Source organism: Sarcophilus harrisii, chromosome 5 (assembly GCF_902635505.1).
Source record: "Sarcophilus harrisii chromosome 5, mSarHar1.11, whole genome shotgun sequence".
In the NCBI taxonomy this organism is placed as follows: Eukaryota; Metazoa; Chordata; class Mammalia; order Dasyuromorphia; family Dasyuridae; genus Sarcophilus; species Sarcophilus harrisii.
Window position 1 is genome coordinate 145736225 of NC_045430.1, and position 250774 is coordinate 145986998.

Sequence of the window (250774 nt, forward strand, 5' to 3'; positions counted from 1 at the left end):
TATGGTAGTTGTGAGTTCTTCTAGGCATCAAGAACTAAAGTGATAAGCCAGTTCATGATTATATATTTAGGATGTGGCAGGATCAGGACTTGATATCAGTACTTCCTGACTTCAAATCTAGTTGCTTTCTATTATATCTATTGTATTCCATTGCCTGGGAATTTAGAACATAGATTTAGAGCCAAAAGAGATCTTAGAGATCATCTACTCTAACCCTCTTATTTTAGAGATGAGGAAACTGAAACTGAGACCAAAAGGGGGGAGAGGGGGAGAAGATTGGATATACGCAAGAATAGAATCCTTCCCTCTGAGCAGTACTGAAACTGAATCCTATTCTTTCCCACAATATCTTTGGTCATCATGAGAAGTATCTTAAAATTCCTAAATTTTAATTCATTTTCATTTTAACATATTCATAGATTTTCACACATATTGATAGCATAGAACACTTTATGGAGAGAGAAAAATGGGGTCAAGTTTTCTGAAATCAAACAAATGTGATAAAGTGTTAAAACTTCTAAAAAGTTGAAAATCAAGCCAGCCAACTTTTCTGGGATACTCAACCTTCAGCAGAAACTGGTTCACCTTTCAGGAAATGGACAACATGAGTACCAGAAATTAGAAATGAGCAGCAACAGATTGACATTTGTGATAACAGTGACCTGCAGTCATCAGTTCTGATCATGAAATGATCCCCAAGTCCTAAGCTTATCCTGTGTACTTTGGGGCACCAATTAAAGATTCTTGCCCAGCAAATTGATATTAAATCAGTCTATTCAGGTTTCAGGGCTCTTGGGGAAAAAAAAAAGAGAGAGATTAAGGTCATTGGATTTCTGCCTCACACTGACATCTAGATACAGATCCAGATCCAAAAATGTACCACTATTCTATATGTTCTTTGAAAGTTTAAGATGGTCTTTTTATTTCATGGCACAGCCTCCTGAAAAATTTTTAGCATTCACCCATAAGAGTTTAAGCAAGCCAGTGCTGAGAGCAATAGAATCCATTTAGAGAAAAGGTAATGTCTCTGTCTCTCTCAATGAGTCTGATTTGCCTGTATATATCAGTATTTTTTCTGAGAATGAGTTTGTTTCCTATTTCTCAAAATTCCTTTATGAAATATAAGGGCATAAACACAGAACCAACTCCTCCTCTTAAATGATTTACTTTCTAATAGTATTATTTTCTCCAAAAAGCTATTTTACCAAGAGATTCCAATCTCTTATTGACTCCTGTAGCTACATAAAATCCAATTCAAAAAGACTTTACTCTGGGCCAGTCACTGGTACTAAGGTAACAAAAATAAAACAATTCTTAAACCTCAAGATTTCATATGATGATTTTAGTATGAAGGACAAAAGGGCGTGGGGAAGAGGGAAACCCTGTTTAATAAAAACAAGATATTATGCTCATGATGTAATCACGCTTCAAAAGCAAAGCATGAACAACACCAATAATAACAACCTGTCACTGTATGACAACTAGTGGAGAATTTTATGGTTCTTGACTTGTAATATCCCCTAGTGTGAAATTCCATGTATTGCTATCAGTGCCTTATCTGGTATTTATATCTTTTAAAGTTGCACTTAATCCCAAAGAGATTAAATGATTTACCTGTGATCTCACAGCTAGGACAGGTCTGCAGCAAGACTTAAATTCAGGTCTTCTGGGCTCAATGCATGCTGCCTCTAGTGGGGAGGATCAGAAGGAAATTTGTCACATGCCCAGCAATTACACTTGAAAAGAAATAGAGGTTCATACCTCTAGAATCTATGGAATGAAGGCAGATTTAAGTGATTCCTTTTAAATTCCAGCTGCTCTTTGGAAAAGACATGAGTCAATTTAATCTTCTAATCCAAATGAGGTTATTAAAATAACTTACTGATTGCTGAAACATTCCAAAGACTGCAAACCTTTGGTTCTATGCTTTGGGGGTACTTCCTTGGAGTCTTTCTGGTTTGATCAGCTTTTTGATGGCAAACATTTAGCAAACAGAGAAGTTCATATGGGGGGAAAAATCATCAATAAATAAAGCTCTGAAAGCGGGGTTGGAGTAGTTTATTTCCATTGTTATTAAAAAGTAACAAGGTTCTCATATTAGATGACCTGACAATTATCACTATAATCTCCATTAATCAATTTATAAGCATTTATTAAATGCCTACTGTTAAGTGCCAAGCAGTGTTTTAAGAGCTGGGGATACACAAACAGGCAACAGACAGTCCTTGCCTCAAAAAATTTATAAGCTAAAGGGACGACAGCATGTAAATGAATGCATACAAAGCAAACTATACACAAAATAAATAGGAATTAATTAACAGAAAGAAGGAAGGCAATAGACTAAGAGGGACTGGGGAAGATTCCAGTAAAAAGAAAGGATTTTTATCTTCTTGCTACTCAGATTATTCAATCTTTATTCTATCAACTCAAAGACCCTGGTGGTGATTTGAAATGAGGTAAAGTGGAATCTACAGGCACAGTGGATTAAGCACCTGAGTTCAAATTCAACCTCAAACACTTATTAACTGAGTGGGTACATTACTTGATCTTTTTTTGCACCAGTTCCTTAATTGTTAAGGAGCTGGAGAAGGAAATGAGTGTTTTATCAAGAAAACCTCAAATGGAGTTACAATGAAAAACGACCAAGCAACAGCAAAGTGGGATTAAATTACATTCCTACAAGGTAAAGGCCACAATGATTCTTCTTATCTTCATGGAGGTTTGAGGAAAGAGGGTGTGATTTCATGAGTACAACCTATATACTACTTCTGCTTCTCCCTTAACCATCCCACAAGAAGAGTAGCACCAGGCTACAACTTTCAGCATTTTCCTGACTGAAAAGGACCTGGGGAAGCTTCCCCCTTCCCCTTCAGGTGAAAGTGAAGGTAACACATGTCTGACACAGTGGTTCTAGAGGAGATAGGTTACTCTTTATTGGTTACTACCACTTTCAGACTCTCTTTAACACTGTAACTTAGAAATCTCACCTTCTTTGAAGGTTAGAATTATCAAAATTTTTCACCCAATTCAGACTACACTGATTGTTGTAAACCAGCCCCCAGAGCTTTTCCCTTTCTTTCTCAGAGTCTAGAACCTAACTTACCATCTTCCTTTCCTTCCCAACTTTTGCCCTTATACCAGTTAGCATTAAAATTCACATATGTATTTCTTCAAATTCCTTAATCTTCCAGTTTGTTAGTCTCTTAAATTACCCCACATATACTTTCAAATATACTTTCTTAGTGAAAAATTCTAACATTGCTTTATCTGATCCCATCATTCAATTACTGCCTATGTTTCATCCCTTTTATCCTGCCTAAACACAGTTTATTCCTTCATTAATTCCAATCCAGTACTTTCTTAAATCCATCCTCTTCCTTTGCTATTCAATATGGACGTTATTAGCCAATTCAACTGTACATTGCTTTCTACTGGGTTTTTTTTAACCTTTTTCGATTACTGCTCAGATCTTGCCAATTCTCAGCCTTATATTATTCCTGCCATGGGCCACCCATGTTCCCACTATTCCTGCCATGGGCTACCCATGCTCCCAATCATTATGAGCCTGCTAAAGTGAACTAGAAGAAGACTTAATTAATGTTATGTAAGTTCAACTGGACCCTTGCTGAAGTAATAAAAGCCTTTTGTTATTCCCTTATTCCCTATTTCACTTCCCATAAAAACTTTTCAAAAACTACTCACCTCAAGTCTTCCACAGTTCCCCTTCCTCCTCTCTCTCAGATAGAGACTTCAATTCTTACTTCACTGAGGATCTTTGACATAAACTCCCTCTTCCTTTCTCTCCATCTTAAAACTCCTTGACATCTTCTTCCATTCACCCTTTCATTTCTTCAGCCTCTCAGCAATTTTTCTCTTTGCTAAGAACAATCACTCTACCTTCTACCTCATCCCTTCCCATCTTCTCTAGTACATTAGACCTGCCATTATCCCTGCTCTCAAATATTGTCTCCCAGTTCTTTCTCTATTGTCTTTAGTCATGATCAAGTGTTCCCATCCTAAAAAATCCTTCCTTACACCCTGTCATCCTCTTAAGGTACATACATGAATAAATATGAAGCATAAATAAAGTAATAAAAAGTGCCTTTCTTCACATTCCCTTCATTTAGCATTTAGTGGGAGCTCAATTAAAGCCTGTTGACTAACTAATATTTTGAGGGAGCAAAGGGCTAGGATGTTATAGTCATAAGCCTTCTAACAACTCATTTAAGCTCTTTAGAGTTTATTTCCTAGTATACTTGGACTAAGAAAAATAGGAACTAAAAAGACAAAGTATCAAGAATTCCAGAGATACTAGCTTGCCTTTCTGAAGGAGACCTTCCATTAAAAAGAAATTTCTGATGCATTCATTTCAGAGGGACTATAACCCTTAAATGAGTATAGATTGGTTCTATAGCTTGAGAAACTACAACGGCCCCACAAGGAAGTAATAAATAGCTTCTCCTATGTAACAAGTTCTTAACCATTTCAGACTGAAGAATTAGAGTGGAAATATGACTGTCTAGTCACTTGTGCATTCCCAAGCTCCCCATATAACTCTTGAATGAAAAGTCCCTCTATTCCTAAACTTCTCCCTCTCTAATGCCTATGCTAATGCCCCCATCAGATGCAGCAAATTTCCATAACACTCAGCAAGGGTCCAGTTGAAATTGCATAATATTTATTTCCCTTGGGACAGATAAAGGAAGGAGTGAAAAATTATTGTTTCACTCTTTCCATAAATTATCATTCTTTTCTTTTTCTTTTTCTCAATAGTATTTTATTTTTCCAAATACATGCAATGATAGTTTTCAACATTCCATTTTTGTAAGACTGTTCCAAATTTTTTCCCTCCCTCATTTACTTCCTTCTCCCCAAGACAACAAGCATTCTGATATAGGTTAAACATGTACAATCCTTTTTAAAATATTTCCATATTTGTCATGCACAACACTCACTCCTTTAAGGTATCAACCCTTCAAAGTATATCACGTCTGACAATAAGTAAATGCCTGCAAATTCTAGGATCCAGAAATCTAAGAGGAAATAAATGGTTTCATATGCACTTAATTAAGGAAAGCCAAGGAGATCTTGGGAACATAAGAAAAGGTTAAAAAAAAAAAAAGCAAAGATAACTTCTTAGCGGGTTGGAATCCAACAGCATGGTAGAAGGAACACTGAATTTGGACTCTGAAGACTTTAGTTCAATTTCCAGCTCTATCTTTTAATGCCTCTAAGCCTCAGTTTCCTCATCTATAAAATGAAAAAGGTTGAATTAGATGGACTTAAGGAGAACTTCAAAGTTTCAAGGAATAAAGGAAAAAAAAAGTAGTCAAGGAGAAGTACTTCAAGAAAAGATAGTTGAAAATTTAAGGTAAACTAAGAATACATAAGTAGAACAAGCTGAGGAGTAAATTGTTGGGTAATGAATTGTGGGGTGGAGTAAATCAATGAAAGAGCTAAGAGGTTGGTTCACGGGAGGGACAGAAAGATAAAGTTGTGAAGTTGTTGAAACTAAAAAAGGAAGTTGGGTGTGACTGTCAAGTTATTAGAATGGGATTATGCTGTAAATGTCTCAGAGGAGATGTTTAGGCATGGGGAATAAATATCCCTAAGTATTTCAAAAGAAAAAAGGCTAAACATTTCAAGATAATTATGGAGAGCAAGCTCAAGTATGAAGCATCTTGAATTGGGTGTGCAAAGTTTCTCATTTTGTCACACCAAATTTAGGCTAATCTCCTAATAACAGGAGAAGAAGCTCAAAAAACATATATTTATAATTCTAGGTTATCAAGAAGAAAGTTCTTTAAAAAAAAAAAAAAACACAGAGAAGTAGAGCTTCAGTTAGTTCCATTGAAAATTGACTCTTGTCAGTAGATTGTAGAGTAAAAAGAAATGTTGCACATGAAAAAGAAATCTGCATTTACTTATGTGTCTATTATGTCCTAGGCCCTTTACAAGATTTATTGCCAAAAGGGAAGAAAAAGAACAAGTATATACTTGGAACCAAAAAACAAATTTTAAACTTTTCTTGAAGAAGACAATGATGAAATAGGTCCTTAGTCTTCAGAGAATGATATAGAAACACTTTGGAAGCTTTCAAGAAAGTTTACCCAATAAAGGACAGAGGAAGAAGTGAAGACTCACAATTGATTGGTCATTCCATGGCACAAGAGTACTGGAAATAAGTATTTGTTAACTTTATATCAAAAAGATATTCAAAAGGGGAAGCTGTAAAGGGAAAATGTTTTTACATAACAGCTCTAAATATCTCAAACTAAATGCTCTTGTTGTCTCCATTTGACAGCAGCAAAATGAGTTTAAGTAGTTTACCCAGAGTTACACAGGTGTTAAGTGTCTGATCATAGATTTGAATTCAAGGCTTTCTGGCTCAGGTATAGCACTCTATCCATTTCACCAGCTCCAGACAACACCTGTTGTCTTAACAAGATATGTTTCTGAGATATGATAGATAACTCTTGAGAGATATAAAAAGGAACCAACATTACCAGTGTTAGTGATTTATGTGGGCACAGATGATTAATGCCCAAAGGAACACATAGATTTTACTGAAGGTTATGAAGTCTTAGGAAGGAAGTTGAAGACCCTAGGAAAATAAGTTGTGATTTTCTCACTGCTATCCATTTAAAGCAAAGGATATATGGAAGAACATGGAGTATGAACAGAAAGCTAAAAAGGTGACATCTAAGAAGGGATTTAGATTTCTAGCTCATAGCTTTAAAATATTGTGATGACAGGATCCTGGCTAGAAAAGGAATGTACTCATAATAGGCTAGTTAGAATGTGTTGGCCAGTATATGATATTGCAAATCTAATCAGAGGTGTTTTAAACTAAAAAGGAGGAAAGAAAGATTAAAAAAAAAAAAAAAACCTGGAAATCTCTGTGTGTATGTGTGTGTGTGTGTGTGTGTGTGTGTGTGTGTGTGTAAAGCAAGATAGCATAAAGAGGAGCTATATTAAAGGAAGAATAGCAATCGAGATGCCCCAAAAGTTCATGGGAGACAAAATCCAGGAAGGGAGTCATTGGTAAAATCTGTTGCCTTAAATATTTGTAAACAAAAATCCAAAGTGTAGTCAAGAAGGCAAGTAAAAAGAGGTCATAAAGCAATGGGAAAAATTTTGACCATTTCAATTATCAGTAAGACTTGCATTCAAAGCTTTTTATTAAAATAATCATGTTCATCATGGTTATCAAGTTTTCCTTGGAGCCACAAAAAACTGAATTCAAGTTTCATATCTGCTATATAAGGACTATGTGACCTTAAGCAATTCTCATTTCTCAGTATTCTAAGCTCGTGATATCAAACTGAAGTAGAAATAGAGGTCACTAAACTCTATGATAAGGATCTCTGTGGGCTACATATTGACTTGATTTGATAATGTAAATATTACTCTTATTGTATTTTTATTTATTTTGTTAAATATTTCTCAGTTACACTTTAATCTGGTTCTAGTTATCTCAAAGAATGCTGTGAACCTTGGGCCACACTTTTGACATTTCTGTCAAGCTAAATTGGAAAAAGGGAGTTTACTTATTTCAGAGATCCCTGAATCAATGAAATGGAAAGTCCTTTCCTTATAACTGTTAAAGTAATTGGGGAAATATTTACTATGGGCCGAACGAACACTATTGTGTTCTATACTGTGTGCTATACGGAAAATTCAAACAGAAAAGCAAAATAGATCCTGTTTTCAAGAACCTAACATTCTGATTAACAGATATAGTACAAATAATTCACCTCAAGGATGGCTGGCAAAGTGCACATGTCTTTAGGATGTAGATTTAGAGCAGATAGCAAGGTCTAGAAGGCTATGGGCACAAAGTAGATAAGAAGACCCAGTGATCTCTAGGTCTCAGAGGCAGAAATAATGGTAAAACCTAATAGTCTTCCATCTTATCAAAAGGATGATGGTCAATGATTTCTTGTTTAACAAAATGGTCTGAACACCCATGTGTTTCTGGTGGGATATGAGCAGGAGATAGGCAAAGGATCCTATGCCAACCTAATTTTCTTTGTCCTAAACACAGATGAGCCTTCAGCTATACTCAGGCACAGGTTTCCAGGTCCTGCCCTATTAGAATACATACAACTGTCCAAATAGGAATAAAAAAGTTTATTAGGTCCAAAGAGCTATACCTCTTTCTTGAGACAGGCTGATATAGAACTAATCATAAAATGAATCTTAACTCATTTACTTTATCTTCATTCCAGGTATCCTGGACTAATGCTTACCCATGAACTTGAAAACACTTACTACCATACACTTTAGTTAGCCCCATTGGTGCCCAAGACCTAATTAGAATGACTCACACCTAAGACTTCCCCTTCCTTAGTCTTTGGCAGGGCTGAGACCACATTTTTTGCCTAAGAGTATGTGACTCAGACTTCAATTCTTGGTAACTAATAGATAGAATACCGTGAGGGAATAGAACATAAAGCATATTCCAAACATTTTTTTTTAATTACAGCCAAAAGCACAAACCACCTCTCAGATTCAGAATGGCTGTGGTGTTTCCTACATTGTAAACAAGTCAGAATTCCAGTCAGAGACAAATTGAACATAACACTGGGAGCACAGTAACTGTGACCAAAAAGCATTTGAAGGGTGTCTCTGCTCTAAAACTTGTACAATGAGATATCGAAAAATAGAATCAAAGGATTTACGATCTTCTTACTTACAATTCAGATGCTATCTTTTTCTCCCTTTCTTTACCACTCATTTCTTAATTCGCAGTCCCTTGGTTACCATTTCTCTTTCCCAAGACATTTACCACAGTGTTTAGCATAGTGCCTGGCACATACAAGGCACTTAATACATGTTTATTGTCTGACTTACGAAGTGAACTCTAGAAGAGTGAAAACATGCTTTTAACCCAGTATATAATAATCCCCAAATTTCTTTTGGGATCCCACTGCCCACATCCCAACTTTTACCTATGGGTTGAATAGAAGTACCACCTAGGCAAACTCATTTTTCCTACTTTTACTTACCTTCTCCCTCAACTTTATTGTATAGGGTCACTTATACTTCTCCCATATGGTCAGGATCTATTTATCACTCAGTGGTTAAGCCAACCTTTACTTTCAGAGAGAAAATTTGCCCAAACTATCTAAAGGAAGAAGGTGAATGTGAGAATGGCAGAAACATTTTGAATTTTTATCTAGGATAGAATACATCTAGCCAGTGCTTTCTGTCCCAGATTTGTAGATCTCAGAAAGACAGGTGGGAAATGAAAAAATGTTCACTAAAGTCACGTGAGCAGGGACAGTGAAGTGGCACAATAGATAGAGTACTAGCCCTGAAGTCAGAAGGTCCTCAGTTCAAATTGGGCCACTTCCTGGCTACGTGACCCTGGGCAAGTCACTTAATCCCAATTGCCTTGCCAAAAAAAAAAAGTCACCGTGAGCAATAATTCATCCTCACCATCTATCCCCTCCTCCCTATTGCTGGCATTAAAGCAATATTGGGATGAAAAGTATTTTTATTATGGATAAATAATAAATAATGTTTGTAAAGGACTTTATATACCTTAAAGCACTATAAAGCTTTAAGGTATATAAAGTCCTTTACAAACATTATCATGTTCAATATTCACAACAATGCTGGGAAATAGGTAATAATATTGTCTCCACTTTACAGTGTAGAAAATGAGGCATCAGAGGTTAAATGACTTCCACAGAGTCATGCAGCTAATAAGAATGGATTCAAATTCAAGTCTTTCTGACTCCAAGACTAACACTCTATCCACTGCAACAGCTAGGTGACTGAAGAGCCAATCCCATTAAGGAATTGGTGATTCTTTCACAAGAAAATAAGTCCATTCATCAAAGGTAGAAATCAATAAATGAAACTATTTAAAAAAAAACAATATTCTAATGTTTGATGCCTGCTGGCTATAATAATAAATAAATAAATAAAGATAGCAAATAATTTCTGCAACAGATCAGTCTTTTATGATGTTGGAGGTGAACTGTTTAAATTAATAGAGTTAAATGAAGGGGAAATGGCCATAAGAAAAGAGTCTATCCAGGGAAATAATGCATTCAGCTAAGAGAGTATCTAGGCATTGGTTAGAAACTGGACCTCATCCCACTGGGAGAACTATTCAAGTGCCCCACCCCTTAGGAATTTACCAGAAATTATGGCAAGCTTAGTAAAGGACCAGTATGAATACCATATTTATAAAAGAAGCTATCCACAAACCAGGCATCAGGTAGTCTGAAATGTCCAAATACTCATAAGGAAGCATGCACCCAACAAATTGTCACTTGGGCAATCTACTTTCAATCTGAAGATTTAAAAAATAATGATTAGATTTGGAATGGTTGGCCCCATCCATGAAAGAATTAAATTTCATAAAATTAAAATACAAGAGAGTTGATGAAATTGGGGGAAAGTTCTAGGACCATAGAAAGACTCTCCACCTTCTTTCTCTTATCTTTTTGCTTTCTTACTAAAGGGCTGTCTGCCATGCTCCCTCATATCAGTCCCATGTGTTAATGAGCAGATCAATAATTCCTGCCTAAGCAAGGTTTCCTATCTCTGCATTTTTTCAGGGCTAGCCACTATCAAGAAGATCCATCTTAGAGCAGTGGACTCTCTAGGTCGAAATCACAGAGGAGTTTACAGGTCAGATTCACAATGTAAAGGAGGAATCAGTGCAAGTAGGATCACCCTATCTCTCTAGTCCCAGTCTTCTTCTGGAGAGAGCATCATCCCCAGTAGCCTGAATTTCTGAGGCAACAAAATTAAATTATCATAGGGACCCAACTTTCCTCACAATATCCTCCTCCTCCTCCTTCCACCTTCCACTTGGCTTTCACAGTCACAGAATCTTAGAATTGGTAAATTTCATGGAACTTCACTTGCTTTCAAACTTTTCCAACTGAGAGGAACCCACCATCACTCCAGACAGTTCATTCCACTTAGGGGTAACTCTAATTGCTGAGAAAGATAGAGACAGATAGACAGACAGATAGACACAGAGGCAGAGACAAAGACAGAGAGAGACAAAGACAAGGAGGAAAGAGGGACGGACAGAGAAGAGAGACAGAGACAAACAGAGAGAGAGAGAGAGAAAGAGTATATTTCCTAACATTAAGTCTAAGTTTTCTTCTCTTGTTTGGCCCACTTAGCTCTTAGGGGACCAGGCTTTAGAAAGCAATTATTCAAGAATATGGCTTTGAATGGATATGTCTTATTTAGAATAGGCTAGCTAAAAAAGATAAGGGAGAAGGGACGTAGCATGATATATTAAGAAGATATGGTGTTGTTATAAAAAAAAAAAAATACTGGAGTTAGATACAGAACCATAATAGAGGACATTTAGGCAAAGATCAAATTTTTATTAATATCTATATTTTATGTCATCTTTTCCCCCAAATTGTCTCTATTCCCACACACACATACAACAGTCATTTTATGACAAAAGAATAAAAAGAAAAAGAAAAAAATTGAAAAATTCTAACATTATCTGCAGTGTTCCATATCCATAATCACCTATCTCTATAAGAAAGAAAAAGAAGGGAAGGGAGAAGGGAAGGGGGAAGGGAAGGCGGAAGGGCTAAATGCCTTCTTATATTTCTTGGTCATTATAGTTTACCTTCAGGTTCAGCTGTTTAGTTTTTTATTGTCTTTTCCATTTATATTGTTATAATTATTTGTTTTGTATCAGTCCATAAAAGTCTTTCTAAGTTTCTTCATTCTCATCATATTCATAATTTCTTATTACACAGTAACATTCTATTATAATAATGTATCACAACTTGCTTAGCCAGCTACCATTCAACAGATACCTACTATATTTTTAGCTTTTAGCTACTATAGAAAAATCCAACACAGATCTCATTCTAGTATCTCTTCCCCAAAACCTATCCATCTTGTAAACATCTAAAAAATTTAAAAATTAAAAACAAAGATACCATCACCCTTTCAGTCACTCAGCTTGGATCATCTTCCACTTCTTACTTTCCATCATCCCAAATATCCAGTCAGTTATTAAACACTGTCATTTCTACCTCTGACAACATCTCTTCAATCTGTCCCTTTCTCAAGGACACAGCCACAACCCTTGTTCAGACCCTGATCACCTTTCACCTGGATGACTGCTACTGATAGCGAAGTGATGGGTGAACCTGTAGGAAAAATGGCCAAGAAGTAGAAGGTGAAGAGAAGCATGGATGGTGTCTGTGTGAAATAGTGGGCCTGGTGAGGCAGCTACCAATCAGAAGAGAAGAACCTCTAGAAATGAAGGTTTTAAATCTGCTGGTCATGGTCTCTAAGAAGCTGTCAAGAAGACAGAAAGTAAAGCTAGAGAGAAGACATTAGTGTGGGTACATATGATCCCTGAGTCATCTTTATAGAGATGATAATTACATCCATGGAGCATGGATAAAAGTACCCAGAGAGAGAATATATGTGTAGAAAAAAAAGGGAACCCAGTGCAAGTATAGACAGACTTAGATAATAGCATCCAAATGATGACTCAGCAGAGGAGACTGAGGAGAATCAGATGGAGAACCAAGAAAGATTGGGAAAGGTGTTCAGGAAAGAATGGTCAGCATTGTGCAGTTCTACAAAGAGGCCATGGTAGGACTCGCGGCTTCCTGACAAAGCTTCCCTGACCTTGACACAACTTTCTTAATATTCTTTCTTTCCTGGCTTTCAGGACACTAGTCTCTCTTGGTTCTCTTACCTAACAGACTGCTCTTTCTCATTCTCTTTAACTGGATCTTCATCCAGATTGTGTCCTCTAACTCTAGGTACCCAATCAGGCTCTTTCCTGAGTCGTCCTCTCTTCTTCCTCTATACTACTTTCCTTGGTCATCTCATCAGTTCCCATGATTTAATTACAATTTCTATGCTAATGATTCTCAAAATCTACCCAGCCTGTCCCAGCATCTCTGGTGACTTCCAGTCCTACATCTATAATTGTCTTTTGAACATTTAAAATTAGAAGCCCAACAGACATCTTAAACTCAATATGTCCAAAACAGAACTCTAAATCCCTCCATACTTCCCTACTACTACTTGTACCCTACTACAAGTCCCAAAGGCTTGCAGTACATTGTTCATTCATTCAATCATATGTGATTCTTCATGACCATAGAATGCCAGGCCCTTTTATTCTATACTATTTCTCAAAGTCTGTCCAAGCTCAGATTTCTTGCTTCCATGATCTTATCTATCCATCCGTCCAAAAGGGACAATAGTCCCTTTTGCCTTTAATCTTTCCCGCTATCTAGGATTTTTCTAATGAGTCCTGTCTTCTCATTGTGGCCAAAATATTTAAACTTCAGCATCAGTATCTATCCCTCCAATGAGGAGTCTAAGTAATTTCTTTAAGTATTGACTGATTTGATCTTTTTGATGTCCAAAGGGCTTTCAAGTGTTCAAGTTTTCTCCAAAAGTGTAGATTCTGTGGCACTTGGTGTTCCTTATAGTCCAATTCTCACAGTCTTACACTATTACTGGAAAAATCACATTTTTATTATATGTACCTTTATCAGGAAAGTGATATCTGTGCTTTTTAATATACTGTTCAAATTTATCATAGCTTTCTTTTCAAAGAGCCACTTAATTTCATGGCTTATCGCCATCTTTAAAAATCTGATTATAAAATCTGATATTGCCTCCATTTTTTCTCCCTCTGTCAAGAAATGATGGGATCAGTTGCTATGATCTTAGGAGACGTCAGACTCTTCACTATCTCTCCCCCACACCTCGATCTAATCTGTTGCCAAGACCTGGCAATTGCACTTTTGCAATATATTAGTATACAATGTCTTCTCTCTTCTGATAGTTTCACCACTTCTAGTATAGGCTTTCCTCACTTGATCCATGAAATAAGACAATAGCCTGTTTATTGATTTGCCTGCTACAAGTCTCCTCCCACAAAATCATTCTCTCTCTGTTTGGCCAGCAACATGATTTTCCTAAAACATGGGTCCTCAAATAAAACCCAATAGCTCCCCATCACCTCTAGGATCAAAATGGTCTATTTGACATTCAAAGACTTTCATAATTTAGTCTCCTAATACTCTCCCATTCTTCTTGTATCTTCCTGTTTGATCCAGTAATACAGGCTACCTGGATATTTCAAGAGCAAAGCATTCTAGGTCTCAGCTTCAGACATTTTCTCTGGCTGTTACCCAAACATAGAAACTTCTTTCCTTCTCCACTCCAACTACTGACCTCCTGGTTTCCTCTAAGTTCCTATTAAAATTCCATCTTTTGGGAAGATTCTGGGGAAATATCATTGGTCAGAAAATTCCAAGTTCTCCAGATTTCCCCCACAAACAAAACAAATTATACCACAGGGTGAACATAGAATGGTGAAACAACCTGGGCTGATCAGAGAAGACCAGAAGAAAGACAAATACCTTCAAGACAGCTCTAGCCAAAGAGCAAGCAGGAACCCTTGGGGCTAGCTGGATCCAGAGGTAACCTCAGACTCAACCACAGGAATTTTCACCTCCCAATGTGAGGAGTACTGGGTGGGGGGGAGAGGAAGGAGGAGAGGAGTGAGGTGGGGTCAGAGTCTGGGAACACTGTGAACCTCAGCTGATTAGAAATTCCAGGTCCAACTGTGCTGCAGAGACACAGTCCTGGATGAGAAGGAACCAGCACACCTGGGAGGGCAGAAACAGAGGAGCAGGGATGCTGCTGACTGTGGGCACTTGCAGGAGGGGGCAGTTTTTGGTTTGGGGGTCCAGGTCAGAGGCAGGATCTTAAGTGAAGCCAGAGGCACCATCTCCAACCCACCCTCCCAAGAATAAAGATGATTAGACTAAGAAGTTCTTATTTTTAAAAATATGAGCAGGCAAAGGAGAAGGAACTCAACCACAGAAAGGAAGAAAGGAAGAAAAGGAGGGAAGGAGGGAGGAGAAAGAAAGGGAAGTGAAAGAAGGAGGGAGGGAGGGAGGGAGGAAAGAATGGAGGGAAGGAGGGAGAGAAGAAGGGAGGAAAGAAGGAAAGGGGAAGGAAGAAAGAGAGAAAAAAGAAGGAAGGAAGGAAGAAGAAGGAGGGGAGGGAGGAGAGAAACAGAAGAGAAGGGGAGGAAGAGAGGAGGAAAGGAAAGGAGAAAGAAAGAGAGAGAGAGAGAGAGAGAGAGAGAGAGAGAGAGAGAGAGAATAAAACTAGTCTGTCATAACCTCTATTTTATTTAACCATTCTGGCTCCTTGTGATCACTGCTTTCTTTTTAGTTGCCCAACTACCATACTTTCCTCAGCACACTGGCCTCATTTTGAGTTGCAATCATGGAATGTTTTTTTTTTTTTTTTCATCCTCGGATATTGCACTTGCACCTGTCTTCTGCATAGATCTTTTTAAAGCCTAAATTGATTGGTGAATTCTCTGGCAACCTTTCTGAGATACACTCATTTCCCCTTCTCGTTACAATTGTTTCTCTAACATGTCTTCAGAATTTCAAGTTGAGTGAAATTCAAATACCACTAAGGCTGCCTTCTCTGGAATCATGAAATCCTCCTACTTATCCTTCCTCTTCATCAGCCTTTTAAAACTTCTTTCCTAAGGTGCATGTCAGAGCTAATTTTCCTCTCCTTTTCTCACACTGGCTCTAAGACAGAATAGTCATTTCTCCAAGGAATTCCCTTATTTCCATCACAGCAACTAGTCCATCTCTGAGTGGTTCCAGCTCTACCTGTGTGACCTTAGGCAAGCTTCTTTACTTCAACATTCAATAAGTATATATTAAATGCTTTTTATATTTTAGGCACTATGCTGGCACTGAAGAGAAAAAAAGACAGAGCTATTGGTCCCAAAGAATGTACATTCTCCTGAGTGGAAAAACAACTTGTGCAGAGATAAGACAATAAATTTCCAGACTTCTGATTCTTATTTTTAAAAATGAGAAGGTTGAGCTAAATTGTCTCTGAGTTCCAATTCAGTTCTATGTCTTTTTATATTATAACATGGATTCCTATCAGAATTAGACATGAAACAAGAGAATTTGAGGAGGATATTAAATCTATGAGAACTATTGCAAAGAAGGGTCACAGAAAAGCTAAACTTTTTGAAGTTAAAGAAAGAGTGTTCTAAAGCACAGAATGCTAGAAATAGAATGATTGTTTTTGGAAAAATACTACTGCCAGAAGATAAAATGAAGAAAATAAATGCACAAGGGCAAGGATGAGGAAGGGAAGAGAAGGAAAATGCAGACTCATAAATGATTTTGCAATTTTCCTAGAGCTAGCCTCTGTCATCCAGTTCAGTCTCTTTCTCTCACATTTGCTTTCACGAAGTCCAGAATGATGAGCAACCATCGAAGTAATGTATGAATACATTATCTGTGGATTCTCTCTTCCTCTCTCTTGCTCTCTTCTACTCTCTCACTGTCTCTTCCTCTTTTTCTCCCTTCCTCTCCCTCCTCTTTCTCTTTCTCCCTGTTACTCTCTTCCTCTCCCATTCTCTCTTCTCTTTCTTCCTCTTTTTCTTTCTTCCCCTTTCTCTTTCTCCCCCTCTTCCTCCTCCCCATTCCTTTCATTCTTCTCTCTCTCTTACTCTCTCTCCCCCACCCTCCTACCACTCTCTTCATTCTCCTTTCTACAATGCTAAACAAAGATTTAAAGGGATTACATTTTTTGTTTTCATTCATGTATATATAATGTGTAAATAGCCTCAAATAAATTCATAAATTCAAATTGACGGAAATTCATTTTATACTCCTATATTCTTTTTTCAAATTCAGAGATCATTCCACTTTGCAAGCTACAGAAAACCATTTACAAAAGCAAATTAGACTAGTTTACCAGCAGGTGGCATTTCATGCCTTAATTTAATGGTACTTCATCAGCATAGATATTCCAGGCTCACTGATTAGCGCACTATATTTGCAAAGTACTTTACAGTAATTTTTCATTATCTTTGCTGGTTATACCATGTGGAAACCTGCGAGGTGGCTAATGCATGAATGGAAGTTTTAAACATCAGTCAGAAAATTGCAAGAGCCAGATGCTAGAGAATCATGAGAATCATATCCATTATGCAGTTAAAGCTCAAAGAATAGATGGCTTGGACATTACAAGGACTTTAAAAGTGGCAGAATCCCATGAGATCCCATAATTGATCCCCAAAAATGAAAGGAACTTGTGTGGCCATCTAGTCCCACCCATACCCCATAAAATAATTTCCATTGCAACATGTAATTATCCAAGCTTTGCTTGAGGAAGGGAAAGCCATTACTTCCCAAGGGAAGTAATTTTGAGATAGTTCAAATTGTTATGAAGGTTTTCTGTGTGTCAAGTCTAATATAGAATTTGTTTTCTTCCCAGTTCTACCCATTGCACCTACTCTGCTCTCTGAACCCACCACAATAAGTATAATGCTTTTTCCAGTTGACAGCCTTATCCACTATTTAAAAATAGTTGATTCTCCTTATCCAAGTTTCCTTATTCAAACTGAAACAGCCTCTCCATATTTAGTATGGGCTCAAACCCATTCATAATCATTTCTATTCTTCTATGAATATTCTCCAGTTTATTGATGTTCTTCTTAAATTATGATACCCCAAAACTAATGTACTTTTAGATATAATTCACTTCTAGGTCTCCATAGATATGAAAAGGACCCCAACTTGTTTTGAAACATTCTCTGAGGTCAGATATTTGTCTTTATTTTGTATCCAAGTCTCTTAGTTTGGTGTATGGCACATAGGAGAAACTTAATAAGTGTTGAATGAAGAATTAAGATGTGATTTGATCAGAGTACAGACCAATTATCATTTCCTTTATGAATTTCCTTTATTCTATAAGCTATGTCTTTCCTAATGCTGTCCAAGATTACATCTGCTTTTCTGTCGTGTTATGTGAAGATCGTGTATTTTAAGATCAGCACGAGACAGGAATTCAGGTTAGGGGAAAATCGTCAGTCTTTATTCTCAGTGAAGAAGGATCGGAGGTGGAAGAGAATCGGCGATAGCAATGTGTGCAGCTGAGTCAAGAAGCTAGCTCAACCAGCAGCCACACAACCAGCAGCTCGGAGTCTCGAACCCAGCCCAATCTCTCCCAGCTTCTCTTCCTGTCTCTCTCTGCCTCCACCCACCAAAATCGTCATTTCCTATACAACACATCAGGACTTGCACGGAGAGTGGGCAGGGACCATTCTTTATCCAATCATGTATATTAATAGAGTATAGCCCAATTACTATCTAGCCTCATGTACTTGGGACCTCAGTGCATCAGCTCAAACCTCAGCCCATTACATCATTAACTCAATTTGAGTTAGCAATATGCTAAATCTCTCAGATACTTTTTAGCAAAATTGTTAACAGATCATGCCTTCCCCATTTTCTATTGTGAAATTGATTCTTACACACACACACACACACACACAAATATATAAATATTTAAGTCCTTATTTATATGCTATTAAGTTTCAAATGTAGAAATAGTTGTTTCATAGAGATAGAGTATTAGGAAGATCTGAGTTCAAGTTCTGCCACTGATGTGCAATGACTATCTAATCCTGGGAACATCACTTAACTCCTAAGTACTCTAGGCAAATTTCTAATACTTGATTACATCATACCATCATGAATAGAAGGGATTTCTTCATCCCAGAGGTCCTTACGTCCATAAAATCACAACTCTAGTACTGATCGATCCCAAATTTCACTTGCTTTAGCTTGATCTAATGTTATAGCTTGTCAAGAATTTTTTGAATTTTGATTCTGTCATCTAGTAGGTTAGTTAGCTTAGCCACGTATAGAAATTTGATGAGCATACCATCTGTGCTTTCATTTTTTAAAATGCTTCACTGATGTTCTTTTTGTCTCTACAACTCTCTTTTCTCAATGACTTTCTTTGGTTTCCTCCACCCTCAAAATTCTCCCCGTAACAAATAAATACAGAAAAACAAAATAATCACATTGGCTATGTCTGCAAATGTTGTTTAGATATTCTTCAGTTACATCTGATTCTTTGTGGCTCCTTTGTGGATTTTTTTTTTTTTTTTTGGCAAAGATACTGAAGTGGCTTGTCATTTCCTTCTCCAGCTCATTTTATAGATAAGGAAACTGAGGCAAATGGGGGTTAAGTGACTTTCCCTGGGTGTCACAGCTAGGAAGTGTCTAAGATTTGAACTGAGGAAGATGAGCTTCCCTGACTACAGGCCCAGCATTCTCTCAACTGCACCATCTTGCTGCCCTAGTTCTACAAGTAACTACCTCAATATGCAACTATACTACAATACCTCCCTGCTAAAAGTCATGAAGCAAGCTCACTATTATTAATACTCTAAATCATACTTAGAAACAATACTGATCACCACTATAAAGTTTATGTAAAAATTGTTTGAGTTCTGCTCTTTTCATTTTGTTTATACAAGTTTACACAAGTCTTGCAAGTTTTTTCTGAATTCTTCATACTCAATATATCTCATAGTACAATGTTATTCCAATACATTCATATACCATAATTTATTCAGTCATTCTCCATCAGCAGATACCCACTTCCCTTCTAGTTAGTTGCTGCTTCCATACATGCTGGGCAGAGGTGGCTCAGTGAATAGAGGTCCTTAAGTCAGGAACACTCATCTTCCTGAGTTCAAATCTAACTTTCAAACACTAGCTATGTAATCCTGGGCAAGTCATTTACTTTTTTTTTTTTCTTTCTTTTCTTTTTTTTTCTGAGGCAACTGAGGTTAAGTTACTTGCCCAGGGTCAAGACAGTTAGAAAGTGGTAAGTATCTGAGGCCAGATTCGAACAAAGGTCCTCCTGACTTCAGGGCTGGTGCTCTATTCATTGCACCATCTAGCTGCTGAGCAAGTCATTTTGTAATGCTGCAGAAAATGAGGCAAGTTAAAGATTAGAGAGTTTTTAATAATTTATTTGGATTCCTGTGAGGAAGAGATTGTGCTGGGGGTATGATGCCCCCAGGGCTGATGTCCAAAGCATCCAGCAGCAAATGTGAGTTCTCAATGACATATATATAGCTCTTAGCTCAAGCAACTAAACAAAGGCAGGGGGTAGAATCCAAACTCTGGGGAGCAGGAATCTCCAGGCAGAGACCTTCAATCCAGTTCTGACAGATTGGGGGGTAGGACCAAAAATTCTTACAAACTGGGAGTTAAGGAGGTGTCCAGCTTAGAGCCAGGAAGTCTGAAACTTAGACTTATAAACAATGCTAATTAGGTAGCTGAAATAGGACATCTGGAGTCTTATCTTCTGGAATGTCAGATCTCTACAGACCTAATTATTTCAGTTCTAATGGGCAGAAAAGGAGGGTTGCAACCAGGGAAACTGAGGTGGGACAATTAGGGAAACTGAGGCAGGATAACTGTGGCACAACAATTTAACCCTGTTTGCCTCAGTTTATAAACTAGAGTAGGACATGGCAAACCACTCCACTAACTTTGCCAAGAAACCCCAAAAAAGGTCATAAAGAGTCAGGATTAAAACAACTGAACAACAACAATAATACATGTTGCTACAAATTTTATGTGCAAGTGGTACTTCTCTGTCTATCTTTGACCTCCTTGGAATGTATACCTGGTCCATTTATACTTTTTTTTTTTTTTTTTTTTTTTTGCTGAGGCAATTGGGATTAAGTGACTTGCCCAGGATCACACAGTTAGGAAGTGTTAAGTGTCTGAGACCAAATCTGAACTCAGGTCCTCCTGACTTCAGGGCCAGTGCTCTATCCACTGAGTCACCTAGCTGCCCCTCCATTTATACTTATATCAAAGTCATTGCTCTAAATGTTAAACTATACCAGTCAAGTACAAATGCACCCCACTGGAGTCATCAGATTATTAATAATTACCCTTTGAATTCAACCATTCTACTAGTTCCAAATTCATTAGATTGCATTATCATCTTGCCCCATATTTCTTTTGCACACTTTTGCACAAGAATGCCTCAAGACATCAAATTCTTTGCTAAAATCTAGGCATTGGGTGGGTACATATAGCCTAGAAAAGTTATGACTACTCCTTGGGAAGAAAGTTCCAAAAGTACGTTTATATTTTCAAAATCTTCAATCAACCTGAAATCTATCTTCCAAATTTGTATTCATTATTCTGATAGTAGCTCTAGGGAATTAAAATTATAGATCTAGAATTGGAAGAGACCTTAGGAGCTATCTAATCAACCCCCCTCTCCTTGTTATTCAGGTGAGAAAACTGAAGTATATATGAGTTAAATGACTTGATCAAAATCATACACATCATATTGATTAGAAGTCATATTTGAACCAGGTCCTCTGACTCCAAATCTGGTACTCAGGAGGTCTGCTCTCTTGTTTATCTTGCTAACAATGTATAATCTTAGAGTAAATGGTCCCTAGTCTTAATGGACCTGAAGGGGAGTTTACAACTAAGGGGGAATGGTTAGGGAGACTGAGATAAGGGAAACTCGTAGAACAGTTCAAAAGAGACTGTGGCATAACAAAAAGATACCCCAAAGGCAAGTATACCTGGCCACCCTCTTTTTAATATTATTCCCTTCATTTTAAACATAAGAAAACTGAGGTTCAGATAATTTTTGCTCGTGCTTTTGCTTTGTTGCTCTTTACTACCACCATCACTTTCTTCTAAAAATTCCAAAATAGAGTTCACATATAGAACTCCACAGATATGGGTGGAAGCACCCAACATTTTAGCAAAGCATTTGATAAAGTCCCCAGGCTTCAATGAAAGCAATGAAGGTAAAAATGTTTATTAGGTAGAGGATAATCTTTGTTTCACCCTCCTGATAGAAGGTAAGAAACATAAAGATTCACACTGGCCTAGAGGCAATTAATACATTTTTCCTAACTTTCTTGTGAATATATCGTCTCTATCTCCCCTCTCCATCCTGCTCTACAAACTCCTATTGCTAGTGTGATTTTTTTTTTACTTTTCTCTTAAAACAGGGTTTCTTAATTATCCTTTTCCCCTGAGAAATTTTTACATGATCCTCGGTAGATAGATATATAAAATAGATATATAAATAAAACACTTGCTAATAATAAGTCAGGATTTCACAACCCTTACATTCAGTTACATGATGCACAATTTTAAGAAGCTTTGCTCTAAAGATAAATGAACTTGGGGTTGTTAGAAAGGCAGCTTCCTAACATCTGGATAAGTCCTATCTACTTCCCAAGCCATTCGGCTTTATGTTAATAGCCTAAGGATATAGACTTCCATTCAGAAGGAAACAAATGTTCCTTTGCTAATGTTGTGTGTTTTGGAAGAAAACTCTTAAAACACAGTCACTAAATCAACAGATTTTTTACTTGCAAGCAAAAGAGATGTACAGAGATTGTCTGAGTACAATCAGGCTAATCTTACTAAAATTAGGCTACTTTATGTGGAAAAACCATGACATTAAAAGAAATGCTTAGTCTGTTCTAATTGGCTACTATTTTTGTGATTGCAATACATTTTGACTGCCAAGATAACAAAAATGTCCGGGAATTGCAAGACATCTTCATCTCCTTCAGAACAGGAAATGAGGTATAAGGAAGTTTCTGCAGATATACATTGTTTTATATTATTTTTACTCAGCAAACTGTAGCGATGCTATGATTTCTTAAGTTCAAGATAGAATAACTTGGGTTCATTTATTAATTAAACTCCATTTCCCTGGATAAGCAAATCCCCTTTCCATCTGACCTGTACCATTTAAATAATTAATAGTAAGGAAGGCCAAAGTCCGGGTCTTTGTCTATTAGTACCATGGCTCATTGCCACACTGCTTCTCCAATTTTGGAGCCCAAGTGCTCAATTTTTGTTCTAAGAACCCTTGAATCTCCTACAAAAATCTGTAGTTCAGGAACTTTCATCATTTAGTCATATGGTTTCCTATCCACTATTGCTATCTCTCTGCTGGAAATTAAACCATTATCTTTCTGCTGCTACATACACACACTTTGAATCACAGGTTACCATGTTCTTGTGCTCCAGGGTTACCATTACTGGTTCCTGGTAGGAATGCTGCTGAGCTGAACAGAGGTCCCTCAACCCACACTCAGGGCTCTACTTTCTAGTCTGAATTCATCAATCTCTATGTCAAAAACATAGCTCTTTCAATTCTTTTAAGTCTCCAATTCAAAGGGATGACTTTAACCAATAAAGGCTAAGCCAGTCAATCTCCAAGACTTCAGAAAATGTTCTCAGTCCTAAAAGGGACTTTGAGGTTGGTCCATAATTATACAACATTAAGAATATTTGAAGATAAAATTTTGTCTTTTTTGTTCAAGATGAACTTTCCAGTCTTCTGTAGGAAGAAAATAATTTGCTCAAATGCATTCTAATATTAATTAGAATGAATGATAATACTTCCCCTCCTTTTCCCTCTTCTAGCCTCCCTCCCCCTCCATTGCTACTTTAATCTTCCCAAAGTAATCCGGAGATAAGGGGGCACATTTGGGGACAAGAGCTCTTCCCTTCCATCATAATAGCTAAACATTAGATTGACTCAAAAGATCTGGGTCAAAATTCTAGTTCTGTCACTAGTTATATGACCTTGGACAAATCAGTTAACTTCTCCAAACATTAGGACCTTCATGTCTAAAGTAGAGATGATAAAACTCTAATATCTACTCACAAGAAGGTTATGAAGAAAGCACATGAAAACTAAAAGGGAAAATAAATGGGAGCAGCAGCCCAGCAACTTTTACAAACTAAAAAGCCATCCCTGGCCTGAGAGATAGGGAAGAAACATTTGTGACCCCAACTCTAACTACTTCTTACTGCCTGTGCTCAGGCTAAGTAGTCACCAGAACCTCAATGTCTACCCTATGTGACCCCCCCATAATTCAAAAGCAAGAGCACTGATATAAGTATTAACAATGACTTAACAAATCATCTAGCCTCTCTAGACCACCAATCCAGGAGTCTTCAGAAGAGACCCCAAAGCACCTTTTACTTAGTTAAACACTCCTCTAATTTAACCCCAGGAGTGTTTTCTCAGATTGTAAAAACACTGATTACCATTTAACATGAACAGGCTAATATTTTATTGCCAAAAATAATGTATACATATATATAAACAATTATAATTGTTATATGTAATAGGTATATAAAGCATAAATATATAATTAGGTGATTATAATTTTAATGTTTCTATTAAGCACAGAGAAAACATCATAAACCATAGGATTACAGGCTTTAGAACTGTAAGACACTTGAGAGGTCATTTAGGCCAGTCCTCTCATTTTACAAAGGAGGAAAATGTCCAAAAGAGTGACATAACTTCATAGATTGTTAATATCAATCAAGATTCGACCTCAGAGCCTCTGACTCCAGATCCTGGAGCATCTGTTTCTTTTTCCTCATTAATATCTTTTATTCATATAATCTTTTGAAGAACTTAATTGAGAGCATTTAAAAAAAAAAAAACTCTACAGAATTTCACATTATTGTGAATTGTCTATTTTTCTTTTCCTGTGTCCAAGAACCTTAATCTTCTTGGTTTGGCTGAGATCTTAATTCCTGGAACTTAATGGACCTTTATCTGCCTGGATTTAGAATAGGCATCCCACTGACACTGCACTATTAAAGAGTTTTAAATGACCTTTAAGTAGCTAAATTAAATGGCCTTTTGTCCACTCTGATCCTACTTGATTTAAATGATACTTTTGATTCAATTAATCACAGGGTATTATTGCTTCACTAACTGTGCTCATTAAACATTCAAGGTTCTCAGTTCAGGTCTATGACTCTTATTTCTGCTCACAACTTCTATCTAGACAGCTTTAGTATATTATCATTCTAATTCAAAGGATACCCCAAAGCCAAGTGTACCCTATTATTCTCCTCTTAATTATTACCATTCACGGTTCTTCTCAACCATTTATTTTTCATTAGAAATTGATGCTCAAAAATAACTGTATGGACATGTATACATATATTGTATTTAACTTATATTTCAACATATTTAACATGTATTGGTCAACCTGCCATCTGGGGAAGGGGTGGGGGGAAGGAAGGGAAAAATTGGAACAAAAAGTTTTGCAATTGTCAAAGCTGAAAAATTACCCATGCATATATCTTGTAAATAAAAAGCTATAATAAAAAAAAGAAATTGATGCTCAAGATGTCTAATTTAGAGACCTCCTTCTTGGCAGCTGCCAAGTTTTTGATTAATATTCCATCAAGATGACTGAATATAAGTAAAATAGATGCCTTACCACTTGGTAAGAGTGGTAGAAGAAACTAGGATTCTATTCATTTATCTCAGTATTTGTTAAACTTATAGGATAATGGAATCATAGCTCTAGAAGAAGGGATCTTAGTGTTTAATCCACAGAAGATCCACAGATCTTTATGGAGTCTATGAACTTGGATGGGAAAATAGTTACTTGTTTTTTACTAATCCTTAACTGAAACTTAGCATTTTATTCTGTCATTAATTTAAAAAAATAAAAAATTTAATTATACAGTGCATAGAACAATGAATAGAGCACTAGCCCTGAAGTCAGGAGGACCTGATTTCAAATTCACCCTCAGACACTTAATATTTCCTAGCTGTGTGATCCTGGGCAAGTCATTTAACCCCAATTGCCTCAGGGAGAAAAAACTATTACAAGAAAGCATCTATAGATTTTACCAGACTTCCAAAGATGTCTATGATACACCCCCATAAAATGGTTAAGAACCCATGATCTAGTCCAATTGTAATCTTGCAGAAGGACAAACTAAGGCCTAGAAAAGTGTAGTGGTTTACCCAAAGTTACACATTAAATGTCAGATCTGGGATTCAAGCTCAGGTCTCAAAACATTAAATTCAGATCTCTAATATCAGTGTTCTTTCTATTCCACTGGCTTCTCCTTATTTGTTCACTTACCTCTATTTCTCCCTAGAGTTTCATCTCCAGATATTTCACATGCTGTTTTAGCTTTAGGGCTGCAATGATGTGAATATGTTGGTTCTCTTCTTTGTCCTTCTTCCCCTACTTTCTCTAAAAGGAAGAGAGTCACAATTGAGAACCACATTTGCTTTAAGAGAAGGAAAACTCTGGGTGCTAAAAGTTTGACATTTGGATCATAAAGAGTGAACATGTGAGTAAGCAAAAAAAAAAAAAAAAATGCAGGAGGAAAAAGTTAAGAAAAAGAAAAAAACTGGATTTTTTTCCTTACTATAGTATGCTTTCAAATACTCACAAACCTTTACCTACCTATCCAGATTTTCTACTGAAGTCCTGCCATTATCATTCAGAGAAAGTGAAGCAGTAGATCTTAGTAATGAGTTACTCTCAACTGTGATGGAATCAACTTTTTAAAAAATAAATTTTTTACTTAAAATTTATATGCCAAATAAGAAAAAAAACAAAATAGAAAAAGGAAGGGGAAAAAAAGCATTGTTTTCTGGCCAGCAGAACATCAGAGAGAATTCAAAATATGTAACAATAAATTTTCATTTCAAAAAAGTATATATAATAATGGAAGACATTGTATTCATAATTGGCCATCTTTTCTTTGCTTCCTGTGTTCTTTTGTTCTCTAAATGCACTTTTTACTTTTCCCCCCTTTCCTACTTCCCTCCCCCACCTCCTGCAAGCAGACTATAGTTAAGCACAGATATGTTTATGTATATGGAATCTACTTTTTAATATCAATTATACTTGGCCTCTCACCCACAATATCAGTTCATGAATACTTAATGCATCCTTGGGGAGCACAATTTGTTTTAGAGGTGATAATAGTGAGAGATCTGATTTCATTTAGGAATGGTACTCCCTCCAACAAGACAGATTTGAGTAACTCGTTCCTCAGGAGACAGTTTTTGTTCATTTCTGTGACTGAAAATTTCATTCAACCTTTTGGTAATGACCTTTTCTGAATTTTCTTAGCTGTACCTTAAAAATTTATTATCATTCAACTGGACCTAACTTGAAACCATTCCACGGTGTCTGTCAGTCAAATAACATTTATGAAGCACTTCACTAAACCCTGGAGACATACAAAAAAAAAAGATAAAAGACTTGACACTATCTTTCACACCCTTCCCTAAACCCTGGAGACACACACAAAAAAAGGCAAAAGACTTGATAAAAAAGACAAAACTTGATTTCAAGAAACTTTTATAATAAAGGAAACAATATGCAAACAATTGAGTACAAAGAAAATATATACAGTATTACAGTGTTTGGAGATAATAAACAGAGAGAAGGTACTAATATTAAAGGGAATCTAAAAAAGGCTTCTTACAGAAAGTGAATCTTTAACTGAGACTTAATTTCAGACATGAGAACCAGCTAGTGAAAATGAGTTGGGGGATGGAGTGTCTTGTTTGAAGAACAACTAGGAGAATGGTGTCTTGGATCACTGAGTATATGGAGGGGATAAAAAATGTAAGAAGATCAACAAGGTAGTAAGGGGGCAGTTCATGGAAGACTTTAAGGGCTAAACGAAGGTTTTTTTTTTTTTGTTTTTTTTTTTTATTCTAGAAATAGAGTCCCTTGAATTGATTGAATGGGATTCAGAATCGCACTTATACTTTAGGAAGATTAATTTGATAGTTGAGTGGAGGGTGGATTGGAGTGAGATAGAGAAAACAACCATCAGGCTTTTATAATAGTCTAGGTATGAACTGATAAGAACTGGCACCAGATTGGTGGCAATGTCAGAGAAGAGAAGGAGGATTTTACAAGGATGTTACTAAAGTAGTGAATAAGAAAGTGTATTCTTATGAGACTGAGTTAAAGAAGGAAAAAGTAGTAGAAGATACCTGAGTGATTCCTGATAAGGAAGAAGAGGAAAGAAGACAGAACTCTCAGCAAATAGACTCCATTTTTTTTTTTCCAGTGAGATATGAGGCAAAATTCTCAGCTGGGAATTTGGAAGTGGGGAGGGCCATGGAATTTTTGAGAAAAGATGAAAAATCTTGAAAAAGCCATTGTGGTGAATGGGATAGTGAATAATTGGGTAAGTTGGATAAGTATGAAAGGATTGCCTTGCCACAGTAAAGGTCAAGTTGAGACTTTGTGAGACAAATTTGTAGTGGACCAATTATCACAGTTTTGTGATTTTCTCCATCTTCATTCAGTAGCATGTGAATAGGCGCAAAGAGGGAAGGAGAGAGAAAGAAAAAGGTCTAAGATAAAAGTCAGTTTGTTGCTTATAGAACACTCATTCCAGAGCACATGGTGGAAGGGATGGATATTTTTAAAGTAAGAGGTTGGAGAAGTTGGGCAGAAAAAGGTAGAACATAGGGCAACAGTTATTGAATAATCAAGAATGGGGATAGGGAAGAAATGATGGGTGGGAGTATGTTAATCTTTGAAAAAATGTGTTTAAACAGCAACAGCAAGATTATACAATGATCATTTCTTATAGACATGGCTCTTGTCAACAATGAGGGGATTCAGACAAGTTCTAATGGTCTTGTGATGAAGAGAGACATCTGTACCCAGAGAGAGTCCTGTAGGACCTGAATATGGACCATAACAGTAGTATTTTCACTCTTTTTGTTGTTGTTTGCTTGCATTTTGATTTCTTTTTCGTTTTTTTCCTTTTTGATCTGATTTTTCTTGTGCAGCATGATAATTGTGGAAATATGTATAGAGGAATTACACATGTTTAACATATATTAGATTACTTGCCACCCGGGGGAGGGGTAAGGAGAGAGGAGGGAAAAAAATTAGAACACAGGGCTTTATAGCGGTGAGTGTTGAAAATTATCCCTATATATATTTTGAAAATAAAAAGCTGTAATTAAAGAAAAAAAAAAGAAAAATGTGTTTAAGTGTGTTATCATTGACCATTGAGGTTTTATCTAATAGCAGAGGGTGGAGGTGGCGATGGGGAGTTGCAGTGGGGACAAGCTGATTTCTGTACAGAGGGAATGCCTGAAGTTTGGGAGAGTGGCTGCCCTTGGGAGACCAGAAAGCCCACAAGTGCTTAGGATACCTAAAGACAAACCTTGTGCGGTGGAGTTTAGATAAAATTTTACTAAGATAGTCTAGACTTTATGTTCCAAGTACAGAGCCTTCAAGAATCCAGTATCTTCTATATGTCATTATGAGTCATCAGAGTAGAAACTGAGTGGAGGATAAGTATTTTTAATCCCAAATTTAAAATATTTCAAAACATAATCCTATTTATATTTCCCAGAACTCTGGTTTTATCTAAAGTCAAAGCAGAAGAAGGTCATTATCTAAGTTTCACTGGGGATGTTGTGGGATAAAAGAACATTTTAAAGAAGGTAATCATTTTTGGTATTCAGTTTTTCAGTACATCTCATAAAGCTGTTTTGAAGGAGATGTTTTAAAGAAAATGATATGCAAATGTAGATTATGTAAATAAAAACTTCATGAATTCAAGTTATTATTTGTGAAAAGGTATTATGGACATACTAAGAAATATCACTATGATGGAGAATCATCCTCCCTTAAGCAGTTTCCATCTGCCATTATTCTTTTACTAGATAAGTATATCCATCTTCTTTGGAAGAGTCACTATGTTTATAGCCTTCCAGAACCTGTTTACTTAGAAGGATATGTTCTTCCCCCCACCGAACTTTATTGTTGTTGTTCAAGTGTATCTGACTCTTTATGACTCCATTTAGGGTTTTCTTGACAAAGATATTGGAGTGATTTGCCAGTTGCTTTTCCAACTCATTTGACAGATGAGGAAACTGAGGCAGAGTTAAGTGAATTGTCCAGGGTAACAAAGTAAGTGTCTAAGGCTGGATTTGAACTCACAAAAATGAAGCTTCTTGACTCCAGACCCAATATTCTATCCACTATTCACCCCCCATCAATTTTGAACTTTAAGTTTTTCCTATTACATTTAACACATATCATAAGTATTCGCATGTACATAGGTATTTCATATCCCATTTACTAAAGTCTACATTTCTTGAGAACGGAGAGACACATTTCTAAAAATGCTCAGTAAATATTTATTTAACAAATGAATCTTTCAAGCTTTATTACACAGTACTCTTCGTGTAGTATTTAGTCCAGTCAAATTGGTCTCCTTCCTAATCCTAACACTCCACTTCCTATTTGTGAGCCTTTATACAAACTCCGAGCTAAAAATACTGCCCCTTCACTTCAGGCTCTTAGAATTCCTTCAAAGCTCAGATAAAGTATAACTTCTATAGGAGCTCTTTTCTGATAGTTCCAGATACTAAGGCCTCCTCCTTGAAATTATCATCATTTTAGTTTATTTCTCCCAATAGACTCTAAGTGTCTTGAGAACAGAGACTGTTTCATTTTTGTCTTTGTATGGCCCATAGTTCAGTGTCTGCCGCACAGCAGATAGCTAAGAATTACCTTGACCTATGTGGTCAACTCAATTCAGATGCTATTGTTAATTGGAAGCAAAAGAAGGAAAAACAAAATTAAGGAAGGTAGCTAAGAATTGAGTTTGGAAAATTAGTTTATTAATTTAGGGAAGAGAAAAGTAGCCAAGTGAGATTATTTTAACAGTCCAGTTAAGTTATGAGATCTATGTTCAGCGTAACAATAATTCATAGAGAGGAAGAGACAAATAGTAAAGCACAAAAGTCCCCAAATAGCCAAGAAAAAGGATAAAAGGTGAAAGAAAACAAGCTGTGTAATCAGAACTAATTAGGTAATAAGACTTCTTTGTGGATTGGAAACTGGGAATTTCTTTCTGTCTCTTTCTCTTTTTCCCTCCCTCTCCCATCTCACTTTCTCTCCCCTTTTACTCCCACTTCTTTTCCTCCTCTCTCTCCTTTTCTCTCTATTTTTCTTTCTCTTCCTCCTTTTCTCTCTGTCTGTCTCTTTCTCTTTCTCCCTCTCCTTCCCCTCTTTCCATTTGGCTTTGGCAGGAATGAAGTCACAAAGAATTGAAAGCACCTCAGAGTTTGAACAAAGCTGAATATACTATATACATACACCAATGAGAAAAAACAACATTAAAAGAATGAAGAAATAAAGAGTTTTACAGGGAAAACTTTACACAGGAGGGAGACAGAAGGGAAAAAAAAAAACAAATAAAAAAGAGGATTCAGAGCTTAAAAGTAGTAGGGTCTCTAAATACATTAAATTAAAACAAGATAAAATAAAATAAGAAGAAATCTGTAGGTTTTGAGAGGGAATGCAGTGTCAGTGTAAAATTAGATCTCTTGTAAGAGGTTAGATGAACCAGAATGATTTTAAAGGAAACAACCAACTTATTCATTTTTATGTCTTGGTAAATACCCTCCTAAAAAGTGTATACATGTTGTGGGTATTTTGAGCAAAATTTATTTTTTTCTGCTGAATTTTATTAGTATATGTTCTTGAGTAAAAGATGACTTGATACAATATATGTGATGGGTGAATTTTCCTTGTTGAAAGGTGATTAGTATGTGAAGTGGTGTTGTCCTAGACATTTTCCTTGGAACAACCATGCATACATACTTATACAATATTTTTTTGACATTCGAATATTTAAATTCATTCTTTTTTCTTCTGTGAATATATTTTATAGTTTTCTAAATGTTTGTAAATTTTATATAACTTGTCAGTTTTTTGGCATATAATTTGACAAAATAGTTTCTAATAATTTCCACTATTTCCTTTTTATTTGCTGTGATTTTACTTTTTTCATTTTTTGATGTTGACAATTTTTCTTTTTTAAATCAGATTAGCTCATCATTGTCTTTTTGTTTTTTTTTTTAAAAAGGTCCCTAACATTTATTAACCCAATGGGATTTCTTTAATTTAATTTTGCTTTTCTCTTTTATGGTTTCCAGAATTTCTATTTTTGTGTTTGAGGTTTTTTCATTTATTTATTTTCTAGAGTTTTGTTATTGTTTTACATGCCCAATTTATTGATTCTTTATCTCTTTTGCTGAGAACTATATTTAGAGATGAGAACTTAATTCTAACAACTGCTTTGACTGTATTCCCAAAGTTATGATTCTTCTTCTTGTGCTTTTTGAAGTTTCTGTCTTGTTCTTTGACCCATCAATTCTTTAAGATAAGGATATTTATTATCCATTTAAATTTGAGTTCTTTTTTCAAAGTTCCTTTATTATTTGTAATTTAATTGCTTTGTTTAGTAAAGGATGTGTTTAATATTTCTACTTTTCTGCATTTATCTATTTTTATACCCTATCAAATAGCTAATTTTTGTAATGATTCCTGATATAGTTGAAAAAATGATATATTCTTTCCCATTTCTATTAAATAATTGCCAGAGATATATCACTAAAGACCTTTCTAAAATCCTATTCAAGTACTTAACTTTTTGTCGTATTTAATTTTTTCATGTACATATCCACATCTGAAAAGAGCAGCACACTTAAATCTCCAACTATTACAATTTTTCTATTTTTCCTGTAATTCTGTTAACTTTTTAATTGAAATGTTTAGATGCTATGCAGTAATGAGCATGTACTAAACATTGACATCTCATATCTGGTGCCTATAAGCATAATGTCATTGCACTATTTGTTTCTTTTAACTATGTTTATCTTTTACCGTTACCTTGTCTTAAATCATGATCACTTCCCTGGCTTTTTTTTTAAGTGCTCCTGAGGCATAGTTTCAGCTCAAGCCTTTCATTTTAATTCTGTGTGAAGCTCAGTTTCAAGAGTGTTTCTTATTAACAGCATATTTTTGGGTTCTGTTTTCTAATTTATTTTCTTATCTTCTTCAATTTTGTGAGTGAAGTGATTGGTCCTATTTGGTTATGATTGTTAATTGTATGTTTCCTTTAATCACATCTTCATAGTTCCCTCTTTTGTTCCTTGCCTTTTACTAAGAAAAATAAGGGTAATCTGTAATATAAGTAGTAAGCTTCCACTCCACTGACCTTCCTCTTTTCACCTCTCCTGGACTTCGACTCTTGTTGAACTTTTGTTCTTATATTTCAAAATTTCTACTGAGTTCTTATCTTTTCCTTAGGAATATTTAAAGTACTCTATTCTGTGAAACATCAATTTGTTTTGTCGCTGTTATTGATTATAAGTGTTGATATATTGTCTCTTGGAATAGTGTATCATCTTGATCATAACCATAAAGAACTTCCACTCCTAGTTCTTCCCCCATCAGAACAATGACCTATTTACTTATGCTAATTCTGTTATTTTTCCAAGGCTTCTGGTCATCTTTTTACTCAGTCCTCAAATGGATGAAGATGCTTAGTGTTTCTATTTTTTGTATTTCATGACCATTATTTGATCTAGTGCATGTTTATGCTTTTGCTGGCAAATACATACAACTATGCTCCTCTATGACTAATAGAAAGCCCCACATGAACTCCATGCCATCAATCACTTTCCAATGATATTTTATGGAATAGTAAACTTTCTACTCTCTTCAATAGTTGAAATAAGGTAGCTCTTAGTTGCCTTGTTTTCCAGTGTCATGAAGATTGGGTATTGAATTGTTTTTCAGTCATGTCTGATTCTCCATGACTTCATTTAGGGTTTCTTGGCAAAAATTCTGTATTGGCTTGTCATTTCTTTCTCTGACTCATTTTACAGATAAGGAAATTGAGGTAAACAGAGTTAATTTATTTGCCCAGGATCACATAACTAGGAAGTGTCTGAGGTCAGGTTTGAATTCAAGAATATGAGTCTTCCTTCACTTCAGAATGGGTATTCTATCTACTTAAAGATTAGATAACAGGACTCTGCTGTTCCAAATAGGGTTCTTGATAATGACTATAATACTGTCTCTCTCTCTTCTCTTTTATGCTGAAGTCATAACTAGGAACTGGCATCTTCCAATGATTTGGGGGTCATATAACATCCTATAGAATTTTTAAAACTTTCTGTTTTTCTTATGCACTGAAGTCAATATGTAGTTAGGGTTCTAGCCCAAAAATCGACATATGTGGAGCAAGGAAGAAAAGTGGGAGCACTTTGACACCATTTCTGGCTGCATTTTAAGAACACATTAGAAAAGCTACATGCTAGCTGGTTCCACTGAATATTCTACTCTGATCTCGATGTTTCCAAGAAATTTAATGACAAGATCAAAGAATTCTGACTGAGGGTCACCTTGGGATTGATAAGGTGTATTCTATACTTCTTAATTTCTGCCAGGAAAAGTATTATTCTTAATAATTTTTTTTCAAAGTCCAAAATGGGATAGTATTGATAAAACTCTTAACACGGTTCCTGGCACACAATAAGAAGGTAATGCGTTTGATTCCATTCCATTTGGGCCTGAGCAGAATGAAATGCTAGCAAGGAAGTCATATTCTGCAAAGCCCATTTGCTATAATTTTACTATCATTGCAATTTCAGAATTCTGTGTTGGTTTAGTCTGTCCATATTAGTCACTACTAGGGTGTTGCTCCTATTCTTTAAAGCTCCTTCCAAAAACTAGAAGCCTATGCATTCCAGATGCAAGGATTCTTTTGTTCTCCAGGTGGACAACTTAAATTAATAGTATTTCCTTTGAACATACCTTCAACAAGTGTCTTGGTTCTTATAAAAGTCAATGGCCATTCTAGGAGAAGCTGTTCTGAACCAGCTTCTTTTTAACCTGGGTATCCAAAATCATCATGGTAAGCATTCATAGTGCTTTAGTAGAAATTACCTAGAGTTATTTTATTGACTTTTTAGGTTAAAACATTATGTGGAAGAGCAGACAAAATAAAGTACCCTCCAAGTAAAAGCAAGATATTCAAGGCAATAGTAAATCAAATTATTTTATTTACTACAACTATTGAATGCACTCATAGTTACTTTATTCAATTTATGTTGCCCAATTACTTAGCAAGGAAAGGAAAACTCTTACTCCTATTCCTGCGCCACAACGTGGAAATCACCTAAACTCTCTAAAATTCATAATAGACAATTCCTAATCTAACATCCTATTCAAGCTACCCAAAACAGTCTTTACTCATCCCCTCTCATATTCAGGGTGGCAATAAAAACAATAGAGGAATCAGAGATCCAAAGCTGAAGGATGCTAGGAACTAGATCCAGAAAGATAAAAAAGGCTGATGTGAATAATGATATCTGAGGTCATTCAGACCCTACCTGGTTAGATCTCTAGGGTAAGTGTAAGCAGTTAGTCACTTCCGGACTTTGGGAAAATAGGGGGTCATGATATGGTTTCTTTTCAAGACTTTAATCTTTACATTGTAGGCTTTATTAGTTCTGCTTTCCTTAGGCTTAGATTTAATATTCACTACCATACCAACTCATTCGCTGTATGGTCAGGATTGAACTCAGTGTGACCCATTTTAAAGTGGAATTTGAGCAATTTGCTTTTGGAGGGTTTTTTAAGTGGAAATGATAGCCAAGGCTAGTTTGTGCCTATCTTCAAATAAGATTGACATCATCTAATTGATTAATATAATCCACAGCTAGCCATCATAACTATTACAATCATATGGTCAAAGTAATCAGTATGCTCATAAAAGATATCTAGTTATCAAACCTACAAATTTTGATTGTTTCTATATGTTAGAGCTTGGCAAGTACACTCATTGCAAATGTAGAGTGAAATTATTCTTGTCAAGAGTGTTCTTATGACATAACTGTTGGTTGACAGTAGGGTTTTTGCATTACTAGTTACCTAAAAGTGCCACATTTATTCCTGTATTCAAGCCCACTACTATATGAAGTACTTAAACTCAAAGTGGAAAAGTTAATTTTATTCCCCTTTCGCCAATCCGAGTGATTATTTTTGTATATGGGCAGATTTGCCCAACAAAAAAGTCAGGTGGTTCTTACAAATATACATATGACCCAGCATCTCCTCAAACTCTAGGCTCATGTGAACCAAATTGATCCTGAGCCTAACACAAAATGGCCATCATCTTTTTGACTTTAACTCCCACTAGAAGTCATACTATAAAAAAACATAAATATAACTTCAGATAAAGATTTTTTTAAAGTATAAACAATAGGATCCTAGCTTCTATGTGGGCTGTGGCTGTGGCTGTGAATATGGGTAAAACAACATTTATCTCACCCCACCTAAAATGTCAAAGTGGCAAAGAGCTCATGAAAGTTCAAAATAGATGCAGGAACACATAAAACACTTAACCCATCCCACCCAAAAATCTCTCTTGAAAGGCAACAAAGTTTGGAGGTTCTACTATTGCTACCTTTTGATGTTCCAGTGGCTTTTTTTTGCCTTATCATAGAGTTCTTCCAGACATGCAGCTACACTCTGGATTTGAAATTCTCTCCTCCATTCCCTGCCCCAAGTCAATCACACTGTGGCTGCTATCTTCCTTCCCATCAGATCCATCTTGGCTAAGTCAATGTCTTTGCTCTTGAAGTACTCAGGAAATTAATTTGGGGGTCTTTCCCCAAGGTATTAGGAACCATTCCTCTTCCTTTTCCTTCTGGTTCAATTCTGAGATTTTGCCACTTAACATTACCCTAGTAGCTATCCTCAAAGCTAAAACACCCTTGTCTGACATAGTGGATGTGCATTTCTGCTTCTCCTATGTGCTTCTAGGAAAGCTGAGTCTTAGCTACTATTAATTCTTGAGCTGGAAAGATCCACCTCTCTGGCCTAAGTCCTCGAAACTTCTATATGCTTTTCTCTCAACATAGCTATTTTTAGGTCCTTGGGGGAGAAGATTAAAGAGCATGTTTCCCTCCCACACAGAACTATGTCTTATCTGCTGAACACAGCTCTGTTGGCTTCTTCATAGAGAAACATGAAAAGGAAATCCAAGTCTTTAAGGTCATTTTTACAGACCATACAGAAGGTTATATTCAATAAAGAGATATCCCTGAGAGGATTCCAAACAAAGGACTGTGTCTTATAACTTCAAAGACATAATTGAAGAACTTATCAAATTGATCAAAAATTTCCCTGATCAATTCTTTAACTCTCTCCTTCCTCTTTCCTCCTCCCAACATCCTTACATTTCTACGTGAACTTGTGTAGTTTATTATTTGGGCATTTAGAAATGTGTTTTCTATTCCTATCCACTTCTTAGGAAATGAGATTTTGTATCCAGATGCTATCAGAAGAGAGCAGACCCTCTGCGTTCTAATATTTCAAAATCTGTACCCACCACAGGAGGAGCACAAAATTGGAGCCCTAATAATAATATCCATTAATAAACCTGACCAGATCAAAAAGTTAACAAACTGTGCATACCCTTTGATCTAGCAGTGTTATTACTGGGCTTATATCCCAAAGAGATCATAAAGAAGGGAAAGGGACCTGTATGTGCACGAATATTTGTGGCAGCCCTTTTTGTAGTGGCCAGAAACTGGAAACTGAGTGGATGCCCATCAATTGGAGAATGGCTGAATAAATTGTGTTATATGAATATTATGGAATATTATTGTTCTGTAAGAAATGACCAACAGGATGATTTCAGAAAGGCCTGGAGAGACTTACACGAACTGATGCTGAGTGAAACAAGCAGGGCCAAGAGATCATTATATACTTCAACAACAATACTATATGATGACCAATTCTGATGGACCTGGCCATTCCTCAGCAACGAGATCAACCAAATCATTTCTAATGGAGCAGTAATGAACTGAACTAGCTATGCCCAGAAAAAGAACTCTGGGAGATGACTAAAAACCATTACATTGAATTACCAATCCCTATATTTTTGCCCACCTGCATTTTTGATTTCCTTCACAAGCTAATTGTACAATATTTCAGAGTCTGATTCTATTCAGCAAAATAACGGTTTGGTCATGAATACTTATTGTGTATCTAATTTATATTTTAATATATTTAACATCTACTGGTCATCCTGCCATCTAGGGGAGGGGGTGGGGGGTAAGAGGGGAAAAATTGGAACAAGAAGTTTAGCAATTGTCAATGCTGTAAAGTTACCCATACATATAACCTGTAAATAAAAGGCTATTAAATAAAAATAAATAAATAAATAAATAAACCTGACCACAGCTACACAAATTTAATAAAGCACTTCAAATGGCAGTTCTCACCTTAAGGTCCAAATATACCTAATCATATTATATAATAAGAGCCCTGATGATCAAAAAGGTATGTGAGCTAACCCCCATTTTAAAAAAAATTTTTATAAAACTACAGGAAAATTACAATCAGGAGATTTGGGACTTTCAATTATTACTTTAAAATTTTATTGTCATTAATTTGAATAACCTAAAGAGAAATAGAAGATGAAGAGAAGAGATGTTAATATTTTAAAATTTAGCACAGATCTAGTCAAATGAGACTACACTGGATGCTTAAGGACCTATCGGAGCTCAAATTCTGGGAGTTTTTATCATCCTGGAAAAGATATGAGGATGGTCTCTGAAATAGACTTAGCTGTTGGTCTTCTTCAGTTGAGTGAGATCCAGAGGTGGTGGCATATCAAGTTAAGAACTCCAGCTTTAAAGTTGAGTTCAGACCAGCAAAACTTATAGAAAGTCAGAAAAAATGACTAAATTGTACATGTATGACTGATGAAGAAAGGTAGGGATCTGTCCCATGAGCTGGTAGAGGATAAGAATCAGACAACCTAATCAATCCTAAAAGCAATAGAGTCTTTTCATTAGCGTCAGATAAGGCAATGTATCTTAATTAAAGAAGAAAAAGAGGGGCAGCAGACAAAAGAGGGACAAGGAAAGCTGGGGAAAATTATTAGGGAAATACAGAACATACACACACATATACACACTGGGACTAGGTGTGTCCCAAAGCAGACTGGAAAAGTGCAGAGATGGGAAACAAAAAGGGATGTTACTGTCGGATGTCATTTTGCAATAGGTGCCATGATAAGCCATGGTAGGAGGTGAGTCCATAATGGTCCTGGTGCATCATTGGGCCTGGCTTTAAAATAGTTTAATGTAACTCTAGGATAGGACACGTCTAGGATGTGGAACATTCAGGTATTTTAACAGAAAGGGAAGATGTCCTTGCTCTCAATATCATAGACAGAGATAGGATGGGATTTCCAAGGCCATCTAATCAAGTGAGTCTGATTAGTTTCTACACACCCCCATCCCAAGTTCATGAGCAGGAAACTGGATATTTGTACTTTGGAATAGATAATTCCAGATATGAGAGGGAAGTCCGAAAAAAAGGAGCGGGCAAGAGATTCTCCTCAAATTTTAGCTCAATTGTCTCTTCCCTTAAAGAACACAGAAACATTCTTTATCTCTTATTTCTGCCTTAGGAAAGTAGAAAAAGAACAGTTTAGGTCATATGGTGGGCAAGGAGAAAGAAACATTAATAGGACATAGATACCTTGTTGAACTAAAAAAGAATTAGCCTTAAAAAAAAAAAAAAAGTTTTCCAGATTACAATTATTAACCCTAAATACAATTAAGTAGTGACTTTTAGGGGTCAAAAAACAAAAATCTTATCAGCTTTAGAAATGCATAAAACTTTTTTTTTTTTTCAGTAATGGTACTGGATTTTATTTTATTTATTTTTTTTTTTTTTTGGAATTTGGCTCTTTTCTTTTCTTTTTATTTTTTTTTATTTAATAGCCTTTTATTTACAGGATATATACATGGGTAACTTTACAGCATTAACAATTGCCAAACCTCTTGTTCCAATTTTTCACCTCTTACCCCCCCCCTCCCTAGATGGCAGGATGACCAGTAGATGATAAATATATTAAATATAACTTAGATACACAATAAGTATACATGACCAAAACATTATTTTGCTGTACAAAAGAATCAGACTCTGAATTATTGTACAATTAGCTTGTGAAGGAAATCAAAAATGCATGTGTGCATAAATATAGGGATTAGAATTTAATGTAATGGTTTTAGTCATCTCCCAGAGTTCTTTTTCTGGGCATAGCTAGTTCAGTTCATTACTGCTCCATTAGAAATGATTTGGTTGATCTCGTTGCTGAGGATGGCCTGATCCATCAGAACTGGTCATCATCTAGTATTGTTGTTGAAGTATATAATGATCTCCTGGTCCTGCTCATTTCACTCAGCATCAGTTCATGTAAGTCTCTCCAGGCCTTTCTGAAATCATCCTGTTGGTCATTTCTTACAGAACAGTAATATTCCATAATTTTCATATACCACAGTTTATTCAGCCATTCTCCAACTGATGGACATCCATTCAGTTTCCAGTTTCTAGCCACTACAAAAGGGCTGCCACAAACATTCGTGCACATACAGGTCCCTTTCCCTTCTTTATAATCTCTTTGGGATATAATCCCAGTAGTAACACTTCTGGATCAAAGGGTATGCACAGTTTGATAACTTTTTGAGCATAGTTCCAAACTACTCTTCAGAATGGTTGGATTCGTTCACAACTCCACCAACAATGCATCAATGTCCCAGTTTTCCCGCATCCCCTCCAACAATCATCATTATTTTTCCTGTCATCTTAGCCAATCTGACAGGTGTGTAGTGGTATCTTAGAGTTGTCTTAATTTGCATTTCTCTGATTAATAATGACTTGGAGCATCTTTTCATATGACTAGAAATAGTTTCAATTTCTTCATCTGAGAATTGTCTGTTCATATCCTTTGACCATTTTCAATTGGAGAATGGCTTGATTTTTATAAATTAGAGTTAATTCTCTATATATTTTGGAAATGAGGCCTTTATCAGAACCTTTGACTGTAAAAATATTTTCCCAGTTTATTGCTTCCCTTCTAATCTTGTCTGCATTAGTTTTGTTTGTACAAAAACTTTTCAGTTTAGGTATAATCGAAATTTTCTATTTTGTGATCAGTAATGATCTCTAGTTCTGCTTTGGTCATAAAGACCTTCCCCTTCCACAGGTCTGAGAGGTAAACTATCCTATGTTCCTCTAATTTATTAATAATTTCATTCTTTATGCCTAGGTCATGAACCCATTTTGACCTTATCTTGGTGTACTGGCGTTAAGTATGGATCAATGCCTAGTTTCTGCCATATTAGTTTCCAATTTTCCAGCAATTTTTATCAAACATTAAGTTCTTATCCCAAAAGCTGGGATCTTTGGGTTTGTCAAAAACTAGGTTGCTATATTTGTTGACTGTTTTGTCCTTGAACCTAATCTATTCCACTGATCAACTAATCTATTCCTTAGCCAATACCAAATAGTTTTGGTAACTGCTGCTCTATAATATAATTTTAGATCTGGTACAGCTAAGCCACCATCATTTGATTTTTTTCATTAATTCCTTGAAATTCTTGACCTTTTGTTTTTCCATATGAACTTTGTTGTTATTTTTCTAGGTCATTAAAATAGTTTTTGGGAGTCTGATTGGTATAGCTAAATAAATAGATTAGTTTAGGTAATATTGTCATCTTTATTATATTTGCTAGCCTATCCAAGAGCATTTAATATTTTTCAATTGTTAGATCAGACTTAATTTGTGTGAAAAGTGGTCTGTAATTTTGCTCATAAAGTTTCTGATTTTCCCTTGGCAGATAGATTCCTAAATATTTTATATTATCAGTAGTTACTTTAAATGGAATTTCTCTTTGTAACTCTGACTGTTGGATTTTGTTAGTGATATATAAGAATGCTGATGACTTATGTGGGTTTATTTTATAACCAGCAACTTTGCTAAAGTTGTGGATTATTTCTAATAACTTTTTAGCAGAATCTCTGGGGTTCTCTAAGTATACCATCATGTCATCGGCAAGAGTGATAATTTGGCTTCCTCATTGCCTATTCTTATTCCTTTAATCTTTTCTCAGCTCTTATTCTATAGCTAGTGTTTCTAATACAATATTAAATAGTAACGTGATAGTGGGCAACCTTGTTTCACTCCAGATCTTATTGGGAATGGTTGCAGTTTGTCTCCATTACATATGATGCTTACTGATGGTTTTAAATAGATGCTGCTGATTATTTTAAGGAAAAGTCCATTTATTCCTATACTCTCAAGTGTTTTAATAGGAATGGATGTTGGATTTTATCAAATGCTTTTCTGCATCTATTGAGATGATCATATGGTTTTTGTTAATTTGGTTATTAACATGGCCAATTATATTGATAGTTTTCCTAATATTGAACCAGCCCTGCATTCCTGGTATAAATCCTACTTGATCATAGTGTATTATCTTGGAGATGATTTTCTGTAGTCTTTTGCTAATATCTTATTTAAGATTTTAGCATCAATATTCATTAGGGAGATTGGTCTATAATTTTCTTTCTCTGTTTTCAGCCTACCTGGTTTAGGTATCAGTACCATGTCTGTGTCATAGAAGGAATTTGGTAGGACTCCTTCATTCCCTATTTTATCAAATAATTTATATAGCATTGGGGCCAATTGTTCTTTAAATGTTTGGTAAAATTCACATGTAAATCCATCTGGTCCTGGGGATTTTTTCTTAGGGAGTTTTTTAATTGCCTGTTCTATTTCTTTTTCTGAAATGGGACTATTCAAGCAATTTACTTCCTCCTCTGTTAGTCTGGGAAGTCTATATTTTTGGAGGTAGTCATCCATTTCACTTAGGTTATCAAATTTATTGGCATAAAGTTGAGCAAAATAACTCCTTATTATTTCTCTAATTTCCTCTTCATTGGTGGAAAGTTCTCCCTTTTCATTTTTAAGACTACTAATTTCAAGAAATGCATAAAACTTTATTGTCCTTAAGCCTCCTCTCAATTTCTTAACCCCCACATCTTTTGCTTTTTCTGCAATTAATGTACTGTCAGAGCTGTCTAGGTCTCTGTTGGAGAAGGGATAACCCACATGGAGATTAGAGAAAACTTGACTTTTAAAATAGCATTTAATTAGATACACAGGAAATCAGAATGGTCTCACAGATGGAACAAAAGTAGAGTTAAAAAAACTTATGTGAATGACTCATTGTCTGACCTTGGAAGAGCTTCTACCATTTGCTTGCCATTTCTTCCCTTATCAGAGGGAAATGACTATGTAAGATCTTTTTATAGAAAGACTGAGAGGAAGACATGCCTGAAGAATGATCTTGATACCTCAGGATACCAATTGAGGAGGGTGTACTACAATGCCAAATTCTTTTCAAAAGAAAGAACAGGATTTATTAATCCCAGAAGGGAACAGAATTTATTAACCTTTAGGGAAACTTTTTTTTTAAAATAAGGAATCATGACCTAATATTCTGTTTGAATAAACAGAAAAAAAATAATGTGCTGAAAAGCACCATGATATATTACATACTTAAAGGGAAAGTTAATTTTGAAATAAAAAAAAAGAGAGAGAGAGAGAGAGATACAAAACTATAATGGGGAACCTCAATATACTTCTATTAGGCCTAGATAAATAAATAAGCAGATATTAAATTAAGGACCTAAAGCATTTTAGAAAAGTTAAATATGTTAGATCTTTAAATAATGATTGATTGAGAATAGAAAAGAGTAAATATTTTTCAGCTATATGTGGCATCTTTTCAAAATTTGGCCACATACTAGGGCATAAAAACCAAATAAATACAGAAAAGCAGAAATATTAAACACATCCTTTAGTAACCTTAAACAATTTAAATGATCATCAATAGGTATTTTAGGCAATGATTCAGATTTAAATAAAGACTAAACAATGTAATCCTAAAGAATCAGTGGATGAAAGAAAAACAATCCTAGAAAAATAATTTAATCAAAGAAAATTAAGGTAACAACATATTAGAACTTTTGAGATTGAAAGTAATCTTTAGAGGAAAAAATGTATATTAAGCATATCAAAAAAGAAAGAATAAATCAATGAATTAGGTATGAAACTAAAAAGCTAGAAAAACAACAAATCACAAAAGTATAATTATATTAAAAAAATTCAGAATTAAAAATTCTGAAAAACAAAGAAATGAATAAAACTGAAAGCAAAAAAATCTCATTGATAAAATTAAAACCTATTTAAAAAGCAGATAGATAATCTGTTTTTAAATAAAGCACAAATTATTTATATAAAAAGAGGGAAAATTCATGAGATGAGGAAATGAAGGAAATTATTAGAAACCATATTGATCAATATTATTCTGATAAAACTGACAAGTGAAATGGGTAAAACTTACAAAAACACAAAATGAATAGATTAATAACAAAAAAATAGAGAATTCAAGTTTAAAAAAGATTCCCAAAAGGAAAATCTCAAGACTAATTGGATTTTCTTTCTTTCTTTTCTTTTTCTTTTTTTTCTTTTTTTTTTTTTTTTGCTAAAGCAATTGGGGTTAAGTGACTTGCCTAGAGTCACACAGCCAGGAAGAGTTTATGTCTGAGGCCAGATTTGAACTCAGGTCCTCCTGTCTTCAGAGCTGGTATTCTATCCACTACACCAACTAGCTGCCCTCAACTAACTGGATTTTCAAATAAATTCTATACACTATTTAAAAAAAGTTACCTCAGATATTGTGCAATTGTTTTAAAAATTAGGAAAGATAACATATTACAAAATCTCTTTAGGTGATGAGACCTACATCAGGAAGATATGAAGCAAGGAAAGAAACCACTATCTCGAATGAATATTGGTTTAATGTCAGAATAAATATAAGCATTTTCATCTGTTATTTCTATTAATAACAAAAACACATTATTATGTCAATAGTTATCCAATAGTTTTTAAAAAATAAAACAATACTCAGTTGTTTTAAAAACTTGAAAACTTAATAATAAGTCATTTTTATACTATTTAACTAAGATTTAGAATTATGTGTAATAGAAAAACATTTGAAACCTTTCCAATAACAGTAAAGAAAAGATGCCTATTGTCACCATAATTATTTGATATAATCCTGGAAATAGTAATTAGAGGATTATAAAAAGAAAAAATGAGAGAAAATAAGCATAGACAAAAAAATCAGTGCATTTTGCACATGACATGACTTAAAGAACCGAAGAGATACAACTAAAAAGTCACTGGAACAATTAATAACTTAAGAAAAGAATGAGGATACAAAATAAATCAACAAAAAGTCATCAACCTTTCTGAATATTACCTACAGAACCTAGTAGAAAGAGAAAGAAAAATAAAGTTTATTCAAACTAGCTAGACTATAAAATATCTAGGATTCTGCTAATTGAGACAAATCCAGGAATTAAATAAATATGACAGAAAGCATCCTTCTCAAAAAAACAAAAGGAAGAAAAAAAATGGAGAGAAATTAATTTCTCATAAATGTTGTAATAACGAGAGCCACCTGCCAGTGGCTGCTGAAGATCTAACTCAGACCTGTAGAATGGATCTTCTTCATGTAAAAGGATGATGATGATGATACAAGGAGACTGGGAGGCAGTTGCTTTGTCTGACCTCGCCCCTTTTTTCCTTTTGCCTCCAATTTATTTCATTCTCACTCCATAAGCAACACCTTATGGCTGCTTTGCAACTCCTTCAGATGTTATGATTCACAGCTGTGGAGGCTCTAGGAGAATTGACTTTTCCCTTCACCTAGGCATGGTCCTTAACACATAAATGGGTCAAATGAATCAAATAAAGATTTAAAACTTTAAAAAATTTAGTTTATAGATTTAGTATACCAGTCAAAGTACCAAAATAATTGGCGCAAATTCCTTGATTAAAAAAAAAAAAACCAAGAAATAATAACAAAATTCATCTGGAGGAAAAAATGATTAAGAATTTATGAGAGTTAATAGGACAAAAGAGGGACATGCAAGTACAAATCTCAAAGTACAATGCAAAGCAAAAATCATCAGAACAATTTGATACTAGTTTTAAAAAATGTTAAAGTTTGTCAATGAAATGTAATAGGTACATAAGACTCTATAGGTATTTAATATAATGACATGATTTTTGATAAACCCAAGAACATCACCTATTGGGGAAAGGATCTACCATTTACCAAAAATGGATGGGAATATTAAAAAGCTATTTTACCAAAATTAGCTTTCGACCAACAACTGATACTATATACTGTATTAAGAACTAGTCATCTCAGTTGAAAGAAAAATGTTATTATAATTTTACTTTTAAATTAAAAGGTTCATTCTCTTTCTACTGTCTATGCCTTATAAATTTAAAAAAAAAAAAATCCTCTTTGTCAATTGATGAAGCTTGGGCCTATGAAGTACACCTAACCTCTCACCTTTCATCTCCAAATAGTTATAGGACTTAGACCTAAAAGGTCATATCATATGCAAATGAGAGAAAAGGAAAGGGATTTATCTTTCACAGCTTTGGATAGGGAAAGTATTCTTGACTAAGTGATTCAGAAGATCACAAGAGATAAAATGAATAAACTTGATTGCATAAAATTAAAAAGATTTTGCACAAGCAAGATAAGTATAATTAGGGGGGGAAAAATTTATAGAAAGTATGTTGAATTTCTTCAACTATATAGCAGTTAGCAGTTGTTGTTAGTAGTATCCGACTCTGTGACCCTGTGGACTCTATTATTCACAGAATTTTTTTGGCAAAGATACAGGACTAGCTTGCCATTTTCTTCTTCAATGAATTAAGGCAAAGATTAAATTACTTGCACAAGGTCACTAAGATCAGATTTGAATCAGAGTCTGTCTGATTCCAGATCTAGTGCTCTGTCAATTGAGCCAAATTGTCTCATAAAATAGCAGTTGTTGCCATCTTGTTTGGTTGTGTATGATTCTTCATTTCCCCATTTGAAGTTTTCTTGGCAAAAATACTGGAATTATTTTCCATTTTCTTCTCCAGCTCATTCTCTAGAAGAGTTAAAGGACTTGCCCAGCTAATAAGTGTCTGACGTCAGATTTGAACCTGAGTCTCCCTGACTTCACATCCATCCAATATTCTAACCACAGCACTACCTGGCTGTCTCCTACCCCAAAAAATATGCTAACAGAATTGATACTTAGAGGAAATAGATAATTATTTGGAAATATATAAAATACCAGATTCAGAAGGAAAGAAAGAAATTATTTGAGAAACTCAATATTAGAAAAGGAATTAACAAACCATAAATGAACTTTCAAAGAAAAGAACTCCAGAAACAGATTATAAGTGATGTCTATCAAGCATTCAAAGGATAATTCCAATATTACATAAATTATTTATAAAAATAGAAAATACAGTCTTTCTTTTAATAGTATTTTATTTTTCCAAATACATGTAAAGGTAGTTTTCAAAATTCATTTTTGCGTTCTAAATTTTTGTCCTTCCCTTCTTTACCTCCTCCCTCTCCAAGAAAGCAAGCAATCTGATATAAATTATGTGCAAATCTTTTAAAAATATTTACATATTTGTCATGTTGTACAAGAAAAATGAGACCAAAAGGGGAAAAATGAGAAAAAAAACCAAAAAGGTATAAATATTATGCTCAATCCACATCTAGTCTTCATAGTTCTCTCTTTGGATGTGATTGGTATATTCCATCCCAACACTATTGAAGTTGCTTTGAATCACTGTGTTATTGAGAAGAGACAAGTCCATCACAGGTGATCCTCACATAAGATTGCTGTTATGGTATACAATGGTTCTGTTCACTTCACTCAGTATCAGTTTATATGAGTCTTTCCAAACTTTTCTGAAATTATTGCTCATTGTTTTTTATAGAACAATAATATATTGCCTTCATATGCCACAAGTTATTCAGCCATTCCCCAAATGATAAGCACTTACTCAATTTCAAGTTCCTTGCCACTACAAAAACAGTTTCTATAAACATTTTTGCACATATGGGTCCTTTTAAACTTGTTTCTTATCTCTTTGGGATACAGATCCAGGAGTGAGACTGCTGGATCAAAGGGTATGCACAGTTTTATCAGCTTTGGGGGCATAATTCCAAATTGCACTCCAGAATGGTTGGATCATTTCACAACTCCACCAACAATGCATTAGTGTCTGTTTTTCCACCATCCCTCCAAAATTTATCATTATCTTTTCTAGTCATCTTGGCCAATTTTGAAAGGTTTGAGGTGAAACCTCAAAGTTATCTAAATTTGCATTTCTCTAAACAATAGTGATTTACATCATTTTTTTCATATGAGTAGAAATATTTTTAATTTCTTTATCTGAAAAGTATGTTCTTTTCTTTTGATTTATTAATTGAGGAATAACGTATTCGTATAAATTTGAGTTAGTTCTCTATGTACTTTAGAAATGAGGTCTTTATCAGAGACATTGGCTGTAAAAATTTTTTCTCCAACTTTCTGCTTCCCTTCTAATCTTAAGTGTATTGGTTTTATTTAGGCAAAAACTTTTTAATTGAATGTAATCAAAATTATCCATTTTGTATTTCACAATGATCTCTATCTCATCTTTGGCCATAAATTCTTCCCTTCTCCACAGATCTGACAAGCAGACTATCCCTTGCTCTCCAAATTTGCTTATAGTATCACCCTTTATGTCTAAATCATGAATCCATTTTGAACCTATCTTGGTATAGAATGTTAGTACAATTTTCCAATTTTCAGATAAATTTTTGTCAAATAGTGAGGTATTATTCCAGAATCTGAAGTCTTTGGATTTATTAAACACTAAATTGTTATAGTCATTGACTCTTATATCTTGTGAATCTTACCTGTTCCACTAGTCCACTACTCTATTGCTTAGCCAGTACTAAAAAATTTTGATGACTCCCACTTATAAAATATATTTAGTTTTGGTGTAGCTAGGCCACCTTTCTTTGCATTTTTTTTCATTAATTCCCTTGATATTATTGACCTTTTGTTCTTCTACATGAATTTTGTTATTATTTTTCCTACCTCTTTAATTTCTCGGCAGTTTTATTGGTATAGCAATGAATAAGTACATTAATTTAGGTAGAATTGTCATTTTATTATATTAACTTGGCTTACCCATAAGCACTTGATATTCTTCCAGTTATTTAGATCTAACTTCATTTATGTGAAGTGTTTTGTAATTGTTTTTATATAGTTCCTGATTTTTCTTGGTAGGTAGACTTCCAAATATTTTATAATATCTACAGTTATTTCAAATGGGATTTCTCTTTCTATCTCTTACTGCTGTGCTTTGTTGGTAACATAAAGAAATGCCAAGGATTTATGTAGGTTTATTTCATATCCTGTAACTTTGCTTAAGTTGATAATTATTTCTAGTAGCTTTTAAGTTATTCTCTAGAATTCTCTAAATATACCATCATATCATCTACAAAGAGTGATAGTTTGTTTTCTCATCTATTCTGATTCCTTCCATTTCTTTTTCTTTTCTTATTACTAAAGCACTTCTAGTACAATATCTAGAACATTATCAACCTTATTTCACCTCTGATCTTACTGGGAATGTTTCTGGTTTATCCCCATTATATATAATACTTGCTGATGGTTTTAGATAGATGCTATGTATCATTTTAAGGAAAACCACATTTATTCTTATGCTCTTTGGTGTTTTTATTAGCAATGGGTATTATTGTATTTTGTTAAATGCTTTGTCTGCATATATTGAAATAATATGAATTCTGTTAGTTTTGTTATTGATATATTCAATTATGCTGATAGTTTTCTTAATATTGAATGAGCCCCTCATTCCTGATGTAATTCCTACTTGGTCAGAGTGTATTATCCTGGTTATACATTGATGTAATTTCTTTCCCAATATTCTATTTAAAAGTTTTGCATCAATATTCATTTGGAAATTAGTCTATAATTTTCTTTCTCTGTTTAGGTATCAGCACCATATCTGTGTCATAAAAGGAATTTAATGGGACTCTTAATTACCTATTTTTCCAAATAGTTTACATACTATTGAAATTAATTGTTCTTCAAATGTTTGGTAGATTCATTAGATTTACTATGGTAAATCCATCTGACCCTGGAGATTTTTTTCTTATGGAATTCATTGATGGCTTGTTCAATTTTTTTTTTTTTTAAGGGATTATTTAAGTATTTTATTTCCTCTTCTGTTAATCTGAGGATTCTATGTGTTTTTCTTTTTCTTTCTTTTTTTCTTTTTTCTTTTTTTCTGAGGCAATTGGGAATTTGCCCAGGGTCACACAGCTAGGAAGTGTTAAGTGTCTAAGACCAGATTTGAACTCATGTCCTCCTGACTTCAGGGCTGGTACTCTACTGTGCCACCTAGCTACCCAGCAATTTATGTTCTTATAAATTTTCATCCATTTCACTTAGATTGTCAGATTTTTTTGGCATTGAATTGGGCAATATGGTTCCTAATTATTACTTTAATTTCCTCTTTTTTGCTGGCAAGTTCACACTTTTCATTTTTGATATTCATAATTAGATTTTTTCTTTCCTTTTTCTAATCAAACTAATCAAGATTTATCTAGTTTTACTTTTAATTTTATTAATCTCTCCTTTTATTTACAGGATTTTAAATTTAGTATTTAATTATTGTTGGGGTTTTTTTTTTAGAAAATTTGTTCTATTTTTTTTTAGCTACATACCCAATTCATTGATCTTCTAAGCTTTCTCTATTTTATTCATGTAAGCTTCTAGAGATATAAATTTTCCCCTAAGTATTCTTTGGCTGCATTCTATAAATTTTGGAATATTGTCTCATCATTGTCATTGTCAATGAAATTGATTGTTTTTATGATTTGTTGTTTGACCAACTTATTCTTTAAGATTAGATTATTTAGTTTCAAATTAAATTTAGCCTATTTTCCCACGGCCCTTTATTACATGTAATTTTTATTGCATTATGATCTGAAAAGGATGCATTGATTTATGCCTTTCTTTCTGCATTTGATTATGAAGTTTTTATGGTCTAATAAATAGTCAATTTGTACCTATAAGAAAAAGATATATTCCCTTCTATACCCATTCAATTTTCTCCAAAGAGCTATTGTACTTAACTTTTCTAAAATTCTATTTACCTCCTTAAGTGTCATTTTCCCATGTAAGGATGTAAACATTTTGACCTTTAAAAAAACAATTTTTTTTCTTTCCCTTTTATCTTTTTATGCTTTTCTTAAGTCTTATATTTGGAGATCAAATTTTCTGTTCAGCTCTGATCTTTTCATCAGAAATGACTGAAAATCCCCTATTTCATTAAATATCCATTTTTTTTTTCACCTGAAAGATAATGCTTAATTTTGCTGGGTAGTTGATTTTTGGATGCAGTTCAAGTTCATTTGCCTTCCAGAATATCATATTCCAGACCTTTTAGTCCTTTAATATGGAAGCTGCTAGATCCTGTGTAATCCTAATTGTGGTTTCTTGATATTGGAATTGTTTCTTCCTGGCTACTTGAAGTATTTTCTCCTTGATCTGATGATTTTGGAATTTAGCTACAATTTTCCTTGGAGTTTTCATTTTGGAGTCTTTTTCAAGAGGTGATTGGTAGATTATTTCAATGCCTATTTTATCCTCTGGTTCTAGGATATCAGGCCAATTTTCCTCAATGATTTCTCAAAAGATGTCCAGACTCATTTTTTTTTTTATCATGGCTTTCATGACATCAAATAATTGCTGTTTTTTAGAGAACAATAATATTCCATAATATTCATATACCATAACTTTTCATTCATTCCCCAACTGATAGTTTGTATAAATTTGAGTCAATTCTCTATATATTTTTAAAATGAAATCTTTGTCAGAACTCTTGGATGTACATTTCCCCCCCCCCCCCAATTTACTGCTTCTCTTTTAATTTTATCTGCATTGGTTTTGTTTGGACAAAGGCTTTATAATTTAATACAATCAAAATTATCCATGTTATATTTCATATTATATTCTTTGACCATGAATTCCTTCTTTCTCTACAGATCTGAGAGGTAGAGTATCTTATGTTCTAATTTTTTTTTTTTATAGTATCACTCTTTATGGCTAACTCATGAACCCATTTCAACTTTATCTTGGTATAGGATGTTAGATGTTGGTCAGTGCCTAATTTCTGTCATATTATTTTCCAATTTTCCAAGAAATTTTTGTCAAATAGTGAGTTCTTATTCCAGAAGCTGCAGTCTTTGGCTTTGTCAAATACTAGATTACTGTAGATATTGACTACTGTGTCTTGTGATCCTAACCTATTTCACTGATCAACTGCTCTATTTCTTAGCCAGTACCAAATGGTTTCAGTAACTGCTGCTTTAAAATATAATTTTAGGTCTGGTATATCTAGGCCCCTCATTTGCATTTTTTCATTAATTCCCTTGCAATTCTTGACCTTTTGCTCTTCCAGATAAACTTTGTTATTATTTTTTCTAACTCTGAAAAGTAATTTCTTGGCAGTTGGATTGGTATTGCACTGAATAAGTGGATTAATTTAGGTAGAATTGTCATTTTTATTATATTAGCTTGGCCAACCCATGAGCACTTGATATTCTTCCAGGTGTTTAGATCTGACCTTATTTGCAGGGAAAGTGTTTTGTATTTGCATTCATAGAGTTCCTAACTTTGTCTTGGCTGATAGACTTGCTTAGGCAAATATTTTATATTATCTACAATTATTTTAAATGGAATTTCTCTTTGTATCTCTTGCTGCTGGACTTTGTTGGTAACATACAGAAATGCCAAGTTTATTTTGTATCCTACATCTTTGCTAAAATTGTAAATTGTTTGTAGTAGTTTTTTAGTTGATTCTCTAAGATATCATCTACAAAGAATGATAATTTGGTCTCCTCATTATACACTCTAATTTCTTTAATTTCTTTTTCTTCTCTTATTGCTAAAACTAACATTTCTAATGCAATATTGAATAGTAATGGTGATAGTAGGCAACCTTATTTTACCCCTGAACTTACTGGGGATGTGTCTAATTTATCCTTATTACATATGATGCTTGCTGATAGTTTTAGATAGATGCTATTGATCATTTTAAGAAAAACTCTTTAAGAAAAAAATTTATTCCTATGCTTTCTAGTGTTTTTTAATAGGAATGGGTATTGGATTTTGTTAAATACTTTTTTCTTCATGTATTGATATAATCATATGATTTCTATTAGTTTGATCTGCATTCCTGGCATAAATTCTACTTGGTCAGGGTATATTATCCTGGTGATAACTTGCTCTAATCTCTTTACTAATATTTTAAGATTTTTGCACTAATATTCATTAGAGAACTTGATCTATAATTTTGTTTCTCTTTTTAGACCCTATCTGGTTTAGGTATCACTACCATATTTGTGTCATAAAAGGCATTTGATAGAACTTCTTCTTTACCTATTTTTGTAAACATTGAAATTTATTGCTCTTTAAATGTTTGGTAGAATTCACTTGTAAATCCATCTGGCCCTGGAGATATTTTCTTAAGGAGTTGATTAATAGCTTGTTCAGTTTCTCTTTCTAAAATGAGATTATTTAAATAATTTATTTCCTCCTGTGTTAATCTCAATAATCTGAGTATTTGAATATTTTTCTAAGTATCCTTCTGTTTCACTTAGATTATCAGATATATTGGCATACATTTGAGCAAAATAACTCCTAATTATTGTTTTAATTTCATTGGTGGAAAGTTCCCCCTTTTCATTCTTAATACTAATGATTTGATTTTGTTCTTTCCTTTCTCTAATCAAATCAATTAATGATTATCTTGCTGGGGGGGTTTCATAACACCAACTCTTTTTGTTTAGTAGTTAAAATTAGTTCATTTGTTTTATTAATTCAAAAGTTTTCTTACTTTCAGTTTTATTAATCTCCCCTTTTATTTTCAGAATTTCAAATCTGGTATTTAATTGGGGATTTTTTATTAGTTTTTTTTTCTAGTTTTTTAAATTGGATGCCCAATTCATTGATCTTCTCTTTTTCTATTTTATTCAAGTAAGCATTGAGAGATATAGAATTTCCCTTAAGAACTGCATCCTATAAATTTTGGTGTTTTGTCTTATTATTGTCATTCTTTTGAATTAAATTATGCCAATTGTATGTTTTTTTTTATTTTATCAATTTCATTTTTAAATTATTTGTTTTCTTTTTCCATTTTCCTCAATTTATTTTAATAAATTGTTTTCTTCAGTACATTTTGCCAAATTTTATTTTTTTAAGGAATTGTTTTCTTCAGTCATTTTCAGTGGTTCCTTTTCCAAGCTGTTGGGTTTACCAAAAACAAACTTTCATAATTCTCCTGCATAGCTCTCATTTCTTTCCCCCATTTTCTTTCTATTTCTCTTTTAAGACTCTCAAAATTCTTCTAAGAGAGTCTTTTGCTCTTAAAACCAGTTCATATCCCTCTTTGAGGCTTCACCTGAAGACATTTTACTTTTGCTGAACTCTTCTGGGTTTGTGTTCAGGTCAGAATTCCCTATCCCATTGTAACTTTCTATACTCAGAACTTTTTTTTTTTTTTTTTTTTTTTTGCTTTTTAAAATCATTTTAAAAGTTGAGCTCAGCTCGTAGGGTATAGTTGAAATTGCTCCAACCTTTTTTTGCAGGGGGACAGGGACCTCTCACTGACCACACAGGGGCTTTAGGCATAGCCAAGTCCTACTGTTGTACTGTAGGAACTCACAGTTTGCCTTGTGTAGTTGTGTGGGAGGTCTCACAGCTGAGCTGCAAACCTACTGATTTTTTGGACCAGCACAGAGTAGCCACCAGCACTATATTTTGGCTGAGCCTCCCATTAAATTCCTCATATCAGGGCTACTTGCCCTCACTTGTGCTGGGTCACATTATCCTCTGCCCAATTAAGACAGTCCTTCCAAGATATCTTGAACTGGGAAATTATTATATTCAAAATGTTTATGGGTTCTGTTACTCCAAAATCCATTCAAAGGCTTGATCTAAAGTTGATTCTGAGGGAAACTGGAGAAAGGTCAGGTAATATCCTCTCTAGTTCTACCATCTTGGCTCTGCCCACCCATCTCTCTTTTAAGATCGTTTTTGAACTCTTCCAAGAAAACCTTTTGAGTTTGAAACCAGTTCATATGTCCCTTTGTGGCTTTATCTACATTTTGTCATTGTTTTCATTTTCTGGGTTTGTGTTCTGATTTTCATTGCCTCCATATTAGTTCTGGTCAGAACTCTTTTTGCTTTTTTGCTCATTTTTAAAAGTTGGACTCTGCTCCTGGGACATGGGAGATTATCCCAAGCTTCTTTTGCAGGGGGACAGGGGCCTCTCATTGACTTTCTTTTGTGCTGGGGCTTTCCCATTGCATTGGATTGGCCTGACCAGGGCCTGTTATGCCAGGAATTTCTCTTCTATAGTTGTGTTGGAAGTCTCATAGCAGGTCTGCTGATCCACTGGCCTTCTGAACCACCACACAGTAGGCAATGCTGCTATACTTTTGGCTAAGACCTTCTCACTAGATTCCCCATAGGACCTCCCCATTCTGGGCCATCCTGCAGAGTGCCTGTTCCCCCACTGCGCAATTGAAACAGACAACCTCTGAAGTCCTTCCAAAATGTCTTAAGCTGGAAAATTATTATACTAAAAATATTTGTGGGTTCTGTCACTCCAAAAATCTATTCAGAGGATTGATCTAACATTGATTCTGAGAGAAGCTGGGGAGATTTCAAGCAATGTTCTGGCTTTTCTCTGCCATCTTGGTTCCAAGTAAAAATAGTCTTTCTTTGATAGAAATATGGCCTTGATACTTAAACCATGGTGAGAGATTAGAGAAATAAAACTATAAAGCAGTATCCCTAGTGAACACTAAAATATGAAATTTAAATAAAATATATGCAAGTGGAGTACAATAGTATATCAAAAAAGGGCATACATTTTACAATTTGGTTGAATTTATGCCAGGGATGTGAGATAAATTCAATATTAGGAAAACTATCAACATAGACCATAATAATAACAAAAATAATGAAAACACAATAGTTTCAATAGATACTGAAAAGGTTTTTGTCAAAATCTAGCAACCATTTTTAATAAAAACAGTAAAAAAAAACAGGAATAAATGGATTTCTTAATATGGCAAATAATATGTATCTAAAACTACGAGCAAACATTTTATGTAATGAAGAAAAACGAATACATTTCCAATGTGATCACCAGTATGTCCATCTATTACAAACAATGCCCAGTTAAGAGGCATAAATTCTATTCATAGTAACCACATAATCTATAAAATAATGAGGATTTTGTATATCAACACACTCTCAAATACTATAAGAATCTAACTTGAAAACACTATAAAAATAAAGGCAGACCTGAATAATTAGAGAAATATTAATAACATAAGTATATGAAGTTGATATAACTAAAATATCAAAACTACCTAAATTAATTTACTTATTCAGTGCCCTACAATGTTAAAGTAATATTTTCTAGAGCTAGAACAAATAATGACACAATATGAAGGAAACAAGCCAAACTTGCACCCAGTCACACAGCTAGTAAGTGTCTGAGACCAGATTTGAACTCTCATGAAGAACAAAAAAAAAAATTGAATCTGAAAAGATGTGATGACCGTGTATTTTAAAAACAGCCGGAGTTAGGAATTCAGGTTAAGGGAAAATCTTCAATCTTTATTCTCAATAGAGGTGAAGAAGGATCGAAGGTGAAGGGGGATCGGAGGTGAAGGGGGGTTCGCGATCGCAATGTGTGCAGCTGAGTCAAGAAGCCAGCCAGACCAGAAGCCAGCCAGCTGTCTCTCCCAGCCTCTCTTCCTGCCCCTCTGCCTCCACCCACCAAAATCATCATTTCCTATATAACACATCAGGACTTGCACAGAGAGTGGGTAGGGGCCATTCTTTCTCCAAGCATATATATTAATAGAGTATGGTCCAATTACTATTTAGCCTCACGTGCTTGGGACCTCAGTGCATCAACTTCAGCCCATTACAGAAAGAAGCATTGAAAAACATGGGAAAGGAGACCTAACAGTATCCAATTACAAACCATAATATTAAACAGTAATTATGAAAACAATTTGTACTGGCTAAAATAATTGAGTCAATCAGTGAAACAGATTAGGTATGCAACATAAAGAAGGAAATGAACACAATAGCATAGCATTTGATTAAACCCCAAAACTCTATTTACAAGAATGAGGACTCGGTATTTAACTGCTGGGAAAACTGAAAAGCATTCAAGTAGAAAGCAGATAAAGACTAACACCCTATGCTTTAGAATGTTGAGTCAGATAGGTAGTACAGTGCATAGAATGCTGAGCCTGCTCTCTGAAAGATCTGACTTCAACTTCAGCCTCACATCAGCTCTGTGACTAGGGACTAGTCATTCAATTTCTGCCATAGTTTCCTTTAGGAAACTGTAAATAAATAAATAAATATGTAAAATAAGGTTATAACAATGTATCTCACAGACTTGTAGCAAGATTCTAATAAGATAATATTTGTAAAACACTTAGCATAATACCGTGCACATAATCCTACACAAAAGGTATTTCCTTCTCACCTGTCCACCCTCCTACCTGTCCTTATTTTATACCAAGATCAACTCACAATAGAGACAAAATTCAGATATAAATTTGTTTTTCGATTATTTTCAGTTGTGTTCAATTCTTCATGACCTTGGGTCATGTTGAGAAATTTGGGGGGGGGGGGGATTTTTTTTTTTTTGTCAAAAATATTGGAGTGGTTTTCCATTTCCTTCTCCAGCTCATTTTATAGATGAGGAAACTAAGACAAATGGTGCTAAAATGATTTGCTGAGGGTCACACAATACAAGTAAATCAGAAGAGCAAGGAAAAAATGTGTTTCTGATCAATAGATAGAGGGGGAGAGTATATGATCAAACCAAAGATAGAACGGGTCACAGATAATGAAATTGATAGTTTTGATTATACAGAATTTATATCTTTTTTGCATAGGTCTTCCCTCCCCCCCGCCATTTCCCCTCTATTTTTCACATTTGCTTTTTTTTTTTTTTAATCATTTTTAACTCTAAAAAAAGGACTCTTGCATACTATACCAAGTTAAGGTCAAAATGAGTTCATGATAACTATAAGCAAATTAGAAGAACAAAGGATAGTCTACCTCTCACATCTGTGGAGAAGTAAGGAATTTGTAGCCAAAGAAAATGTAAAATGAATAATTTTGATTATATTAAATTAAAAAGGTTTTGTACCCCAAAAAAATCCCACAATACAGACAAGTTTAGGAAAGAAGGAGTAAACTGGGGGGAAAAATTTATACCCAAGGGTTCTGATAAAGGAATCATTTCTAAAATATATAGAGAATTGACTCAAATTTATAAGAATATAAGCTATTATCAACTGATAAATAGTCAAAGGATATGAACAGATACTTTTCAGATGAAGAAATTATAATTAATACTAGTCATATGAAAAAATGTTCTAAATCATTATTGGTCAGAGAAATGCAAATTAAGACAACTCTGAGGTACCACTCCACACTTCTCAGATTGTCTAAGATTACAGGAAAAGATAATGATGGATATTGGAGGGAATGTGAGAAAACTGGGACACCAACATTGATCCACCCATTCTGGAGAGCAATTTGGAACTATGCCCAAAGGGCTATCAAACTATTTGTATCCTTTGATCCAGCAGTATCTCTACTGGGCCTGTATCCCAAATAGATCTTAAAAAAGGGAAAAGGACCCACATATGTAAAAATGTTTATAGCCTTTTTGCAGTGGCAAGGAACTGGAAACTGAGTGGATGCCTATCAGTTGGGGAATGACTGAATAAATTATAGTATATGAATGCTACAGAATATTATTGTTCAATAAAAAGATGATAATCAGGATGATTTCAAAAAGACCCGGAGAGACTTATATAAACTGATGCTGAGTGAAGTGAGTATAGTACCAAGAGAACATTGATCTCAAGATTGAATGTGATCAAATTAGATATAATAAGAATATGGTAAGTCTCCTGGGGTTCAGGTCAGACACAGTTAAGGTCCAAGATTAAAACCAAGGACTCTGGGTGTTCAGAACATTTAGAGGTTGTTTTTAGCCTTAGTCCAGGGAAAGATATGGGCAGAGCTGGAGCCCTGATATGCAAACTAGTCATCCACCTAGCTTGATTACTCTATTTAAGGAAACAGTGCAGTTTGTTAAAACCTAGTTAAAATTTGACTGATATTGGTAGAGTGTTCTCTTTTTTTCTTTCTCTTCCTGTATTTCTCAAGCTTCCTAAGACACTTGGTCTAAGACTGACCAATATCCACTCCATATCTTGGTAAATATGTTATTATGAGCCAAGACTCAAAAAACAAGGACTGCCAGTTAAACTTTATAATCTGCCAAGAAGGGTTCTCTTTGTCAGATATTTCTGTAGTTTACTGAATCAGATGAATCAGTCAAACTGGTCACATAACATGAATTCTACACTTATTCACTTAGAACAACCCTAGATTAATGAGAGATACTAGAATTTGGCAGGCAGTGAGGTAATGTAAAGTATCACTTCCAAAGTTCTTTCACATTGTAGGAAATAAAATATAGTTTAGAAATTTTTGAAGGGGAATATCCAGTCAGCTATAATTTTTTATTGTTGTTGCTTAGTCATTTCAGTTGTGTCCAACTATTCGTGACCTCATTTGGGATTTTCTTGGCAAAGCCAATGCAGTGGTTTTCCATTTCCTTTTCCAACTTATTTTACAGATAAGGAAACTGTGGCAAACAGCATTAAGTGATCTGCCCAGGGTCACAGAGCTAGGAAGTATCTAAGTTTAGATTTGAATTCAGGTGTTCCACACTCTAGACTTTTGGCTTGGATTGGAATTCTTGCTTTGGTTGTTCTGTTACAAGCTTCCACACTGGAATCCCTGTTCTGTTTTTGGGATTAGAGGCACATAACTATTTAGTTCTCAAACTTGTTCCTCATTCGGTGCACAACTAGGACTTTAACCCTCTCAACTACCTAAACAGGGAAATCCTCCTTCTTCTCCCTTTAATCCTACCTAAGACTGGGTAGCATGTGAAAAACCTGGCTGATGGGCTCTATTCCTACACCCTGTGCTAGTTGAGGGATCACCTAGAATCTCTTCATGTCCAAGTATTTTCTACCTTAGTGCCTAATATTGGCTCTCTTTCAGCCCTTAAGCACTGAAATACTTCCTGTATTATGTTCCTAGACAAATCCCATCACCAGACTCGCTAGATCTCTGTCTCTCTAAGCTACCCTGTGCTGGAAAAATTGCTCACTATACATTTTCTTGGATTTCCAGATCAAAATTTAGCCCAATGAATTTTGAAGATCTTTTTAGAATAGATTTAGTGAGAAAGTTAGACTATATATTTCTTTCCTTTCACATACTCTAGGATGAAGTAATCACTTCCTCCCCTACTTCCTATATTTTCTGCCCCCATTTTAAACTAATCCCAGTCATCCTGATTTATATCTTGACAGCAGACCCAGATGGCTCTAGAGGAGAAAGTGAGAGTGGTGATTTTAGTTTACTTTCACTTCAATCTATTCACTTGCATGTCATGGCACTGCCTCCCTGATGTCAAAGTCCTCTAAAAGAAAAAAGGACAAACAACAACTAGTGCTACTGAGAGCTGGAGAATGTCATGAAAGACTATGCCCATCGTTGTTGTTCAGTCATGCCTTACTATTCATGACCGCAAATGGGGTTTTGTTCACAAAGACACTGGGATGGTTTGCTATTTCCTCCTCCACTGAATTAAGGCAAACAGGTTAATTTACTTGCTCTGCATGACAGAGCTAGGATTGAACTTAGGTTTTCTTGACTCCAGGTCCAATGCTCTATCCACAGAGCCAGCCCACTGCCTCACTGTATATTACAGATTTACATATCCTAATCTTATCTTGGCCCTCACTACAACAATGCAAGTAATCTATTCCTCCTTAAATGATCACTCATCCAGGGGGCACCTAGATGCACCAGCCCTGAAGTCATGAGGACCTGAGTTCAAATCTGATTTCAAATAACTGAAATACCTAACTGTATGACCCTGGGCAAATCTCTTAGCCCTAATTGCCTCAGGGGAAAAAAAACAAACAAAAAAACTATTCCTCTCTCCAGCTGTAGTTGTTCCAAATATTTTTGCATCTCTTCAAACTTCTTAATAACATCCAACCCCCATCCTCCTATCTTACAATTGCATACAGCTTCTAGATACCCCAGGACAACTCTGCCAGTAATGCAGGAAAGGAAGAAGCATTTAAATCTATCTACTAGACACCATGCTAAACACTTTACAAATGTTATTTCTTTTAATACTCTTTTTGTTCAGCCATTCAATTGAGTCCAATTCTTTGGACTTCATGAACCATAGCATTCTTCACCATTTCTCAAATACTGTCCAATTTCATGTTCATTGTTCAATTATTTCTATTCTTCAATATTTCTCAAGCTCTGTTCGATTTCATATTCATTGTTTGCATGACAGTATTTTTTCATCTCATCCTCTGCGTCCCTTTTTCTTTTTGCTCTCAATCTTTCCCAACATTGAGGTCTTTTCTAATGAGTCCTGTTTTCTCATTATGTGATCAAGTATTGAAGCTTCAGCTTCAGTATTTGGCCTTCCAGTGAATAGCTTGATATAATTTCTTTAATTATTGACTGATTTGATCTCCTTGCTGTCCAAGATACTCTCAAAAATCTTCTCTAACACCACAATTCAAAAGCATTGATTCTATGATGCTCAGTTTTTCTTATAGTCCAATTCTCATAGCTATCCATTGTTACTAGAAAAACATATTTTAACTAAATGAACCTTTTGTGGCAAGGTGACGAGCAAGTATGCTGTCAAGATTTGCCATAGCTTCCCTTTCAAGGAGCATCTTTTAATTTTGTGGCTTCAGTCATCTGCAGTGATCTTTGAGCCTAAGAATATAAAATCTAATACTGCTTCCATTTCTTTTCCCTGTATTTTTCAGGAAGTGATGGGACCAATTATCACAATTTTAGTGTTTTTTTTTTAAACATGCTTCAGGCCAGCTTTTACACTCTCCTCTTTCATCCTCATCAAGAGGCTTCTTAATTCATCTTTACTTTCTGTCATCAGAGTAGCATGGTCTGCATAACTGAGAATGTTGTGCTTATAACACAATTATAACATAATAATTAAGGCTTAGGTTGGCTTAAATCCATTGAACCAAAATTTTGCTAATTCTATACAGAGAATAGTCAGGCAAGAACTTCTTATGCTCAGTATTGCTTTGCTAGTGTAAATAGAGCCTTCCACACTCCAGCACAAGAATTCTTAACTTTTTTTTTTTTTTTTTTTTTTTTTGGTAACATAGATCCCTTTGGCAGTCTGGTGAAATCAATGGTTCACTTATCAGAATACTGTCTTTTAAATGTACACAATAAAATACAAAAGATGACAAAGAAAACTATGTGGAAATAGTTACAAAAAAATTTTAAGTATATAGATCTTTATTAGTGGTTTGAGAACATGATGTTTGGAAATGCTGCTCAACTGTAAGATATTTTCCTCTAAAAGTCTGGAAAAAAGACCTGAATTTTCTTTTCAGTTTAAAAATTCAGTTTAATTACATACATAATATATTTAAAAATCCAAAACAGAGTAACAATATGGAACTTATTATTTCTCATGGAAACCAAAACCACTTCTTAATGTTTTGTTCAATCCCCTTTTTAAAGAATTTTTTTAAACAAAGAATCGATTTTAGAGATAGAATGGTAGAATGAGGTTTCATGAAAGGTCTCTTCTTCCAAAAAGTAGTAGAAGATTTTGCATGTTAAGCATCTATAGTCTATTGAATAATCCTTTTTCATCCAGTTATTCACTTTATCCACTTCCAAGTTGCCTGAAAGTTGTAACTCAACTGAACATTTAATCTGATAAAGACTCCATATCCAGAGGTTACCTAATTCAGCCATTAATTGATTTGTGATCTCTTTATTCCAACTTTTACTTTATACCTGTATTGCATATATCAAGTGAAAAGAAAAGCTCAGTTAGGAAAAAAAAAAAGAGCTGTTGAAAGGATCAATGAAACTTGGCAAAGATAAGAACAATTAAAATTGTGAAATGACCCTGTAAGCAAAAAAGCCTTAGTATAAAGACTTAATTTCCAGAAACGAATTATACTAAATACAACAAAAAAGCTCAACTCTTTGTAAAATTGGTACAATCTAGGAATTTGGATGGAAATACTAAACTTCCAAAAAAATTATGACATTAACAACATTGCCTTTATTTTTATAGTCTTAAATTATGGTTAAAATTTTAATAAAACACTTTAGAATTTATAAGTCACATTTCTCACAAGAATTCTTATTGCTGAGGAAAATAAATTTCAGAGAGGTAATATACTGAACTGTCCAGGGTCCCAGAGCTAGGCAAACAAAATGAAAGGGGTCTTAGTAATTATTTAATTCAATCTTCTCATTTTAGAGATTATGAAACTAGGGCTACCATGAGTCTAACTAGCAATTTTAGTGCTTGAAAGACATCACTAAATATATCTTCATATCAACTGTGGTGGAAGGAAAGACTCCTACATTGTTCTCTAAGGGAAAGACAGACATCCTTGTGAGCTATATGATAAAATTGCATGCATATACTTGCTTACTGCTATGGAGGAACAGGGCTTAGGACAGGGTTCTCTTAGAATTAATTTTTTGTCATTCAGTCATTTTTCAGTTGCGTACTCTTAGTAACCTCATTTGGTTTTGTTTTTTTTTAACAGATATTGGGGTGGTTTCCCACTTCTTTCGTTTTACAGATGAGGAAACTGAGGCAAAATGCATGTGGTCAGCACACACATATGTATTCCTTCACATGTGCAACCTAGCCACATCCATTTCTCTTCTCCCCTGAATGTGTGCTTTAGACTTGGTTTCCCTATGTGTACACCCCTCAACAATGTGCCATGGTTGCAGTGTCCCCCACATATATACCTTTCCAAACATCCCCCCACCAATCCTAAGAGATGATGATTGAGTCTATGGGTGTTGATGAGATTAACCAAGCAAGACAGTATAAGGTAGAGCTTCTTAATGGATTTTTTTTTTCCCCTGTCATGTACTCCTTTGGCAGTTAAACCTATACCCTCTTCCCAGAATAATGTTTGTTGTCTGAATTCATAATTGAAGGAAATAATAAATTCCACATACTAAAGATGTATTTTTTCTCATCCACGTTCATTGACCTTCCGAGTTGGATTCTAGGTTAAGATCCTCTGCTTTAGTGGGAGGACCCATAGGACTTCGATAACACCTGTAATTAGAGTGGCCCAAGCAAAGATACAGCAAAGAAGACTGAAGAGAGGTCAGTCCAGGGATGAAGAGAACCAGGAGAGAGAGGAGTCAGGAAGCCAGAGAGGAGTATTCATGTGAAGAAGATGATGACCAAGATCGAAGGCTTTTCGAGGTTTTTCAGAGCAAGGTGTTCTGATACTAATTTTCTTTGGAGTTATTTCATTGTATAGAGAGAGCCCCTCATGAAAGGAAAGGGGTCCCATGTCATTTAAAGAAAGGGATAATGTGGGGGTATTACCATGTAGATGAAAGGGAAGCAAAATAGCCATCTCTAACCTCGTCTCTCCTTCCCTTCACTGTGAGACTATTTTATGCCACGAGTAGGAGCAAGGAGTTAGGGTCAGAGACCATTTTACTCTCCTCAGAGAGAGGGGAGACTGGTCTACAATAATATCTAAATGTCCCCTTACATATTTCGCTTCTAAGGGGTATGATGGATTTCAATTTAATATCTAATTGCTACATTGATATTGGAAAGGTGGACCCCAAGTCTTATATCCAAGGCTTGATCCCTTTTCTACCAAATACCAACTTCACAATGAATACACAATAGAAACAGGAGTGGAGCCAAATAGCAAATTAATCCGTCTAAATCCTAACAAAACAGGAATCAAAGAAGGTATGCATAGAAAAATATATCCCAGACAATAGAAAGTGGAACTGCTTTCCTATTAGGAGTGAGATAACTCAGTTCAAGCAAGAGAGTTCTAGATTTCACTCTAGGAGTAACACCCTTTCATCTCCAAGATATCTAACTAGGGATGGAAACACAATGGAGATTACCAGCTCCTCTTGTCTTCCCAGTCTTTTCTTCCAGCAACTTGAAATGAAATTGATCTCTTCCATCATTTCTTTTGAAGATGGATGCTAGGAATGCCCTAAGTGACTTAAAGCTTAATTAGACCCAAAGAAGACTGATGTTCTTCCCCTCCAAGTCCACCCCATCCCTTATTCAGGGTAGGTCAGTTATTTCTACAAGTGAGGGGAGTTCCATAGCAAAGGGCTTTAGGACAAGGGCTGCGAATGAAGGCATTTGCTTTGGACTAATTTTGTTCTCTGGACAGCTATTAACAGTAAACACACTGCTATGTACTCTGGAGCTATGACTGTAGGGAATTTAGATCCAAAAATTATTTTGATCATGGGGACTGCACTTCAATTCATATGACTGAATCAGTGTTTTTGGAGATTGGGGGCATTTAATTTCACTTACCTGGGTATCAGAAGCCTTTTTTTTTTTTAACCCAAGTAGCTGCTGTTGTAGTTCTTTCTTCCTCCAAGAGCAAGTCACAGTTTTTATTAGTAAAGGTAAGGGAATTTTCATTCTCCTAAGTTATACAATAATAAGAAAGCTAAAAAGTAGGGCTTGAACACTGGCTCACATGTTCTTCTTACAACTTTTCCCTTCTTTAGCTTAATGGAGGATGTGAGGGATGGAGATTGTTGTGAAGAATTCCACAGATTACTACTACTCTTCCTCCAAACCACGCCCTTAAAACTCATTTCTTCTTCTTCCAAGGCCTGCTAGAACTGTGTTCTACTGATGAACACTAAGGAGAAGAGAAAGTGGTTAAATTTCACAGATGCCAGTCATCTGACAGATCATATTCCCAAAAATATCATCTCTCTTTATTCCGACAGGGCAGGAACAGTGTAATTTGTGTGTACTGTCAGCTTGCAATGAAGATCAACAGGGTCTCTGGGTATATAACTACTGCCAAAAAAAGAAACTAAAAACCATCTTTACATTGTGTAAACATGAAACAAAGGTTGTCAAAAGTAGATACTAAATTTGTTCTAGTCACCACTGTTCCTTTCACAACTTTCAATCATTAGCCTGACAAGATGTATTTATTAGCAGTACTTCCTGCATGTGTTTAATTCTCCCCCCAACTCCACTCCACTAGCTTTTCTATGATATAGTTCATGAATTTGGACTTCCTCTTTCAAAGAACCAAACCGAAAAGAACACTAGAGGGGCAAGAGCTGGCAGTGAAATTATGTGACTGAACAATTCACTTAACTGTTCAGAATCCCAGTTTCCTAATTTGTAAAATGAGAGGGTTAGATTATTACTTTTAAGTTCCCAAAGAATTATAATATTTAAAATAAATGACCTCTGCCCTCTTTCATTCCCATCTTCTCTCTTATTTGCCCTTCCCTTCTAGATATGATCTACTTATGCAAAGCAATTTGTAGCAGAGTTTGATTGTAGAAATTAAATTCCCATACGCCTAGCTCTTTAGATGAATTTTGAAAAGGATTAAGAAAATGGAAGCAAAGTCAAAACTAGAGAGCCCTACTGTACAGCTTCTGCCATTTCCTAAGCAAGGCCATGATGGCAATATGGGAATTAAAGAGAGACAGAAGCTTGTCAAAAATGGAAAAAGAATTATTTAAGTGACCATGACTGATTTCCCTGTATAAAATTTAACAATACTCAAATGGATCTGTGAACTTTTCAGTTTGAATATTCACTCTACCAATGTATATTATATCAAACTATTCATTTCTACATATCCTGTTTAGTTTTTTCTCCACATTCTCTGACATTTTTACCATAATGAGGTTTATTCTACATGCTGAACATGTTATGTTCTCTTCTTTGTGTTTCCTGCCAGTGGAACTGGGCTACCTATTATCTTTTGCTCTCATCATATTATTAGCCAATCTTTTTTTTTAATCCTACATTTCCCTCTTACTTCATTATTTTTACAATGTCTTTCTTTGTTATATTGCCACCAGCTCTCATCCATCAATTTCTCCACAGAACTGTTTCATTTATTTATTTATTTCTGCTGAGACAATTGGGGTTAAGACTTGCCCAGGGTCACACAGCCAAAACATGTTAAGTGACTCAGGCCAGATTTGAATTCAGGTCTTCCTGACTTCAGGGCAGATGCTCTATCCACTGCACCACCTAGCTACCCCTGAACTGTTTTAATTCTTTGGAGGCTATGAGGTTCCTTGACTCATAGGCATATACTACTGGCAAAATACTGGTATTAAAAAGATGGACTTGTGTTTCTGGAAGTTTAGATCATCAAAGGAACTTTATAATTTCCTAAAGGCATTTCAGCTCTCTCCCCATCTCATTTCTGAACTCAACCTATTTCCCATTTGTATTCTCAGATAGATAGGTAAATTTATCTATCTATCTATCTATCTATCTATCATCTATCTATCTATGTATCTATCTATCTATCGTCTATTTATCTATCCATCCATCCATTCATTGGAAGAAGAATGTAATAGATGGTAACTGAATGTCACAAGATGAGTTCAACCACTAATTTTTTATTTTGTCAAATAATTTGCAAGTACATGTAAAAAAAAATGAGTTTTAAATTCTCTCCCTCTTTCCTGTTGCATATTGCTTCTTGAGAAGGCAGAAAGATAATCAATTACATATTCAATATCATTAATACAGAACATTTTTCCATGTAAGCCACGTTGCAAAGGAAAACAGACTCCAAAAAAAGTAATAATGAAAATAAAAGAAAAATATATTTCAATCTGCATTAAGGTCATCAGTTCTCTGGTTAGAAGTAGATAGCATTTTTTCATTGTGGGTCCTTTGGAATTGTCTTGGATCATTGTCTTGGTTGGATTAAATAAGCCATTCACAATTGATCATCCTTATAACATTGCTGTTACTGCATAAAAAGTTTTCCTGGTTTTACTCACTTTACTTTGCATGAATTCATTTGTCTTCCCAAATTCTTCTGAAAACATTCTGCCCCTCATTTGCTTTGGAAATAGTAGTATTCCATCACAATTATATACAGTTATTTCCCAATTGATGGGAATTCCCCAATTTCCAATTCTTTGCCACCACAAAAAAGAGCAACTATAAATATTTTTATATAAATAAGTCTTTTACCCCTTTTCTTTATCTCTTTGAGATACAACCCTAGTAGTAATAGTAATATTGAGAGAAAGAGTGTATATACTTTTATAGCTCTTTAGGTATAGTTCCAAATTGTTCTACAGAATAGCTGAAATAGTTCACAACTCTATTAACAATGCATTGGTGTCCCAATTTTTTACATCCCCTTCAATATTTGTCATTTTTTTTCTGGCACATTAGTCAATCATCTGATAAGTATGAGATATCACAAAGTTGTTTTAATTGGCATTTCTCTAACCAGTAGTGCTTTAGAGCATCTTTAATGTGCATAGGCAGCTTTGATTTCTTCCTCTGAAAACTGCTTGTTCATAACCTTTGACCATTTCTCACGAGAATAGCTCTTATTTTTGTAAATTATGCTCTCCATATATTTGAGAAATGAGGATTTTTATCAGAGAAACTTGCTGTAAGATTTTTCCTAGTTTCCCATTTTCCTTAATTTTTGATGCATTAGTATTGTTTGTGCAAAAACCTTTTAATTTTATACATGCAAAATTATCTATTTTACTTCCTATGATCCTTTCTATTTCTTGTTTGGTCACAGAGTATTCCTTTATTCATAGATGTGATGGGTACTTTCCCCCATGCTACCCTCATTTACTTATATCATTCTTTATGTCTAAATCATTTATCCATTTTTATAATGGTATACAGTGAGAGATGTTGATTTATGCTCAATTTCCCCCAAACTGCTTTCCAGTATTCTCAGAAATTTTTGTCAAATATTGACTTTATAGCTTTTAAACCTTGGATTTTGGGGGTTTATCACACACCTGATTACTATGGCTATTTATTATTATGTATTATGTACTTAACTTATTTCCACTATTCTATTATTCTATTATTATTTCTTAGCCAGCATCAGATTGTTTTAATGATGAAGATTTAGTTTAAAATCTGGAACTACTAGGCTGCCTTCCTTTATTTTTTTTTCCCCACTGATTCTCTTTACTAGGATTTCTACCTCTGTAAAAGAAGTCACTTGTGGTTTGGTATAGCACCAAATAATTAATTAGGAAGAAATGTAATTTTTATTAATTTGTTATCAGCCTCCTCAAGAGCAATTAATACTTCTCCAATTATTTAGATCTTTATTTGTATGAAAAGTGCTTTGTAATTATATTCTTATAGTCGCAGGGTTTGTCTTCACATGTAGACTCCCAACTTATGTTGTTTGTAATTAAAGTGGAATTTCTCTATCTTTTCCTGCTAGGTTTTGTTGGTAGTATATTGAAATGTTAATGATTTATGTAGGCTTAGTATTCTGCAACTCTGCTGAATTTGTTCATTTTCAATAGTTTAACAGATGATTCTCAAGGTTTCTCTTAAGCAAACCACCATATCATCTACACAGATTGAGAATTTTGTTTTTTCATTGCTTCATTTTTTTTTCTTATGACTATGGCTAGCATGTTTCAGACAATATTAAATAACAGAGATGATAAGGGTCATCCTTGCTCCACTCTGATCTTATTCGAAAGACTTCGAGTTTATTCTTGTTACAGATAATCCTTGCTCTTGGTTTTAGGTAGATACCGTATATCATTTTAAGAAAAATTCTCTTTATTCTTAAGCTTTCTAATGTGTGTGTGTTTTTTTTTAATAGGAATAGGTGGTGTATTTTGTCAGACTTTTTCTGCACCTATTGAGATAACTATATGATTTTTGTCATTGATATGCTAATTATATATAGTTTTCCTAATATTAAATTAACCTTGCATTTCTAGTATAAACTGCACATGGTCATAGTGTGTGATCTTTGTATTATATTGCTATAATCTTGCTAGTGTTTTATTTAAATTATTTGCTAAGGAAATCAGTCTATTTTTTGTGGTTGTTCTCCTAATTTTAGGTATCAAAAACATATTTGTGTTGTAAAAGATTTGGTTTTGCTGTTCAGTCATTTTCAATTATATCAGAACTCTTTTGACCCAATTTGTTGTTTTCTTGCCAGATAACTTGCTCTTAAAGTTATTATGTAAATGTCTTTTCTCCCGTTTTCTCCTCTCTGCCCCTTAGAGGGCTATCATTAGACACAAATATGTATGTATTATGTGTATATGTGTACACATATATACTACACATGTAAAATTACTGAATACATACTTCTATTTATCCTATGAACACTTTTCTAGGGTAACTTGAATCCAAAGTTCCAAAACTACCAACTAAAATCTTTTGGAATAAAAATGTTTGTAAAGTGGCCTAAACTCTCTGTCTGCCCATATATTGAAGAAATAGATGAGCAAATTGTAGCACATGTGTGTAACAGTATTTATTGCACCAGAAAAACAAATGAGGAATTCAGAAACTTGAGGATTATATGAAGTGCTTCTGAGTAAAACAGGGATGTGTGTGTGTAGATATGTATAAGTATAATCAATAAACACTTAAGCACCCAAGTGCAAGTTACTATGCCAAACGTTACTTTTTATGAACAAAATGAGGGGTTATTCTAAATGATCTTTAAGATCTTTTCTAGCTCTAAGTTTATGGTCCTATAACTAAAATTATGCTTGTTTTTTGCTATTAAGACCTATCAGCTATGAAGTTGATGAAAGATTTCATAGGACAGAGAAATAAAAACTGGATAGAAATGAGGAAATAAACCAGCTTTCAGGAACTTTGGCAGCTCTTACATTAATGACTAATGACAGGGAAAGAGGTAATATTATAGTTTTTAAAATGAAATTCTTATCATTTATCAAGTAATGAAATCCTGTTATATTAGGACGTATATCAAATAATTATCATTCAATTCAACAAACATTAAGGGTTTACTATGTCTAGACACTGTGTTGAGTGCTGAGTATTCCATTTAGGTTGTGAGTCAGGGATTGGGAGGTTATTGGTGTCCTGAACCAACAGGGCTCAAAGTCATAAGTGAGTTGGGGGGATGTCTGTCTACTCCAAGTAGGTAAAGACTTCCCCCTGGCAAAAGAGGAAGATGAGAATAATTTGAACAGCCATGAAGGTAGACTAAAGCAGATGCTGTGGAATGTTTAGAACTTGGTCATACATCAAAAACACCAAGTTCATCCACTACAACCTAGATGATAACCAGGTGTTTTAACTTGTCTTTCCACTGGTCTCCATTGACTCTGAAAGTGAGACTGACCATTTTGCATAACTCAGCTTCACTTCATGCACAAGTTGAGATATCATCCTGTGATGTCATTGGTCCTTTAGGAAAATGAAAGATGAACAATAACAACTCATTTATTCATCTGGTTCTGAGGATTTTTAATTAGAGAGCTCATTGATGGTTTGTTCTCAATTTTTTTTTTCTAAGATACGATTCTTCTTTTTGTTCTGTAAATTTGGGCATTTTATATTTTTGTAAAATATTCATACATTTCATTTCATTTTATCTTTATTGGTATTACATTCACCCCTACATTCTTGATACTAGTAATTTGGTTTTAGTCTTTTTTTTATAATCAAATTAACTAATGATCTATTTATTGGTCTTTTTATAAAGCCAGTTCTTAAGTCTGTTAATTCAAAGGTTTTCAGGAGATCATTTATATACATCAACAATGATAATGTATGAGGATGTATTCTGAAGGAAATAGATGTCTTCAACAAAGAGAAGATCTAACTCAGTTTCAATTGATCAATAATGGACAGAAGCAGCTACACCCAAAGAAAGAACACTGGGGAATGAATGTAAACTGTTGGCATTTGTGTTTTTCTTCCCGAGTTATTTTTATCTTCTGAATCCAATTCTTCTTATGCAACAAGAGAACTATTTGGTTCTGTACACATATATTGTATTTAGGATATACTGTGACATATTTAACATGTATAGGACTGCTTGCTATCTGGGGGAAGGGGTGGAGGGAGAGAGGAGAAAAGTTGGAACAGAAGTGAGTGCAAGGGATAATGTTGTAAAAAATTACCCAGGCATGGGTTCTGTCAATAAAAAGTCATAATTTAAAAAAAAAAGAAATTCAAAGGTTTTTATTTTCAATTTTGATTAGCTCTCCTTTGATTTTCAAAATTTCTATTTTGGTATTTAATTGGGGGGAGGTGTTAAATTGTTCTTTTTCTAGTTTTTTTTTTTTTTAAATTTTAGGTACATGTCCAATTCATTGGTCTTCTCTTTTACTGATGTGTTTAGAGATACAAAAATTCCCCTAAATGCTGCTTTGGCCACATCCCACAACTTTTAAAATGTCTCATCATTTTTTAAAAATGAAATTCATTGTTCCTATGATGTCTTTTTTGATTCACTTTTTAGGATGATTACTTAGTTTTCAATTAATTCTTACCCTATGTTTTCTCAGGTCTTCATTGAAAATGGTTTTATTGTATTATGATCTGAAAAAGGGTGCACTTAATATTTCTGCTTTTCTGTTTTTCATTATGAGATTTTCATATCCTAGTACAGTAAATTTTTGTGAAAATGGCATGTATAGTTAAGAAAAAGGTTCCATTCTGTTTTCTCTAGAGATCTATCATACCTAACTTCTCTAAAATTTTGTTCATCTTTTTAATTTCTCATTTATTTTTATAGTTATTTAGCCTTGAGAAGGAAAAGCTGAGGTCCCCTTTAGTATAGTTTTACTATTTTTTCCTATAATTCTTTCAATTTTTCCTTTAAGAATTTGTATGTCATGTCAATTGTTGCAGATGCTTAGTATTGATATTGCTCTTAGCAAGATGTGTTTACCTGCTTATCACTTTTATTTAGGTCTCCTTTTGTTTTTGTTTTCCCTGACCTCGTGATTACTATCCCTGACTTTTTTACTTTAGCTGACAGCAGACTCTGAACTAGTCACTTATTTTAATTACATCTGTTTTCAACCATCTTTGTTGTAAATAATATATTGTTGGATTCTAGTTTTCAATCCAATCTGCCATCCATTTCATTTTATGGGTGACTTCTTCACGTTCACAATTATGATTAAGTTGTATTTCCTTCCACCCTATTTTCTTGTTTATCTTTCTCTTTTCATCTAGTCCCTCATCTAAAATGTTTTGCTTCTTTCTAACCATTGCCCTTTTAAAAAGAATCTACCTTCTCTTTTAAAAGACCCCTCCACACATACATACAATGTTCCCTTTGAACCAATTTCTGCTTGAGATTTAAGTGTTGCCCATTTCTTCACTATTTTCTCCTCCACTATAAAAGCTCTTCTTTGCACACATGATTTAAATGAGATAATTTTCTCCACTCTTCCTCTTCCTTACTCCTTCTCCCAGGGCATTCTTCTTTCTTGCCTATTTGTTCTTTTTACATTATCCTAATATAATCAACTCATCTGTATGCCCTCTTTCTACTACGGAATCCTTCTACTATTCTAACTGCTCTAAGGGGAAAAAAAGTTTTTTAAAATCTATATGTATCTTCTTCCAATATAGAAAGACAAACAGTTTAACCTTATTGATTCCCTTATTTTTTTCATGTTTTACCTTTTTATGCTTCTCTTGAGTTTTGCATTTGAAGTTAAATTTTTTATTCAGCTTTAGTCTTTTTATCAGAAATGCTTTAAAGTCCTTTATTTAATTAAATATTCATTTTTTCCCTTGAAAGATTATGCTTCTTTGCTAAGTAGGTTATTCTCAGTTGTAATCCCAGTTCTTTTACCATGGTAATTGCTAAATCTTGTGTAGTACTGACTATGGCTCCATGGCATTTGAATGGTTCTTTCTGGCAGTTTGAATTATTTCCTTTTTGATCTCAGAGCTCTGCTATTTGACCATAATATTCCTGGAAATTTCATTTTGGAATCTCTTTCAGGAAATGGTTGGCCAATTTTTTCAATTTCTAATTTACCCTTTAGTTTTAGGTTTTAGGATATCAGAGCAACTTTTCTTGATAACTTCTTGAAATATGATGTCTATGCTCTTTATTTGATCTTAACTTTTCAAGTAGTCCAATCTTGATCAATTTTCCAGATCAGTTCTTTTTAATGAAGAGATTTTACATTTTTTCTATTTTTTCATTCTTTTGATTTTGTCTTTTTGTTTCCTGATATCTCATGAAATCATTAGTGTTCACTTGCCTCTTTTGCCATTTTGTCAATTGTTTTGTACAATATAATTTTCTTCAGGGAAGGGGAAGGAGGATGGACACTATATCAAACTTTGGACTTTTTTGCACTGTTTTCAGAATTGCTTCTGGAGGCTTGGAAGTTTTTGGTGCTATCAAGGTAGCACCTAGGGAATGGTGTGGCCATTGCTCTCCTCTTCCTAGGAAGGATTTCTCTTATGACCAAAAATAATAATGCCTCCTCAGAGCTCCTATTCCCTCTTGACCAAGAGCTTCATGTCATCACTAAATTGTGACCCAGAAAGGGTAGAGGCATTGAGTTGATAGTGCCCAGCCTCTATCTAGTGCTGCATCCAGCCACCAGAACAAGGGGCCCTGTAATCTCTCTCTGACCAACTCCCATGCCCTCTTGTCATGTCTGGCTTCAGTGTTTCCAAAGCTGTTGCTTCTTCTGTCACCACCATCTAGACCCACTGCCAGTGTTTCATCCATGTGGGTTCTGGACAAGCCTCTACTCTCATATCGCAGCTCTCATTTCTGACCTTCCAAATTTCCTTGGGTAAGAAGAATTCAAATTCAGGCTTAAAAATTAATAGATTTTAGGGCAGCTACGTGACGCAGTGGATAGAGCACCAATCCTGAAGTCAGGAGGACATGAATTCAAATCTGATCTCAGACACTTAACACTTCCTGGCTGTGTGACCCTGGACAAGTCACTTAACCCCAATTGCCTTAACAACAACAAAAAAAAAATTACTAGATTTGTGAGCCTGGGAAGTCCTCTGTCTTGCAAGACTTTTGTCTGCCTTAGTTCATAACTTGGAGAAAATGGTAATAACAAAATCTATCTCCTAGGATTGCTGTAAAGATAAAACAAAACATTTGTAAAGCACTTTGCAAAACTTAAAACACTACATAAATGCTGCCACCCATCACTAGCACTATCATCACTATCTTTCAAGGAATCTTGAATAATTTTGAGGTATAATATATACCTTCTTAGAAGATAGGTTTTTAAAATTATATTTTAGCTTTGCTTAATCATTTTTTTTTTTTACACTGGCAAGCAGCATGCACAATGGGATCTTGTATTCTTTTATTCAATTTTGTGATCATGGAGTCTACTGTGTAATTTTGTTTCTCTACCAATACCCTCATCACAAATGCTTTCAATGTGGTTATAGATGATTTTCACAAATATCTAACATGGATGGAAAAAAGCAGATAACTGTTAATTTCCACTTTGAGGAGTCAGGGAGGAAGGGGGGGAAAGGGAAAGGAACTAATATGATGTGAGTTCTTTCTTCGGCCCACTTTGGCATTTTTCTTTCCTTATATAAAGTTATTCCTCAAAATTGGGTCACTTCTAGCATATCTTTGTATATTTGGTCTAGTAGTATGTTGGATATAATATACTGGATAGTAGCCTTCATATAAAGAAAATCTGGATTTGAATCTTGTCTTAAATCTTACTAACTCTGTGATCCTAAGAAGGCTAATCTCACTAGCCTATACTTTCTGCATCTGTAAAATAAAGAAGCTAATTTTAAGTTCTCTTCAAACTCTTCTTGCTGAGATTTTCCCCATTTTATTTTTATTTCTAAGCATGTATGAGATTTATAAGAATTTAAATTTTATTGCTTCTGATTGTGAAGTTTATTTTATGTTTGTTGTTTTCCCTTCCATTTCCATCTTTAAATGCCCTTGAGATGACATGTTAGGTTTTTAAGTAATTTTACTGCATCTCTCTTTAGGTCTTATTACTCATAATCTTAATTATTCTTCTTAGAATCTTTAGATATAACTTTATATCCCATACAAATGTTTCTGGTATTTTTCTGCTTTTGGCTGACATGTCAATCAAGTATTTAATGACTAAGGCACTTTTTGATCTCCTTGTTACAACAACTGATCTCTATCAATTAAATATTGATGTGACATTATAGTCAGAGTTTGCATCCATTATTCTATCCAAATTTACATTATTCCTAACTTGTTTGAATAGGGTAGGATTAAATTGTTTCATTTGTTTAGTTTATCTTACTTTGCTCTTGTTTTGTACTGATTTTTCTTTTTTTTTCTTTTTGAAGTTGTTATCAGGTTCTTCATAGAATTAATTTATCTGTGTCTTCATACTCTATAATACATGTGGATAGATTATGGTCAAGAGGGAACAGGAATCCTAAGGAGGCATTATTACTTTTGGTCATCTGGGAAGAGGAGAGCAATGGCCACACCTTTCCCCAGGTGCCACCTTGGTAGCACCACCTCTATTATAGAGGTTATATGGAAGCAAAATATTAAGATTCCAGAAGTGTAGATAAATAGAAATACAAAAGGCTTAACTAGAAATTTGCTAGATCTCTAAATTTAAATGCTCTATTTGGTAATCAAAACAATATGTCCTACACAGAAATATTAGAATACAAAACATCAAAAGACACTAACATTTTTATATGACAGTTGAATTCATTCTTAAAGTGCTATTCCTTGAATCCATGTGACTTATTTAGCATCATAAAATGAATCTTTGATAAATATTTCCTAAGATGCAACAATGTAAAGCTCTACAGCATGAGGCCATTTCTAGAATTTTATATTAAATTTCCATAAGAATATATCAAATCCAGACTTTTTATAACCAATATGCCCTATGAAAACATTTCTCACTGCATTTGAGTATACAAAAAATTATTATTATAATTCCTTTGCTTACCTCTCCAAGAACCTGGAATTATCCAGGTTTTAGCTATTAACATCCTTTTTTCTTCAAGTTTTGTTTACAGCACAAATAGAAAGAATTATAGAATATAGAATTCACATACGAATATGTCAACTTATTACTCCATGGGACAACAAATAGTGCCCGGTGCCAAGTTAAAATTTTTAGTTTTGCTATTCAGGTCAATTTTGCTTTCTTAAAATATGGTATGCAGGGGCTTTTATGTCCTTGTTTCACCATGCTCTAACAGCCTGATGAGACCTATTTTATTGCAGTTATTTGTCTTTTCTTTTAGCTTTACTGATATTTCTTCTGTATTACTGAATTTTAAAATTCTTTTACTCTTTCTTTTTCAGGTGCTCACTGATTTTTAAGCCTTCCCAACTTCTGTTATAGTTCTATTATTTTTATTTTATTTACAACATTCATTTCATAGAAATGTTGCTTTTAATTCTCTTTTTTTCTGGCCTCAGGATCTTCTTAGATCCTGGCCTTAGAATATCTTCTCACTCTAAGTGGGCTTCTTTTGGTCCCAATAATGACAATTACCAAGCTAACATCAACATAATCATAGAAATCTAGTTGAGAATGAGTTTTTAAAAATTACTACCATTTTTTCATACCATCAGCCACAGATTTCTTTATTTTAAACTTGCTCAAACTTTCAGTTACAATATATGTGGCAAAAAAAAAAAAACCTGACAAACAAAAGAAAACAGAAAGAAAGATAGCTAACACACAATATCTGCCACATTTTCACTTACCTCTATTTTTAACCTGTTTTTTCTGTTATGGGATATGTAACAATTTTCTTATATTAATGATATATTTAATGGCAACAACTTAAATTTTCCTGCTTCAATGACAGGCTAAAATTACTTGAAATGACAAATTATTATATTATTGCCCTTTTGCTGCCAATGTTAGTGACATAATCCAACAGATTAATAAAAAATTGTTGAGAGATGAATGGAACTTAATATCTCATCTCCCAATTTCAATTCTAAAACAGACTTTCTTAAATCAGCATATTCAAACATTTAAGTTTCTCAAAAATACTTCCACTCTGAAATAAAAGGTTTTGTTTTTGAGATGTAAGTCTCACTTTTACCTCCAACAGAACTCATGCTGTACTTTTTTTTTTCTCAAAATATATTCTGTGCAAAATGTAAGTTCTGTGTAGGTTTGTACCTTATTTTTGAAAAGTTGTTTATAAAATATAATCCTAAAAACAATTCTAACAAGAGACAACAGAGGCAGAAGAAACATCAGACGTAGCCTAATTTTTCACATGAGAAACTAAATATGTTCTTAAAGCTCCAGTAATACATTCCTTCAAAAAATCAGAATGCACTTTGGTCATTATTAAACTTATTAGTACACAGGCAAATTTTTAAAAATGCTTACTTGTTGTTTACATAGAAGTAGTGTATACCACACAATTTGAGGTTAAATTACCCCCAAGCCTACTGATTGTATGGAATGATAAGAACAAAAAGATGTCTACATGGTTCTACTCGTTACACATAGCTTGAAATGAAGTTATGATTTGGGTAAATACTGAACTAAATATATCAGTCTCAAATGAATAATTTATAAATTACAATGTTAAAGTTCCTAAAAAAAACTGTAAAGGTTTGAATATATTTAACATGATGGGCTTGGCTAAAACAAGATTTTTATTTCTTTCAAACAATTCCTGGTTTAGGGCAAATGTGCAGTTTTCAGAAAATTCATTTAGTCATAATTAATTATACAAATACAACAATCTTAAATCAAGCTTCAACAAGACAACCACCAAGTTAACTCCACCTGCCTAATATGACAATAAAATAAAGTACTAGATTTGACACTTGTGGAAAAATCAATTTTCTAAAAGAATTATATTTCTAAATAGCCCTTATATCAATGAAAAAGGGAGTTGTATATCTCATATGAAATTTAGAGGATAGAGTTTGTAAAAAACTGTATTTTTTAAATTTTTATATGGTTCTAGGAATAGATGTGTGCATCTATATGTGTATGTACAGACATATATACACATATATATAAAACATCTTTTATGAGTATTTATCCTTAGATTGTTCACTTGAGTGTGGTATAAATGGCATATGCTACAGTGTATCATGGGGGAAAAAAATCTATTTTACTTGAGTAAACATAAGGTACTTTAATAAAATCAAGAGGCACTTCACTTGTGAGATGAGTATATATATACCTCACTCAAAAGGATACCATATCATGCCCCTGGCACACTATAACATATTCCATATAAAAGATACACATTAAAAGTAATAATTTTAAAAGTGCACATTTTGAGCATGCACAGTTGGAGCTGTGCAAACAGCCCAGTGTTTCAAATAAATACAATTATTACTAGTTAATTTTTATCAAAATACCTTACGGCATTGTAACCATTTACAATTATTGCTCTATTAAGAGTTTTATCATCAAAGAGCACTTGTTGACCTGTTTTATATAATACCATATTAATTAATACTGAAGGGTGCTTAAACTGCAGCTTAATCAGTTTAGATCCTGGCATCGTTCCAAATGTAAAATACAGAGAAAACTCTGATTGGATCTAGAAAGTGCTCTAATACAATAAATAAATCATTCAGCTATTTCTGTCAACCTACAGTTGATTCTTATTCACAACAATTAAGTCTATTCTGAATGAATCAGAATGTTATGTTTTATGCTTACAAAAACATAAATCGTTTAAATGTAAAGAATTTTGTTCTAAAGTAAGGCAAGTTCACTCTACCTATGAGGAAACAATTCTCAGCACTGACTTCTATATTCTGGATGTTAGCAACTGATTATGAACTATTACCAGGATCTCAAGTACATGGATATCAGTTTTTATCACCCTTTCAATAACTAGATATATCAATGTTTGAAAATAAAAAATAAAGACTTAAGTGTAAAAACAGTGAAAAGATAAAAATAAATATAACAATTGCACAAGACAGTCAGATGTAAACACTTCAAATTTCTAAGCTACATCCTTTAAGGAGACAGTAGCTTCTGAAGCTCAGATTCAGTGACTGCTTTGAGACAGCTTAGTCAGTACTCGTTTCAGAAAACTGGATGAGGCTTTTTCTCTACATTGTCATGATTTGATCTTCCAGAGCTAAAAAGAAACAATACAGTGTCAGAGACCATTCAAGTTATTAAGTCAGATTTACAGAGTAAGAATTAATCACAATCTTCTCTAAAATTCTGCATTCTCACCTTTCTTTCAAGGTAGGCCATACAATCATCATAGGAGAAGAGGACCTTTGGGGAAAGGGCAATTGGGGTTAAGTGACTTGCCTGTGGTCATATAGCTAGTGTCTGAGGTTAGATTTGAACTCACTCCTCCTGACTCCAGGACAGTGATCTATCTACTGTGCCATTCATAGAGGACAGAGAATTCAGTCGTTAGGCCTGCATTCAAATCCTATCTCTGACACCCACTAACACAGTAACCTTACAGAGCTTTCAAACTCTTGGTATCCCCAAAGAACAGTTTTAGAAGAGGATTTAGAGAGAGAATTTCCTCATTAAAGTCTCTACACCAGTAAAACCACAAGTATGTTAAAAAAAAAAAAAAAACTCTCTCTAAAAAAGGTTGCAATTATTCTGGATAATTTAAAAATGTAAAATAGTCTTAGCTCCCCCAAAAATTATTTTGGGAGGGAGGGAGCATTGCAAAAATCTTTCCTTTAAAAAACTCTCCAAATCATTTTTTCCCATAGTTATAATATATAATGTATATCAAAGCTAGAAATCTTCATTTATATAAGAGCACAAAAATGCTTCCACTGGTGTGGGTGTATAGATAGGTAAATATAAATATAATTTATAAAGAATGCCTAGAACAAAATAAATGTCACAATACTTATTCTAGAAATTTTTCACCTTTAAATTAAATCCAAGTAAGTCACTGATAACACCAGAAACAGCAGACAGTATGACAACCTGGGTAATATTGTAAAGCAGCGGATTCATTGTAAGTCCATATAACCTGAAAGGACTGTCCAATTCCTAGTAATAGAGAAAAAGAATAATCATTAGAAGTGAAATCATCATAACAAAGTAAAAATTTCAAAGCTTACACGTTAGGTGGTAAAGGAACAGTATTACATCCAGAGTTAGAAAGGGCTCAAAGAATCATCTTCACTTTACAGATAAAGACTAAGGTACATTGATTTACAAAATAGCTTGCCTAAGATTATATGGTTATTAAATAGCAGAGCCTAAACTTAAACCTAGTCCTCCAATTCAAAATCCAGACCTCTTTACATTCGGCCTCTACTGAACAATTTCAAGGCAAAAGACAATGAAGGACTTTTAGAAATCAGTGCTTAAAAGAACACCTGTAATGTACACAAAGATTATTAAAATAGCTAACCTTATAACAAGGAAATGTAGTTGTCATTGTTTTTAGGAAAAGAAAAAGTCTTAAAACAGGAACAGGAAAAAAAAGAAGATATAGAAAGGGAACAGCAAAATTTGCTTGCTTTTAAACCTATTTGGAACAATTTAATGACAAATGTTAAAGTTTAATATATTTACTATGCTAGTTAATGCAAAGATATTTGATAGAAAATCTTTTAAGCACAACAGGACTCAAGAAGGTAGCAAATCAGAATGTACTAAAACAAAGCTTCTTAAACTGTGGGTTGCAAAATTATGATTTATTATCAGTAAATGTTTGATTTGTATAGCTATATTCTTATATCTACATACCAAAGACTGCATGAAAATTTTTTGGGCCAAAAGGGATTGAAAGTGGAAACAGTTTTAGAAGCTTTGTTCTAAAAGAATATCTATTGCCTTTTGGGTATTTTAAACTAGATGTTCCATAACCATCTCAAACTCATTATGTCCAAAACAACTGTTTATCTTTTACCAAAACCTTTTTTACCTTCAAACTTTATTACTATTGACAGTATCTCTATTCTCCTACTTAACCAGGATTTCAACCTTGATGTTTTGACTTCCCACTCTCATTCCCACATATGTAACTCAATGATTTTAGAGAACTTTCATATATAATAGTTGATAGTTTGGATTTCTTCCTTTGAAAACTGCTTATTTATAGTCTTTGGTCACATATATTGCATAATGGCTCAGGATCTTTCAGTTCTTTATGTCTTGAAAATAAGGCCTTTATCAGAAAAAAAAAATTTTTTTGTAAAGTTTTTCCCCCACAATTATTTGTTCTCTTATTAATTTTTACATTAAATTTGTTTGTACAGGATCTTTTTATTTATATAAAATCAAAACTGTCAATTTTATCTTAAGCAAACCTCTTCATCACTCATTATCTTTTTCCCAATATGAAAGATAACTTTCTTGCTCCTTTAATTTGTTCATGATGTAACTTTTTATATTTGATCCTTGTTATCCATTTGGAGAGTATCCTGACATATGCTGTGAAGTATTATTCTAAATTCAGTGTCTGTCCAATAGTTATACAGTTTCCCCTAGAATTTTTGTCAAATAATGAGTACTTCCCCCCACTTTGTAGGATCTTTATATTTATGTATTTCTGTATGCTGGGTACCTAGTCTATTGTAGTGATTTTTTTAAAAACTGTTCCATAGTGTTTTTATGATATAAAACTAACTTTTCTCCATTTAAGACGATGTTTGTTCTACCTTATGATATTTTACAGAATAGTTTAAGATCTATTTCTGAGACATTGTTTCCAATTCTTTCTTCATTATCATCCATTAGATTTTTGACTTTTTTTTTTCATATGTGTTCTGTTATTTTTTCTAGCTGTATAAAACATTGTTTTGAGAATATGACTTGTACAGTATTAATGTTATTTAATTTACATAGCATTGACATTTTCCTTATATTAGTTCAACCTACCATGAGTAATTAATGTTTCCCCAATTACTTAGGTCCAACTTTATTTTTATAAAGACACTATAAATCTTGGGGGAAAGTATTTACTGTAGTGTTTTGTTTGTTTATTTGCTTGTTTGCTGAGGCAACTGGGGTTAAGTGAATTGTCCAGCGTCACACAGATAGGAAGTGTTAAGTGACTGAGGCCACATTTGAACTCGGGTTTTCCTGACTTCACTGCTGGTGCTCTATCCACTACACTGTAGTTATTTTGAGTAGAATTTTTCTTTCAAGTTCATCTGGATGAGTTTTGTTGGGTATAAACAGAAATACTGATGACTTGAGTGATTTATGTCCTAGAGCTTTCTTGAAGATAGAGAGTGAACTAAAATCTAATAAAAATAATAAGTCTAAGTATGCCATTAAATCATTAACAAAAAAAAAATGATCATTTTTATTCCTTTTTGCCTGAAACATCTTTGGTTTCATCTCTGATCTTACCAAAAAAATCTCTAAGTTTTCTCCATTTAAGATGATGTTTGTTCTATCTTAAGAGAAAGTCTATTTGTTCCTATGATTCTTAGTGTTTTGTTTTTAATACAAATAGTTTTTGTATTTAGTCAAAAGCTTTTTCAGTAACTACTGATGTAATCATGTGATCAGTATTACTTATATTATTAACACTGTCTATCATATTTGTAGTCTTCCTTATGTTGAACTATCCCTTGCACTTCTAGCATAAATCCAACTTTTTCATATCATATAGTCTTTCTAATATGCTGTTTCAGCATACTCAATAATACCTAATTTAAAATTTTTGCATCAATAGTCATTGAAAATATTGGTTTCTTTTTCTGTCTCTTCCTAGCTTAGTTGTCAAGATGATCTGCAACAAAGAAAGTGGTTACAAGGGTCCCTTTATTATATAAAACAATTTATGATGAACTAATTGTTCTTTGAATGTTTGAATCCATCAGGTACATTCCCCACTTTGGTAGTTCATTTATGGTTTTTGTTCAATATCTTTTTCTGATAGATGCTTATTTAAAAAGCAAATTTCCTTTTATGTTTTATATTTCTGTAAAAACTCATTTATTTTCTCTGCCAGTGTTTGATAATTTTTTTTATTTCCTCCTCAATTGTTTTAAGTTTTTATTATTAACAATTTTGTTTTCCTTTCTCTTTAAAAAACAATATTAGCTGACTTTATTTCATTAGTTTTTAATGCTTTATCAATTCAATGGTCATTTAAAATTTTTTTTTACTGATTTCTTCTTTAACTTTCAGGATTTCTAGTTTGGTTTTTTTTCAAGTTTTTAAAACAGCACTCCTAAACTAATTTATATTTTTTCTTTTATTGATGTAAGCATTTAAAAGATAAATATTTATCTTTCAGAAGTAGTTTAGCTGCATCCCACAAGTTTTATGATTGTCTGACCATTATTTTTATGAGATTTTCTATTACTTCTAATACATCTTTTTCTTAGAACCACCAGTTCTTTAAATTGTTATTTGGATTCAAAATAATTTAAAATTTTAAGAATCCTTTATTGAATATAATTTTAATTGCATTAGGATTTGTAAATGATATATAAAGGAGACATATATAGCTGAAATGTAAATTCCTTTTTATTCCTGTTCAGTAATCACCAGAGATCTATCATCTTTATGCACATCTTTTGGTGATACTAATCTAGATCTAAAAGGCATTCATTAAGGTTCTTCTAACACAATTTTATTATTTCTCCCTCCAATTCAATTAACATTTTTTTAATTTTCTAAAAACATATAATATTTATTTTAATGCTCTTTTTTCTTTCTAAATTGAATTTCAAATTCCCTCTTTTCCCCACTCATCCACTCACTGAGAAGGCAAACATTATGATTTGAATTATACATATGAAATCATGCAAAACAAATTTCTTTATGCTGGACCTATGATTTCACTGGGAATTCCTCCCATTAGGTCTTCCTGACTCCATGTCCATTTCTCTATTCCCTAAGCCACACTGACTTTACCAAATAAATTTACTGCAAGCATTCTTTTCAAAGTCTCTTTTCCTTTTATTTAGATATAGTGTTGTACAAAGTCATGATTTCTTCGAATTTGATAAAAAAAAAAATCCCTTTCTGTAGTTGAAGTAGATATATTATTTATTTTTATGCAAGGTATTTAATTTTTTTTTCTCAAGTTTAGATCACTGCTCTGGTTAAGAGTTTATTATGATGTGTATCTATAAACCCCATTTTTAGTTACATAGCTATCTAGTTTTCTCAAATTCACTGAGTAATATTTGAAGACTGAGACCATTTTACTTTATTCTTTATATCTCAGTACTTTGCCAGCAATAGTTAAAATAATTATCAAAATGGATGAATTCTATTCCTTAGTAGATTGGTCAAACATTTATTTAATATATTGGGTTCTTGATTTTCTTTCCTTGATCAGTTTTTCTATTCTTTTCATCCTATAATTCTTGAATCCCTGTATCCTACACTATTATCTCCAAAGAAATTAAGTTGAAGATCATGCAAAGGGCAACTGGAAGAACATACGATATATTCAAATAGCTTGAACACATTACATATGAAATTATATAGGAAAACGTCCACAAATAAATCAAGAGGATTTGAAATAGATTGTAATCAGCATCATTACTAACAAGAATACAAATCTCCTTGAAAGTTTCTCATAGTCTTAAAATTTGTACAGAAAAATGGACATAATTAATCCTAATTTTATGACATAATTATTTTGAACAGCATTAAATATCAAAGTTAATTTGAGAGCAAATTACTATTTTTACCACATTTGTTTGACCTAACCATAAGCAGAAAATGTTTTTAAGTGATTTCTGTCAAACTAATTTTTAAGCTGGCTTTAGGTAGTTCTCCTCTATGTCTCTAAGTTAACATCCCAATATTTAATATACTGCATCATCATAAATAGTATTTTTCTACAAAGACAATTTTCTACCTATGATGAAACTGAAGTTCAGGAAAGTTAAGTAATCTGCAAGACTCTAAGTGGCCTTGAGCAAAGTGGCACAAATAAGGTTAGAACTAGGTTATTGCACTACATTAGTATATGTATTGTGAAAACTACATATCCTTTTAAGCTGAAATTAAGTTCCTCTCTACGTTATGAAACAAAACATTTTCAAATTATCAATATAGAATTTCCTTTGTTTTCAACATTTAAGTTCAGATCTTAGCAATTATATTTATAATAATGATAAACTAAGAAATACTAGAAATACTTTTAAGAAGGCACAGAACTACATAATAAACTACAAATATTTTGAAGAATTCTCAAAATTAGAAATGGAAGAAAACTAGAGAATACAAAATATAAAATCACAGTACCACATACAGATCAAGATTATATTCTAATTTTAATTTTATTCTTACCTTCAATAATTTAGTAGCAAGTTTTAAAACATTATTCACTAGTGTCAGTTCCTCCTTTTTATTAGGTTTCTTCTCCATTTTCAAGTACAGGTTTATCTATTTGGATCAATTAAAAACCACTTTATATAACTTTTTTTTTTTAAAAAAGAATGTAAAATCAGACTTAGATAATACTTCCTAGCTGTGCAACCCTGGGCAGTTTACTTGACCTTAACTGCCTCAGCAAAAAAACAAACAAACAAACAAACAAAAGAATGTAAAATTATGAATCAGTGAGTCTATTTTCATCATAGAACCATGTAGGGTGAAAGAATAAATAAGGTTTTATTGGAACCAAAGTCAATTAAATAATTTGGGTGTTCTAACTTAAAAATGTATCCTACAAATGTATATAGGAAATATATTTTTAATAGTCTACCACACAAAAGTAGTCATTCTTGATGGTACAATATGGTAGAATGAGCACTAGATTAGCAGTCAGAAGACCATGAATTTGGTACCTCCTATGTCACATACTAATCAAGTGACTTTGGGTAAATTGCTTAACCATTCTGAGTTTTTGTTTCTTCAACAAGAAAATGAATATAAAATATGCTATCTACTTCAGAGAACTGCCATAATTATTAAATAAGATATTACACATGAAACATCTGATAAACTTTATAAAGTATCATTCATATATGGTAGATGTAACATTTGGATGAACTTTTTAAGATAAATTTTCTTTCAAATTTCAAGTTTTGTACCACACATGAAAAATGACAAAAATTTATATAAGATTAATAAATATTAAATGTAACCATCAAAAGCTTAAGTTTTAATATATTTCTGTTTAATAAAAATTCTTGTTTGCTAAAATCTTATACTCTTCAATAACATATGTGCCCTGATAATTTCTTAAAATCATGAATATTACATATATCCCTTTCTCAACAAATAGAAGGCTAAGAAAAAAATAATATAGTCTAAGTAGAATAAGCAATCAGAATGAAACAATTATAGCATTAAAGTTCCTTTGAAAATAAATATATAACCTTCTCTATTATGTTTTCTGAAAAATCTGAAGTGACGAATAAATTGTAGACACTAATTTCTAACATATTAAACATGAAATCTCACCTGTTCAGTAAGTAATATTGAGGTATTGCTATATTTTTTGCTTGTTTCAGATCCAAGAGTAACAAATCTTAGAAGAAAAAGTGTTAAAGAGATACACCAGATTACCAGTTCCCAGTTGTAGTGACAATCAAGGAAGATCTCATGCACATGAAGCAACTAAAATCCAAAGGTAAAGGAAACAAAGAAGAATCAATGATGATTCAAATTATGTTTTTTATACTTTTACTGTAAAGAAAATAATGAATTGCAGTTTAATAAGAATGAGACAATAGTATTTTGGCAGTCAAATGAACATACATACACACATAGTCTCTATATCTCTTTGCTAGTTATTAGTTTGCTGCAATTGTTTGACTGCAAACCATTTCTTGAAGAAAAGATTTGGATTGAGGGGATCTGGGTCCAAATTCTGGCTTTGCAACTCTGTATGATCTTGAATAAGTAATTTCCCCCTTATTTTAGGCCACAATTTCTTCATCTATAAAATAAGAGAGTTGGACTAGATCTCTATGGTGTTCATCCAGCTCTAAATCTCACAAGCCTATGAACATTACAAAATTGTGTACATTGTACACACAAATTGTTTTTTTTTTTAATAAGCTTGCTAAATGTAACACTTTTTAACAATTTAATATCAATTGTGGCATTTGTGTATGAAAGATTTAAATATCTTAAAATGGCTAAGGTGAACCATAACATTAATTAATAATTTACCTTCTCCAGAGTACAAATAAGTACATGAAAATCTCATTAGAATGCTATCTATTTTAGAATGAAGTCCTTTTGGACAAAGCTTTAAATAATTTTTAGTTTTATTTCTCAGGCAAAACATTAAATTAAAGTTTTAATGTATACTGCAGAATATTTTTAAAAACACTAATTTTACCGTATTCTGTCAACTTGCTAATTTTTAAATATTTTATGAGTGATGGTGAATTATACCTCTGTAGTTTCAGAAGAATTTAAATGAATGATAACTCCAATGGATTTCACTACATCTTTTTCTATATTATGTGTCTGACAAAAACCACCATAAAAATATGAATAGAATAGATTTTATTTACATACCTGTATCGCTACCAGTGGTACAAATAATACAGAGGCATAGAACTGTATGAACAGTAAATAATAGGTGGCAGTTGCAATATATTAAATAGCAAATAAAATAATAATATCATCTATCATAGAATTTATGCACCTTGAATTTAGAAGATGTAGCTGACCTCTAAGAAACATAACTTATACAGGAAAGAAAAGACTCCTCCCAGAAAAAAAAAAAAGAAAAGAGAGTGGAGGAAAGAGATAGAGGGGGACCCACACTGACACCTTAACTCATGTTACCTAAAATATATAATGCACATCTACTAGAATTTTTCATTTTTCCATCATAAGTACTATTTCATTTAGACTGTTTTCTGAAAGAGAATAGATTGATTTTTGATTGCATATAATATATTCAACAAATTAACTTACCTGGGCACAGCATATAAACACAACTGAAATAGTCAACAAGAATGCAGATGAAACTATTACATCAACTGATCTTTGAGGACCCCGACGCTGAAAGGAAAGAAAATGATATTTTAAAAATACATATTCTCATTAACATTAGTTTTAAATTTATTGTAGTTTGCAGTGTTGCCCAAATGCAATATAAACATCAATTATTTAATGATGTCATGTCCGAGGGATATGTAATATCAACAGAAAGTAGAAATTATATAGTGCAGGATTCTTAGCATACCTTTTAAACTTTAACTGAAGTGATTGAACAAAGGTGATTATGCTGAGTAATCAATCCTAAGTACTTTCACAAATAATAATAAATTCACTTGATTAACAATACAACCCAAAAACGTTTTAGTGATGGGAATGATGGGTTTATAACCTAACCTTGGCACAGTGAGCACTAGGAGGAACAATGGGGAAGCTGGCTGAAGCCTTGTTACTAACTTATGCTTCTACAGCAGGCACAGCACAAAATAGAAATGACTTTGCAGCATCCAATAGTTTAACTTCAGTTTGTATGCATCTCCCAACAAATTCAAATGAAGTCACTGAGGTATTAAAAGAGAGGGTAGTAAACTACAAAACTGTTGCTTACAGCAAGAGATAGAAGGAAGTTTCTTCATCAGCAAATCGTACATAAAAATAAATAAATAAATCACAGGTCCAGTAAAGACAGAGAATGATAAGTAAAAAGTCAATGTTTTTATGCTGTTTCCTTGGACCACAATACATAAAGCAAAAGAACTCTAGGAGTGTTTAAGAACCTCTACTTGCCAGATCAACTTTATTAAGAAAAATACTGGTAGTCTTTTAAGTAAAGTTTTTAAGGACATCTTAAATAAACATAGAGATAGAAACTGGACTTGTGATTTCATTGGTATAGAAAACTCCTAGATTTATATTTCTGTGAGATCCCAATGGTTTTTTTAAGTGATTTAGCCAGAATTACAAAGCCAATAAAAGTGTGGGTGATGGGCCTTAAATATACGTCTATCTGACTTCCAGGACAACTTTCTATTCACTATGTTATTTTTATGAAGCAGAAAATATGGCTATCTTAATGTATAAGAACAATACCCTTAGAACAGGTATTTTGCTAGAGGTAATTCAGATGTCTCTCTCTCTCTTTTTTTTTTTTCCAGGAACTTGAGTAATCTAGAAGAAAACTCTTAAAAGGGAGAAAAAGTACACAAAAAAAAAAAAAAAAAAAAAAAGGATTCAGGTATGCCAACTAACATTCTAAACTGCCTACTTATTTAAAATGGTAAGATTTTAAAGTAGTGAGTAACTTAAAATATCGTGAAATGATTCTGTAGTCACACATTGCTTTTGAACCTTTTTTAAGGAGTGGGTTCCCTCTACTGGCTTATGATAGATATGCATGGGAAAAAATGGATTTTCTCTTCTTACTGGGAATCTAAGCAACTCATAAATAAAAAAATTAAGATCTTTAGAGTTTTATTTTTGATGTATGGTGACACTCAAAAAAGTCAATATATGTGAAAGAATTTAAAAAATTAAAACATCAAATAAATATACATTGTAGCATATAATATGTTAGTGTAGTAATATTTAGTATATATGTATATAATGTTATGTTTTTCAACTAGGTTTGAAATTCTAAATATTATTAGAAAAATCAATCCATGAAACAGAATTTCTCTTATTCTGGATACAGAATACACAGACCATATTATGACTAGTGGCATGCTCATATGGCAAGGTATGGGTGTATAGCTGGAAAGATTTGTATTAGATTGAGATGTATTAAGAGAATTAGAATTATAGATCGCCAGCTCGCAAAAGTCATGTCATCACAGCCATTATACCTTAAGATAGGAACGAAGAGATAGCCACATTTTTATATTCTGTACTTTCTTCAATCGGAAATGGGGAACTTCTGATTTTCGAGCCCTCCTAGCAGATGTTAAATGTCCAAAGAGTTTTGCAAAAAGTAGTCTCTACAAAACACCATCATTTCGTAAGGAAGAATAATAATCAAAATATAGGTTATCACTATAATCTCCTCTGATTCTTTACTATAATTCAACAAAACAGCAATATTATAATAATTCCTCCCCAAGTTATCCCACAGATTCTCCCTAGAAAATCTTTTCAACTTGCTATAGTCCCTATTATCATTCTTTTACTTTTCTTGAAAACCAGTATGATATTTGAGCTGTCCGATACTTTGCTATCTTTCATTCTTACTCCTTTTTCAGACGCGTAATTTTTTGTAATATAGACATATACACTTCCTTGGGATAGATCATTTCTGGATATTTGTAAAAAGTTTTTTTTACAAATACTACATGTCCATCCCCTGGGGCAAATTGGCTTTTTCGTATATTGTAATTTCCCAAATTTGGCATAATAAGGAAACACTTATGATTTAAAAATGGATTATAAAATATTATAATAAAGTCCTGAGCAGCTTTCCAAATGTAATCTTTTCTATTCAATGTTGGTCCTAGCTCCCTATTCTAAGTATCTATTGAATATAGCATAGTCTAGGCAGTAGTTGTTTTTTTTCTTAAAATCATGAGTATGACACATATCCCTTTCTCAACAAATAGAAGACTAAGAAAAAATAATATAATCTAAGTAGAATAAGCAATCAGAACCAAACAATTATAGCATTAAAGTTGCTTTGAAACTCTGTATAGATTGTAAAGTCTCATCTTTCTTGCGTATTTATAGAATTCAGTGAAAATGCTGTTTAACAGTTCTAGAGCTTAAAGCAACTAATACACTAATCTATACAGGAATATGTGAAGGACTTCCTCATTCATAAGTAATCCCTCTTTCATTTGGGTCCTATACAAGACAATGACATTTTCCAGGACCCAGGTGAATACCTTTGGCAGACATAATCTCCCTGCTTTTTTGTATTTTGTTTTCAAATATTGAGTATCCCTATCTTACTCAGGCTAGAAGTTCAAGGATTACCTAGTTCATTCCTCTTTGTAGCCACTTCTATTCACATTGGGATTCTTCATATAAATGCCAAATTTAGTGTTAACACTGGACTAACTTAGTCCATTGCAGCTCAAAATTCCTGAATTCTACCAATCAACCAGGCTCAGCTTCTTGGTAGGTAGAATCACTTATATGTGACATTATGCCTAGTTTTTATATCTTACTTAATTTTAATCAAGGATAGTCACTGGAGTTTTCCATGTGTTTGCAATTATTACGGAATTCTGCATTAACTTAACACATACACAAGAAACTCATTCTTGGAGGGAATCTTTTAAGACTGCATTTTAACTCTAATGATTTCTGTAATCAACCAATAACTATAGTGGACTCTTGTATTTTTTTTGCACCTTTACTGAATGGTGTGAATATATGAAGGTGGTCTGATAGAGAACATTTTTTGTGAAAAGATGTCTGTTTTTCCCTCAGAATTTCAATAAGGATGCCTTAATGACACATAAATTATTTTCAGAGATTTTATGAAGAGAAAGTAAATATAGGGATCAACAGTACTAGTGTTTTCTTGATTACCTTAGGGCAATAATATAATCTATTATTTTGTTACTTTCTGTTCCTCAGATATGATCCAACTGCCTTTCTTTTTTTTCCCAAATCTCTTCTTTAAGGCCTAACTTCCTTAACTTAAGGGCACACTGGGCATAAAGGTATTAAAAGTCCAGATGTGCCTTCACCATTATTAATGCTAAAAATATGTTCCATATTTTGTCTATAAGGTATCCAATCAGTTTTACCTATGAATGTTCTCAAAATGATATAACTTAATTTAGTGGGGTCTCACACCAAGCATTCTGAAGTATTTTTTTAAAAAATCTTCACTGCCTTTTTGCTGTTTTATGAGGCCATATTTATGATAGTAACTTTCCATCTCTCTCGCCATAGTAATTTTAAATGAGTTTACATTAAAAGTAACATTTTAATTGTAATAAAACAGAAAACCATATTTTACCAGCAATAAGGCATGGCAGGGTGAAGCTTGGCCTTGAAATTGGAAAGGCCTAGATTCAGTTCTTCATTCTAATAGCTGATGTCAGAATGCTTTTATTCTGCAGAATATAGCAGATAGCTGCTATATTATGGGTAAATTATTTAATCTTATAGTTTAGCTACATATAGGGGAAAAAAAAACCAGATAGTCAATTTCCCTGATTCTCCTCCCTCCATTATTATGTATTCTTGTGCTCCTCAAGCACTTAACTAAGTTCCTTATTAGCTGCATATAAATTGCCTATCAGTATCAATAAAGGCTATTTCTATACAAAAGAATCAACATCAATAAGATTACAGATTTAGACCAAAAGAAAATAAATTTTATAAGCATATTCACATATCAAATGCCTTAAAAAGTTCATTATCCTTAAATGAGAAGCCTACATTAGACTCACCTGTTTGTAAGTTCTTTCTGCTACACAGAGTAAAAAGAAGAAAATCCACACAAGAGATACACGAACCACAAAACTTATTAAAACCATAGAAAGAACCAAGATGTCTTCATTAGAACCAAATGCAATGATATAAAGTTCTGAAGCAGAATATGCTGTGAGCTGTTCCAAGTCTGTAGCTTGGGAAAGTCGGAAAACAAATGGAGTGAACCCCAGGACAAGGGAAATTACATTTGCAAAAATCTGGTATCCTATGCCTGGTATGTAGCTATTGACCTACGGGGGGGAAAAGAAATAAATAATATTTGTAGCAATACAAAATTATTTTAGCTTTTATCAAATAGAAGTGATAATCTTTAAGTTTTCTAATTGGGTTCATTATGAGAAATTTACATTGACAAAACTAAAAAAAGAGTAGCTACTATTTCTATAGCACTTTAAGCATTTCATTTTAAATTTCATTTTTAAAATTTCAAAGTCATTTTTTCATATGCTTTCCACTTCACAGTACTCAAGGAAATATAACAGTCTTCAAAGGCCCACATACTTAGCCACATATTGAATACAGATGGCTACTTTATTGCACTAAGCTAAGCTATGTGGTATTCACCCTCCTTGCTTCTTTCTCAATGTAACCACTCCTTTCTAAGGCTCATTCCATCCTTCTGTATTACTCTGTTTCTTGTTGTAATCAATTGGTCTCCTTTGTTGTAATCTACTGGGAGCAGCTAGCTGCCATAATGGAAAAATTGTCAAGCTTGATCAGAGAAGATTCATCTTCCTAAATTCAGATCTAGCTGCAGATACTTCCTAGTTGTATAATGCTGAGCACTCATTTAATCCTGTCTGTTTCATTTTTGTCATTTGTAAAATGAAACAGAGAAGAAATACTAAACCATTCCAGTACCTTTGCTAAGAAAACCTTGAATGGAGCATGAATGACTAGTCAGACACATCTGAAAAATCACAGAAAAAAAAAAAAAAATTTGGCCTCCAAGTTACTCTAAGAACTTATATAAATTATATTAAATTTCCTCTACTATCTTGCAATCCACTTCATATTCTTCACCAATCTATAGTAAGGTCACACTTTGGGATCTTATCATTATCCATTACTGTGCTATCTTCATGGAGATGCAGGAAACTCCTCTCCCTTTTTTCTCAACTTATCACCCCTGCTATGGCCTCACTTTTTTCATTTGATATTCTTACCGTACAGTTGACCAGTTAAACTAAAAACTGCCTCCTTAGTCCTCTTCATGCCCTGCCAATCCTAAAGCTTGGATCACCAATCACCATCAGTTTTCTCTGTGATGATTTTCAAGGGAGAAAAGCAAGGTGCAATAAGTAGAAAGAACACTGTAATAACTTCTAAGTATTTGGGAGATAAAAATTTCAGAAACTAGCAGGTGATCATTGAAGCCTTTTACATGCAAAATTTTAGATTTCTGAAACCTTCAGCAAGCCAGCTGAGTTAAAGCATTAAGAAGAAAACTGTGGCTTTGTTACAAATCCCTCTTTAAATTATAGACTGATGCAAAAATAAGCAGAAAAAGTTTTCCAAAGGCATTTGTGGCTGAAGAAATGGGGTGAGTTTCTAATGAAAATATCCAACATAGTATTAAAAATGCATAATTGTTTATCTTTTATCTTCTCTTATATTTCTATTTTATATTAATCTATTTCTATAACATCTCTAATTTATAATTATCAGATAAACTTATATACAATTAATTTATATCTAGTTATCTATCTTTATACATATATATGTATAAATGTATATATGTATATATTTAAATATATCATAGCTATTAATTTATACATTAAAATAAATGCTGCAAAATTAGCATAGTGCCAGCAAATAGCAAACACTTAATAAATGCTATCTCGTTAATTTTCATTCAAATAAGAATAGATGGAAAAAATACTCACTCGGTTCATTATCATTCCACTGATTTCGAGCACAGACATTTCAGCTTTCTTGCAGTCATTACCTTCCCATACAATTGCACTGACTTTTTCTAATCCTGGGTTGGAGCTATGGAGCCAGGGCAAATGACTCTGAAAAATAAAAAATGCAACAGCTTAACTCCAGAGCAAAAGTGGCTAAGACTTGTTAACATACATATCTATGATAGATGACATGAAAAAATATCAAAAATAAGTACAAAGTTACAAAAATTTATCAGCTACACAGTTAAGAAATTTTCCTGTACTAAAATTATGAAATTTACTCTCTAATGCATAGTAAAACTTACCATTGAGAAACACTTAAAACTATAACTCTAACATTATATCTGCATCTTTATATGGAAGTTCAAACTAGTTTGTGGCAATGAAATGAACATTATTGATCTCATCTGGACCTTCAAAAATATTTCATTATAATTATCACTATAATAAAGAGTAACATTTATATAGCATGTAATATGTTCCAGGCACTGTGCTACATGGTTTACAATCACCTTCTTATGTGACCCTGGGAAGTAGATGCTATTATTATCCCTATTTTACACATGAAGAAAATAAGGAAAACAAAGGTCAAGTTACTTGCCTAGGCTCACAAAGCTAGTAAATGTCTATGATCACTTTTGAATTCAGGTGTTCTTGACTCTAGGCCAATCATTCAAACTACAGCATCACCTAACTAGTAAAGTAAAAAAAAAAAATTGAAGAATATTGCCAATAAGAGGTGTTTATTAGTTATGACAGTAAGAAAAAAGGGTCTTAAATGAAAGTTTTAGTACTACTACTAAAAGCATGATGTTGTTGATAGACTATTTCAATTGTATACAACTCTTTATGACTCCATTTGGAGTTTTTTAAGCAAATATATTGAAATCATTTCCTTCTTTAGCTCATTTTAGCTCATGCCTCAGGAAATTGAGGCAAACAAGATTAAAAGCTAATGTTGAGTCTGAAGCCAGATTTGAATTCACTAAAATGAGTCTTCCTGCCATGGTGTTCTATCCATTGTACCACCTGGCTGCTCCTAAAAACAAGGCATTCATCAGTATTTGTAAGTCCTAACCAGACAAAAGAAAACTGCTTACCTCTTCAAAGAGCACAATAAAGAAGTGAGGTCGCAAAATAGATAGATAGATAGATAGACAGACAGACAGATATCATATTAATTTATAGATATCCTAAATATGTATGTATTGCATAACTTTAATACTTATATTTATTGTCTAATGTTATATAACTAAATGATCGAATTTATAACATCCTTGAGAAGGAAGCTCAAAGAAACTTAAGAAGAAACTCAAAGTTATCTAGTCCAATCAATTATCTAAAGAGGAATTGCTTTTACAATATCTTGATTGCAATATAGTCAAATTTTAGCATGTCCTATTAGTTCATATAATTAAGTTTGAACCACAAATTGCAATCATTCAGTACTGTTACTAGGACTACAACATGCTATTTAAAGTATTATTCAGGAATTGAGCATGACCTGAGGGGATTGTAACAAAGGTTTCAAAGACAAGGAATCTATTTGCCTCTTGGGAAAATAAAATTACAATGGTATTTTCCATGAAAATGTAAAATAATTAAGCTTTAGAAAATAATGACAGGAAATCAACATTTTTTCTCTTACCTATTTATATCTACTAAATATATGACAAAAATATGAAAGTAAAGACAAGATCATTTTTCATTATTTTAATAAGTCATGTTATATTTGTTGCTAAAACTCTTATGTTTCATCATTTACTTGACAAGTAAAATAGCAAAATCCTATTCCAGAAGTAATTTCTTTCTAAAAAGTCCTGGAATTTTGAAAGTTCCATTTAAGTATTTTTTTTAAAGAAGTGAAAGTAAGTCAATTCAACTAAAATAAGTATGTAAATGGTAGGAACAATATTTCACAGTGAATCTTAAGAATTCTTTATTTTATTATCACTCTTTAGAGAGAAAAAAAGGAAGAAGATAGAAAGGGGTTCAAAACCTAGAAGAATAATACCCGATACTCATAAGAGTACTTAAGAATTTTTAAAGATTCAGTAGGGAATCCCAGCAAAACAAGGAAGCTGCTTCTGAAGTTCAAAGCAACAAATTGAGTAGTTTTCTGGATGCCAAGAATGTTTATATTATACTGATGAGGTTTAGATTTGGGGTACCCAAATGAAATTAGGGTTACTGGTGGTCAGGGAGTTAAATAAGATCTAAATGAGGTCTAGTGGCGACGCAAGGGTAGGGAGTTCTGGGATTCCCTTCTGGCAGTGCAAGAGTCCCCTGTAAAGGAATTTACAGACCCAAAAACCTAGATTGAAAAAAAAAAGTTTATTATGCGGATTGGAAGTAAGGTTAAAGTTTAGTCTAGTTAAGGAAATAGATGAGAGTAAAGAGAAGTGGCACTGGAAACCATCTGTCCAGTGGACAGAGGATCTTTAGGGATGCCAAGCATGGCATAGCTGGTATGTTTGGACCCTCTGCAAAGAGAGGGTTTTAGTCTTGCTCTTTTATAAGAGGGAGTTTTGGTCATAAGCTGAAGGGGGCTCGTGGGTGGAGTCCCAGGTTGGCTCCTCACTGGGTTTCAGCTAGGGATAGAATTTTGAATTGAATTCAATGGGTTTTGGGATTGAGCCATCCCCACCCAGATAACAAAGATGAAACTGTTTGTGTTTGGGATGGAGTCCCCTCACTGAGGCAGAGTCGAAGGAGGTTTTCTACTTTAACAATTTTCAGTTTTGGGGTTCCCTCTTCAATACTTCTAAGAAACCTGCTTTTACTATCGTCAATACAAGAACCTTCCTCCAAGTACTCTAAGCAGTGTTCTGCCCTATTCTTTTATTCTCTATTTGAAAAATAATACTTTAGAAGTCAAAAATTGCTCAAGTATGAAGTAACATTAGGGATTTTCTACTCCAAATCTTTCATTTTGTAGATAAGGAAACTGAGGCCCAGAGAGATTAAGTGGCTTGCTCAAAGTCAAATAAGTTAATCAGTAACAGTACAGAAAACTAAAGCACAGATCTCTTGACTCTGTAGTTGAATGCTAGTTTTACAATCCTATACTTTTTCCGTTCCTCTGTAGATGACTGTCTCATTTCTAAGAAAGTAGGAGCAGAAGAGAGAAATGAAAAAGATGAGCCTGAGGAAGACTGGAAGAAATAATAGTTAATTAAAAGGTTACATATAAATGCTTCTTACATATAATAAAAATATTCTTGTTAAACCATACATATGCTAAAATGTAGAAAGAAATATCAAATACCATTTTCTCCTAAAAGCCAAGAAAATGTCAGTAGATCAAATGAGTTTCTTTTATAATTGTCTTAATTGTTCCCTCATATGTTTTTCCCAGAATAAAGTTTGGAATTTTCGTAATGACTTCTCTCTTAGCAAAATTCCCAACAGTTGGGGCTTTTTATTTATATTAAAATGCTGAAAAAATCTTTGAAATATAAGTAATAATAAAACAGTACAAACAATCCATAGTGGCCAATAACTTATACTAGCATTGCAAAAGAAGGAATGATAGCCATCAAAATCGGATTCCACACACAGAAGATTTTGTTCCATTGCAACAATATAATGTTCAACTATAGATCTATATTATGAGAGGAAAAGAAAAAGTACAAAATTTATTTGTGGATTAATGTCACAGCTATTCTCATGCTTGTTAAGAAAAATATGAAGAACAGATTGTAACCTAGAAATTTGATATAGAAGTCTGAACACATTATTTAAATATTTCCTTCCTTCTTAAACACAGTGTCTTTCTCTGCCTTCTATGGTAAGAGGAAAAACATTCCTTTACATGTTCAGTCATTTCAGTTGTGTCTGCCTTCTCTTGGGGGATTTTCTTGGCAAAGATACTGGAGTGTTTGCCATCTCCTTCATTAGATCATTTTATAGAAGAGGAAACTAAATCAAACAAGATTAATAGGTCTTATACAGGGTCAGACAGCTATTAAGTATCTGAAACAGGATTTACTTGAACTCAGATCTTCCTGACTACAGATCACACACTCTGTGCCACTTAGTTGCACAGCTTTGTACATTGGGTCCAATTTTTCACAAAAAAATAAGAAAAGTGGAGAATTCTTTTATCTTAAGGATTGAAAGAGGAGTGTGCTACATTTAAAAACAATTCATTTTCATCGATACTTGCTTTCAATTATCATTCATTAAAAAGTTATTTTAATATGAGAAATTTGTAATATTTTGTTTTTAAATTTCTTGGAAAAATCTCACTTTTATATATTAAAGTCAAAGTGCTTTCCTAATTATCTTCTTAAACTTCTCAAAAATATTAAGTAGTAAAAAAGTTAACTTATTTCCTCATAATATCTATTTTGTAATTGTGACCATATTTATATATAGCAATATTCTCTCCAAAGAGCATACTAATATTCAAAATTATAAATCTAAACCCCCAAACTTTTGGCAAAAGGTCCTAAAAGCCAAAGGCAATATATTAGCTATATAACTGAAAACTGTTTAAAGTGGTTGTGTTGACAGGCCATCCTTCATAGTATAACTAATAATTTTCTTTGGACAAAGGATATTAGGAAGCTTTTATATTTAGAGTGCTACTTTTGCTGGGTCTTTTTCTTTTCTTCACTTAGCTCATTCCTCTCTCCTTCCTCAACTACATAGCTCATTAATTGCAATGAATTAGTAAATGTATCATTATAAAACAATTTTATTTCTCCTAACATTTTCAATATGTTATTTAACAGAATACCTATACATTCTTTTTTAAAACTCTGAAGTCCCTGAATAATGACCATAATGTTGAATTTAATCACTATCCTATACATAAGCTAAATCATCAGATGTAGGAAGAGTGTGAAAAAAATTTAATATCTAAGGTCAAGGACTTGCAACCAAGAGGATTGCTTGAATGGAGGCAGAAAACTTAACTCCCATTACCTTCTCCAGAAAAAAACCTAAAAATAACTCCGGACAGAACAATAACCAAGAAATCCAATGAGAAAAAGAATACTCCAACCCTGGGAAGTGGAGATCATCCTGAAAACCATATTGCCTGAAGCAAATGTTAAGCACTCCACCCAAAAGCATAGCAGGTGGGGTGGACTTAGCAAAAAAAAAAAAAAAAAAAAAAAAAAAAAAACCTGGTATAAAGAGGGATTCCATAATAATATGTAAACAACTCAAAAGAAAAAAAATGTATTTTCTACAAGAACCTAAAAAAAAGAAGCAAGAGATATAAAACTCAAGAATTGAAAAGAAAATAATTTGAAACAGAAAGTAGTAAACCTTACCTAAGTAATAAATTCTTTACTAACTAGAAAAAACTAAATAGTAATTAATGAGGCAGTAAGAAATACCAGAACAAAATCAAGAGACTGAAAAAATGTTATCAAAAAGAAATAACCTGTAGATCCAAGGGAGATGATTTCAGAATCATTGGTTTCCCTGAAAACTACAATTTAAAAGTTTGGACACTATATTTCAAGAATTCATAAAATAATAACTGCCTCACAGATATTAAAACAGAGAACAAAGTAAACCTAGAAAGAATCTACCGTTTTACCTCCCAAGGTGATAAATAAAAGGAGAAGTCCCAAAAATGTCATCCCAAAAATCTAGAACATCCAGGCAAAGAAAAAATGCTGCAAGCTAAGGAATAATACTTATCTGAAACAGATAAAACAAGATTGAACACACTCACACTCTTTCTCTGTCTTTCTATCTTTCCGCCCCCCACTCCTGTGGTCTCTCATTTGCTCTGAGGCAAGTCCATTTGGGAAACATTTCATAAGAAAAAGATTTCTGGAAGCTTAACAGAGTAGAATCAGAGTGATGAGCACATGCCAAAGTTGCTACTAAAATTTGACTATTAAATTTAAGTAAGTTACAGCATATTACCAATATGGTTAGTGTGCAACAAGGGATATAAATATATAATCAAAAAGTAGACCAGTCAGTACATAAGTGCAAGGGAGAATTTGGACAGACCAAATGTCATACTAGTATCCACAAAATATTAAGAGACTCACAAAGAAGGTCTCTAGTAAATTAGGCAGAGTTTCTATGGAGGATTTTTGGAAGAATATGGTCAAAAATCACAAAAGATGAGAAATCATAGAGGGATTGAAATCTACATTGATTAAATCATTATTCCATTGAAATTTATTGAATCTTTGCCCATTGGCTAGTTTGCAAATATAATGATTTTTTTTTTTTTTTTTTTAGCATTCTGAGAACTTTAACCACCATATATCTTTTAAAAACTTTTTATTTTAAATGTGAGAGAATTCACTATTTCTCTCTTATATTAAATAATCAATTGTTAATATTGAGGAAATCTAGGATTTTTTGCCTTCCTATTACTTCATTCAGAACCCAGCCTCTTGTAGGTTATTCAGTCAGCATCTGAAGGACATTGCTAATGAGATAAGATTTAATATTCTCCTCAATCCTTTTCAGACTGCACCCAATTGGGGAAGCCCATTGTATTTCTACTTAGGCTTGGGTGGAGGATAGATCCTTTGGCAGACAAGAGATGGTCTGGGAGTATAATCAAAGGTATATTTTCCATCCCTTCATTTTTTAGAATAGGTTTACCTCTCATTATAATATTCATTTTCTCATTTTTAACCAATTAGATTTCAATAGTGTCAGGAACACCCATTCCTCCTCTTTCAAGGGCATATAAGTCTCAAGAGGCAGCTAGGATCCATCTTTGATTTGTGAGAGATGGCAAAATGATCTTCCTTTTATTATCTGCTAGCCATAATTAATAAAATTATTAATTACCCAGAAATTTTGTCTCTCAAACTTTTCATTCATCACAAATGATACAAAACAATTACACTGAATTTCACAGGATCATGGATCTGCAGGAAACCTCACAGATCAACAGGTCCAATACTATTATTTCAAAATGAAGCAATTGAGACCCAGAGAGATTAAAGTGACAAAGCCAAAGTCAGACATAAAAGCACAATGGGGATTTCAAGTCAGATCTAGTGTTCTTTTCTGTTGGATGCTGCCGTAAATATTTTAAATCATAGATATAGATAGAATGCACTAGAGGTAGGTTCTCATATGAAGAAAAAAATGTGTGAAAAATCACAAATTCTTAAAAATAGAACCAGGATAGGCAGTGGGAGAGATATTATGATTTTTTTCTTAATTTTAAGGATCCAAGACAAAGTTCCTTAAACACCGAATTCACCTAGGACATTTTAATTGTTATCTGATAAACAAAAACCAACCTGATCCAGAGCTTTTCAAGAATCTGTTATACAAAGGAAAGTAACTTGTAATCTAAATTCTCAATGTCCTTGTCTTAATAGACTACAAAGATACAAAATAGGAAAATGTGTGTGTATCAATGGAATACTGTTTTAGTTCAAGGCAAGTTTTTTTTTCTTTATTCTCTAAAATCTTTCAGAGCTCACAAGTTCAATGAAGCATGCAGCTCCATATAATCCAATTGCTGTAAACTAACCTGATGAAAAGGGTCGTCTCTATATTCCTTTTTCATAAATGGATTAACTTGAGGGTTTTCCACATCTGTCTCACTGGTGCAAGATGAACGGCATTCTGCACAATGTAACAAGTCTTCCCATAATACATCTTCTGTTTCTGATTCTGGCCTTGTACTCTCAGAATCTTGTCTGGAACTTGAACAGCGAGAGCTGCAACTAGTACCCGATTTAGGGGCATCCTGAAAGCAAGATATTCTTTGACATTAATGCAATTAATATATTCTAACTGAAAGGTCTTCTAGAAACGATTCGATTACACTGATGCCAAGTTTGTGGGGGTTTTTTTTTAATTTTAAAAAATTTATCAAAGAATAAGACAGCCAAAGAAGTAACCATCTCTTTTTTCCTATATTTATTATACATTTACATATTATTTCATATTAGATACAAAAAGCACAGCCACAACAATGCTTATGTAATTTCACAGCTCCATCCTAATACTACCATATACTTTTCAATATTTAACATAATAATTATTATACTTGTTTTTTTATCTCATAACTTCATATGAACTTCATTATCAGACTTGGAATGAATTAGGTACAAAATTCTATACTCTATATTCTGCATCAAACTCACTGGGTTATATAATTCACATTAAGCATAATAAGTTGTCTCTTCTATAGTTTTAGTTTAGCCTTTATTAGCATCAAAAAATATGAAACTATAAGTAAACTACAACCTAGTATATAAAAGATCTCCATATTTTTATGAATACTTTTCAAATGGAAATCCTATATATTTTTTTAAATTTCAACTAAAACTTCAACTATTAAAACAACTTAAAATAATTACTTTGAAAAAAATAAAAATCTAAAACACCAACTCAGTTTTTGAATCTAGTAAAGTAAACCATATATATAATCTAACACAAATTTTGTCTCAATTTTCTATTAAACTATTAATAACAATCTTGAATTGTTGGTTTTTTTTTAAAAAATGAAAACAATTTGCCCAGGAAAGACTAAACAAGGATTGAAATATAGAAGATAAGTTTAACATTATTATATTAATGTACCTGTATCTTTGTACTTAGTCTTAAAATTTCCAACATCATCTTTTTTCACCCCCTTCCTTTAAATCTTCATAATCACTTTGTAACCAAATCAACTGATTTTTTTAAAGAAATTTCCTACATTCATATCTTGCTTTCTATTCCTATCACTGCACTCATTTAGATTTTCATTTACCCCAAAAATTAACTAAAGTAAAACCCTTTGCTTTAGCTTCTCCAATTAAAATTCAACCCTACAATGTTCCTAAATCACTAATTTAATTGCGTAATTCCATGGCTTCAAAGATTTCAATAAATAGTTCTCAACCACCTATCCTAGAAGATAATTTTTAAATTCCTTATACTAACATTAAAGGTCATCCTCGAGTCTTCCTCATGCTTCAGAGTCAACCTTCTTTGCCTCATTCCTCCTTATCCCCCAAATGAATCTTCTAGTTCAACCAAATCCAAGGCAATGGAAAACACAATGGCTCAAAAAATAAGGCTGCCTACATTTAAATTCTATCTCTTATATTTACTATCTGTGTGACCTGGGCAAGTCACTTAATCTTTTCAGGCCTTAAGTTTTCTCATCCATAAAACAACAAGATGGCCTCTGAAGTCATTGATAGCTCTACATCTGTCTTGATCTTAATCATTATCCCATGAGCCTGTCTTTGTGCCTTTCCCACGTTAAACCCCGATTCATTCCTTAGCTGACCTTTTTCTTTTTGCCTATCTGAATCTTCAAGTCTCAAAACAAGTCTTACATTCCCTAAGAAGTTTTTCTGACTAAGAAGCAGTGACCTCCTCTTTCTTTCTTGATGACCTCTACTACTCGTTTGGAAATTAATATTACATCACTTAATAACATATCTTATGTTTTTAATTATTTAACTGTTGATGTATTTCTGTATTATCTCCTCAAATAGATGACAAGTTAATTGAAGATAAAGAATAAATCTTATTCTTTGCTTTTTCCTAAAATGTTTTGTATGCATTATATTTTACATGCTTATAAAGTACTTAAGTGATTGAGGCTTTAGAAATCTCTAAGTCTGCTATGAAAGAACAACAACACCAATCTGTCTCAGAAAAGTAAATATGGAGAGAATAAGGAACAGAAAGAAATGAAAGAAGAATAAAGTTAACATTACCAGAAAAAAAATTATCATAATGGACAATTTGAAAAGACTTGAGAACTCTGTTCAAGACAATGACTATGATTCCAGGGGACTGATGATGAAAAATGCTACTCATTTTCTTGACAGAAGGGTGATGAACTAAATTTGCAGAATAAAATACATATTTTAATATACATATTTCTGCTGTAAGAAGAAAAGTGAAAAGGGGAGGAGGAAGACAAGGAACCTGTTGGTTAAATTTTTAAAAAATTAAAGGACAATCAAAGTCTGAAATACTAAAGAGACTTAGTTGTTTCGACCCTTAAAAAAGTAAAGTTATATAGGGTATCTCAAGAACAATATTTCAGACTCAAAATTTCTGAAATAGAAAATAATATTTTAAAAGAGGAAAAGCAGCCCAAAATTAGTCATATTTACTTAAAATTTGGTTTTAAGTGGCTTGGAATTTTAACAATCTCTATTGGATAATTAGGCAAAGTGCCTTAGTTATTTTGAGGTGAGAAATTTGAGAATTTTCACTTCTAAAAATTTTGAAACTTATCATTTTAGAAAAAGAATAAAGCTAATAAATTAACTCTAGAAGTATTAAACATGTTATTACTATTGCTTTTGGCTCTTTTGTTTCAGACCTGTGGGTACTCTATCACCTTCCACCAATGCAGATCAGCAAATCAAGTGCAATTTGAAGTCTTAAAAAGTGGCCAGGAACAAGTAACTAATTTGCCCATACACACACAACTGGTTTGTCAGAGGCAAGACTTGAAATAATGAAGTTCTTTCTAAAGCCAGTTCCTATTTCCATGTAGCTTTTCCTTTTCATAACATGGTCAAGTACATAAATTTACTAAAATTAATGGTGCATACTGACTAAAAAATTTATAGAACACTAGACAATTTCAGAAAATACTTGCACATATTATTTGAGACTCACAGTTATTTTATTATCTCCATTATACAGAAGAGAAAATGGGAAAATAAGATTAAGTGAATTGCCCAAGGTCATTCAACTAATAAGCACTAAACTTAACTCTGGATGTAGCTCGGATTTTAATTCTGCCCTCTTTCTATTATATCAAGTTACTTTTTGAAGATAAAGAAATCTGTGGAAAGGCCTGAAAAAAGATACTTTCACCAAAGTACAATAATTAAAATAGCTTACATTTATATAGTGCTTTTACAGTAAAATATATCATAACATATATTATCTCATTTGATCCTCAAAATAACCACATTTACATACAAGCATTACTAACTTTACATCTGTGAAAACTGAAACTGGTCCAAAACCACAAAGCTATTTCAGTCAATAAACATTTATTATGTTCCATTATGTAAATGACAGAACCAAGATTTTAACCAAAATGGCTCATATTACAAATGGAATTAATGAGTGTGCTTTTGTACAAATATGATGCCTACAATGGTTTCCTGAAATGGGAAAAAAAAATTACACCTACACAATCTTTAACTCATACATGTCAGAAATATTGAAATTCAAATTTAAAACCAAAAATCAAAATAAATTAGAAAATTCTGAATTAAATCAAAGATTGTTGGCTTAATTCTGACGCAAATATAAACATTGAATAAATCATTTAAAAATAACCCTAAAATTAGCTACAAGAGTCTAAAGATATTAAGTAAAAACCAATACACCTCTTAAAAACAAAGAAATTAGAGTAGATCAATTTTTAAAATAACAGGAAAAAAAAGGTCATTCATTCATGGAAAAGAATATGTATATGTGTGTGTGTGTGTGTGTATAAACATACATATGTGTATATATATATATATATATATGTATGCATATGTGTGTGCAAAGACACACACATACATAAATGTGTAAATATGTACCATGTGTATATGTATCACACACATACTCATTAACAATTGGTAGACATATTAAACTATATCATTTAGACATAACTGATTGGATTGTTGTATCCAAAGCTGATGATGATGTAGCTCAACAACAAGCTGGTGTGAGTTATTAAATGGCATACACAGATGGTAAGTCTGGCAACAAGATTATTTAATAGTTTCATTGATGATGGCAATTGTTGCCAATTTAGTTTACAGATAACACTAAATTACCTAGATTTGTTTACATTGAAAGAAAATAAAATTCAAAATAACCTGAATAATCTAAGTTCAGCAAAATATTAAAACAAATATCAGTGAAGATCTAAAATCATTTGACTAAAAAGGAAATGAGGAAAGACTGGTAAACAAAACTGTAGAGTAAAAAAAATAAAATAAAAAAATCCAAAAACCATGAATTGTAATAAACAAGATGAATCAGGCACTACTACAAAATCAGAGAGGACTATGAAATTAATGATATGCATTACTAAAATGATAGTACTGAAACTTAATCCTTGCTCTATAATCACTAATAGATGGTAGTCTTAATTCATGGTGTCTGTTTCGGCCCTTCTTTGTTTCAAGTCCATTAGAGATTTTCCCTGAAGTTTAACTATGCTGCCACCAGGTGATGGTAGTAAACCACAGTAAAGTCTGATTCATAATGCAAATGTTTTCCATGAAATTCTCTGATTCAAGCTAACTCAAATTCATACTCATGAATTTTGACCAAGTTCAGAAATGTTTATCGCTATAGATTTTGCACAAGGTGACAAATTTCTTTTGGCCATTGCAACTCATAAAAACAGTATAATTGCACCATGACATGTAAAAATATTGTAACCTGTATTGTTTGAGAAAGTAGCCACACCTGACCTTTGAAGCATGTTTTGTACCAAAGGAGGTCTAGAAAATTCACTAATATGGATTATCTCATCCTCCACAATCCTACATAAGTTCAAGTACTATACTTAGAAAAGAATGGAAATAGAAAGTAGAATAAGATTTTAGCAGTTTCTTTATAAATCTTAAGTCTGGATTTCTGAATTTGATATGTAAAAACTGGGAAAATTAAATGAAAAAATGTTTAGCTAATAATAAAACAGCAATTATTAGAGAAGAAAATGTGAATTAATAGTAAATTGTAAATTTTAAATAAAAAGTGAGTTTGACATAATGAACTCAATTAGTGCAGAAAAAGCTAATAAGAATATTATAAAATATTAACCTTTCTGTATAAAGATATTTAAAAATAAAAATATACGGATTCCAAAAATCCACATTCCCTCATACATAGTTCAAAATGTTCTGATGTTTCATTAATACCTAAGCATTCTACAAGCTAGAATTGGCACTACAAAAATCCAGCTCTTTATGATCTTAACACACTTCTAACAATCTAAGTATTATTCAGCAAATATACTGTTGCACAGAAATCTGGCTAAAGCATAGTTAATGCACTTTATATCGTATATCATATATAACACATATCAATGTATATAATATAATACTTAAAATATATCAATGGATCTGATCTCATTGATGCGAGGACACCTTAAAACAGTCCAGAAAATTACATATTCATGCCTTCTCATTCTATGCAACTCTTTTTCATGTCACCCCATAAATGTGCCACAGTAGGATAACTAAACATGCTAAAAGCCTAGGTCTTAGTGAGATTATAAGTAAGAAGTCTTACTGAGATTCAAGTATCAAGAAACATGGAACTGCCCCTAACTCTTGTCAATAGGTGAGGACACCTTATTTTCTGGTCATATTCTCTCTGATTATGCTTTTTGTGCAAATGTGATTCCCTGAAAATTATGATGCTTTATGTTTTGAAACCATATGGTATCATTGAAAAAAAATGCAAATGTGAAAAAGACAGGTTTCTATATCAAAAAAAATTGGGGGGATCTTTGAAAATGTTCAACAATTTCCTAAATGCCTGCCGTTTTTATCCTATTTAATTTTAAGTCTAAATCATTATTTACTGTACATTTTTCCAAGATATATTACTAATGGTTAATCTTTATGGGCTTCCTAATCCTAATTACTCGATGAAACACTTTTGAGTGAATGTGGATAACATTTAGGAGACTCTGAAATGTTTATCTCTGAAAACCAAAGCATCTCTTCTATTTAGATAATACTAGATCTCATCCATAACAATGGCAATCAACTTTTATAAAACTATATTTCCCTATTTTATGCCTTATAATCACAAGATCAAACAAAATTATCTCCGTGATATGTTTATAAAATACATCTTATAAGGGGAACGTGTCAGATTAAGTTATACAATACAGGAGAAATCACAAAATCCTTCAACGCATTCAAATGGAACAAAATGTAAAATCACACCAGTAAGAAAAATAAAAAATTATACTTTGATGTCCCTGAATTTCAAGATCTGTTCATGTTGTCAATAATATATTTATTTCTTTTGACTTCTAAGGGGTTTCTGATTTTAAATAATCATGTCCTACATAAATCCTAGTTACATTATATAAAGTAACTAAATGAATGAATTTTATATCAAGCAATTCTTACAGATTAGAAAAATGTATACTTTGATTTCCTTTCCCATACTTGAGACTTTAATTTTCAATTTTAAAGGCTAATAATAAAAGAGTAGAAAAAATTCTAAGACTTTATACTGTTTTAAGTTCTGCAAAGCATCTTATAAACATGACTTGGGCTCTCTTTATCTCTCCCTGAGTTAAAAATGTTGTTTTTATATGCCCAACATTTATTACTCATGGAATTTTTTGCTTAAAATTTTACCATTTAGATTGTATTAAGGACTGTCAAATTTCGTTTTTGAATTGCCATACAAAATATGTAACAATATTTGTTGTAATATAAATCCCAATTCTTGGGTTCTATTTCTGTTCTTTGAAGTTAACATAATGTATAGAATAATCTATCTTTTCTAAAACTCATCATGCACTGCATTTTAAATGCTACACTTGTACTTAGTAATTTAGAGCAGGCCGGGGGGAAGAAGAAAAAAGAAAAAAGAAAAACAACTGTTCTGGAAGGTCTCTGAAATACATTAAAGCATCCTTATGCCAGGGTATCTCTGTTCTAGAGATTTTCCTGATTTCACCCTTGTCTGAAATCTCTTATATCTACGATTTCACTAGAGCAGAAACTTATGGAGACTAAGGGCTTTAGTGGTCACTCTTTGATGTCTCTATGCCCATGACATCAGAGGTGAATATACATTTGACAAAAAATTCATCTTTTTCTTATAAAAACTCTTGGACATTGACAGCTTTGTTAGTGCCATCCTTAGAATTCTATATAGATTCCATGTAAAATCAATAGGAATAACAAGATTCTCAAGTTGAATATATTAAACTCATGATAAAGTCTGAAAAAATAGAAATCAAACTAATTATTTGAAAGGGGAAAAAAAAAGGAAAGAAAAGCCAACACAAATGTTCAAGGAGATTGTTGTTGTCATATGTGCATCTGACATAGACATGAGAGATTCATACTGATACTAATGGAAGGAAATATTTGTTATTTTGAATTAGGAAAAATGTTTTAAACAATTATAATCATTTAAATGTGGAAATATGTATAGAAGAACTGCACATGTTTAATGTAGATTACTTTTTGTCTAGGGGAGAGGGATAGGAAGAAAGGAAGGAGAAAAATTTGGAGCACAAGGTCTTGCCAAGATGAATACTGAAAACTATTTTTGCATGTATTTTGAAAAAAAAAAAAAAAAAAAGCTAGTATGATCATTGAAACAAGATCCAAAATAACTGATTTATAATTTAAAAATCCACTGAAATGGAAAGTTACTTTTTCTATACTATTCAAGCAAACTTAAAAATAAAAATTAGACAAAAAAATTTTAAAGGCCAAAACATACCTCTGTAGAATAATGTTTCTTATAATGATGTGACTTCCTATTTCGAAGTATATTTTCAGAGGCTCTGTCTACATGGCGACGCAATGGGTATCCTGTTTCCAGACCTTCCTCACTGGATACTTCATCTGAGACATTTGTGATTATCCTTTGGTTGTCCTAGGTTGATCAATACACAAAGCATTGTTAAAAGTACATACCATTAAAAAAAAAAAAGTACATATCATTCTGACTGATTTTTTTTAATGTTTGGAAAAAAATTTTTGAGAACAGAAAACGTAAAAGCACTTTACAAAATAATATTTCTCCCCATAAGATTAAGTAATGTACATATAAATTATTTTGTAGGAAAATGTTTTTTAAAAATCAAATACCATAATGGCATATTTTTATAAATTTCCTCAGGCATTGAGTGTTATATAATGTGCCTTTCATCAAGATATGTATTACATAATTATCTATTTAATATTTAATACCTTGCCTACTTCCCAAAAGTTAAGGTTGCTTATAAAATTAAGTAACATAAAAATAAGACAATTAAGAATAAAAAATAGAACTCTATAAAAAGAGTAAAAAGTGTGGGTGTTATGAGACACCTAAGCTAAGCTAATTATTAAAGTTGGGAACCAAATTTTGCTCTAAATTTCCTGTTAGCTAAAAGAAAAGAAGAAAAGAAGGGAAAAGAAAAGAAAAAGTGGGAGGGGAAGGGAAAGAGGGAAGAAGTTATTTCATAAAAAATAATAATTATTTGTTCTTAGTGTTTCACAGTTTACCTTTGCTCACTACAACCTAATGACATAGTCATTTCTTCTATTACCAGAATAAAAAAATTTGTTGTTTGTGTATTTATTTTTAAAGACTATTTTATTACTATTACTTCTGCATTCCAAAAACCAGTATTTAGAGCATGATATTTGGTTTATGCTAGATTAGTTTTTCATCTGACTCTATAGAGTTTCATTAACATTTAAGCATTTAATATTGAAATGCAAAGATGATTCAAAATTCATTCATTCATTCCTTCAGAAACACTTGCTAGTCTGGTGCATGGCATTGGGTTAAATGGGAGACATACAAAGGCATAGCCTATGGGCTATGTAAGAAGGTTACAATCTAAAAAGGAAAAATGCATAAACTGAAATAAGAATGATACAAGGCAGAATGTGACAAAAGCAAATGAAAGGGGAAAAGTGTTGCTTGAAAAGTGGTGGAAGGGAAAGGTAGAGAATGAGAAAAGGTTTCTCCAAGGTGACACAAGGGATAAGTTCTAATAATCAGAATTTCAACAAGGAGTACTAAATAAGAAATGAATTGAAAATATGAGAGAATATTGTGCAGGACTGTATTTTGTAGTGTGAAACAAGATCACAAAGTAGGTTTCAATCTGATCATAGAGACATTTAAATCAGGTTATGGAATTTGAATTTCAGTCTTTAAGTGAAAGATTGTTGAAAAACTCCTAACAGGAAAGAGTTGCATGTTCTAAGAATGTTACTTTAACAATTGTGTGAAGGATATTTTGGAGAAAGGAAGAGACTAAGTGAGGGAAGACAGACAAGTTGGAAAGCTATTACAGTCTAGAACATCATCTGAAGTAGCAGGAATCTGGAACAGAGAGCAGGGCACAGATGGAAGATATATTTCAGGCTGAATCAAGAATCCATAAGGAAGCATTTATTCAGTGCTTACCTTGTACTAGAGAAAAAAGACCTAAACAATTTGGCCATTGATCACCTTTGACAAGTTACAGAATGACTCAAAGAAACCCCTGTGGATTTAAGCTAAGGTGACCACAGAAAAGTTGTTTCATCAACAGAAATAGAAAATTTTGGAAGAAGGGATAGTCATAGGGCAGAGGAAAGAACAGAGAGAAGATGACAAATTTGGTTTGGTTAAGGTGGCCTGTGAGTAGTTTACTCAAAGATTGAGGCCATTTATAGATTTGGAATTTATTTCTATAGAAGTGAAAACTGAAGTCTTGAAAATAAGGAAGAGTTTTCCAAGGAAATTGGGAGGATGAGAAAAAAAGCATAGAACTGAAGGCAGAAGAGACTGCAGAAGCCATCTGGCTGAAGCCCCTCATTTAACATAAAAGGGAAATGAGGTACATAGAGGTTAGATGTTTTATCCAAGTCATACAAGTACCCTAGGTTCTTTAAAAGCAGAATTAATGGATACTCTTTTCACTAGACAAGTCATTTCATTTCTCTGAGACTGTTTTGTTATCTTGAAATGAGAATAACTTTGGCTATCTACATCACAGTGTTCTGAGAAAAAAACTCAGCAAAACTTAGTATCCTAAGTATACTAAGAAAAGGAGATATTTCCAGAATGGGAATAAACTACAACCAAACTGCTTTGACTGAACTCTCCAGTTTTAGGTTAGTCCCTAAAAGTAGTTTATATAGGATCACAAAGTAATTAAAAAGGAGTCTTCTTATACTCATGGTCCTACTGGTAGCCATAAATCACAGTATATTAATTGTAATAATATTTATCAATAAAACTGAAATAAAGCGTACTTACTTTGTGCTGATTATTAAGTGTATTCCTGACTGTTCCTGTGCTCCAGCCAGTCTCTTCTGACTTAATGACTTCACAGTGAGGTTCGTGACTTTGTATTCCATCCTCATTGCTTTTAAATGTCTTTTTCCCTTCCAGAGATACATAACCATTATCAGTTTCTGTTGATTTATCAATTGAATTTTTTGTTTTCTTTGACCTAAAATAGAAAATATAGATTAAGCATTATTCATCATCTCTTAAAACTTTTACATCTTTTAAAAAATAGCTTTTCATCAATCATGTGCACTAGCTGATTCATTTCTAGTATGTATGTGTATGTGTATATATATATATATATATATATATATATATATATATCAATCACATTTATCACCAAAAATATTAATGGCCATCCTTACTCATAAACTGTCAGATTAAATATCAAACATAACAATTTCATATACTGTAATTCTAAATAATGTGACGACTAATTGGAAAATTTTAAGGAAAAAAGGAGAAAATAATATTAATTTTTACCCACTAATTTTAAAATATCAATTGTCTTATGAGGAGGTATTTCTTATAATAAGCTTTATTTTCCAAAATAAACCAAATCACAGCAAAAAAAAAAAAAACTAACACTAGAATATAACAATTATTTGGTATATGCAACAGAATGACAGATAAACTGGCAGTACTTCAGAAGTTCAGTCCCTTTTGGCCTTAAAAACTACAGTGGATAAAAGATTAAAAACGACTTCAATACAAGTTAGCAGGACTTAAGTGTAAATACAAGATCAAACTGAAATGTGCTCTACTCTGATCAAGTTAATGATTAAAGCAGTTCATCAAAATGCTTTAATAATAAGTTTTAGCAAAATTTACCTGAAGTATCAGTTTTACAAAAAAGGAAAATTAAAGTAAATGAAGTATCTTCAAGAAATACTTGACCCAAAGACACTTAAAAATTCCAAATGTGAAAGTCCCAACTAGCTATACATCCCAGTAATCTATCAAGCTTTAATTTATCAAGAATACACATAGATATTTCAAATAAATCTCTGGTTTCAATAATGTGGATACTCCCACCATACAAATCACAAACTATGTCACTCTATTTGACTTTTGTACATGTCATCTTCTGATTTCTCCAGCTTTATACCTCTTGACATTATGTTGGTAACTGTGAAGGTACAATAGTTCATCTATTAGTCCCTCATCCTATTATGTGCTTTCTTACTTTCTTTTCCGGTCAAAAATCTCTTTAGGTAAAACTTTTTACATTGCTTCTTGTGTTTTTATTTACATTAACAAGCATCACTGCTTGCTCTTTGGGTGGTCCACTATTTTGACCATGGATTTCCATGATTTGCCGTGATACAGCATCATTGAAAAAATACTGGTGGATTTTTAAAATGTTGTTATTCTAAGGAGAAGCTTGGGAACATTGAAAGCAGGGGTCAGCTTCCCAAATTAATAAAGAGTTCTCATTCTCTAATTCTGATTTCTGTTTATTATCTTTTGGTGTATGTCATACACACATAATATACATATAAGAATATATATAATATAATAATGCACACATATTGCCAAGCCAACTCTATAGATTTGTCCTTTCAACTGTGTTTCAATCTTATATTTGGTATTTTTCATCCACTTAGCTTTTTCTGGGTAGATAATTAGATCAAACTCTGTTCCATGATTACAGATCTAATTTAGAAGGCTCTTCAAAGTTCTATAACTTGATGTAACTAGAATATTTTGTAGAGATGAAATTATAAATAAATGGGTTGGAAACTGCTTTCTTTTTCTTTAAAAATTTTAAAATAATAACAGTAAACAATGGACCCAATTAAAGCTTGCTTTGCGACTATTTATATGTAAATAAATGACTTTCAACCAATAAACTATCATAGCAAATAACTAGTTGCTCCAAGCTACTCTTTTCTTTGCAATTACAATTACTACAAAAATCTTTAAACAACAAGCTTTTTGTGTTTTCTCTTCTTTTATTACACTTGCAGATTATACTCAAATTACTGGCCCAAAAGGGATATTTATTTTTGAAACTTTTATTGTAGTATTGTCAAATCACATTCCAAAAATTTTATAAGTCTTTAATACTACCAGAAATAAATGTGTACCTGTTTTTACCACAAGTTGTAGGTATTACATTTCATTGTTTTAAGTTATTTTTGTCAGTTCAATAAATTTGAAGTAGTACTCTAAAAGTTGTTTCAATGTACATTTCTTTGATTTATTAAGCTTTTTTTGTTGTTGTTTTAAATACTGTTACTCCCACTTAACTATTTTTTCCAACAGGAGCCTTCCTCATAACAAAAGGAAATTTAATCAAAACAAATCAATATTCCAATATGACCTGCATGACAATATATGCAAAATCAATTAAGAGGGGGAACAGATATATCTTATTATTAATGCTTTGGGAAGTAAGACTATTCATTATGTTATATGAATTCTGACTTTTAATATTTTTTTTTCACATTATTGCATTCATTGTGCATACTAATCTACTGGTTTTGATTTCTTTGCTCTCAGTTCATATAAGACTTTCCAAATTCCTCAGACTTTCTCATTATTTATTTTTGTTTAAGATACAATAATTCTCCACTATAATTACATAATACAATTTGTTCATTTTCCAATTTATGAATAGCCACATCAACATTATTGTTACATTTCTACCAGCAAAAAGCACTTCTATGAATATTTTGCTATATAAGTGAGAATTTTAAAATTATGAAAAAATCTGTTTCCCTTTTTTTTAAACAAACTATTTATATTCTTTGACATGTGGCCTGAGAGTTACTTTTATGAAATTTTAGCAGTTCCTTATATTTTTCAGATTTCAACTTTTCCTCTCATTTACCATATTGTTTCCAAATATATTTTTTTTTCTTTTGCATATATTTTAGAACAGATTAAATACAAATATCTTATCCCTAATAAATCTTTTTATTTATTTAAGAAAAAGGTCACCTCTCTTACCTATAGATAAAAAAAAAACTATTCATTTTTCTTCCATTTTAAAATAATTTTTATGTGTAAGTTTGTCCGTTAAGCAAAACTCATTTAGGTATCGAGTGTGAAATAAGAGTCCATTACTTGTCAAACTGTTAGCCCGATTCTTTAAGTATGTTTATTAAATAATGAATTCCATCTTCAGTTTTTAAAAATTTTCTATAGGTTTTTGAAACAATTCTTTTGCATATATTTAGTTGGGTTGGGTTTTAATATCTCTCTTCTATTCCACTGATCCATTTCTCTAATTTTTTTTTTTTTGCCCAGAGCAGAATACTATCTATGAAAATTGCTTTGTAATATGTTTTAAAGACTAGCGATGCAATACTACCTTCGATAGCTATCTTTCTGTATGCCCCTTTATAGTTTTAATTCTTTTTCTTTATCAACTTAATTATGTAAAGAATTATGTAATTATGTAATTAAGTTAATAAATAATTATGACATCTTCATGAGTACTGCATTAAATCTGCAAATTCATTCTTGGGATTATTATTATTTTACTATGTTAACTTGATTCAATCATAAACAATGGATTTCAATAATTTAGTGTGGGGGGGGCATATGTTATATATGTGCTCATCTGTTACCCTTAAGTATGTGTACATATACACATTATATGCATGTTTTATTTACATGTGTATATATAAACATACATGTTTGTATATAAATACATATACAGAGATGCAAACATCAGAAATCTAGATATTTAAATAATCTCTCCTATTTCCCTCTTTAAAATTATAATATTAGAATGCTCACAAAAGGAAGATAATTATGTAAATAAATATAGTAATTTTTCACACTTTTTTTTAAAAAGCAGCAGCTACATTAAGGAAAAATAATTTTAAATGACTAAATAGTATTTCAATTATAAAATATACATTAACCTCATTTTGAGAGAGAAATAAAAGTACCATTTCAGAAGCAACAATTACTTATCCACACATAAAACAAAACATCTTTTCAAAGTTTTTCAAAACTATCTCCTTTTAATATTTACATACAAACAGGAGAGATGGGTTTAAATCAAAGTTAATAGTATTTACAAATCAACTCAGACATCCATCCACAAGTATTTGGGTAACAATACCTCTGGGGAAAGAGTACAGAACAAACTGAATTTGGTTTGACTTGTTCCAATCAGAAGCTATATACCAGAAGCAATATTTTCTACATTATGTTTCATATATCATACTATTTTCAAAGAAATAATAAACAAGTGCAGGATCACTAGTTTTATACCTCGTGTGAAAATCAAGTCTTACACGAACTGGAATATTTAAGTGAAATGCCCTTTTAAAAAGTGAATTTTCTATTCAGGGAGAACAGCTTTTATATAACATAGGTACTCCTGAGAAGAAATGACCTTTGGGAAAAGGTACAATATGGTCACTTAAAGTGATTAATGTTTTTGGTCTTTTCATCCAATCCTATCCCCAGACATAAATGAATGCAGCAATCATGAGAGTGAACACAATTTTCATGTTCAAAGTTTTAACTCAATCAGATAAAAAGTTTCATCAGTTCTACAAGATATGCTGGTTCATATCTGCATGAAGCAAGAAAATAAACAACACTCGTAAAATATTAAGGCAGCCAATTTAAATCAAGCAATGCTCTGTATTGTCATGCGGAAAACAGAAGCTGAATACATTTATTTTGTAACTTGTAAATGTGACAGAAGTATAAAGAGCATAGAAAGCAGCAAGACCAAGCTCTCAAGACTAAAAAATATATTATTTTAGGCTTCTTATTTCTGATGATAGCATCAAGTTGCTGACCCTAGTTCTACTACTACAAACTTGGAATTATGATGATTGCTGAAAAAGAGAGGGAAATGGAGGAGGAGGAATAAAGACTAAGGAGATGATGATATACAACTGTAAAAAAAGAAACAGAAAGCAACATTTACTAACATCAATTTCAGTATCTGCCTCTTTTTTACAGTACACACTGCCACATCCTCACTGATTGAGATTCTTCATCCAACTCCCTTTTTGTCTTTGGGATTTCCCCCAATGAGATGCAGGTCCTTTCTTCTTGTAAATTGTATGCACCTATAAGTTCTTTTATATCCTGGTCCCATGATTTCAGCCAAAGAATTCGGTAAAATTTAAGGTTTTTACTCTGGATCTGAAAGTCATGGTGCTTTATCTATCCTTTCTCTGGAACTTCTCAGTTATGGACCAGAATTCTGAACTTGAAACAAGGTGGAATTGATAAAGAAAATGATTATCTAGTTTAGCATGGTGCTTAACAGTTCTCTAGTTCAGCACATGTACTTAGTACTTAATATAGTTCTACAAGATTCACACCTATGATAAGAAAACATATAAGCTCTGATAAACTCAGCCAGAAGTTTTCAGAGGGCAGAGAAGACAGGCAGGCAGAGAAGACAGGAAGGAGCTCAAGCTCTCAGAACCAAGGATAGACATTGATTCAATCTTCAGTCGGGCCATTGATGGCAGGTTCTCCTCCTGCACTTCCCCCACTGAGATCAAGGCCAGTCTGAAAGGTTCTTCAGAAAGCTGCCCAGCCCCAGGAAGGAGATAATAAAGGATTTGGACTTTAACCCCTGGCAGTTCTTGTGATTACTGAACTGAAAAGAAGGCTGCTCCCAGAGACCTCAAGAAAATCCAATCAGAGACCATTATACTTCTCAAAACAACTACCACAACAAAATTGTTGCCTTCACTGCTTCACTCCTTGCGAATGTCTCCTAAAAAGTCTCCCTTCCAAAATGAATTTTGCTAATTATGAATCTGACCATGTCACAATTTTACTTTAATTCCCTGTTACTTTCAGGATTAAATCTGAAGTGATATTTAGTATTTAAAGACCTTTACATTGAGTTCCAATAGAACCTTCCAGCTTTTTTTTTTATACCCCATTCTCCACACACTGTAATATAAACTGGTATTGCTGTTTTTTTACATCTGGCAATCCAATCCAATTTCATGCCTTTGCCCCAGCTATCCTCACTGCCACCTTATCTCTGACTCTTGAAATCCCTAAGTTCCTTCAAGAACTCCTCACAGCCCCTGCCCACCAGCTGCTAGCACTTTCGTGCCAAAATCACCTTTTATCTATTTTGCATATGCTACCTACACTTAGCCTGTAAGTAAGTGTCTTAGTGGGTGGGAATTGTTTTCATTTTTGTTTTTATCTCAGCAGCAGTGCCCCTAAGAGAGGTGGTGCATGTTAACTGACCTACATATTTTGCTGGTATAGAACACATCCAATGAAGAAATCTCCTGTATTGACGCACACAGGCAACTTCTCTATTTTATCATGCTAGAAAACTGCATGATAACCAAGACAGTAAGTGGCAAGTCCAGTTTCACAAATGTATCAGGAGTAGGACTAAAATCCAATGTTTTCCTCACTTTGAGATCTTACTCTCTACCTACCGTATCATATTCCTTCACTTGATAGGATTCTTTGTTTTGTTTTGTTTAGTGGGGTGAGAAGAATGTAGCCCAGAATTGCAATTTCATTTGTCTATGGGAACTTCCAAGATAGAAACTCAATATTGATGCAGCACAGAAACCTGTGAGGTTAATTAGGTTACCTAGGATCATGACATGGTCAAAGGTAGAATCTCAATTCAGGTCTCCCTGAATACAGATATGGTTTTCTATCCACTATAACACAATGCCTCTCTCGTGTAAAGTTAAAGAAAATTTCCGACCAGGTATGCTTGCATATACCTGGAATCCCAGATACTATAAGTTGCAGGATCTCCTGAGCTCAGGAATTCTAAACTGCAGTGAGGTATGCCTTTTCAAGTCTAATTCACTGTATTGCAAACTTGAGAGCAAGGACTGTCCATTTTATTAATATCTTCAGTGCTTAGCACAATGCCTGGCACACAGGGGGCACTTAATAAATGGTTATTGGATTGGACTGGTCTTCAGTAATTTCAACATAAATATGGTGCAAACATACTTGGGAGCAAGAGGCTCAGGCTGCCCAAGGAAGGGTAAACCAATCCAAGCTTGGTAATGGAATACGTCAAGGCTACCATGATGATCAATACTAGGATTAAGTCAATGTAAAGCCCCTGACCTTCCATCCTGAAGACAGGACAGGTGAACCCAGCTTTTTAAAAAGTTTCTTCAAATTTATATTAGTTTATTATGCTGAGAACATCAGTAGTTGAATCTTCCCATCACATTTTTTTTTTTTTTTTTTTGCTGAGGTAATTGGAGTTAAGTAACTTGCCCACGGGGTCACATAGCTAGTAAGTGTTAAGTGTCTGATACCAGATCTGAACTCAGATCTTCCTGACTCTAGGGCCAGTGCTCTATTCACTGATCCATCTAGCTGCCTCTTTCTCATCATCTCTCTAGCCAACTGGCAATAAAAATTGCTGCTGTCTACTATTTAATGGGCTAAGTATAGAAACATGGGAAAGGTAAGGGAGTATCCAGTATATATTAATAAAAAATCAAAATATTAACTTTAACAAAGAAAAATTCTAGAGTTCATATATAAATTTAAATAGTATGTTAAACTGAATTGCCTTATTCTTAATAGTACCACAAAATGTGAAGAGAATAACAAATTCCATATTTCTTCCTAAAGTAGAAAACCTTTAAGAATAAGGATATTTCAGACTAGTGATAAAGAGGTAAGAAATCCTATATATGTTATACAATAATCTAATGACTAAAATATTTAATGATATGATATAAAACTTAGTTTTAATAATAAGCTCTGCCACTTACCATTTGTCTACCAAATAAAAGTAAATGAGAATATCTTATATTGACATACTATTCTGCAGAATATGAAGTGCTTTTTATCATATCTTTTGAGCTTTATAAAAACAATGAAACTGCTTTTATTGCCCCAATTCCCATATTAGGAAACTGAAGCTCAGTGAAATTAAGAGATTCACTTGTACATTATATGGTAGTGGTTACAGTGACAGAGATGGGACCAGAACCCAGGTTTTCTGATTCCTATTCAAGTGATTCTTCTACTTCAGCAACTTAGCTCTATTTCACTTAGAACTGAGAGAGAAAAAATAATTTTTATCCATGCTTAATGTGAATGTTGTCAAAATTAACTAAATTTTTAGCAGTCTAATTTTACTACTATAATCTTAGTGGGTGGGAATTGTTTTCATTTTTGTTTTTATCCCCGCAGCAGTGCCCCTAAGAGAGGTGGTGCATGTTAACTGACCTACATATTTTGCTGGTATAGAACACATCCAATGAAGAAATCTCCTGTATTGACGCACACAGGCAACTTCTCTATTTTATCATGCTAGAAAACTGCCTGATAACCAAGACAGTAAGTGGCAAGTCCAGTTTCACAAATGTATCAGGAGTAGGACTAAAATCCAATGTTTTCCTCACTTAGAGATCTTACTCAAAATTTAGCTAATTTTACTACTATAATCCCATAGTGGGATACATAAATACTGTATGACATATTATGAAAATGCAATATATTATGACAATATATGTTAAAGATCTAAAATGTCCTATTAGCTAATTGAAAATAATAAGGCAAGGAGTAGATGTGGCCAGAAAATGGCTTATATAGAAAAACATAGCTTTCAAAAAAAAATGAACTAATCTGGAAACAAATCCAGTCATATTATATTTCTGCATAGCAATACATTTTAAAAGATTATCAATTTATCAATAAAATCATGTTCAAGTAAGATTACCCCAATGTACAGTTTAACAATATATGATAAACTTGATCAGTATTAAGAGCATGATTAGAAAAATATAAAAAGACAATAATTAGTATGGGAGTTAACATATAAGAAAAATGTGCATATTTATTTGCATTATCCCTTTTCTTGGCTTATATTAATTACATCAACTATAATAGACAATATTTTCACCAAAGTTTCTTTTTAATTTTTCAGACCTACTGCACCTATATATTCAACAAAGTTGAGATGTTTAAGAAGAGTTTTTTTTTTAAATTGTCTTGTAAGACTGACTTGATTAAATATATTCCTAAATTCCACTTCAATTATATTCTCCCCTATTGTCCCACTCACATGGGAATGAAAGCTAAAAAATAAAAAAAAATTTTTATAAATATCTCACAATAAATTATGATGACTCAACAAACTCCTATGTGTTTTAATTTAAATGTTTTAGGATCATATAAGACTTGAAGGCCATAATTTTCACACAACTCAACTATATACCAAAAAAAACTTAAGCAATATCCAGAATTATAATAAAGCTCAATTTTACCAATTAATTGAATTATGAGAGTAGTATTAAGGAAATGAACAAAAAAAAATCTTATTTAAAAAACCTCAATGGCCTTTTATATTATTTCTGAAGAGTCTATATTTATATCTCTTTAAATAAATCTGTGATTTTCATTTTCACTGCCTATAGTAAATTTTTTCAAAATAAAGATCAAATAAATATGTAAGGATTTAGAAATTTAAAGTTATGCACATATGTGTACAAACATGTATGTTATATACATATATGTGTATGAAAATGTATGCTTATACATATATGTGTATATGCATGTAGATATATATTATGCACACACATAACTTTTCCAGAAAAGGGATAATGCATCTCTAAGACAAACATAGCCTTAAATAAATACAAACCCTGATAAAAAGAAAGCAGCATGCCAGAGTTCTCTGAAGACAGCGCCAATACTGTAAGAAGTGCTGGTACCGTGGTTCTGCACTGTTCCTTCCTGTGTATTATCTGTAGTACTAGAGCCATCTCCTTCCCTATGTACTTCCAAATGTGCTGCTTTTCTTAATTTCCTTCATCAGAAGAGATTAAAAATGGAAGGTAACTTGATAAGTGTTAACCACTTGATCTGTAGTGTGTTCACCAACTTATGTAAACATAAAATATAGGAACTTTAACATAAAGATTCAGATTTACATGTTAAAATTTCATCTAAACAGCATGAAGTACATTCAAAGACCAATTTCTATTGGTGCTAATATATTAGTTCCATGCTCATATTAACATATCAGTGGACATTTAGTTGAAAGGATCACACTGAAACAGCTGTTTACAAAAGAATGTCTTTTCTATGTGTATGCCACTTATCTGCAGATGAAGAAAGAAGACAATGATTAGAGCTAATTACAAGCTATTTTTAATGTTATTTAAATACTATAAATACATTTTATCCTTAAAAAAGGAAATGATAATATGTTTAACATATATTTCACTATTTGCCATCTAAGGGAGTAGGTGGGGGAAGGTGGGAAATTGGAATACAAGGTTTTGCAAGGGTTAATTTTAAAGAATTATTCATGCATGTGTTTTGAAAAATAAAAAGCTTTAATAAAGAATAGAAAGTAAAAAAAATAAAAAATAAAAAAGGAAATGAAAGAATTTCAAAATTCAAAACCTCAATACTTAAAACTTGTGAAAATAGCAATCACTTAGTAACAAACAATGATCAAAAGAGAAATCACTTCAATTGCTCTTTAAAATAAAAGTTCTCTATTGCTGACTGGTCAATGAGACTTAACATGCTTATTTAGGCAAAAAGAAATTTTCAATTGCTTTAAAATTTCATTAGCACTCAATAAATGGGATTTAAAAGAACTTTATTTAACCCATGTTTATGCTATATCTTGTTACCTTAACTCCAAATTGATCTTAAATAGTACATCCTGGTAATGTTAAGATACTATAATGCCATTCACTATCAGCAATTTTAAGTAACTAGAAATTCTCTTAGGAAAAAAAATAAGCATATCTATTTCAAAAAATTACAAGGTCTAATATAAGGAATGTAATTTTTGAAGATCAATCTTGAAGGTAAGGGCTTTCTTTATATATAAAAAATAGTTTAATTAGAAAACACATTTTACTTTTTGCAGATTAAAATAAGAATATAATCAAGAAACCTATGATATACTGCACTATTCCTTCCTAATATCCTATTAGTACTAGAGGCAGAATCAGTTTACATACACAAAATTCTTGTTTCATAAACAACGTAGTCGTTTTAGAATACTGTACCTTCTTCTTTTGCCCCCACTGCTAAGCATAGGCTTAGGGGTTCTGGTTGAAACAATCTGGCAATGTACAGTTCCTAGTAGCAACATTAGCCATACTGGCCCAATTACTTCAGTCAGAGGTATACTATGTGGGCCTGGCGCTGAACAGAATAATACTATTGCGGCAACTGAAAAACAGGAAAGAAAATGTTTAACTATATCCATTGCTGTTTCAAAAATTTTATTTTCTTAAAAAAAATTCATATTGCATGGTGCCTACTAATTTTTAGATTCTAAATTAGAAGTTAAAAACATTACTTTTGCAAAGCTGTCAAACATCTGTTGAAATTGCTAATTATCCATTTGTGTTTCAAATCTATGGGCTCTGTGATACCATGTTTTTGAAAGTCATATTTTCATACTAACATACATTTTAGTTAAAAAAAAAAGTTAAAGAAAGAATATACATGTTAGTTAAAGAAAAGTTAGAAAAGAAAATCTCAGGGCAGCTAGGTGATGCAGTGGATAGAGCACCACCCCTGAAATCAGGAGGACCTGAGCTCAAATCTGGTCTCAGACAGTTAATACTTCCTAGCTATATGATCCTGGGCAAGCCACTTAACTCCAATTGCCTCAGGAAAAAAAAAAAGAAAGAAAGAAAAAGAAAATCTCTTTGGCTCCCATCATACTAAAATTATTAATTAAAACTTTTCTGAGTTAATTTTTTTTCCCAGTAAAACTACCACATATGTATGAAAGCATGAAATTACCCAGGATTCTAAACAGCAAAGCATTTCAAGTCAGATAATATTTTCCTTATGAATTTTAAGTTTCTTATATTTATCCAGTTTCATTGAAGGGAGTAAACCAAAAGTTTGTTCCCTCTTTAAGTATTTCAGATATCTCAAATCCAGATAAATGTTCACATTTAAAATGTGACAATATAGCACCAGAAGATCAATATGTGACTGCTTAGTGTTAATATTCCTTTCTTCAGCAAAGGTTATTTTTAAGCCAATTCAGACAAATAATGACGTGAATGAATGACATGATCAATGAATCCTTTCGGAGCTAACATGTAAAGTACAGTAATTGCTATAATTATTGGGGAAGATTAAAAAAAAAATTGTTCCTATCCCCTAAGGAGCTTAAGTTCCAACAGGAGAAGATAGCACAATCAAGTGGTATCTTGGGAAGGGTATTGCTGGGACAAGTAGATGTTGAAATCTATAGAGGTAGCTAGGTGGCTCAGTGAATAAAAAGCATCAAGCCTGGTGTTGAGAAAACATGAATTCAAATTCAAATCACTTATTAGCTGTGTGATCCTGGGCTTACAAGTAACTAACCTGTTTTTTTTTATTTCCTCATCTATAAAATTAGGATAATAAAGATACCAGCATTGTTGTAAAGATCAAATTAAATAATTGTAAAGTGCTTAGCACAGTGCTTAACACATAGTAAGCATTACACAAATGTTAGGTGTTATTGTTATTAACCTGTAACCTACTTCTTCAATAATTCATTTTATTTTACTTAAGAAAAATTTTACTTATTAGTAATTTTAATGTTCTATTCTACAATGTAAAACTATTTTATATGACTTCAGCATTCTAGTCATCCCTCCCTTAATATAAAAATAAACAAACTATAATAGTAAATGACCTATCAGGAGTAATTGCTATGTTGGTTGTTTTTGCTTAACTAGATTGTTTTTTGTTTCCTTAAGGAGAGAATTTCTGGGTTGGGCCAATCAATTAAGCATTTTTAAGCACTAATATGTACAAGCACTGGGCAACAAAAGGAAAAAAAATGGAATTCTTGCATTCAAAAACCTTAGATTCTACTAATGTAAGCAATGTGAACTGCAACCTCATGAGAGGATATGTGCTTATGTCCATGTAAAACATATACATACAAGCATATAGGAAAGGTATAAAGACATCAACAGAGAAAATGGAATAGCAAATAAGAAACAGTAAAATTGACAGAATCAAAGAGCTCAGGAAGTGGAATAACGTGTAATAATGTTGGGGCAATAGAAATAATTCTATTTGCTTCTAGAGGCAACAATTGTGAAGGGAAGTATTTATGTCAAATTATCAATTAGGCCAAAATCAAATATATCAAATATATCATATATATATATATATATATATATATATATATATACACAAAAATCAACCCTCAGTAGCCTTTTTATAGATTTAAATATAATAAATTTCTTTTGAGACCTGTAAAGGTGAATTATCTGTATCATAGGTTACTTCAGTTCCCATGTTCTCTAAGACCCTTTATATCACAGGATGTACTCTAACATGTAATAATAGGACAAGAAACCTTCAACAGGTCATCTTCTTGCCTCTAAACTATCATCACAGTAAAATATAGTACTTTATGTCTTACAAAGTACTTTACCTTATAACAAAGGGAGATGATGTAAATATTACTCCCCTTTTATAGATAAGGAAACCCTCTAGATATGAGAAAATTCAGACTCAAATTCCATAACATTAAGAAAAGTGGACTTTGGATTTGAACTCAACATTTCTGAATTTTGTCCCAATGCATACACTAAGATGTCATATCAAAGAAAATCTCTACCCTAATTAAAACCAAATATTCTTCTTCTAGGAAGCATGAATGTTTTGAACAGTGAAGTAAGGATGATACTTCTGGGGAACAAATTCTAAATCGGTACTTTGCCCTTCACATTTCACAGTATATTAAGGATCAACTTTATTTCTATTAACCACAATACAACAAAAAGTAGCAAAATCTAATTAGTTCAAAGTAGTAAGGAATGAACATAAAACACAGCTGCTTAATAGAAGCAGGTACTTATATCCCACAGAATGAAAGCTACTTGAAGACAGATTATTTTGTTTGTCTTTATATCACCAGTATATCTCACAGGGATTACACTATAACAGGAATTTAGTAAATATCTGTTCAATTAATTATAAAGACTTGTGAATGTTGGTAAACTTATAGCAAAAAGACAGGATGATTACAACCATGGGGGGAAATATTAATATATCCTATATGGCTATTCACAAAATAATTATAGTGTCATTTTCTTATTATAAGAAAACATGTTTTGAAAAGCCAGATACTTTTTTTCACAAAAAAGCCCAAAATCAAATTTAAAAAACAATTTACAAAGCCTATCAAAAAAGCCCCTTTTAGTTAGATATTTTTCTAGTACAACCATTTTACATACAAATTAAATTTTAACTTCTATATACTTTGTCTTAAGTTTATTTAAATGAAAATAAGCACATCAAAAATTATTTTAGAGGGGAGATACATCTGCAAACTGTTGGATAAAGAGTTAGTATCCCAGAAAGGCACCCTTAATAGCTTTCTTCCTAAGAGATTTAATTTTCTTTCTAAGATAGGTGCTGATATGTATAAATTGAATTGGACTTATAGATTTATAAAAAACCTCCTTGCCTCTGAGGTTTCCATCAATTATAGTGTTCTAAAAGTTTTACCAGTTGGTTCGCCAAACTTTTAACATCTTACACACTGTATCCATATATAGGAATTTCCTGTCTCTTCAGTAAGCATGCCATTCTTTCTCGTGACACACAATAATATTGTGCCACTAGCAAAAAAAAAAAAAAAAAAAAAAAAAAAAAAGATTGTAAATTATTTTTTCCAAATGAAAAATTTTTAATTAATTTTTCCAATTACATGTATGAGCAATTTTTTACATTAGTATTTTAAAATTTTGAGTTCCAAATTAAAAATCTGTAATTCCATATCACAATGACACAGCCAGCCCTAGAGTCAGAAAGACTTATTTCCTTGAGTTCAAATTTGGGCTCAGGCCCTTACTAACTGTGTAGCCCTAAGCAAGTCACTTAACCCTGTTTGCCTCAGTTTCCTCATCTACAAAAAATGAGCTGAAGAAGAAAATGGCAAATCAATCTTGTATCTCCCTTCTCCCTCCCAAAAAAAACTTAAATTGGTATCACAAAGAGTTAGATATGACTGAAACGACTGAGCAACAATTTCATATCATGGCACACATTCTGCCCTCTAAAGAGTGAGAGGAAATATCTGTTATATGAAGCCCATATAACATAAACATTTTGCAGAAGGGAATTTAAAATCATTTTAAGTTTACAAATTATACCTCCGACTAGCTCTTATTTTGCAAATGTTATCCTTTACTACTAGAAGTCCTTGAGACATACCTTAAATGATACAGTATCTAATTTCTAAGGGAAAGGATGTTTTCAGGGCTAAATTTTCCTACTGTTAAAGCTGTAATTCAGAGATACAGTGGATAAATTTAAAATGATTCCCTTCTGCAAAAATATATATATTTTTTAAATTTAATAGCCTTTTATTTACAGGTTATATGTATGGGTAACTTTACAGCATTGACAATTGCCAAACCTCTTGTTCCAATTTTTCCCCTCCTTCCCCCTACCTCCTCCCCCAGATGGCAGGATGAGCAGTAGATGTTAAATATATTAAAATATAAATTAGATACACAATAAGTATACATGACCAAACCATTATTTTGCTGTACAAAAAGAATCGGACTCTGAAATATTGTATAATTAGCCTATGAAGGAAATCAAAAATGCAAGTGGGCAAAAATATAGGGATTGGGAATTCAATGTAATGGTTTTTAGTCATCTCCCAGAGTTCTTTCCCTGGGCGTAGCTGGTTCAGTTCATTACTGCTCCACTGGAACTGATTTGGTTGATCTCATTGCTGAGGATGGCCAGGTCCATCAAAATTGGTCATCATATAGTATTGTTGTTGAAGTATATAATGATCTCTTGGTCCTGCTCATTTCACTCGGCATCAGTTCGTATAAGTCTCTCCAGACCTTTCTGAAATCATCCAGTTGGTCATTTCTTACAGAACAATAATATTCCATAATATTCATATACCACAATTTATTCAGCCATTCTCCAATTGATGGGCATCCACTCAGTTTTCAGTTTCTGGCCACTACAAAGAGGGCTGCCACAAACATTTGTCTGCAAAAATATTTATGGAATTTAAATGACCTTGTGGAATATGTATGAAAGCAAGGGAGTTGGGCCTGATATCTTTACACCATGAAGCTATCCTTCATGATGTCTGATTTGCTGTCCAAAAAAAGGCTAGTTTATTGTCTTTTGACCATGTACATGGACACAAATAATAGGCATTTCTTATTCTTAAGAGAGAAGGTGATTTGTTGCTAGACCCTATCACCAATCAATCAAGCTATTCCCTGAGCCTTGGCTTTAAAATCAATCATGTTGCCCTCAGCATTATAACCAATCCTATGATATCATCTATCCTGTTCTGTTCTTTGTTTGTACTCCCCAAAAACCTACATAATGGAACTGTCCTTTTTTTCAGGGTCTTTGGCATAAATGGAGGCAATCCACTGACCCATTTATTGAAAAGCAGCGTGCCCTAGAGCTAGTGAATGTTATCTTGTACAGAAATTTGCCTTCTAATTGAGACAAGATGCAGAGCAAATTTCTTTGGGGCTTTTATGATAGTGAACTCTCTAAGCAAATAACCAAGAGGCTTTTTAGATGAATATCATCTTGTTTAAGAATGGAATTTTAGCTATAATTTCAAACAGCTGTGATACACTGAAAAGTAAGAATGACTCTTCTACTAACTAGGTTATACAGCTGGGAAGTTTACATGATCTTTCTTGGTCCATTATTTCAACTTATTTTTTTTAAATGATTGTGGCTAGATGATCTTTAACATTCCTTGCAGTTCTAAAATTTACAATTCTTTGAATAAATAAAACGCATTGCATTTTGGTATTCAAAATGCAAAACAGTAATCAAGCATAATATTTTTGTTCTGCCGATATTAGAATAAATGTTTCTTTTAACAGAAATTGTTTTCCATATACATATAAAAATGTGGCGTATACTTAGGAAACATTTCATAACAACAATGAGAAAAAATTAAGAAAGCTGAGAAGACTAATACAACTACCAAAGGGCTACTACCCTGGAGAAGTGACCTCAAAGTTAAGACTGCATTTCTTGATTTCATGCACATACTACCATGAACAAAAATATGTCTTTTATTTAAAAGTAGATTTTCCTTCAAGTTCCACTGCCAAATCACTTAAATTAGTGTTCAAACAACTCACTTTAGCTCTAGAAACTAATCGATAAATATAAAATATTTATTTTATATTTCAACCTTTGAGGAAAAAAATATATATAGTCAGACGGAGAAGGTGGGGAGGAAAAAAGAGTAAAGAAGCATGTGGCCATGGCATATTTCAAACTGATCTAAAAATTAGCATAATAAACGACAACTTGAAGAATCAAATAAGTATATGTGGTCAGAAATAGAGACTAGATATCAACTGAAAAAAGGACAATGATGGTTCAGAAGTCTTACACTGACTCCTACTTCTGCTTGCAATTCACTTATTATAGTAATAAAACTAATGTTTATGAACAAGGAGAATAGAGAAGACAAAGTTATCCTATTGCTGAGATTATAATAAAAACACAAGGCACCAGGAGGAAATGAAATAGCATAGTTAACTTCAAATCTCAAATCTGTTGAATAATAATTTAATAATCAGGCAATCTTCAAAATTTTATTACAACATGTTTACAGAGAAACTCGAGAATAGAAATAAAATCTATTTAGTCAAATAAAATTTTACCAAAAGATTTTAAACATTAGTGAGAACATACAAAATAGTAAAATATTCCTGATATAAAGATGTTTCAACATTTAAGAAATCCAGAAGGCCTTTACAGACTTCTAGTTTCTGAAGTTCAAATTGAATGCCCATAGGAGTAACAGTTCAAGACAATATTCTATGTATGAAGCAATATACAGAGAAGAGGATAAATAATTTCTAAGATAGCAAGAATTTATTCCAATGAGATAAGTATGATTCCATAAAAGTAGATTATTATTATGGAGCATGATCCTAAAGAGACCTTCTTTTTACTTTATTTCCTATTTCTTTTCATTTATATTTTCTCTCATCTGTTAATATATTCAATATCTCATTAAACTGTTATTTCAAAATAATGATCTTGCTTTTCATAGGCAGCATTAAACTGGTTTTGTAGATGAACTAAATAAAAACAGGTTTTAATAATAATATGTATAAAACAAAGATATAGTATTTTTAAACTCCCTGATAACCATATTTAAAACTAATAAGATTCTTGTCATTTGTTCATACCTTGAAGGAGGTAAAGAACAAGTAGCCAAAAAAAGATAACCTTTGAAGTTACTTGTAACCACCACCTGAAGAAAAAGGGGAAAAATACAACTCGAACAATTCCCTTTCTTGTTAGAGAAGTCCAAGGACTTTCAGGTTTTGCCTTAGCAAATGCAGATCCTGGAGAGAGAAAAAGGCAAAATACATGTATCTATTGATTTTGTATATAAAATGCAATTAAAGTTTTAGAGAACAATTTAAGACTTCCCCCCCTCCAAATATATGTCATTACTAAAATATTATTCAAATGTATTTTTATGGTTTAGGGGCGACTTCTCCCTCTCCCCAATGTCAAATTTGGCAGGTTCTATCAAACTATCAAAACACAGGGCTCAGTGATGAAATGAGTGCCTTTTTCATGAAGGTCAATTTAGATGAATTCACAGAAACACCTCACAAGATATTGCAGAAAATGTGATTAGATGAAAGACATACAGATGGACAGACATTTTTTTGACTTTACCAATGCTTGAATCATTGGTATACTTGGAGGGAATGTGACTGAAATCAGTGATGAAAGTATCGACACCAAAGAGGCACAGACCTCTGAATATATCTGAATTATTTCACATTATATAATCAAATGATCATATACATTTTAATGTAATTTTTAGCTGAAATAAATACAGAAATTTCTCCCTACACTTTTACAAATAATAAAAGAAAATCTGTAAATTTCCCTGCCCTCTGGAATAATACCACTTAAATTCTTTATATAAATATTATTGTGCTATGTTAAACAAAACTGAATTTTGGCTTTATCTACTGTACTTATTCTTCTTGAAACAATCTTAACATGGGACGGAAAAAGATAATTGTATCTAAATGCTTTTATTTACTCCCTTTTAAATTCTTTACATGTCTGAATGTATATGTGTATTTTAATCCCTTTACTTTCTATACATGTGTTGTTTTACTTTTAACTTATACTTTCCTAAATTTATCACTGTCTATAAATGCTTTCTGAATTTCTTTCTTTATATTTATCATCCACACCTACTAAACCAAGTGTAGAAAGTATATCATAACCTAAAAGCAAGATTAAAATATACATATGTGTACATGCGCGCGCACACACACACACACACACACACACACACACACAACTTTTAATATTCTCAAAGGGTTTACTGTCCTTTATTAGAAAATAAAAAGAGTCAAAGTAAAATTTAACAAGATGGTATAAGATATTGAAAAGAAGAGACAAAAAAATACAAGAAATAAAATAAAGGAAAAAAGTAAAATCTGAAATTAAACTAAATACAAAATAAGAGAAAAATCAGCTTAGGTGGCAGAAAGATGTTAGTACAACAGACATGACTTCATCTTTGTGGGAAGCTCCTCCAACAAATGAATGCTTAGTGGATTTTCTTTGAAATCCTCATGGCTGAAAAATTCATCACTCTGAAGCTATCCTAGTAATAATCTCTGCATTTATCAAGGATTAAGTTACAAAGATAACTGTCCCTCACTAGGCTTTCCTAGTTTGGTAAGATCTGTCAGAGTTTATCCTCTGAATTTAGGATTTAATTTACTTAAAGAAGCAGGGAAGGAGTTAAAAACCAATGAGAGTCTTGGCATTTTCTTATTTATTCCAGGATAATGTACTCATTTTTCTTTCAGACATATTTCATTCATTCTCATTTTCACTTCTTTGTTGCTTCCTATCACTTAAAATGTCATTTACTCTCTCTTTGTAAAATCCTATTTGTCAAGATCTACCTCAAATTATAACTCCTCTATGAAATCTTCTCTGACTACTGTGGCCAAAAATTGTACTTCTCTTTTTTTAAATACCTAAGACATTCATTACTGTCATATGTTCTATACATCAGATGTTGGTCTACACTGTTAACATTGCATGTATTTTTGTTTTAGCTCCCTAACCAGATTCTTATAAGCAAAGATATATCTACCTTGTTTTTATTTCTTACAAAACTCTGAAAAGGACTTTGAATGTAGTAACAAATATTTACAGATTGACTGTTCTGAATCACAAATCACTTTTCTTGACAAATTCATAATGACATTTCAGTATCAGAAAATATGGTATTCATTTAGGGGCTGGTAACTATAACTGTTAATGATCTTTAAATCTGGGACAGAAAAAACTGGTTCCATTCTTATATTCTAATTTTAAATTTAAAAGTATTTTTTATGAATCAAATGCTATAATAAACTTAAAGTTCATATCCAATACTCACCTCTTACAAGGTCAACATCTATGAGGTCAGGCTTCACATGTGCTGTTTTCTTTGGTTTATTCCTTAACCCCTATTAAACATATTATAAGGAACAGGAAAACATAAAACATAAGAAACATGAAAAAAGTTAAATCCAACATAGCATAATTATGCACTTTTCCATTAAATTTCTAATGACTTAATCTATAGAAACTCAATAGCATTTTTTGTTTAAAATGGAATTAAACAGATTTTTTAAACTTTTGCTATATGTGCTAGACACTGTTCTGTGCACCTGGGATACAAAACACAGAGTGAAAAAAGAGCCCTCAAGAAGAGTGTTTATTGGGGAAATATATGTAATTGGATTAATTAATACAAGGCAACTTAAGAAAGAACCTAAAACAAGGAGTATCAAGAAATGTTTCCTGTAGGAAGTGACATATTACATGAATCTTATAGGAAGCTAGCAATTCCAGGAAATGAGAGGTGAGGAAGGAGTCCATTCTAGGAATGAACAGGCATAGAGATGGGTCAATTTCAGGGAACAACAAGAAAGAATAGCTAGAACTACAATTCATGAACGAGAATCAAATGAAAGAAATCTGAAATCAAATGAAATAAGGCGGAAGGAAGCATTCATCACTTCTTGTCTAAACTCTTCCAACAGCACTGGATTTTAAACTTCCAATCTTTCTAATATTTAATGTCACTTCCAACTATCTGCCAAAACAATCTCCCTCAAATACAAGTCTGGTCATGTCACCTCCTTCCCTCAAGAACCTTCAGTGACTGATGCTATAATAATAGCTAATATTTATATAGTACTCATTATATGCCAGACATCATAGTAAGTGATTTACAAATATTGTCTCATTTGATTCTCATTAAAAACCTTAAGAGGTAAGTGTTATTATCATTCTTATTTTACAATTGAAGTATCTTGAGCTATATTAAGTGACTTCCCAGGGTCACACAGCTAGAATGTATCTACAGCTGGATTTGAACTCAGGTGTTCTTGACTCAGGTCTACTGTTCTGTTTACTGTATCACTTAGCTGCTTTTGTAATCACCTTCCACATAGATTTTTAAAGTTATTGTATATATCTCTGCTCAACTGGCCTATTCGGTTCCCCAAACTTTGCACTCCATCTCCTTGCCTAGTTGTCTTTAATACCTAAAATATGTTTCTTCTTCACTGTCATCTTTTAATCCCTACCTTCCTTTAAGGTTCAGTTAATGTAGCATCTATAAGAAGCCCTTCCTGGTCTCCTTCAATTGTTAGTGTTCATTCCTTTTCCCTCATATTATTATGGAAATACTTCTCTATTCCTAGAACCCACTGCACATAGTGTTTAATAATTGCTTGTTGGACTAGACTGGATTTCATCCTGAATTCAACAGGGAAATATTAAAGCAGGGATTCTTAAGCGTGTGTGTGTGTGTGATACATGCCTTTATCAGGATAGTCAATTCTACTGATTTATTTCTCAGAATGTTTTTAAATGCACTGAAATATAGTTAAAGTATTTTTTAAAAAGCAAATTCATGGATGCCAGGGACAGAACTGAACTGAATGTTTTTGAAGAGGGGATGATATGATTTCAAGAAAATTATTTCAGCAATTTTTTAATTTGTTATCCGAATTTCCTCTAAGTCTCAGCTTATCTGTAAAAGCTTTTTCCAGTCCTCCTTCAAGTGAGGCTTTCTCTAATTTTATTTGTACACATTGTTTGCACATTGTTTCTTTCATTGAGAGTAGAGGCTATTTTTGCCTTTCTATGTATCCCCAATGTTTAGTACAATGTACATAGTAAGAACCTAATAAAAGCTAGCTGGATGACTAATTGACCAGTGAGGGAAGGAAGACTCCATGTAAGTAGATCCCCCTTGAATGACAAAGACCAAGGGCAACCTAGCCCTCTCTTCTGTTGTTTTAATAATTTATTTTTTTTCCAATCATACATAAAAACAATTTTCAACATTCATTTTTTAAAATTTTGAGCTCCAAATCTGTGCCATCTCATCTTTTTCTCTTCTCTCACTGAAAAGATAAGCAATTTGATAGAGGTTATACATATGCAGTCATGCAAAACATTTCCATATTAGTCATGTTGTGAAAGAAAACACAGACCAAAAAGAGAGAGAGAGAGAGAGAGAGAGAGAGAGAGAGATGAAAAAAGAAAAAAAAGAAATTTTTAAAAGTATATTTCAATCTGCATTCTATCAGTTTTTTTTTTCCTGGATGTTGATATAATTTTTTTCATTATCAGTCTTTCAAGATTATCTTGCATCACTATATTGCTGAGAACAGCTAAATTATTCACAAATGATCACAGTACAATTTTGTTGTTCCTATGTACAATGTTCTCCTGGATTCTGCTCATTTCGCTTGTATTAATTCATTTAAGTCTTTCCAGGTTTTTCTGAAAGCATTCTGATCATTATTTCATATAACACAACACTTCCATCACAATCTTATACCACCACAACTTGTTTAGTCACTCCTCAAATAATGGGCATCCTCTCAATTTTCAATTCTTTACAACCACGAAAAGAGTTGCTAGAATATTTATATATATATGTTGCCCTCTTATTTAAATTTCTTTTAAGATATAGATCTAGTAGTGGTATTGCTGATTTAAAGAGTGTGCACAATTTTATAGCCCTTAGACCTTAAGTTTCAAATTCTAGCCCTCACACTTGATGTAAGTATGACTAACAAATGAACAGACCAACTTGCTGAAAGGAAGCATTGCTGAAGCTGAAATCCTTGCTAAAGGATCAGGGAGAGGAGGCACAGGATCATTTCAGTAAATGAGTAGAATCATTTTTGTTCTATCTTGCCATGTACTACTCTACAAAGTATACTTCAAAGTAGAAGTATCTTTTCTCAGTGTGTGTATCTATCTATGTATCTTACAGAGAACATGGTATAGAAAAAAACTGAATTTGGAAGTGACAGAATTCTATTGAAACCAAATTCCGATGCTTATTCCCTATGAGAAATTAGGCAAGTCACTTAACCTCTGTAGGTTTCAGGTTCCTCATCAGTAAAATAAAAGAGCTGGATCAGATGATCTCTTAGGTTCCCTTCCAGCTGTATATTCTGTGATCAAAAATATTAGTTTCTTCTACATTGAAACCATTTTTTAAAAGGTCAGAGACCCGACCATGGGTTTTGTCTTGTTTTGTTTTTAAGCCTGTCAGATCCTATAAGAACAAATGACAGATATAATCTCATTTTATGCCCCCTTCTTTAGCAATTAAATGTTTCCTAATTCTGAGAAATTATAAAATAGAGTAGTATGGGCAGCATCCTTCCAAAAACATGTGAAAGGTTTATGAACGTTGTATTTCTTTACAAATTTATTTTTATACCTCCATGAATTAAAATCAAAATCAACACACCTAAAAATGACAAAGAACCTAGAATTTAGTACTATTCTGTGCAAACATACAATGTGGATTTAATAAATTTTGCCAGATTTTAAAATTATTACAAGTTTGCTTTTAATCTAATATCAAATTTCTAATATGCAACCTTTTCTCCAGTTTCAAGCCAAAATGGATAAGCTCAATCAATCTATATGAAGTTTTTACAGTGGCTTAGCTCATGCATGTCACCAATTTAATTAGTAATATTCAAGAAAAAATAAAATAATTTCAAAGAAATTTTCACTATTCAAAATCAGTGCATATTGTTAATATTTTCTATTTTCTCAAAGACTTGCAAACAACAATCTATGAGGGTATATATTCATTAAAGTCAACAATTATGCAAGGAGAAGCAAGCTATAATAGAAGAAGTTTTTTAACTAATTTCTAAAAACTCAATTTTAAAATAATTGGCCAGCTTTTCCAAAACTGTTTTAGACTCAATAGCATTCTGTTAGTAGCACCAAAATGCAAGATTTCAATTATGGAAGACATACTTTGCACAAGGTCACTTAAAGGTAAAAAGCCCTAAAATACTTACCAATCTAACCAACTGTATAGAGCAATGACAGCATCAAATGGGAGAAAAAAATAAACTAGAAGGATAAGGTGACAATGAAAAGGGGGAAAGCTGATAAAAGATAATGATTAGAATTCATAAAGACATAAAAGAACAGAAAAATGCTAGAATGCAAAATTCAAAAGAACCATGATATGTGAGAATACTACCAAAGATGATATTACCTTTTAATTTATATTGTAATGTTAAATATTTACTTATATCATAACTAGATGGATTTTTTTTTTGGCTGAGGCAACTGGGATTAAGTGACTTGCCCAGGGTCACACAGCTAGGAAATGTTAAGTGTCTGAGGTCACATTTGAATTCAGGTCCTCCTGACTTCAAGGCTGGTGCTCTATCCACTATACCACCTGGCTGCCCCTAGATGGATATTTTTTAAAAGAAACTAAAACTGCATCATTACATTTGTAGAAATTCAAAGTATAAAAAAATATAACTTTCCTACCTTGATTTCTCTTTGTTCTACAGATTTTTCCCATATTTGTTGATCATATGCTCCAATCTAGAAAGAGATTATAACACATTAAGTCATTAATATGATTCGATGCAGAAAGAATTAAACTGAGTTCATGTATCTTGCAAATAGATATTAGACAAAAGTTTAATCTATTGGAAGCCCAACCTTCTTCTTCATAATTTTCACATTAACAAAAGCCTGTTTTATGTTTATCTATGTCTATTAAACTGTTCTTATAATCCCAAATATAATTATTGATCTAAAATGTTTAGGAAAATTATTTAGATTTGTTAGTGCTTCTACAAAAATACTTATAAAGATGTAGTTATGGGATCACTTTTAGAGAAATAAGAAAAAATATTTTTCATGACAATGAAAAATAGCATTCACACAGAGATACAGCAACCACATTAGCTATAATAATAATAATTAGATAGAATAATTATTATTCTATTAGTTATTAAAATATAACTTAAAAATTAGGAGTACTTTAAATGTTATCTCATTTGATCTTCACATTAGCCCTGTGAAGTTAAGTACTATTATTTTTCCCACTTCAAAGATGAGAAAACCGAGGCGGAGAGAGATTAAGTAACTTTCCAAACAGGATTTTAACTCTTAAATTGAAACTTCTTCACTCTAAGTCCAATACTCATGCCACAGGGCCAGCTAGCTGACTCAAGTTTGTTTGATTTGTCACTAATGATATGGGTATGAGTACAAACAGAATTTGAAAGGATCCTATAGCTGGAAGAGATCTTTGTACTTGCACAACTTTCCTGAAAGTGGTTATCCAGTCTCTCTACCTGAAGAACTCTACTGTTAGTTTCCACAACCTCCTCAGGCAATTTCTATGCTAAACACTAGCTATATAAAAATACACACACACAGGCACACACACCCAGAAGACCTGGAATAATGCACCTGTTGAGCAAAAAAAAAAAAAATCTCACAGTTGGAAGGGACATCTGAAGACTTTTTACATGAAGCCAAATGTGAAGAAAAGAATATCTTCTACATTCTTAACAACTAGCTATCCAGTATTTATTTCAGTTGCTACTTTCTAAGGGAGTCCATTCTATTTTTGGATAGCTCTAACTGTTAAGAAATCTGTACTGTTATCAACTCTAAACCACACTCTGGAAATTCCATCTACTGCTCTTCTACTTCTGCCCTCTAAGATCAAACAGAACAAGTCTAATACTTCTTTCACATGACATTCCTTGTAAGATTTTAATCAATCATTTAAAAAGAAATTATTAAGCACCAATATGTCTGGGACATTAGTAGGCAGTGGAGAGAAGTACTAAGAATGAAATAATTCTTCCTCACAAGGATCTTCCACATTCTAATGGGAATGAGAGGAGGGAAAGCGTATACTATACATAAATATATATATAAAGTAATTAATGTACAAGGTAATTTGGGAGGGAGTGGACAGCAATAGAGAGGATCAGGAAGGACTTCATGAAGAAGCTAGGCCTTGAGCACAGTCTTAAGAAAGAAAAGGATTTAAGTAGAGGTAAAAAGAGAATTCATTTCAGGCACATAGGCAAGCCAGTATAAGCTAGACATCTGAGATATCTGAGTGATAACTGAGTAAAAATTCAGTTTTGGACATTCTGAACTTCAGATATCCCTAGGACAGTTAGATTAAAATGCCTAATAATTAAATGGAGATTAAGAAATGAAATTCAGGCGAATTACTGGACTTGGATACATGTATCTTAAATATATATAATCTGCACAGAGATTGTAATGCAGCTAAATCCATGGGAGCTGATAAGATTAATGAGCAAAGGGTAGAAGAAATGAAAAGAGGGCTTAGGACAGAACCTTGGGGAACACTCATATATAAGCTGAAAGGATCCACTGTGTTGCCACCAAAATCTTCTCTTCTTCATTCAACAACCACAGTTCTTTAAACTGTTTCACAACATCATATGGGATCTCAAAACTAATGTGGATGTCACAAATTATGATTATCAGAAAATATCTGATTTGTATATCTATTTATATACTTATATGCCCAGGGTCAGATGTAAAAATTTCTTGAGTGAATGAATGGGAAAAGTTAAGAAGCCCTGCCTTAAAGCATCAATCATAAAGAATAACTTTAAGGCCCTTTATTATACTCCTTTAAACAACTTCCAGCATACCAAAGTCCTTCCTAAATAAAATGTGTCACCTATCACTGAAAATAATAATCAAGTTGATGTTTTATTAAGGCGAAGTTCCACAGGATTATCAGGTCCTTAATGCTTCACATACTACAAAAAGATTTCATCATTGAATTGAAACTTCTCTTTCCAAAGTTATCAATATCTTAACTGTCAAGTCTAATGATCTGTTCTCACCCTTGTTCTTCTTGACCTCTTTATGATATTGTTACTCAATCTTTTCTTTTGTATGCTTTTTTCTTTCTAAGTTTTTCCAATTACTGAACCCTTCTGGCTTTCATTCTATCCAACTGACTACTCTTCGTTTTTCTTTGCTGGACCTTCAGCTATGTCTTAAAAATGAGTGTTTCTCTGAGATCTGGCCTGGACCCTCTATTCTTCTTTCTTTCTTCTTTCTCTAAACTATTTCACTTGGTTATTTCATCAACACCCATAAGGTTTTCTATTTTAAGATTTGTTATCATCCAGATTTAACTTCTCCTATCCTCCAGTCACCCATCAGAGCTATCTACTATAAACTTAATGTATCATAAAATAGTTCAAATGTATAAAATAGAACACTATTTTACCTGTGAAATGCTTCCCTTTTCCAATTTTTCTATTATAATTAAAAGTATTACCATTCTCATCTCAACTCTGAGGTACCACTCATACCTCTCAGATTGGCTAAGATGACAGGAAAAGATAATGATAAATGTTGGAGAAGATGTGGGAAAACTGGAACACTAAATACATTGTTAGTGGAGTTGTGAAATGATCCAACTATTCTGAAAAGCAATTTGGAATTATGTCCAAAGGGTATAAAAATGTCCATACTCTTTGACTTAGCAGTAACATTACTGGCTCTGTATCCAAAAGAAATCATAAAGGAGGGAAAAGGACCCACAAGTGCAAAAATGTTTGTACCCAGCTCTTTTTGTGGTGGTAAAGAATTGGAAAATGAGTACATGCCCATCAATTGTGGAATGGCTGAATAAGTTATGGTATATGAAAATAAGGGAAAATTATTGCTCTATAAAAAATGATGAACAAACTGATTTTAGAAAGGCCTGGAAAGATTTACATGAACTGATGCTGAGTGAAACAAGCAGAACCAGGAATACATTGTACATGGTAACAGCAAGATTGTGTTATGATCAACTATGAAAGACTTGGTTCTCAGCAGTTCAGTGATCCAATATAATCCCAATAAACTTGGGATAGAAAATGCCATCTGAATCCAGAAAGATAACTATTGAGATTGAATGTAAATCAACACATGCTAGTTCACTTTTTTTCCTTCTGTTTTTTTTCCTCATGGTTTTCCCTTTTGGTATGATTTTTTTCTCCTAACATGATTCATAAAGAAATGTGTATTTTAAAAATTAATGGGCATGTATAACTAGAAAAAATAAAACAATTTTTAAAAAATAACTAGACAGTATAAGGTTGGAATATGATGAGCTGGTGAATTTAGAAAAATAAGGAAAAACTTGTACTTTATGAAGAAAGATGTTATCCACTTTCAGAGAAACAGGATAAGTGATAATAAACATAGTACAGTCTTACATATATATGAATGTGATTATACATATCTATGCATATATAGATATCTATGTATGTATATACCTGTTTGCATATATACATACATACATATACACACACACACATCCATATATATATGTACATACACATATTTATGCTTAATTGTAGCCTGGGGAATAGGGAAACAAAGGGAAAGAAAGGGGAGAAAAATAAAATAAAAAGTGTTCAACACAAAATAAAAAACCTGCAAGAAAACAAAAGATGGATAGCTCCAAATACAATGTGTAATATTTATTATACAGGTTTTCTTGAAATTTACTGCTTTATATTTTGAATCTTCTCAATGATATTCTATACACATGACATTTTTTTCTTACTTTGTATTTAAGTTTAAAATTTATTGAAATAAAGTCAAGATGAAAAGAGTCAAATAGCATAGGCCCAAGCACAGAACTTTGGAGAACTCAATTAGGAATCTCCTTCCCAAGGGATACAAGAACTCTTAATGATCATTCTTTGAATCTGGTCATTCAAATCAGTGTAGAATACACTTAATTTTACTAAGAACTAGCAAAATCTAATCACTTTGTATTAAACACCCACTATATATGCAATGCACTGGGGATATAAAAATAAAAATAAAGCCAATGCCTTCAAATAATATATGTTCCTCTAGGAAATAGATCTTTTCCATAAGACCTAAACAGAAAAAGTTGTCAAATTATTTGATAAAATGAAGTAAATAATATCTATAGTATCCCTTGATCTTGTCCAAAAAGGAAACCAATCAATGATTCACTTTGATATGACCTGGTTTTCTTGCAACCATCCTGACAAGATCGACTTCTAGTTTTTCATTAATTGCCCATTTAATTACACAATCTACAATTCTTTTAGGAATCAAAATTAAATTCCTGTGCTTTGCAGATTCCATTCTTCTATTTTGTTTTGTTTTTCTTTCTTCTTTTAATTTGCTCTTTTCTTAGTACCCAAATGAAATTAGAGTTTCTGGTGGTCAGGGAGTTAAGATCTAGTGGCAGGTTTGGGGTTCAGGGAATCAAATGGAGGGGTTTGTCGCTAGATTGATAAGAGGTTTATTATGGGGATTGAAAGTAAAGCTAAAGTCTAGTTAAGGAAATAGGTGAAGATAAAGAGAATATGGCACTGGAAAGAGTATTTCAGTGGGCAGAGACCCTTGGCATGCCAAGCACAGGGCTAGCATGTTTGGAACCTCTGCAAAGAGAAGGTTTTAGTTTGACTCTTTTATAATAGGGGGCTTTCACTACAAGCTGAAGGGGGCTCTTGGATGGAGTCCCAAGTTGGCTCCAAGTTGGGTTTCAGCTTGGAACTGTAATTTGAATTGAATTCAATGGGTTTCAGGACTGAGCCTACCCCACCCAGATAACAAAGATAAAACTGTCCTTCAGGGTTGAAGTCCATTACTGAGGACTCTGGTTGAAGGAGATTTTCTCCTTTAAGGATTTTCAGAGATTCGGGGTCCCCTCTTCAATCACATCTTGGGAGTCCTTTAAATCAAGGCCACTATTTGACTGAAATCACTGCTATTGTTCCATACCTAATCTCTACCTTTTAAATCTCTAACTGCAAATGTAATCTAACATATTCATCCTCAAATACAAAAAGAAAAAGAAGGTTGATCCAGTCCCAATTTTACAAATGTCTCTTCCCTAGTGCTACAACACTCTGGCTTTCGTTGAATTTTGCTAAGAGAGTGGCACAGAGCATTTATCTAGCTTTTTTTCACCCAAGTCTTTACTTGTAGGTCTCATTTTCCAGTCAGCTTAATTTCTTGTTTGTAGTAGAAGGCTAATTGGAAAATGGGCCAATAAGCTACAGATCTGAACAGGAGAAAGGACTAAGTATGGCTTTATTGTTTTTATTACTTAGGCAATTCAAATTTCATTTTGGCTAGAGGAATGCAGGTGACATAGCAGAATTGTGGATTTGCAGATGGGAAGATCTGAATTTGAATCCTGCCTCAGATATTTACTTGCTATGTGACTCTGAGTAAATCACTTAACCTCTTTCAGGCTCAATTTCCTTATCTCTAAAGTGAAGAAATAATAAATAATAGCACCTACCTCACAAGCCACTTTGATGATCAAATAATACATGCAAAGTATTTATAATAAAGGTTTCAAGAAATACATGGATAGATTTCTGGCTAAAGATATTTAAAAATTCAATAAAGACTAGAATCACAAAATTACACGAAAATCACTTGACCAGCATCTTTAAAATAATGGAAATAGAAGAAGGGAATAGATTTCATAAGGCCCTTTTCCTTCCAGCCGCCTTCATTTTAAATATATTCATTTCTCTAATCTTAATCAATCACCCTCCATGACCTTTTTGTTACTGCAGTGGTGAGTGTGCTAAACCTGTAATGAGGAATATCTAAGTTTAAATACTGCCCTAGACTTCATAGTTGTGTGACCCTGGATAGATCTTTTAATCTCTTGCAGTTTCAGTTTCCTCATCTGTAAAATGAGTATAATAAAAACACTTATATCAAAGTGTTATTGTGAGGATCAAATGAAATAACATATGTGAATAATCTGGCAACTTTAAATTACTATATAATGCTAAAGTCATTATTATTCCTGATACAATTCAGGTCTTCACTACCTCATCCTTATTACTGCAACAGTCTTCTAATAAGTTTCCCTGTCTAAAGTTTCCAACTACTGTAACTGATCATTCATAAAACTGCCAAAGAGAGTTCCTTAAAATTCAGGTTTACATATGTCATTCTCCTATCTAAACTCCAGTGGCTTCCTACTGCCTCTAAGATCAAATTGGTATTTCAACCTACTTTTTCATGTTTATTATACTTTTGATACTCCCTTTCACAGTCCAGTCACCTGACCTAATATTCTTTACAAGCTGCATTCCACTTCTTGTCTCCATCCCCTAAAATGGCTCATCTTACCACTACCACCAACTCCCATGACCAGAAGGCATAATCTTACCTTGGTATCCTAAAATCCTTTACATCCTAACATAATGTCTAGCAGATAACAGATACTTAAAAACAGACTGAGAAAGTAACAGCAGGTGCTGAGAAGATTAGGCATCTAACAAGTATGCTGGACACTATTCCAGGTGCTGGAGATACAAGGAAAAGCAAATGCAGGATCCTAGCTTTCAAGATACTCATTCCAGTAGAAGAGGCAATATAATTCATCAATGGGTCAAGCTAGGTGGTATAGTGGGTAAATCACCAGCCCTTTAGTCAAGAGGACCTGAGTTCAAATTTGACCTCAGACATTTAACACTTCCTAGCTATGTGACCCTGGCCAAGTCATTTAACTCCACTGCCTCAGCAAAAAAAAAAAAAAAAAAGAAATATATATATATACACACACACTTAATCACTCCCTGAAAGAAGACAATTATGCAACAAAAGATGCAAATAGATATGCTAATTTTCCAAATGGGATAAGCCTTTGTAACTCTCCAAAAATGTTAATATAAGGATAAGAAATATTATGTAGGCAATAAATCAGATGGTAAGGTGGAACTGCATTGACTTTAACATTCACTACATTCATCCAAACCAATCACCCACTTCAAAGTCAGCAAATAAATATGAGATCAAAGATGCTGTAAGTCTTGTTCTATAGCTTAGGAAGCAAGAAATACTTTGTAACCTCAATCACTCAAAATAATTAGGAAGAAACAGCAGAATTAGTGTATTATCACATATGAAGAGGTTTAGAGATAGGTATATAGGAAGGATAGTGTAAATAGAGATATACATGCAAATGCACATACTCAATGAGAGGCAGTTTATTGAATCAGGTAAGGTTGACTCAATCTCTGACACTTTTTGTATCAGTTTGGGCAAATTAAACTCCGAGACCAGACAACTGTCTTAGACTGTAATTTAAAGATAAAACAAACTCTGTAAGACTAAGTTACAGATTAACTGCCAATTTGCATTGTTGTGGAAATTTAGTTAAACTAATAAAGTCACAGACCCAGACAAAATAAAATTTATAGATAATAGACACAGATATACACACTATATATCTTTTTACATCATATATATGTGTGTGTGTACACACACACACACACACACGCCATTAAAATTTTACTGTCTTTAAATGATTCTCCACCCATTAGGTAGGTCCTCTGGTTTCACCAGTATAGGGAATTCTCCATGAGTTGCATCCAATATAGAGCAGAAATTTTTGTACCCACATATTCCTCATTGTAAAGATAGCATTCTATCCACTATACCATACTGTTCTTCTATATTTAAAAAGAATAATTTAAACTAATTGCTAAGCAACCTCCGGGAAATGGGGGCCTACTCATAATGAGACTCTTGTCATATATCTGCAACTGAAGGATTTTTGGTTTTCCAAAAACCAGGTTGTCCCAACTCCCTGACCTCCCAAGTAATCCACTTAGATATGGCATTTCACCCTGGGAATGAGCTATTCATAGGACACAAAAATTCACCTAATTTACTATAATCAGTTTATCCAAAACCACATGTCATGGTCTACCTGTTATGCCACAGTTCTCGTCTATTATCCTGACTCAGTTTCCCTAATTATCCTGACTCAGTCCTGCCTCCGTTTCTGGCTTCTCAGTTCTGCAAAACCTCCTCTCCCTCTTTATCAGAATACTTGATAAGGATAAAAGATCTTATGTTTTAGAATATCAGAATGCCTCTCCCCATCCCAAGCTATTGGAATGTGAGATACTGTCTTATCAAGATGCCTCTCACCATGTCCAGGGTGCCTCCCCCCCTGATTATCTAATCTCATCTCTAGTAGCTCACACCACCCTGTCTCAATACCCTGACTCCACCTCTGCCTCAGTTTATCCTCTGCATCTGAACCACGTGGATATATGTCTTTGAGAACTCTCATTGTTTGCTGGATTCTTGGAGACTATAGTCTCATTCAGCCCTGGGACCAAACATGGATCCATTTGATCCCAGTATATCTCTCCATTTAATAAATTATTAAATACTCTCTAATCTCTATCTTGCTCAGATTCTCTGGCATTACATACCCAGAAGAAACATTTTGACATTAACTTTGTTGCCATTCAACAAAGAAGTGGTGCTCTTTATTAAAAAAATAAATACTCATCTACAAGTCACAATATCCATTTTTTAATGAATGTATTAGATTCCTAAAACAGCACACTGAATAAATGTGCTGATTGGCTAACTGAAATAAAATAAATAAAAAATATCACCACCATGTCACTGTGATTGCTTTGGAAAACGAATAAAAATGGGAATAGCTGGATATTTAAAAAATAAATTTCAATTTGATTTAAATGATCAGAAATTCAAAATTTAAATTTAAGTGATAAATTATACTGCGTTATACTATGATTTTTATAGGTATAAATTTATTTTAAATTCACTGTCATGCTTGTACCTATTTTACAACACCTATTTTAATACTGAGGAAAATAAAATATTCCCAACTCATGCTTTTTAATATTTCATTTGTTATGGTCCCATGAGTCTCACTTACTGAGTCTACAGTCTTCAGCTTTACAAAGCTTTGTGAATCAACCATGAATTACCTAAGAAGGCTTTGACTTGGCATTTGCACATTACACTGTATGAATGTAATCTCACCAATGTAAAATAAATTTTTCTCCCACTAATATAAATCAGAATTTGTATTTTGATATAAACCACTATATTTTTCATGATTCTTTACATATCCTTCCAATATCTCCCATACAGGATCCAATAAGGATGGAAATCTTCCTCCAAGTTTCATTACTTTTCTTGGGTACCACATAATACTCGGCCTATCCAAATATTTCTTAGTATCTATCAAAGCATAACCTGCCCATTTCCTTTCCTAATCATCCATTTCAATTCAGCTATGAACTCACAAGTGCATACTGGCCCCATACCAGAATACAAAGAAAAGTCCTTTGCCCTCAAAGAACTTTTATTTCACTATAAACATACAGGACACGGATAAGAAACAGATCTTTAATTTCATTGGCACAAGGTACTCCTGAATGAAGAAATTCCCTCTCCCAGTATAGTTTCTGTACTTTCACTGTAACTTACAGTCTTAAAGATTACCTAGAGTATTCAAAGGATTAAGCAAACTGCCCATATTCACACAGCCATTATATATCAGAGGTGGCAGATAAATAAATACAATGTAATCTGAGCAGGAAGAAGGCACCTAAGACTAAGGCAATGTAATGGCTTCCAACCAAGTAGAATGATTCTAAGACAAAGAAGTAAGGAAGAACATACCTTAGAGGCATAAAGGAAAGGTAGACTGGCATTAAACATTATACTAAAGAGTTTATATTTTATTATAAGGGGGATTGACATAGTTAGATCTATGCTATTGGAAGATTAATTTAGTATGTAATAAAGAATGGAAAGGGAAGACTTTGACAGCCTAGAGTTCAAGTAGGAGACTGTGATAGTTGTTCAGGTTCCAGAGTTGATTAAACACAGTGGTGACCTTGTCAGTGAAAAGAACAGAAGGAATGAGAGAGATGTTAATGAAGCAAATTGGACCAACCATGGTGATGGGGGGAGGAATCCTGGGAAGAGGACAATGAGAAGGAGGATGTGAAAAGTTGTGAATTTAGGGGAATAAAAGGACGTGGTGCCACCAATAAAAGAAGGGAACTTGGGAAGAAGCAGGGAGTTTATGGGGAAAAGTTAATGAGTTATATTCTATATGTGTTTACATGACTAACATCTAGATGATGTCCAATAGGTAGTTGGTGTTACAGAGTTGAATCGGCGGAAAAGAATTAAGACTGAATATACAGATTCAGGAGCCATCTGCAGAGAGATAAGAACTGAACTCATGGGGATTGAAATAAAAAAAAAAAACAAAAAAAAACAGGATAGTCTTGGGGGATGCCCAAAATTAAGTGTAGCAGCCTGAATAACAGCCAAAGAATACAGAGAACTAATCAGAAAGGAAGGGAGACATAAAAGTGCATTGTTAAGGAAGCCTCCAGAAGAAATCAACATCTTTGAAGGTTGCTGAAAGACCAAGAAGAAAAAGACTGAGAACAAAACTGGCTAGTAACAAATGACTAAACCTTGGAAAGGGAGCAACTTTAATCCAGCACTGGTGATGCAGGAAGTCAGAATTCTATTTAGGAAACCCAAGGAAAAAGCACAATGAGTTCTTTCTCCAGATAAAGGGAAATCAAAAGAAGTCTTTGGACACTGGAGATGGGGCTAAACTCCAGAGTTCTGGGCAGAGCCTTCCATCCAGTTCAGGGAATGGAGTGGGGCCTAGGAATGTGTTTAGGGCAAGAAGACATCCCTGATTTTATCAAGTACAGAGAGATCTGATACTTGACAAGTAGCAGGAACAGGTGTCAATTGCTTAGCTATGTCAATTATATCTCAGAGCAGAGTAAGATACAATCCATACTAAAGAAAGGGACCCGGCGCTTTTGGGTAACATCTAGATAAGAAGTAATAGAGTCAGAGAATATGTATTGCACAAGAATAGAAGTAAGCAGTACATTTTGACTATAGTGAAAGCATGTAGATCCAAAGTTTCAGTCATCCTTAATATCCTTAAAGTATATGACATTTAATACCCAGATAATTAGCAATAAGATACAAGAGTATATAAAACAGTACTGGAAAGGGCCCACACATTCCATTTAGAAGCATAAAGAAAAAAAGTCTTAAAAAAAAGTCTAAAGGCTTAAACAAAGAGTAAAGAAAAAAAAAAATCAATCACAAGTAGTTATCATGATAATAATGACACCCAAGATACAAATCCAGAAAAAAGAGAATTATTCCAAAATATCTACAAGCAAAGCCTCAAACAAAAAATGCAGTTAGACACAAACTAGAATTCCTGAAAAAGATAAAGGTAAAGAAAAATAAATAAGACTTTAAAATGGCATTATTAATGAAATGAGAAAACTTCTTTCAGGTGGTAACTAATAGATTTGTCCTCTAGTTCCTTTGTACTGTAGTTCCAAGTCATCTGGGCAAATTTTTTTCAAGATTTCTCTAAATATCATTTCTAGGTTTTTTTTTTCCTTTTATCATAGCTTTCAGGTGGTCAGATGATTTTTAAAATCTTCTAAATTTCTCTCTTTGAAGTGTTTTGCAGGTTGGTTACTTAAGATATGAGAAAATTCATATTTTCTTTTTTTTTTTTTTTTACAGTCTCTTGATTTTAACATTTCTTCTAAAAAAATATTTAATGGTTTCTCTAGGAGTCATCACTGCTGGGGGAAGATTTTGTGCTTCTCAAACTAAACTATTAATTATTTTCCAAGTCTTTTCTCCTTAGTTCCTGTTAACAGAGAGCAGAAAAGTAGGAGAGATAAAAGAACTCATGCAGGAAAATAGTAGCAAAGTGCAGAGAATGAAGGCTGGTCTTGGCTCTTTACCAAAATGGAGGTTCTAGGAAGAATTTACCAATGGGAAAAGAGGTAAGGCAAAATGGCAAAATCCAAAAAATTAAGGATAGAAGGAAGAAGGTAAAAGTATCAGTAGGATGCAAATAGTGAAGTAACTTAATGACAAAATTAGTTAGAACAGATACAGAGCTGGATCTGCAGAAAAGAATTCTGCATGGGGCCAAGTTCTGCATGGCATCTGTTTTTTTGTGCGGCCACTAAACTAAGAACAGTAAACTCAGAGGCCATACAAAAACAGAAGGTGAGCAAGAATTGGCCTGCAAGCCAGACATAGTCTTGTCAACCTCTCAGTTACAAATATAAACTCACACTCGAACTTCTTCAGAATGACTTACAGCTTTGAGTAATCTAAGATTTCGTTAACTTAGTTCTTCTTAGAGTTCATAGGATTCTTATTAAAATGAAAAGAAAACCAGATTTAAAGATAAATGCTTCTCTAAATTAGTGACATCTGTGTGCATGAATACATGTGTGTGTGCAAGAGAGAGAGTGTGTATGAGAGAGACAGAGACAGAGAAAGACAGAGAAAGATAAATCAGCAACTACTCTAGAATGGGAGTGGGGGGAAAGGGTTAAGAATACTACAGACCAAAATAGTTGTGTCCAAATAAGATCTACTGGAAGATATTTTTTATAAGTGACCAAGATTTCCTAAAAACGGATGATAGAACGTTTTAGGGGCTCTGTCTCAAAGTGGACTTTCAGAAGCAGTCTGACAGGCTTGATAGAGTATGGGGAAATAACAACTAACATGGTTTGCTGGCTTTTCTTTTATCGAGAAGTCCCATCTCTATTGTACATCACTAATGTTTCATCAATTTTCATTGTTTCTCAAAGGTTCTAGAGTATGAAATGCTACCAAAATAAAATACTGTTAACTCTACTCCCAGGAGGATGCTTTAAGCATCATACCTGATTCCTCTTTATGCTCTACTCCTATTGCTTCCCCTCACTCTGTCCCTTACAGCTTCTTCCTCTAATCTAGTTCCTCTATGACTTCCTCTTCAACCATGTCTTCATTCCTCTTAAGGGTTCATTCCTGATTCTCTAGCCTTTGTATATATACTACGCCTCCACATAGGTCTCTTTTCTCTTCTTCTTACCCTACATGCCTTTCAGTTTCCTTTTATGTGCTGTCATCACACAGCAGAATTACAGGGACTGTCTTTCTTTGAGTTTGTCTTTGTATTCCCAGAACTTAACCCAATGTTAGGTAGATAATAAGGACTTTAAAAAAACTTACAAATTTGAAGGGACAAAGAAAAGAAAAAACAAAGTTGGGGTAGAGAGCAAGGGAACATCTAGGTCAATTGCTGACTGACCTTACACATTTATTGGGTTTCTATTGAGGTAGGGACCTGTCTTCAAGCCTTAAGTTGGACTCTGAAAAACTTTCCTGTAATCCATGGGTTCATTCTTCCCCATAGTCAGTCTACAAAGTACTTCATGGGAAAACAAAGAGCAAGGATACCAACACACTTATTTACAGTAGAAATTTCACTTAACTACTGGATCTCATGGTCCAGTTGCCAGACTTTAAGGTGTAGTATCTTACCCAAGGCCTTTTGCTAAATTCATATTAGGATATACTACCTTAAAGATATGGAAGAATACATAATTACCAGATGAACTCTACATCATCAAGCTAGGAATTATCTACACTGGTGATATCACAAACACAAAAATTGGAACCACTAAGATACATATATAAGGAACCCTGGAGGCTGCATATTGACTTAGTAAAAAAGGAAATAAACATATGTATTTTCTAACACATCAAAACATGAAAATCAGAGAGGAACTACATTTTAATCTAGTTCTGACTTTACCAAAAGTGTTGTGGGCTATGTGTTGGACACTTGCTAATATGTACTGAAGGATACTGAAAATTCTACTAGGCCTTCTTAAGACCAGAACTGAACAAAAAAATTTGATCTCCAAACAGAACTCAAGAGAAGCATAAAAAGGTAAAAAGGAAAGAAGTCTTGAGAACTATATTTCTGGTATGGCTATACTTAGAGACTGTGAGTATAATTTGATTTTATTATGATAATATGAAAAAGAAACTAGAAGTGTAAAGGGGATTGTACTGGAAAAAGAGGGGAAAGAAAGCAAAATAAGAGAAATTACATTTCACAAAGAAGACCTATTATAATTGAGGGAAAGAAGAAAGGGGAATGATCGTTGTGTGAATTTTACTCTCATCAGATTTGGCTCAAAGAAAGAATATCAGACATATTTGGTTTCCCAGAGAAACTTGTCTTGCCTTATAAGGAAGTGGGAGGGGAATGGGGAAAAGAAAAGGGAAAACAGAAGTATTAGAGGAAAGATGTAAAATAGAGGGAGGAGCTCTAAAAAGGGAGGGCTGTTTGAGGGAGGTGATCAGAAGGGAATGAGGAAAAGAAAGAGAAAAGCATGACAGGGTAAATAAAATAGCAGGAGATACAGAATTAGTTATTTTAACTATGAATGAGAATGGGATGAACTCCCTCATAAAATGGAAGTAGATAGATAGAAGACTGGATTAAAAGCCCAAATTCTATATAATATGATGTTTACATATTTAAAGCACAGTGATATATACAGAGTGAAGGTAAAGGGCTAGACAGAATCTATTATGCTTCATATGAAGTTTAAAAAAAAAAAAAAAAAACAGGAGTAGCGATCCTGATCTCAGATCAAGTAAAAACAAAGATAGATCTAATTAAAAGAGATAAGGAAGGAAATTATATTTTACTAAATATACCATACCATAGATAACGAAGTAATATCAATACTAAACATATGTGCACCAAGTGGTATAGCATCTAAATTCTTCGAAGAGAAGTTAAGAGAGCTGCAAAAAGAATTAGATAGCAAAACTATACCAGAGGGGGATCTCAACCTCGTTCTCTCAGAACTAGATAAATCAAACCCCAAAATAAATAAAGTAATTAAGGAGATAAATAGAGTATTAGAAAAGTTAAGTATAATGAATTTTTGCAGAAAACTGAATGGAGACAGAAGGGAATATACTTTTTTCTCAGTGGTTCATGGAACCTACACAAAAATTGACAATGTATTAGGGCATAAAATCCTCAAAATCAAATGCAGAAAGGCAGAAATAGTAAATGCATTTTTTAGATCATGACTCAATAAAAATCACATGCAATAAAAGGCCAGGCAAAAACATACCGAAAATTCAATAATCTAATCCTAAAGAATGAATGGGTGAAACAACAAATCATAGACACAATCAAGAACTTCATCCAAGAGAATAACAATAATGAGACAACATACCAAAATTTGTGGGGTGCAGCCAAAGTGATTATTAGGGAAAATTTTCTATCTCTAGATGATTACTTGCATAAAATAGGGAAAGAAAAGATCAATGAATTGGGCTTACTAGCTAGAAAAAGAACAAATTAAAAACCCTCAATTAAATACCAAATTTGAAATTCTAAAAATAAAAGGAGAGATTAATAAAATTGAAAATAAGAAAACTAGTGAATTAATAAATAAAACTAAGAGTTAGTTTTATGAAAAAAAAAAACAATAAAATAAATAAACCTTTAGTTAATTTGATTAGAAAAAGAAAGAAGAAAATCAAATTGTTAGCCTCAAAAATGAAAAGAGAGAACTTGCCACCAATGAAGAAGAAATTAGATCAATAATCAGGAGTAGTTTTGCCCAAGTATATGCCAATAAATTTGATAATCTGAGTGAAATGGAGGAATATATAAAAAAATACAGATTGCCCAGATTAACAGAAGTGAAAATAAATTATTTAAATAATCTGATTTTTGAAAAAGAAATAGAATAAGCTATTAATCAACTCCTAAGAAAAAATCTTCAGAGCCAGACAGATTTACATGTGACTTTTGCCAAACATTTAAATAACAATTAATTCCAATTTTATATAAACTATCTTAAAAAACAGGGAAAGAAATTCCTTTTATGACACAGATATGGTGCTGGTAGCTAAACCAGGTAGGGTGAAAACAAAGAAAAGTATAGACTAATTTCCCTAATGAATACTGGGGAATCTTAAATAAATCTTAAATAAAATATCAGCAATGAAATTACAAAAAGTCATCCCCAGGATAATACATTATGGCCAAGTGGTATTTATATCAGGAATGAAGTGCTGGTTCAATATGAGGAAAACTATTAGCATAATTGGCTATATCAATAAACAAACTAACAAAAATCATATAATTATCTCAATAGATACAGAAAAAACATTTGATAAATTCCAACACCCATTCCTATTAAAACACTAGACAGTATAGGAATAAATGGAGTTTTCCTTAAAATGATCAGAACCATCAGCAAACATCATATGTAATGGAGACATATTAGAACCCTTCCCAATAAGATCAGGAGTGAAACAAGGTTCCCCACTATCACCATTACTATTCAATATTGTATTAGAAATGCTAGCTTCAGCAATAAGAGCAGAAAAAGAGATTAAAGGAATTAGAGTAGGTAATGAGGAAACCAAATTTTCGCTCGTTGCAGATGATATGATGGCATACATAGGGAAACCTATAGAATCAACTAAAAAACTGCTAGAAACAATTCACAACTTTAGCAAAGTTGCAGATACAAAATAAATACACATAAATCATCAGCATTTTTATATATTATCAACAAAATCCAGCAGCAAGAGATACAAAATGATATTCCATTCAAAATAACTGTTGATATGTGGGAATCTGTCTGCCAAGGGAAAGTCAGGGACTATATGAACACAACTACAAAACATTTTCCATACAAATAAAGTCAGATCTAATCAGTTGGAAAAATATCAAGTGCCCATGGGTCGGCTGAACGAATATAATAAAAATGACAATACTCCCTAAATTAATCTACTTATTTAGTGCCATACCAATCAAACTCCCAAGAAATTATTTTACGAACCTAGAAAGAATAACAACAAAGTTAATCTGGAAGGACAAAAGTTAATTAATTTCAAGGGAATTAATGAAAAAAAAAAACTGCCAATGAAGGTAGATTTATTTGTGCCAGACCTAAAACTATATTATAAAGCAACGATCATCAAAACCATTTGTTATTGGCTAAAAAATAGAATAGTCAATCAGTGGAATAGGCTAGGTTCACAGGACAAAATAATCAATAACTATAGCAAACTAGTGTTTGACAAACCCAAACACCCCAGCTTTTGGGATAAGAAACAAAAACTGCTGGGAAATTTGGAAATTAGTATGGAAGAAACTAGGCATTGACCCACACTTAACACTACACACAAAAATTAAGGTCAAAATGGATTCATGATTTAGATATAAAGAATGATATTATAAGCAAATTAGAAAAACATAGGTTACCTCTCAGATCTGTGAAGGAAGAATTTTGTGTCCAAAGAAAAATTGGAACTCTTAACTGAACACCAAATAGATAATTCTGATTATATTAAATAACACAGAGAAGATTAGAAGGGAAGCAATAAATTGGGAAAACATTTTTACGTTTAAGAATTCGGATAAAGGCCTCATTTCTAAAATATATAGAAAAGTGACTCAAATTTATAAGAATTCAAGCCATTCTCCAATTGATGGTCAAAGGATATATAAACAGACTATTCTGTTTGAAGATGAAGAAATTAAAACCATTTCTAATCATATGAAAAGGTACTCTAAATCACTATTGATCAGAGAAATGCAAATTAAGACAACTCAAATACCACTACACACCTCTCAGATTGGCTAAAATGACACAAAAAGATAATGATGAAGTTGGAGGGGATATGGGAAAACTGGGATACTGATGCATTGTTGGTGGAGTTGTGAACGGATCTAACCGTTCTGGAGAGCAATTTGGAACTATGCTCAAAAAGTTATCAAACTGTGCATACACTTTGACCCAGCAGTGTTTCTACTGAGATTATATCCCAAAGAAGTCTTAAAGGAGGGAAAGGGACCCACATGTGCAAAAATGTTTGCAGCAGCCCTTTTTGTAGTGGCTAGAAACTGGAAATTGAATGAATGTCCATCAATTGGAGAATGGCTGAATAAATTGTGGTATATGAATGTTATGGAATGTTATTGTTCCATAAGAAATGATTAGCAGGATGATTTCAGAGAGGCCTGGAGAGATTTACATTAACTAATGCTAAGTGAAATGAGCAGAACCAGGAAATCATTGTACATGACAACAACAAGATTATATGACGATCAATTCTGATGAAAATGCCTTTTTCCAACCATGAAATGACTGATGCCAGTTCCAATGATCTTGTGATGAAGAGGGCCATTTACACCCAGAGAGAGGACTGTGGGGACTGAATGTGGATCACAACATAACATTCTCACTTTTTTCTGTTGTTCTCTTGCATTTTGTTTTTTTATTCATTTTCTTTCCTTTTTGATTTGATTTTTCTTGTGCAGCAAGAGAATTGTAAAAATATGTTTACATATATTGGATTTAATTTATATTTTAACATGTATAACATATATTGGATTGCTTGCCACCTAGAGGAGGAGGTGGGGGACAGGAAGAGAAAATCTGGAACACAAGGCTAAACAAGGGTCAATTGTTAAGGACCATGCCTGGGTGAAAGGGCAGGTCAATTCTCCAAGAGCCTTGACAACTATAGACTGTGACACTTGAGGGAGTTGTGAGGCAGCCTTTACTGACACAGGTGCTGCTTGAGGACTGGGAATGAAATATATTGGAGGCAGAGGGGAAAAGAGAGAGGTCAGACAATGCAACAGTCTCTCAGTGGGGAGGTCAGAGAACAGCAACTTGCTCTCAGTCTCCTTATATCATCATCACCCGCTCATAAGAAGAGATCCATTCTACAAGTCTAAGTTAGACCTCCAGCAGCCACTGATAGGTGGCTCCCAGTAGCACAACAATCAATGTTAAAAAATTATCCATCTACATGTTTTGAAAATAAAAAGTTTAAAAAAGGAAGGAAGGAAGGGAGGGAGGGAGGGAGGGAGAGAGGGAAGGAGAGAGAGAAGGGAGGGAGGGAGAGATGAAGGGAGGAAGAGAGGGAAGGAGAAAGGAAGGGAGGGAGGGAGGGAGCAAGAGTGGAGGGAGGGAGCAAGAGTGGAGGGAGGGAGAGAGGGAGGGAGGACGGAAGGGAGAGAGGGAAAGAGGGAGAAGGAAAGGAGGGAGGGAGGGAAGGAGGGAAGAAGGGAGGAAGAATGGAGGGAGGGAGGACGGGAGGAAGGGAGAGAGTAAGAAAAGTTAGATCTGACAGACATCTGGAGAAAACTAAAGGGGAATATACTCGATATGAAGAATATACCTTTTTTTTCCCTCAGCAATACATGGCAGTTAAACAATGTACTGGGGCATAAAAACCTTACAACCAAATGTAAAAAGACAAATATTAAATACATACTTTTTAGGTAATGCAGTAAAAATTGCATTCAATAAAGGGCAATGGAAAGGTAGATTAAAAATAAATTGGAAACTAAATCTAATCCTAAAGAGTAAGAGGGTCAAAAAAAAAAAATTATAGAAACAACCAGTAATTCCATTTAAGAGAATGACAATTAGACAACATACCTAAATATATGAGATTCATCCAAAACAGTATTTAGAGGAAATTCAATAAACAGAGAAAGAGCAGATAACTAAATTGGGCATGTAAACTTTAAAAAAAAATCTAGGAAAACAACAAATTAAAAATCCTCAATTAAGCACCAAACTGGTAATCATGAAAACTAAAGACAAGATTAATAAGATTAAAAGTAAAACAACTGAACTAATAAATAAAACTAGGAGCTGGTTTTATTGGGGGGGGGGGGAGGGAAACATAAGTAGATAAAACATTGGTTAATTTTATTTACAAAAAGAAGAAAATCAAATTTCCAATATCAAAAATGAAAAATTCACTAAGAATGAAGAGGAAATTAAAGCAATTATTAGGAAAGATTTCACCCAATTATATGTTATATATCTGACAATTTAATTGAAATCAATAAAGATGTACAAAAACATGAATTTCCAAGATTAACAGAAGGGAAACCAGAACATTTAAATAATCCCATTTTAAAAAACTGAATAAGCCATCAAACTCCCCATTGAAAAAAATCTCCAAGGCCAGATAGGTTCACAAGAGAATTTTACCAAACATTTAAAAAACAATTCATTCTAATATATAAAATATTTGGAAAAACAGGCAAAGGAGGCCTACACCAAATTCCTTTCATAGCACACTTATGGTGTTGACACCTAACTAGGAAAAGCTAAAACAGAGGAAGAAAACTATAGATCATTTTCCCTAATGACCAAAAACTTTTAAATAAAATACTAAGGAAAAGATTAGAGCAATATATCACAAAGATTATATACTATGATCAGGTCAGATTTAATGCCAAGAATGCAATGCTGGTTCAATAGTAGGTTCAATATCAATATCAGTGCTGATAGTTTTATCAGCATACTGATGATATCAATAAGAAAACCAATAGAAATCATATAAATATCCAATAGATTCAGAAAAAGCTTTTGACAAAATATTGCACTATTAAAAACATAGGAATAAATGGAGCTTTCCTTAAAATGATAAGTAGAATATATGTAAACTCATCAGCAAGCATTATCTGTAATAGAGATAAGGCAGAAGCCTTCCCAATAATTATCATCAGTATTTTCAATATTTTACTTGAAATGATAATTATAACAGTAAGAGAAGAAACAGTAAGAGAAGAAAAAGGAAGAGAAGAATTAGAATAGGCAATAAATAAAACTATCACTCTGAAGTTAATATGATGTTACTTAGAAAATCAATTTTTAAACTCCTTGAAATAATTAACAACTTTAGTAATGTTACAAAATAGAAAATAAACCCACATAAATCAATTAGCATTTTTTATGTTACTAACAAAACTCAGCAGCAAAAAAAAAAAAAGAAAGAGAAATTCCATTTAAAATAACTGTAGACAATAAAAAACACTTGAGAATCTACATGCCAAAACAAACCCTGGAACTTTATAAACACAATTACAAAATACTTTCTACACAAATAAAGTCAGCTCTAAACTGGAAAAATGTCAATTGTTCATAGGTCAGCTGAGCCAATCTAATAAAAATGACAATTCTAATTAAATTAATTTACTTATTCAGTACTATGCCAAAACTACTAAAAATTATTTGATAGACCTAGAAAAACAAGAAAATTCATTTGGAAGAAATAAAATGTCAAGAATATCAAGGGATTAATTTTTTTTTAAAAAAAGAAAAGGAAGGTAGCCTAGAAATACGAGAGTTCAAACTATATTATATGACTAGACACTTTTTTTTTTTTTTTTTTTTTTTGCTGAGGCAATTGGGGTTAAGTGACTTGCCCAGGGTCACAAAGCTAAGAAGCATTAAGTGTCTGAGGTCACATTTGAACTCAAGTCCTCCTGACTTCAGGTCTGGTGCCACCTAGATGCCTCAAGCTCAAACTATATTATAAAACAATAACTATCAAAACTGTCTGGTACTAGCTAAGAAATAGAATGGTGGAGCAGTGTAAATAGATTAAGTACAGAAGACACAGTAGTATTATGCCCAAAACAGTGTTTGATAAACCCAAAGACCCCCGCTGCTGGAATAAGAATTCTCTATTTGATAAAAACTGCTGGGAAAACTGGAAAACAACATGACATACTTTTTAAAACTTAATTCTCCTTGAAGTTTTTTTTTAGGGGGGAGGGGGGATTTTTTTGTTTCTTTCAAAAGAAAGAATTTTATGGAAATGTTTCATATAACTTTAAATGTGTCTTTTCAATGGAGGACTAGATAGGAAGAAGGGAGAGAATCTGGAACTGAAAGTTTTAAAAAAACAAATATAAAAAACTGCCTTACATGTAATGGGGAAAAATAAAATATTTTTTAAAAGAATGAAAAAGAAAATATGGCAGAAACTAGGTATAAATCAATACCTTGCACCATATACCAACAAGAGGTCAAAGTAAATATATGACTTAGACATCAAGGATAACAGAATAAGTGAATAGGAGAGTAAGGAACAGTTAACTTATCAGATATATGGAGAAGGGAAGAATTTATGATCAAACAAAAGATGGAGAGCATTACAAAATATAAAATGTATAATTTTAATTATATTAAATTAAAAAGCTTTTACACAAACAAAACCAATGCAACCGAGTTTGAAAGGTAGGAAACAATCTTTTACAGCATGTATCTCTGATGAAGGCCACATTTCTCAAATACATAGAGAACTGAGCAAACTTATAAGACTCTAGACCAGGGGTCCTCAAACTATGACCCGTGGGCCAGATGCGGAAGCTGAGGACATTTATCCCCCTCACCCAGGGCTATGAAGTTTCTTTATTTAAAGGCCCACAAAACAAAGTTTTTGTTTTTAACTATAGTCTGGTCCTCCAACAGTGGGAGGAACAATGAACTGGCCCCTTATTTAAAAAGTCTGAGGACTCCTACAGACCATTCCCCAATAGATAAATAGTCAAAAGGCATGAACAGGCAGTTTTCAGATGAACAAATCAAAGCATTTATAGTGATATAAAGAAATAATTACAAAAAAAAAAAAAGAAATAATTACAATTTAGAATTATGCCCAAAGGGCTATCAGGCTGTGCATACTCCTTTGATCCAACAGTGTCTCTACTAGGTCTGTATCCAAAGAGATCTTAAAGGAGGGGAAAGGACCCACATGCACATGTGCAAAAATGTTTGTGGCAGCCCTTTTTGTAGTGGCAAGAAACTGGAATCTGAGTGGATGCCCATCATTTGGGAATGGCTGAATAAGTTATGGTATATGGGTGTCATGGAATGTTATTGTTCTGTAAGAAATGACCAGCAGGATGATTTCAGAGAGGCCTGGAGAGACTTACATGAACTGATGCAAAGTGAAATGAGCAGAACCAGAAGATCATTATACACAGCAACAAACAAGATTACATGAGGATCAATTCCGATGGACGTGGCTCTTTCGATCTGCTCTCTGAGTCATTGAATGTGAATCATGACATAGTATTTTCATCTTTTTTGTTGTTTGCTTTTTTCTCTCTTTTTTTATATGACTTTTCTTGCACAGCAAGATAAATGTATAAATCTACTGGTCATCCTGCCATCTGGGGGAGGGGGTGGGGGGTAAGAGGTGAAAAATTGGAACAAGAGGTTTGGCAATTGTTAATGCTGTAAAGTTACCCATACATATAAACTGTAAATAAAAGGCTATTAAATTAAAAAAAAAGATAAATGTATAAATATGTTTAGAAGAATTGCACATATTTTAACCAATACTGGATTATTTGCTGTCTAGGATAGGGGATGGGAGGAAAGAAGGGAGAAAAATTTGGATAAGGGTAAACATTGAAAACTATCTTTGCATGTGTTTTTAAAATAAAAAGCTATTGTTAAAAAATAAAATAAAATACAAGTAGAAATCCCCCCACCAAAAAAAGAAATGCTCTAAATCATTATTGATTAAAGAAATGCAAATTAAAACAGCTCTGAAGTACCACCCAACACCTATAAGTCGGCCAGTATAATGAAGAAAAAAAAAGATAAATGTTGGAGAAGATGTGGGGAAATGGGGATCCTAATGCACTGGAAGTATGAACTGTTCCAAATATTCTAGAGAACAATTTGGAACTAGGCCCAAAGGGCAATCAAACTGTGCATACTCTTTGATCCAGCAATACTACTACTACATCTGTATTCCTCCCGTTATCTCTTTAGATAAAAAAAGTGGAAAGGACCTATATGTACAAAAATATTTATAGCAGGTTGTGGTAGGGTTTTGTTGGGGGGGTTAATAGCAAAAAAATTGGAATTTGAGGGGATGCCCATCAATTGAGGAATGGTTGCATATAAATTGTAGTATAAGAATGTAATAGAATAATGTTGTATTTAAGAAATAATGAGCAGTATGGCTTCAGAAAAACCCAGAAAGGTTTACATGAACTATGCAAAGTGAAGTGAACAGAATCAGAAGAACATTGTACTCAGTATCAGCAACATTTATGGGATGATAAACTATGACAGATTTAGCTCTTCTTGGCAATATAATAATCCAAATAAGTTCCAAAGAACTCATAATAGAAAGTGCTATCCACTCCCAGAAAAAGAACTGATGGAGTGTGAATGCAGATCAAAACATAGTTTTCACTTTTTTTTTTCTTTTGATCTATTTCTTCTTTTACAACATGACTAATACAGAAATATGTTTTACATGATTGCACATATATAATCTATATCAAACTCCTTATCTTCTAAGGAGGGGACACAACAAAGAAGGGAGAAAATTTGAAACTTAAAATCTATTTAAAAGGAATGTAAAAATTGTCTTTATATGTAATTAGAAAAAATACTATTTAATTTAAAAACTGCTTACAGAGTGACCATCAATTAACAAAAAAAAAAAATTATTTTAAGACAGTAAATAACTGGTTACTGATCCAGGAGTCGGTGCTGAATCAGCTGTGTTTATGTGTGTAAAAACCATCAATTTATCAGAGCAAAGATAAAAATCAACATTGAAATAGAAAAAAAATTAAAATGAGAACCTGACATTTTCAAAACAAAAAACTATTAATAACAAAAAATGGAAAGTCAATTAAAAACTGATAAAGGTTATCAAAATCAAAAAGATTATCAAAAAAGGACAACTAGCTTTTAAAGATTCCTACATATGAAACATAGAAAATAATATTAGTTATGTGAGAACAAACAAAAACAGCATTTTTTTCTACCTATGTCAATCATCAAAACTAACTATAAGAATAAAGTTAATTGAGAGTGAGTCCTTCAAATTATTATCACAAAGAGGTAAACCAAGAGGAATGTACTGAAGTAGGCCAAGACTTGAGGCAATGAGATATGTTAAGAGGCAAGAGAATAGAGGCCTAAACCAAAATAACTGTATGAGTTAGAAACAGATGTAAAAGATACTGTGGAAGTAGAAATGGAAAAATCTGGCAAATTACTGTGGGATGAGGATGAATTAATAGAAGATAATTGTAATGGGCCAGAACTCTGGAAAAATATACTTGAAGCAAGGATTCTTGCAAGAAGGTGTGTGTGAACTCAATGGAATCAATAAAACAATGGTTATCTAGCTTAGCATGGTGATTAATAGTTCTCTAGTTCAGTATGACTGATTTATCTTACAACAAATAATGGCTCCCTAGTGATATAATGATCGGCTTATACTCAGTATGATGATTTGATTTAATTGTAATAGAGTATATAAACTCGGGACAAACTCAGTCACGGGGAAAAAGACTTGACCAGCCTCATGGTGGCTCTCCTGCCTTCATCATTTCTCCACTAAAACCAAGGACTCGGGCTGGTCCCGAGATCCTCCAGAGAGCTAGTCTGGACACTATATTTTAATCCACCCCAATGTGGGAGCTGTAGAAAGCAATGGTAGGTTTTGTCATCCCAACTTGGGGGCTCTAGAAAGCAGGATGTGCAGACTGCTGACTGGCTGATTGGCTGAGATTGCTGACGCAGACTGGGAGACTGAAGGAGCCAATAAAGACTTTGGATTTTATCCCTGACTATTCTCGTGGTGATTATTCTGCTGAGACCAAGACTGGTCCAAAGGCCCTCCAGAAAGCTAGTCAGAATATTACAGGTAATGACAAGGTTAACAGACCTAGAAAAGGAAGATGGGTTAATTAAAGAATGGTAGTACCTTCTACTGAAATAGGAAAGTTTGGGAGAGAAAAGGGTTTGAGGAAAAAAGTTAAGTTCACTGTGATGTCTCTAGTCACCTAGTTTGAAATATCTAATAAGGCAAGTGGTGATAAGGATTACCAGAAAGAAACTGCAGCTGAATATTTATATCTATGACATATCTACACAGATATGTTGATTAACACTCATACTTTAGTTGTACCTACATGCACTGTATCTCCAAAAGTGGACTAAAATTAAAGGGATTATGGGTAACATTTAATGCCTTATATATAAAGACACTTATTTCCAATGATTCTAGTAACCAATTCATTCTAGACAACAGGCCTTCCAGTATTTCCTGAAAACAAATACTGAAACCTTTCTTGGATTTTCATAAATCTATGAAAGAAGTATGTAACCTAAGCATGAACTCTATGGAATTAAGTTTTCCTTAATAATTGAGATCTCTGCCTCACTTTTGCTCTCTTTGGAGTTTTGAAAATCAGTAATTTGTAATATTAATTCAAGCAAGTTGTGTACTATGCTGCTATAATATTTGGAAAAAAAATAGTATTGAAGCAGTAAACCATTTAGTTGCAATAGCCACTACTGTTTCACTCTATTTATATGCCCAGTTCCTAGCATATTGCCTGGCACATAATAGTGATTAATAAACTTCTTCTGAATTAAAAGTTTAAATTACTTGGTATAGAAATGAGTCACTTGTGCATTTGGGAATTCTAGAAAAGTGTCTTGGCAGGACATTTTGAAAAACTACTCTTAGAAGGTCCAATTACCCTCACTTCACCATTCAACTCAGTAACAGATCAAATGTCAAGGGACACTATCCTAGTTGAAAAAAAGTAATTATAAATGATCTAATTAGATAGAGTGCTTAGATAACACAGATAAAAACCATCATAAATAAACATAAGCAGTACAAAAGAAGCCCTATATTATAAATAAATATGTAAAAATAATGGTTTTAAAGTCAGAAGACAGTGGGAGTATGCCTGATCTTTCATTTAACATCAGTGTGACCACAGTTTATAAGGCCAATCTCCATGATTCTCAGTTTTCTTGGCTATAAAATAGGATAATAATGTTTGTATTAAAATAGAGTGGTTTGAGAAAAATTCTGTTAATGATAAAGCATTATTCTAAATATGAGCTCCTATTATCGTCATCAGTAACTTTTGTTGATATGTTACTATATAACTCACGAGATAACAGTTATGTTAAGATGAATTCATTGTGACATCTAAACTATACTAGAACTATGACATTTGGATTTATGTACTTTAACTATGACATTTAAACTTATTGACCTTAAAAACTTTTGAACTGGGGTAGCTAGGTGGAATAGTGGATAGACCACCAGTCCTGAAGTCAGGAGGACCTGAGTTCAAATTTGACCTCAGACACTTAACACTTCCTAGGTATGTGACCCTAGGCAAGTGACTTAACCCCAAATGCCTCAGAAAAAAAAAACAAACAAAAAATTGTTGAACTGAAAAAGTAGCAATGATATCAACAGTATTTTGTATGCATTAAGCATTTAAATGTTTTTCAAATACATAAATGTATTAATGAATTAATTGTAAAGATAAAGTCTAGAAGAAGATATAGACCTATATATAAAGAAAGAAATCCATTCTGGAGGTGATCATTCTAAAGGCACTCAGATTCACTTGATTTCAAAATTACTTAAGAAGAAGATTCTTAGAAAATAGAAAAATATCATGAATGGTAATTACCAATAATTACCAAAATAAATATAAGTATTTTCCCACTATGACAAAAATCTCTGAAAATGACCTAAACCCTGCATTGAAAGTATCTTTTGATTAAAATATCATCTTTCAGAGATGAAAAGAAAAAAACCTACAGATATTACTTCAAGCAAATATAGAGAATAGAAAAAATTTTGCACTGCACAAAGTATATACAATACTTGTATTTCTGCCATGCATCTCTGCCAAATTTCAAGCAACTTATATATGAACAAAGAGCTAATGTGTCTCTCAGAGAATAGGTATACGGACTTAAGGAATACCTTTCCATTTTCTGGATGGACAAGAAGAACAAAATGATCCTTTTTTTAAAATGATAAAGTTTCAATGTAAAATATAAGAAAAAATGTAACTGAAGAAATATGGAAGTCTTTATTTGTATCAGGAGAATAAACCAAGAGGACAGAAGAGTGAGACATAGGACAGAAAGTGATTTTTAAAAAAATTCTTTGCTGTTTTTTGGCAACATGGCTAATATGGAAATATGTTTTGCATGACTGCATGTATAAGGGTTTATCATACTGTTTGTTTTCTCTGGGGGCTAGAGAAGGAGAGAATTTTGGAATCAGAATTTTAAAACTAATATTAAAAGAACTGGAAACTCACAATTTTAAAAAATGAATGTGAATAATTGTTTTTGCATTTAATTTTAAAAAATTAAACCAATGTTAAAGGAAAAAACAGATGCTTGAACTTAATTCTGTTTATAAAACATCTAGAGCAAATGAACGAATGTGTTTAGGATGCCTGGATCTTTGGTAGGAGGTTTATAGAATTAAAAATGCTTTTATTGACTAAGAAGCTAACCAACAAAGAGCTTCTTCCTTAAATAAGTTATTAAGTAATAAAGGATATTTTTTAAATAAAAGAAAGAATTCCAGATAATTGGTATTAATTAAAAGATATGATTCTTCCCAAAAGGAAGAAACTAGACCTTAGGCAGAAAAAACAACAGTTTGCCCCGCAAGAAATGACTATATGGATCCACAGGACTGTCAAATGAAAGATCACTTCCTGAGAATCAAACTATCTTCCCTAAGTAATCTCAAGGACTGTGCCAGTGACACTCTCAAAGTTTTTCAAACAAGATGACAATTTCCCACACATACCGTGATTATCATGGATGCTAGTTAATGATTATTTTGAAATTTTACTTACCTACTAAAAGCAATGGTTTTTTTAAAAAGAAAGGCAGATTTGAAGAGTAAAGATAAGGCTAACAATTTGGGATTTTGGCTTTTGACCTATGGTTTAAAATATAAGAATGGTAGCATGGTACAACACACATCCAACAAAGACTAGTAAAAAGGTATTGATTGGCATATGCAAATATCATTGAGTTTTAAACAGAAAAAAGGGGAGAAATTGTGTGAGTATGGGTGTGTGTAACTATAGCTATAGATCTCTAAAAAACATGAAAGATATCCAAAAATTCAAAGGATACAAAATCCAAGAAAGGAGCAGTAATAAAATGCATCATCTCAAATATTTAAACAAGTGAACAAAATATGGCTAACAAAGTAAACTCAAGATTCTAAAGTAAACTCAAGATTCTAACACAAAGGGGCAAATTTTATCTCAGTAAATTTATTGAGGTAATGTTCTTCTCTAAAATATATTGTTCTCTGGGAGCAGGTTTCTTGGAGGGCTTCTGGAGGCAGCCTTAGTTTCAGTTCTGAGTAATCACCCCAAATGTAGCCAGGAATTAAAGTCCAGATCCTTTATTGTTTCCTTCAAAATAGCGCAGTTAGCTTTCTTAGAGGCCTATCTCTCTCCTTGGTTCCGAGAGCTCTTGCCACTAGTCCTTTGTCTCTTCCAGCTTCTGCCTCTAGCTCCCTCTGAATGAGCTTCTAGTGGGCTTGTGTGTCTGGCCCTGAGAGCTTCTTGCTTTTATGCTGTATAGTGAGTACACACCAATCATTATATCACTAGGAAACCATTATTTGTTGTAGGATTAAATCACTGTCTCAATTCCACTTAGTATCTAGTTTCAAGTTCTGGACCATAACATCTCCTTGTAGGATCAGATCAATCATACTGAACCATGCTAAATTAGATAATTATTGTCTCTCTCAATTCCACTATCTTAGTAAATTGTAAGAATTCTAACAAGTTGAAATGTGTGGCTAAAATAGATTTTTTGAAAGCGTATATCTAAAGAAGCAAGATATGGGGGGAAGATAGGAGTTAAAGAAGAATAAGAAGATTGAATTATGTGAGAAATCTATGAACCAGAGAAGAGTAGCATGGAAAAAAATATATAAAGATCAACAGTCACAAAAACAGAAATGATAAGGGATTTGCTGGTAAATGTTTAACAATCAAATTCTTCAATGAAGTACCAAACTCTTTTATATTTAATCTGCTTTATTAAACTTTTCTCCATCTTTTTCTCAAGTCTATATAACAATAAAACAAATTTATAATGATTTGCAGTATTTGCTGACTTTCAAAGAATAAATGCTTGCAATGAAAATTCAACAAATGGCTAACTGGCTACATCCAGCATATTCCTAACTATAGGTCACCTTGAAAGATATTGATGAGGAATTCAAGAAAGAGATTGTAACCTGTGATGGGAGATTTAAATTCCTAAATATTTACTGGAAACCTGTTGCTCTAAAAAAGAGCAATCATTTCTTAATTTGCATTCATGATAATTTTCTCTATGAAGAAGAGGAATAACCAACAAAGAGAAAGTAGACTTTGGATATAATTCTCATCAAAAAAATTAGCAACCAGCTGCTGGAGATCAAGTTTCTACTCTATTTTGGCAGAGAAATAGAAAAATGTCATGAAGCTATTAGTTGGACATTCACCTCAGATTTTGAGAGCAGATTTCAAAAGCTTTAGAAAAAAAATAGATTCCCTTTGATATGAAATTCTCCTAGAGGAGTGAGAAGGAAATAAAAAGAAAAATTCCATTCAAAATAACTATAAAAAAATAGAATCACTCAACATTAACTTACCATGACACACTTGGAACTTAAATAATTGCATAAAAGGAAAACGACAAAAGGTCACACCAATTAAAAAACAAAAAAGGAAAGAAAATGAAATCAGATATTTGTAATAGCTATACACAAGGGAAGAATGTTTAATTAAACAAACATCTGGGTAAATCATAAAAGATAAAAATTAGTTTTGACCAACCCAAATTTATAAAAACTTTTTTATTACCAACCCCTATCCAAAGATAATTAGAAGAGAAATCATAAAGTGGGGAAAAAAACATCAAATATCACCAATATAATATCTAAAAATAAATAATTGACACAAATATGTAACATCAAGATTAAGTTAGTATCTATTAGTGGTGAAAAGTAGTCAAAAGATTATTAAAGCTTTATATAATGATTTTGTAAATGATCATATAAAAATACTCTTCAATCACTCATTAAGCACATAGTATATCCTTATTAAACATTGGGAATACAAAGGAAAAAGCAAATCACTAATAATAAGAGAAATGCAAATTCTAAGGTTCTAAGGAACCTTATTCATACTCAGAAAATTGTCAAAGATGACAAGAACTGGGATCAGTGTTTGAAAGGCTAGGAAAAGATAAGCATATTGAAGCACTGCTTTTGGAATTACACAATTCTGGATATAGATTTGGAATTATGTGATTATACCCATGACCTAGTGATCTTCCTGCTGAGCAAATATCCCAAGGAAGCCAAAGGCAGAAACAAAAGTCTGAAATGTATTAAAATATTCAAGGACAACTGTGGTAGCAAGAACTAGAAACCAAGTAAATACTCATGGATGTGAATGTAGTAGACTATCACAATGCAATAAGAAATTATTAAAATAAAGAATTAAGAGCAACTTGAGAATACTACTATCAAATGATTAAAGTACACATACAAAATACTTCACTGGTGCATATGCAAGCTTTCCCACATTTGTCAGAATATCTTGTCACTAGTGACTAGATGCTCTCATGCTTTTACACTAGAGTTTGCAATAGTCTGTCAGGCTATAATGCAAAAACTAGCTATTTAGTATTTAACTTCAATAGAAATCCAATTTAAAACCATTTCATATCTCTTTCTGTTCATCTCCTACTAGTAATAAATTATTAATACTTGGGTCATAATTCTATATCAATTTATGGTATTTTCTATCCTCATCACATTATAAATTACTTCCTTTTTTTTTTCTTTTAAATCTTTGCAAAATCTAAACTAAGTTCTAGGAACTTATCACAAGCAATGGTAGAAGAGTACAAAAAACAAGGCAATTAAGTCAATTAACCAAAATTTATAAAGTTGCTACTTGTTGTTTGTCCTTTGTTCTCTAAGAAGATCATGATACCAGAATATCTTTGCCCTGATCAACTTTACATTCTACTAGAGAACTACAAAAAAACAAAAGGGAAGGAGCATAAACAACTAAGAGAGATTGAAGTAGGAGAAGAAGATGAGCAACACCCTGGTTGAGAATATAGAATAGCTAATAGGAAATATATAATAAATCCAGAAGGCTACTAAGTGACTACAGAGAGGCTTCAGTATCAGATGAAAGATTGTATTTTATTCTACAGAGTCATTGAAAGCCTCTGATCAGGCAAGTAAAACATTAATGTATGAATGAAGATTATTTTGGGAGCTGTGTGGGAATTAGAGGGAGAAAGTTGGAAGCAAGGGGACTAATTGAGAGATGAAGATGGCTTAAAATGGCATTCTAGCTGAGTAGAAAGGTGGTAGACACAAGAGCTGTTGTAGAAAGAATTGATAAGATTTAAGAATTGACTATATGGGGGCAGCTAGGTGGCACAGTAGATACAGCACCAGCTTTGAAGTCAAGAGGACCCAAGTTCAAATCTGCTCTCAGACACTTAACACTTCTAGCTGTGTGACTCTAGGTAAGTCACTTAACCCTAATTGCCTCAGCAATCATATTCATGTTCTAGTACCTCAGCAAAAAAAAAAAAAAAAAAAAAAAAAAAAAAAAAGATTGTATATGAAAAGGGAAATAAAGGACACCTTCATCATCTGGATCCTGGGTGACTGGGAGGATACCAGTAACTTCAACAGAAAATAGAAAAGGTTGGCGGCATTATGACTTAAGAGGTAGAGGAAGGAGATAATGCATTCTATTCTGTTTCAAATTTGTTAAGTTTAAAGTGACAGAGGACAATAAGACAGAGTTATTTAGAAAACAACTGACAATTTGGGAACGGGCTTCTAAATAGACATTTAAAAAAGCTATAGGGATTTGGTGACAAAATGCATATAAAGATAAATAAGACCATGTGAATGGCTGACAAGGGATAAGTTTTAAAGAAAAGTAAGAAGGCCTAAGAGGACTCTCTTAGAAGGATCATCTTCCTCCATCAACTTAGGTGATCACCTATAACTAGGGGTTGGAAATAGATAGACCTAGCAATGAAAACATAAAAGGTATGGAATCAGAAATTAGGAGAAAAAAACCAAGGGAGAACAGAACCACAGAAGCTAAGCTAAAAGAAAATCCCAAAGATTTTGTTATTTATATAGAAAATTAAAAGAAGGAAGAAAACAGTGGGAAAAGGATTTAATAAGTACATGCTACATTGCTGTTATCACTAATTAGCTACGGAAACATTTCACTAACTAAATTATAAACTTTATCAGGATATGGGATAAATTTCTTTAAATCCTATTTTTCCAAGCTATCCTTTTTCTTATCAAAATAATAATATTCACTTAATTTATTCCAACTTTGACGGTTTTTCCTCCAAGTTATATTCCACATCCCAGGATTTCCTGCTTCAATCTTTATTAGTTAGCTTCTAAGATTTTTTTTTCCCTTCTGAATTAAAGAAGTAGTGAATTTCTTGTGAGTAAATAAATTAATGAAAAAGTCTTTATTAAGGTTTTATATTAAATGGTATGAGTCAGGGAAAACTAAGTATATATTTTTTTCTTCTTCAATTTATGTAAGCAAATTGTTTTCCAGTGTTATATTAATTTATTTCTGCCTCCTGTTTTTGCATAACTAAAATATTTACTGTATCCATGTAGTTTCCATTTGTGTTGCCAATATCTACAGTTTTTATTTTAAATAATTTTTACTTTCATTTTTTAAAAATGTAACCAATCGAAGCATTTTAAGCAATAATTTCAATTGTGTGAAAATTCCTTCAGTTTTAACTCCTTGCCTCTAAAATGGAGTTTGCAAAAAAACAAAACAAAACAAAATACAAAAAACAACAAATAAACAAATAAATGGAAATTCTCTCTGTTAAAAAAATATATATTTATTACACTACATACAAAAGCACCGGGGATACAAAGAGAAAGCAAGATCATTTCATCTCTCAAGGAACTCACATCCTAAGAGAAAAACAACACACTTAGAGATTTCAGATGCAAATCAGATGAGAAGTGCCTGTAAAAGTTAGGAGGAACAGAACATTCTGCAAAGTTTGACAATCTGATTGAGAATGGTAGCTGCTTCTTCAGATAGCAATAAAGGGAAAAGGGAAAAAAATTTGTAACAATATAAATCTATTAACTTCACCGTTATGTAGTCACTTACAATTAACCCTAAATCAAAGTATCTTTTCTAGAATTCTTAAAATTCAAAAGAAGTTCGATCACGCTATCATTCACTTCAATGACCAATTCACTCATCTAACCAAAGATATCCATACACTTGAAAAGTTCAAATTCATGAAATAATTTCCTCTATTTTCAAACATTATCACAATAAAAATAAAAGATATTAAACATTAATAAAAGTGACACACAACCATTTAGTATATGTAATTCAAAACAGCAAAAATTAGATAACTACTACTCAATCCAATGGCTCTATGATCTGATCCATATGGATATTTCATTTAATGAAAAGAGAGTAACTATTCCATTTCTGCCAAGTTGAGTCTCAAACAATTAACAAGCAGTTACTATGTTCCAGGCACTGAAAGTATATTGCCAAGTATAAAACAGTTCTCTGCCCTCAAGGAGTTTACAATTAATTGAGAGCAGGTGTGTGTGTGTGTGTGTGTGTGTGTGTACATATATATATATATATATATATATATATATATATACACACATATATATATATATACATATATATATATAATCAATAAATTCAATAATGTGTTCTCTCAACTGTTAGAATACACAAACTGTCCATCTATCATCCTTCAATCTCACTGTGAGATTAGTAATTTATTTCCCTGATTTTTTATAATAATTCTCATGCAATTCATGAATCTTTCCACTCTTGTTTACAATTCATAAGACAAGGTGTAGATTTTTTTTTTTTTAATCTTAAGGTTAATTTGCTTTGTAGGGAGAAAAATACCAGAGAAATCTCAAGAATTCAGATAGTTTTTAGATGTGTGTGTTTAAACATTCATATCTATATTGTCTTACATTTTGGTCAAAATTCGCTTGCACAAAAATTCTAATCCTCAGTGGACAAGTGGAATAAGCATCTTGAATGTTATTCACTTTACAAATAGATGGTTCATGCTATAACTATTAAATTTTAGAATCTTGCTTATATACTCTGCTGTTATCATCTGAAATTATACCTTTTTACCACCAGAATTTATAATTTACATTATAATTACATATATTATAATTTATAATAATTTACCACCAAAATTTATAATCCCAAAACAAGAGCGCTAAGTAAGCTATAAAATTAGTCACCTAAATTTAGAAATGTCTCAAAAAGTAATCCTAAATCATGCACCCTTTATCATAAAACAAGCTGTTTTTACTCGTTCTTTGGGGAAGAAGGAAAAAGAGACCTATGATTTCATCAGGATAGATTATTCCTCTGAGAAGTTACCTCTAGCAATACAAAGTCTTTTTAAATTTATTTTTATTCTAAAATGAACAAATATCAAATAAAATGGACAATTCTATATATTCATCCAAAGAAAAAAGGAGAATTGTACAAGAACTCTTATGTAAAAAGAGCTTTTCTTTAAATTCAAAATGAAGCATTTGAATTATCAGGCCTGTGCTTCTTTCTAGTGTCTGTTCTGTAATCTTAACTGATTTTTTTAAAGATGTCTCAAGATGTCCACTCTTTCTTTTCCTGTTTTGCTACCCTATCCCCATGTTCCATCCATCATCCTTCCAACCCGTGAAAAAGAAAAAAAAGAAAACCAAAGTCCTTGTAACAAATATGCAGTCAAACAAAACTAATTCTCACATTGGCTATGAGCAAACATCTATAAATGTCTTATACTGCATCCTGAATCTGTCAATTCTCTGTCAAAAAAATCAATAGAATGCTTCATTATCAGTTCTCCAGAATAGTAGTGATTAAAAAAATGAATGAAGCATATATTAAGTACTTACACACTATATGCAAAGTGCTGTGCCAGGTGCTAGAAATATAAGTAGAAAAGTAATAAAGTCCCTATGCCCAAGTTCATATGTTAATGGCAGAAACTATGTATATAGAAAGTTTCAGCTGTAAGTCAAATGAAAAGGACTCATGATCCTTAAGAATAGAACAGCAACACAGATGGTAATGTGTCTTCCTTAATGTCATACCTTATATATCCCAGTAATTCTGAATCCCTGTGGAACATTATCCAAATCCCAATCTCCATTCACTACCTCCAGATATTTATTCCCATCTCCTTCAACCTTCCTACCCCAAAATCCCAACCAAATATAATTCACTCCCTCCAACTGTTAAATGCCTGTTTCATAGGCAATAAAATTCTCTCATCTTGAATATTTTCCTCTCAGAACCTTTCATATCCTAGCAAACACTTAAACTTGCCTCCTCCCTGATGACATACTCTTCTTGGCCACCCTTTCAAGAACCTTGACTAATTCACCTTGGCTCACAAATCAAGGCAGAGGAATTAGAATAATTCTTGCTCTCTCCGTTGCTACTTCTAGATTTTCTTCCCTCTTACCTTCATTACTAAGTAACTTCTCTCCTTTTATGTTTGTGTAATTTCAAAATTCTGGTAGCTGTTGTCCAAAGACTTTGAGGCCACTCCTATTCCTTCCTCAATAAATTCAGTATTGATTCATAATTATTCTCTCCTCCATTACTCTTGAAATGAGTAATGAAGTCCCTCACACTCAGGGACTTCAACATACATACAACTCTCCCTCAAATACTTATCTTCAATATCTCATTATCTACTCATTCCTTCTCTACTGCCTACAAACATGTCTATGTCACCCCCAGCTTCAAAAGAGTCCTTAATTTGATCCTTCAATCCCTACTATCACACTCTATTTCTTCTACCTTTTGTGACTTCTTGGAATTTTTCTACTCTTCTTTACTTCTTAACATCTTATTATCTGACTTCCAAGCTCACCATTCCACTGAAATTACTTTCTCCAAAGTCAGACATTTACTAGCTGTGTGTCCAAAATTGAGGATATAATTTATAAAATGATGATAATAAGAGTACCTCCTCCTCCTAGGGTTACAGTGAGGATCACCTCAGATAATATTTGTAAAGCAGTTGATAGTGCACTTGGCACATAGTAAATGCTATCTAAATGGAAGCTATTATTGGCAATTTCCTCTTAATTGCCAAATGCAATGGATTTTTCTCAAGTCTCCTTTTTCTTAACATCTCTGAGGCCTTTTAACAATAATAATTATCTTCATCTGGATATTTTCTTTTCCAGGTTTTTCCAACACAACACTGTTTCCAATCTATCAGATTTCTCCTTCTCATCCTCCTTTGCTGAATCCTTATATAAGTCCCACATTCTAATCCTAAGTGTCCTTCCAACTAGATTATGTCTTAGGCCCTCTATTCTTTTCCCTTTATACAATTTCACTGGTGACTTCCCCAAATCTTCTGGATCTGACTACCATCTTTATGCTGATTCTCAAATCTACCTAGATAGCACTAACTTCTCAGCTGATCTCCAATCTTACATCTCCAAAATACCTTTAAGGTATCTGGACAATTGTCCAGATTGGATGTCCAGTTGACATCTTAAGCTTAATGTGTCTAACTCATTATCTTTTCCCCTAAACATTATCTAGCTCTTATTTTCTGTTACTATCAAAGTCAATGTCATCTTTCCAGTTCCTCAGATTTATTATCTCCACTCCTCACTATCTCTTACTACAACCCCACCCCCTTGTAGTGACAAACGGGACCATTTTGAAATAACATATAAAATTAATTATATCCTTTTTTTAAAGCAAGCAATGGAGATTCACGGTTCTGTAGAAAATCCTCTTCCTATTTTGTGTTTTGGTATATGAAGAAAAGAAGCCCACTGGACATCATGTCACCAGATTTTATAAGAAATCAAATCAAATGTACTATTTCTGGACATTGTCAAAAAAAAAAAAAAAGGAAAGGAATGAAAAATATCTATTTGTGGTAAATTATCTAGCTGAAGGATAAATAATAAATAGACTAACAAATAGATTGTTTTTCCTTCATTCTACAGCAACTCAAACATGAGAAAAGAATTTATATACATTTACATTCTTTAAGCATCTATCACAGAAGACATTTTGCTTTGCTATTTCAAAACATACTTGAAAGATTAAATCATCATTACACTACAGAGTAGTCAATATGACAACATCTTCTGGATTTACTTGTTTTGGATAATTTAACTGTAAACAGTTTTAGAAGTAACAATTAATACCTTACTCCAGGAACAATTAAAATGCTAGAAAATAAATATCACTACTGTTTATTTGAATTTCCTTTGCATAAAGGTGCACATTTGATACATCACTGGTGTTCACTGCATTTCTAAGTTAGAAACAGGGCCAGGGAAGAACTAAGAATAAAAAGACTACACTTTGAGTCCCAACTCTTTCATTTATTTGCATTGTGATATTAGTGCAATATATTGCGTCACACTGATCACAAGATTTCTTTGTCTGCAAAACAGAAGTGATATGATGTATACTACCTATTTACATAGAACTATTGTGAGAAAAGAGCTTTCTAAACCATAAAGAGGTATATTTCTTCCTATTAGAAGAGAGGGGTAGGGACTGTTTTTGCTTTTTATTTTTAACCCCCCACCACCAGCATATTAAACTAATAAGTACTTAATAAATTCTTATTAATCAATTAATATAAATCTAAGTTAAATGTGAATGAGTACTTGGAAAGGTCCTTCCCTTGAACGAAGGTATCCTAAAAATAAAATTAAAATGAGCAAAAAATATTTGAGACTTGGACTCTGTAATTCTGATTCCCTCGCATATTAGACTGTTGGCATAAGTCTCATCAATAACTACAAAAGTCCTAAAGTAGGAGTGTTTTTTGTATTTACTGCCTGAAATAGTTCAGGTGGATTCCAGAATTGTTGCTGCCATAGCTAAGGGAAGATTGAGATGAGGATAAAAGTTTGAATCACCAGGTACAGCTTATTACTCATATGACTGGACAATTCATTTAACTTCCCTGTATCCCTGGCTCCTAATATGTGAAGTGGATCATAGTATTTAGAGTTAGAAAGAGCTTTATTGATAATCAAGTCTAACCTCTACATTTTACCGATAAGGAAACTGAAGTCCAATAAAGCAACATAAGTGGCCTAAGAGCTGACATTTGCAAGGAAATGGATTGGGGCATTTCCTATGGAAGGAGGCATGCACTATGGCTTCATTCTGTGGGACATGCACTGACTCTTTTGCCAACTCCTGATAGGTACACGGGTCTCATGAATAAAATGGTATTGAAGATAACTGGCAATTGGGGCAAAAGGAAACTCCTTTCATCAGCAGATAAACACATAGTAATAGAATATATACCTATATTCTATTCTATTCTATTTACTATTCTAGTAAATTTGAGAGTTGACTTCAAGTCCCTAACTGTTTCTTTTTCTTTGTATTTCTCTTTAAAATATAAATAATTACGTAGCAATCTTGAGAGATTGGTGCTTGCAATCTTTAGGTTAGAAGTTCTCAACATTTTTGTGTAATCAATGCCTTTTGGCAGTTCAGTAAGCCGAAAGACCCCTTCTCAGAATGTTTTAAAAATAATTGAATGAAATGTTAAAATTCAGTTAAAGGTTAGTGAAAATTGTGGAGTAATTGCTTTTTTCTTATCCAACTTCATGGACACATTGAAATTCTAACATGCTTAAGAAATTCTTCTTACAAACTACTTCATGAATTCTGGAATTCCTAGATTCCTCAGTCAACACCAATGACCCAATAAGAGGGTTTTCTAGTACTACACAACTTCTTGTAGGAGTGACCTCCTGAACCTGAAAGATATTGGCCATCTACAAGATCTGAATTTTGCAAGTTGTTCAGTTAGCATAAATCTGAAATAAATATACCTTATCAGTTATACAAAGTTGTTTTTATAATTATTATTTTATGTTTAATATGTTTGGTAACATGAAGCTTCTGAGTCTTAGGTTTACAATTTTTTTATAGAAAAGGAAATAGCCATTCTATTTCTGATGTTTATTTTGAATTTTCAGTACCTTTTCTAAAAAGATCCTATTAATTCCTTTGGAGGAATCTTTAGACATGAGCCATACTTAAGTTTTGTTTTGAAGAATGTGGGCATAACAGGTAAGCAAGGAAAAAAAGGGCTAACCACTGTACTTCAGGAGCAAGTTTCCCTCAGAAACTTTTTAAGTCCACAACAAGAGTCTCTTTCCTGAGAAGGAAGTTTTCCTGGGCCATCCAGAAAGAAAATTGGGATTAGAAGTGAAGTTTTCTAATTCTATATCCAATACTTCTATGACCTGTCTCATAGAAATATTCTCATGAGATAATCTTACAAAATGCAGTTTTATAAATATGAGCAGTTCCTGATACCAATGATAATAAAGTGTTCTACTAAAGTAGATATTTCATCATAATGACAGAGAAATAGCTTCTAGTCTTGATAAAATCTACATCCCAGCAATATTGCTAGGATACAGTAGGTTATGGAGGAGGGGGAGAAGAGATGGTTCTCCCTCAGGAAAATCACTGAAGAGCTGGTTTCAGGAGAACTGTGATAATCAAAACATGAGTGGACCTTCTGTAATCAACCACATAATTGGGAGGAGCCTTTTTTCCTTCTACAGAAGGATGCGTGTCTGGAACTACCAGTATCTTCAAAAGAGCCTAAGTTCATTCCAACCATCTCTTTTTGCTGGACTATCAACCACGAGAGTGAGGTCAGTCCTTTACTCTCCCAGCTTCTGGTGAAAGAAGCATGCTTTGAGGGGGAAAACCATGAGGTCTTTCCCCTCTGTGGCTATGTAACCAAAAAAACAGTCCTGAGTTCTTGGCTTTTTAGTTCTTTTTTTATTTTATTTTAAACACAGGGAATGGAATTTCTGACCTTGAGAGTTTCAAAGGGCAGAAACATAAGACACGGCAATCTAGGAGTCTAGGAATCTGGGCTGGTTGTTACAAGCAGTTCAGGATTCCATCCCAGCTGATGCTGAAAACTATGCTATCTTTAGACCTAAATTTGGTGATACTAACACAGCAATGAAGGAAGTGAACCAAGTTTTGAGACTAATTCCTCCTCCCACAGAGACTGAGGAGGTATCTTGTAATCGTCCAAGACAGGCTGGAAGGACACTACAAGCACAATGCAATTATTTGTTGCCAAGTAAAGAGCTATTTGGACATCCTAATTTGCACACAGAGACTGACTTGCTTCAGCAGACTCTAAATAGAAGACTTCATCATGCAAATACTGTCTGATCCAGACCTCAACTCAGAAATAGTAATTTCAAATGAAGAAGATTCTGTAAACTGTACTTCAACAGCTAGTTCAAATAACAGAATAAGATTAAACCCAGAAAGCAATTCCTTTCCTCTCTGGCACTTCAACAATAGTGGTTCTCAGGATACACTGACAATGTTCAGATTAAAATAATACTGGAAGCCTTGCCAAAAGAGCTGTTACATAAAAAGAAATAAAAGGAAGTCCCACCATAATATAATTTATTCTCTCAAAGATACAAAGATATAATGGGAAAATTTTTCAGGCTTTAATCAAATCTGTATGTGGAAAATAGTAATAGCCTTTAATTATCAACACCCTTGACTGCAATAGTTTTCTAAAGAAATACAAAGTATAAACAATCATTTTTTAAAAGTATTCAAAATCATTAATATTGAAAGAAACACTCTATACACATATTAATTTCTAATGGTAGAATTGTGAATTAGTCCATTTACTTAGGAGAATAATTTGGAATTGAATAACTTTCAAAAATTCTCCTAATCCTTTTGGTGATTCCCTATGATCCATTCTGAAGGAAGTTATTTGAGCTATCAATCTGTCAGTCCTTTCCGTGTCCAGGCTGGGTGAGGTTTCAAGTAAACTAGTATTTATATCATTTACTGGGAAGATACAAGGACAGAAATGAAAAAAATCTATCCTTAGGGAAATTATAATCCAAAGATTGCAAAGGAGATATAATATGTAAGAAGATAAATAATCACAATATAATCTGAAGAAAGGAAAAAACCTAGTGGAATGAGCAAAAATTTTCTACCAGAAGTGATGATGTCTTAACTCCAAGTGCCAGAAAATGAGTAAAGAATGAATTCCAGAATTCCAAGCAGCCTATACAAAAGTATAGGGGAGGAAAGTTGGTGTCAAGTACTACTATGATTAGAGCAGGGAATTAGTAGAAAAGACATATGTGTTAAAAATATTCATAATAGCATTATTTGTAATAGCAAAAAGTTGGAAAGAAATTATGGGTCCATCTATTGTATAAAAAAGAAAAATTATAACACATAAATGTACTGAAATATTACTGCCACTGTAAGAAATGATTGTCAAGATTTCAAAAAGTTATGGGGAAAGCCTTCAGGGAAGTGATATGGAATAAACAAAACAAAAACAATGATTTTTAGAGGGTCACAGATAGTGGGGGAACTCTGATGAGGTAGAAGACCCTTCAGTCTAGCAAGGAAACCTGCTGACATGTCTGATTTGTCTCCCCATCACCTTTGGGGGCATCTCTTCCTTCCTGAGAAGTCTGGAGGCATGACAACCTGGGCTGTAATTACAGCAGAGTGGCAAAGAGACATCTGCACAGAAAAACAAGTTGTTTATGTGGTCTCACAGAGCAGAAAATAGTGCAGTGTGCTATAGTTATGTAAAAGTATTAGGGTATGTGAGACTGAGGGAATTTTGAATAAATGAACTGTTCTGGCCATCTTTGTGAGTTCCAGCCCTTCACTCTTCACCCATGATTAAGATTCAGGCTAATACCGAAATCCTTCAGTGAGCAGGTCCAGACAAATGATGTACATAATTACTAGCACTATATAGATGATAACAGGGTTATCAAAACATGAAAAACACTGGACAATACTGGTATTAATATAATAAGAAATATATAGTCTTCTTGTTTTTAATAAAAAGAAAACTAAAGTATAAGGCTGTGTACAGTAACAATGGGATCAGTATGCCTTTTACTTGTTTGTGGTTATTCCATATTACAGGAAAATTGATTGTGATTATTGCTAGAATTTTTATGATGGTGTGAAATAAAATTTGTCACTTTAAAAAATTTAATTTTTTTAATAGTTGCTTTTGCTGGTTTGAAAAAGTTATCAACATCACCATAAAGAATCATCTATCTTTCTTCCTTTCTTTTAAATTTTAAACTAGTAAAAACAAAGAATGTTTATAAGAAATAACAAGTAAACTGTTTTTAAGATTATTCCTGAGAAATCAAATGCTTTTCCCTCACTTTCCACAAAATCTCCTATTATCTTTTGCCTATATTCTTATAACATTCTGTCTAAAATAATTTCTCCTACAAAGATACTTCTAAATTCTTAAGTTTCTCATCTCAACAAAATAATGCTTGGTGCTGAATTTAATATATTCTATCAAAATAACACCAGCAATTTAAAATCTAATCTAGTCTTCTGGATGGAATTTTTAAGTGTTTCTTATAATCTGTAAACAAAGTATATCTGTATAAATCATCTCCTATAACACTTAAAGCTCCCTGGAGGGCAGGGACTACTTTACCTCCTCAATTCCCTTCCTTCTCCTCCATTGCCTCCAACAGTGCATTCTATAAGAGTAGGTAGATAATAAATGAATGAATGAATATAAAGTTTAAAAAAACTGTTACTACTGGCCTATTCAAAGTTAGTACAATTGCCTAACACCAATGGTTAATTTTAGACTGGCAGTGGCAACTTACCAACTTATTTCACCACTAAGATGTCTGTTACTATGTTTATATTTAAATAGACTGCAAGAAATTTTGAGTATATTTGGCAAGTATGCAAACCCTTGACTAATGTCTCTATTTAGAACTTTTTCACTATGGAAAGAAACAAGTTTTAGAAACTAGTTTCCAGTATATCCTAATATCTTCCTTTTCCAGTTCCAAATAGGAATGAGTAGCTTATTCATTTAAAAATGCATAGGCCTATTCAAATACCATTTGGTTCCCTGCAGAAGTCAAATACATGTATTTAACTATTTAAATAATAACTAAAGACCTATACTTTGTTTTGAAAATTACCACCACAGAAAAATTCAAAATACCCTTTTGAAAATTCAGTTTCCTAACCTACTCCATTCTCTATTTTGATCATATCTGCTAAATTAAAGTTTCCAACTTCCAATCTCACTTCTGTTTACTTACTTCTACTTTCATAAATTAACAGCAATAACACTCTTAAATGTAGAAGACTTCCAATTGCCAAAATGTAACAAGCTCCTCAAATGAGTACTTTAGGTGGTCACTGCTTACATAATACTTCTGGATGAATATAAGACAATTTTAGATCAAGCATGTAAAAACCTTTTTGATCAATTCAAAATATAGATCTCAACTTTAACATGACAGAGAACACTTCCCCTCTTTACTAGAACCCAAGGAGTAGAAATGATAACCAAATACTTATAGCAAGGATCTTGACTTTAATATTGAGAAACTGGTAAATTTTCTCTTAGCCTAAGTTTTACAGTCCTGTAGTTTCTTCTATCTTTATAACTACTCTTGTATGTTGTTCCATTCTCTTCTCTGACACTGCCACAGTCTCAATACAATTTCTTATTACTTCACAGCTGAATTAGTTCAATAGCCTGCTAACTGTTCTCCCTTACTCAAGGGTGAGTTCCTTTCCTTTTTATTGTTCGATATAAATTCTGCTATGTATATTTATTTAATTCTGTTTTCCTATCGATGCTAACAATATTTAAGAAAGCAGACATAATTCTGCCCCAGTACCTTCTTATTCTGAAAAGAGCAGAATGGCAAAGTTCTCCCACCTGATTCCCTTCCTGGCAGAAATTAAAATTTCCCTTGGCGAATGGGAGGTAGAAAAGAGATGAAAGATTTCTTTCTGCTTTGTTTTCACTGGCTGTTCCCCATAACCTGGAATGTTCTTCCTTCTCTCATGGCTTCCTTCAAGCCTCAAGGAAAGTCCATCTTCTGAAAGACTGCCTCTTAATACTAGTGCTTCTCTCTGTTGACCACCTCCAATTTATTATTTAGCTTGTTTTTACATTGTTTGTATATTGTCTCCCTCACAAGACAGTGAGCTAACAATGATACCAGGGACTGACTTGTGCCTTTCTTTGTATCCTCAGCATTTAGTAGAGTCCATAGGACTCCACAGTAACTAAATAAATGTTTATTTACTGATGACTTGGGACTTAGCAGTAAGACAATGCATTCCACTTCCAGGATCAGATGGGATTATCAATAAAGACTGGCTCTCTATAGGAATTTCTCATAGACACTATATATAAACAGGGTGCCAATCACTTCCATCTTCAGACTGCCAAAGGTAGATAATGCCTATCTAGACTTCATTTCTCTGATTCAAATACTGATTGATAATTACAGAGAGACTGTATAAATCAGTGATTTCTGGATTACACTAGAATTAGTGTAATGTGTGATACCCTTTACATACTAATAAAAACCCATTTCTGAAAATGCTAATATTCATTAAATCATTACAAAATTACTAAGCACTTTACAATTTCTTTATTTTAAACCATAACTGACAAAGTCAGAAAGACTCTGCTAATTTACATATATTTCTTTGCCTAGTGAGCAGTATTTATTCATTTGTTCAGAAGAAGGTTGCTAAGTAGCAAAGTAAGGTTATACTCTAGGGATATGCTAAGTTCTCTTTTTATTTCCCTTATTCCCATCAGAGATTTGTTTTGGTGAGCTCTCAGTCACTACTAGTTCAGATAACAAAGAATAATAACTCCCAATATCCCCAAGTCATCCCTCTAAGAAAAAAAACAACCACAAAGAGATGAGAAGGTAAGAAGAGGAAAGGGAAGAGAAGAAGATGGGAAAGAAGAAGAAAAGAGAAAAGAGAAATTCAGGATTCAGTCTTGCAAAATATTCAAGTTTAGGAAGGAGAGATGACAATATAGCACAAGAGATTGAGAAATTGTTGTCAGTTAAGTAGAAGGAGAAAAAAAAGATAAAATGTTAAAGAAGTCAAGGAAGGAAAAACAATGCAAGAAGGAATAATTAAAGTCAAAAGATACACAAAAATCCAAAAGAGACTGAGGTCTAAGATCACTAGATTTAGTAAATGAAGAGATCACTGATAAGCTCTGAGAAAGAAGTTTCAATACAGTAGTGTGTATTCAGAAGTCAGATTATAAATTCTGAATGAGAAGTAACAAAAATGAGTAATATGGAAATATATTTAAAATGATTATACATATATAACCTATACCAGATTGCTTGCTGTCTTGGGGAGGAGGAAGGGAAGAGAGGAAAGAGAAAAAAATTTGGAACTCAAAATCTTATAAAAATGATTTTTTATAACATCTTTCCATGCAATTGGAAAAATAAAATATTTTTGAGAGAGAGAAAAAAAAAAAAAAAAGAAGTAAAGTGACAGCAAGTACCTCAAGGAAATCAAAACCAGAAAAGTACCAAAAATACCACAATGTTCATGGCAATACATTTTGTAGTTTTAAAAAACTGGAAATTAAATAGTGTCCATCAACTGGTGAATGGCTGGCAGAGTGTAACGGAATATTATTGCACCATAAAAAATAACAAATGAAGAATTTCAAGAAAAATGGGAGGATTTATTGAACAGTTCCAGAGCAAAATAAAGCAAAGTACAGCAAAAGAAACAATAACTGCAATAATATAAGTGAAAACAACATTTAACGCAGCCAAACTCAGATTAGCTGCAATGACTAATCTTGTTTAGAGAACAGATATTGAAACTCACTGCTCTCCTCAGCAGAAAGCTTGAAGACTACATTCATACACTAAAGTAATTTAGGTATATTCAAAGTTGAAGCCTTGTCTTCTCCATAATATAAAGATCTTTATGTATTCCTCTCTTAGAAAACTTCAGCTCCTCTCTAGAATCTTGGCTAGCATTCAATTTATTCTTTCACTTAAAAGGACATCCTGAAACCATTTTTATGGCCATATCCAAATATCAAGAACTTCTGTGACATAATTAAACCTGTTCAATGTTTGTTCATCTATACAACCAGATAGTTTTAAATGCTTCCCCCACCCTTTTTTTTGCCACTGACTGCTCAACTGAGATTTCCTCTTGAAATTCATAGTGTCCACTTAAGAGTCCAAGTTGGCAAGGTTTTCTGATAATACACTTTCCCAATTTCTGTTACTGGACTTTGAGTATTACACTGGGAAATAAGTGTTCCATTCCTACGCTTCTTATCCCACTTAACCTATAATAATGCTCAAAAATATGTGAGAACAAAAATTATCAATATCACCTTGCTTCTCTCCAAAATAAATGGCCTAGGATACCAGGGGAAACAAAGAAAAGTGATACATGTCAGAAGTGAGACCTTTCTTGTAGTAAGGAGAAAACAGATTATCTATCATCTTTGATAAGAGATGTTTTAATGAAGCCATCTCCTCTCTCATTTGAATCTCAAGATTCCCATGACACCTCTAATATATTTAAGTCTGTTGCTACTGTCCTCCCTATAATGTTTAGAAAACGGGGAGGGAACTGCTTTCTTTCATAAAAGGTTGCTTGCTCTCGTTCACTAATATCTCTTTTTCCTATCCTGTTTGCTGCAGTCTGGCACAAATATATTACTGTATGACCAGCCCTTCCTATAAGAAGGGATTTAGGGGCTTGAACTATTTATAGCTAGGGATAACTATTAGTCCTGTTCAGGTTACTCAGATTAAGCCTCAGGTTTACAGTACTAGATTCACCCCACTAATAAGGATACTGATTACTTGTATTTTAAAAGGAAAAAAAAAATCATTATCTAGAGTTACTTGTTGACCCACATCTTTAGAATAAGCTGCTAGTTTTTCTTTAGTCTAATAAATAACAACTGTCCAAGATGCATTTTTGACTATCCTAGACTTTTTCTACAATGCCACAGAAATTTCTTAATCTACAAGCTCACTCTATCCCTAGACTTCAAAGACTGAAAGCACTTTCCTCACTATGGCCTCTCCCCTTATGACCTTATGGCTAGTTCCTCCCAGAATCTCCAGTTGAAGGAGAAGGCACAAGCTAGTTATGTCTTCATTCTTCTGTAGAACTTCTGAAACTTTCTATATAATACATCTCCTTTACCTGCCCCACTTCCATTCCCCTTTTCAGTTTCCTTTTTGTCATCTTCCCCTATTAGAAAATGAGCTACTTGAAGACAAAAAAAGTATCTTTTTTTCTGCTTTTATTTGTATTCCCAGAGTTTAGCACAGTGCCTGGTACATAAAAAACACTTATATGCTTTATGAAAATTTGTTGACAGTATCTACTAGCTTTCAATCCTTATACTCTTTCTATCACCTCTCCAACACTATAACCTAAGGAAGATGTAAAATTTTGATGGGTTTTTTAATTAAAATGTTTTTTAAATTAAAATAATGTCCAGAAAGCGACATGATCTACAAGAAGAAACACACACTCTGGAAGCTGATGAATTAGGTTTAAAATCTGGCTCTGCTGCATGCTATCTAAATGACCTTAGAAAAGTCAAGACCTTGTTTGGCTTCAGCTTCTTCATGTAAAATGGAATTTGAAATAAGGAAAAGTAGAAGTGGACTTTGGAAAGGAATCTCCAAAGGACCTTCCAGTTCTAAATCCTTTGACTAATAATGCTATTCTTTTAAGTTCTCAAGCTCCTGTTCTGCCACTCATCTTCCTGTTATTGATCTCATAATAACAGATCTCCAGTTATCTCCCTTTAGCCAACAACTAAGGGCCATTTCCTTTTTTACCCTCACTTGGTCCTCCTGCAGGAGGATATTTTAAACTCATAACCTCACTAAAACACAATAACACCCCACACTTTTCATAACAAATCTTTTAAGTCATATTTTCAATAAAAACCCTTGAATTACATTTGAATCCCAATGTAAATTCTACAGTATCTTCCCTAAGATATATTAGCATTCCTACGAAGTAATTTCACAGTCAAAGTAACTAAATATGTGATGCCTCACCATTAAATATACTATTAAGCATGACAAAATTAATCAGAAAACATACTACTTCCATCTTATAGCATCTCCACTTTTTAAAAGGTTAGAAATTTGAAACTTTTCTTTTGATGTAGGGCTTACATTCTGGTTCATTTTTGCCAGCATGAAGAAAATTTAATTTTATGGAATGTCTCTATATACTGAATTTTAAATTGGGGCACAAAATTATAAAGGAAATCCATTTTTTAAAATCCTTATTAAAAGTATACTTCCCCCACCTTGAAATTAAAATCATCTCCAAAAATGTGACTGCTATAATTACAGATTATGTGACCTTACAAAATGCTATTTATACTCATCTTCATAGGATTTTAATTTTTAAAAACTACTTTTGAGTTGACAAGACTATCTCAAATTATACTTCTCAACTTTTCTCTTAGAATTTCAAAACATTCTTCAATGAATCCAGTATTTCAGTACTTCCCTTCACCAAATAAAAGTGACTCCTCTCACATGATGCTGATCTATATAGATTATGTGTATTAAGGGCTAAACATTAAGCTTTAGCTTAGTATTTCTTTTAGTTGATAAAACAAGAACAAGAAAATCAACCACTTTAAGTGGAAGAATTTATTCAGTCAATAATAACAAAAATATGCAAGCAAGAAATTTTAACTTACACATTTTTCTGGTATTGTATTTAGCTGGATAATGCTGACTTGCTAGTCTAATGTTAAACATTAGCTTTTAAAAAGCACAAACGTTTTTATAGGTTTTGCTTTTCAATAATTATATATTTGAACATCATTTGTTGCCTTTCCATCCTTCTTCTAAATATCAGATCACATAACATAGATTTAACCAGTATGCATGTTCTATATAGTTGATGTAGCATAATTTTTTTCTAATAAAGAAAGTATCTGATTACTTACAGCTTATGTGTCCCTTTCTCAGCACAGCACTCTACTTATTTGGCAAATTATTTCACTTTGTTGCATTAAATTTTAAAATTTCTTATACTAAAAAACTTAATCTTAAAAGTTCAAAATGTGAACAATACTTTAAAACTAAAGCCAAATTTCTAGTTTGAATTTCCAGTAACATATAATAAAAGAAAGGACTATCTTATTCAGACCCACCTCTCCTATAAACTTTCTAGACACTGTCCTGAATTTAAAGTTGAGTTTCAATTTTAAAAATTTCAAAAATCAATTTTTAAAGTACTTTAGATAATACAATAATTATATAAACCTAGGAGGAACTGTAAAATTAGAAAAATACTTTAAATGCAGATTTATAAAACTGAACTTAAATGTTTTAAAAGATAAAACTTATAAAGTAACTAAGAGCTTACCTTCTTTTGATACCAGACTATAGCATCTGTCACTTTGGACGCCATTTATTCCACTGAGATCACACATTAGTCATTTTAGGCTGTGCAAGAAAGAAAGACACACAGAAACAACTTTACTTCCACCTTCTAAGGATAGTCTGAATAACAAGCATATATAATACCCTGGTTACTTGCAGAGCAAGGGGTGTATGACTATACTTACATTACACCCTTCCTCATTACTATTTTAGCAACAGGCTTTCTTAGTAAACAAAAATCAGTTGCCATAATAACAGAGGGTTCTGCTTGAATATAACACAGGATACTTTCTTAAAAAAAATACATTGTATGATATAAAAATATACTTATAAAGAATAGCCACAGAGTTTCTTAAAGTAACTTATAGCATAACTTTTCCATATCTAATTTTTTTTCACATTAAGAAATGTTAAAGCAAGTAAATAGTAAAAGCTGCAATATAAAAATTCTATAAGTACATTTTACTTAGAATCATGGAGCTTAAAGATTCCCTAAAAATTAGACAGCCAAACATACCACTTTCTCCTAGAAATCCTCTTCAATATCCTAACTTTCCAATCTCTGCTTGAATATTTCAAATGACTAGAAATTCTGTTTTGCAAAATAGTCTAGTCTATTGTTACTATTGAATGTTCAAGCACTTTCCTTTTACTGGGCAGAAAAGTGTCTCCCTATAGTTTCTATTCATTGATCCCTATTCTGCCCTTTGTAGTAGCACAGCATAAGCCTCTCCATGTCCAACATTCCTATCACTTTTTCATCCCCTCAAATTGAACCTTTTTTTTTTCAAACTTAACTAGTTCAACTATGTTTGATCTTGATTCTTGATTTACTTGGGTATCGATGAATAAATCATTTAATAACTCTCAGACCTCAGTTTCCTAAACTATAAAATTAAGGTGGGCTAGGTATCTTTTAAGATCCCTTCTGAATCTAAAACTATGAGCCTATGAACATTTTTCCAAACAGATCCCTTAACATTCTGATCACTCACTTTTGGATACTATTTGTCAATTTCCTCAAAGTGTGATGCCTAAAACTAAATATAAAATAGCAGATAGATTCTTACCTTAACACTTAATAAATTAGGACTCAAATTAGCTTCACCACTGTCTAAATTAATTTTTTTTAAAAATCAGTAACAGAATGCATTTTGACAAAGTAGTTCAACTCATATTTTATAGTTTTCCTTCACATACCTTATGTTTCAGCCAAACTAGAAAAACAGTTGTTCCCCAAATTTAACATACTTTCTGCCTCCATGTATTTGAACAAGCTAAAACTATCAGCCTTGGAGCTCAATACTTGTTCTTTTAACATCTTTAACTTCTTTCTTCTTTGTTCCACCTCTAACACCTGTCACAATTATCACTTCATTCACACCAGAATCACTCTAGTGCAGGCCCTTATCTCTTTCCTAAGAGTCTTCTATAATCAGCCTCTCTGAATCTATGCTCATTCCTCTAAAATCATATGCCATAAAACTGCCAAAATGATAATCCCAAAGTGCAGAAAAAACTCCTCCACTTAAGAAACTTCAGTGGTTTCCCCATCTTATTCAATTCAGGCCAATGTTTTAGACTGTTGAGACTTTGATGTTCTGTGTGTTAACTTCCTTTTTTTTTTTTTTTTTAAGTTTCATATGATTTTAAATCTGTCTTTACATGAAATCACTGATAAAAATTTTAAATAGTACAGGACCAAAAGTAAATGATCCTTTCATGACACCAAAGATCTTTCAAGCTCACATTGAACCATTAATAGCTTGAGTCTGATTATTTATAACCACTTCCAAGTCCACTTAATCCATATCTCTCAAACTTTTATATAGCATGAAATGTATGTATGTGGAATACTGCATATGTCAGATTTTTTTCCAACATATTAGTAAGTTTTCTAAGCTTTCTTCCCCTCATTTAAAAAATTTATTATAAGGTATAATAAAAATTTATTATAAGGTATAGTCCTCTGGGAAGGGATGGGAAAAAAGAATATAATGGCAAATCTAAGTGATATAAAACAGAAGGAAGCAACAAAAGCATTTTAAATAGGATGAGAGACTGTTAAAATCTTGGTAAAATATATCTTATTTCATAGATCATCCAGGCTAATACCCCCTGTCAAGAAAAAAAAAAGGAAAAAAAAATGTTATTCTTACATGTCCTATTCTCAATGAAGACATACTAATTCTTTGTGTCATTGTTTCCTTTTCTAAATGTTTCCAAATCACCCATTCAATAATGTCATAGAATTTTACTAGAAATACAAATCAAATTCTCTGGCCTGTAATCTGCAGGCTCACTTCATTTCTCCTTTATGAAAATCAAAATGTGAATCCTTCTTTTAAAGCATCTCTGCTATTTCTCCATAATCTTTTGAAGATCACTGGAATAAATTAAGAAAGGTGGAATTCAGAGAACTGGGGAAGTAGTCTCATAGATTTGTGACTTCATCATTCTTGATTTCACACTCCCTTTTACCCACATAATCAATGAAATTTCAAATCTTGTTTCTACCTTCATCTTTCTCACTCATCCCCTTCCTCTACTCATAAAGCCAACCTATATGTGTCAAAATGATTTTCTTTAAAGTGCAATTCTTACAGTATCACTCTCCAATCCAAATAAACTACAGAGACTCCATATCACCTCTAAAATAAAATACTATTTCCTTTCTTTGGCTATTTAAACATCCTGACATAAATCTATCTTTCCAATAACAGTGCACATTACTCATCTTTCTGAACTCTGTGGTCTAGCCAAACTGCCCTTCTTGTTTTAACTCAGACAAGGTACGCCATCTCTAATTTTTATCTTTGCACTAGCTTTCCTGCATGTTTGGAAGGCATTCCCTCCTCACCTCCACCTCATAGCATCCTTCCAAAAATAGCCTTTCTTGATTACAATGCGCAAGTACAAGCACGGGTGCTCACACACACACACACACACACACTCCCATCACCTTTCCCTAAATACCTTGTAGTGATTTTGCATTAATTCTGCATATATGTATTTCCTATAGATGCAATATTCTCTGTACAACTATAAATATATAGCTTCTCCAAACATAGCATAAGTAACTTGGGAAAAGAACAATTCCATTTTTTTTCCCCAATACCTAGGTCAATACCTGACACATACAGATACTTAATAACTATCAGTGGACTGACCAAGAATTTTGAAAGAATGAAACATCAAACTAACCAAGGCCCTAAGAAAGCTCAAGCCTGGAAAATGGAAATAAATAAGGCCTCAGGCATTCACTACTACCAAATGTAGAGGTCAGAATAAATTTGGCAATAATAAAAAGTATCAAATATTATGCTAAGATGTAATTCTTTATATATAAAAAAAGAAGTACATCTATCTCATTAGTATGTAAATTGGCTTTCCTCTTTAATAAATGGTAAAATTTTATGTATACCAAAGAATTGTTTTAAAATATCATTTATCATCAATAAATGTTTGATTTGTATGCCTATTTTGTACATCTTTATAGTTGGGATCACATAAAAATTTTTTGGGTGAAAGGGAGTTGCAAGTGGAAAAAGTTTAAGAAAGCTCTGCCTTACAGATTTTTTTTTAATTGTCCTTTAATAAAACAATGTTCTAAAGGTTTGGTGATACAAAGAAGAAAAAGTCAAATAATCCAAGAACAGTGAATAATAATTTGATAAATCAACTCAAAGTCTTACCAAGATACATTTGAAAATATAAGAAGAATAAACAATAATTGAACAATCTGAACTCATCAGAAAAGCATATGGTACTCAGTATCACAGTTCCTGGTGTATGCAAGATGATTAAATACTTTTTTGATTGATTGAAAGACAATGAGTGACAAAAGTGACAATAGAAATATGTTAAATTTTTGTTAAATTTTATATTTTATGGAATATTTTTCTTTTCCATTAGAAGGCAAGCTATTTGATAATAGACTTTAACCTTTCTAAATATATATCTCCAGAGCTTAGTACAGTGCCTAACATATAATAAGCATTTAATAAATATTTTTTGACTAATCATTGCCTTTTCAATGAAAACAATATGTTAAATGTAAATAAATATTATTTAACTTTTGTTGACTTCATGTAAATCAAGTGATAAATCAGAAAAATATCTTTTGTTAGTCTAAGCTTCCTAATTTCTATTTCAGAAACTACAAACACTATTATAGATACAGCTTCTTAAAGATACAAAAGATGAAATAAATGAGTTTCATAATTAGCTACTAAAAAGACCTTCTAAAGCTATAAGTTAAACATTTGTATTTCTAGGACATAAATCACTTTTTAAAACTGATTTTGAAACTGCAACATTTTGAAAGCATTTATAGATCATGTGATATCACTGTTATTCTATATTCTCAATAATTCTTTGAGAACCATAAAATTCTAACAAGCATTCTGCTCCAAGTTTACAACAATTACGCCACCTTTACTTTAACAACACTCAGCTGATATAGGAAATGGAATGCTTTTCCCCTTTCCTTTCTATAAAACATGTAAACAATTTCAAAGAAGAAGAAGCAATATATGCAATTAATTGTCATTAACATCCAAAATATAAACAGTTGACTAATCACTGAAATTTGTTAGCTCTCAAATACAGATATGTTCAAGAATTATATTCAGACTCAGAGGTTTATTTAGCCTACTGCTACTATGGCTATTTTTCAGTTCTACCTTGCTTCCCTGATGGAGGGAGTATTCAATTACTACTTTAAAAATGTTATTGCCATTCATTGGACTGTGAGCATCTTACAAACTGTTTTCTTCATCTTTCTGTTAATACACCATCTACTATCATGTTTGTTTCTCTATTACTTTTTGATATTCTTTATCAATAAATCTGCATTGTTTTCTCAGCAATGAAAAACACTATTAAGAAGCCAAAAGCAAGGAACTTTTATACTTTCCAATTTTCTTTGGTGACTGCCTGACAGTTTCCATCTTCTTTTTATTCAATAGCTATCCAGTAAAGAAATCATTAAATAGTAAAATGCCATTTTACATTATACAAGCTAACTATTCCTCAAATTAATTCAAAGAACGTGTATGAACATGCAAATGTTTATTAATGTTTACATATGCATCACTTAAGTGGATTTCTCCACTCTAATAAATACTAAGAGGCCAAAATTAAATGCATTATAAAATAAATTTCAATGAGAGATTTAATACCGACTCTTATCCAGAAGTCATTGCTTATCTTAAAGTACAACTTTTATCTCGAAGAAAATATTCTCACATAACATGCTTTACCAAAATGCATTATGGTATCTATTTCTAAAAATCAATTGTAAAATAGTAGGCTTAGATCATGAAATGTTCTATTACTTCTTATCACATTCATTCATATCTATGAAAACAACAGATTTTTTTGTAAATTATGTGGACTTGGACAAAAGTTATTTACTTCTCTTATAAACTCATTTGACATTTTCCTATCTCCATCAACAACCTGTCAGTGACATTGAAACTTATACTTATTTTAAAAATAGGTCAAGCAACATGAAGAGATATGTTACCAAATCAGATACCAGACATAGCAAACCCCGTGACACCTAAATTACACACAAGTACAGGCAATGAAAATCAAGTAATCATGAGATACCTGATTTTTGGGAAACCTAATTTCAATAGAATAGATTATCTCTAATACCTCTTCCAGCTAAGAATTTACCTAAGTCTTAAATTCTATGACAATTCAGCAGTGACAATACAGCATTTATGTCAATATGAGTTGATGATTAACCTATTAATTCATAATTACAAATTATGACATTAAAGTCAATATTTAGAAAAATTTAGACTGGGATAAGTTATTTGGTCAATCAACAATCACAATCAACTAAATTGATATGTTTGTTTTGATATAGTCTGATCCTAAAACAATAGGTGCCTGCAAACGTCACACTTGACAGCAATGTCATCAATAGATCAACTATTTAATATCAATCAACAAGCATTTGTTAATTACTTACTACACCAAGCACTGTACAAAGAACTAGGAATAGAAAAAACAAAATAAATAGAACAATTCCGACTCTCAAGAAACTTACATTCTTTCTTAAGTCCCTATAATTTAGTTTTTTTTATATTCCATGCACAATGTGAAGTGTGGTAGTTGTACCAATCATTGGAGAGAAAGATATTAAACAATTTTAAAGTCTGCTTTCATAGAATAGTACTATGGAATTCATTCACATAGCCTACCTAACAACATCAAGCTTCTCTCATTTCCAAATATGAATTTGCTCATTCCCACAGTCCAGTGATCATTCCCACTGTGGGATCTTTGCTTATGATGCCACTTCCAGGTTAAATGTGCTTCATTAAAAACTCAATTTAGCTATAAAATGCAAGGATAATAATACCTGAAATGGCATTGAGAAAAATAACAAGGGGGCAGAATCAAGATGGCAAAGAGTAGACAGGTTTTTATCTGAGCTCCTCCTGGTATCCCTCAGATCAACACCAAAGTCTCTGAACTAGTTTTGGAGTGACAGAACCCACAAATATTTTGAGTGTAACAAATTTCCAGCAGAAAATATTTTGAAATAACTTTAGAAAAGGTCTGTTTCAATTGGGTGTGGGGGAGGGGAGGACAGTAGAGTGCCCAGTGCAGGGACCGAGGTATCTGCTCACCAGGAAATCTATCAGGAGGCTCTTAGCCAAAATATAGCAGCATTTTCTATTCTGTCCTGCTTACAAACCAGACTAGCTGTGAGACATTCAATGCAACTACAAAAAGCAAATGGTGAGCCTCTGAACCATAGATTAACAGGAGACCAGACCACACCCACATAACACTGAAAGGAACTGCAGCACCAGCTCAGAGCAGCCTAAAACTGCTGTCACCTATAGAGGAAGCTTGGGACAATTTCCCAAGTCACTTAACCCCAACTGCCTCAGAAAAAAAAAAAAAAAAAAAACTTTGACCATAAATAGCTTTTATGGAGAATGAGAAGAATAGACCTCAAACTCTGAGGATCCAAAAAGTAAATCATCTCGATATAAAGTCCCAAAGGGTGATATGAGTTGGTCTCAATCTCATAAAGCTCTCTTGGAAGAATTCAAAAAAGAAATCTTAAAAGAGAGTTAGAAGAAAAATGTGGAAAGGAAATAAAAACTTTGCAAGAGAGTTTGGAAATGGAAACAGAAATTATCTGAAAAAATTCATTAAAAATAGATTTAGTGAAATGAAAAAATTATATAACTCCTTACAAAATGGATCTGATGAAGTGAAAAAAGCAAATAATTCCTTACAAAATAGATTTGATGAAAAAGAAAAAGGATATAATTCCTTACAAAATAGTTTTGAAAAAGAAGCCAATTCATTGAAACCAATTTGTGAAGTGAAAAAAATCCATGAACAAAACACCTTTTAAAAGTTCAACTGGCTAAATGCAAAAGGAGATAAAAAGACTAACTGAAGAAAATAATTCACTAAAAATTAGAATTGAACAAATGGAAATGAATGACTCAATGAGACTTCAAGAATCAAACAAAACCCCCAAAAAATGAAAAAATAGAAGAAAATGTAAAATACCTCATTGAGAAAAATAACAAAATTCATTTGGAAACACAAAAGACTTTAGAAAATTGATCAATTGTGTTGATATTTTTCCTCTTAAAAAATATGGTTTTGTTATATGGGTTGGATCTCTAAAAGGGGGAAAAGAAGGTATAGTGGGAATAACTATGATGATGTAACAAACAGAAGATATTAATTGTAATGTTCCAGTTAGCTGACTGGCGGGCCTTCGGACCAACCTTGGTCTCCGAAGAATAACCACAGAGAAAATAGTCAGGGATAAAGTCCAAAGTCTTTATTGTCTCTGTCAGTCTCACAGTCTGCATCTCAACCAATCAGCAAGTCAGTAGTCTGCACATCCATATGTAATATCCTGCTTTCTAGAGCCCCCACACTGGGGTGGATTAAAATACAGTGTCCAGCCTAGCTCTCTAGAGGATCTCAGGATTAGCCCAAGTTCTTGGTCTTAATGAAGTGATGAAGTCAGGAGAGCAACCAAGAGGATGGTCAAGTCTTCTCTGTTTATCTCTGAGTCTGTCTTCCCTCTCAGATCTCTTAGCTCTTATATACTCTATTATAAGTACATTATCATAGGTGTCAATCTTGTAGAACTATACTAAGTACTAAGTATATGTAAACTAGAGAATCATTATCTCACTTCCACTGAGTTAACACCTTGATGTAGGATTAAATCAATCATACTGAGCCTTGTATACCTTTTCAGAGTTCCTACCCTCTACAATTAATAAAACTTATTTTTAAGAAACAGCAATAAAATAAATGGCATAGAGACTTTAGGCATGCAGTTCAATTAAAATAACTTTTTTCCATCATCACTAACTAGCCTGGGAATAGGGAAGGAGAAAACATAAAGAAGGAAAACCAAGACTGAAAACTGGCAATATATATGAAATACAATGTCACAAAACATAAGTAGTGGGTAGTCAACAATGTTAAGTGCTACACAGAAGGTAAAAAAGAAATTCATTAGATTTGGCAAGGAGGAAAGAGTAGTCACAGTGGTGGAATAAAAGGAAATAATACAGCTGAGCCTCTCTCTACAACTCCTTCAAAAAAAAAAAAAAAAAAAAAAAAAAGCCCTAAAATGTACTAGATAGAATCTTGATGGAGAAATCTAGAAAAATTCACATTGAGTCTTTTGTCCTACCATGCTCAGCACAGACAGAGAGAAACACAGGCAGACATGGTGAACAGCGCAGCAGCAGTCTAGCATTCATGGAATATACCAGGATAGGAGGCCCCAGATGACATTATTTAGCAGTTACCACCATAAAGAAGCTGAAAACTCAGAATGCCGTAGCAAAGGAGATGGGCTTACAATCAAGAATAACTTACACAGCATCAATTGAATAAAATGATAATGGGGGTGGGGTAGGAAATGGACCTTTAATAAAATTGAGGACTTCCAAATATATGTGATGAAAAAACCAGGGGTGCAGAAAATCTCTTAAGTACAAACACAAGCATGGAGAGCAACATAAAAGGTAAAATGAATGAACAATGATAAAAGGTGTAAAGATGTATTCAGAGTAGATGGAAGGTAATCTCCTAGGAAAGGCCACCACCATAAAGGAGCAGAAAACTCAGAATACCATAGCAAGTATTCTTACCCTTTACACCCTCTCATGCATTTTAGAATGAAAATAAAGTGGCTATTTGCTCTTTTTCAGATTACTCACTTTTCTTTCCTGACTCTGCTTTCAGTTTGGCTGTCCCCCATATCTGAAAATACCTTTTATACTTCTTCCTCTTAATTTTCTGGGCTTTCTTTAAGATTTGGGTCCAATCCTACCTCCTGAGAAACTGGGAAAAGTCCTTAGCCAGGAGGTAGCATGAGAGAGTGTAAAGGATAGAATACTAGATCGCTAAAAAAAAAGATAAGATTATAAAAGCCTTTAAAGTCCACCTCCCCCAAAAAATAACTTTATATTTGACCCTAACGGTAAAAGTAAGGTACAGAAATTAACTGAGTAAAAAAGTGGGGATAGACAGGGCCAAGCCTTTGCTTTAAGAAAATTGCTATGGCAGCTGAGTGAGGGACAGATCTAGAGTGAGATGAAATAAGATAAGAAGAAAAATTAGAAGTCTTTTACAATATTCTAGGCAAAAGATAAGGAGAGTCTGAATTAATAGTTAATTTAATAGTGTCATAAGGTGAAGAAAAATCATCTGTAGTTGTTTTAATAAGAAATGAAAGAATATTTTTTCTAGATTGCCTTAGCAAACTTCAGCACTTTGCTAAAGTTTGTAAATTTTGTAAATTCTAAAAATGTAAAGTTGAATAACTGAATTATTTTCATAGAATTAAAAGTCAGTTTTTGTGTGTGACAGGATATAATGCAACATACTTCCTTTTACACATGATCTCCAAGTGAGAGAGATACTTTGTACATAAGCTTTAGTGATGCCACACCCTCACCAAATTCGTTAATAAGCTGTCATTATCCATGACTACATTACTAAATGGCACATGTTTTGAATTGTTTTTCTAATAATAGCTGATTCATCTATGGTCTACTAACTACTTCCCCCTTGTGACCAAGGACAAAGTCTTATCAACTTGAGTTTTCTGAAAATTTAAAATAATTCTTAGTTAAAATGCATTAATTCAGACTAGAAACTTTTTAACAAATCACAACATCAAATATGAAATAGTAGCAATCTTTTGTCACCCTAGACCTTGTGATCAGGCAATCTAAGGATCAGAAAATTTTTAAAATCCAGGAAATTATTCAAAGTTTCAAACATAAGAGCAAATATTCATAAACATAAAACTTGATCAGCTATATTATTGAATCAAAAATAATTATCACTAAGAGAAAAGAAACTGAAGTTAAATTAAATTAAACATTTATTATGTTCCTACTATATTCAAAGCAAACTACTTACTTGATTTTACTATTTGCTGAAGTTTTACTAAAATGTCTCATTTTGACTTGAGGTAATCTTTCAGTTATTAAGATTATATGAATAGCATGCAAGTTGTGGCACAGAAAGGCTTTTACTGTGGATCCCTGGAAGAGTCCTTTTTCCTCCCTCTTGACCCTCTTCCCTCCATCTCTTAATAAGCCTTGTTAAATGCAGTCTTATCACCAGCAGAAGTCATGAGGTAAATAGCTTGGGTTTTGTTTTTTGTTGTTTTTGTTTTTTGTTGTTATTGTTGTAAGAATTCATGAAGATGTAGCCAAAAAACAAAGACATGAAGGAATTTAACATATCATGAAAAGTATACACACTAAAGTGAACAGAACCATGAGAATGTTGTACAGAGTGACAGCAATATTGTTTGAAGAACTGTGAATGACTACTCTCAGCAATATAAACATCCAAGACAATCCCAAAGGGCTAATGATAAAGCATACCATCTGTCTCAGGAGAATATTGAACACAGTAACAATAATATTGTACAATGATTAGCTTAACTATTCTGATCAATACAATAAGCCAAGACAATGCCAAAGGACCTATGATAAAAAAAAAAAATGCTGTCTACTTCTGAGAAAGAACTGATAGAGTCTAAGTACATATTGAAGTATTTTTTCCTTTTTTTTTTTTTTTTTTGCAATATGGCTAATATGGAAATATGTTGTGCACAACTTCATATGTATAATTGATATCATATCTCTTGCCTTCTTAATGGGTAAGAGGGAGACAGAGGAACAGAAAAAATTTAGAACTCAAATTTTAAAAAATGTTAAAAATTATATACATGTATGTATACATAGCTACACATAACATATACACGTATGTACGCACATATGCATATATAAAATATATCAGGCCTTTCATGGAAAAGCTTGAAGAAATTACATTCTGCAAATTCCTAAATACAATTCAGCTCACTTTTTACCTCCTATCCAACTCTAGACTGTTCACTGCCCATAATCAGTATTACCGTATCAATAGACAATAGTGACACTAGGTAGATAAATGTATGATTACAGATCTCATTTAAAATGATGTGCAATTCTCTGAGCCTTTTTGCTATCAGTATAACCCCTTTTCTTTAAATCTTTTTTTTTTTAATCAGCAACAATCCATCTTCTTTCTCTCTCCCCTCCCCCAATTAGAATAGAATAAAAACCCCTATTACAATTGTGAAGTCAAGCAAAACAAATGTCCCCATTGGCCATGTCATGTATACATACATATACATGTATATGCACAGACAGAGAGAGATGGAGAGAGAGAGACAGAGAGATTGATTTGGCATTGTAGGAGCTGTTCTCCTGATTCTATTAACTTCACTCTGTATTTGTTCCCAGACAGTTTTTCTGAACCATTTACAGGGAATCCCTTTAACATTTTGACTCTGTTTTAGATCACCATAACAGTAACAAACATCTTTGGCGAGGATGAAGCTTCCTATATTATGACTCATTTTATATTAATAATCAGAGGGTTATAAAAATAAGCTCTCCACTGTTATATCTTTGAAGGAATCTTTCATGATTTTTACATTTGCATGGGAAAATCTTTTAGTATTCTGCTCAGTCAAATTAAATGGCTTTTCTTTTTTTTCACAAATAAACATAATGACAACTTTTATTCTCCATATCTTTCAGTCAATTATAACTATAAATCTTCTGTCAAAGATTGTTTATGAAGGCCTGCTAGTCTCTTCCACTTGCATTAAAGGCTGCATTACACTGATAATGCTGAAAAACCTCCCTGCCAAAAAGAGCATCAAAACAGATCTTTTGAAATGATTATTTTTACCTATAAGTGCTAGATAGATAGCTAGATAGATATGCTATAACCATAATCAAGCCACCCATGAAAAGACTTTCAGTTCCCATGCCAATATCTGTTCCAGAGGACAAGGTAGTAAAGAGAAGTATTTAGGAATTGGAGAAGATCTGCCAATAATAATGGTAGGGAAAGTAAAAAGTACAATGAAAAATATGGTCCAACATTAGGAAACCAAAGAAGACAATGGATTAAAGAAACCTTAATGAAAGATATTAAGGAATTGAAAAGAATTATTAACTATAATAGACCACTGGCAATATAGTGGACAGGAACAGAAAGAAAGCATATATCTTTAAACTGTGCAAGGCATCTTTACAAAAATTCAATATATGATAGGGGATAAAAAACCTTAGAAACAAATGAAAAAAGCAGAAAAAGTAAATATATCCTTTATTAAACACACCACAATTTAAATAATCAATAAAGGATATTTGAAGAGAGGATTCAGATTTAAATGGAGATTAAAACATATAATACTAAACAATCGGTGGGCCAAAAACATTATCAAAATGATAAAATTGGTGGAGCAAAGAAAATTGCAATAAAACAAACAAAAAAACTTGAGGGACATAAAATAGACCTTAAGAGAAGTTTTATTTCTCCAACCACATGAAAGGCATTAATAAATGTTTATTGGCCAATTCAATCCAAAAAAAGGGGGGAGAGGGAAAGAACACATAAGTGAATTGGGGATGTGAAATATCAATAATAAGCTAGAAAGGCAACAAATCAAGTAGCACTAAATAAAAGGAAACAAATTCTGAAAGTCAGAGATGAACTAATTTGTTTTAAAAGAATTGATAAAATGAAGAGCCCATTTTAAAAGACAAAATAAACTTGGCTTGATCAGATCCCAAAACAGAAAGTTCTCAACAAATTTAAGAAAAAAATTTTAAAAGATTAAAAATTGTTACAATTGTTACTCAATTACTAAAGAAAACTTAAAAGAAATGGATGAATATAAATATAATATGAATTATTTTATCTATTTGCTAAAAAATTATTTTACCTAATTATTTGCCCCAAAAGGAAAATGTAAAGTAAATGAATAAATAAAAATGTAAATTATCTATCTAAAGAAAGATGTAAGAGAAAAATTCTAAAACCCAGTCTAAGAAAATTGAATTAGCAATAAATTAATCGCCCCCCAAAAAGAACTAAATAGAATTTACAAGTGAAATCTGTCAAACATTCAATGAACAATTAATTCTAATACTGCAAAATTTTACTTAGTAGGCATCCTAACAAAATCATTCTGAAACACAGAGCTGGAGGTGAGTCAAAAGGAAATTAAAGACTTAAATCTTTAGTGAACTTTAGTACAAAATTATTAAATAAATTTTCAGCAAAGAGGATATAATGTAGTATAAAGATCATACACTATGACCAAGATGAATTTAATCCAGTAATTCAAGGTGAAATGTTAAGGAAACTATAAACATACTTCATTAAAATCAAAATATTAAAAATACATTATGTCAATCTATTTAGAAAAAGTTTATGAAAAATATAGTATCTGTTGCTTTTAAAAACATTTAAAGACATAAGAAAATAGATCTTTCTTTAGTATAGAAATTATCTGAAATGAAGAGATTATTTTACATAATCACCATTATTCTTTTAGAAAGTTCTAAAAATGGTATAGTGGTGAGATAAGAAAAAGACATTAAGGTTAAAATAAGCACAGGCAAAAAAGAAATAAAATTAGTGGAATTTTTATTGTTATTATTTTTATCTTCCACAGTTACAAGTAAAAACTTTTTTATTATATACATCCACTCATTTTTTAACATATTTATGGAAATATGCATCATGTTAGGAGAGAAAACTCAGAACAAAAGGGAAAAACACAAGGGAAAAAGAGGTGAAAATAGTATGTGTTGGTCTACATTCAGTCTCCATAGTTTTCTCTCTTGATATGGATGGCATTTTCCATCCAAAGTTTATTGGGATTGCTTTGGATCACTGAACCACTGAGAAGAATGAAGTCTATCATAGCTGATCACTGCACAATCCTGCTGTTGTAGAGTACAATGTTTTTCTGGTTCTGCTTGCTTTGCTCAAGATCAATTCATGTAAATCTTTCCAGGTCTTTCTAAAATCAGCCTGTCATTTTTTATAGAACAATAATATTCCATTACTTTCATATACCATAACTTATTCAACCATTCCCCACTTGATGGGCATCTACTCACTTTCTAATTGCCTGCCACCACAAAAAGAGCTGCTACAAACATTTCTGCACATGTGGATCCTTTTCACTCTTTAGTGATTTCCTTGGTATACAGACCTAGTAATGGCACTGCTTGACCAAAGAGTATGCACAGTTTTATAGCTCTTTTGGCATAGATCCAAATTGCTCTCCAAAATGGTTGGATTACTTCACAACTCCATCAATAATGCATTAGTGTCCCAATTTTCCCACATCCTTTCCAATATTTATCATTATCTTTTCCTGTCATCATAGACAATCTGATAGGTACCTCAGTTGTTTTAATTTGCATTATCTCTAATCAAAGTGATTTAGAGAATTTTTCATATGACTATAAATAATTTTAATTTTTTTATCTGAAAACTGTTCATATTCTTTGATCATTTATCAATTGTAGAACATTGGCAGGATTTTTTATGATATGATAGTTTACTTAAAGAATTCTAATAATTCAATCCAAAAAGGAGTTACTTAATGTAATGGAAAGAAAGTAGAAAGGAGAGAGGCCAAGTTAGCAATATGACTGTTAGTGGTTTTGAGGTTTTTCTTTTCAACAATAAGCAAGAAAATTCAATTTCACACATACACACACATACACATGAATGCAAACACACACACACACACACACACACACACACACACACACACACACACATACACACACCCCTTCAGGAAGTTGAGACAAAGGAAAGCAAAAGCCTATTCTATCTAGGGCAACAGTGCTCAGTCATTAAACTAAACAACACAGGGGACTGAGGCGGATGGAGGACACATACCAAGCCTGAAAGGAAGAAGTATGGCATCTAGCTGGGGCCAGTTCTGTTCCTCCATCCCCCAAAATCATTTGGGGGAGAGATTTAGGACAATAAAAAGTTATTTTTCCAGTATGGGAACAGGCTAAAACAGTTTTGAGGTCCAGCCTTTGGGAAAAACACCATCAAAAGAGGAGTCAAAAAAGGGATTGACAGAGTATCTTAAGGAAAAAAAGACCAAAATTAACAAAGATTTCAGAAAGAAAAAAACTCTGCTTAAAACCTTTAGCATAAACAAAAATGTCAGTAAAATATTTTTTGTTTTTTCAGTCTTTTTTAAAAATTAAGTGTTATTTTCACAAAAATCCACTCTCTCCCCTTTTCTACTCCTTCCATGAAAAAGCAAGAAAAATAAACATTGTATAAACATGCATAGTCATCCATGTACCTATTGTAATAAAGAGGAGATACCCTCTGAGTCTTTAATCACTCTCTTAGGATATTTCATCATGAGTCCTCTGTAATACTGTAGTTGGTCATTGTGTTGATTAAAATTCCTAAGTCTTCCAAAATTGTCTTTAAAATTTTGTTATTTTATAAATTGTTCTTCCAACAAGTAAGATATTTATGATAGGAGGGAAGAACGCCTCCAAGATTTCCAAATGATTCCAAACATCTCAAAATCAATATTATAAGAAAGAGGAAAATTAATTAATATCTGATGAGGCAGAAGATCCTGAGGATTTTAAAGTGATGATGTTCCCAAATGGTTTAAGAGAGAAATATAAAATTTTAAAGCAGGATTTATAAGGCCTACATGACAGAAATAATTAGTAGAAAAGAAAAACGAATTCATAATGGTAAGACTAATTTTAAAAACTGGGAATATAAATACATAAGTAAAGAACAATCTGAAAGAGAAGCAAAAAGCAGTAACACAAAAAGAACACATCATTATAAACAAAACACTGATCTTGAAGACAAGATGCAGAGAGATATCTTAAATATCATAGATCTCTCAGAAAAATGCAACAAGTCAAAAAACCCTGATGCAAGAATTAAGAAAGAAAAATGCCTCAAATTTTTGAACACAGAAAACAAAGTACCAACAAAAGGATCTATATATTACTCTCACTGAGAAAATCAGGCTATAAATTCCAAAATATATATCAGTAACAATTTTGACAACTAATAACAAGTTCTACAATTAACCAAGAGGAAGATCTTCAAATATAGAGGAAATAACACATATCTATTCTGCACCAGACAAAAACCACAAAAGGGAAGCAATAATTTGTTTTGAAGAGCAAAGGACCTTCAGATATAACTAAAGGTAACATGCCCTATAACTCTTAAGTCTAATCATCAATGAAAAGTAGATGAATGTTCAATAGGAGCAGCATTTAAAATAGTCCTACAAAAAACAAAAAAGAAGCAAGCCTAAACTGATTATTTGCTTTGAAACGCCCCAGATATCAAACATTCAGAACTACAAATAAACATGAAATAGACATTTGATTAAAGAACTTGTAACTAAACAATGTTTCCGTCGTCTATTTGTCTGAATTAAATAAAATGGAAAGTGAGCTCAAAAGTTCTACTTCAGAGGGTAAGATAGAAAATGCCAGTGGCCCAGTACTTTAAAGTTATGTTAAAGAAAAAAATAAAAAAATTAAAACCACAACTCTACAATAGTGGTTATCCAGAAAATTTCTATTGTGGAAGGCCCAGCCTTTCTTGTGGGAGATGGGTTCCTATTCTATATGTCTGCTATCTCCTTCTTTTTCTGATATTCAATGATATACATATGAATAGATATAGTTAATGCTTATAATTAGAATAAATGACACTTTAAGTACCTAATTCAAACTCTACCCCTCTCTAAAAAATTGTAGTTATCTACATTGCTTCTTCAACTCCCTAATACGTGAAGATCAAAATCAGAAGTAGCATACAGAATTAACCAGGAGTAACAGGAGCTTAGGTAGTACTTTGGGTATCAGGCCGGGATGGTACATCACTTGGAGCATAACTGATTCTCTTCTCCTCCTGTTGTGTTTCTCCTAGAATCATAACCTCTAAGGGGTGATCAAAACCTCTAAGATTTTGGAAAGGTTTAGTTAAGAAATTAAAAAAAAGTCATAAACGTTTACTACATTTCAGGCACAGTACTAGATTCTGAGACCACCAAGTCAAAAAGCAAACTGGCCTTTTTCTCAAGGGTTTTTTCTATCAAGGAAGACAGGAGGTATATAAACAAATAAGAACAAAGTATAGACAAAGGGAAAAGAGAGGAGGGACTAGTAACGAGGGTATCAGGGAAGGAAGGTATCACTTGAGAAGAGTTTTGAAAGAAACAAGAGACTCTGAAAGGCAAAAGTGAGGAAGGAATACATTTCAGTCAGAGGGAGGTGGGATGAACCAGTACAAAGGTATAGGCAGAGGAGATGGAGAATTGCATGTGGAAAGAATAATGGTTGTAATGATAGCTGAAATAGAGTTGTACAATGTTTTAAAAGCTAAGCCAAGAGGCTTATATTTGATCCTAGAGACAACAGGGAATTACTGGAATTTACTAGTAGGAGAATGGCACATTCAGGCCTGCACTTGAGGAATACAGCTCTGGCAGCTATATGAAGGATAGATTAGAGATGAAAGACTAGGGGCAAAGAAACCAGTTAGGAGATTGATGCAATAATAATGTAGTAATAGCCTGAATTAAGGTCATATCTGGATGTATCCTGTCCTCTCTGATGACTATGACTTAAATACATCTCTCCCATGACTGTAATATGAATGCATCATTTAACTTGAATTTCTTTTCCTTTAGCTGTTCTCCATGCCACTAAGTTAGGTTTTACGTTTTCCTTTGTGTTATTCTAAACTCACTCATAATTATAACCAATGTAATGTAGTAGAGAGACCATCTTAAAGACAGTGGGACTCGGGGTAAGTCATTTATCTTGAGGTGCGCTAGAAAACTGTCAAAGACAGTATCTTTGTCAAAGAATCATGCAGTCTTTGTTTCAAGATTTTCAGTGGCGAGGAACTTACCACACCTGATAAAAAGCTATTCAAATATAAAATAAGTTAATTATTCTGATTTTCTTATCTCTTCCAAGGCCAAGTAGCTCAAGTACAATCTTCAGTACACATGGCAACCCTTTAAATCTTTGAAAGTAGCATATACCCATACCTAGCCATTCCCACCCTTACCTCCATCCCAAGTTTTATCTTCTCTGGACTAAACATACCCAGTTCCTTTAATAATCTTTCCAAAGATACTGTTTTGAATCCCTGGCTTTGTTCGTGTCACTTGGTGCTAGACATACTCCACTTTTATCAAGATTTTTCTTAAAATATGGTACCCAGAAAAAACATCATTGATGTGATCTAAATGATTATCTCTTTTCCTCTGGAACTGGTGAGTTTGTGTTATGAGCCAAAACTCTGAAACAAGGATTCTTACAAGATGTTAAGTCAGTGGAATTGATAAGGCAATGGTTATCTAATTTAGCATGGTGATTAATAGTTCTCTAAGTTCAGCATGATTGATTTAATCTTACAACAAATAATGGTCTCCTAATTGATATAATGATTGGTTTATACTTGGTGTAGAGCATATAAGCTGGAAGCCTCAGCCAGATTCATTCAGAGGTAGGGAAGACAAGCAGACTGGAGGCTGAAGCACCAGCCCTTGGACTCAGATTCATACATCCCATCATTCATACCCTGTGGTGGCAGGCCTGTATTCCTGCATGTTCTCCAGAAGGCCTTTAAGCAAACAGGGCCCAGGAAAGGAGGGAAGACTTTGAAAGAGATAATAAAGGATTTGGACTTTAACCCCTGGCTACTCTTGTGATGATTACTCTACTGAAACGAAGGCTGCTCCAAGACCTCCAGAAAATCCAACAGGAACACTATAAGTTTGTGAAATTTACAAACTAAAATCTTCTTAGGTGCAAGATGGCAAATTTACTAAACTAATAATTTATATGAAAAAGATTTTAGCAGGCTATAAGTTCAATAAAAGTCAACACAGTGAAGTATGACAGCCAAAACACTAAGGTGAAAATGTGGAAGAAATAGTTCTATACAATTCTGCCCTAGGCATTAGGAAAACCACCTGTAAAACAGATAGTTTCCAGAATTAGGATAACTACCTCAAGATCACAAGGAGCTAGATGCAGTGGTTCTCAAAGTATGGTCTAGAGAATCCTGGAGATCCCTGAAATCCTTTTAGAGGATCTACAAATTCAAAAATAGTTTTTATTTCCAATATGGTAAATGTCTATAAATATAACCCAGATAAAAACGCTTTGGAGAGATCCTCAATCATTTTTAATAGGATAAAGATACTGAAAACAAAAGTTTGAGAATGATTGAGCTAGAGTATGAGGAAAAGGTAGTTAAAGATCTGAAGGGTAGTCATATGGAAAATTTGGCCCTGGACAGAGCTAGGAAAAAATGAGTGGAAGATGCAGAAATGAAGATTTTAATTAGAGATAAAGACAAACTTCTTAAGTGAGAATGCTACTGAAATATAGAATGGGCTGCCCTCTGCATGTGATGGGACTGTCCCTCACAATGGTTTCCCGGCAAAAGTAGGATATCACTTATTAGGAATATTGTAAATTCAGGAATACTTGTTCAAGTGTAAGTTTCACTTTCAATTCTGAGATTCTAAAATTAATGCATTATGGGGCACCTAGATGGCACAGTAGATAAAGCATGGGCCCTAAAGTCAAGAGGACCAGAGTTCAAATCCAGCCTCAGATACTTAACACTTACTGTATGACCCTCAGCAAATCACTTAATCCTAATTGCCTTGCAAAAAAATTAAATTAAATTAATGCATTATAATTCCTCCCCTAAAAAGTAATTTCTGTACTTTTTGATCATACACTTCAATCATAAAACGTTTAAAGCACGCAGATCTAATATAAACAGTTATAATCATATATGCATGTATGTGTTTCTGAGTGCTTACATATTATCTATATGTATATATATATGCATGTATCTCTCTATATGTATGTGAGTAGAGAGAGAGAGAGATCCTATATAAATATTTTTTTCCCACAATAGTTTTTCAATCATGTCTAACTCTTTGTGGCCCCATTTGAGGTTTTCTTGTCAAAAATATCACAGTGATGTGATTCAATTTGGAAGTTTTTGCCTCTAACATTCTTTTTCCAAACAGTTAAACTATATGTCTCACTCAGGAAGAGAGGATGTGGCTGGCCAGACATACCTAGACAAAGATGCAGTCCCATTTATTCACTGAGGGTAAGAAATAATCATGATAATATTAATATTTATGATGATACTAACATTCATAAAATATTTAGGGTGCTAATATTATCCCTGTTTTACAAAAGAGGAAACTGAGACAGATTGAACATGTGACTAATATAGAGTTATACCACTAGTGTCTCATACTAAATTAGAACTCAGATCTTCCTGATGCCAAATTTAGCATTCTGTCCACTAAGTCACATAGCTATCTCTAATATTAGCTAAATATAATAAACATATATGATATTTTATAGTTTACAATTAGCTTTGTATATATTATCTTATCTGATACACAAAACAAAATTAGTTGGGTGTTATTTTTATCCCTATTTTTAAATGTTTTGCTTAAGCTCAGGGTCCTTCACTTGGCCTGCCAATAATTCTGTTCTGATGTATATGCAAAGTACTTTGTAAACCTTGCATCTCCAAATAAATAACAGCTCTTATACCTAAAAAAAAAAAAAAAAATCGCAGTGGTTTGCCATTTCTTCTCCAGTTTATTTTATAGATGAATAGAAGCAAACAGGGATATATACAGACTTTCCCAGGATCACACTAGAAAGTGTCTTGAGGCCAGATGTGAACTCAAGATGAATCTTCCTGACTGACAGCCCAGTACTCTATGTACTGTGCCACTCATCTAAATAATAATGACATAATACACAGGATTCTAAGTTCCATTTCTTTCAAAACTTAGTTTTAATGACTATGACAGAAGAATAGGAATCTACACAATTCTTAACTATCTACAATCAAAAGAACTAGGCCTATAGTTATTTGTATCCAGGAAAATTATTTATAACTTTGAATAAGAAAAAAATAACTTTCAAAAAAACTTGCAGATTTTCAGGACTTTCTATCAACCAAATCCAAACTTGAGAAAATTTAATATATAAAAAGCCAATATCAAAGATCAATTTTAAGAAACTCAACAGACTGTTTAAGCATGGATAAATTGTTATTTTTACATGGGAAATGTTTAATATAGGTTTAAGATTCATCTCAACAATAGGGTAGCTCAAAAGAAAGATTGGCAGAATTAAGATAAAAATAGTAATCACATTATACAAATGAAGTGCAGAGAAAACATAGATACAGAGGTATTAAAGCGGGGGGAGGGCTCATAGTTCTGAAAACCTTCTTACATCGGGAATGGGTTCAAAAGGCAATACTACATATATATCATGATATACCAAAATATATAAAGAAATGGGAGAGAAGTGTGTGAGAGGGGGGAGGATATGGACAGACAAGGAAGTAAAGGGTGCAGGAAGAAGACAAAGGAGTTGTCCTTGAGTGAGGGGAGATTAAGTAGTAGTAGTAAAGCAAATTAGGGAACAGAATTTAATAAGAATCAGCAGGGATAGAAAAGTGGATGTGGGATGAGTGTGTGTTTATGTGTATAAATATCTACATATGTATACATAAATATCTTTTCTTAACTTTAGCTTGCTGGGGGGAATGAAAGAGGAAAGAAAAATTAAAAAGGTGAGTAGCAGAGAAACAACGAACAATTTGAAAGGAAGTAAAGAAAAAATGGACATTCATGAATATAATTTCTTCTACTAATATATATACTTTCTTGATTTGGTAATTTGTTGATATATATTTTGAATCCTTCCTAATGTCTTGTTGGGCACATGATAATGTTCTCTTTGTTTTATATTCCTTTTCTGTTTTTCTTTTAGTCTTACTCTGCTTTTTCAAAATAAAAAAAGAGAAAAAAAAATGAAATGATGAGCAGGCTGATTTCAAAAAGCCTGGAAAGAATTACATGGCCAGATGCTGATTCTGACCAAGTCAGAGCTATGAACTGGTCAAACTACAATGGAAAGCTATTTGAAATTATGCTAAAATAACAACAAAAATACCCGTTCCTTTGACAGATTCTACTGCTTTTTATACAGTCTAAAGGTCAAAGATATAAAAGTCCAATGTATAATAAAATATTTATATTTGCACCTTTTATAGTGAAAAAGAGCAAGAAACAAAACAAATGCTCATCCACTAGGGAATGTCTAAACGTCATGAACTATTACTATTACTTGTAAGAAACATTTAGGAATTTGTAGGAAATTTAGGAATATGTAATCTTATATGGTTAAGGGGTTTTTCGGTTTTAAAATTTTTGTTAGGGTAACATTCAACAAATACTTCAGAGTGACATTTGCATTTTTTGTATTGATAGTTTATTACCATCTGATTATATATTTTTGCAAGTATATAGCTTATTTTCTTGGGCTTGTTTTATGAATTAAGTGATTTATCTAAGTTTGAAGATATTGAAACCAGACAAATCTTTTAATCAAAAGTTTTATTTTCTTATGAATAACTTAATTAAATGGAACTCATCTCTCATATTTCCTAAATCTTTATCTCCTCTTTTGATGGCACCCCCATCCTTCCAGTTGCCCAGATTTGCAACCTTGAAGTCATCTCTGACTTCTTCACTGCTTCTCAAATCTGATCAACTGCTACATTTTTTGATCTTCTCTCTCATTTTCATCTCCTTCTATGGCTACTTCTCCTCACTGTCCATAGAAAGTATCAAACCCCACAGGAATGCAAAGTTTAATTGCTGAAACCTCCCAAAATATCTTGGGGTTTAAGAGCTAGGACCATGCCTTAAATCCAAATCATTCTGGCTCTTATTGATTGACCGACAATATGTCCTAGGCTGAGTCCCACTTGGTTATTGTTTGAACCCTCATAGGCTCAGAGTAAATGTAAATAGCAATTATTTCTGTTTTGGCCAGAAACCTTGTCTTCTTCCTTCCATATTGATTACTTCACTAGGTAAAAGTCATTCTCTACCTCATTTCCTACTTAGTTTTAATCACTGACTGGGCATTGTCTTAGTCAAACTAAGACCTGTAAAAAATCTTAGCTTAAAAAGGCCAAGGTAATTCCTATAAACTTGTGATGGAAAGAGCCACATACATGCAGAGAAAGAATTATGGAGACTTAATGTGGATCAAAGCATAGTAATTTCACCCTTGCTTGGAGGTAGTGGTATATGCTTGGTGTTTTTTTTTCTTTCTTGTGGGCTTTTTTTCTCCTTTTGATATGATTTTTCTTCCTCAGCATAAGGAATATGGAAATAAATTTAGAAGAATTGTACATGTTTAACCTATAGTGGAATGCTTGCTGTCTAGGGAAGGGGAGGAGAAAAATTTGGAACACAATTTTGCAAACTATCTTTGCATGTTTTGGAAAAATAAAAAAAGCTATTATTAAAAGAAAGAAAGAAAAGGCCAAGGTCTCCCCCAGCATCTAGAGCCATCTCCAATCATACTGACCTATATGTTGCCACTAGATCCACATGACTCTGGGAGAGAAAGTGAGGCTGATGACTGTACAATCAACCTTCACTTAATTCCAATTCACTTACACTTCACATCTCTGATGTAATGGCCCTCTTTAAAGAACAAACAACAAAAACAACTTCCCAGATTTAGGTCTTCATCACCTCTCACTTGGACTAAAAGTGAAAAACACTCCCTAGTTCTCTTTGTTTGCAATTTCTCCATTCTCTACACAGCTCCCAAAATAATCTTCCTAATATTTCATATATTCACTTTTTTCCAATGTCTTCATTGGTTATAAAACTTTTTTTTCATTTCTAATTTTTTTAAAAATACTTTTAATAATGGATAGTTCTCTGGGAAGAAGATAAAGTAGGAGAAATAAGTAATGTAAAAACAAAAAGATATCAATGAAAATGTATTTTAAAATAGTAATTTTATTCCTAAAACAAAAGTCCAACTACATGATTATCCTGCTCAAAAATATTCAGTGGCTCCCTACTGTCTCAAGGATAAAATAAACTTCTTAATGAACTATTTAAAAGAGCTCAAAAATATGGCTCCCACTTTCCTTTCCAGTCATTACATGGTAATCTTCAGGTAGTCTTTTTATAACATACATCCTAGCCAAATTGCTACCTAAACACAACATTCCACCTATTTTTTTTTTAAAGTCAACATAGTTAAAAGTCAGTAGAGCACAGGATTTGAGATTAGGAAGACCAGGATTTGAATACCACCTTATATATTTAGAAGCTGAGTAAGTCACTTAACTTTCTAGGACTCAATCTCCAAATAAAGGGGGAAGAGAGGCAAAGTCCGGGGGGAGGAGATAGTTATATAGCACCAACATATAGCTATACAGTTATATATGTGTCAGGCAGTATACTAAGTATTTTTTACAAATATTATTTCATTTGGTCTTTACAATTACCCTGAGAGATAAGTCTTATATAATAATCCTCATTTTACAGTTAAGCAAATTGAAGCAAAGAGAGATTAAATGATTTATCCAGGATTACAAAGTCGGTAAATATTTGAGGCCAGATTTGAATTTAGTTCTGTCTTTAGGCCCAATGCTTTGTCCACTGCACTAGCAGTTGCTAATGAGGGCACTGGACTCAATCTCTGGGATCTCATTTAACTCTAAAATTAAGATTCTATGATACATGCCTTTGTAGAGGCCACATTTAATTGTGTGTGTGTGTGTGCGTGTGTGTTTGTGTGTGTGTGTTGAAGTTATAGGTTACTTAGTGAACCTAAACCTAAACCACCACAAATTATAAATTAGCTGAAGGAAAGAATTATTTCATTTTTGTCTTTGTAGCTCCAGCAGCTAGCAGTTGTTAGGTGTTTGAAAATGTTTGTTGAATTAAATTGAACCTTGCAAAATGGGTGATACAAGTATTTATTAATCCTTTTTTAGATATGCAAACTGAAGTTATATAATTAGTTCACAGTAAAAAAAAAAAAAAAAAAAAAAGTTATAGGCAGGATTCAAAGCAAGATCTAACCTGACTAATGATATGTTGCTTTTCCAAACAAGAAATTACTAAATCATGCATCTAATATCTGGAGGAAGACAAAGTAAATCTATTGATAGAGGCTGGTAGAATAGAAAGAATGCCAAATTGCTAATTCAGAAGATCCAGATAACACTCCTAACATTAACCCAAATACATGTTCCTGGACAAAGAACCTCATTAGGGCTCAATTTCTTTACTTGCAATAAAGAAAACTTACTAGTTCCTTTCAGATCTAAAATCCTGCAAATGCTTATGCTTGCAGTTTAAATTACAATAGATTATTAATTCTACCACTTAAAATGCACCAATCTTTATTCCCAATAGTTCTTTTCTTATACAAGTTACTTTTGACAATCTACTGATCTTCTGACATTTAGTGGTTTTCCCAAGTTTTAGTCATATATATATATATATATATATATATCAGTTAATCTTAAATCAAATTTCAGAAGTCCTCACAACTCTGGGAGAAAGTTGCTATTATTATCCCCATTTTTCAATTAAAACAACTGAACTAGAGATTAAATCAAATATTTTTTAAACTGTGGGTTGCAAAGCCATATAGAGTCATGTAACTGAATGGAGGGGTCCTGAAAAATTTGGCCATAGTAAAAGATCTTAAATATTCTGTCAAGATTTAATTTTTATGTAAAAATAAACAAGCACATCTATCTTATTAGTATGCAAATTTGCTTTCATCTTTCATAAATGGCAAAATTACATACATACATACATATATACATATATGCCAAAGAATTGTTTTAAATTTTAGGATTTATTGTAAGTTTGATTTGTACACGGGAATTGTATAAAAATTTCTCAGACAAAAGGAAGTCACAAGTGGAAAAAGTTTAAGCAGACCTGGATTAAATGACTTGCCCAGAGTCATGCAGTTAGTAAGCAAGATGTGGAAAATGGTTTGTGGGGCATTATTGATCCCTGAACCCAACATCTTCTTGAGCTGTCTTCTTTACTGGGGTCAGATGGTAGTGGAGATTCATTTACAGGCATGTAACATTTTCCAGTTCTGGACACAAAGCCATTACTGAAAGAAACAATCACTACAGAGAAGAGGCCTAACTTTGTCCCTATTGCTAACCACTGCCACGGATGAACAAGTTGAGTCCAGACACCCTGACAGTGGCAGCACCCCCACCAATTCTACTTTCAACCTATCCCCTTAAAGCAATTATCTCAGGAATAAACTCCTGGAGAGACATAGTCTACCAACTACTTCTTTGGGAGCTGCAGCCACACATACTTCTGACTTAGAATAGAAATATCTTCTCATTAAAGTCCATGGCACTATCAAATGGTTCAACACCAAAACCAGTTCAATTTTATCAATAAAAATGACACTAAAGATGATACAAAGCCATCTGCTTTACTGTGGTTCTTCATACATAATAAGCCCTTAAATACTTTTTCATTAAGTCATTCAATTATCATGGAATAGATGCTTGAAATAATGTGAAAATAGAAAAGACAACACCTAATCAGATTGATCAGGTGAAAGAAAGTCAAAAATAACTCAAAGACTGTAACCCTCACTGACTGGAAGTGTGGTGATACCTTCACAAAAAATGAAAAGTTGGGGAAATGGTGAATTTGAGATGCTTATAGGACATCCTAGTGGATACATCCAATAAACATTCAAAAAGATGATCAGTAAACATCTAGAAAAGGAAACAGTACTCACAACAGCATGACTTAAGTCATCAAGAACAGGTAATGCTAACTTCAATTATTTTTTCCATAAGTTTCCCAGACTGGCAGGTCAGTGTAACATTGGTCACATAGTTTACCTAAATTTAACCAATTATTTGACACAGTCTCTCATGCTACTCTTGGAGGAAAGGTGGAACTACTGGACCATCAGTACAATCAGACAGGACAAGTAGGGTAGCACAGTGAATAAAGTTCAGGGCCTTAAGTCAGGAAGAACTAAGTTCAAATCTAGTCTATGTCACTTACTAGTTGTGTGACTCTGAGCAAGTCACTTACCCTGTTTGCCTCAGTTCCCTCATCTGTAAAATGGGGGCAATAATAATACCCACTGTTGTAATACGGGAGCTACCTGCCAGTGATTGCTGGAGGTCTAACTCAGACGTGTAGAATGGATTTCTTTATGTGAGCAGATGATGATGATGATTCAAGGAGACTGAGAGGCCATTGCTATTCTCTGACATCCCCACTGAGGAGCCGGTGTGTTCTCTGACCTCTCTCTCTTCCCTCTTGCCTCCAATTCATTTCATTCCCAATCCACAAGGAACAAATCTGCAAAGGCTCCTTTGAAACTCCTTCAAGTTTATTATTCACAGCTGTGGAGGCTCTTGGAGAATTGACTTGCCCCTTCACCTAGGCATGGTCCTTAACAACCCACCTCCTAGGATTATTTTGACAATCAAATGAGATCTTAGCACAGTCTGAAGTTGGCACAGCTAGCTGACACATAGTTTATGTAAAAGTTTTCTATGATGATGAAAAGGAAGAAGAAATGGATGGATAAATGGATTGAAAGGTTAGAATCAAATAGTAATTCATAATTCAGTATCAAATTAGAAGGATATCTCTAGTGTACCTGGGTAATGTAGCTGGGTTATTTTAATATTTTTTTTGTAAATAATATACACAAAGGCATGGAAGACATACTTAGCAAAGTCATATATGATACAAACCTAGAGGGTAAGTCTACTTTCCAGGTATATATACATATATAGGAGTAGATTTATCAGAAGATGATAAATGTAAATGTGACTCTTTATTCTATACAGACAAAAAACAAAAATATAATTTCTCTGCTACTACTTTCCTACGTTATCTTTAATTAAACCACTGTAATTTTTTAATCCAAATTTCTCTTATATGGATTTAAGTTTCTCAAATTTGTTTTATAAACAGTCATACAATTTAGGTGCCTCCAAACACAAAGTAGGACTAATTATTCAGTTTTTATAGAAAGATAAAATATAGGGGAATGAGGAGGAAGAGAGATGCAACATGATGTCTCAAGAGTACTGGCTTCCAGTCTTGGTTTGAAACTCACTTCCAAGTCAACAGAAGGGTCTGGAAGGAACTTTTGGAATATCCCTGGGTCAGAAGTATTTCCTCAGCCATACAGATGAGACTGTCCATGTCATTCTCCTTTCCCCTTAATTCACATAGACCCCAACAGGACAGGCAAAATGTGGTAAGATATTAAGACTAAAAGGTTTGTAACTATTAGGACCTGGGTTCAAGTCCCAGATCATTTTCTTACTACCTATTTAACCTAGACTAATTAACCTCTTTTTTCTGAGTTTCCTCATCTGCAAAATGAAGAGTTGGACAAGAGCAGTCATGTCAAACTCAAACAGAAACAGGAACCATTAAACCATAAGTAAGGATTCCTACATATGGTCCTACAGACCATATATTGACTTAACTTTTAAGTATACTGCCTATTGCATTTTTATTTATTCTGCTAAATATTTTGCAATAACATTTCAGTCTAGTTCAAGTCACATCTAGAAGTGTTGTGGGTCAAAGTAAGCCATTGGCTAGGCTTCTGACACCTCTAAGTGAGATGATCTCATCATTTCAGGTCTAATATCTATAACTTCAAACTACAGTGGCAAACCAAAGCGTCCCAGTATTGCCCATTTTAAGTGACAATATCAAGCATAATGGATATCTTTTTAATTTTAAGTTGTTTTGGTTTATTTTTTAAATAGTAAAACAAAGTACTGAGTATATTTCTCTAAGTTTAAAGTGAAATTATAAAAAAAATATTTAGATATGACAGTAAAGCTGTCATAAAACTGATGCTACAGCAATCTGCCTCCCAAGATTTGTCAAGTCCTAGATTAAGGTCACAAATTGACAGTTCCTGATAAAAGTCTTTACTTTTTCCTAGGCTATTTGCTTAAAATCTAGTTTATGATCAGTTAGCTTCCCTGTACATTTGGAGATTGAAAATTTTCTATTGGGAAAAAAAAAAAAGATCTCTCTCATTTAGCCTAGTTTTTAGTGTTTTCCTCCAAGTTTCCTTTTTTAGTTTGTAGCATAATCAAGCATTCTGTAATTTGGTTTATTAATACTTTTTCATATTTTCAATTCCATTTGTAAAACTGGTTAACTGCATGACAAAATTTTGGTTTTCTTTTTCTTCTCCTGACAATGTTAAGCTTATTCATACTGTCTTTATTACCAGATAGTGACAATCAAATATTTCCTGTGCCATTCCCTATTTGCTATCCAGAACCAAGTCTAGCATTTTTTCATTGTTTATAGGTTCTAAAATTATCTATTTTAGGAAATCATAATTTGTCTAATCCAAAATCTGATACCCATATCTGATATTATACAATTTAACATAATCTGATTTTTCAGCTTTTCTAATAGCAGTTACTCTAATGATCTTAATATCCAGGACACTGCAATTGTGGATTCCTGAACTCTGTATAACCAAGGTTCATTGTGCCAATCCATAGCTTTCCTACAGCAATAAATCCATTTTAATAAAGCTTTAATAAGATCTACTGAAAAAAAAAGTGTCTTCTTTATTTTTTGCCTAGAGCACTAGAGCTGCTGAATACTGATGAAAATGCCTCGGGAGTCAGGAGGACCTCAGTTCAAACTCCGATTCAGAGACTTAACACTTACTAGCTGTGTAGCTGAGCAAGTCATTGAATCACAACTGACTTGCAGGGAAAAATAATAATAACAATAATAATAATAAACAAATAATTTTAAGAAGAAAGAAAATGCATAAGATATCACTGCTGTTAACTAAGATATTAGGAAGGCCCCAAACTTCAGTTTTCTCCAATTCATCTTCCAGGTAAATACAATCCAACCTTTTCAACCAATCTAAAGTATCTTCCATCTAATTTCCGTAACCTTACTAGGGCAAAGGCAGGAAAGAAAAGATAGAAGGACAAAATCTTTATATGTATTTCTCCCTCTTGTCTCTTTATCCTCAGTTTTCTATAGGTCTGGGAAGGAATGAAAACAAAGGAAAAAACATTATTAAGCACCTTGTTCAATCATGTCCAACTTTTCATGATCATATTTGAGTTTTTTCTTGGCAAAGATACTACAATGCTTTGCAATTTCCTTCTCTAGCTTATTTTGTAGATTAGGAAAATAAGGCAGAGTTAAGTGACTTGTCCAAAGTCACACAGCCAGTAGTTTAGTCTTCATGACTCCAGGCCCAGATTTTTATTCACTTGCCTCAATTATACTAATTTGTTTGTATTATAAGTTTTAATATAACTTTTGGTTCATGCCTGTGATTTCATTCACATAGATGCATTTCATCCACTAACTCCCTGCAATCTGAAGTCTTATGAATTGCCTGGAAGCACTGAGAAAGCCCAGAGCCAGAGAGATCCTCTATGTGTAAAAGGCAAAACATCTTGATCTTTATACTAGTGGAGGATTCCAGATTCAGGAGGGCCTGAGAAAGCAGACCCTGTACCTATAACAGAGGGAAGCAAGTTGGAAAGAGGTAGATCTCTTTATCAAGTGTTATACTTCCTCTCTAATATGTATGTAGCAGACTGGACCAGTAGTAGACAATATATCAGAGGATGCAATGAAAACGGATAAATATGAGCACAGCCGTTTGAGATATGAAACCGCTTCAAGGATTGAGATTCCCTTTTACCAGATAAGAATGGCAGCTATGGACTCAAGAAAGTATTTCCAGTAACAAAAAAGCTGAGTGTTGTTTTTGTAACTGTCTTTGTCATGCTTGCTTAGAAAAAAATTCTTTCTCAAAGCTAATTAAGTCTGACTGATAATCATCCACATATACCCAGATTCTCAAAGCAGATTATAATCCACAATTATTCTCTCAGGACAGCTTTCTTTCACTACACTATACAAAGCTCTTTATGTTGCCTACCAGATTGTAAGTTTTAATTCAACAGTCCAACAAATACTTATCAAATGTCTACCATGTGCAAGCCTTGCTGTGCACTGAAAACAAAAGGACAAAAAATGAAATAGTCTCTCCCTTAAGGAGTTTACACTCCACTGGAGGAACATAAAACACATACAAATAGAGAGCAAAGGGAGGCAAAGAAGGAGTCAAAGTTGCTATAGGAATATATTTGAGGAAGGATGGTTAATGCCAGAACCTAAGCAATGCCATGAAGAAAAGAATGGTGAGAAGTGAAGTCAAGGAAGAAACCCATCCCAAGAATACAGATTATTTAACATGAGGATCAGTGTCTGCAATACATAACTCATTTTACATCTCTTCCAGGGAAGCCCTATATTCCAAGGAAACCACAGCAGGGCTTTAACAAATCTATCTGTATTAGAAACCACTGAACTTGGGGGTCAGAACACTATTTGGGGTTCAAATCTCAGCTCTGCTATTTACTTTATTTGTGTGATATTGGGCAATTTTCAATCTCTCTGGATCTTGGTTTCCCTATCTTAAAATAAGAAGCATGGGTGATAGTTCTTAATCAAGGTCTATGAATGTTTTTATAGTTTGAAAACTATACTTCAATATAATTGGTTTTCTTTGTAATCCTATGTATTTTATTTTCATTTAAAATTATTATTCTGAGAAGAGGTCCAAAGCCTTACCAGGCTTCCAAAAGAATCCATGAGTCAAAAAAGATCAGAAACCCCCAGACCATAAGATCTCTTAGGATTAGTCTTCCAGCTGTAAATTCTATTCATATCAAGAATATTTTAAAAGGGAAAGGAAGTGGGTCATGTGGTAAGAATGAAAGATAAGGCCTTACATATTGGTACAGACTTATGTCTGCTACTAGGGAGAGTGAGACTGGTGAATGTCCTGAGGTTGAGAGTTCTGGGCAAGATGAAAGCTAACAGTGTATCTGCCCTAAATCTGGAGTAGAGGATCCCAAGGTGCGTGAGGGAACAACTCCCAGAAACTGAGCAGGTGAAAGCTTTGGAGACTATTAGTAGAGATATTGGGTCTACAAGTAGCCTCTGACATTCCAGTCTGGGTAAAATAGGAAGGCCAGACTCAAAAATGGAAAGGAAAAAAGAAAATGAAAGAGGAGGGGGCCCTGAAAAGGAAAAGGAAAGAAAAACAATACAACTACTTTTTAAAAAAATCTTCAATAATTAAATAAAAAAGTACTTATTAAAAGCACTTACAATGTACCTGCAGTGTTAAGCATCAGGGACAGAAAAACAAGCTAAACAGCACTGCTCTCAAGCTTATATTTTAATAAGAGAAGACAGATGAAGGTGGAAAAGGCCAAAAAGTGTGTGGTAGCCTTGCTTTGGACCAGGATTAGAGATATTAATAGAACTTCAGGACGGAAGAACTATAGAAGAGACAAAGGCATGGAGGGATAAATATCTGCCTTATCTCTTACACCTTTAAAAACTGATATTCCCATATAGTAAGTTTTTCTAATACTTCACTTGGTCAGTAATATGTATTTATGTATGAAGGTATCAGGGTTTTAATGTTATTTTGATTAAAACAGCAAGTCAAGTCAACAAGCATTTAGGAATTCTGCTTTAAAAGAAACCCATCTTTACATATGTGTATATGTGTGTGTATAATAAACCCATGTAGTTTCACTATTTATGTTATGCCTGTTTCTTCTGAAGAAGCAAAACTTCTTTCACTCTAAAAATGATAATAAACCCATGTAGTTTCACTATTTATGTTATGCCTGTTTCTTCTGAAGAAGCAAAACTTCTTTCACTCTAAAAATGATAACCAACTATGCAATAAACAATTTAGGATTAAAATGGATTTGTTGTACTTAACCTTATTGATTATAAAAACCAATGGAACAAAGACAAAAACATGCTTTAAAATTTTTATTACATGTATAATTATCTCTGGAATTTAAAACTGCATTACTTTCATACAAGAAACTGCAGCAAAATGAAAAGAAAGATATAAAGTTGGGAGTAGTAGTAAAGAGCTATATTTTTGACTGTATACAAATTCCTAACTACATTCTACTATGAGATCATATTGAGATCCACACACTCAAACTTTTCCAGAAAATTGCAAAAATTAAAACATAGCTACACCTCACTTTAGTGAAGCCAAAGTCATGAGTGTTTACAAACAAATAGCCTGAATAGAATTCAAAAAAAAAAAAAAAAGTTCCAGGAGTCATTGACTCTCATAATAGTGTGTTGTAAAGCTTTGTGGTTACATAGCAATAATTTTGGTTATGGCATTTAACCTTTCCGCGCCTCACTTTCTTCACCTGCAAAATGATATGGTTTGAGTGATGATCTCAAAGGTCTCTTCCATCTCTAAATTTATAGGCCTAAGTAGGACTAGAGACTAGAAAAGCCAGTTCAACTGAAAAAAAAAACTGCAATGTTTCCTTTCAATTAAACATAAGCATCTCCTTGTCACTTAAACTATCTTTAATAGTACTAGAAATATGCAGGCCACAAATATTATGAGTTAAGGTGGGACAAACAAATAGTAAAACATTAACAAACTGTATTATTAAAAAAATAAACAGTGCTTAGGGATTAGACCTATGATCTTAAACAACTAACTTGTAGATTTCACTCCTTCAACCAAGAAGGTTCACACCTTCTCTGCAATTTATCTCTTATAGAGACAACTGAAGATTAGATGACTTGCCCAGGATCATACAGTTCCAGAAAAGGAATAATTCAAGTCTATCTAACTCCCTAACTATGTCTCTCCAAAGATAAAACTGTTAAATAATTTTTCATGATTTAAAAGAATTCTAAAGTGAACTCATATCTTTAAAAGATATGCATCTCTAAGGTATACATAAAGGGTGTTACAAAAGTCTTAGCACAATTGTTAGGGCTAGTAAGTGACTACATTATACAAAGTGTTCCAAAAATTTTAAACGTTGTTTTAAACTTTAATAGTTTAAAAAAAAAAAAAACTATTTTCTGAGGTTTAAAAAAGTGGAAGGAAGGAAGGAAAAGAAAGAAATAAAGTAAGGAAAGAAGGACAAAAGGAGGGAGGGAGGAGGGAAGGGGAGGGAGGAGGGAAGAAGGGAGGGAAAGAAGGAAGGAAAGAAGGAAGGAAGGAGAAGGAAGGAAGGAAAGAGAAGGAAGGAAGAAAAGAGAAGGAAGGAAGGAAGAAGGAGGGAGGGAGGGAAGAAGGAAGGAAGGAAGGAAGGAAGGAAGGAAGGAAAGAAGGAAGAAAGGAAGGAAGGAAGGAAGGAAGGAAGGAAGGAAGGAAGGAAGGAAGGAAGGAAGGAAGGAAGAAAGAAGGAAGGAAGGAAAGAGAAGGAAGGAAGGAAAGAAGGAAGGAGGAGGGAAGGAAGGAGAGGGAAGAAGGAAGGAAGGAAGAAGGAAGGAAGGAAGGAAGGAAGGAAGGAAGGAAGGAAGGAAGGAAGGAAGGAAGGAAGGAAGGAAGGAAGGAAGGAAGGAAGGAAGGAAGGAAGGGAGCTGAGCGATAAAAAGTGATTTAAAAAACCAACAACAACAACCAAAAGTTATCTTAATAGGATGTTGAAGGAAGAAACCTGGGTTTGCAAGATAAGATCACAAGAACCTTTGGTGCCGTCAACATTAGAAAGAAAGGAGAAAAAAGTTTTAAAAGGTCGAAGCAGAGAGAGAGAGATCCCGATGGGCTGATCTCCAGATGGCAAAGAAAGTGCCCCTGGGCCAGACTTCACCACTCGTTCCACTGGGATAAGTGTTGGCATGAGAAAACCGAACTGTTGCCTCCTTCTGGACAACCAAAGGGGGAAGGAGGGCGGGGGTGGGCTGGGCTGCTTTTGCACTCGGCTGAGCCTATCCAACAGCGACCCCCCTCTTTCCCTCCACAGAATGAGTGGGCTGGACTAGATGACCTCCAAGGTTGCAGCTAGCTGTCTCTGTACACATATCATCTATGTGGGTTCCTCGGTTTGGGAGGACGCATATCACACACACACACGCGCGCGCGCGCGCGCCTCCCTCCACCTCTCGTCCAGTCCCCTCCAGATCCCAAGCCTTGCCCTCCCAACTCCAGAAACCCTTCCCATCCTCTCATTCTCCCTCCGACAGCAAAGTCCCCCAGCCCCGCCCCCCCCCCCAGCGGTCTCGAAGAAGCGGGTAAGGACGTGGGGGGGCGGCGGGGGGGCCCGCTCCATGTCTTTTCCACCAGTCACCACCAAGACGGCAGAGCGCTGAAATGGTGAGCTGTCACCGGGCCGGACTAGCGGACGGCAGACCACGGCCGTGGGGAGCCGCAGAGCGGGGTACGGAGCGCCAGATGCACGGGGGACCCCCCCTTCGGCATCCCCGAATGCTCTTCTCTCTCCCCTGCCTTCCCACCTAAGGCAGGCTCGCCCGCCCCTTTGGCCTCGCTCCGCAGCATCCCCAAGATTCTGTCAGCCCCGAACGACCTCCGCACCGCCCACGGCCGAAGCAGCCCTTACCGTGGCCGCCGGCGCCGCTCGCAGGCGGGCCGGGGGTGGGGGAGAAGCGCCGGAGACACCCGAGAAGCGGGTAAACGCTAACGCTGCAGTTGCGGCTGCCGCTGGGTGCCAGACTGACCACAACGAGGCTGCAGGCTCACGCTCCAGGCGCCCGAGCCGAGTTGCCTCGCCTCGCCTCGCCTCGCCCCGCCCCTTTCCCCAAGAGCTCCTCTCCCTCTCTCGCCTCCCTCTCCCTTCCTCCTTTCTTTCACTCTCTCTCTCTTCCTCTCTTTCTCCTTCTCTCTCTACAGCTGCTGCCTCCCAAACCCCGAAAACGGGGAGGGAGGGAGGAAAAGAGAAGAGGAGGAGCCTAGGATACCGTGGGTGGGAGGAGCCGAAGTCTGGTTCACTTTAATTGGCACCTGCTTTCTACAATAGAGAAGAAAAGCGGGGAAAGCTTTCCCCGAAACTCGCTCCAATTGGCTTTTCCTCTAGCCAATAGCAGCGGGGGAAGCGCATCCAAGAGACTTAAGAGGATGTAATTGATGCCTTTATAATCGAACCGAAGTAAAAAGGAAGGTGCCGTTGAATCGGATTGACATTCGACTCAGCCAATCATCTTCAGAAAGAAGGCGTGGTAAAGGGTTTGCTTGGCTTTCCTTCTACCTATAAACGTAGTGAGAGAGCCTCTAAGACTCCGCCCCGGATGTTAGGGAAGCAGAGAGAGGAGCTTGAGTGAGATTCTAATTTGGTTGCTGCTCTAGGATCCGGAACTGAATGGTACAGACAGCTTTTTTTCCACTTAAATGTGACGAATTCTGGATTTAATGGGGAAAAACGTGCGTGAAGTTCCCGGGGATATAACCTGACGAATTCCCCCATCTTCATTTCCCCTCTGCCTTACGGCTGGCCGCAGTACCCAGGTGAGTCCGGAGCTCGGACCAACGCGCCGAACGCCTGGGGAGTTTCCGCCCCTCCCCCTGCCTTGGTGCTGAAGGAGAGAACGTTAGTTCCCTCACCCCCCCACCCCCACCCCCAGTTTCTTTTCTCTTTCCCTCCCCTCTCCCCCATTGTCTGCACCCTCCCCCCACCAACCAGCTCCCATCCCCAGCCATCATTTATCCCCAGCGGTTAAAGAAGCTGTAGTATAAAAGATAAAGAAGTGAAAGTATAGAGGATTCTCCGATATTGTAACAAGCAAGCGTTTATCGAAATGTCCGGAAAGAGCTGTGGGAAGTCAGAACGGATCCTTCGTGTTGCTTTGCAGATGAGGACGCATCCAGACTGATGCATAAGATGCTCAAGGTACAAATAGGCCTCGAGCAGGTGACTCGTCATCCCTAGGCTTTTGTGTAAAAGCTGAGTTACAGTCAATAGAGGTGACCCCACAAAAATCCACTTGGAGTGAATTTTAATTTAGGAGAAGTTTGGTGTTGGAACAGTTTTGGGAATCCTGACCTTAGCGGTGAGGGGAATAAGGCTGTGAGGTTTGGGACAAGGAAGAAAATGGGTTTAAAGGAGAAGGAAAGTAGGTGATTTGGTGAAGAATATAGTGACAGGTAAGTAGCCTAAAAGTGTGGGGTGGGTAAGAGAGAATTGATCTATGAAAAAGTGCTTAGCATTTTCCAAGATTTGTAATAACTATGACATAAAGGGATGTTCATTTGCTCTCGGTTGTACTTTGAATTATGAAACTACTACCACTACCCTTTCCCACAAATGAAGCTGTGAGCTCTGAAATGATTAGCTATTCTAGTTTAACAGGCCTTTTTTTTTTTTTTTTTTTTTTTTTTTTTTTAAACTATTTGATGCCCTGCATCATTCAAAGTCTTCTGGCACATAAGAAGTGAATCTTTTGCAAAATGAGTCCTTGTGTAACATTTAAATATATAGGGTACATGATTCCAGAAAATGTTTCAAGTTTATATAAACCCAGGACCCCTTGATAATGCATCTGAAAGCATCTCTGCTTCCTATGACAGGTTACTGCTTATGTAACTTGCTCTTCTGAAAAGCATAGAGAATCTAAATTTTAGCTAGATGTATTACAACAAATCTATGTATATAGGATCATAGGACTTTGAGGCTAGAAATCATATAGTTTGGAGAAACTGAAGTTATGTGGTAGAGGGAGTATTTTGAGGCAGAGCCTTTTAATTTAAGAAATCTAGTGTTTAATCCTATTCTCCACTACAAAGGAACAGAGGCCACACACAAAGGCCTATGAGATTCTGTGCTGAGCTAAGGAAGTTATAACCTTAGAATAAACTGCAGTTTTTGTTCCTTGATCATTGGCTGTTCATTAATCATCTGTGGTCTTCCTGCCAGACATTGGTTAAATTCTCTTCCAGACCATAGTTGCCACAACCCTAGAACCCTAAAATAGGACTTTTTAACATAAAGGGGAAGCCCTCTGGAAAAAGCTTCCAAGGGTGTACAAACACTGCACTATTTAGTATCCTCTAGGTTTCACTAAGTAGCCATGGAAACAAATCAGGAGAAAGCCAAGTTTTCCCTTAGCCAATATAAGTAGCCTACTTTATTAGGAGAGTCAGCAGTATATTACTGTGGAGAGAACACTGAATCAGATGACCTGCATTCTAATCACATCTATGCACCTTATTATTTAATAACATGACCTTGAACAAATCATTTATTCCATCTTCAGTGAAATGTAGTGTGGAAGAACTAGATAGTCTGAAGCAAGGATTCATAATTTAAAGATAGATTTCAGCAGAGGTAGGAACTGAATAGGAAAAAATTATATCTTTATTTTAATACAACTAGTTTCATTTTTAAAACTGTATTTAAATAATTTAAGAACATTATTCTGAGAGAAAGAACATAGACTTCACCAGCCTTCCAGGTAGGTCCATGACCTAGAAAAGGTTAAGAACTCCTAATCTTAACACCTCCTTCCAACAGTAAATGTTAGTCTGAAATATCTTGCCCATTCACTTCTGGTTGTACTAGTGCTTCACTCACAGAGTTTTACTCAGTTAAGCTGTGTCTTTTCCTAGTCTAATTATACCATTAGCACTTGGAACGTGGGTCCCAACATTTATCTAAAAAAAAAAAAAAAAATTTGCTACAGAAAATTAGTCCTATATTAAATTTGATTCAGCCTTGGTGAGATGTCCTTAAAGTTCCTGCCTGCAAAAAATTTACTTTTTACCTTGCAGGAATGTGAAATGGTACAAGAGTATTAGATTTGAGGGACAAGAATCTGGTTTCAAATCCTGGCTCTGTTGGTTCCCTATGTAGCCTTGAGAAGTCCTTTTATGCTTCCAAGTCTCAATTTCACCTGTAAAATGAAGCAATTGTAGTAGATCAAGGCTTCTTAAATTTTTTCCATTTATGACACATTTTCACCCTAAAAGTTTTTAAATAATTAGGTATATAAAAAGATATACAAATAAAACATTTACTGATAATAAATCAAAATTTCACAACCCCCACATTGTTATGAGACCCCACAGTTTATGTGACCACAGTTTAAGAAGCTGCAAATTAGTTAATCTCTGATATTCCCCAGAGTTTTAAATCTATGATCTTTTGATTTTCTTTGAAAAAATGAATAATAGAAAAGTTTGTTTTGTCTCCATGCTTGCTTTGGTACTCTTTCTTGCCATGGTCTCTCTTTCTCTACCAATCACATACTACAGATGGCTAGAGTTGAAAATATCCTGCAGACAATACATTTATGCATTTTTAAAAATTGGAATAACTGGCAGGTTATTATCGGAATTAGTTCTAAACTCTTTAGTATAGGTTGATTGCAATTTAGCATGTGAACAATAGATAGAAATACACCATGGTATAGTGACTACTTGGAGTGCTGGGCTGAGAGAGAGAGACTAGCAAATCCTCTGATGTAAAGTAAATGTTCTGTCATGATCAAGTAATTTAGTATCTTTAAGTCTCCACATATTGACATATTTTCCACATCTGCAAAATGGGGATATTAGTTCTTAACCCCCAGAGTTTTTGTGAATCAACTGAGATCATATTTATAAAGTATATTGCAAAATAAAAAAAAATCATAGAAATGTCCATTATCATTCAATAAACTACTCTGAGACCTCAGCCTCTGATGCCTCTCTTTAGCTAATTTTTTTTTAACCCCTGCTAATAGCCATCAGCTCTTCTTCCCTTTCCCTCCCCTCTATTTCTTTAGGCACTGTTCACAGTGGTACACTTTGGATACATATTTAAGTCTCATTCCCATTTATTTATCTATTTGTGGAGCTATAAATCTTTCTCTGTTTTAAACTAGCCCATTTCCTAAATTATCTGTCATTAGACTGTGGTCACATCATTTACTAAACAAGGATTAGGAAATGAATAAAGAAGAACATTCACCACTACCATGAAATCAGCAGATAAGTTATTTCGTTAACTCTTTAGTTACCACAAAAATATCAGAGGATATCCTAAGATTTTGAGCCTGAAGGGATCTAAGAGATAATCAAGTCTAGTCCCCACGTTTGAAAACAATAGGGAAAAAATGCAGATTAAAAATTATTGGTGAAATGGCATTGATGGGGTACATAGATACAGACTCGCTGAAACCCCAAAATATGTTAGGGTTTCAGGACTTTCCTATACAGTCCACCAGATGTTGAAGTTAAGACCCCCAAAATATATTGAAGTTTTGAACCAATGTCACAAGGTGACTTCAAAGAATTAGTAGACTTAGACCATCACCACATTAAGAGGCAAAGATTTTATTATTATGCCATTGATTGGTATGCCAAGTTCCAAAAGTCAGTTAATCATTAACAAGGGGACAAGTTAAGTTTCATAGCAGAACATTAACAAGGGAGAAGACAACATTAGGTAGACTTAAGTTCTAATGAACTTGCTAAGGCAGTGGTTCCTAATGACCCCTGAACTCAGCTAAATTCCTAAGGAGTTGGAGGAAGAGAGGGAGATTAGGTTCTTTTATAGGGGAAAAATAATCCCAGGAGTTGGCATCATGTAACTTAGCCTTCTTCTACTATTGGATATAGTAATTGTTGGGTTTGTCAATGCAAGAAATAGAACAAGGTATTCAACCTGGGCCTACTGCAATATGGGTCTTAAAGAGATAATCCTATCCGCCCCTTCCATGCTTGCCTCTGGGAGTAACTTAGTGATTCTGGCTCTCTCCTGTCAAAAGCCCACCTAGCTATCAAGGACCCCAAAGTAGTAGTAAAATGAAATGCATTGTATCAAGAAATCCAATGTGGATTTGGGTTTTAGCCCTGCTTCAAATTAGCTGTGTGCTCTTGGGAAAATCACTACTCTTTATGGTTTATTCTTTTAGCTATAAAATCAAATCTTTTAGAAACATAGAATATTAAAGCTTGAAGAGACCATAAAAGGCATACTGTTGGACTACCTCATTTTGCAGATAAGACACCTGAAAATTGAAGAGTTCCAATGTCAGTCTTCAGAAAAGCCAGAAAACAGCTCAGGGCTTCTGACTTCCAATGCAGTACTCTTTAAACATAAAGTTTTTGCCATTCTGTTTGAAGGATCAAAGAGAAGAGAGAGTGGTACAGAGAGGATAATGTCCCTTATTTTCTCTTGACTATTGTGTAAACATATGTCTGTGAAATCAGGACAAAGAGACAAAACAAGCCAAACTTAGCTCTCTTGGAATATGAGAGAACTTAATCTGAAAATAATATAGTACTTAAAAGTTATTCTAAAATTTTATCATACAAAGGTCTCATTTCTCAAATGTACACAGAATAGACTAATGTATAAAAATATATTTATTGCATTAATTAATGCATTAATGCATTGTTGATGGGAGTTGTGAACTGATCCAACCATTTTAGAAAACAATTTTGAACTATGCCCTAAAGGTTATAAAACTGGGCATACCCTTTGATCCAGCACTGTCACTAACAGGTCTGTATCCCAAAGAGATCATTAAAAAAAAGGAAAAGGAATCCACAGGTACAAAAATATTTCTAGCAGCTCTGTGGTGGTAAAGTTTAGAAATTGTGGGGATGCATACCAATTGGGGAACAGCAGGACAAGTTATGAATGTGATGGAATACCATTCTATAAAAAATGATGAGCTGACAGATTTCAGAAAAACATGGAAAGACTTTATATAAACTAATACTAAGTGAAATGAGCAGAATCAGGAAAACACAGTATGTAGTAACAGCAACCTTGTGCAATGATCAACTGATAGACTTCACTTTTCTCAGAAATATAAAGTTCCAATATAATTCCAAAAGACTTGTGTTAGAAAATGAGGTCTATGTAGAAGACTTTGGAATCTGAATACCGATCAAAGCATACTGTTTTCACATTTTGGTTTTTTTTTTCCTCACAGTTTTTCCTTTTTGTTCTGATTCTTTCACAATATGACTAATGTGGAAATATGTTTAACATATCTAACCTATATCACATTGCTTCCTTTCTTGGGTAGGGAAGGAAGAAAGGGAGAAAAATTTGCAACTTAAAATCTTAAAAAAATGAATATTGAAAACTGTGTTTACATGTACTTGAAAAAAAACAAAGTATTACTAAATGTAAAACATAAAATTACATCATAAATTTTAAATTCATAGAAAAAGCCCATTTATGTTTTTGTACCAAATTGTTAGACATTCTTGAAGTTGATATGGTTGGAAGAAAATAAATTACTTGACTACATAAGAAATGGAAGTTACTTTAGAAACCATTGAGTTCAAGTTCTTTATTTTACAAATGAGGAAACTGAGGTACAGAAAAGTTGCGACTTTTCCAAAGTCACACAACCAAGCGTTGGAAGCAGTATTCAAGCTCAGATCTTCCTGACTCTGGGTCCTGAGCTCTATCTAACTGCCTGTAGTTCTTCAGATAATTGTTATCACTATCAAAAAAATTAATACCTACCTGCATGAGGTAGTAAGAAAAATACTACAGATCCAGGTAATTTCTTGGCCAGATTATTTCAATAGTATTGTACTCCGTTTTGGGCACTCACATTTTAGGAAGGACTTTGGAATATTGGATTGCATATATAGAGGAGAGTAATCAGGATTGGTGACTGAAAACTATGCCATGTGGAAGCAAGTTGAAGGATTGGGAATTGGTTATTCTTATGAAAAGAAATTTGGAAGAGAATGTCTAATAACTGTTTTTACATTTTTGAAAGCCTTTTATGTGGAATGCAGGATAGATGTAGGCTGTTTGAATCAGATAAAAGCTACATAGAAACACATCAGTTTCATTTTTTTAAAACTTAATAAAAATTAAAACAATCCAAAGTAGACTAGGTTGCCTCAGCATGTTTCTCTCACTAGAGATCTTTAATTAGAAACCAAATGACTACTTGTCAGGGATATTATAGAAGTCATTTTCTTTCAGGTATTGATTGACCTTTCCATCTCAGATTTTGTAATACATAGACTTATAGATTTGTATTATAAAAAATAATATAAGTACAGGGCTTAAGTACAAGCCCTGTAATTAAATTGCAAGTACATCTATAGTATTCAAAATTAGCAAGTAGATTTCAAGAGAAGCATTAACATGGTGCATGCTCCCAAACTTAGAAAAGTAGCATTGGATAATTGAAAGCTCATTAGTCCCAGAATCAAGCCTATCACTTACTAGCTATGATATTTTGTCCCTTAACTGATCCAGTATTCAGGTTTTTTTATGTGTCTTTTAGGACTTATACTACTTGATTGTTGTGAGAGAAATAGTTTGTCAATTACAAAATCATTTATAAGTTATTTATGTATTATTAATCTTATTTGGGAAACAAAAAACAACATAGGGGATTTATGTTAGGAGCTTGGGATATGGGTCTCAAAGTGGATCCTCAGAGAATCCTGGGGATTTCTGAAACCTTTTCAGAGAGCCTAAAATTCAAAATTAGCTTTTATTTCTAATATGGTAAATATTTACAATTATAACCCACATAAATAAAAACTCTTTAAACAGATCCTTAATAATTTTTAATAGTACAAAGATCCTGAGACCAACAGTTTGAGAACTCGTGGTAAAAGAGACAATTTATTGAGCTCAAGTAGTAAGGGGAAGTTCCGTGGAAGAAATATGGTCTGAAACCCAACCTTAAAGATAATCAGATTTCAAAATATTTTGAGAATAAGGAAGAGGGCATTCTAGACAAGAAAAGAAAAGACAAACAATTACATAGAATGTTTATGACACAGTGATCATCTAGTCATCCAGATTTACAACTTTAAAGTCATCTTCTCTTGATGAGAAGTCTTGCTAAGGTCTTGTAGATTCTGTCTTGACAGTATAATCTTCTAATCAGTCCCCTTATTTTGACTCATATAACCACAATTCTAGTTAGTTTCTCATCACTTCTCCCTATCCTACTTAGAAGCCTCCTAATTGGTCTTCCTCCCCACCTCAAAAAAAAAAAAAAAAAAAAAACCCTCACATATTACTGCTGACATACCTAATTAATTCCCAATCCATCTTCCACTCATCTGCCAAATTGATATTCCTAAAGTACAGGTTGAGCCATGTTATTTCTGTATTCAGGAAGCTCAGAGAGTTTCCAGTTGCCTCTAAGAGAAAGTACAAAGCCCTGCCCTCTACACACTGACTACCTTACTGCAGAACTACTCTTCTTCATCCACTGCCTGACAATCAAACATTCCTGGGTACTGCTCTATGTTTGTGATATTCTCTCCTATTTTTATGCCTTTAAGATAAGGCTGTTGTCTGTACCTGAAATATGCCCTCCTCACCTCTGCTGCTTACAATTCCTTCAAATTTAGCTCACTCACGATGGCATCCTTCTTCTGATTGATCCCAGTTGTAGATAGATAACTATATGTGTATTTATGTGTAAATGTATACATATATGCCAGAAATCTTAATGTACTTTTAAATAACTACCTTATGATTTTTAAAAATACTTTGTATATCAACTACTCTGCACTTTTTTTCCAAATCTGAATCCTCCCATCTGTTCAATTCAGTAATTGCTTAGTTTATTGAATAAGTAGTAGAATTCAGATTTGGGAAAAGTGGAGTGGTTGATCAGTATATATAGGGTATGTCCAAATTGTGGAAGATCAACTTGAGTTTAGATTTAAGATCATTGGTTTAGCTCTAAAAGAGATATAGGTCATATAGTAGCATAACCATTTGAAGAAACCATCTAGAATGTTTAAATGACTAGACCAAGAACCTAGATATTAATTAACAGCGATGGAATTTGAACTGTAGGCTTTAACTACAAATTTATCATGCTTTCTGCTGTAACATATTACACATCCTTCAGTGCCATTATAGATTTTTTAAGAAGAGGGGTAATGTATTAAATACAGTAATACAAGAAAATCTGGTATTGGTGAACCAAAAAAAATTGGGAGAATTGATACCAAGTAAATAAGATACTGCAGTAATCTAGATATGAGATAAGGAATGTCTGGACCATAACATTAGCAGTGATAACACATCTGTTCTGCTTGTTTTACTCTTTACAATTTCATGCCAGTCTCTGTAGCTTCCTAATATCAACCTGCTCATCAATTCTTGAAGCACAGTAATATTCCTTCACACTCATATATCACAATTTATTGAGCCATTAAAACAATTGACAGATATCCCTTCAATTGTCAGTTCCTAAACACTACAAAGAGAGTTGCCATGATTTTCGAAAATATAGATTCTTTTTTTTTTCCTCCTGATCACTATGGGAAATAGACCTAATAATGGTATTGCTGGTCAAAGGGAATACACAGTTTTGTAACTCTTTGGGCATAATTGCAGTGTTGTTTAAAGTGGTTGGATTCATTCAGTTCTACCAACAGTGTATTAGTATCTCGATTCTTCCACAACCATGCCAATATACAATTTTTCTCTTCTGTCATTTTAACCAATCTAATAGGTATGAGATAGCAACTCAAAGTTATTTGAATTTTCATTTCTCTAATCAGTAATAATTTAGAGAATCTTTTCATATGACTATATATAACTTTGATTTCTTCCTCTAAAAACTGTCTGTTCATATCCTTGAAGGGTATTTTATCAATTGGGGAATGAATCATATTCTTACAAATTTTACAAAATTCCCTAGATATTTGAGATATAGGATCTTTATCTGAGAAATTGTCTGTAATTCTCACACACACACAGTTAACTGCTTTCCTTCTAATCTTGGTTACATTGGTTTTATATTTCACAATGTTCTCTTTTTCAGCATTTAAAGATATAAATTTTCCTCTGATTACTGCTCTTGCTGCATCCAATAAGTTTTTATATATTGTCTCATCATTCTCTTTAATAAAATTATCTGTTATGTTAGTAATCTATTATGACTTGTACTTTAACCCACTCATTCTTTAAGTTATTGAGGATCCAATTGATTTTTAATATGTTTCCATGGTATTTTATTAAGTGTAATTTTTATTACCTTATGATCTGAAAAGAATGCTTTCCTGCGCTTAACTACAACGTTTTTGTAGCCTATTCTATATGGTCATTTTCTTAAGTGTCATGTACTGCTAAGAAAGTTATACTCCTTTTTATTTCCATTCAGTTCTGTCCAGATAGTTATCAGAGCTACCTTATCTAATATTCTATTCATCTCTTTGACTTCTTTATTATTTATTGTTTTAGTTAGATTTTTATCTTATTCTGAGAGGGGAAAGTTGAAATCCCCTTTTATTAAAGTTTTACTCTCCATTTTCACTATAATTCATTTACATTTTCCTTTAAAACTTTGACTGCTATAGCATTTGGTGCTATATATTTAGTATTGATATTGCTTCCTTATCTGTGGTACTTGGAAAATAATGTTTTTTTAATTTTTTTTCTTTTAATTAAATCTTTTTAGCTTTAATTTTGAGATTGTGTTTACCACCCCTGCTTTTTTTACATCAACTGAAGCATAATAAATTCTATTCTAGCCTTTAAAAAAAAATCTGTCTCATTTTTAAATGTGTTTTTTATAAAAGGCATATTGTCAAGTTCTGAGTTTTGATCCATTCTACTGTCTATTTCTGTTGTGTAAGTGAGTTCATCCCATTCACATTGAAAATTAATTACTAATTGTGTATTTCTCTCCATCCTATTTTTCCTCACTGTTTATATCTTTCTCCCTTTTTGCCCTTTCTCACCTCAGAAATGCAATTTTCTTCTGACCACTGCCTTCCTAATTTTCACAACCTTCTAAAAGTCTCTCTTTCGTCCTGTCCCCTTGCCCGTATTTCTCTGTAAGTTAGGAATTTTATACCCTTCTAAATTTATCTTATACTTTCTTTAACCTAGTTCCAATAAGAATAAACCTCCCACACTACCTACCCTGTACCCTATCTTCTCCATAACTGTAATAATTCATTCATATCTCTTTTGATTGCACAGTTCAATGTTATTAAATCCCTTGTAATTTTACTTTCTTATGTTTCTTGTCAAGTATACTTTAAAAGTATTTTAGCTTGTTAAATATCCTTTTTTTTTCCCTTGCAGGATTACATTTAGCTTTGCTATTTAGGTTATTCTTGATTGCAACTCCAGTTCCTTTGTTCTTTGGAAGATTATATTCCATGCCCTTCACTCTCTTAAATGTAGAAAGTGCTAAGTCTTGTATAATCCTGACTATTAATTCCACAATATTTAAATTTTCTTCCTGGTTACTTGCAATATTTTGAATCTTAACTGTGCGTTTTCATTTTGAGATGTCTTTTAGGAGGTAATCAGCGGGCTTTTTCAATTTCTATTTTACCCCTCTAGTTCTAGAACCCCATGGCAATTTTCCTCAATAACTGAAGTATAATATCTAGAATCTTCTTAAAAAGTCATTAATTCTTAGTTCTCCCTCCTCGATCTCTTTTCCAAGTTAGTTTATTTATCTAATGAAATGTTTTATATTTTCTTCAATTTTTAAAATTCTTTTTATTTTTTTATTTCTTAATATCTTAATGAGGTCATTAGTTTTCTCTTACCTAGATCTTAATTGGAAGAAGTTATTTTCTAAAGTAAGTTTTTGAATCTTTTTTTCCAATTGGTTGACTTTCTTTTCATAATTTACTTTCTTTTTTCTTGCATTACTCTTATTTCTTTTCCAAGTTTTTCCCTTAACCTTTCTTATTTGATTTATAAAGCACCTTTTAAGCTATTCCAAGAACTCTTTTTTGAAGATTGTGATTATTTTATATTTTTCTTGGAAGCTTTACAGGAAATTCTTTTGTCTTCTCAAATATTTCTTGACTTAGATAATTGTATAAATATGTGTATATATATATATTGAATTTAACATATTTTAACATGTTTAACATATTGGATTACTTGCCATCTAGGGGTGGGGATTGGGGCAAGGAGGAGAAAATTTGGAACACAAGGTTTTGCAAGTGTCAATGTTGAAAAATTATCCATGCATTATGTTTTGAAAATAAAAAATTTTAATTAAAAATATATTTCTTGACTTGAAGAAGAAAGTAGAACACAGTGACTGATTGGATGGATATTGAATATAATGAAAGAGGAAGAGTCAAAAGTAACTCCACAGTTTTGAGCTTGAGTAACATTTAAAATAGTGGTGTGCTTGAGATAAATAAAAAGGAAAACTTGAAGAAGAAGCGAAATCTGAAAGAAATATATAAGCTTAGTTTTGTCCTTGTAGTATAAGGTGACTTTTCATACTACGGCATGAAAAAAAATTTGAATAATGGTTATTTTTTTCTCCCTTATAGGATATACTTAATTTTTCAACTGTCTGCATCCATCTCTCTAAACTGTTTAAATGAGAATGTCCCTGGCTCAGAGGGTACTGCTCACTTGGCTTTTTACATTACTCTTCTTGATCATGTTGGTGTTGAAATTGGATGAGAAAGCACCATGGAACTGGTTCCTTATATTCATACCAGTCTGGATATTTGATACTATTCTCCTTGTAATGCTGATTGTGAAGATGGCTGGACGATGTAAATCTGGTTACAACCACAGAAATGGACCACGACATATGAAAAGAAAAGTCTGGTACTTCATAGCGATGTTACTTAAGTTGGCCTTCTGTCTTGCACTCTGTGCTAAACTGGAACAGTTTACTAATATGAATCTATCATATGTTTTTATTCCTTTATGGGCCTTACTGGTTGGGGCTATGACGGAACTTGGATATAATGTCTTTTTTGCTCGGAGAGACTGACTTTTAACTATAACTTTTCAATATAACTTGCTGAACAGCAAAAAACAAAAAAACAAAAAACCAGTATTCCAGATATTTGCAAACCTTCAAGGCTACCAAGGAACTAAAAACCACACCAATTGCAGTTTTACACTGTTAGTGTTAAATCAAGTAAGTTATTCAAAGACTTGAAGACAGCATGAAAAGTATTTATTCTACAATTGAATTGTTAGTCTCTTTATCACTTGTAAAAATAAAACTTTGTTTTGAACCACATTTTTTAATGACTTCTTTTTTAAAATTCTGATATACTTCAAAGATGTAATAATCACAAATGCAAAACTCATTCATTAGCACTTAGGAATCAATCCAAATCTTGACTTGGAAAAAAAAAGCAATGATTTTTGTATGAGTAAACATCAAATATTTTACATTCTCATTATAAACAACAAAGCTTGCTTAAAACAAATGGTATTTGCTAAATAATGGAGAAAATTCTTAGGTAAGTACAGTCATTGTGCTTTCATGTTTTCATTAATCCAGGCAAAATCATGCCAGTTTCCACTTAAAAATTTTTGACACAAGTGAAATTAAAATTGATCTTCCTTGCTAAATGTAGTGTAATAACAAAAAGCAAGGAATCCTCTCCCAGTCATTCCCAGTAAGGAGACTTGGTGAGGAGGAAGAAGGGAGAAAGCAGCTTTGGTGCAGCTTGCCATACATATATTGTGAATTATTCAAGAAATTCTTTTAGTAGACAATGAAAACATCTCAAGAGTTTTATATTTAAGTAGGATTACTTAAGTACAACATTATTGATTACTTAAGTACAACATTATTGTTTACTTCTGTTCTTGTTCAGACATGTAATAGAGTTTCTTCCCAACATCATAAACTGATATTTATGTGCTAAGCTTGTGGAGGCAGCTTCTTAAAAATCTGGCATAGAAGTGCTTTCACATTATTCCAGTAATAAATCCCTATTATAATCACAATACTTTGAGCTTTATCAGTATTTTTTTTTATACTTTTATTTTATGTAAGGTTTTTACAGAAGCCTAGGCTGTGACACCAGTCACCTCTTTACTTAACGGGTCACTGCCCTTCTTCAGGCCCTCAGCATCTCTGCTGTGCAGGAGCCGACTCCCTAACCCCAATCTTCCCCATCTCTAGTCAGCCCTCCACACAGCTTTGAAATAATCTTCCTTAAATAAGTACAGTCTGACGAGACAGTGCTCTCCTCAAAAACTTTGGGTGCCTCCCTGTTGCCTCAACCATGAAATGTGAGCTCCTCAACCTGGCTTCAAGCTTCCCCTTTATCCTTCCTGTTACCTCCTTTCCCACCCTCCACAATCTAGCAAACCATTTCTAATAGATATTCCTCATCATGGGAGGAGGGCTGGTGCAAGGGACTAAGAGCTCTACACCACATTGCTGGTCCACATTGCCTTCTGTGTCCTGGTAAAGACTTTAGTGGATTCAAGTTCAAATCAGGTTTGTGTGACCCAACAAAGCACCAGGTTTTTCTGAGCCTCAGCTTCCTCATTGTGAAACGAGATGATGACAGCAGCAGAGTCAGGATCTGGGGGATCCCAGCCTCTGCCTCCCACCAGCCCCATGGGCTGGGAGTTTAGGGGCCACTTCTGTAAACCATTATCTTATTCTTGCCAGATGTTATTAGATATTTCTTCCCCAAATGGCATTGTATTTGTTTCCCTGTTTACTTTTGTTGTATCCTGAACAACTCAAGGTCAGGGATTGTATCTTTTTGTTTTAGTCTTTGCATCCTCAGTGCCTTGTATGTGGTAAATGCTGAATAAATATTTGTTTAAATTGAATTGCCTGAGAGTTCAAGTCTAACCTAGCTTTTTGGGTTTTTTAATAGAATGCAGAAACAACTGAAGCTAAGTAATACTGTTTGAATACAATGAGTTGCCTTCATATTTGGGGATGAAATTAAGAATAATAGTAAATATAGATTACAGACTATTCTAAACCAGAGCAAATAAACCCGTAAATGATTGAAAGCAATCCAACCCAATCTCAAATACCTCAAAAGCTCAATAAAATAAACCAGAATTTGAAATATAATCATACTTCATAGAAAGAAAAAAAAAAAGAAGCAAACTCTTAACCTGGGCCCACCTCTTTAAACACGTATATCCACTAAGACTCAACTCAACCAAAAACAATCAGGGGAAAAAAAAAAAAAAAAAAAAAAAGGCAGATTCCCCCCAAAAAAATCCTTTAAATAAAAAGGTAGAGTTGTACAGCTTAGGTGGCAGAGATGTTAGATTGCTGAGCCTGTGGGTGTGACTCTGGGCAAGTCACTCGACCTGTTTGCTTCATTTTCTTCATCTGTAAAGGAAGAAAGATGATAAATGCCTGTTTGTGGTGCTTATATAAAAAGTAGCACACCACTTTGCCTCTTTAAAATAAGTCACATTATAAATTAAAAGCACTTTGGAGAATTAAGAATTTCTAAAAATCCCACAGTCATCCTGAGACTCATCATTATTTCATCCTGAGATAACAGTATGCACTAGAACATATATATATATAGTTATCTTTTTTGTTGAGGCAGTTGGGGTTAAGTGACTTGCTTGGGGTCACATAGCCAGGAAGTGTTAAGTGCCTGAGGCCAGATTTGACCTCTGGTCCTCCTGACTTAAGGGTTGGTGCCTTATCCACTGCACCACTTAGCTGCCCCCATAGTTACTTTTTTAAAATAAGAGATAAAGGAAAAATTTGCCAAAGAGAGAACCATACCATTTGTGGTATGATTAAGCTTGAAGGGATGTGACTTGCATGTGCTTTTAAGGTATATTTTTAATTTTTTTAAATCAATACAAATCAGAATTGTGAGACAAGAGTTCTTAACCTGGAATCTGGACATTTAAAAAAAAAACCAACCCAATAACAGTTTAATATGATTGGTTATCCTTGTAAATTCTATGTATTTTATTCAATGCATTTTATTTTATTCATTTTTTTATTTTAATTTTCATTTTAAATTTAATTTTCACTTTAAAAAATTATTCTCAACTAATTCATATCTATGCAGTTTTAGGAAACAGATTTAGTCTTAGTTGTAAGAGTAGTTAGAGGTTAAGTGTTTTAAACAGTGACACAATCCTTATTTTTTGTTCAAAGTTGAACATTATGGTGGTGATGGGAACTGTGCTAAAAGGAAAGAGGCTAAAATATATAAGATAGTGTTCTCAAGATAGTGCAAACATATTGCAAAGAAATATTTTTCAAGGAGAAAAATGTTTTAAAAGGAAAAGTTGATGACTCTTGCTCTTAATCTCCAAATGTTTTGGCCTTTTCTTTATCCTTCTTGACATCTCCACAGAATTTGCCAGTGTAGCCCCCACTCTCCTTATGGATACTCCTGGATTTTCATGACTAATGATGATAATAATAATAATAATGTATTGCCTATTATTATGAAATAGCTAGCCAATGCAATGGAGAGAGCAGTAAAGTCCACCCTGAGACACTTATTATATGACCTCACTGAGCCAAAAGTACCGAAAATGCAAAGTCACTCAAAAAAAAATTCATGTACAAATTATAACATATAAAAAATAACCAAATTATTGGTTTAACATGGTTACCTTAAAAATTTTAAAGTTCAATAGATTTATATGTGAGTATTAAAGGTAAAAAATACAACAAATTGAAAGCGTCTTAGATTTATTTCAAAGTCTATTTTAATATATGTCTGCATACCTAAATTAAATAATATATTTCAAGAATAAGCAAGAATATAAGCAATGCAGTATATGTAAACCCAGGTCTTCTTGGCTTTAACCCTAACTCTAAGCTGTATCCATAGGACCTCTCATCTTCAATATTTTACAATTAATATAGGAACATGTATATTTCAGAAAATATTTGATCAAAAAAAATTTTTAAAGGTCAATGGTTAGGATCCTACATCTAAAGCTATAAGGCCATTCAATCAGCCCTCTTATTTTGTGGATGAGGAAATAGAGGCCCTTATAATAGAAAATAAACTGTGACCTTCAAAATAGAAATTTAACCTCTCTTTTCAATTTACTCATTTGGAAAAATAACATTATACCGACCTTGCAATGTCAAGTGACTTGTCTTAGATCGCAGTGGGGATTTGAATCCAGATCTCCTAACCAAAGAACCTTAAATTGGTAATTTTGGGTTAGCTAGACAGAGGTGTCAAACACAGGCCTGGCCCAATACTCCCAACTGCTGCCAGAACAAAATGTAACTGAAAAATTTAATTAAGTAACAATACAATAAAACATAGACAATGTTAACATACTTTTTTTTAAGCCAACATGCACTCACAGGGATCCTTCTGTACAGTAATAGTGGCTCTATTTCTATTTGAGTTTGACACCACTAAGCTAGAAAATTCAGCCACATCCAGAAATCAGCTAATCCATTACTAAGCACCTATGTGAATAGGCACAGTGCCAGCAATTAGAGAAAGGACAAAAACAGAAATGATTCCTATTCTTGGTGAACTTTCTCACATAAGAAATGAAAAGTTCTAGAAGCACCATACATATACAGTGAAAAGGCCTAATACAGAAATGAGAACACCTAAATTCTAGTGCTAGCTCTACTAGCTCCCTGACTCTAGAAGAGTAATTTAATCTTTCTGATTACTAGTTCCCTCATTTATAAAATAAGATGGGCAGCATCGGTTAATACTGATGTTCCTGCCCCAGTACCTACTACTCTACTCTTTCTTACCATGCAGTCGTTTCAGTCATGTAGGACTTAATGCGACCCCATTTGGGGTTTTCTTGGCAGGGACACCTGACTGGTTTGCCATTCCTGCTCCCACTCATAGGGGAAACTGAGGCAAACAGCCCTGCCCTTTAAGTCCCAGGGACAGGACCTGAAAGTTGGAGCACACACATGGAGGGACTAACTTCTCAACCCTACTTCCTCTAAATCATATGAAATAATCCGGTCTCTCACAACAGGCTCCTGCTTGGGGCCTCAGCTAGGAGTGAGGAAGACTACAGATAGATAGTAGGATTAACTAGGCCCCCAGCACCCAAGTGGCCTCCTGAGGTGTCTATGCCCAGCCCTCTCAGGGAGACCAAGGAACTACTGGGGAATAGAAACTGTCGGGCCCCGAGGACTTAAACATCACATGTCCCTGACTCAGATACCTGACCCCAACCCTTTTGGTGCTTAAGAGAAAATAATGGTAATCAGTGCCTCCCCTGAGGGTGGGAGACCCAGGCAACATCCCCATTCTAGGACTAGCCAACTCCCACCTCTTCTACTCCCTTTGATTCGGAATTTACCATGTGAAAATTCTTGCCCCTTTTCCCACACCCTCTAAAGGCAGCTGCTAGGTGGAGCATGGGGCCTGAAATTAGGAAGACCCGAGTACAAATTTGATCTTAGCCAATTGTTGGCTGTCATTGAACAGTGTGATTAGGCCATGTTACCTTTATCTGCCTCATTTCCCCATCTATAAAATGGGAACAACACCTCTAAGTTTGTGAGGTTTAAATGTGAGGATTAAATGAAATATTTGTAAAGCAAAGTTTAAAGTATTACATGAATGCTATTATTATGAAAGGAAATTGTTATCATCAGAGTCCCAACAGTGGTGTTGATGGTAGGTTTACACACTGAATACAGGAAGATATTTTCAACAAATTCTTCTATCCTCATCCTGGTCCAGGTTTCTAAACCCACTTTCTATGCAAATTTTAAATATGATCCTGTAATATTCAGGTCCTCAACAACTCTTACCTGGGTTTTTCATAGACTTGCAATTGGATTCTTTCCAAGCTCTTCCCCTTTTTAGTCATTCAACTACAGACCTACTAAAATAATTTTCCTAAATAACAAAATTAAACGTCATTAATCTTTTCAAAAATCGTCAATGGCTCTCTATTGCCTGTAGAATGAAAATAAAGATTCTTCAGCTTGTCATTTAGAATATACAGTCTGGCTCTAGCCTACTATCCCAGGCTTATTTAAGATTACTCTTCTCTATATTTTCTATATTCCAGCCAAGTAGGTCTACTTATGTTTACCAGGCCTTAACATAACAACTTCTATTTCATTACTTTTTCTCTGGCAGTCTTCCCATTCTTGAAGGAATATTTATTTTTTCATTTTCATTTCTTAGAATTTGTATCTTCCCTCAAAAGTTTAGCTTATGACACTGCCTATAGGAAACTTCCTGATTCCTCCCCTTTCTGGTTGAGTCTCTCTGCTTCCTTAAAATGAATAGACCTTTCTGGATAAAGACAATTTTTTCAAATATTGTCTTTTATTCACAGTCCCTACCACAATACCTAGCATATAATAGGAAATTAATAAATGTTTTCTTACATATTTACCATGTTTCATCAGATCATTCAACCTAACCATTTCTTTCTTTTTTCTTTTTTTTTTTTTTTTTAAATTGCCAGGTAAACATTTAAGAACTAGAGCTCACAAGAGTACCTTGATGGTCTTCTCAATTCTTTACTATCCAATCTAATTTCAGTATAAAGTGAGCAGACAGGATCTAGTAAAATCAGCAGGGGCAGCTAGATTGCACAGTGAATAGAGCACGAGCCCTGAAGTCAAGAGGACCTGAGTTCAAATTTGATTTCAGACACTTAACACTTCCTAGCTGTGTGACCCTGGGCAAGTCACTTAACCCCAATTGCTTCTGCAAGAAAAAAAAAAAAATTCAGCAGAGAATTATTATGAAAGAACAAGGTTCCCAAAACACTTTCTTTTGAAAGGTTTAAACTAATCTAAAATAATCCTCTATGTCTAGTTTCCTATATACTAGGATAATGGGGTAGCTGTTTTTACCATTTATCAAGACTTCTAAAGGGTAAGAGCAAGAAGCATGCTAGTAAATGTTTTAACAACCAATTCTTCTTCTACCACCATCACACCAAAAAAATATATATCAAGATATATCTAATCTATATTAACATTTTTCTATCAGTTTGATAAATGTAGACATTCAACAAAACAATAAATCCTCCCCAAATTTATAGATTCCATATCAAATTCTTTAAGAGTCAGCTCCTCTTAATGTTTCTTCTGAGTCTTTCCCTCTAGGGCCTTCTCCCTGAAGAGATGCTATATTGTTTCTTGAAGCCTGAAGCCAGAATAACAAGGCTCTCACAAACTCTATTTCTGATACACATAGAGAGCAACAAATGATTATCTTCACCATTGAGAAGAACCTCATATCCAGGTTTGAGCAGGGATTATACAAATTTTGTTATTAACTATTTACATTTAAATTAATTTTAATGCACAAAGTCTCATAATAATTTTTATTGATTCATTCTCACTTTTCTTCATATGATCATGTCTGTGATTGTTTTTTTAATCTAGCATAAATTTTCTTTCAATTATTTGTTATAAGTTTAACATCCAAATTAATTTTACTTTTAAAATTATATGAGGAAATTATAGTTATGTAATAAAGAAATAAAATATTTATTTTTATATTCTGAAGATTCATGATTTCAGAAATTTAGGTATTTTTCTCCCATTAAAAAAAAGGGCAACTGATCCAGGCCTGCCTCTCCTTAAAAATCATGCTCTCCTACCCCAAGGGGACCACCTAGCATTAGAACATTGCTTGTGTACTAGTTGGGAGTACTAGGGTGGTTCCATTAATTATTATTCACTGTTTCTGATGACAGATTTCTATGTGCTCATACAAGAATAGATTCATAATCATTTGTAATATGGTTTTCATCCTGGGGAACATTATGTAAAGGGGCTGCTTTAAGCAAAATATGAAGGCTAAACTTTGGTCATATTTTCACTTCCCTTTACTGTCTGTAGCTACCACTTTGTTTTGCAAATTTCTTACATAGGTGCAACTTTCCATCACATTCTTGCTTTCAGGGGACTTTTTTTTTTTCAAAAAATTTTTCTTTCCCTTCTTCCTGTACCCTAACTTCAGTGGGGTTTTGCTCCCCACCAACTTCCCCTGCTAATGTGTCAACTTCTAATTAAAAGTATTAAGCAGGCACTTTAAAGTGTGATCATTTTAAAGAATATTTGCATTTTAAGCACAAAAACTCCTTTTAAGAGGGAAACAAAGTAGAATGAAAAGATTATAAAGAAAAAAGTAGCATTATTATATGAGTAGGAGTAGTATGGAGCACCTGCCACCCCTAAAAAGCTATAGATATATTTAGAACATTATCCCTTAGAAGCAGCCAATCCCTCAAAATGTATTTGTTTTTCTACTCTTACCTTTCATATATTTAGACTTCACTAAGAAAAAGAGGCTCAGTGCCCAAAACTAAGGCTCTACTCTGCCCTAGTCAAATCACACCTGGGACATTTTCTTCTCTATTTTAGTGGTAAGTATATTAATAACTAATTTGAGTGATTTGATGAAGCCTGGATGGTGATGAAATTAGACTGTGTCTCTTTGATCCAATTGTTATGCCACAGTATCTTTGAACTGTTCTACCTCAGTTTCCCTGCACTAGTTTCCCTCATTGTCCTGACTGAGTTTCCTTGAATTGTTCTACCTCAGTTTCCTTAACTGTTCTGCCTCAATCCCCTTAGTTGTAAAACCCCTCTCTGGTCCACTAAGACGGAGGACCATTTGCTCTCAGGTTATAAATTGTCAATGTGAGACTCAAGATGAGGGGGAGATCAGACTTCCTGACTCCTAACTCTGTCCTCAAGAACTTATGACATTATCCCTTCTAAAATATTCCAAAAGATAAGACTATCCCCGGATACCTCATTGACATCTTTACTTCTGTTTATTCAAACATCCTGATTCTGGCTTTTAGTAAGAATTTATAGCCTCCCCCATCCTGACAGAACCAAATGGTTCTGTAAAGAAGTTTCCCGCTTCTTTTCCCTTCTTTGTTCAAAAAAGGATATATAAAGACTTGGGATTCTCCCATTCATCACTGGATACTTTAAGACGAGAGTCCTGTCCCAGTCAATTATACTCTCCAATTAATAAAATATCAAAAACTCTTTAATCTCTATCTTGCCTCAGTTTCTCTGGCATTATACAATCAGATGCCAGATAATTGCTCATGAGTGGCTGCATACTTTGAGGAGGCCTGTAAAAGGTGTATAAGTCATATTTGTACCATAGAAAGCTGAAACTGCTCCTAGCAAGCAACTGTCCTCAGCAGCTGATACATTTTCCTTTCAGTTCAGCAATTCATTTTATTTTGACCTCCAGTCAACTCAAAGGACATACTGATGGGTAACAGTCCCTACCCTCTAGACACTTATGGCACCTAGCCTGAAAAATTCCAATATGATTTATTAGACAAGTTCTGCTTTAGCCCCAGAGGGCAAAAGAAAGAAGTAGAGATTGCAAAGATGCAAATTTTTGAGCTTGACATACGAAAAACTTATTAATATTTAAAACAAAGTCATTTTAAAGTTCAGAGGATTATGAATAAATTTAGCTGTTTTCTTTATTCTGGAAGTCTTCAAGCAAAGGCTGGATTACTTTTGTTAAGAATGCTGGAAAAGAGATGGTAGTGCTCTTAGAATTGAACTACCTAACTTTCAAGATCCCTTCATTCTGCCATTCCTTTGATGAGGTTTTGAATGGTATGGTGGACTGAGAGAAATTAAAGAATTGATTCCTGAGGCAAGCAGGGAGAAGGCACTGATAGAGATCAGTTTAGCTCCATGATTCCACCTTTTTGGGAAGTGATCCAGTCTGAAATCCATGTTAGGTCAAACCCCTGAGATCCACCCTCTGCAAAGGTCCAGAGCAGTCTCACTTTGCCATGCCCTGTCAGAAATCCCAGTCATGTCCCTGAGGTTAAATTTTCCCTATAAAATATACTTAGGGGCCATCCCATGGCTGCAGCCCTGCTTTGGGTCATCTGCCAAGGCACTCTGCCTCTCTATTTCTTCCCCCCCCCTCTTCCCCAGTGCCCCGTGGTATCTCCCCCTAACTCTGCTATGCTTCCCAATCCCATTTCTCCTCCTTACAGGTAATCTCTTTCAGGATTTAGCCAGCTAAGGACAACCTCATGGAGTAATTCTCCTGGGTAATCATGAGTTCCAGTGAGGAACTTGTCTTTCATAGGCTCTCCCAACTCTATTTCCATATTTACCATTCCAGGTATCTATCATACATCTTCATTTTGTCTGAAATTTTGATGTGGTGTGGAAAGGGAAAGAGATTCCCTCTGCTCGGAGACGGAGAAAGAATTTGAGAACCCCAAAATCAGTGGCAAAAAGGAGGTTTATTTTTCACTAAGAAGCTCTTAGGGGACAAATCTGTTAATGAGGATATTTGCAAAGCATGTATTAACAGAGACCTATTTTATGAGCAGATCTTGGGGTTGAGGGCAGTTTGAGCTGATCATCAGACCAAGATCTCCTAATCACTTTGAAGGCTTTTTCCAGAATTTGGAATTTCCTGAAATTGGGATCTGGCTACCCCAGAGATCAATGGGGGAGGGGGGGGAGAGGGGGAAGGTGATTTGCCCAAGATCTCCAATTAAATGAGCAGCTTTTTTTAGAAAAAGGCCCATCTGGAAAATATGCCCCGTGAATCTCCCTTCTTTTACAGATCAAAGGGTACACAATTTCAGAGTTCACCTGTGTCAATCTCTTCCCTAAATAAATCTACCTTTTGCCAAAGACAATGGCCATTGTGAATTCTTCATGTGACCAAATCCCAACTTTTGGAGCTTTTCATCATCTGATGTCTACATCACTTTAAAACTTTCTGAAGGTTTATAGATGTCATTAAAAGGCCTTTTGAAATAAAAATATGGTCAAACTGACGAGTTCCAAAATTCTCTCTCTCTCTCTGTCTCTCTCGGACTTTGGGGAAAATGCTTGAGAAACTCCCTCAGAGAAGTTCTACCCTGGGACACCTGCCCCAGGGAATCAAGATAAAGTGGTTTCATTCTGGGACTAGTTGAGTTTAGGACCATTCCTACTTAGTGGGAGCTGGAGATCTAGATATGGACTTCTATTGAATTGGAGATTAGTCCAGTGACATTCATTCAATTAGAAGATTCTCTATTCTGATTTCAACTCAAACTGCTCCCAGCTCCCACTAAGAGCTACCCATATAACAAGCTTCCTTCAGCCCAATTTCTTGCAGAGAAGGCAAAAGCAGTAATCATTCCAGGCCAAGGGATCTCCCGTGACATAGCTGCCTGCAATGGACTCTGCCCGCTGAAAAGACATTCTCCTTTCAGCATTAACCTCTCGGTCTCACACACATTTCCCTTAACAGGACCTTAACCCTCTTTACCTCTCTATCAGGATTTCTCTGCTAGAAACTTTCTTTCTCTGCTAGACATTTACTTTTCTGTTAGGACCTTGCCACTAAGGAAGTCAGCCTGTAAAAGCTCACTTTCCATTGCCAATAAAAACTTCTTTTGCCAGTCTAAAACTTTTTGGGTTTGTAAATTCTTTTACAAAGGACCTGTGCCAACAAGAGGGGCTTCCTACAACTCCCTGCCCTGGGCTGAACCTCATCAAAAACTCAACTTTGCATCTGCTGCTCTGCTTAGTTTCAATTGCTTGAAGCAAAATTTTTCCTGGTTAAATGCATCACTTCCAATCTATCAGGCAGCTAACGCAAACCTCCCTCAGCCTTCTCTCCCCACAGACTGGAAAACTGGAGGATGGGGTACCAAACTCCTCCCAGAGCCTTTCTTTCTGGACGGCAGAAACTGAACTCAATCAGCTCTACTCAGCATCTGCTGTTCTTCTGGGTGTCAGTTCCACAGAATGATAGCCCCTGGTGCACTTGGCCCCCTCCCTACCTTTCTGCTTCACCTCAGCCCCCATTAAATTGTAAGATCCTTAAGGACAGGAACTGTTTCTTCCTAGTGTCCCTGGCATTTAGCATATTTCCTGACACCTAAGAGATACTTGATAATTTGGATTGAATTATGCATAGATGTTCCTTATGTTAGTTTTTCCTTCTTCTCATTTAAAATACTGATTAGAAGTATGAGAAGTTGGATTTCCATAGATATTGTCAGGATGTCAGGATGAAGGAAGAGGTGAAATACCTGGTTAAGATATCTCCAAGCAATCATTGTGTGAGTCAAGGAACTGGCTAAGGACAAGGGGCCCAGGCTTAATATGGCCCAAACCAGAGAGTCAGTGACAGGAGACAAGCCTTCTGACATATGAAATGGGCGAATAAAGAGGATTGTAAATCAGACCAATTGTAACTAACTCATTGTAAATCTGACCAATCTAAACCTTGGAGAGAGAAGTAAGGAGCCAAATTAACAGTATAAAACTTGCTCCCATTTAGTATTCCCAGTGTCCTCCTTTGGAGGAAACTTGCTTCTTATGAGAATCAAAAAAGAATTCTTTCTAAAAGAGCACTGGTTATAATACTATAGACAACTAGGGAATCAGTAGGCACTGGCCGCTTGACCAGAGCTTACTCCTCAATCCTGCTAAGTTCCATGGGGGTCTACTTAACAAAATGCATTTTATTTGACAATCAATCATTCCAATATTCTCAAAAAAACAGTATTATTTTCTCACAAAAACAGTGCAAGGGAGATAACACAAGTGCTATTATATCTTTTCTATTAATATTATAAAAGGAAGACCTAGAATGGTGAAATGTTTCTCTTAAGATCATACATGCCAATACATTGAAAAGCAAAGATTCAACGTTAGATCTTCAGATTTCAGGTCTCATGCTCTTTCTACTAAAACAATAATTTAAAATATTCACATAAAACTAGCTATGAATATTGAATGTGAATTTTCAAATTCAAAAAATTATAATTCCTTTAATTCCTCTTTTATCCAAGAACCTTGACTGTTGTTTGTTTCAGTTGTGTTATTACTCTTCATGACCCCTTATGAGGTTTTCTTGGCAAATAAACTGGAGTGGTTTGCCATTTCCTTCTGCAGCACATTTTATAGACAAGGAAACTGAGGCAAACAAGGTTAAATGACTTGCCCTGGGTCATATCTGAGGTCAAGTTTGAACTCGGGTTTTCCTGACTTTGGGCCCATTCATTCATATACTGAGTCACCTATTTAACTAAAGTGTAACTGGATCAAAATTGGAAGCCTAAAAAATGGAAAAGAAATCACCAACATATTGTGATGTAAGAACCAATCAAAAAGCATTTATTAAGTACTAGATTGGGGCAACTAGGTGGTACAATGGATAGAGCGCCCGGCCTGGAGTTCCTCACTTCAAATCTCGTCTCAAATCCTTACTAGTTGTGTGATTCTGGGCAGATTATATAACCCTATTTGCCTCAGTTTATAAAGTGGAATAGGACACGGCGAACCATTCCAGTATCTTTGCCAAAAACACCCTAAATGGGGTCACAAAGAGTCAGATACAAATGTGCCACCAGGCACTGGACTAAGGGATGCAAAGAAAGGCAAATGAGACAATCCCTATGTCCTTGAGGAGCTCACAATCTGATGGACCATTGAGAATTATGACTACTTTGAAAAAACAATTGTCCTACCTCCTCAGAGGAGGAAAATCCAGAATCTCACAATAATTAAAAAGTATACATTGTATTCAGATAAGGACAAAGTTCTGATGGGGTGCAACTCAAGAGAGAGAAATGAGTAGATCTCCTGGGAAGTATCTTTGGGAAAAGCCTTTTCTACTTAAGAAAATGATATTTCCCCTCTCCTGTCTCTCTTTCCAGGAGGAGTGAGTTTCCATTCCAAAGCCTATCTTTGTTTCCTGAAAGTCTTTTTTACATAGCTGTTAAACTAGTCTTACTAGCTGTTAAACAGTTTTAAGCTAAAACTATGGTTAATCACAGCATTAGTCATCTTCGTGTATTTCAGGGTACTCAAAGAGTAATCAGAAAGGCTTAGGCTTCTATAAGCAGAGAATTTCTTTGGCTTGGAGTTAAACAACCTAAAGAGATTTTATTGATAGACATCTATATAACTCTAAGTACAGAAGATGAATCCATGGGAATCTAGTTTGTCATGGATTCCCCTGGGAATCCATGAGCTAAACATTGAGCTAACAGTGAGATGAAAGCAGCTTCCCCGCCAGTCTCTCATAGTTGGCCTCTTGCCACTCTTTCCAATTGTTTTCTCCTCAGGCAGATTCAAAGAACCCTATTCAGGTCACCTGAACATCCAACCTGAGTTTCAGTCCTTTATATTCAATTTCCTGCTGCATTCTTCCTCAAGAAAATTCTATAGTAATCTTAAATGTCATATTCAAAACAATGCATTATCTTTTCTCTTAACCCCCTATTATCAAAAAGACCTCTTGAAACTCAG

At 33.6% G+C, this 250774-nt stretch overlaps 2 protein-coding genes across 6 annotated transcripts; one reads left to right on the forward strand and one right to left on the reverse strand.

Moving 5' to 3' along the window:
- Positions 1 to 75677: 75677 nt before the first annotated feature.
- On the reverse strand, positions 75678 to 223651 carry PHTF2 (putative homeodomain transcription factor 2). 4 transcript variants are annotated; one of them, XM_031938680.1, is made up of 18 exons: positions 223441 to 223651; positions 187652 to 187731; positions 137383 to 137439; positions 132938 to 133007; positions 130695 to 130853; positions 123516 to 123681; positions 122129 to 122293; positions 112498 to 112693; positions 109975 to 110130; positions 102044 to 102262; positions 94543 to 94671; positions 92614 to 92886; positions 90061 to 90192; positions 88196 to 88282; positions 86723 to 86878; positions 85604 to 85699; positions 80252 to 80377; positions 75678 to 79481 (listed from the first exon to the last, which is right to left on the reverse strand). In XM_031938680.1, exons 2-18 carry the CDS (start codon positions 187694 to 187696, stop codon positions 79461 to 79463), a joined length of 2253 nt encoding a protein of 750 aa, XP_031794540.1. In that variant the 5' UTR covers positions 187697 to 187731; positions 223441 to 223651; the 3' UTR covers positions 75678 to 79460. The 4 variants fall into 4 exon arrangements, with proteins under 4 accessions (XP_031794540.1, XP_031794542.1, XP_031794543.1 ...); XM_031938682.1 differs by lacking the exon at positions 122129 to 122293; XM_031938683.1 differs by lacking the exon at positions 102044 to 102262.
- Positions 223652 to 223781: 130 nt separating this feature from the next.
- Positions 223782 to 236800, forward strand: TMEM60 (transmembrane protein 60). 2 transcript variants are annotated; one of them, XM_003771465.4, is made up of 2 exons: positions 223782 to 224342; positions 236091 to 236800. In XM_003771465.4, the coding sequence occupies exon 2, from the start codon at positions 236141 to 236143 to the stop codon at positions 236543 to 236545; it is 405 nt and encodes a 134-aa protein (XP_003771513.1). In that variant the 5' UTR covers positions 223782 to 224342; positions 236091 to 236140; the 3' UTR covers positions 236546 to 236800. The 2 variants fall into 2 exon arrangements, with proteins under 2 accessions (XP_003771513.1, XP_031794544.1); XM_031938684.1 differs by lacking the exon at positions 223782 to 224342 and adding an exon at positions 224492 to 224724.
- The last annotated feature ends 13974 nt before the right edge of the window (positions 236801 to 250774 follow it).

Coding starts and splice junctions, on each gene's coding strand:
- PHTF2 (XM_031938680.1), bottom strand. CDS start 187,696: ATGGCGTCCAAAGTGACAGATGCTATAGTCTGGTATCAAAAGAAG. Junction 94,672..102,043: donor GAGACGACCCTTTTCATCAG/GTTAGTTTACAG, acceptor TTTATTTTTCAG/AGTCATTTGCCCTGGCTCCA. Junction 86,879..88,195: donor TGTTTATATGCTGTGCCCAG/GTAAGTTAATTT, acceptor TTTGGATTTTAG/TTGCTTCATGTGCATGAGAT.
- TMEM60 (XM_003771465.4), top strand. CDS start 236,141: ATGAGAATGTCCCTGGCTCAGAGGGTACTGCTCACTTGGCTTTTTACA.